This window comes from Hemiscyllium ocellatum, chromosome 18, assembly GCF_020745735.1.
Source record: "Hemiscyllium ocellatum isolate sHemOce1 chromosome 18, sHemOce1.pat.X.cur, whole genome shotgun sequence".
NCBI lineage: Eukaryota > Metazoa > Chordata > Chondrichthyes > Orectolobiformes > Hemiscylliidae > Hemiscyllium > Hemiscyllium ocellatum.
Genome location: NC_083418.1, coordinates 76,689,072 through 76,922,394, shown reverse-complemented (window position 1 = coordinate 76,922,394; position 233,323 = coordinate 76,689,072). Strand labels below are relative to the sequence as shown.

Below are 233,323 nucleotides of genomic sequence, written 5' to 3'. Positions count from 1 at the left end.
TAAACATATGCACGAGAATGGAATAGTTTAGATTAGGTAGTTTCACAGGTCGACACAACATGAAGGGCCTGTACTACGCTGTAATGTTCTATACCTTATAATAAAATGTTTATACTGCAGAACAAACCCAAGGCGTTTCTTACTTATGCATGGCAAGACAGTGCATATAATTCGTCTTGGCGCTGCAACTGCCCCTTCTTGGTTTGAACACATTATTTAAACATTGTCAATTCTCACTAACAGCACCAGATGGAGCTACCTATAAAATACTGTTTATGTCGGGGTGAGGTTTTAATTAGACACCATGAAGTGTTGTAATTAAAGATCGATATCCAGATCTAATGCGGGACACGCATCGCACTGAATACTAAAAGCAAAAGCTCGTGAACGCAAGTTGTGTTGAACGGGCTCGTTGCAAATCTGCAGAAATACTTCCTATTTGCTCGAACTAAGCCATCCCATTGACCTGGAAGCGGATGGGATAGGTTGGGGGGTGTTGATTACACTTCATATGGACCCGGCAGCTTGAACATGGCTGAGAGTGAAGGTAAACCCACGTGGGTGAGACATTAATGTATGAAGAGTAACATAAATTGTAACATTGTAGCGGGCGCTGTATCGCTGCTACTGAGTCTGGCAGGGGATTTACGCTGGTAGCTGGGTCAGTTCTGCACTCAGTGGGCTAATTTTAAGTTGTTGTGTCAGACGCAGGGCGTAAACATCAGTTTTATATTTCTTTCAGGTAAAACATTCCGGGTGCATTAAAAGGTCTGCTTTCTGCAAGATCGCAGCCACTGAAGGTGACTGGTTTTAAATGAGTAGAGGGTCGGGTTAATTCCTTATGAAGGGCTTATGCCCGAAACGTCGAATTTCCTATTCCTTGGATGCTGCCTGATCTGCTGTGCTTTAACCAGCAACACATTTTCAGCTTAATTCCTTGCCCCCCCCCATCATGGGGCTGACTGGGTGAGCTGATCTTTCTGAGAGAAGTCTGACCAGTAACTGCAGGGATTTAGGAATGAGAGTTTTGGGAGCACGGGGACAGAGGGAGAGAGACCCAGATTTTGACCAATTTTGTTCCAAGTCAAAAGAGGTGTGTGTTCATTTGTAAAGTTTAAACACCGAGGAAATACCAATTTATAGTTAGCTTTAGGCTGTTGGGCAAAATTTGTGTATGGGTAATAGAGGAGTAATATTTGTGGTGGGGAGTGCTAATGAGTGGAAGCATGTAGTAAGGGGTGGAGGATAGATACTGGGGAGATGTATTGGGTCTCTGAGTTTTGGATTTACATGAATGACATTCTGGTCTGGAGAGTGAATCAGAGTAGACTCAACAAGGCAGGTAAAATTTACTGTAAAGAGTGAGATCGTGTGGACCGAATGCTGTTGAACTATTGTAGCTAAGGATGAAAGAGTCAGGGACTACAATTTATGTAGCACCTCAGGCATAATGAAATGTCCCAGGACTTGACTGGAGTATTATCTAAGGATGACATGGAGTCATAAAGGAGCCATGAGGTCAGGTGACCAGGAACTTGGTTGACGAGGGTGGGAATGTTAAGGTAAGGTGCGGGGAGGTAAATAGAGTTTTGCTGAGGGAAGTCCAGGCCCAATACCTTGGAGTATACTGAAAACAACAAATTTTGGGTCAGGCAGCATTTGTGGAGAGACAGCAAGCTACATATTGTGGGCGGCACGGTGGCACAGTGGTTAGCCCTGCTGCCTCACAGCGCCTGAGACCCAGGTTCAATTCCCGACTCAGGCGACTGACTGTGTGGAGTTTGCACGTTCTCCCTGTGTCTGCGTGGGTTTCCTCCGGGTGCTCCGGTTTCCTCCCACAGTCCAAAGATGTGCGGGTCAGGTGAATTGGCCATGCTAAATTGCCCATAGTGTTAGGTAAGGGGTGAATATAGTGGTATGGGTGGGTTGCGCTTCGGCGGGTCGGTGTGGACTTGTTGGGCCGACTTGTTGGGCCAAAGGCCCTGTTTCCACACTGTAAGTAATTTATTGTGAGTCTAGATGACTCTTCATCAGACTTGATTGAGGAGCAGTTGGTGATCTGATTATTAGGAGAGTGAAAGTATCTGAGGATTGTGGAACTGGAGGAGATATGAGATAGCAAGGGGTGAGGCAATGGCAGAGATTTGAAAACAAGATTTAGAACTTGAACTTTAAGATGTCATTTGACTGAGGTCATGGAATCTTGGTCGACCTGACATCTGTCCAGGTTAATTCTCTACCTGTGACCTTGTCAGTAATCAGCTAGGAAAGTGCAGGATGACCACTGCCGGCTGGTTATCTATATTGAAATATCTGTTCGTTAAGGATGGGTGGGCAATAAATGCTGGCCACCTGTAATGCTGACATTCCACAAATAGTCATAGTCGTACAGCACAGAAACAGATCCATTGCTCCAACTTGTCCATGCTAAGCAGATATCCTAACCTAATCTTGTCCCATTTGCCAGCACTTGGCCCATATCCCTCTAAACCCTTCCTATTCACATAACCACCCAGCTGGCTTTTAAATGTTGCAACTGTACCAGCCTCCACTACTTCCTCTTGCAGCTCATTCCATACTCGTACCACCCTCTGAGTGAAAAGGTTGCCCCTTTAGGCCTCTTTTAAATCTTTCCCCTCTCACCCTAAACCTATGCCCTTTAGTTCTGGACTCCCCCCCCCCCCCCCCCCCACCCACCCAAGGGACAGGAGTTTGTCCATTTACCCTATCCATGCCCCTCATAATTTTATAAACCTCTAAAAGGTCACCTCTCGGCCTCTGATGCTCCAGGGAAAACAGCCCCAGCCTGTTCAGCCTTTCCCTATAGCTCAAATCCTCCAACTCTGGCAACATTCTTGTAAATCTTTTCTGAACCTTTTCACCACATCCTTCCTATAGGAGGGAGATCAGAATTGAACACAATCTTCACAATATTGGCCTAACCAATGTCCTGTCAAGCTGCAACGTTTGTAAAGAAAACAAAACACCCATTTTGCTCGGGTAGTAGCTTCTCATGTTTTGATGTAGTATTCCTCTTTATTGGCTACACCATCCACGTCCCGTCCAGCTTTACTCTCCCCAAAACCACCATTTGGTGTCATTGCAAATGTTGATATTGGGCTGCTCATTCTTCAACCTAAACCATTCACATAAATCAGGAGCAATAATGGTCCCTCATCAATCCTTGTGGAACACACCTTTCTGTGTTCTGTCGCACTGAGGAACTGCCTTTAACCTATCCTTTCAGTTTTGGAGACAGACTGGGTAATGTGCCGTTGAGTATTTGGGAAATCCTGAGGCTGGGTTTGTGGAAGGTGCCTTCAGACATTTAAGTGGAAGGCCTCTTAAAATTGCATGGTCCTTAGAAAGGCAGAGAGCATTCCAGCTGGAAGCTGGTGTTTGTTAGTTCTAATTTCAAGGACATCAATAAAGAGGGCTGCCTCCTCCAGCCTGTGTAATAACACCGATGGAATGGATTGGGAAGCAGTGGGGGATCTGTAGCAGGATTGTCACACAGCAGCGTAAGAAAAGAATACTCTGCTGTTATGGAGCAACAATGAATCTTTGGTTGGTGTAGCAGCCAGGATAGAGATCAGAGTGTGTTGTTGTTTTACTGCTAAGCTCAGAGGTGGGAAATCTTTTCATGTTGGAAGGCCGCATTATGTTAGTTGTAATCTAATAAGGCCGCATCCAAGAAACTTCAATTATATATTCTTCAAAATTCACATTATTTTGTAAAAATCTAACTACTATGTACTAACTAATTTTAAAAAACTGTTAATTCTAAAGTTAACTAACCTTTTAATGACTTTGTTGTGACTGCTTTTTGTAGGAAAGCATTTGAATGTTTGGTTGCAGCATGCAGGTCTGCAGTTTTAGCTGATCCTCTAGATGGGTATCCGTCATTTGTGACCTTAAGAGCGTCTTGATTTTGGTTAGTAGGAGAATGTAGATTCACAGCAATAAGTGGTTGAAAAGCAAGAAAGCATTTTTCGTGCATGCTGCAAAATGTGGATTCATTCAAAAGGCCACACACAATGGCCTAGAATGCCGCAGGTTCCCCACCGTGGCAAAACTCTTTGTTCAGCTTCAGTTGTAAAGTCCATTTGAAATAAAGATTATTCTGAAGGTGTGGATTTTTTAAGTTGTATGTTGGTCAACAGGCTGGAAACAAATAATATTTAGGGACATAATACACATGATAAAGCTACCACTGATGGCATGGTAATGGTACTGTGCTGGTAATCCAGATACCCAGGTCTGTGTTCTGGGGACACTGGTACATTTCTCACCGTGGTAACCGGTGGAGTTTAAATTTTAGCTCATAAAAGCGACTGGAATGTGAAGCTAGACTCAGTAATGATGACCATAGCAACAACTGGTGATTTTTGCAAAAGCCCATCTGGCTCACTCATGTCTTTTTCTGCTCTGAAGTTTGTTCTAAGTGTTTATCTATCTCCTGTAATGACCACCAACCTTCCAATCTTAGTCTGGAAAGGACCTTGCATTGGTTTGAGCTCATGTCTTTTATGTCTTTTTTTTTAGAACCCCTACAATGTGGAAGCAGGCCATTTGGTCCATTGAGTCCACACTCAGACCTACTCCCACTACCCTATCCCTGTAAACTTTCCTTTTTTTTATGGCTAATCAACCTAGTCTACACATCCTTGGAAACTATGGTCAGTTTAGCATAGCCAATCTATCTAACCTGCCCATCTTTAGCTTTTAGCGTCATTAAGGAGGCCAGTATTGGTTGCCTATCCCTAATTGCCCAGAGGGCTTTTAAGAGTCAATCACATTGCTGAGAGTCTGAAGTCACATGTAGGACAGGCCAGGTAAATATGGCACATTACCTTCCCTAAATGATGTTAGTGAACCAGATGCATTCTCCTGACAATCCATGAGTGTGTTATGGTCTTCTTTGTTGACCAGTTAGCGTGATGGGATTTAAACCCGTGTCCTAGAACCTCAGTCTTGGAGTTGTCTGCCATGCCCCAATATTCACCCCACCAAATCTTTACAAATTTGTAACAACATGGTGAGGTCACCCCATCAGTCTTCTATATTCGAGGGAACTAAGTTTGTGCATTTAGTCCTTGTAATTCAATTCATTTACCTATTCCTGCTCCTGTTTCTTATGTATCTATGAAGCCTTGGCATCGTGTGCAGCTCAGTGGCTCAGTGGTTATCACTGCTGCCTCACAGAGCCATGGACCCAGGTTTGATTCTAGCCTCAGATGACTATCTATGTGGAGTTTGCATATTCTCCCCATGTCTGCATGTGTTTCCTCTAGGTGCTCCAGTTTCCTCCCACAGGCCAAAAATGTGTTGACTTGGTGAATGGGCCATGTTAAATTGTTCATAGTGTACGGCTCGGTGGATTAGCCGTGGGAAATGCCAGTTTTAAACAGGTAACTCTTGTTTTTAAACGAAGGCCCCTAAGTTTTGAATCTTCTGTAGGATGAAGCACTTCCAGCCTGTCAGGACCCCTCAGGATCTTGTGTGTTTCTGTCAATACACCTCTTCTGGACAAGCCAAACAGAGAGACACGAGAATTCCTCGAAGCATGGCACTCCAACTGAACTCTATCAACAAACACATTGACTTGGACTGGATTTACCACCGCCTGAGAAAAAGAACAGGAAATAACATCACCATGGGAAATGACATCATTACAGGAAATTACATCACTAACCCAAAGAAACCCCAACATATAAATAGAAAGCAAGAATCACCAGCAATGCTTTGTCCGGAGGCTCACTGAAGATGTTACCTAGTATGGTGACGAAACGTCTGAACATGAACCTTCCAGCTCAGTGACACCTCTTCTGTTTACTGTATAGTCTTTTTCTCCTCCCTCCATCTCTGTCAGCACCTAGAGTCCATCCATACCACTGAGAACACCACATTCCTCTAGCTCTGGTCTCTGCACACCACCCATTCTCTTCACTTTCCTGTAGTTAAAGTACCTTTGGCTGTCCAGACCTTAAATCATGGAATGATCTCCTTAAGCCTTATTCCAGTTTTATGACTGGCTTCAAAGTCTACCCTTTTGACGAGGTTTTAGTAACCTCTGCCAATATCTCCTTACTTTTTCTGGGTCACCGATCATACACTTGTGACATTTCTTATGAAATTGTTCAGCTGTAAGGCGCCATATAAATTGGTGTAGTTGTATGTTGCAACTCGATGGAGTGATGTTTTGTGGACATTATGACTAGTTTTATTTGTGTGTGTGTGTGAGATTTATGCTCTATCTCAGTTTAACACAGAAACATTTATTGTCTTTTTGATAGATTTTGACTCGTTTTCTTTTCCCCTGATAGACAGAGAAGATGTTACCGACGAGATGCCTGAATTGTCAGAGATGGATGATGAGGAATGGTGTGACTGGGATGAAGAAGAGCAGACCAAAGGACAAGAACAAATTTGTTGCCTGTTTTGTGAAAGGTGCTTTTAGCTTTCTGCTTTAAAAATAAAAATAAAAATCACTTTATGTCAAAAAATCTTCAAATATTTATGTCACTCATGGATTGGGGTAAAATTGCATTGTCACAAAATGTTCCAAATGTTTCCAGATCTAGATTATATGTTTCAAAGTTGTTATGACACAGGCTAAACTCTCCTGCTTAATGTAAATGTGCGACACAGAACATTTACCCCGTGCAGTATTCTGTGAAAGTTCGAGAGGCGAAGGACTATTTTTAAAGTAAAAATTAACAACTTTATTTCTTAAAGTATAACAGAGAATGATTAACTAACAACTATTTGTAATTCCTTCCTCTAACCTATCTTTTACTTTCCCCACTACAAGACTAGACTGATAAAACCCCCTGATTAAGATGTACAAACAAAAACTTCTTATCTAAAAACCAGGCAGCTTTCAATCTTCTCTGTATTTCAGTCTTTTCTTCTCCTTGGGGATACCGTTTCACCGGTTACTGATCAATAAAGGTATCTTTTAAGAGAGCTATTTTTCTGGACAGTTTGCAGATGTCATTGGCTTGGCAGTTCTCCCCTCAACTGTTCAATTTTCCCTGGTCTTATACCCACCCCCCCCGCCCCAAAGCATTGGATTTTGTCATTGGCTTTTAAGATTGTCAATGTACTAAATTCAAACTGGATTGGAGTTTGGTATTTTTTGGGGTATAATTTAAACTATTTGGCTTAATTCAAATCTGTTTTGTTTCCAGGAACCAGCTACCCTAGCTACCTCAGTAGTTGGAGTACATGTTACATTGTATCTTTTTTTCAGAACAGTGGTTCTGTCAGGTAGTTCTACTGCCTTTAATTCTCCTAAAGGTACAGTACACCCCAATTCTTCATAACAAAGTGGTTGAGTAGGTCAGATCGTAAAAAGGTAGTTGAGCTGGTTTAGTGATGCCGTTACTTTTTTAAAATTATGTTAACACTTTGCTGAACTACTGGCTGATCAGATAGAGTCATAAACCCATTCAGCACAGAAGAGGGTCTTCTACCCATCACGTCTATATCAACTTATCTGCACTAATCCCATTTATGAGCATTCGACCCATAGCCTTGATTGTTGTGGCATTTCAAATGGTTGTCCACCTACGTATTACTTGGATTGAATGGAAAGTTAGCGCCTCTATTCCTTGGAGAAGTAAGAGGGTTTTGGCCTTAGCAGACTGAAACTTGGATTGGTCAAGTTGTTTTGTAAGGAAAGGGTGGACAGACTAGGCTGTTAAATGCAGATACTTAGAAGAATTTGAGGTGACTTTTGAAATAAATAAAATCCTGAGGGGTCTATACGGAGGGAAATGTGGAAAGGATGTTTCCACTTGTGGAAGAATTTAGAAAGAGAGTTCATTGTCCAAAAATTGGCAGATGCCTATTTGAAACTGAGATGAGGAAACTGTGTTTTCTCTCTGATAGACATGAGTCATGGAAACATAGTGTTATACAGCACAGAAACAGACCCTTCGGTCCAAACAGTCCATGCCAGCCAAATTAAACTCATTCCACCTGCCTGCACTCGGCCCATATTCCTCCAAATATTTATCTTAATGTCTTTTAAATGTTGTAACTCTACCCGTATTCACTACTTCCTCTGGAAGTACATTCCACACACAAACCACTCTCAGTGTAAAAGAAAAAATGCCCCACATGTCTTTATAAAATCCCTTTCCTGTTAATTTAAAAATATGTCCCTTCGTCTTGAAATCCCTCACCCTCGGGGAGAGGCACCTGCCATTCGCCTTATCTATACACTTCATGATTTTATAAACTTCTGTAAATTCACCTTTGAACCTTCTATGTGTCAATGAAAAGCGTCTCAGCCTGAGTAATACCATTGAATATCAAGGGGCAGTGTTTAGATTGTCCCTTATTGGTGATGGTCATGGCCTGGTATTTGTGTAGTGCGAATGTTACTTGGCATTTGCCAGCCCAAGCCTGGATATTGTCGACATCTTGTTGCTGACCTTGCTTCAGTTTCTGTCTGTGCAGGTGCTGCCAGACCTGCTGAGTTTCTCCACTGTTCTCTGTATTTGTTTCAGATTTCCAGCATCCGCAGTATTTCTGTTTCATTGACTAGATTGATACCTGAACTGAGTGGGTTGTCTTATGATAAGTTGGGCAGGTTAGGCTTGCTTCGACTGGAGTTTAGAAGAGGGAGGGGCAAAGTTGTTAGGATCCTGAATGGTCTGGACAGGGTCGATGTGGGATGGGTGTTTCCCATTGAGTGTGTGATGCAGGATTAAGGGACGCTATTTCAAAATGAAGACACGAGGAAAACCGTTTTCTCTCTGTGAGTTGTGTGACGTTTGGAAGTCTCTAAAGAGGTAGGGTCACTGAATTGGCCAGAATTGGATAGATTCTTGTTAGGCAGGGGAGTCAAAGATTATTGAGCAAATGGAGGATTGTTGAATTGCAAGCACAAACAGATCAGCCATGATCATTTTGAATGGTGTAGCAGATTCAAAGGGCTGAATGGCCTACCTATGTTCCCAAATTCCACATTTGTATATCAATATCTGAAGGTTTCTGTCTGACTTGAAGGATTCTGGCGTTAGCTTTGTTTCAGTGTTTGCTGTCTATCCCAATACTCTGTGGACTGACAGTATGAACTGTTGTATTTTTATGGGCAAAATTAAATCGGTTACAGGTATTTAGACTCGTAAATAAAAAAACTAGTCAGTGTCCTCATAATGGTGTAATTGCGGTTGAAGTGGGAATTTTAAGGTTTCATACAAAGTAGTTATAGCACGACTGAGATGAGAGTTTGCCAGGTGGTATTGGAAGACACATTTTTAACAAGCATGAGCCTTGAATACCCTAAGTGTTCTTGCACTTCTTAATGCCAGTATCAGCTTTGGGAGCAGACTCCCAGGAAGAGTTTGTACAGGAAGACAACCAGCTTCCTGTTGAAGGGATATGAAAAAGACTGAAGATGGAAGGTTTCTGTTTGTTTATGTTTCATTCTTGGAACTAATGTAGGAGTTTTGTATTACAAAATGGATGAAAGCCGATTTGGTTTTCAGTATGTATTGGATAGAGGTGGGACAGAGTTAGAACATAAGAACTAGGAGCAGGAGTAGGCCATCTGGCCCCTTGAGCCTGCTTCGCCATTCAATAAGATCATGTTTGACCTTTTTGTGGACTCAACTCCACCTACTCACCCTCTCACCATAACCCTTAATCCCTTTACTATTCAAAAATCTGTTAATCTTTGTTTTAAAACCATTCAGTGACGTAGCCTCAACTGCTTCACTGGGCAGGGAATTCTACAGATCCACAACCCTTTGGGTGAAGAGGTTCTTCCTCAACTCAGTTCTAACTCTGCTCCCTCTTATTTTGAGGCTATGGCCCTAGTTCTAGTTTCACCAGCCATTGGAAACAACCTCCCTGTTTCTATCTTATCTATTCTCTTCATAATTTTATATGTATCTATAAGATCCCCCTCATTTTTCTAAATTCCAATGAGTATAGTTCCAGTCCACTCAACCACTCCTTAAAAACTGACCCTTTCAACTCCAGAATTAACCTAGTGAACCTCTTCTGCACTCCTACACTGTGAGTGCATCCTTTCTGAAATAAAGGAGAGCGAAACTGTGCATAGTGCCCCATGTGTGGCCTCATCAGCATCCTATACAGCTGCAGCATTACTTCCCTGTTTTAAAACCCCATCCCCCTAACAATGAAGGACAATATTCCATTTGCCTTCTCAATTACCTGCTGCACCTGCAAACCAACTTTTTGTGATACATACACAATGACACCCCGGTTCCACTGTTTAGCCTCTTTCTGTCTATCCATCTATCTATCTCTTCAAGGTTATTTGAATAAACACCCAGTTAACCTGCATACTGTAGTCCTCCTTTGATCTGTGTAGGAGGCGACCCACAACAGTGGGCAGCACGGTGGCACAGTGGTTAGCACTGCTGCCTCACAGCGCTAGAGACCTGGGTTCAATTTCCGCCTCAGGTGACTCTCTGTGTGGAATTTGCACATCCTCTCCGTGTCTGTGTGGGTTTCCTCCGGGTGCTCCAGTTTCCTCTCATAATCCAAAAATGTGCAAGTTAGGTGAATTGGCCATGCTAAATTGCCCGTAGTGTTAGGTGGAGGGGTGAATGTAGGGGAATGGGTCTGGGTGTGTTGTGCTTCGGCGGGTCGGTGTGGACTTGTTGGGCTGAAGGGCCTGTTTACATGCTGTAGGGAATCTAATCTAAGGGTTGATGTCTACCAGTTGTGCTGTGCCACTGAAAGTTAGCTATTCCAGTTGTGGCTCAGTGCTCCTTCAAATTGTCAGCTGATTCAGCAATTTTTTTTGTTTAAAATCTGCCAAATTTAAATTTTAAAAATTCCTACTTCTCTGTTCTCCTGTTTGTTTTTCAGTTAAGTCTTTCTTTTCCACTCTTCTTGTTGTCTGACAGGATGGGACTCCATTGCTTCAGTGCCCTTACCTCAGCTGTGTTCTGGCAAAAGATTCTTTTGAGCTGAAGGATGTCGAGTCAAGAACTGGTTCACAGCAGAAATGCTATTGGAAGTTGTGCATTAGTAGAATCTGACCCTTCATAACTCCTCAGGGAAATAATATTTTGTGAGCAGATGATACAAGCCCATCAAAATCTGAAAGATAGAGAGACGCAAGCTATTTATTTCTCATTTGAAAGTTTTTGGCAGCACTGTGTCTACAAATGAACCAGAAGATGCCGTTTTCAGACTCTACGGATTTTCTGTGACCGAAAATGTATGTCTCTTTGCAGATTCTGGACTTTATTTGATAGCTTTCCAAATATGCTTCAAGAATCTGACTGATCATAAAACACCTTGGGAATGACATACCAAATAAAAACTGATAACAATTCCCAGGGAAGATAATGAATTGCTTGTAGACTGGTGTTGGCACTGTCAACATGATGAACAGTCGCTCTCTGTTCCAAGTCCTATGGCCCTGCTGCTGCTTAAAGCAGAATAACAATGCATGAAGGAGGTGATTTCAGCCATCTTGGTTCATCTGTCTGGAAACATCCTAATGCACCTCTGCCTCCAGAGGAGCAATCAATTCTTTTTCAAATGATTTCTTGTTTCTTGCTCTTGCATGACTGAATCAATCTGGCTTTATGTGAAGGCAAATGTAAAACCAGATATAGGAACAGAATTCTCCTGCCTTTTCCCTATGACCTTTGACCCCCTTACTGATCTATCTCTATCTGAAATGCAGTCGGTGACTTGGCCTCCACAGTTGGTTGTGGAAATGACTTCCACAGATTCGCCACCCTCTGGCTGAAGAAATTCCTCCTCATTTCAGTACTAAAGGGAGGTCCCTTTACTCTGAGGCTTTGGCCTCAGGTACTTGCCCCTCCTATTGGTGGAAACGTCTTCCTCATGTCCAATCAATTCAGGCCTCCCAGCATTCTGTAAGTTTCAATCCGATCCTCCCATATCTTTCTAAACCCCACAAGTACAGACCCAGAATCCTCAACCGCTGCTCATATGACAAGCCCTTCATTCCCGGGATCATTATTGTAGACCTCCTCTGGAACCCCCATAACGCCAGCAGATCCTTCCTTAGAGATGGCCCCAAAACTGCTTGCAGTATTCCAAATGTGGTCTGACCAGAGCCTTTCTAGCCTCAGCAGTATATTTCTGCTCTTGTATTCTAGCCCTCTTGAAATGAATGCTAACATTGCATTGCCTTCTTAACTGCCCACTGAACCTGCATGTTGACCTTAAGAGAACCCTGAACTACAGCTCCTAAGTACCCTTGTTACTGGTTTGACCCTTAGTTCCATTTCACCACTTTCTTGGATGAACACAGTCTCAACAGTGAAGCACCCAAGCACTATCTAGAATACAGCAACCCACTTGATTGCCTCATAATCCACAGACTTCAACATTCAATCCCCTCATCACCAATGCACTGGCAGCAGTGTGAACCGTTTGCTAGATGCACTGCAATAATTCAGCAAGGATATTTCAATATCACCTTCCAAACCCATGGTCTTTGCCACCCGAGCTGATTCCATCATCCTGGACAATGTTGAACTTCTCGAGTGCTATTGGAGCTGCACTTATCCAATCCATTGGTGAATATTCCATTCCACTCCTGACTTGTGCCTTGTGGATGGTGAACAGGCTTTGGTTCCTGCTCTGATAATCACAATATTTATGTGGCTGGTTCAATTCAGTTTATGGTCAGCAGTAACCCCAGAATGTTGATAGTGGGAGATTCAGTGATATTAATTCCATTAATGCATTCATCACTATATTTATTAAAACTAAAAACATTGAAGGTAATTGGAATTTTTTTCTTTGTAAACAGGTTATTCAGTTCAACTGAAGATACTTTTTCTCACTGTAGAGTGGACCACCAGTTTGATATTACCCAAATAGTTCACGAGCATGGTAGGTCTTTTCTCAGTTGAAACACAACACTGAAACCTTAGGGTCATTGTGTCTTCCACATTCAAACTGCTTTTTTTTAAAATTGGAAAACAATTAAGTATTAAATCTATAATTTTTTAAGAACCTGAATATTTTGTCAATTGTGTATTTTGATGGTAACAGGAAGTATCTTTTTCAGGTCTCGATTGTTATGGGTTCATCAAGCTTGTCAATTTCATTAGAATCACAGTAAGTTTTGATGTGTCTGAAAAGTATTTTCTTTGTTTTTTCAATCTAGTAATCAAACTCTTGTGGTCTTCTCACAGTGTGCAAGGTGATATTAAAAGCCTTTAACTCCAGGAAAACAATAGTCAATGTGGATAAAATTTCCATTGAACACTGTGCAGGAACTGGAGATGGATGCAGGCAATTTATGAATCTTTCTACTGCAGTCTACTTTAAATTCCGAGTTGTATTAATCATTCTGTAATTCACTCCAAACAATTCTAATATTTAATGTCACTGATATCACTGTGTGAAACCTGGCAGAGATAAGCTGGCAATGTTTGGCGCTAACTATTAAGGAAACATAATAGAGGAATGCACATAATGCTTGCATCAGGAAGTTTTGTAGAATAGGAGTGACTGTGGGTACATCTGTTCTGTAGAAACCATCCAACAATTGCTTTATGGTGTTCAAAGAGGTTTGTTTGTATACCTGCACATTTGTAGCAAATATAATTGCATTATAATTTGTCATCATGAATAATGGCTGTCAGTGGTTTTGTTTCTTTACCCAAGAATGAACACACTGTCTGGGGACGCACCTTCCCAAGCAGTACCACAGTGACTAGACTGGCACGGGGGGGGGGGGATTGTGGGCATTGTCTTTGGAGGAGGTCCCATTCTTCCAACTTTCTACTGGTCAATCAATTTCAGTAACTTACAGAGACCTATCGATACCATGATTTACCTACATGGCACTGCCAACTTAATATTGCAAGCAAAATTAAAAACTGCACATCTTGACAGAGCCAGCTTCACAAAACAATCTTTTATATTTTAAAACACAAGTGTTGGCTTAAATCTATGCAACAAAAAAATGGTGCCACCTCTTCAGTTCTCTGACCATTGTCAATCTGGTTTATATTCCATCTTGATATCTGTATATCAGCTATGAGTTGGGCCGAAGAGCCTGTTTCCGTGTGTAAATGTGATAAAATCATAAATTTCTTGGAAAGGCATTGCAACTTGGAAATACATCTATTCCTTCATCTCATCCTTTTGGATGAGAATGCTGTGCTGATTGAAATTAAATAAGGAGGGCAATAACTTGCTTTGAACTGAGTGAGATTGGATTGAACTGAGACGGTTTAATTGCAGTTAACATGTACAGTGATGAGAAGAGAATAATGGCTACAAACCGAGAATTCTGATGGAGTTTAGCAGGTCATGCAGCATCTGCAGAAAGATGTTAACACAAAACGTTAACTCTGTTTCTCTCTCCATGTACACTGCCAGACTCTCTGAATTTCTCCGGCATTCTCTGTGTATGTTTCAGATTTTCAGCCTCTGTGGTATGTTGCTTTTATTGGAGAATGATCGCCACCGTTTGTTCCTTTTCACAGAATCCCTCTGCAGAATCTTTCCAATCCATAGTGGGCCACGTCCCTTGGGAGAGTGAAGAATATATGAAACCACCATCCACTGATGATCCTTTACTCCAGTTTGGTACAGATAATTTTTATTGTTTGTATTATGAAGAATTTGTATTTTCTCTGGTGTCTCAAAATTGCAAGCCTCTTAGTTTGTAATAAGGATCACGACATGTGTGTCACATTTTTAAAATCAGGGTGCGAGATTGGTGTAGAAAAACAGGAATTGCCTGAAAAGCTCAGCAGGTCTGGCAGCATTTGTGGAGAGAGATCAGAGTTACTCTTTCGGGTCGAGTGCTCCTTCCTCAAAATTGAAGCGTTAACCAACTTCTCTCCACAGATGCTGCCAGACCTGCTGAGCTTTTCCAGCAATTCCTGTTTTTGTTTGTGATTTGCAGCATCCGCATCTCCACCAGTTTTTGCAAGATTGTATGACTGGGTGATTTTCAAATACTCGCCACTGGGAATTTCTCTGTCGGTATAAACACTGTCCTGGTCTCCACCTGTTCCAATTTTCAATGTTACTCTGCTTCTATTTTGTCCCCTTCCCCAGCTCCTCCTGAGGGTGATGACATATCATAGAGTCACAGAGATGTACAGCACAGAAACAGACTCTTTGGTCCAACTTGTCCATGTTAACCAGATATTCCAAATTAATCTAGTCCCATTTGCCAGCACCTACCCCATATCTCTCCAAATCCTTTCTATTCATATACCCATCTAGATGCCTTTTAAATGTTGTAATTGTACCAGCCGTCTCCAATTCCTCTGGCAGCGTATTCCATACATGCCCTACCCTCTGCATGGAAAAGTTGCCCCTTAGGTCCCTTTTAGTGGGCGGCACGGTGGCACAGTGGTTAGCACTGCTGCCTCACAGCGCCTGAGACCCGGGTTCAATTCCCGACTCAAGCGACTGACTGTGGAGTTTGCACGTTCTCCCCGTGTCTGCGTGGGTTTCCTCCGGGTGCTCTGGTTTCCTCCCACAGTCCAAAGATGTGCGGGTCAGGTGAATTGGCCATGCTAAATTGCCCGTAGTGTTAGGGGTAAATGTAGGGGTATGGGTGGGTTGCGCTTCGGCGGGTCGGTATGGACTTGTTGGGCCGAAGGGCCTGTTTCCACACTGTAAGTAATCTAAGTAATCTAATCTAATCTAAATCTTTCCCCTCTCACCTTAAACCTATGCCCTTTAGTTTTAGACTCCCCCACCTCAGGAAAAGTCCTGAATATTTATCCCATCTATACCCCTCATAATTTTATTTACCTCTATATAAATGTCAGAGGGGCGCGGAACACCCTGCCTGTAACAGTAGTAGACTCGCCAACTTTAAGTGCATTTCAGTCGTCATCGGACAAACATGGATGATAATGGAATAGTGTACAATAGGGGGGCTTCAGGTTGGTTCCACAGGTTGGCACAACATCGAGGGCCAAAGAACAAAGAACTGTAATGTTCTATGTTCTGTAAGGTCACCCCTCTGCCTCTGATGCTCAATGGAAAATAATCCCAGCCTATTCAGCCTCTCCCTGTAGCTCAAACCTTCCAGATCTGGCAATATCCTTGTAAATCTTTTCTGATCCCTTTCAAATTTCACAACATTGCTGTTAGGGTATTGTTGGAGAAAGTGAGGACTGCAGATGCTGGAGATCAGAGCTGAAAATGTGTTGCTGGAAAAGCGCAGCAGGTCAGGCAGCATCCAAGGAGCAGGAGAATCGACATTTCGGCATTGAGCCCTTCTTCAGGAATGAGGAAAGTGTGCCAAGCAGGCTAAGATAAAAGGTAGGGCGGAGGGACTTGGGGGAGGGGCTTTGGAAATGTGATAGGTCCTTCCATCCTATCACCCTCACCTTAACCTCCTTCCACCTCGAACTCAGCACCACCTTCCTAACCTGCAATCATCTTCCTGACCTCTCCGCCCCCACCCCCACTCCGGCCTATCACCCTCACCTTAACCTCCTTCCACCTATCGCATCTCCATCGCCCCTCCCCCAAATCTTTCCTCCCTACCTTTTATCTTAGCCTGCTTGGCACACTTTCCTCATTCCTGAAGAAGGGCTCATGCCCGAAACGTCGATTCTCCTGCTCCTTGGATGCTGCCTGACCTGCTGCGCTTTTCCAGCAACACATTTTCAGCTCAGTTAGGGTATTGTTGTCTGGTGGGTGATCTCAGTCCTTCAGTATTCTTGGTGACAGGTCATACTCTGTGTTTGGGCTTCCTGATGAGCTTTTGCCCGAAACGTCGATTCTCCTGCTCCTCGGATGCTGCCTGACCTGCTGCGCTTTTCTAGCACCACACTGTTGGCTTTGTGTTTCCAGACAACCAATTCTCCATTTTGCTGAGGGAGTTAATAAAACAGGCAGACAACACTAAGGGAGCTAGTCTGTCAGGACACCATGAGTATTGAATATCGACCATTTTCAGGGAGGAGTTAGATATAGTCCTTACGGCTAAAGGCACCAATGGGTATGGAGACGAAAGCAAGAACAGGAGAGTGAGTTGGATGGTCAGCCATGACTATACTCAATGGCAAACGCTAAATGGTCTACTCCTGTTATTATTTTCTGTTTCTGTGTCTTCAACTGACTGCACTTCAAAATTATACCATTTGTTTTAAAGCCGTCTGGTTTGTGCAAAGCATTTTGGGTGGAAATTTATGGGCAGGATTGGATGGGGGCCATGCCAATTGGTCCCCTCTGAGTCATAAAGCACGGAAACAGACCCTTTGGTTCGACCCGTCCATACTGAACCTAATCCCAGAATAAACTAGCCCCACCGGCCTGCTCCTGTGCCATCCCCCTCCAAACCTTTCCTATTCATGTACCTATCCAAATGTCTTTCAAATGTTGTAATTGTACCACTTCCTCAGGAGTTCGTTCCACACACGAACCACCCTCTGTGTAAAACATTTGCCCCTCATGTCTTTTTTAAATCTCTCAACATATGTCTCTTGTCTTGAAATTCTCCCACCCTAGGGTTAATGGTAGTTGTCTTTTCCATATCTGTACCTCTCATAGGTGGCAGACAGGCCCAGAACTAGTGCACCCTGCCACCAAATCAGACTGTGCCTGGGCTAATTGGGAGCTCCGCCTCCGTGAGACAGAACATGGCAATGGGTGTTGCTGGGAGTGCAGGCAGACTTATGCAGGAGGCCCCATGGATCTCAGGGTTCTTAGGTTCTATGGTCTGTGGAACTGAGGGCAGGCTTGGTTTGGGGGCGGGGGGTGTGGGCTCGGATGGAAAGACATGTTCCGGTCTGACTCGTCTTGTAGATAATTTCTCACCAACTTGCTGAATAGAGATGGTCCAGAGGAGGTTTACAAGAATAATCCCATAACAAAGGGCTCCTCATATGAGGAGAAGTTGAGGACTCTAGGTCTGTACTCGATTGAGTTTAAAAGGTTATAGGGGGATCTGATTGAAAGCTATAGAATATTGAGAGGCCTGAATAGTGTGGATGTGAAGAAAATGTTGCCACCATTCGGAGTCGCTACGACCAGAGGGCACAGCCTCAGAGTGAAAGGACAAACCTTTAGAACAGAGACGGGGAAGAATTCCCCTCGTCAGAAGGTCAGGAATTTGTGGAACTTATTGATGCAGAGGGTTGTGGAGGCCAAGCCATTGAGTACATTTCAGACAAAGGTAGATAGGTTCTTGATTGGTGAGGGGAGCAAGAGTTGCAGGGTAAGGGGGCAGAGTAAGGGGGTTGAGAAACATCAGACAGGATCGAGTGGTGAAACAGACTCAATGGGTCGAATGGCCTAATTGTGCTATTCTGTCTTGTGGTCAGAGATGATATTACACACGTCTGGAACAGGTTGGACTTGAACCTTGTCCTTCAAGTCCAAGCATAGGACACTACCACTGCACCACAGGAGCTGACTCATCTTGTTCACTTCAAAGTAGAGCTTCAATATGACCTGTTTGTAAATCTCCAAATATTAATTGTCTTGCTGGCCTTTCCTTCTGAAGTGAGTTGTAAAGAAAGCCCAGGCAGGAAAGAAGAGGGGTAACTGTCATTCTGACTGATACCTCCAACGGACATGTTGCATTAACTAATGATACTCTTCCCTCTTGCATTCCACCATTTTAAATATAAGGAGTGAAGATATCATTCACTGTCTGAGGGAATAACAGCCTGTCCACTCTTACCCACCTGCCCCAACCATGTAATGATAATTATTGAGGCCAGTTTAGGTTTTAACAAACTCCAATCTACCCTTGATTGTTAACTTACTATAATAAGTCAGCGAGTCTGACTGGAAGGGAATCTAATTTATTGCTGAACACTAAAATGGAGCCATTACTGATAATGAGGTCAGCTTTTGAAATGTTTTTTAACTTATGCTATGTTTCTAATCAACCTGTTCACAGAGATGTTATTACATATCTCTAGAGCCGGTGAGACTTGAACCCTGGTCTCCTAGTCCAGTATTAGGGACACTATCACTGCGCCACACGAGTGCCTGGGTCTGCTTTATTTTGTTTCTCTTTTAAATTATTTTTCTCATCAACCTGTTCACAAAGATGTGATTGCAAACCCCCGGAGGGGGCATGTAGTATCCATCCAACGCTAAGTTTTCTTTATCTTCCTGTAAGAGTGATGACTTCAAATGAAGAGAATCCAAAATTAAAGGGTAAATGTTACCAGTGAATAATATTAACGGGTTTAATGTTGTTCAGATATTTACTGCTGAAATAACTCCAGAGAGGCCGGTATCCCGTTACCAAGTCCCCCTTTATTTACACATGGATCGATCTTGTCACTGATCCAGCTTCCTCAAAGCCAGCTCTCAGAGTGAACAGAACCTCTGACACTCCTGTTTATTTTTTTATTTTATTAAGCAAGTTACAAAACAGTTTAAAAAACATTTACAGCTGTACAAGAGACAGCAATTTTACAAGGGAGAGGAGCAGCAAAGCTAGGCCCCAAACCCTGCACTCCTGTTTATATCTGTCAGCCAGGGCTCCCTGACTGGACCAGATTAACAGCCCCAATCAGGGAACTCATATTCTATGAGGTCCACCTGGCTGACCTTGTTACAATCGCTACAACTGCTTATACTACTCTTTTTGTCATAACCTTCAGTCTAAAGCTGTGAAGGAATTTCCACAGTCTTTGTACAATATTTCCCCCTCTCTCAAATGTGAGCATGTTTGTTTTTCACCTAAACTACAAATGGAGGGGTGATAGATTTAAGACAAATGTCAGAGGCAGGTTCTTTCCTCAGAGTGGTAAAGGCATGGAATGCCCTGCCTGCCAATGTAGTTAACTCAGCCCCATTAGGGAGATTTAAACAACCCTTGGATAATGATGGGATAGTGTAGGGGGATGAGCTGAGAATCGTTCACGGGTCGGTGCAACATCGTGAGCCAAAGGGCCTGTTCTGTGCTGTATTGTTCTATGTTCTATAAAGTTGCTGAATGGACAGAAGCAAAATGCACCAATCAAAACACAGCCTGCAGCAGGTGCTCATGTTCATGTAGACACAATGCCTTTCTCTGCGCTGTAACACTTAGTTAGCTTCAGCATCACTGATCACAATTGCCCTAGCCTGTGTACAGCACAATCCCTACCCCTACTAGAGGGGCGCAGGCTGTTGACCTGTTTAGCCTTTGTGCTGGCTGGGTTCACTCGATGACCCTACTCACCGGCTGTTGTCTTCACAGATGTCGATGAGCTCTGGGAATGTACAGAAACACAAACCTGTTCGGTAGAACCACTGGATGTGGAGAGCCAGGAGCGAGCAGCACAGCTTCAGCATTTACACAGAGCAGAGAGGAGAGCTGAGGAGGCTGAGGCAGCTGTGGAAAGGATCATGGGAGACCTTGAAAAAATGCGGTATGTGAATTTTATTTATTTCAGAAAACTTTCTTCCTTTCCTGTGCCCCCTGACCTCTAGAGATTACAAACCTTGAATGGGACAATACCAAGGGGAGCACGATGGAATCCTGGGCGACAGCTGGAGTTAGTTTTTGAATTCTTTAACAATAAAATAAAAGACATCTGTGATGGGGGTGGAGGGTGGGCGGAGGTTTGTGGTTCTGCGAAAGGGCAGCTGATGGAATATAAAAAGTCAATTAATAAATGTGGAGTTTAAAACTGGTCTTAATAATGGTGACGAAAATCCCATCTGGTTCACTAATGTCTTTTAGGGAAGGAAACTGCCATCCTTACCTCGTCTGGCCTACATGTGACTCCTGACCCATAGAAATGTGGTTGATTCTTAACAGCCCTCTGAAATGAACCATGACAATAAAGGATGGGAGAATTGAGGACCAGGCTGCATTGTCTCAGAATTGAGGGGTGTTGATTTAAGACTGAGATGAGGAGGAATTTAGTGTCTCAGAGGGTCTGGAACTCCTTGCCACAGAGAGTGGTAGGGGCAGAGTCCTTCTGTACATTTAAGGCTGAGATCGATAGATTCTTGATCAGTCGGGGAGCGAAGGTTATGAGGAAAGGGCAGGAAAGTGGATGTGAGGAATGTTGGATCAGCCATGACCCTACTGAATGGTGCAGCAGGTCCAGTGTGCCAAATGGCCTACGTCGTTCCTATTTGTTGTCGTCTTATGATGGGCCTTTCTAGTGACACCCCCATCCCAGGAAAAAAACAGCACAAAGGCATTGGAGTAACATTTTAAAAATGAGTGAAAAAAATCTTGGGATGAATGATTTTGAAGGAAGAATCCCTACATTTAAAATAGGCTGTTTCATTGATTTTAATAGGATGCTGTGAAATCCTTGATGGAAACTGTGTTGGGTTGTGTGGCTTAACTGAGTTGAGCACAGGTTGGTCATATTGTAGCAGCTCGACCACACAGGGCTGAAGTTGTCCACATCCAGATAATGTTGCTTGTGAGTTTTACATCCAACAGTGGCTTCAGTTCATTTCACTCAGGCAAAGTCAATCTTGGCAACCTTTTCAAATGAAACCTACACTTTTAAGATGGCTCAAAGAACATGTTAAACACTGTAGGTGCTGACTAACTCGGTTTATGCAGTTCCTGATTCCAAAAATAAAGTTGAGTGAATTGCCTCGCTAAATGTGCATCACATCCGACATCGTACACTGGTAAAATTCGCCCCCCCCCCCCCCCCCCACCATCTTAAATATGATTTTGTAGCAAGCGAAACTGCACACGAGGCTTGATATAGTACAACCAATTTTTATGGCAGCTGTTGGATTGTGGTGGATTTGTTTGAATAGCTGCTTACATTACAGTTAAAATCTGCACATCCTTTGCCAGTATCCTGTGAGCAAACTTGATTAGAGTTAGAATTAGAATTCCTACAGCATGGAAACAGGCCCTTCGACCCAACAAGTCCACACCAAACCTCCAAAGTGTAGCCCACCCAGACCCATTCCCCCACATTTAACTCCTGACTAATGCACCCAACCTACGTATCCCTGAACATTGTGGACAATTTTAATATAGTCAATCCACCTAACCTGCACATCTTTGGACTGTGGGAGGAAAATGGAGCACCCGGAGGAAATCCAAGCAGACACAGGGAGAATGTGCACACTCTGCACAGATGGCTACCTGCACCCAGATCCCTGGCACTGTGAGGCAGCAATGCTAACCACAGAGCCACAGTGCCACCCCATCATTGGTCATGACTGGGAAATCTGCAATTTAGCTGTGAAACCAGCAGAGGGTGTCAGAGTGTTAAAAGGCTGGAAGTTTATTGGAAAAATTCTTTTGTTGTATAATTTTGTGTGGTTCATTGAGCGTGCCTCAAGGGTGTGTTTTAAATTGATTACAGACAATATGTGCAGGATTTCGTGATAAATGCAGATGCCAGAGCTGGTACATCAACCACAAACACGATAGCAAACCTGCAGGAGGATGAAGACAGTGTCTACTTCAGCTCTTATGCGCATTATGGCATACATGAAGAAATGCTAAAGGTGAGGTTACATCAGTTAAACCTTCAAATGGGAACAAGCTGCAGCTCTTCTTAGGCTCCTACCATCAGTCACGATTACTGCCTTTTTGACTCGATTGTGACTAGTTAATTTTTCCCATTGTGTGTCCGAAGAATATTTAAATCTGCTGCAGAGTAATGCCTGATTTTTATTTTGTGAGAGTTAGCCTTCATTGTCAGAAGCTTGCTGGAAATAATCTTGCTTCTGCAGGCAGGACGTTTATTTTTTTTAAAAAAAGCATCAACTTTTTAAATCCAGGGCACAGTTCCAATTTCATTTGTACAGCATTTTTTTTTAAAGTAACATCTCTCTTGCTTCCCATGTTGAATTGGATTAAAATTTGAAGAGATCTGTGAGAGCTGAAATCACAAAACTGACAAACAAAATTACAACAGGGTGATCTGACACCAATCAGACTGTGTTGACAATTGTATTGCAGCAGTTTGGCTGAAACTTGTGATGGAGGGAGTTATCAATACCTCAATTTCTTTGACAAGTTTTGCACCTTTTACTAAGAAAGGAGTACATTATATACTTTAAAATATGCTGAGGAGTTACAGACTATCATGGAATGTACATCACCCATAGCACTCAACCTTAGCCCTAAAAACAATAATCCTTTGTATCATTCCCCAACTGTCTTTCTGTTGTACCGACGTTTTGTTTAGGCTAAAATCTGCAGTTTGAAATATACAAGGAGCCGTTAAGAAGTTTACTGAAGTTTTCTCAAACTTGTAGAATTTGTTTACATTCAGCCTGGTCCTGAAAGCTGTTTCTGATCTTTTGCCACAGTTCTTATACTGAACTATAACTTGAGAATTATCTCTCCACCCCCGAGGCCCCCAGCCTCATTCCTGATGAAGGGCTTTTGCCCGAAACATCAATTTTTCTGACCCTCGGATCTTTTGCCACAGTCCTTTTACTGAACTAGAGAATTGGCCAATTTTTCCCATCATGCAATGTTAAATGTGCCCCACAGTGCCACACCAACCTTCACGATGGATAAGATGGAACAGCATATTGAATGGAGAAGTACTGCATTTCCATTATTCCTACAGCATTGTTGAACATTAGGGGATACAGAGTAAGGTTAAAAAGAATGCACCCTGATTGGCAGGATATGACATTGGCAGGAGAATTGACATTTCGGGCAAAGGCCCTTCATCAGGAATGATGCTGTGAGCCGAGCGGGCGGAGAGATAAATGACAAACCCGTTTATCTCTCCACCCCCGAGGCCCCGAGCCTCATTCCTGATGAAGGGCTTTTGCCTGAAACATCAATTCTTCTGACCCTTGGATGCTGCCTGACCTGCTGTGCTTTTCCAGCACCAGATTCTGGACTCTAATCTCCAGCATCTGCAATCCTCACTTTCACATTGGGTTAAATTAAAACAAAGAACTGCAGATGCTGAAAATCTGAAACCAATATTATTGGAGAAACTCAGCAGATCTGGCAGCATCTGTGGAGAAAGGAACAAAGTTAATGTTTCAAGTCCAGTGATCCTTCTGAGTTGAGGGTCAAGAAAACAACTTGATCTTATCCAGTGTCTCATCATCGTGGAAATGCTCCATCCCAGGCAACATCCTGGTGACTCTCCTCCACATCCTCGAGTACTGAATGAGCTGAACTTGCCCCAGTTTGAATATCGGGAAAGGATGAAGCCATTATTTTCAGCCTCAGTTCCAAACTTCAGCTTCTAATCACTCAGTCCACCCTTTATTTGGTCAGTAACCTGAGATTATACCAGTGTGTTTGGGAATTTGGTGTCACGTTTGACCCTGAGATGGGCTGAATTTGTGCCGTTCTATTACTGTATATCTCCATTCCCTGAACCTCTCTCTTTCTCTCCCACACTTTCCTCTTTTATATCACTTCTTACCAACCTCTTTACTTAAGCATTTGGACATTTGATCTCACATGTGGCTTGGTATCATACTTTGTCTTACAATGTCCCTGTGAAATACATTATTACGCTCGAGGTGCTGTATAAGTTGTCGCTTGAGGAGTAAATGTGTATGGTTAATCATACGTTGACCATTCTCTCAGTGAGTTGGTTACAAAACTAAGGAAGGGAATTGAGGCAGATCCTCAATTGTCCCCCAGCCCCCGCACTTGGTATATTGCATTTAGTTTGAGTCACTGAAACCCAGAGAGCATGTATTGGTCTTCAATGAGCTTCAGCTCCGACCATGAGAAAAATGCCATGCTTGAATTGAGAAGACAGGTTGCTCTCTGCCCTTGGCCCGCTCATTGTGCCATATCTTTCAACTGGGAATGCTATCGCCTCTGGACTCAACACTGACTTTTATCATTTTGGACCAGCATCCATTTTGTTCCTGAAACAGAAACAACTGCTGGAAAAGCTCAGCAGGTCTGGCAGCATCTGTGGGGAGAAACCAGAGTTAACGTTTTGGGTCTGGTGGCCCTCGGAACTGACTTCGGGTCACTCGACCCGAAACGTTAACTCTGATTTCTCTCCACAGATGCTGCTGGAACTGCTGAGCTTTTCCAGCAATTTGTGTTTTTGTTTCTGATTTACAACATCCACAGTTGTTTCAGTTTTGATTCATTTGTTCCTTTCTCATTGCTTATTTTGTTTATTTCAACCGGAAACACACCTGCTCCTTCCTTTCCTTACTTTGTTTCCTTTCCTCCTTCCTTTCTCCCCAGCACCAACCCTATTGGCCCTGGGAGACTAATTTTCCTGCCATTCAATTTCTCCTGTCTTCCATCCTTTCACAGTCTTCCATTTTTGTCCTTGCCCTAGTTATGTCTCTTAACTCTTCCCACTTCTGATGAGAGTGCCACAGACATGAAACATGAGTTTTGTTTCTCTCCCTATTTGTTTGCTACCTAACATAAGAAAATAAGAGCAAGGAACAAGAATAGGCCACTTAGCCCTTTCAGCCTCCCTCACCCTTCAATATGGCTGATCTAATTTTAACCTCAGCTCTACATTTCTACATATCTAGCCCCTCCATATCTATCTATCTCTGCCTTGAAAATATTTAATGGGAGTTTTAAAGACTCTCAACCCTCTGAGAGAAAAGAAAACACGACCTGCTGAGTTTTTCATTTCAGCATTTTCTGTTTTTATTGCATAGATGTGGTCTGTAGTTTAGGGGTTAGAGATATGTAGTGATTGGAACCAGGTGAACCTTGTTGACAACAAGCTCCATGATTGGGATGGTCCTGCCCAACCAATATAAATGGGGCATAGAATCTCCTCAATCTAGAGGACTGGCTTTGAGCTGCCTTGCCACAGCCAATGTACTGTACACTAGTGAAAAAAGGGTGACGGGCTATTGGTCTCTGTGCAGTTACTTCAAGGCGTGAAAAATCAAGCAATTGTAAATGGAAAAACAAATTTGAGAGAGTGACTGAGAAACTCTTTCCTTTATTGATGCAATCTGAACGCAGGCTTGGAGCTGTTGGGCATTGAAATTAAGGAGGCGTTTCTCCACAGAATTGGAAATTTAGAACTCGTTTCCCAAAGAGCTCTTGCTGGTTCAGTTGGAATTTTCAAGACGAATTTGAACTGGGTACGGGTGGAGAAGGGCAAGGGAACACAGGATGGAGAGAGCATGGTCTGCCTTTGGCCGATATCTACCGCAGTGACGATTTCCTGCATTATCTCGATACCCTTCGTAGCAGCTAGAAAGCTTCGTGATTTCTGTCTCAAACATGCTCAACAATTGAGTTTCCCCGGCATTCTGGGGTCGAGAATTTCTGAGAAATAAAGGCCCTTTATTCTGAGACTTTGTCCTTCTAAATCCACTCCCCTCAGCCCAGGGAAGACACGTTTCCGAAATCTATTCGGTCTATCCTTTGAACAATTTTCGAGGTTTCAATGAATCTGCTCTCATTTTTCTAAACTCCAGAGAATACAGGTCCAGCCTACTCAGTCTCTCCTCAGAACAATCGTACCATGGCAGAATTCAGTCCGGTGAACCTTTACACTACCCCACTGTCCATTAGATGGTAAGAAATAGGGACGGGAGTAGGCTGTTCAGCCCCTGAAGTCTCCTCTGCCTTGATTCCCCAATTGATCAAGAATCTATCGATCTCCGCCTCAAACATGGATTAGGACTCTGCCCCACAGCTCAATGTGACAAGGAGTTCCAAACACACTCAACCCTCTGAAAGATGGAATTGCATCTCATCTCAGTTTTAAATTGTCACCTGTTTATTCTGAGACTATATGCCCTCTCATCTTAGACTCTCCCATGAGGGGAAATATCCTCTCAGCATTTGCACTGTCAAGCCCCCTAAGAATCTTGTACATTTCGGTGAGATCATCATGTCATTCTTCTCAACTACAGTGAGTAGAGTCCCTACCTGTTTAACTTTGCTCATTAGATAAACCCTCCATACCAGGGATGATCCTTCTGACCCTTCTCTGACCTGCCTACAGTGAAGTGATATCTTCCCTTAAATAAAGGGACCAAAGCTGTTCACACTATCCCAGAAATGGCCTCCCCGGCATTTTGTACAATTGCATTAAGCCTTCCATACTCTTGTACTCTAAACCCTGTGAAATAAAGGCCAATATTCCATTAGCCTTCCTCATTACCTTCTATATCTGTGTCCTAGCTTTCTCTGTCTTATACCCTCCAGTTCCTTTGTATTGCAGCTTTTCTCCCTTAACTAATTTCCTGTTCTTTTATTCTCCCTTCCAAAATGAACAACTTCACACTTACCCACGCCATTCTCCATTTACAAACTGTTTGCCTAGTTACTTCATCTATCATTATCTCTCTGGAAACTGTTTGTATCTTGGTTGCACCTTGCCTTTCCAGCTATTTTTGTGTCCTCTGCGAACTTAGCGACACTATATTTCCTTTCTCCATGCCATTAATAAATGTTGGAAACAATTGTTGACCCAGTCTACTCCCTGTGGAACCCCAATGCTTACAGGTTGCCAATCCAAATAGGAACCCTTTATACTCACTCACTGATTCTTGCCCACTAACCAGTTCTCTATTCGCGCCAATATACTACCTTGGACAGTGTGGGCTCTTACCTTAACACTTAACCTTTAGTGAGGTACTTTGATGAATGTCTCCTTGAAATCCACAATCAACACTGTTGCCTAAAGAAAGGGGACTGGACTGTACACATTACTCCACCTGCAAACTTAATAAAGTTCAATGCAATTGGAGCAAGACATCTTTACTTCTGTAATTGAATCCTCTGGTCATCAAGACCCACATGCCATGTGCTTTGTTAGTTGTTTGCTGCTCGCTAACTCCCATTGACTCATCAACAAGGACACCCCTGCCCCTTTTGGACATTAACGTTTTCCAAGTCTCATCATTTAAGAAATGCTCTGTATCTCCGTTTCTCCAACCGAAGTGATAATCTCACACTTATCCAAATCGTATTCCACTCACTGAACCTGTGTAGACCCCTGGGAAACCTGTCTGTGTTAACCTCGCGACACCCATACTCCCATCCAGGTTTGTGTCACCTGCCAACTTGTAAATATTGTGTTTGGTTCCAAATCCACAGCATTGATTCTACTTCTGAGCAGTCAGTTGGGACAAATGCAGCTAAGTAGGGATGGGGTATAGATCAATGACGTGAACGTACCTTAGGAGAAGGAGTAGGCCATTCGACTCCTTGAGCTGAAAATGTGTTGCTGGAAAAGCGCAGCAGGTCAGGCAGCATCCAAGGAGCAGAAGAGTCGACGTTTCGGGCATGAGCCCTTCTTCAGGAATGAGGAAAGTATGTCCAGCAGGCTAAGATAAAAGGTAGGGAGGAGGGACTTGGAGGAGGGGCGTTGGAAATGCGATAGGTGGAAGGAGGTCAAGGTGAGGATGATAGGCCGGAGTGGGGTGGGGGCGGAGAGGTCAAGAAGAAGATTGCAGGTTAAAAAGGCAGTGCTGAGTTCGAGGAGTTCGACTCCTTGAGCCTGCTCCATCATTCAGGTGGCACAGTGGCTCATTAGTTAGCACTGCTGCCTCAATTCCAGCCTCGGGCAATTGTCTGTGTGAAATTTGGACATTCTCCCCGTGTCTGCGTGGGTTTCCTCCGGGTGTTCCAGTTACCTCTGAAGATGTGCAGGTTAGGTGAATTGGCCATGCTAAATTGTCCATAGTGTCCAGGGACATGGAGGTTAGGTGCAAAGGCAAATGTAGAGTAATAGGGTAGGGAAAGGGGTCTTACTCTTCAGAGGGCCGCTGTGGACTTGTTGGGCCGAAGGATTCTATGATTGTGGCCTTAACGTCTCGTTCTTGTTTACCACCAGTAGCAGTCGATTCCTGACTATGAAGGATGCCAACCTTAAAGGTATTCATTGTTCTGTCAAAGATATTCAAGGATGTTGGAGGGTTGAGCTACAGGGTGAGGCTATTTTCTTTTGCGTGTCGGAGACTGAGTTTTATAAAATCATGAAGGGCATGAATAGGATAAATAGACAAGGTCTTTTCCCCAGGCTCCAAAACTAGAGGGCATTGGTTTAAGGTGAGAGGTGTAAGATTTAAAAGAGACCTAATGGGCAACATTTTCACGCAGGGGGTGGTGTATGTATGGAATGAGCTGTCAGAGGAAGTGGTGAAGGCTAGTACAATTACAACATTTAAAAGGCATCTGGATGGGTATATGAATAGGAAGGGTTTGGAGGGATATGGACCAAATGCTGGCAAATGGGACTAAATTAATTTAGGATATCTGGTTGGCGTGGACGTGTTGGACTGACGGGTCTGCTTCTGTGATATACATCTCTATGACTCTTATGTCTCCCAAATTCTAATGTCTGTAAACTAAAGTGTGTCCTAAATTCAGCTGCCAGTATTTTAGCACATAGTATTTTTCATACCTTAAGCACTGCTGTGCTGACACAGTATCATGTGCCACTCTCTGGGGAAGAAAATTCTGAAGATTCTTTACCATCTGAGGGAAATAAACCACAATGAAATTTAACCATGAACTCGGTTCAGGGGCTGAAGTATTTTTTTTAACATAGTTTGTGAAGTGACCAAATGTATACATTTCTGTCTTCAGGGGATGGGGATGACATGAAATGGATTGTCTGTTGAGTTTTCTTTTATAAAGTGAAAAACAAATAACTGCAGAAGCACTGATGCTTAAAATCACATCAACAGCTGTAATTGATGAAGTTCAGGCAGAGCTGATTATTGAGGACTCTTGGCTCTGTCAGTCCGATCACTTTCCAACCCAGTGCCTTGGCGATTGATACAGAGTCCTCTGGCTCTGGATGTCTGAGCAGGTTCAGCTGCCAAGTGGCTGCCTTGTGGGACTCTGTTAAAGATTGCTATGCCTGCTCTGAGCCTGGCTTCACTCACTGCCACCAGTTTACAATTCCGTTTTGGAGAGGCAGGAACATGGTAGTAATGTCGCTGGACAAGTAACCCAGATTCCCAAGTTAGTGTCACGAGGGACATGTCCCAATGTGGCAGATGATGAGTCTTGAATTCAATAAAATCTGGAATTAAAAACTAGTCTAATGTTGACCTTGTAACCACTTCTTTCCCTACCACCTAAGAGGAGGCGATGGAATACCTAGTGGTATTATCATGGAACTGTTAATTGAGATACCCAGGTAATGTTCCGGGGAACCGGGTTCAAATCCAGACACGACAAATGGTGAAATTTGAATTCAATAAAAATCTGGAATTAAGAGTCTAATCATGGCCATGAATCCCCTATTGATTGTTGGAAAAACCCATCAGGTTCAATGATGTCCTTTAGGAAAGGAAACTGCTCACGTGTGACTCCAGACCCACAGCAATGTGGTTGACTCTTAACCTCAATCAGGAATGGGCAATAAATACTGGCTTAGCCAGCTACGTCCTCATCCCCAAAGTGAATGAATGCACAAAAAAGGTTGATTGTTGTAAAAACTTATTCGATTCGCTCTGCTGGCTGCACCCTCCAGACAGCAATGTGATTGAGCTTCACCCAGAATGTCAAATCTCCTGCTCCTCGGATGCTGCCTGAACTGCTGCGCTTTTCCAGCACCACACTCTCGACTCTAATCTCCAGCATCTGCAGTCCTCACTTTCGCCTGACAATGAGGTAGACTCTTAAGTGCCCTCTGGGCAATAGATGCAAAGCTCATGTTTCTCAAGCATCGTTTTATAAAAATCTGCCAGTCAAATTTGAACCAATTTTAACCTCTGTCCTCAGTCTTACAGAGCAAGAATTCCTATTTTAAATTTCCCTCTCAAACACTAAATGTTTCCAGTATTCTGCTACTTTTAATTCTGACTGAAGGAGGCTTTCTGTTCGATTAGATTGTACGGTCAACCAAGGGACAGATGTCCTGAGCTAACAGTTCGGATGAATTTTTGACCTCTAAATATATATGCAAAATAAAAACCTTTATGTTATTTGTATAATGAATAGAAGGGAAGGATTTATGAATGTTTTAACAGTGGATGCATTTTTAAGATTGATCATTTAAGTTGTCTGTAAATTTGCAGGATAAAGTGCGGACTGAGAGCTACAGAGATTTCATGTACTGCAACCCCCATATTTTCAAGGACAAGGTAAGAACCACGTCACCAATGGTGCAGTTGCTGCAGTGTTTAGTGAGAAGCCTCCAGAGGTAGGCAATCACTAGCGATAGAATTTATCCCTGAAAGGATTTGATTCAATAGCCTCGGAGTTTATTACGGTATAGATGGGGTTTTTTTTTCAGCAAGTAGAGACTGGAGTGTGCTGATAACAGAAGTACAGATCATTGTTGTCATTGTACAGTGCAGTATCCCATAACTGTTATCTGCTACATATAATGGGACAGCTGGGGGAAGCAATTTTGCGTTGTTTACTTCCAGAAGCTGGAAAGTGCAGAGAAATGTAGGAATGCATTGGGCTGCAGTTTGTTTGAGTAACCACAAAGTGTAAAGAACACATTACATCCCCCCCTCTCATTTCATTTATTCCTGTAGACCCTTTGGTTCCCTCTTGAATGTATGAATGCTCTGTGCTTCCTCTGACTCCTTGGCTGTCCTCGTTAGCCACCTTTTCCAGGTGAATAAACCTGAACCCTTTCCACACCTTCCCTTTACTCAGTTATACTCTGTGCTCCCTGAAATTAAAGTTATCTATATTTGGTTACTGATACCACAGCAAGACTTCACTTAAAGTTATGTCTGTGCTCCTGAAAGTAGCGACTTTTTAAGTGAAGAAACAGTAAGTGAATCATGTGCTCACATAGGAATCAGTGTTAAAGCCGGGGTTGGGTTTTGCCAGACATTACTCGTCTGGGAAAGGCAAAGTTCACATTGCAATGCTGTCCCCTCTTCAGGACTGGGGGTGGGTGTGGGGGGAGCTGCAGATAAATGGGGTGGCTGGGGTGCAGAGTGGTGAAGTGGGGATAGGTGAAGAAGGGTAGAGGGTATGACCTGGTTGGTAAGTGGGAGAAATGAATCCACTTGGTGGCTGGGAGCAATGGAAGGGAGGGGAGGGGCTGGGAAGGGAGACGGGGAATGGGAAGGGAGGTTATTTGAAATTGGAAAACTCAGTAATGAGTCCTCTTGGCTGTAGACTGCCCAGGCAGAAGATTAGGTGTTGTTCCTCCAATAGGAGCTGTAGTTTGTTTTGGCAATAGAGGAGGCCAAGGATGGTCATGTTGGAAAGAGAGAGGGAAATGGGTGGTGACTGGGAGGTCAGGTTGGCCTCCACGGGCCTGGCTGTAATGCTCAATGAACCATTCCATGAGTTTACGTTTGGACTCCCCGACGTAGTGAAGACCACATCGGGAATACCTGATGCAGTAAACTAGGTTGGAGGAGAGGCAGGTGAACCTCTGTCTCACCTGGAAGGACGGTTTGGGGCCCTGGATAGAGGTGAGGGGGTGGGGTACCGGCAGGGTTTGCATCTTTTCTGGTTTCAGGGGAAAATACCTGGGGGTTTGGCCGTGGGCGTGGCGTGAACCGAGGACTGTTGGAGGGAATTGTCCTTGGGGAAGGCAGAGTGGGATGGGGGGGGGGGGAAGATGTTCTTGGTGGTGGGGTCTAGTTGGAGTTGGCGCAAGTGTTTGATGCTAATGAATTGGATGTGGAGGCTAGTGGGGTGGTAGATGAGGACAAGAGGGACTCTGTCTTTATTGCTGGGGGGGGTGGAATGAGGAATGGAGATGGTGCAGCAGAGGGCTGTCTGGATGATTGAGGGGGGGGAAGCACATTGTTCAAAATAGGTGGACATCTGGGATGCTCATGAGTGGAATGTCTCCTCGTGTGAGCAGATGTGGAGGAGGCAGAGGAATTGGGAGAATGGGAATGGAGTCTTTATAGGACACTGGGTGGTAGGAGGTGTAGTCCAGGTAGTTATGGAAGTCTGTGGGCTTGTAGTAAAATTCCTTCTGGAGACTGTCGACGGACTTGGAGATGGTGAGGTCCAGAGAGGTGAGGGAGGTGTCCTAGATGGACCAAGTGAATTGAAGGGCAGGATGGAAGTTGTGGGCAAAGTCGATGAACTGCTCCAGTTCAGCCTGAGTGTAGGACGCTGCAACCTTCCCCTGCAACCAGAAAAGATGCTGAACCTGTGGGATCACCACCCCTCTCACCTCCCTCCAGGGCCCCAACCAGTCCTTCCAGATGAGACAAAGGTTCACCTGCCTCTCTTCCAACCTAGTTTACTGTATACAGTGCTCCCGCTGTGGTCTTCTCTATATCAGGGCAGACCTCCTTCCACCTATCACATCTCCATCGCCCCTCCCCCAAGTCTCTCCTCCCTACCTTTTATCTTAGCCTGCTGGACACACTTTCCTCATTCCTGATGAAGGGCTTATGCCCGAAACGTTGAATTTCCTGTTCCTTGGATGCTGCCTGACCTGCTGCGCTTTTCCAACAACACATTTTCAGCTCTGATCTCCAGCATCTGCAGACCTCACTTTCTCCTCTTTTTCAGGGCAACCAACATAAACTCAGGGCATGTTTTGCTGAGCATCTCAGCTGGGTCCGCAGGGGCCAGCCAGACCTCCCAGTCACCACTCGTTTTAATTCCTGTTCTCGCACCCTTTCCAACGTGCCCATCCTTGGCCTCCTCCATTGTCAAAACAAATCACAGCTCCTACTGGAGGAACAACACCTCATCTTCTGCCTGGGCATCCTCCAGCCTGGAGGACTGAACATTGAGTTCAACCTGAACATTGATACAAATCACAATAAATGCCAGAGGAAAGATCACAGAAGCGCTTCACAGGAGGCTCCCAAGCACTGAGGATGTCACCTAGACAGGGGACGAAACGTCTACAACACAAATTCCCAGCTCGGCGAACAGAACCACAACAATGAGCACCAGAGCTACAAATCTTCTCCCAAACTTTGAACGTTGAGTTCTCCAATTTCAAATAACCTCCCTCCCCATTCCCCAACCTCTTTCCCAGCCCCTCCCCCCTCCCTTCCACTGTTCCCTGCCACCAAACGGATTCATTCCTCCCATTGACCAACCAGGTTGTACCTTCTGCCTGTGTTCACCTATCTCCACTTCACCACCTTGCCCCAACCTCTCCCTTTATCTGCAGCTTCCCCACATACACCCACAGTCCTGAAGGAGGGTTACACCTGAAATTTCAGCTTCTGCAACTCCTGATGTGCCTGGCTTGGTGTGTTCTTCCCACCTCCGACCAGGTAAGGATGGCATATTTTTGTGAAGGATATTAATGAGTCAAATTGGATTTTGTGACAATTGGCCATTTCCTGCTCATCAGTAGATACTTAATGCCAGATTTTTATAAAATTGAATTTTATCATCTGTCGTGGTGAGAATTGAACCCAGGGCCCCAGAACAATAATCCCGAAAGATGTCTCCCTCGGTGTGACCAATGACTTTCTGTACAGTCTTTATTCAGATGTCAGCTGGCTGTTGTTATCATTTGAAGTTGGTTAGATGTCCTGCAAATGTTTCCAGCTGGACGTTAGGAAGTGGAGGGGGAGGTGGTAGTATAGCAGGCTCTGCAAAGACAGAAATCCTGATGTTCCATTTCAATGAAGAGAGATTTGACCAAATTAGACATTATAAATCAGTGAGCTAACTTGTGAATGATCTATCATGTCTGAATGTTCCAACAGGCTGGTGAGGATCTTTGTGTATGTCAAACTACCATGTGTTATCTCTAGCACTTTGCAGTATTCTGCTAAAGAATTGTTCTGAAATGGATGAAAGTCAAACAAGTTAGTAGAAAAGAATATTCTTTTATCTGTTTTCAGGGTATGAGCAATGATGGCACAGCTTCATTTACTGCTTAACTCGAATTTTCCCATTTTAATGTTAATTACAATTTATGGTCCATATTGGATCCTTGAAAATATATTACTGTCCACCTAAAGACCCATAACTCATTTAACAAGAAAGCAAACTTTAGCAGGAAGGAACCCAACCCAAAATTAAGATCATTCAAGCGTTAATTAACATACGATTGATACTGCAAATAAAGCTGTATGTTCCACTACAAATAGTTGATACAACAAAACTACAAATTGCAAAACCACAAATACTTGCCCCACAATATGGCACCTCATGCAATTTCAAAGTCTTCTCGCTTAACTTCCTGTAGGCAGTCTTCATTCACTCCAGTTTGCCCACGAGTTGTATTCCACAGTGGCTGTCTTCCATCCAAGGTCCAACTTATGATTAACGTCAATAAGGTGGACTTTCCCTTGAGTCATTCCTGATGAAGGGCTCCTGCCTGAAACATTGATTTTCCTGCTCCTTGGATACTGCCTGACCTGCTGTGCTTTTCCAGAATTACACTCTCAACTCTCCCTTGAGTCATGTCAATCCCGATGCTGTAGCCTTCCAGAGTCCCTTTTAAACTGTCTCATCAACAGCACCACAGTTCTCAGTCTGTAGTTTTTCTGCCTGCCTGAGTTATTCACATCACTTTTCAGATTCAGTTCCTTGCAGCTTGCCCATACATCACTTCCCTAAGACCTTCTGGAGTGTTACTTTTTTCTCACTGTCCAACAGAAAAAACAGCTTTTGTTGACAAGAGCTTTTCTAGCTGCTGCTGATACAAATTCTGTGTTGTGCAACTGGGTTGCGACAGTAAAACAGAGGGTGGTGGGCGTTTGGAACGTGTTGCTAGCAGAGGTGATAGAGGCAGGCACGGTTGATTCATTTAAGATGTGTCTGGACAGATGCATGAGTAGGTGGGGAGCAGAGGGATACCGATGCTGAGGAATTGACCGACAGGTTTAGACAGTGTATTTGGATTGGCTCAGGCTTGGAGGGCCGAAGGGCCTTTTCCTAGGCTGTAAATTTTCTTTGTTCTTTGACACAGTTGGAGTTCACTTTAACCAGCCATTTATTGAAAGCATTCATATCCATAGCAACCTCAGCCAGTATTTACATCTTCAAAATAATTTCATACCCAAGACCAATTAGCCTTTTCCGCACCAACCAGTACCCTTCCACTGACACCCTCCTTCGACTGACTGAACTGGTCCTCACCCTGAATAACTTCTCTTTTCAATCCTCCCACTTCCTCCAAACTAAAGGAGTTGCCATGGGCACCCGCATGGGCCCCAGCTATGCCTGCCTCTTCGTAGGATATGTGGAACAGTCCATCTTCCGCAACTACACTGGCACCAGCCCCCACCTTTTCCTCCGCTACATCGATGACTGTATCGGCGCTGCCTCGTGCTCCCACGAGGAGGTTGAACAGTTCATCAACTTTACTAACACCTTCCATCCCGACCTGAAATTCACCTGGACTGTCTCAGACTCCTCCCTCCCCTTCCTAGACCTTTCCATTTCTATCTCAGGCGACCGACTCAACACAGACATCTACTATAAACCGACTGACTCCCACAGCTATCTGGACTACACCTCCTCCCACCCTGCCCCCTGTAAAAACTCCATCCCATAATACCAATTCCTTCGTCTCCGCCGCATCTGCTCCCAGGAGGACCAATTCCAACACCGCACAGCCCAGATGGCCTCCTTCTTCAAGGACCGCAGATTCCCCCCAGACGTGATCGACGATGCCCTCCACCGCATCTCCTCCACTTCCCGCTCCTCCGCGCTTGAGCCCCGCTCCTCCAACCGCCACCAAGACAGAACCCCACTGGTTCTCACCTACCACCCCACCAACCTCTGTATACAACGTATCATCCGCCGTCATTTCCGCCACCTCCAAACGGACCCCACCACCAGGGATATATTTCCCTCCCCTCCCCAATCAGCGTTCCGCAAAGACCACTCCCTTCGTGACTCCCTCGTCAGGTCCACACCCCCCACCAACCCAACCTCCACTCCCGGCACCTTCCCCTGCAACCGCAGGAAATGTAAAACTTGCGCCCACACCTCCTCCCTCACTTCCCTCCAAGGCCCCAAGGGATCCTTCCATATCCGCCACAAGTTCACCTGTACCTCCACACACATCATCTATTGCATTCGCTGCACCCGATGTGGCCTCCTCTATATTGGGGAGACGGGCTGCTTACTTGCGGAACGCTTCAGAGAACAACTCAGGGACGCCCGAACCAACCAACCCAACCACCCCGTGGCTCAACACTTTAACTCTCCCTCCCACACCACCGAGGACATGCAGGTCCTTGGACTCCTCCACCGGCAGAACATAACAACACGACGGCTGGAGGAGGAGCACCTCATCTTCCGCCTGGGAACCCTCCAACCACAAGGAATGAACTCAGATTTCTCCAGTTTCCTCATTTCCCCTCCCCCCACCATGTCTCAGTCGGTTCCCTCAACTCAGCACCGCCCTCCCAACCTGTAATCTTCTTCCTGACCTCTCCGCCCCCACCCCACTCCGGCCTATCACCGTCACCTTGACCTCCTTCCACCTATCACATCTCCATCGCCCCTCCCCCAAGTCCCTCCTCCCTACCTTTTATCTTAGCCTGCTGGACACACTTTCCTCATTCCTGATGAAGGGCTTATGCCCGAAACGTCGAATTTCCTATTCCTTGGCTGCTGCCTAACCTGCTGCGCTTTAACCAGCAACACATTTTCAGCTGTGCTCTCCAGCATCTGCAGACCTCATTTTTTACCTTTCCAAAATTTTCCCCATTTTCACTTTGAATGTGATGGTGCTTTCACAGAAGAAAATGCAGGTTTTTCCAAAGATCAACGCTCTTCTACACTAACTTGATACCTGTTTCCATTTATTCTTTTCAAAATCTAGCTTTCCCTTTGGAATGTACATTTTGAGTTGAATCTATCATGTACTTTACACCACACAAACTTTTGTCAGTTCTGGTTTGAGTAATGGTGCCAATGTTTGTGCAAATGAAGATAATTAATGTCGTAAAAGTAATATCTAAAATTCAGTGCACCTATGCCTACAGTCACGTTCCTCATGGTTTGATAATTAAAGATTCGGGTTGCTGGTAACAGCTAGCTAACTTTTCCCCATCAAGTACAGTTTCACACTTAGACTTCAAAAATAATCCCCAGCTCCTCGACTTTGTGACATATTTTGCACTTTCAGCTTCTCTTATTTGACCTTTCCATGGTAACTTACCTCAAGGATGTTTGTCCAGAGTTTGTGTCGGTCAATTTGGTTGCTTGTACCTCCAACAGACTCCTCAGCCCACCCCATCTCAGCAGCTTTTCCAGAGGATTTATTAACCATCAATCCAGTTAATTGTTGGAACGAAGCATTGTTGCTGATATTAATTTCTTTCTTTTCCTCATTTTCACAAGTCATTTGGTTCCATGACATTTTGAGATTTTCACTGTTGTCCTCCATGAAGAAAAACACAGTGACCAGTGGGGTACCGCAGGGATCAGTGCTGGGACCGCAGCTTTTTACAATATATATTAATGATATAGAAGATGGTATTAGTAATAACATTAGCAAATTTGCTGATGATACTAAGCTGGGTGGCAGGGTGAAATGTGAGGAGAATGTTAGGAGATTACAGGGTGACCTAGACAAGTTAGGTGTGTGGTCAGATGCATGGCAGATGCAGTTTAATGTGGATAAATGTGTGGTTATCCACTTTGGTGGCAAAAACAGGAAGGCAGATTACTACCTAAATGGAATCAATTTCGGTAAAGGGGCAGTACAAAAAGATCTGGGTGTTCTTGTATACCAGTCAATGAAGGTAAGCATGCAGGTACAGCAGGTAGTGAAGAAGGCTAATAGCATGCTGGCCTTCATAACAAGAGGGATTGAGTATAGAAGCAAAGAGGTTCTTCTGCAGCTGTCCAGGGCCCTGGTGAGACCCCACCTGGAGTATTGTGTGCAGTCCTGCTCTCCAAATTTGAGGAAAGACATTCTGGCCATTGAGGGAGTGCAGCATGGGTTCACGAGGTCAATTCCTGGAATGGCGGAACTACCTTACACTGAAAGACTGGAGCGACTGGGCTTGTATACCCTTGAGTTTAGAAGACTGAGAGGGGATCTGATTGAGACATATAAGATTATTAAAGGATTGGATGCTCTGGAGGCAGGAAACATGTTTCTGCTGATGGGTGAGTACTGAACCAGAGGACACAGCTTAAAAATACGGGGTAGACCATTTAGGACAGAGATGAGGAGAAACTTCTTCACCTAGAGGGTGGTGGCTGTGTGGAATGCTCCGCCCAGAGGGCAGTGGAGGCCCAGTCTCTGGTGGTGCAGGCTCGAAGGGCAGAATGGCCTACTCCTGCACCTATTGTCTAAGATAGTTATTCAGTTTTTTTCCAGCATTTCAGGGTTAAAAATTCCCTTGTCTCCATCAGCGCTCAATACTTTTGACATTTCTAATTGTTTTCAATTCACATCGTAAGAGAAGCTTTTAAAGTCTGCCTTTGCTTTGTTTTTTTCTGCATTCTATCAATGCTTATCACTTTTTTTTGGTAACTTCATAAGCAACTTCGTTTCAACGTTTAATCTTTAACTTGCTTTTCTAACTGTGCTAGATTTCTTTTCTTTACTCATTCACAGAATAAGAATATTGAATGGCCTGGACAGGGTGGACATTGGGAAGATCTCTCCATTGGTAGGAGAGACTAGGACCCGAGGGTACAGCCTTAGAGTAAAGGGAAAACCTTTTAGAATGGAGATAAGGAGAAACCTCTTCAGCCAGAGCGTGGGGAATCTGTAAATCCATTGCCAGAGAAGGCTATGGAGGCCAGGCCATTGAGTATATTGAAAACAGAGATTCTTGATTGCCATGGGGATCAAAGGTTATGGGGAGAAAGCTGGAAAATGGGTTTGAAAAACCTCCTAGCCATGGTAGAGCAGACCTGATGGACTGAATGGCCTAATGTCTGCTCCTATATCTTATGGGATGTTGGTGTTGCTGGCTGGGCCAACGTTGGTTGCCTATCTCTGAGTTGTAGTTGAGAAGTTGGTGATGAGTTACTCTCCTGAACTATTGCACTCTACATCTTAAAAATTCATTCACAGAATGTGCGTGTCACTGGCTGGGTCAGCATTTATTGCACATTCCTCATTGCCCAGTGCAATCCTTCTCTTTTCCTCCGTCCAGCTCCTCTTCTGCCCTCCTCCTCTGTTCCTCGTACTCCTTCTCTCCTCTGCTCTCCCCTCCCCTCCCACCCCCCCCACACACCCCTACCCCACTCCTCTTTTCCCTCTCCTCCTCCTTTTGAGGAGTTGACTATGAGACTGGTGCCCTTGTGCTGACAGATTGTGGAGGATACAGTGGATCACTGACTTCCGCAAGCATTCTATCCATGCTTCTGCACACTAAAGGTGCTCTATAAATGCACACTGTTGTACCACACAATTGTATAACACAACTATTCTTAATTGTGGAGAGTTAAAGTCTGCTGATATCTATTCAGTGTGTGTTTGAGTGCACTTAAGAATCAACCACATTGCTGTGGGTCTGCAGTCACACGTAGGCCAGACCAGGTTCTGATACTGACTTCCTTCCCTAAAGGACATTAGTAAACTGAATGGGGTTTTTCTGACAATCCACAATGGATTCATCATCACTCAACTCTTAATTCTAGATTTGTACCAATTGCTGCAGTGGGATTTGAACTCTGGTCCCCAGAACATTGATTGGATCGCTGATTAACCAGCTAGTGATCATAACACAAGGCTATCACCACTCCAACATACACATTCTCTCACCCTCCTGACTTTACCTTGTTGATGGTGGACACGCTTTGGGCACACAGGATGTGAGTTACTCACTGCAGGGTTCCTTATCTCTGACTTGCCACGGTATTGATGTGGCTCATCCAGTTCAGTTTCTGGTCAATAATAATCAACCCCCTCCAAGAGGTTGATATTGGGAGATTTCGCGACGGTGTATCAAGGGACGATCAAAAGATTATCTCTTGTTTGAGATGGTCATTGCTTGGCAGTTGTACGGTGCGAGTGTTACTGGGCACTTGTCTGGATTGTCCTTGACATTAAGCCTGGATATTGTCGAGATCTTGTCGAATTTGAACGTGGTTTGCTTCAGTATCTGAAGAGTCATGAATGGTGCTGAACACTGCGATCATTGGTTAACATCCCCACTTCTGACCTTATGATGAAGGGAAGGTCATCGATGAAGCAGCTGAAGATGGTAGGGCCTGGGACACTACCCTGAGGAACTACTGCAGAGATGTCCTGGAGCTGAGATGACTGACCTCCAACAGCCATTTTCCTCTGTGCCAACCAGTGGACAGTGCCCCCTGCTCAACCCCAGTTCCCATTGACTCCAGATTTGCTCAAGTTCCTCAATGCCATGCTTTGTCAAATTGTCCCATAAATAGCAGCGTACCTGATTTGGAAATGTGATTTGAGGCTATGCTTAAGGGAAAAGGTGATCTCAGACAGCTCAGCTAGAGAGAGAATGTAACAGTTTCCTTTTCCTTCTCCTTCCTCCTTTCTAACTCATCCTCCCCCATCTTTTCCACTTCATCTGTCTCCTGTTCTGCTCAGACTCTTCTCCCTTGTCTTCTTTGTCCTGCTTTGCTTCCTCTTGCTCCATTTCCTCTTTCTATGCTGCCTTTTCCTCGGCTTCCTCCCCCTTCCTTCTGTTCTCTTCTCTCCACATCCTCTCACTCCCTTCCCTCCTTCTTCACCACCCTTTTCCTTCTCATTCCCTTCCTTTTCCCCCACTCTCTTTTCCTCTCTTCCTCCTTCCTCTATTCCTTCTTCATTAATCTCTTATTCCACCATCTTCCCCTCCTACTCTTATGTTTCCGTCTTCCTCCTCTCCCAATCCTTCTCTTTTCCTCCGTCCAGCTCCTCTTCTGCCCTCCTCCTCTGTTCCTCGTACTCCTTCTCTCCTCTGCTCTCCCCTCCCCTCCCACCTCCCCCACACACCCCTATCCCACTCCTCCTTTCCCTCTCCTCCTCCTCCTCCTCCTTTTGAGGAGTTGACTATGAGACTGGTGCCCTTGTGCTGACAGATTGTGGAGGATACAGTGGATCACTGACTTCCGCAAGCATTCTATCCATGCTTCTGCACACTAAAGGTGCTCTATAAATGCACACTGTTGTACCACACAATTGTATAACACAACTATTCTTAATTGTGGAGAGTTAAAGTCTGCTGATATCTATTCAGTGTTTGTTTAATGCAAAATCTTTATTAAAAAAGGTTCATGTCTTAGTCTTAAGACCAAAAGCAATTCAGGTTTGATGGTAGACTTTCATTATTTTTAATATCTGTGCTTCTGAAATGTGTTTGAAAATCCATTCTTATCTTCTGCATTAAAATGAGCTGAATCAATTTTGCAATGACAGCATTTCCCATGTAGAGTACATGGATGAGCAGAGCTTCTGATAAAAGTCTGTTTGTTACAGTTCAGTGCAGTCCTCGTAAACGTGATCCCACATTATTACAGCTGCTTTATCAATGGTTTCCTATTTGCTGTCATTGGAAAGCTCAAAGGAACTTTAACTGAAATGTAGGAAATTTATGGTAATACATCAAATTAATTTATTAATTCGAATGAAATCCTACAGCTAAGCATCATTTCAGTGATGCAGTCCTTGAATTTTAGTCACACTCACGTACAGGGCTTATTATCCATTTTAACTAATTGTATATGTAAATGAATGAAAATAGATTAAATAACCTTCCATCCTTCCCTGTACAGAGTGAATGCAAGATTATAGTTGTATTTAATCCAGTTTTTTGTTCAGTGGTGTTTTGGTGCAAGATTTAGCATCATTGTGGGGAGATGGTTGGAATTACAAACAGCATTCACAGTTGGACAATACAATGAATGTGAAACTGTCTAATGGCTGCAGTTAATTCTTTGAGACTATAGTACATTACTGAGCAGTATTTAATCACTATGTGATAGTTTAACATGACAAAATATTAAATTGATTGAGTGTTTTCTTTGAAAATATAATTTTGGATCTTATTTTAGATGTCAGTAAAGAAGCAAGCTCATTTTTAGTTTTCTAAATACTCAGTTCACCATATTAATTTAGTGGGGAAGAAAGCAATTTTGAATAAATTCCTGAGTTTTTTTATCGTTCACTTACGGGATGTGGGCACCCTCAGCCAGGTGCGTTGTTTTTTTTTTGCTCTTGTCCATTTCTAATTGACCTTGGCACATAGAACATTACAGCGCAGTACAGGCCCTTCGGCCCTCGATGTTGCACCGATCTGTGAAACCAGTCTGAAGTCCATCTAACCTAAACTATTCCATTATCATGCATATGTTTATCCAATGACCATTTAAATGCCCTTTAAAGTTGATGAGTGCACTACTGTTGCAGGCAGTTCATTCCCTGACTACTCTTTGAATAAAGAAACTACTCTGACATCTTCCTATATCTATCACCCCTCAATTTAAAGCTACGTCCCCTCATGCTAGCCATCAGCATCCGAGTAAAAAGGCTTTCACTGTCCACCGATTTAATCCTCTGATCATCTTGTATATCTCTAAGTCACCTCTTAACCACCTTCTCTCTAACGTAAACAGCCTAAACTCCTTCAGCCTTTCCTCATCAGACTTTCCCACCATACCAGGCAACATCCTGGTAAATATCCTCTGAACCCTTTCCAAAGCTTCCACATCCTTCCTATAATGTGGTGACCAGAACTGTACACAATACACCAAGTGTGGCTGCACCAGAGTTTTGTACAGCTGCAACATGACCTCATGGCTCTGAAACTCAATCCCCCTACTAATAAAAATTAACACACCAAATGCCTTCTTAACAACCTTATCAACCTGAGTGGCAACTTTCAGGGATTTAAGCACAGGGACTCTCAGATCTCTCTGCTGATCCACACTACCAAGGATGTTTCCATTAGCCCAGTACTCTGCATTAAACTCCTTTTGCCACCTCTCAGCCCAGCTCTGCAGCTTATCTATGTCCCTATGTAACCTCTAACATCCTCAACTCCACCGACTTCGGTGTCATCCACAAATTTATTAGGAGACAGTGATGTCTGCAGATGCTGGAGATCAGAGTTAAGAGTGTGTTGCTGGAAAAGCACAGCAGGCCAGGCAGCATCTGAGGAGCAGGAAAATTAACGTTTTGGGCAAAAGCCCTTCATCAGGAATGAGACTGGGAGCCTCGGTAGTGGAGAGATAAATGAGGGGGGTGGTCCAGGGCTGGGGAGAAGTTAGTTGAGTGTGCAATAGGTGGATGGAGTTGGGGGTAAAGGTGATAGGTCGGCGAAGAGAGTGGAGCTGGAAGGAAGGTTGACAGGTGGGACGGGTCATGAGAGTGGTGCTAAGCTGGAAGCTTGGAACTGGGGTAAGGTGGGGGGAGGGGAACTGAGGAAACTGGTGAAGTTCACATTGATGCGCTGGGATTGAAGGGTTCAGAGGCGGATGATAAAGGCATTCTTCCTTCAGGCATCGGGTGGTGAGGGAGTGGTAGTGGAGGTGGCCCAGGACTTCCATGTCCTCAGCAGGGTGGGAGGGGGAGTTTAAATTTTCAGCTACGGGGCGGTGGGGTTGATTGGTGTGGGTGTCCCAGAGATGTTCCCTGAAGCGCTCTGTGAGGAAGCGTCATGTATGACATTGGTGGATGTGCAGGTGAAACTTTGACTGATGTGGAAGGCTCCCTTGGGGCTTTGGATCGAGGTGAGAGGGGAGGTGTGGGTGCAGGTTTGTGGAGTCGGTGGGTTTGTACAAAATGTCAGTGTTGAGTCAGTCCTCGTGGATGGACATGGAGAAGGAGAGATCTAGGAAGGGGAGGGAGGCATGAGAGATGGTCCAGGTGAATTTAAGGTCGGGGTGGAATGTGTTCGTGAAGTTGATGAACTGCTCAACCTCCTCGTGGGAGCACGAGGTGGCGCTGATGTAGTCATCAATGTAGCAGAGGAAGAGGTGGGGTTGGGAGAGGAAGAAATGGAGGGCTTGGAGGCCCTGGTCATGGCGGATGGAGGTGTAGAGGGATTGGATGTCCATGGTGAAGATGAGGCGGGGAAACAGAAGTCTTGGAGGAGGTGTAGGGTGTGGGAGGTGTACTGAACATATGTGGGGAGGGTAGGACATTATTGAGATAGGTGGGGCAGGAGCCGGCTGAGACGATATGTTGACCAGGCTGGTCAGGCTTGTGGATCTTGGGAAGGCGGTAGAATCGGGCGGTGCGGGGTTCCTGAATTATGAGGTTAGGAGTTGTGGGTGGGAGATCCCCTGAGGTGATGAGGTCTGGAAGATGATGGTTTGGTGATGGGGTGTGAGGTCATGGTCAAGGGGCGGTAGGAGTAGGTGTCTTTGAGTTGGTGCCTGGCTTCAGTGGGGCAGAGGTCAGTGCGCCAAACTACCACTGCATCCTCCTTGTCCGCTGGTTTGATGGTGAGGTTGGGGTCGGACCAGAGGGAGTGAAGGGCTGCGCGTTGTGAGGGCGAGAGGTTGGAATGGGGGAGGGAGTGGCCAGGTTGAGGTAGTTGATTTCACGGCGGCAGTTGGAAATGAAGAGGTCAAGGGTGGGTAGTAGGCCAACACGGGGTGTTCAGATGGATGGGGTGTGTTGGAGGCAGGAGAAGGTGTTCTCGATGGGAGTGCAGGTGTCTTGGTCGTAAAAGTAGGCGTGGAGGCGGCGGAAGAAACTATCAAGGTTATAGGATGTGTTGAACTCATTAATCTGGGACCTTCTCCCCAGCACCCCCCCCCGCCCCCCCCCCCCCCCCCCCCCCCACTCCTATTTATCTCTCCACCCACAAGGCTCCCAGCCTCATTCCTGATGAAGGGCTCCGGCCCGAAACGACGATTTTCCTGTTCCTTTGATGCTGCTTCACCTGTTGTGCTTTTCCAGCAGCACACTCTCAACGCACATTTACTAACCCATCATTCTATGCCTTCATCAGGTCATTTATAAAAATGACAAACAGCAACGACACACTACTAGTAACTGAACTCCAGGATGAACATTTCCCATCAGCCACCACCCTCTGTCTTCTTACAACTAGCTGATTTCTGATCCAAACCACTAAATCAGACTCAATCCCATGCCTCCGTATTTTGTGCAACAGCCTACCATGTGGAACCTTATCAAATGCCTTTCTGAAATCCACATACACCATATCAACCACTTTACCCTCATCCACCTGTTTGGTCACCTTCTCAAATAACTCAATAAGGTTTGTGAGGCACAACCTACTCTTCACAAAACTGTGTTGACTATCCATAATTAACTTATTCTTTTCTAGATGGTTATCAATCCTATCTCTTATAACATTTTCCAACACTTTACTCACAACCAAAGTAAGGCTCACTGGTTTATAATTAGCAGGGTTGTTTTGACTCCCCATCTTGGGCAAGGGAACAGCATTTGCTATCCTCCATTCTTAAGGCACAATTCCTGTAGACGATGACGACATAAAGATCAAAGACAAAAGCTCTGCAATCTCCTCCCCAGAGAATCTGAGGATAAATCCCATCCATCCCAGGGGACTTGCCTATTTTTACACTTTCCAGATTTGCTAACACCTCCTCCTCATGAACTTCAATCCCACCTAGTCTAATAGCCTGTATCTCAGTGTTCTCCTCGACAACATTGTAAATACTGAGGAAAAATATTCATTTAGCTCCTCTCCTATTTCCTCAGACTTCACGCACAGCTTCCCACTACTTTCCTTGACTGGCCCTAAGCTTTCTCTAGTCATTCTTTTATTCCTGATATACCTATAGAAAGCTTTCGTGTTTTCCTTGATACTACCTGCCAAAGACTTCTCATGTCCCCTCCTGGCTCTTCTTAGCTGTCTCTTTAGGTCTTTCCTGGCTCAGTTGTATCTCTCAAGTGCCCTAGCTGAGTCTTCTTTAGAGAAGCTGTCTTCTTCCCCTTGACAAGAAATTCAACTTCCTTAGTAAACCACGGGATCCCTTGCTCGACTACTTCCTGCCTGCCCGACAGATGCATACTTACCAAGGATGTGCAATAGCTGTTCCTTGAACAAGCTCCACATTTTAGTTGTGCCCACCCCATGCAGTTTCATTCCTCATCCTAAATCTTGCCTAATTGCATCATAATTGCCTTTCCCCAAGCTACAACTATATACCTATCCCTTTCCATGGCTAAAGTCAACTTAACCGAATTGTGGTCCCAATCACCAAAGTGCTCACCCACCTCCAAATCTAACACCTGACCGGGTTCATTCCCCAGTACCAAATCCAATGTGGCTTTGCCTCTTGTTGGTCTGTCTATATACTGTGTCAGGAAACTCTCCTGCACACATTGAACAAAGTCGAGATTAGAACGGTGCTGGAAAAATGCAGCAGGTGAGGGGGCATCCGAGGAGCAGGAAAATCGACGTTTTGGGCAAAAGTCCTTCATCAGGGCTTTTTTTTCCTGTTCCTCGGATGCTGCCTGACCTGCTGCGCTTTTCCAGCACCACTCTAATCTTGACTCTAATCTCCAGAATCTGCAGTGCCCACTTTCACCACATTGGGCAAAAACTGTCCCATCTAAAGTACTCGAACTATTGCATTTCCAGTCAATATTTGGAAAGTTAAAAGTCCCCCATAACAACTAACTTGTTACTCTTGCTCTTATTCAGAATCATCTTTGTAATCCTTTCCTCTATGTCTCTGGAACGTTTGTAGGCCTATGGAAGGTTCTCAACAGGGTAACCTCTCCTTTCCTGTTTCTTACCTCAGCCCATACTACCTCAGTAGACAAGTCCTCAACCATCCTTTCTGCAACCGTGATGCTGTCCTTCACTGACAATGCTGCACCTTCCCCTCTTTTACCTCTTCCTCTTCTTACCGAAACGTCTAATTCCCGGAACCTGCAAAAACCATTCCTGCTTTCCTCCTGTATCCACATCTCTGAAATGGCCACAACATTGAAGTGGGAAAGTGAGGACTGCAGATGCTGGAGATCAGAGCTGGAAATGTGTTGCTGGAAAAGCGCAGCAGGTCAGGCAGCATCCAAGGAGCAGGAGAATCGACATTTCAGGCATGAGCCCTTCTTCAGGAACATTGATGCCCCAGGGACCAACCCATGCCACAAGTTCACCCACTTCAAACCACCTTCCTGCTTGCCAGTGCCCTCTTGCAACCTTGAAACCTTATTAATAACCTCACTACTCTCAACTGATGTTACAATTCAGATTCCTATCCCCCTGCTGAATTAGTTTAAACCCTCCAAAAGAGCATAGCAAAACTCCCCCACCGCACCCCCCCCCCCCAGGATATTAGTACCCCTCTAGTTCAGGTATACACCATCCCATTTGTAGAGGTCCCACCTACTCCAGAATGAGCTCCAGGTATCTGAATCCCTCCCTTCTGCACCATCCCTGTAGCCACATGTTCAACTCCCCTCTTTCCCTGTTCCTCGCCCCGCTCGCACATGACACAGATAACAAACTAGAGATAAGAATTCTGTTTGTTCTAGCTCTCAGCTTACACCCTAGCTCTCTGAATTAAGCCTTCTGCCTTAAATCCCCATCCCTTTTCCTACGTGTGTCACTGGTGCCTGTGTGAACCATGACCTGGGGCTGCCCCCTCCTCCCCCTTAAGGATTCTGAAAACACGATCCGAAATGGTGTTGCTGAATCAACGTTTTGAATCACAGCGGTCTCTGGGCTATTGGGGCACACACACAGTGGTTCGGGAAGGACATACACGGTTTTGAGCTGGAAGGGTGATGTGCAATACCAAATCAGGCAAGTGTGTGGAGGGGATTGTGCAACTGGTGGCATTCCCATGTATCTGTAGCCCTTGTCCTTCTAGATAGTGTGGGCCATGGGTTTGAAAGGTGCTGTCTGAGAGGCTTTGGTGAATTCCTGCAGTGCATCATGTGCTGATACACACTGTTGGTAATGAGCATGGGCGGTGGAGGGAGTGAATGTTGAAGCTGGTTAATAAGGGGCTGGTTTCACACTGGGGGTGGTTTGAGTGTGGAATGCACTGCTGGAGGAAGCGGTGGAAGTGGGTACAATTACAACATTCAAAACACATTTGGACAGGTACATGAACAGGAAAGGTTTAGAGGATATCAATCAAACACAGACAAATGGGGCTAGTTTAGTTTGGGATACCTTGTTGGCAAGGACAGGTTGGGTTGCAGATTCATAGTTCCTTGAAGGTGGAGTCACAGATAGACAGGGTAGTGAAGAAGGGACACTTGCCTTCATTGATCAGTGCATTGAGTATAGGAGTTGGGAGGTCATGTTATAGCTGTGCAGGACATTGGTAAGGCCACTTTTGGAATACTGCATTTAGTTCTGGTCTCCCTGCTATTGGAAAGATGTTGTTAAATTTGAAAGGGTGCAGAATGACATTCAAGGTGTTGCCCGGAGGGTCTGACCTGTAGGGAGAGGCTGGGACTGTTTTTCCTGGAGTATTGGAGGCTGAGGGGTGACTTAGAGGTTTATAAAATCATGACGGGCATGGATAGGATAAATAGACAAAGACTTTTCCCTGGGGTGGGGGGAGTCCAGAATTAGACAACAAAGGTTTAAGGTGAGAGGGGAAAGATGTCAGAGGGATCTCTGGCAACTTTTTCACGCAGAGGGTGGTGCATGTGTGAAATCAACTGCCAGAGGGAGTGGTGGAGGCAGGTATAATTATAATATTTAAAAGGTTTCTGGATGGATATATGAATAGGAAGAGTTCAGAGGGATATGGGCCAAGTGCTGGCACGTGGGACTAGATTGGGTTGGGATATCTGGTCGGTATGGACGATTTGGACCGAAGGGTTTGTTTCCATACTGTACATTGTTATGACTCTATGAAGGGTGGTAACTGGCATGTATTTTAAAGATTTTCCTACACTTGATGACGTTCATCTCCCCCCGTTTCATTCAAAGCAACATTTTATGGGGAGATTTGCCTAGTAAACACTATTGTTCATTTATAAAAAAAATCAAACAAATATCCCTCCTTTTATTCTTCTGACCCAGGTACCAAATAAATCATGATTGCAAATTAATTTGAAATTCATTTTATAAGTTAAATTTTAACTTTCTAAGTTAAGAAAAAAATTAACTGTCCTCAGAAAGCTGTAGCTGATGTTTTGAATGGTGATTTTGATCATAACATAAGAACTGGGAGCAGGAGTAGGCCGTCCGGCCTTTTTGAGCCTGCTCCAGCACACAGTCAGATCATGGCTAATCTTTTTGTGGATTCATCTCCACTTACCGCACTCTCAATGTATCCCTTAATTCCTTTAGTGTTAAAAAGTGTATCTATCTTAGCTATAAAAACGTTTACTGCTCAAAATGTGTTGCTTGAAAAGCGCAGCAGGTCAGGCAGCATCTAAGGAGCAGGAGAATTGACGTTTCAGGCATGAGCCCTTCTTCAGGAATGGGGAAAGTGTGCCAAGCAGGTTAAGATAAAAGGTAGGGAGAAGAGACTTGGGGGAGGGGCGTTGGAAATGCGATAGGTGGAAGGAGGTCAAGGTGAGGGTGATAGGCCGGAGTGGGGTGGGGACGGAGAGGTCAGGAAGAAGATTGCAGGTTAGGAGGGTGGTGCTGAGTTTGAGGGATTTGACTGAGACAAGGTGGGAGGAGGGGAAATGAGGAAACTGGAGAAATCTGAATTCATCTCTTGTGGTTGGAGGGGTCCCAGGCGGAAGATGAGGCGCTCTTCCTCCAGCCGTCGTGTTGCTATGGTCTGGTGATAGAGGAGTCCAAGGACCTGCATGTCCTTGGTGGAGTGGGTGGGGGAGTTGAAGTGTTGAGCCACGGAGTGGTTGGGTTGATTGATTGGTCCGGGTGTCCCAGACACCAAAAACATTTACTAAGGAAGCCTCAATTACTTCATTGGGCGGAGAATTCCATAGATTAACAACCCTCTGGGTGAAGAAGTTCCTTCTCAATTCAGTCCTAAACCTGCTCCCCCTAATTTTGAGGCTATGGAAATGAGGCTATGCCATTGGAAACATCCTTTCTGCCTCTATTCCCTTCATAATTTTATATGTTTCTATAAGTTGCCCCCTCATTCTTCTAAATTCCAATCAATGTAATCCCTACTCAGTTTGTCCTCATAAGCCAACCCCCTCAACTCCAGAATCAACTTGATGAACCTCCTCTGTACCCCATCCAGGGCCAGTACATCCTTTTTCAGGTAAGGAGACCAAAACTGCACGCAGTACTCCAGGTGTAGCCTCACCGGCACCCAATACAGCTGTAACATAACCTCCCTGCTTTTAACTCAATCCCTTTAGCAATGAAAGGCAAAATTCCATTTGTCTTCCTCAAGGTAAGATCGAAGAGGATTTTGATAAAATTTTAAAAATAGGTTTTTGTGAAACATGCCAAATTAAGTCTAAAATTGCTATCTTCTGTGCAAATTCATGTAGCCAACATAATGACCTTGAACAGCATGGGGTGCTGCTGATGTTCTGTGCCATGAGTGAGAAACAGTTGGTCACTCACTGGGAGAGATCGAAACACCAGTTACAGTATGTTACTGGGTCAAAGTCCTAGAATTCCCTCTTTACGAGCATCGTGGGTCTACCCACAGCGCGTGGACTGCAGCAGTTCAAGAGGATAGCTCACGACCACATTCTGAAGGGCAACTAGGGACGGGCAATAAATACTTGTCCAGCCAGCGACACCCATATCCCATGAGTGAGTGAATTTTAAATAAAATGTTTGGGTGAAGAAAGGGGAATATATGAATTACAAGCAGGGGCAGGAACATGTTATGTGACTCACCCACCATTCAATTAGATCATCAGAGAATCCTACAGTGTGAAACCAGCAACTTGGCCTATCAAGGCGATACCAGCATTTCAAAGAATATCCCAGCCAGACCCAACCCCTTGCTCTGTTGTTGTCACCCTGCAATTCACATGGGTAATTCACCTAGCCTGCATGTCTCTGGACAATATGGGTAATCTGCACATCTTTGGACTGTGGGAGGAAACCAGAGCACCCGGAGGAAATTCACGCCAACACTGGGACAATGTGCAAACTCTGAGGGTGGAATTGAACCTGGGTCCCTGGCACTCTGAGGCAGCAGTGCTAACCACTGAGCCACCATGCCATCCTTGCTATACTGTACCCCACCTTCCCCATTTCACCCCCATTCTTACCAAGAATGTACCCTTAATGCTTGGAGAAAGGTTCAGCTCAGTCCTAGTGGATGGCCAGCGTGCTTCAATGGAGTGCCCTCTCGCTGGCTGCTCAGCAAGTTTGCTCGAGCACTCCAAACCTACTGCATAAATTAACACATTCATAAAAAAAGGGAAGAAAGAGATAATTTTGAGAAATGTATAATTCTAGTCTGTTTTATGTTGTCTTTGTTTCTCCTCAATTGAACCTTAAAGGTGTTGAAATGACTTTTCAGGTAGTTTTGGATGTTGGATGTGGAACTGGGATCTTGTCCATGTTCGCTGCCAAAGCGGGAGCCAAGCATGTGATCGGAGTGGACCAATCCGAGATCATTTACCAGGCCATGGATATTGTAAGGTAAAAAAATTCTGGGGCTTGGGTTTTTGCTTTGTGCTTTCCTAGCTATTGTTTCAGGCACAGTCCTTAAAATTACCGTTTTAATGAGAGAATTCTTTTGCGTTGAAAGTCAGGCAGGAGACTGATTAGGGATGCTGGGAGGGTGAGATAACAGAAAATGGACAGTGATAAGGATCATGCCCAGGAAATAAATTTTACCAGCTTGAGTAATTATTCTGTCTCGCGTAACGTTAACTGTCATGGTAATAGCATATTCAGGAAGATGGATATGTTGTCTATTGGGGCTAAGAATCATTAAAATTTAAGAGTGGAAGTTGCTTGCTGATTGGATTTCAGTGTTTGCAGCTAAAGACCTACAATAAACAACACTGAAACACTGTGCAGAACTCGCGATGGTGTGGACTTGTTCCTCATCACTGCTGCCACAGGGAGTGAATGAGCAAGGTTGTTAGCAAAATGTGTTTCATTGTTGCAGGGAAAAAAAGACTTGCAATTTAAAACAGAGTGGGATTAGGATCAGATTAGCACGATCTTCGGAATATTGAGGCTGAGAACTCCTGGGCATCTGGGCTCAGATATCCGTGGGAAGACTGTTTGGCCTTGATGACTCCTAGTCAAATGTTTGATTTTTGCTTCCCAATGCTATTAGTGAGTCGCTTAAGGTTTCCAAAATGACAAAAAGTGGTGATGTCACTGTGTTTTGACCTATGTTTTGTGTCATTGATGTGAATTTTGGTTTGTTCCGTGCAACTAAGTTAAGTCCCTGGAATTGGGTTGCTGCTTTTTCAACCTCACTTGTGCATTACTTGTCTGCAGGTTAGGTGGATTGGCCACGCTAAATTGCCCATAGTGCCCAGGAATGTGCAGTCGAGGTGGATTAGCCATGGGAAATGCAGAGTTACAGGGTGAATGCACGGGTGTGGGTCTGGGTGGGATGCTGTTCAGAGAGTCAGTGTGGCCTGTTTCCACACTGTAGGGATTCTGAGAAATATTAGAACAAATATTGTCCATATCTTTAACCGATCTCTTCTATATCTCATGGAGGAAGTTGACAATGAAAGAGTTGAATTGGTGTTCTGTTATTTGCAGTTGTTAGCAGCGACTCATTTCAAGGTTGAGTAGAGTATTTGCCTTACCTTCCCTCCTTCAGAAACCTCTGCAGCTAACGGTAAAAGTAAAGTCGCCACAGTCTTATTAGGTGGCTCTCTCATTAGAGAAAAACGACTGATGGTGGTGGTTTAACTTGAGTGTCACCGTGTCTCAGATAAGGGGAGGCACAGAGAGAGCCCTACATTTGGTAACCTCAACCAGTGCAGGAATTGAACCCATCCTGTTGACGTCAATCTGCATCATAAACCAGCCATCCAGCCAACTGAGGTAAACCAAGCCCCATCTCCAGGGACTGGCCACTGGTGAAGCGCTATCATGTTTTGATTGCACTCCTGTTTATTCTGTAGGGAAACCATTATTTTCAGGCTCGGACTATTACCACAGGAGGACTATGATGCATTTTCTTTCACCTGAGCATCGAACATGATGAGGTGGGAATGAGGAAAGACGGAAGCAGAGCTGAATCAAGTAAAACTGACCCGAATCATTTCAGTGGTTTCAGAGATAAATGGACCACAGCACAAGTGATGGAGGTTGGCAGAGCTTTTTCCTCAGAACTTACTGCACAGGGGAAGACCATGCAGCCTACTCTACCTGTGCTAGCCCTTTGAAGGAGCGGCAAGGTTGTGGCTCCCTTGCCTCTTTCCCTTTAAGAGTATATTTTCTTTCTCCTTTTCTAATCCTTTTTGAAAATTGCGATTGAATTTGCCACTGTCTGCCTTCCGGGGCAGTGCATTTGTATCACTGCACTAAGCAAATTTCTCCTTATCTTTGTCCTTCCTTTTTTGCCTGTCATCTTCTGATTTCCTGCTCCCAATTGGCATGGTGCTGACGTATGTAGTGCAGGCTCTCTGAGTGTGAGAGAGAGGATTGGAAAAACGAATGAAGCTCTGCAGTTGCCGTATTCATTATAAGGGACAATCCTGACCATAGTATTTCTTGTAAAGCCTGGACGTAAGTTGCTTATCTGTCATCTTGACTGTTGTTAGTGCAATGTAGAAGAATAACTGTTGACACTATTGTCAGTTTGTGATTTAAAATGAACAGAACCTTCATTAACTTGTTACCAAGTGTGAGAACTGAAGTAACTACAAGATCCAATTATTCCAATTGCCCTCAAACTGCCACGAGTTTTCCCAAGTGACCTCAGCTTTCCCTTTTTACCCCATTCTAACTCCTCACAAATAAGTTCTTGATTTATTTTCCCATTCCCTCCTCGCTAAAGAACCTTGGACAGAGGTGGGAACTCTCAGACTGACCAATGCATGTTTGCTGTTCCGAAACAGTACAAAAATAAAATCAAGAAAATAAAGCTGATCCGAATATGTGTCCTTAAACTTGAAATGGTGTGCTGTTTCAGGGTGACCTGTTCTCTCTTATATTAGCCTCTTTGTTCTGCAGTAGGCACTGTCAGGTGGAAGGAAAAATGTCCCTCATTTATAGAGTGGAAATTATTTGCCAAGGAAATTACACCATAAATTTTGACTGAGGTGCCCTGAGCATACCATATGCCCAAGGTTATCAGTGGATTGTCTCAAATTATTTGGATCAGTTAATTAATTTGCTCTGTCTCACTCCCCAGCACCTTTATTCTGCAGACAACAGTCACTTTCATCTCCTGTTATAATTCTTATGGACAAAATTAAAATTGTCTGTGTATTCTTCTCCCTCTCCCTTTCGTCTGATTTTGAGCTCTCTGTTATGTTTGAGCTCTCCTTCATTTCACTTATCATCATGCACCCTTGAAGTTTTCTAATTCTGCTTCTTTGTGAGTCTAAATCCTCTAGATGTGAACAGAAGGTATTGCTACAATGTGACTGCAAATGTGTGACTGACAATGAAGAAAGTAGGAGAGAGTGAGGTCTGCAGATGCTGGGGATCAGAGTCAAAGAGTGTGGTGCTGGAAAGCACAGCAGGTCAGGCAGCATCCGAGGAGCAGGAGAGTCAACGTTTTGAGCATAAGCTCTTCATCAGGAATGTTGAAGAGCTTATGCTCAAAATGAAGAAAGTAGTCCCAAACCCTTAAAAGTAGTCCCAAAAATCAAACTATTCGTCGAGAAATAATCCCAAGGCAGCCTAAAAAAACCTGTTTTGATTACATATCAATGCCTTTTGACGGGAAGCCTTATTTCTTGCTTTGGCGTCTCTGCTTGTCACTACTATTCATTCTTCCTTTTTGTTTCATCATCTTATTTCTGCCAGTCCACCCTATCTTCTCTCTGTCTCTCACAGACTCCATGACAATCTGCTTATGTGCCTCTGCGCATTTTCTGAATTTGCCAGAAGGGAGCCAAACTCCTGTTGATTCAAGCTGAACCTGGATTCGACAGGCAGAAGGAAGACGGGCGTAAAGGGATCGGGTGTTGAACTCTCAGGTGGCAAAGCAATTATATAGGCATGAAAACAGGCCATTTGGCCCATCTGATGTTTATTTTCCCAAGCTATATTCAGTGACCAAGGTCTCAAATTGCCCAATCTAGGGCCATTCAGGGGATACGATGGGGAGACTTGGGTAAATCTTTGAAGGTGCTTGTCTGCACCCACTCTCTGCCATTCCTGCCACCCCCCCCGTGTTGTTTTTTCCCAAGATGAAACCGACCCAGCCTGCTCATCTTTTCCTGATGTATGTATGACCCGTGTGGCTGAAAGTAACGAGACAAAAGCAAACACTTGGGAGCATGGAGGCCATGGGATATGGGTTCAGAAGAAGATTGAGGCATGAGCTTGGGATGAGAGTAGATTAGGAGTAGGGTATAACAGTAAAGCACAGAAATAGGGCAGGCCTGTGTAAAATGTAGATTGTTGAGGGGAAATGGCAGGTTATAAGAGTTAGCGGGATTGGCATCTTTCCAAGTGGCTGATAGTTGTGGTTAATGAAGGCCAAACCTGTAAATTGAAATTTCTGGGGATGACCTGATCAGCACATTATAGATTTATTAGAATCTTAAGCTGTGTGCTTTATAAAGAGATACACAATTGAAATTATACTGCTAAAGTAGTTTAATTTGTATTAGCAAATTTTTGTCTAACACGTGAAAGGCAAAAGCAGGCAACTTCTGACCAAAACGTACCTAGAAGGCAGCTCAGTATACAAATAGTCATTTGGAGTACAGAGCTAGTTGGCAGTTGACTTTTATATTAGTATCTCTTGTGAGTTTAAGATGAGTGTCAACAGGATGTAAAATTTGTCCAGCATTGCACAAAATAGATTGGGGTGAACCATCAGTAGACAATGAGCCAAAATAAAAATGACACTGGGCAGAGCACATGTGACAATTTGACCGCTTGCTCTAATGTGTCCTCATTTTGCTTAATATGAAGTGTCTGTTTCTTACCATGCCTGTGAATCCCTATGGGAAGTTTTACTAATTTCAGGATGCTATACGTTAGTGTCAGTGTCAGGAAATTAATTATTGGGTATTTAAATTTCACTCTGTACCTGTTTGTACACTTATTGTTTAGCAAGCTGTTCTTGTTTCTGATGCCAGGGAAAATGAACTGGATAGTGTTATCACACTCATTAGAGGAAGGATTGAGGATGTCGAACTTCCAGTTGCTAAAGTGGACGTTATTATTTCGGAGTGGATGGTGAGTGTTTGTAAAAGAAAGTAATCAAGATTGCCACATTATGAATGTTCAATTGTGCAAGTGTTTGAACATAACAACTACCTTTTTTTAAAATTTCTGCTTCTTCTACCCCTTATGTTGCTATGAAACATGAGAGGCACTATATAAATGCAAGGTTTTGTTTTGTCACGTGCTGGTTAAGATTGGGAGCTCTCCCAATTGTTGCTGAGGTCTGGTTCCGTATAACTATGTTGGTGCACCTTCCTGTTAAACTCAGGCTTCAGCAATGGTTTCAGGAAATGGTGTCTCTGTGTGTCTTCATTTGCTAAAATTTAATTCGATAACCTTCTATACCTCCTGGCTCATAAGACCATACAAAATAGGAACAGGAGTAGACCATTCAGCCATTCGAGCCTACTCTGCCATTCAATGGGATCACATTCCTCATCCAGTTCCTGTATTTCCCCCCTAATCCTTGAGTCCCAACTCTCTACCTCAGTCTCAAATATACACAAAGTTTCTGCACCCACAGCTTTCTGTGGCAAGGTGTCTCAAAGAGTCACAACCCTCTGAGAGAAGAAATTCCTCCTGAACTCCACCTTAAATTCGTGCCCCTTTATTCTGAGACTGTGTCCCTTAGAATGTACCATGAAGAGAAGCAACCTCTCAGTATTTACCTTGTTAGGCCTGTTAAGAATCCTATATGCTGTATCGAGATCACCACACACTGTTCTAAACTCCAGTGAGTAGAATCCCAACCTGTTTAACCTTTACTCATAAAGCACTGCCTTCAGACCACAGATCATCCTAGTGAACTGCCTCCAATGAAATGATATATTTTCTTAAATAAATTGAGGGGAGGCATTAGTCTAGTGGTATTATCACTAGGCTGTTAATCCAAAGACCCTGGTAATGTTCTGGGGACCTGGGTTCAAATCCTGCCATGTCAGATGGTGTAACTTGAATTCAGTAAACTCTGGAAGTAAGAGTCTAATGATGACCATAAATCCATTGTCAATTGTTGGAAATTCCCCTTTGGTTCACTGATGTTCCTGAGGAACATCCTTCCCTGGTCAAGCCTATAAGTGACTCCAGACCCGTAGCAATGTTGTTGACTCTCAGCTACCCACTGGGCAATTAGGGATGGGCAATAAATGCTGGCCTGGCCCTCATCCTGTCAATGAATTTTATAAATAAAGCACCACAACTGCTCACAATACTCCAGGTCTGATCTCACCAGCACCTTATACAGCTGCAGTAAGCCTTGCCAATTATTATACTCCAACTCTTCTTGATATAAGAGTTCAGTGGAACGCCAGGATAACACAGTCTGGGGTCACTGTTTCCCTGGTTTGAATTTGGTTTGTACAGACTTCAAAATTGCTCTGGGTCATTCTGCCATTGCATGTTTCACCTGATTGAAAATCAACTTGACGTTAGGGTTTGAAATGTTGTACACTGCATATGCCAGGTATAAATGCACCATCAGAGGAACGCACAAGAGACAACTACATGCTACAAATTATCTTCTTGATCCATTCTGCTTTTAGTCTCTAGAGGTGGGCAGCAACCTCAAAAACTGTGAGAGAACAAAGAACCCAGGAGTAGGCCATTCAGCCCCTTGAATCTGTTCCACCATTCACTGAGCTCACGATTGATAAGCGGGCTAACTCCAAAGACCTGCCTTTGAGTGGGTGAGTGAGTTATTTAGTGTCATATATATGTAGAAAGATGCAGTGAAAAGATGGATTTATTATTGCCACATGCACCTGCCTCTCGGAGTTGCCCACAGTGGCTACAGCAACGAAGATTCTGTCAAGAGTCCACTCTTCAGGCATACACAGCCAGGAGTCTCTGCTCCAGGCCCCATCTCTGCCACAGCCAGCTACTCGCCAAGTCTACACTCCAGGTCTAAGGAGCCAGGATTCCTCGGATTGGGCACTACCGCTGCTGCAGGTGATGCCCCCTCCCTCGAACCGGACACCACTCTGGCTTCCCCACACCGTCAGAAGATGAAGGGAATAGAAGGAGAGAGAGAGAGATAAGGAGGCAGCCTGCCTGGAGCGGATGGGTTCTGGAGCCTGAACATTACCTTTCGTGCAGATGCTGCCATCTTAAAGAGGGCCCATATCCCTTGATAGATTTAGTTAACAAAGAGTTATCTATTTTATTGTTATAATTAGCAACTGACCCAGCATCAACTGCTGTTTGTGGAAGAGAGTTCCAAACATCTCCCATCCCTTGTGTAGAAGTGTTTCCTAACATCTTTCCTGGATGGTTTGGCCCTAATTCTCAGTCTATGCCCCTAGTTCCAGAATCCCCAAACAGAGGAAGGACAATTGCTGATATGAAAATGCTCCTTAAGGTTTTACTGTTGTGTGCGGGGCTTCCTTCTGAGCTTGTACCGCTACATTACTTCATGCTATTCCACGGTTGCTGAGGAAGTACTGTACACCCCTATACAAATCTTTGTGAGCAGCTTAGCTGATCCTGATGGAAGAAGTGCCCCAAAAGTTTACCAATCTGATTCCTGAGAGGCAGGACTGATGTATGAAGGAAGATTGGATCGACTGGATTTAAAAGTATGAGAGGGATCTCATAGAATTTATAAAATTCTAACTCCACTCTCAGGAGACTGGGTAAGCCATTTAGGACTGAAATGAGAAGAAATTATATCAACAGTCAGCTTGGGATAGGAAGGATGTTATTAAACTAAAAAGGATACAGAAAAAAATTACAAGGATATTGCCAGGCCTGGAGAGTTTTGTGCTATAAGGAGGCTTTATAGGCTGGGACTTGTTTCCCCAGATGCTGAGGGGTGACCTTATCGTGGTTTATAACATCATGGGTGGACATGGATAGACAAGGTCTTTTCCCTTGGGTAAGGGGAGTCCAAAACTAGATGGTATAAGTTTGAGGTGAGAGGGGCAAGTTGTAAAAGGGACTTGAGGGACAAAACGTTTTCATGCAAAGGCTGATGCATGCAGGGAATGAACTGCCAGAGGAAGTGATGAGGCTGGTACAATTACAACGTTTAACAGGCACATGGATGAGTATATGAGGTTTTAGAGGAATATGGGTCAAATGCTGTTAAATAAGACTAGTTCAGTTTAAGATACCTTGTCAGCATGGACGAGTTAGACAGAAAAGTCTGTTCCCTTACTAGGTAACATCTTCAGTGGGCCTCATGCGAAGCAATGCTAAAAATTCCTGCTTTATTTATATGTAAAAAGTGAGGTCTGCAGATGTTGGAGATCACAGCTGAAAATGTGTTGCTGGTTAAAGCACAGCAGGTTAGGCAGCATCCAAGGAACAGGAAATTCGACGTTTCGGGCCAGAGCCCTTCATCAGGAATGACCTGTCATTCCTGATGAAGGGCTCTGGCCCGAAACGTCGAATTTCCTGTTCCTTGGATGCTGCCTAACCTGCTGTGCTTTAACCAGCAGCACATTTTCAGCTGATTTATTTATATGTTTGGGTTTCTTTGGGTTGGTGGTGTTATTTCCTGTGGTGAAGTCACTTCCTGTTCCTTTTCTCAGGGGGTGTTAGATGGTGTCTAACTCGATGTGTTGGTTGATAGAGTTGGAATGCCATCCTTACATCCAAAACCTCAATCTGAGCTACAAATCTTCTCAAAACTCGCTAAGAAAAGTCAGTTTCTGTGCCTTATGACTCTATGACTGTCATCATAAGTGGTTGAGGCCAAAATACTGAATGCTTTTAAGTAGAGGTTAGCGACCATTGGGTATGGAGAAAAAGCAGGAACAGAAGCTGATGTTGGATGAATAGTGTTGAGACAGATCTTCTGTCCCCGTGTTCGTTTGGAGGAGAGAGACACCGGGTCTGATTAAAAGTATAAACAGGTTTAATGAGAGAGAATCGTACACAGTACAGTGAGGTGTCTAGCTCACTGGAGAAGGCACGTTCTGACTATTTTTTAATTTGTCTATCCTTTTGTTCTCTCACATTCCAGAGTTACATCCTTATTTGGTAAAATGCAGAATTTTAGTATGTCATTGGTTCTCACCTGATAACATTCTATTACCTCAGTTTGAGCTACGTGCATTTAGACACGGCTCCAATGTCCTGTTATCTCTCACCCTCCCTGGGGCCTCTTCAGGCTATGCCATCAGCTTTTCAGTCTGTTCTTAGTGTAACATAATGGCTTACTGTTGTCTAGTGAAGCTAACAAGTTCCAGACTTGCTAATACTACCTTACGTGAGCACTACCTAACAATAAAGTTTCTTACACTACCTAACCTTAATAATGGATCCCAACAATAACCATGATCATATTAAATGGCAGAGCAGGCTCGAAGGGCTAAATGGCCTACTCCTGTTTTGTGCTTCTATGTTTGTTCCTGAATTGCTAAATTTTTATTCAATCTCTCCTCTTTGCCCATTTTTGTTGTTGTTTCTGTTCTTTCAGTTACGTCACTGGGTATTTTCTGCTTCAGATTTATTTCTGCTGTTGCAAAATTGAAATCATTTCCTCCTCCTGCCTTTGTTCACATCTCTGTCTCTGTGCCCCACTCTCTGAATGCACTTCACCCTCTCGCTTTGAGATGAGTTTTTGGGACGGTTTTATTGATGCGAATGCTTTCCGTATATTTTCTTGGATGAGTTAAGGTACAGATCAGCCAGGATCCAGTTCCAAAAATACTTGCAACAGTCCCAACACACTCATCCCTTAGCACAAGCAGTAAAAATGAAACAAACTAGAGCTTACAGGCTTGAGGTTTGAGACAGAGAGAGAGAGAGATCAACAGCCTGTTTCACACATCCCCTACTGTATGGTGGCTCAGTGGGTACCTTGCTGCCTCACAGCACCAGATTCCCAGGTTCGGTTCCAGCCTCGGGTGACTGTCTGTGTGGTGTTTGCACATTCTCCCCGTGTCTGTGTGGGTTTCCTCCGAGTGCTCCTGTTTCCTCCCACAGTCCAAAGATGTGCAGGTCAGATGAATTGGCTATGCTAAATTGCCCACAGTGTTAGGTGCATTAGTCTGAGGGAAATGGGTCTGGGTGGGTTCCTCTGGGGAGGGTTGGTGTGGATTTGTTGGGCTGAAGGGCCTGTTTCCACACTGTAGGGAATCTAACCTACTGTAACTGAACTGACTAAAGTTCTGAATTGAATAAAAAAATCTCTAAACCAAGGCAGCTAGCTGGCCACTCCCCTTTGATTATACTGGTTTTTTTTAAAGACATGAAAGCTTTTAGCCTGAAGCACTATCTGTTTGGGGTAAACAAAGGGCTCCAATAAAACTTTCAAACCCAGCCCCTAGTTGGACCGTGGCCACTTACCGCACACCCCCCCATCTCTGGGGAAAAAAAACTCATGGGCATAGTAATCTTGTAAAATGAACCAGTATTGTGACAACGTGACCAGAAGACTATAGGAGCAGAATTTAGCCATAGAACATAGAACAATACAGCACAGAACAGGCCCTTCGGCCCACAATGTTGTGCCGAACATCTATCCTAGATTAAGCACCCATCCATGTACCTATCCAATTGCCGCTTAAAGGTCGCCAATGATTCTGACTCTACCACTCCCACGGGCAGCGCATTCCATGCCCCCACCACTCTCTGGGTAAAGAACCCACCCCTGACATCTCCCCTATACCTTCCATCCTTCACCTTAAATTTATGTCCCCTTGTAACACTCTGTTGTACCCGGGGAAAAAGTTTCTGACTGTCTACTCTATCTATTCCTCTGATCATCTTATAAACCTCTATCAAGTCACCCCACATCCTTCGCCGTTCCAACGAGAAAAGGCCGAGAACTCTCAACCTATCCTCGTACGACCTATTCTCCATTCCAGGCAACATCCTGGTAAATCTTCTCTGCACCCTCTCCAAAGTTTCCACATCTTTCCTAAAGTGAGGCGACCAGAACTGCACACAGTACTCCAAATGTGGCCTTACCAAAGTCCTGTACAGCTGCAACATCACTTCACGACTCTTGAATTCAATCCCTCTGCTAATGAACGCTAATACACCATAGGCCTTCTTACAAGCTCTATGCACCTGAGTGGCAACTTTCAAAGATCTATGTACATAGACCCCAAGATCCCTCTGTTCCTCCACCTGACTAAGAACCCTACCGTTAACCCTGTATTCCGCATTCTTATTTGTTCTTCCATGCGGCCCATTAGGTCTGCTCAACAGTTCAATCATGGCTGATATGTTTCCCAACCCATTCTCCTGCCTTCTCCCCATAACCTTTTGATCCCTTACCACTCAAGGACGTATCTGTCTCTGTCTAAAATACACTCTGATACTTGCACTGCACTGCCCACTGTGGCAATGAATTGCACAGATTTACCACCCACTAAGATGAGGAGGAATTTCTTCAGCCAGTTATAAAAAGTTGCCCCTTCACTCTGACCCTCGGGCCCTGGTCTCTCCTAGTGGAAACATCTTTTCTACATCCAATCTATCCAGGCCTCTCATTACTGTCTACATTTCAATCACATCCACACATATCCATTTCAACTGTGTTGTTTTCAGACACAGATTCCTCAGCCGCTCCTCACATGACAAGCCCTTCATCCTCGGATCATTCTTGTAAATTGCTTCTGGAACCCTCCCCTCCAATGCCAGTACGTAAAATTGATTTCACCACCTCCAACTATGGTCTAGGAAGGGGATAGAATTCACACGATGAGGAAACGCTGCAGTTCGGAGGGGGGAGCTGGATGCTGATCAGTTTGGAGAGGAAATCTGGGGAATATATCTGGCTAGGGTAATTGGGAAAAAAAACCTGTGGGGACAGCTTCCCAGTCGAGTCAGGATTGTTTCCTCTAATTTTCTTCGGGTCAGAACTGCTGAAATGCCAGTGTTCCCAAAGGACTGGCAACATGAGTAGAGCAGCTGGATTGTGACAGTTAACATAGTGGAGGTGAACATAATAATACCTGTGTAATAACATTGCAGTGTTGTTAATTTATTACAGTATTAGTGCAGTGAAGAAAATCTTTTCAAATGATTTCTCTTATGTAGGTGGTAATATTTTTCTTGATTTTTGAATCACTGCAGTTCAATGGTCTGTCACAAAGTTAAGTTCCTATAAAGGTCACTGTGTATAGAAATAGATTTTTGGAAATATCTGCAGTAATTAGGTGAGGCTGTCAAAACTGCAAATAAACATGCTGCGTGACTGTTTAATATTCATTTTTCACCCTATTCAATTTCAAAAACAATGGTTACGCAGAGCAGTTTTGTGAGCTTAATGGTTTACTTTCTGAGCTGTAACAGCTCACTGCTTGTGTATTTAAATGAAACATTGAGAGCGTTTGTTCTGATTCATGTGAATTGTCCAACAGCGCCATGTTTTAGACAGATACTGCAGGGATCATTCAGTCCCACAGTCCTAGCAATGCAGCAACCTTATCAAAGGCAGGGGCTGTGACTCAGTAATAAGAAGGAAATACAATAGGAGCAGTCCTGTATTTTTGTTAGTTGCTGTGTGTTGTTAGAACTCAAGAAACCTACCGGTTAAGAGTTTCAGTAGTTAAAACAAACATGACCAACTTGACTGCTTTTCAGTGAAGCATGAATGAGGTCTACCTTGAGTGTTATATTTTGCACTGGGTTTTTGTTAGAATCATAACTTCATTATTGACTGCAGTACTGATCAGTGTTGACCTCCAATATGGATGACTTGTTTCTTTAATAAGAACTAAACATGCTTGCTGATTGAGTCATCCAGTTGTCTTGCTTATGGTTATAATATCATTATTGCACTTCTCAGTCTGATTGTTCACACAATAATACAGATAGTTCCCTGGGTTGATAATGCAGTCTGTTTGTAAAGTCGCTTTGTACGCAATTCAGAATGCAATACACGACAATGTAAAATAGCTGTTTGAGAGTCCAGGAAATGTTCATATGTCAGAGCTTTAAAATTGTACACCTGAATAGAATCACGTTCGTAGGACGAATGTTCATAAGTCAGATGTTTGTAAATCGGGTTAGAGACAAAATAACTGCAGGATGCTGGAATCCAAAGTAGACAAATAGGAACCTGGAAGGACACAGCAAGCCAGACAGCGTCAGGAGGCGGAGGAGTCGATGCTTTGGGTATTAAGTCGGCAAAAGTGAGGACTGCAGATGCTGTAAATCCGAACCTAGATTAGAGTGGTGCTAGAAAAGCACAGCAGGTCAGGCAGCATCCAAGGAGCAGTATACATCGAATGCCTCATCTTTCGCCTCGGAACACTTCAACCCCAGGGCATCAATGTGGACATCACCAGTTTCCTCATTTCCCCCCCACCTCACCCCAGTTCCAATGTGCCAGCTCAGCACCATCCTCATGACCTGTCCTGTCTGCCAATCTTCCTTCCCACCCTCTGTCACCTTCATCTCACCCCTATCCACCACCTATTTATCTCTCCAGGCCGGAGGCTCCCTGCCTGTATTCCTGATGAAGGACTTTTGCCTGAAATGTTGATTTTCCTGCTCCTAGGATTCAGCCTGACCTGCTGTGCTTTTCCAGCATCACTCTAATCTAGGCTTTGGGTATTAACCCTTCTTCAGGAATTTGGGGACCCATTGTCGAGAAAAGCACTAAACTTATTCACCATGAAAGTATTTTTGGGGTTTAAGGTGAGTCATATCTCTGTGATTAGCTCACTTTAAAGTTGATGGGAAAGAATGATTGGTGTTTAACAATGAAAATCAATTGTTGTGGCCTCTTCATTTGATAATATGTGGGACCACTCTTTCAAGCTCCATCACAACAGAATGACTGGACTTCTGTGTACAGTTTCAGCTGATCTTGTTATGCCTCTCTACATTAGCATTCTCTTGTTGTTGGTCAAACCATCACATTGGCCTCACATATAACGATATATTGTCGCTGCAAAGCATTTTGTTAGACTTTGTTTAATCTTAACACCAGCTTTGCTGGGACTCATTACTCAACAAATGCCGAACAGGCATGCAATGATGCTGTTGAAGTCAGTGGGAATACGAAAGAGCATCACAGTATTGGGGAGAGGATCAGTTGTTCTGACCTTTATGGCTCAAACTGATGCGTGTTATTGAGACCATATGGCATGTAAGCAGAGTTAGGCCTTTCGGCCCATTGAGTCTGCTCCACCATTCAATCACGGCTGATCTATTTCTCAACCCCATTCTCCTGCCTTCTCCCTGTGACCCTTGATCCCCTTACCAATCATAAACGTACCTATCTCTGTCTGAAATGTACTCAGTGACTTGGCCTCCATAGCCCTCTGTGGCAATGAATTCCAGAGAGTCACCATCCTCTGGCTGAAGAAATTCCTCCTCAACTCAGTTGTAAAGGATTGTCCCTTCACTCTGAGGCTGTGCACTTGGCTCCTAGACTCTCCTACTGGTGGAAACATTTTCTCTGTGTTCACTCTATCCAGGCCTCACGGTATTCTGTAAGTTTCAATCAGCTCCCCCCACCTCATCCTTCTGAACTCCATTGAATACAGATCCAGAGTCCACATATGACAAGCCCTTCAACCTCAGGATCATTCTTATAAACCTCGTCTGGGCCATCCATCCTTGGATACGGAGCCCGAAAGGAGTTTTCGGCTCCTGAGTACGAGCTTCAGCCACTCACGGGCTTGTATGGCAGGTCTGGCTACATCCACGTGACTCCATTGTTGTCTTTCCAGCTCAGTAACTGGTTCATGTTTCTTTTTTGGTTTTGGTTCCCCTGGGGCCTCCTGCAGGAGGCTGGGGCCCCATGTAATCTCTATCCCCGTCCATTCCGTGTGCTAGCGTAGGAAGATAAGCCAGGACCTGTGTCAACCTGGGCCAGGACCTCTCTTGGTTGATGTCCAGTGTCCAGGGAACTGTGTGATCCGCGCAGCGTGACCATCTCCAGCTCAGAGACGGCGGACGTGGAAGCAAAAGCGCTAATGGCAACAGGAAAGGAGCAGACACGCAGGACCCCGGGGAGGAGGAAGGTGTGGGGGCAGGGGCGCAATGTTGCACGGCGGCGACTGGGGGAGCAGAGAGGGTGAAGTTTATGGAGCTGTTTCAGTTTTAGCAATATCAGGATACTTTATATAACAAAGTTTAATAATAATTTATTCAATATTGTACAATTTATTCAGTAATTTATTCTGCAATCCAAAATGGCACAAGAATGTGGCAACATTATTCACTTTACACTATCTATGTAGAAGGGACAATATTAAATAAATCTAAATCAAAACTGATCACAATATTCCAAACGCAGTTTGACCACAGCCTTATACAACCTCAGCAGTACATCCCTGCTCTTGCATTCGACGTTTCGATCTGCCAACTGAACCTGCAAGTTAACCTTCAGAGTATCCTGAGCAAGGACTCCCAAGACCCTTTCCCCATTTAAAAATAGTCAATGCCTTTGTTCTTCCTACCAAAGTGCATAACTTCACAATTTCCCATATTGTATTCTATTTACCACTTCTTTGCCCACTCTCCTAGCCTGTCTAAGTCCTTCTGTAACTCCCTGCTTCCTTGGTACTATCTTTCCCTTTATCTATCTTTATGTCATCTGCACACTTTACAACAATGCCCACAACTCCTTTGTCCAGTTCATTAATCTATAATCTGAACTGTTGTCATTTGGTACTTTAGAACTCACCAAAACATCAGCTAACTGGCAGTTTTGGAATCCACCTTCGAGGAGGGATGCATTTGCACTGTAGGAGGTGCAGAGGTGACTGACCAGGATTTTGCCTGGGCTGGCAAGATTCAGTTATGGAGAGAGATTGTTTTCCCAGAAAGTGGTGGGATTCTGGATCTCGCTGCCTGTGAAGGTGGTGAGTGAGAAATCCCTCATAACATTTAAGAAGTATTTAGATGTGCACTTGTGATGCCAAGGCATGCAAGGCTATGGGCCAGGTGTTGGAAAATGGGATTGGAACATTGAGGTGGTTGGTTTTGACAGGCTTAGACACAATGGGCTGAAGAGCCTTTTACGTGCAGTAGGCCTCTATGACCCCATGGCAATGAGTACCTTTCCTCTTACGTTTTGGCAGTTAGCATGTGGGATTGCGTTGTCTACTTGTTTTGCATTCAACTTGAAACCGTTCTTTTCCTTACTGTGAGAGAAATGTCAAGAGATCCTGGTGAAGTTGGGGAATTTCACTCTTTATGACCAAATCTTTAGATTTTTCCAAAAAAGGCCTATTTAATTATTTCAGAAACCGAAATGAATATTGTCCTATAAGGTAATGTTCCAGTGTTTGCAAATGACTCTCTGTCAGCTGTTGGACCTGTGACTGCGCAGACCTATTCATTACCCTTTCTTGATTTTATCTTAGAAATATTAAAATAATCACAACCCTGGCGGGAATAGGGGCTGGAACTCAAGCCTCAGTATTCTGCAAGTTGCCACAAGGGCAAGAATGAGCAATTTAACCTGGAGGATAGCTGATTTGCCTGGCTGTGACGACTGTCTAAACAGAAAGAAAATCACACCAGGTTTCATCAGTGATCGAGAAAACAAAGCATATTTATTATCACAATCCTACCCTCTAAAGAGCAGCAAAAATGTATTACTATTACTGTGCAAACTTATGCTATACCTTCTTTAAGTACGTTCACACTCTCACTTTCATGCACAAGTCAGCTGCACAAGACTGTTTTGCAGAAATGTCGTGGGTGCAAAATATCGATTAAAAAGGAAAAAAATCTGAGAATCCAAGTGTCCAAAACACAGGGCAGCAAAGGGCAACAAATGGGCTGGCACGGTGGCTCAGTCGTCAACACTGCTGCCTCACAGTGCTATGGACCAGGGTTCAATTCCAGTCTTTGGTGACTCTGTGTGTACATTCTTTCCGTGTCTGTGTAGGTTTCATCCGGGTGTCCCGGTTTCCAAAGTTATGCAGGTTAGGTGGACTGTAATGAGGTCAGGAGCTGTGTAGCCCTGGTGGAACCCAACATGGGTGTCGATGAGCAGGTGCTGTTTGATAGTGCTGTTGATGACTCTTGCCATCACTTCACTAATGATTGAGAGTAGGCTGATGGGGTGGTATGTGGCTGGGTTTGAGGTGTCCTGCTTTTAGTGCACAGGACATACCTGAGTAATTTCCCATGTTGTTTGGCAGATGGATGTGAAGAATGTCGAAACAGTCATTTCTTATTGACTGGTGGTTCAGGCTCAGGGGGCCAAATGGCCTTCTCCTGTTCCTGTTTCTTAAGGTCTGTCACTTTGTGGGTTACACATATGTACACCCAAGTGTCTCCACTTCTGTGTAAAGTGATACCAAAATTCCTCTGGAATAAATTATGGTGTCACCTCTCAGCATTTGGAAAATTCAAGAATTTTATAAAGATGGGTCTCAGCAGTCTTTTGTTGTTGTGTTTCTGCTTGCAGCTCCTTGTGAGTTGTTGACCTATACCCCCCCAGAAGCTGAGATAACCCAATCTTTCATCAGGATTATTACCTGCTGATGTGAGATTCCCCTGACGTCACCTCAGATTTTTTTTTGCTGGTACAGCATTGACGACTTCTGACAAACCGCCCACTCCAGAACTGTGCTTGGAAGCAATATGTACATTGTCACCAGTGACAGCTGCTTCTATTGAGCTGTCGTCACTAAATTACCCTTTTCAGTACTCTGGTACTGGGGCTTTGCATCCAGATTTCTCAGTTTGAAGAAAAAAACCTTCTCCACAAGGGACTGCAGTGAATTGCTGCCGATGAAGAAAGACTTGCATTAATAGGATGTCTTTCATAGCCTCGGGGCAATCTGAAGTGCTTTCCAGCCAATTAAGTGCTTTTGACATGTAGTCACTGTTGTAGTGCAGGGAGATGCGACAGCCACTTGGCACATACAAAGTCGTGTGAGTCGCTATGTGGTCCATGACTAGTCATCCTTCCCTGTTGGTCTTACATTGTCCAGGACACCATAACAATATATTACTGCTGTTCTTCTGAGAAGTGCTGTGGAATTTCTTACATTTTCCCTCCCTCCTCCATTACAGCTTTGCCACCACTGCCCCTATGTAAAGCCAAGACAGGACCTTAGTTTAAAGTATTACAGCGCGTCCCAATTTACAAACATCCAACTTAGGAATGTTCGTATGAATGAACACAATTTTAAATATCCACCATATGAACATTACCTGTACTGATGAATTGTTTTATATTGTCAGACACTGTGTTCAGATTTCCATGCAAATTAACGTGCAAACGGACTGGTGAACAGAACCCACTGGATTGACTGGGCTTGGATTTACTGGATTTTAGAAGAATGAGAGGGGATCTCATAGAACCGTATAAAATCCAGATGGGACCAGACAGGCTAGATGCGGGAAGAATGTCCCTGATATTGGGGAAGTCCAGAACACGAGCTTGTAGTCGAAGAATAAAGAGTAAGCCATTCTGGACTGAGATGAGGAAGAGTTTCTTCCCTCAGAGAGTTGTGAACCTGTAGAAGTCTCTCCCACAGAAAGCTGTTGGGACCAGTTCCCTACAGTGTGGAAACAGGCCCTTCGGCCCAACAAGTCCACACCGACCCTCCGAAGAGTAACCCACTCAGACCATTTCCCTCTTACTAATGCATCTAACGCTGTGGGCAATTTCCCATGGCCAATTCACCTGACCTGCACATCTTTGGACTGCGGGAGGAAACCGGAGCACTCAGAGAAAACCTGCGCAGACACGGGGAGAATGTGCAAACGAGGAGGATGTGGCCCTTGTGGCTGAAGGGATCAATGGGAGAAAGCGGGAGTGAGATACTGAGATTACATGATCAGCCATGATCGGGGTGGGGGGCAGGTTTGAAGGGCTGAATGGCCTACTCCTGTACTTATTTTCTATGTGTCTGTGTTTGCAACCTAGGAACTGCTTGTACCCATCAGTTAGCATCTCTGAGAGTACAGGAGACCCTCAAAGAAACTATTGTGTCAGCCTCATGTTCACCTCTCTGAATGCATGTGGAATGGATTTGTACTCCAATGATAGTCCCACTACACCACTATCTCCCCGACATTAAATAAGCCCAATGTGATATCCTTGCTCTTATATTCTGTCACTAATGGCCAAGAATATGGAATGCTTTAATAACGTATATATTTATGATGGATAGATTCTGGATTAGTAGGGAATCGAAGGTTCTGGGGGAAATGCAGTAAAATGGTTATGAGGAATGTCGGAGTAGCCATGATTTTACTGAACGGTGAGCAAGTTTGAGGGGCCAAACAGCCTCATTTGCTTAAAGGGAGCAAATGGATGCGCCAAAAGTTAAAAGTTGCAAATGTTTATTCTGATCTAAATTGTAATCACATGAGCCAACTACTCCCCAAAACCAGAAAATTCTGGAAAGCCTTTCAGCTGTGACTAACTTCTACCCAGTTCCACCCTTCATATCTAGCAAGCTGGGAGCTTTGTATGTTTTAGCTGTATACAGTCGTGATGCTAGAGAATTCTGTTCCCTATTTATTAATGTTTCAGCCACAAGGGACAATAGGATTAATTGCTTAGCAACAATGTATAGTCCCCTTACCATTGAGGCAGTTTAGCTGAATGTGTTCAGGATGTCAGAGGAGGTTTTTTTTGTTTTTAATATTTTTGGAACCATAGTTTTTAAATTAAAATAATTGTTATCCACTGTAGAAATGAAACACTCCACAAAATATTTGAACAAATGTGCTTTTGGATTTTAATTCAATGAGATTGGAATCTGAAAATAAGAAGAATTGCTAAAGCTCTTGTTGTGATCCCAGCTGATGTTATTACCAGACAAGCCATATCCCAGGCAGGAACCTGACTTGATAGATCATATTTGATTTTAGTTTGGTTCAGACAGGTCTTTGCTTCAACAATAAAATGCACAATTATTATGTAAGAAGCAAAGATTAAAATAGAAAAAAACCTGTTACGTTTAGAATACAATTTCAACAATTTTAAAACGTACAGTAGAAGTATAATCCTATTAATTTCAAAATACTCCTTTAGAAATTGTAAAGAAACAAAACTGTATTTGTCTATTACCCAGAATGCACCAGTATCCAAAGCACTACTTAGACAATGTTCCCACCTGATTCCCCATAATTAACATCCTGTTAGGTTTAAGTCACTTGTGATTTCAACTTTTCAACTGGAACTGCAGATGGCTTCTTCCTGGAGCTAGTGTAACCTACTCAAATATATTTGGCTTCAGAGTCTTACCCCAACATTTTTGTTCTGAGACAAACATGAACTCTCTCTGTCTAAGGTGACCTTATTCTACATATGTTCTTCACTTTTCAAGAACACTTTTATGCACAAATACCCTTTTCCTTCAGAAGATCGCCGACTTATAGTGAAAGGGAAACCTGAAAATCTCCCTCTCGCAGCTAAGGGTCTCTCTTAAATGAATGAAAGTTCAGAAATCAACAAATTTTAAAGCCCCATTATTTACAATGTAGGCACAAAGGTTCAAGGTTACAATGAAGGTTCCTCCTTCTCAGCCTCACCCCCTCACCTGAGGCATGGTGGTGCTCAGGTTAAACCACCACCAGTTGTCTATCTCTCATGAAAAAACACCCCTTAAAATTATAGACATCATCCTACAGTTACTATCGCACAACATTGGGCACTGGTTAGATCAGACCCACAACATGTTGGTGCCCTTATGTAAGGAAAGGTTATATTGGCAGTCCAGAGAAGGTTCACTCGGTTGATCCTAGGCATAGGAGAACTTTCTTACGAGGAGAGGTTGGGTGGGTTGGGCCTGTACTCAATGAAGTTTAGAAGAATGAGAGGAGACCTTGTTAAAAGAGGAAAGAGACCAATCGTAAACCTGCCAACACAGGAATACTCGCATAAGTAGGAGCGAAGGACATTTGAAATCACCAGGGTAATTACTTCCTTGCAAATGTATGTGGAATCCACAGCTTAATACTGCACACGTTCAGGGACTTGTATATTGTGCCTTTGTTATATTCAAATCTGAGATGCAATAGGTAGGCTCTACTTTGTTAAAAAATTTGTGTTTGAGCATATGCATTGGAAATGCATGAGCTGTGATATTCAGCAGTCTGTCAGTTCAGTTGGTTGGACAGCAGGTTTGTGGTGCAGGGTGATGCCAATAGCAATGGATACAATTCCTGCTCTGATTGAGATTACCATTAAGGGCTCCTCTTTCAGCCGCATAAGAACATGAGCAGGCCATTCAGCCCATTGAACCTGTTCTACCATTCAGTGAGACCATGGCTGCTCTGTGACCTGACACCATATACCTGCCTTTGGCCCATATCCTTTAATATCTTTGCTTAGCAAAAGTGTATTTGTCTCAGATTTAAAATGAACAACTGACCCAGCATCAACTGCTGTTTATAAAAGATAGTTCCAAATCTCTACCAGCCTTTGTGTGTGGAAGTGCTTTCTGACATCTCTCCTGAATGGTCTGACCCTAATTCTTAGACTATGCCCTTAGCTCCAGAATCCCCAACGAGTAAAAATGTTTTTTTATTGTTGACCCTGTCTTTTCCTGTTAATATTTTGAAGACTTCTATCAAATCACCTCTAAGCAGTTCAAAATACTAGAGAAAATAGATGCAATTTGTATAATCTTGCCTCATAACTATGAAGTCCAGGCAAATTAGATTAGATTAGATTAGATTAGACTTACAGTGTGGAAACAGGCCCTTCGGCCCAACAAGTCCACACCGACCCGCCGAAGCGCAACCCACCCATACCCCTACATTTACCCCTTACCTAACACTACGGGCAATTTAGCTTGGCCAATTCACCTGACCCGCACATCTTTGGACTGTGGGAGGAAACCGGAGCACCCGGAGGAAACCCACGCAGACACGGGGAGAACGTGCAAACTCCACACAGTCAGTCGCCTGAGTCGGGAAATGAACCCTGGTCTACAGGCGCTGTGAGGCAGCAGTGCTAACCACTGTGCCACCGTGCCGCCCACAGATTAGGTCTGGCTTCTCTAGAATTTACGATGTTAAAGGGTGATCTGATCAAAATTTTCAAGATATGAACAGGAAAAGACAGGGTAGATAACGATAAACCATATGCACTGGAGCTAGGGGCATAGTCTGAGAATTAGGGTCAGACTGCTCAGGACAGATGTTAGGAAAGACTTCTACTCACAAAGGGTGGGAGAGGTGAGGAACTCTCTTCCACAAACAGCATTTGATGCTGGGTCAGTTGTTCATTTTAAACCTGAGATAGATACACTTTAGTTAGGCAAAGATATGAAGGGATATGGAGCAAAGGCAGGGATATAGTGTTAGGTCACAGCTCAGCCACAATCTCACTGAATGGTAGAACAGGTTCAGTGGGCTGAATGGCCTACTCGTGTTCCTATGCTGCTGAAAGATGAGTCTTTCAGACATATGGAGTTAGGCCGCAGATCAGCCTTAATGTCTTTGAAAGACAGAACAGGCTCGTAGGGCTGAATGGCCTACTCCCGTTCCTCTGTTCCTATTCAAAATCGAGAGAGCACTGAGAACACTCAATCTTTCGATTTTAGTGTTTTAAAAATGGTTTAAAAATTCTAATTCAAACCATGAATTCAATACACTGTAAATTCTGTAGTGGAATCAGGATTTGTACAAATGTAAGTAGAGATCAGTCATTGCTATGTGCTTTTTGTGACAATTGTTAATTCCATGAGTTTTTTTTTTAAACAATTAACTTGGACTCCTGTGTTTATGTCAGAATGCATTTGACTTCTGCTTCGAAGAGCAGCTGCAGAGGATTAGCTTTAAGTTCTACTAACTGTTAGCTATCAGTCTGACCAGGCTATTCATGATTCACACTCAGGGGTTTATCTGTTCAAAGCACACATTTTCCACACTCCCCCATATCTTTGACCATGACCACCACACTAACTCCCCCTCTCCCCATCCCAACAAAAATATATCCGTCCTTCATGGTGGTCACTGTGGTTGTTGATACTGTAATGGGATTCTTTCTGCTAAAGGCTGAAAACGCAGTGTTCATCACCTCAACAAACAGGAGAATTCAAAGCTACTAGCAAGGCTAATGTTTAGATACACAGTTAATGTTCGTCTTTTGTGTTATCTCTCTATGGGAAAAGGGGTTTAAAATCAAACTGCACTACTCTCTGAGTCATTAAAAAAGTTAAAAGATTTTAAAAAGCACACAAAGTTCACCGGCTTACCCAACTTTTAATCCTGGATTGATCGGAAGCATTGAGCAAGTTTCTGTAATAAACAAGAATCATTAATTATTACAGGTAATTGGATGAAGGGTGATGCGGTGGCTCTGTGGTTAGCACTGCTGTCTCACAGTGCCAGGGACCCAGGTTTAATTCCACCCTCAGGGAGCTGTCTGTGTGGAGTGTGCAAATTCTCCCTGTGTCTGTATGGGTTTCCTCCCACAATCCAAAGATATGCAGGTCAGGTGGATTGGCTATGCTAAATAGCCCATAGTGTTCAGGGATGTGTAAGTTAAGTGCATTAACTTTGGGAAATGCAAGGTTATAGGGATAGGATAGGAGACTGTGTCTGGGGTGGGACGCTGTTTGGAGGGTCAGTGTGGACTTATTGGGCCATATGGCTTATTTCCACACTGTATGGATACTAAGGTAAAGTCGCTTTAGTCCCAGAAGACCACAGGGCTGCTCTCTTATTAAAACAAAATACAGCTAATGGTGGTTTAACTGAGGGTCACCATGCCGCAAACAAGGGGAGAGATTGAGAATAAGATACTTTCTCAGCTGTTGAAGGACTGAGTTAAACTGTAGGTACAGTTAAAAACTGCCAGTTTATAATGCTACTAATTAGAACTAATTTTCTTATAAATTCCCCCTTGCACACACAGGCAACACGGTAAACTAGACTATCAACATGGGGAAAGATTGGAAAGTGGTCTTTGTCCCCAGGTTCTGTTGTTCAGATGATCTTTATGATTCTTGTTCTGGCCAGCATGTTGCTTCAGTCATCATTCTCCAGATGCTTCCAGTAGTTGGTAAGAGACACAAGACAGTAGATTCACTTACGCAAGGTTTCTGGCTTATCAGCTTACGATAACTGTTACAGAAATGATAAACTGGGTTTCATCAGTTTTGACTGCAGAGGAAAACTGTTCTGAACTGGGGAAGAACTCAACATTTCTCTGTTATAAATGCAGCTATGCACAGGACAAAATAGCTCACTTGATTGAACATGTGATACCATGAGCATTCACTCCCTCCCCCACTGATGCACTGTGGCTCTCGTGTGTGTTATCTAGGAGAGGTGTTGCAACCACTCACCAAGTCATCTTGTAAATCCGTGACCTCGACCACCTTGAGGAGGAAGGGTAACAAATGCATGGAAACACCGTCATCTGCAGCTTCCTCTCCAAATCACACAGCATTCTGACTTGGAAACATATCGCTTTTCCATCACTCTCGCTGAGTTAAAATCCTAGGATTCCGGCACCAACAGCATTGTGCCTTTCCCTGCACTAAGACAAATGCAACTGTTTGAGAAGGCAGCACACTGCCATCATCTCAAGGGATGGACAATAAATGCTGCTCCATTCTGTGATGTCCACATCCTGTGAAAGAATAGATGAAAGAGTAATGTTCTACAGGGCTTTGGTGAGACCATACCTGGAGTATTGTATATGCTTTTGTTTTCTGTACATAAGGAAGAACATACTTGATTGAGAAAGGATTCAAAATGAATTTTACGTGATTTATTCCTGGGTTGAGAGGGTTGACCTATGAAAAACAATTGAACAGCGTGCATAAAAATGACAATGGAGGAGAATAATGGCATTGATACATCAAGAATTCTGAAAGGGCTTGGCAGTTTTAATACCTCGCTTTCTTGCAGCCCCTAGAACTTGGAGCAATAGATAGCTCAGTGGTTAGCACGGCTGCCTCGCAACACCAGTGTGGATCCAGGTTCAATTCCAGCCTCGGGCAACTGTTTATGTGGAATTTGCACATTCTCCCCGTGTCTGCGTGGGTTTCCTCTCACAATCCAAAGATGTGCAGGTTTGGTGAATTGGCCATGCTAAATCACCCACAGTGTTCAGTGATGCGCACACTAGAAGGGTTAGTAATGAGAAATTTGAGGAAGGGGGATGGGTCTGGGCGGGATGCTGTTCGGAGGGTCAGTGTGGACCAGTTGGGCTGAATGGCCTGTTTTCACACTGTTGGGGTACTATGAACTAAGATGCAGGGTCTCGAGATAAAGAAACTGAAATAAGAATATTATTTTTGTGGGACACCTCTGCTCTTTCTGTAAACCTGACCCTAACTTTCCAATTCCTTGCCATTCAAAAAACCATTTTGCTGCCATGCCAATCTTTCTGGCCTAAGTCCACTGCAGTCCTCCACTCTTGACAGTATGGCACCTCATGTTCCACTTTACAGCCCAACAAGTTCAAACCTTGATCATTGTCCTCCATTGTATTAGCCTCATTTTCTCACATTCCTGACCCAGTGTCTTGTTTGCATGGGTCTGCTGTCAGCACAGCTGACATTTTCAGCTATTAGCATCTATTCTAAATCTGCATCCCTCCTCTTCCATGGTTAACACACCCTTTGCATTTTGCTCTGTGCACCATTGCCATCTGTTTCACTTGCTCCTCCTGCCGCTTTGTCGACAGCAAAATATAATCATTTTCCAACATCAATATAATTATTTTCCAGTTCATTTAGGTGCATAAGAATAGTTCTACTGGACTTGAAACGTTAACCCTCTTTCTCTCTCCACAGATGCTGAGTTTCCCTATACTTCCTCTTTTTACATCAGATCTCCAACAACGACCTCATTTTCTTTTTATGCGAGAAATGTATTCATTCAGAGGGTGGGGAATGTTTGGAATTATCTACACCAGAGAGCTATGGAAGGTCAATCATTGAGTACATTCAAAGCTGGGATCAATAGATTTTTGAACTCAAAGAGCAACACAGAATGCAGGCAGGGGAGTGATTTGAAGACAAAAACGTAAGCATAATCTTACTGTGTGATGAAGCAAGCTTAAGAAGCCTATTCCTGCTCATGTGTCATTCTCTTATGAACAAAATGTTGTCTGGAACAAAAGATAATGTGAAAAATTATTCTGTTGTAAGGCACCACAGATTACTGCTAGTAAAACGTTCAACTAAAATGATAAAGGAAGGAATCAGAGAAAAAGAAAGGAAGTGAGGAAAAATGTTTGTATAATGATATCATCATTATTTGTCATCTCTACTTAGACTGCTTTGAATTAGGAATGATCGTCCCTGTTTAATTCTGTCCATATCTGATAGGTTTTCAAAGGGTAATGAGATTTTAAATGATTTATTTAGGGAAAAAAACAACAACTACAGCTGCATTGAGGCACGTGTTATTGGCATCTTCCTGGATAAACATATGTTTTTGTGAAGAAATTGTGTCTGAAGTCACCAAATAAAAGTACAGCAAGTATGTAAATACATTCTACTTCTAAATGATCTGGATCAGAGATAGAATGGATATGGATTCAAATGGAATTGTTCAGTTATTTTCATTGTTGTGAGACATCTTTACAAAAACAAATCTGATTAAGCAATAACTAAAGTTCAAAAGAACTGCAAACGCTTTAAATCAGGGACTAAAACAGAAATTGCTGGAAATGTTCAGCAACACTGGCAGCATCTGTGAGAAGAAATCAGACTTAACGTTTCGGGTCCGGTGGTCCCTTCTCACCAGACCCAAAACATTAACTCTGAAGTCTCTTCACAGACGCTGCCAGACTTGCTGAGTTTCTCTGGCAACTTCTGTTTTCGTTGTTGTAATTAGGCAGAAGTTTGTTTCACGGGATTTGGCTGTTAAAGGCAAGGCCAGAATTTGTTGGCCTTCCCTAATTGACCTGGACCTGTGTGTTTTCTTGGCCACTTAACAGTCAACCTCATGTAGGCTCGACCAAGTAAGAATGGCAGATTTCCTTTCTGTGAAGGTGGTAATTAAAGCAGATGACCGTCTTTCCTGCTGTTTTACACTTCAGCCACTGATTCAGAGAGACAATATATTGTCAGGACAGAGGGCTTTCTGGGGAAACCCAGGACCAGGGTTGATTGTACTCAGGAAGTAATGAATGAGTATTCTGAAGATAGGGATGAGGGAAGCTGGGTGTTCACCCTGAGAGCTTTGTGCCTCATTTTTGTGATGCACAATATGGTCTGTCAAAGACCATGTGTCAACTTGTGGTTCCTCATTCCATGTCTTCGTGTGCATTGTTTTTTTTTCTCTCCCTCAATGCTTCATTAAATATTACATGGTTAAAACTGTTGATTGAAATATCATGACCTCCATCTGAAATCATTTCTAATTTCATTTTCCAATGATAAGTAGTCTCGCTGATACAAAATTTGAGTTTGTGAAGGAAATAAATAACCATTATCACATAATTGATAATTGTGAATAATCCTGAACTCTACTCATTATTTTTGTCAACTGATGTGATAGCTGTATTCCTTTCCTTGGTAATATTGTTAAATTCCTTTGCTGGACTATAATGAAATGAATGCATGCTGCATTAAACATTTCATTTTCATTTCTGTAATTTTTCTTAATCAAAAGTGCTTCTTTTAATTGACTCACAGAACTGTGCAGGGGAAGTGAAAGAGGTGTTTGATTTTGTAATGTTATTGTTGAAGCAGCTTTGCTCACAGGCAGAAACTTCGGAGGTTTTCCATTTAATTTTTTAAATTCACTACTGTGATGTGAGGATCGTTGGCGGTGCCAACATTTACTGCTCGTCTCTAAGTTGCCCTTGAGAAAGTGTTGATGAGCTGCCTTCTTGAGCCTCTGCTGTAAGTTGACCCACAGTGTCCTTAGGGAGGGAATTCCAGAATTTTGACCTCGTGACACTGAAGGGACAGTGATATATTTCCAAGTCAGGATGGGAGTGGCTTAGAGGGGAACCTGGAGGTGGTGATGTTCCCATGTATCTGCTGCCCATCTCCATGTAGATGGCAATGGTTGTGGATTTGGAATGAGCTTTGGTGAGTTTCTGCAATTTGTCTTTTTGACGGTATACACTGTTGCTACTGAGCATTGGTGCAGTGCTCACAGTATTGACATTTTGCAATCCGTGTCAAAAGTTTAGAAGGAAATGTAAATTACAGTCAGTTTCCTGCTACTTTCTCATCAAACTGTTCAGAGATGTTATGGTAAACATCTGGAGTAGATGGAACTTGAACCCAGACCTCCTGCTCAATGGTAGGGACGCTATCCCTGCACATCAAGAGCCTTCAATTCATCAGCTTTCTGTCTGGGCTCACTTCCAGATTAGAAGCACAGTGATTTAAGAAGTCTTCAGATAAACACTTACGATGTCAAGGTATACAGTGCGATGGGCCAGGTGCTGGAAATGGGATTAGAATAGTGAGATAGTGGTTTTTGACTAGTATAGACCTGATGGGCTGAAGGGTCTTTTCCTCAGCTGTAGAACTCTATGACTCTAGCTAATATCTTATGGTGTATGGTGATTTGACGAGCACCGATATTTGGGACTATTCATTGTACAATGTTAGTGAGTATGATTAATTATTGATCCTGTGGCAATTTAACTAGTTTAGAAAGGAACCCATTTTTACTGGGATAGTTGGTTGCATTATTTCTTGCATTGAAAATTTTACCATATTTTTCTTGTCTGGCCTTGAAGTAACCAGGGCCACTTGCTCCCTTTGGAAAATGGTGGTCAAGTTGTGTCACTCGTGTACTTCTAGTAATTATGTAATTCTTGTAGTAGCTCGCTTAACTTAATGAGATTTACACGTGTTCTGTGAATTCATAATTAACACCATTTTCACCTCATTATCTTCAAAGTCCCAAGTGTGAACAGGAAATCTACTTGGGGGAAAATACAGTGAATTAAACAGCAGAAAATCTCTCATGCATTGTTTTTTATTAAACCCAAGATTACAACTTTTGCAGTATCCACCAAAATAATTTGTTAGCATTCTCTTTGGAGGTGCTGAAGTAATTAGATTTTGATTGGTCCCCAGAAGGAAGTAATTATGACATTTCTTTTCCTAACTGTGCTCCTCCAGCATACTGTTGTTTCGTAATGAGGTGAGGATCAACGTAACTTATAGATGGAAGTAGCACTTTACCCAAGGTGACAAGTGGGCATTCTGTCTCACCTGATTGGAAAGCAAGTCCTGTGCATGAACCTCTCCAGTCCTTGCTGACCTGCAATGATCTTGATTGATGACACTACTCCTTATCGTCAAGTCCCACATTAGCCTTACATACTTCCTGTTTTAAGTTAGCTTTATACTCTTCTCACATCCTCTCTGGCACCCCGCCGTCTCCCTATCTGAAAACATTTGCACTCTAGTCTCATGTACAATCTCTTTCCCCTTCCCTCCCTTTCACTCCACCAGCAGGAGCTGGGAATAATGCTGCTTCAGAATGATCCTCCTCCCCCCCCCCCCCCCCCCCCCCCCCCCCCCACCCCAAACTCCTCCTCATCCTTGTATTCACATCTTTCTCTACTTCCAATCTGCCTTCATGCCACCTCTGACCTCTCCCTGTCCAAAACATCTGTCTCCTACATCCTCGGCTGGGTAGTTCAGTTGGCAGGATACTGGGTGATGCTAACAGCGCGGGTTAAGTTCATGAAATGGCTGAGGTCACCGATCTCATTCTCTCTCCTCACATAAGGCATGTTGACCCTCAGGTTAACCTCACTACTGCTTCTCTCTCTCTATCTCTCTCTCTCTCTATCTCTCCCTTTCCTTTCTTCTCTTCTCTCTCTGTCCTCTTCTCTCTCTCTTGCCCCCCCCTCTCTCTCTCTCTCTCTCTCCCCCGCCCCCCCCCCCCCCCCCCCCCCCCCCCCCCCCCCCCCGCCTCCTCTCTCTCTCTCGCTTTCTCTCTCTGACTTCCCATCTCCTATTTCTGCTTTCTTTGTTAATGGCATTGTTTATGGTTCTGTCTTCTAAGTCATCAGTCCTTTGAATCTGCCATCAGCACCAATCTCATCAAAGAACAACTGTAGACATTTCCATCCCATTCTATCTCTAAATGCTGTTGTCCTTCTCAAGTTGTTGAATGTGATTCAACCTTCTCACATGCTGCCCATGAATCACACCAAGATCCCACAACCAAAATGGCTCTTATCCACTAAACTGCCACAACTATCCATCCTTCTCGTTCTTAACCTGTCTGCAGTTTTTGTTACAGTTAACTGTCCCGTTGTCCTCCAATACCTATCCCTCCCACTCACCCTGTCCCTATCCCTAGCACTAACCCCCTCTTAACCTCTCTCCTATCCTTCTCCCTACGCTTCTGTCTCAACTTTCTCCTAACCTCTTCCTAACTCTCTCCCTAACCATTTCCTTAACCCTCTCTCTCCCCCCCCTTCTCTCCCTATCTCTCTCCATAATATTTCTCCTAATTACTTCCTAACCCTCTCCCTAACCATTTCCTTAACTTGCTCCCTATCCTTATCCCTATCTCTATTCCTAGTTCTTATTCATGCAGCTGGACGTTACAGCAATTGGTGTTTATCTAAATTTGTCTGGAGAATTATCTCTTACAATTACTCTTGCTGTTTCTACATCATTAACTCTGGTCTCTCTCCCTGTGATTTTTCACTGATGTTTAGACCCTCAGCAACATGATCTGAAAACAGTGTCAGCTTCCACATATTTGCTGATGGCACCCAATTCTATTTTACCCTGTTGTCTCTGTTGTCTCTATGTAGTCATGTTCTTGTCTGATATCCTGTATTTGATCAACAGAAATTTCCTTGAGGAGGCTGTGATCTCTCCATCAAACCCTGTTTCCTAGATACTGAAACTATTTGTCACCTTCCCAACTACCTGAGATTGAACAGACTGTCCTTGAGCCACAGATCATTCAGACTACCTTTCACATCTGTGTTTTATGGTCTTGCATTACCTCTGCCTCAGCTATGATGCTGAAACCCTTTTTGTGCCTTTGTTAACTCTGGACCTGATTATCCGGATGCACTCATAAGCTGAACTGTAAGGAGGATGTTAGGAGAATACAGGGTGACCTGGACAGGCTAGGTGAGTGGACGGATGCATGGCAGATGCAGTTTAATGTGGATAAATGTGTGGTTATCCACTTTGGTGGCTAGAACCGGAAGGCAGATTACTACCTAAATGGAGTCAAGTTAGGTAAAGGGGCAGTACAATGAGATCTAGGTGTTCTTGTATATCAGTCAATGAAAGCAAGCGTGCAGGTACAGCAGGCAGTGAAGAAGGTTAATGCCATGCTGGCCTTCATAACAAGAGGAATTGAGTATAGAACAAACAGGTCCTTCTGCAGCTGTACAGGGCCCTGGTGAGACCACACCTGGAATATTGTGCGCAGTTCTGGTCTCCAAATTTGAGGAAAGACATTTTGGCAATTGAGGGAGTGCAGCATAGGTTCACGAGGTCAATTCCCGGAATGGCAGGACTATCTTACGCTGAAAGATTGGAGCGACTGGGCTTGTATACCCTTGAGTTTAGAAGGCTGAGAAGGGAACTGATTGAGATGTACAAGATTATTAAAGGATTGGAGGCAGGAAGTATGTTTCCGCTGATGGGTGAGTGCCGAACCAAAGGACACAGCTTAAAAATAAGGGGTAGGCCACTTAGAACAGAGTTGAGGAGAAACTTCTTCACCCAGAGAGTGGTGGGTGTACAGAATGCTCTGCCACAGAAGACTGTGGCGGCCAAGTCTCTGGACACTTTCAAGAAAGAGTTGGATAGAGCTCTTAAGGATAGTGGAATCAAGGGTTATAGGGATAAGGCAGGAACAGGATACTGATTGAGGATGATCAGCCATGATCATAATGAATGGTGGTGTAGGCTCGAAGGGAAGAATGGCCTACTCCTGCACCTGTTGTCTATTGTCTGACATCTCACTTCTGTTCACCCTAGATCATGCAAATATCTGTAAACCTCATCCTCAATCGCACAGAGATACTGGCGCAATTACAACCTTTAAAAGACATTTGGATAGATACGTAAATAGGAAAGATTTGGAGGGATGTGGGCCAGGAACAGGCAGATGGGACTAATTTAGTTTGGGATTAAACTAAAGGGTCTGTTTCCATGCTATGTAACTCTATGACATTCCCATACTCTGTGGTTGTCACTGATCTATATTAGCTCCTGGTTAAAGTGTCTCAATTTGAAACTTTTCATTGCTGTTTCTAATTCACCTCCATACCTGTTGACATCACTCTTCCCTCTCTGTGTAATAACTTCCATTCCCACAACCCTCCTTGATACGTGTGTGATTTTCTAATTCTAATCTTCTACGCATTCCTCACGTTGGTCTCTCAGCCAGTGGTGGCCGTGTTTTCAGTTGTTGAGGTCCCAAGCTCTGGAATTTCCTCCCAGTATCTCTCAGCCTCACATTCCACCTTCAGAATGCTGCTTCACACCAAACCACTTGACAACGCTGTTGGTTATTTGTCCTGATACATCCTGGCACCAAATTCTGCCTGGGTGGTAGAGGCCAAGTCTTTGAATATATTGGGAAAAGAGATTGATAAATTGTTTCCATCTTCAAGGCGCTAAGGGATAAGGGAGAAAGTGAGAAAGTAGTATTGCATTATAGGATCAGCCATGATCATATTGAGTGGAAGAGTAGGCTTGAGAGGCCAAATTCAGGTTCCGAATCCCCCTGATAGTGGGCAGGCTGAGAGTGTGCCATTGTCAGTCACCAGTCATGGTTCTCAAAATGGAAACAGCGTTATATAATCTTTCCTAATTACTTTTTCAGCCATTTTGTTCACTGGTCCTCTCCCCTTGTTAATATCTGCTGTGCCATTGTGAACCATCACTGTGACAGTCTGTTTGTCACCTACCATTGTATATGTTTGCTGTATTTCTATCAATGCTGTTCTTATTTGACAGTTGGTTTTTATTGCTGATTCTCAACAGCAATGATGCCAATTAAGTTGTGCTGCATGATATTAGTAAACTGAATTTTCAAGGTTATAATAAAACCCATTCATGACTGAACCCATCATAACACACCAACTATGTACAGTAGAGATTTGTTTTCTGGCAATATTTTTGTTTTCCACTGTGATATCAAATAATAATTGAAAATGTTGCTTGAGCATTTGTGGGAAATTGGTCTTTTGTTGGCACATTTAAAATGTAGTCAGTTTTGGTTTTTCATTTGACTTGTGTTCTAAGTAACCTAAAATATGTGTGTTGTTGATGTTAGAATTTTCAGACTTGCAATTTTTGCATTTGTCATTTGTCTTCCCACTAATGGGTATTTGGGTATGATAGAACAATTTACATGTTTATGATTAATATTCTTGTACGTGCGTTCACATAATTTAGCGGTTAAGTGTAACTCATCTTTCATCTTGAGTCTAAGGTGTTAATTTTTGTCTGGTTTTTGAATATTGTCCAGGTTGTATTTGCCAGTTTGTAAAATAAACCATGTGCTATTTGTTTCAGAAGGAAAAGCCCTTCATATTAATGTCCATTAAAAAAAATCTGGATTTTCAGAAACTCTTACAATGTTTTGCTCACATGAAATCTGAGTCTGTAAATGCCCAAATAAATTGTGTCTTTTGGCATATTGGTCCTTCATGTGAATGCTGCAGTTTGAATGTCACACTGACTAAATTTATTTCCCCTTGCATTATACTCACCTTTTATAATTCTGAGGCAATGTAGTTGGTGTCTTTATTGACAGGTTAAATGCATGGCCTATGAAATGTTCACTAAGCAATCAACATACTTATTACCCCTGACGCGTTTGCTGCAGTACATCAGCTTTCATCAGCTTTCAGCACTCAGCTCATACATCACACCTCAGAAATCACAATGATTTTTCAACAAAACCGAATTCTTAATTTCAAACTGCCAGATATGGTGTCTGAGCTTTGTGTTATTAGAGTGTAAAAGTTCTGTGCCTTAAGTGTTCTGATTTGATGTTTGATCTTAAAAAGATGTAGTGTATTATGGTGCATTAGATTCACATTTAAGTTCATGTTCCAGCTGAAAATTCTCTATTTCTTTCCCTTGGCTAGGGTACAAAGGTAGAGCAGATGAAGGAACATTTCCATTGTTGCCTTCAGGACTAATATCCTCCCACCCAATTGTGTTTGGAATGCATTTTTTCCGCCCCCATTGATAGGAAGCTTTACCCACTATCTGAGGCTCTGAAAATTAATGGAACCGCGACAAGTTTTGCAATGCGTCACTATACCATGAAGAGAATTTTGGAGCTTGGTGGAGCTGCTGGTGCAGGGCAGAGGAGATTGCAGTAGATCATATTTTATTTTCATATCTGTGGTGCAGAAAATACATTTCCAGGAAATTGTATACATTCCTTCATTGTGCTATTTTGCTTTGATGAGAAATATGGAAATGTGGACTATTCTAGACTCAAACGTTGCGTTAGTAGCTTTATCAACCTGAACTGTTTAAATTAAAATCGTTTTTTCCAAGCACAAGGTCAAACCATATTAATTGTACATTGTTTAGAAAAAGAGAATGAACTGTGCAATTCTGAAGGTGCCGTTTGACAAAGTAAAATGCACCCTGGACCCGAGAGCATCACTGGGCACAATAGAGACTGTGACAGGTATAATTCTCTAGCCAGATGGCACCCCTACAGGTGAGGCAGTGGCCTGTGAAATTACATTCTAAATTACTCTGCAGATGAGCCCAGCGCACAAGTGCAGGGAGCTGATTGTTCAGATATCCGTTATAAATTACACAATTCAGCACCAAGGACAGTGCTCACTCACTGTCATGGCAAAGAGAAAAGGGACTGGTGGCTGCTGGTGTTGGATTTGTGAGAGGAACATCAATGCAGAGATAGGTCAGCCAAAGGACAATGGCTTGTGGAAAATAATGAAGCTCTACTATATAGGGCGGCACGGTGGCAGAGTGGTTAGCCTCGCAGCGCATAGTGTTAGGTGAAGGGGTAAATGTAGGGGAATGGGTCTGGGTGGGTTACTCTTCGAGGGTCGGTATGGACTTGTTGGGCCAAAGAGCCTGTTTCCACACTGTAAGTAAGTAATCTAATCTAATCTATACCAAATACCTGGGAAAAAGGAGAATGGTAGCACACTTCCATCATCCCACCCCAAAACACACACACACACACACACATACACACACACACCCACATACATCTGAAGCAAATGCACACTTTGAAAGTGGGATAGGGTTAGAAAGTGGGATGGTATTTTTCCTAGTCTGGAAAATCCCAATCTGTGTATAGTCAGCAATCTGAAATTTCCTTCAGAGATTATGAAGGATGTTGACTCTTTGACATTTCAAACAACTGGTGTCTGTACGCATCTTGTAGTCAGTTAATTGTTTTCCTTTTGATCCTGGTGTGAAAATCATTAAAAGCTGCATGTGCAAGTACTTAATTTCTCTGACAATTTAAATCGCTTCACGGACAAAACAGCTTAATTTGTGTGTTTATATTTTTTGGTATAATGTTTCTTTGAAAGGGTGTTTGTGTGCTCAGAATCAACCAACAGAATAAATATATGATATTATTTGATTATTATGAGTGTATGAGTGGTACATCTCATGCTGATAATGCCACTGTGAGATTCACAATCATACACACTGTATCTACTGACATTATTGGGCTTCTTATCAAATCAAATATGTCTTTATGCACTTTACTACCTACCGTTACATTTCCTGACATTGTATCGATATTGGACCAAAGTATATAAAGGTTTTAGATTAATATACAGGAACAAATGTGAATCATTCAGTCCCTCAAGCTCTTTCTGACAATCAGTGGCATCAGGCTGGATTTATACCTCCACCCACTTGGAGCTAAAGTTTTATGTCAAAGTCCTGGAACACTCTCACTAACAACACTGTGGATGTCTCCACAGCTCACAGACTGCAGCAACTCACCACCACATTGTCCATGGCAAGAAGGAATGACAATCAATGCCAAGGATCCCCCTATTCCCTTGAGCAAATTTTTCAAAACTCTGTGGTCCCCTGAGGAAATAAAAAAAAAACTGTTGGAGTTCCTGTTGTTTTGTTGTGTGTCTATTTACCACAAAAAGTTTATGTCTGTCATGATCACTCTGCTTGACTGTATATGTTATGTTGCATCTTAGATAAATCCTTACTTACAATCAGGACTTTGTTTCAACCCAAGCTGCTTTGGAAACTGCTAAAACTAACAGCTGTTTGCTACCACAGACCTCTTCCACCTCACAGAAACCTGCACATTACATAACCGTCTGGATTGCTCTCTTTTTCTAAAGGGAAACTGTTTCTATCCCTGGCTCCCTGTGCCATATGACATCTTAAGCCATTTACTTCCTCTCTTTGATATTTGTTTTTCTAAAGCATTCACCTTAAAGATTTTCGTTTCTAAATTCGTTAACACATTTCCAGACACCCCAGCATCAGTCACAGAACTCAAAAATGAAACGGTGTTTTTTGTCAACACAAAGAAATACAATTCAAAGTTAAAATCTCTACATGGCTCTATCCACATTGGAACTGGAGTACTAATGCATCATGAATCTTTGTTACCTTTTCACCCACTGTGACTCTTAATGTTAAGCATGGTTCCTGGATTAAATGTGCTCACTGCTCACTTGTTCCATACGTGTCATCACCCTTAATAAAAGTTACTGACTGTGACAGAGTTTGGGAAGGTATCCCCTGCAGAAAGCAGGACTTTACTGACATTTTCCAAGTAATGGTTTATATACACTTAAATGTTTACCTCAAATAGTCTTTAACATTTCTGTTTTATGGATACTCAGATGTTATGAATTATATTTTCAGCTTCATCTCCTGACCAGTCTTCTGAAAGGGTTCATTGTCTGCCCACCACACCAATGCCAAACAATTGACCATATCCAGCCAAACACTATATAACTATTGACATTCAATGGCATAGCCATCATTGAATTCCCCACTATTAGTATCCTAGGGATTACCAATGACCAGTAACTAAACTGAACTTGCCACAGCAGTGAGTAACTTACATCCTGATGCCCCCCCCCCCCGCCCCCCCAAAGCCTGTCCACCATCTACAAGGCACAAGTCAGGAGTGTGATAGAATGCTCTCCACCTGCCTGGATGAGGACAAGGGTAGTTACATGGGAACATCATCACTTCAAAGTTCCCTCCAAGCCAGAAGCCATCCTGACTTGGAAATATATTGACGTTCCATCTGTCTCACTGGGTCAAAATCCTGGAATTCCCTCCCTAATGGCATTGTGGGTCAACCTATAGCACATGGGCAGCTCACCACCACCTTCTCAAGGGAAACTAGGGATGGACAGTAAATGCTAGCCCAGTGGTGGTCACATACCATGAATGAATATGAAAAAAATCTAGAACTTGCTTTATTGGTATTTCAAATCAAGCTTTTTCCATCAAGCTGGCAAATCACTCAAATGATGCTGACAACTAAAATGTAGGTCAAATCTACACCTATATTTTTCACTGCTATCTGTGGATTCAAGTAATGAAATTAAACCAAAGGATTTTATTTGGAAGACCTGTACATTTCTATGTACACTGAACGTGTAAAATAAATTGAAATAGGGATTAGTGAAAATCATTGTCTGTACTGACCTGCTTCACGTTATTTTACTCTGAATAGCTGAAGCAAAGGCAAAGAATAGGGCCATATAGCAGGATTCATCTCGAGCTGCTATCTCTTGAGCAGCACAATGATGGCTCTGGAGGGCCACCAAGAATGACATTTCACTTGTCATTCATTAAAAAAAGATAGGGTAGATAGTTCACCAGTGATTGTAGAGGTGTTTCGCATGCACCTCCCTTAAGGATGCTCAGCAATGCCTTCTGAGATGCTTAATGAAAGGGAAATTGCACATTTGCAAAATCCTGCATAGATAGTTTGGTGGAAATAAATTTTTCCATGGTTACAGCTTGGACAAAGGAATGGGTGTTAGATCATTTAGGTCAAGTCTGTCTGCTAATTAATTACAATCGTGGCTCATCAGCATCCAAGTACCCATCTTTGTCCCTTATCTCTTGATAGTTTTGCTTCCCATAAAACTTACCAATTTCAGATTTAAAAAGAGCAATTAAAACCCATCAAATTCAATCTGCAGAAGATGGTTCAAAGCATCCAGCAACCAATGTGTGTTCAAGTGTTTCATAATTTCAATTCTGAAAGCTCTTACACCAGTTTTCAGGCCAAGCTCCCCCCCCACCCCACCCCCGTCAAGTCTGCGACTCTACAGCTAATGGAAAAAAGTTTTTTTTAATCTTCCCCATATATTCCCTTTAATATCCTGAAAATCTAGGTGAGATCACCCCATAATCTTCATTTCAGGAATACAATGTGTATCACTTGTTCTTGAATTTTACTGGTTGGAAGTCACTCAGCATTTTATCAAATCTGTTGATAGGTTTTCCAATCAATGAAGCCGAGGGAGTAATTGCATTTATTAAAATCCGCACTTAAAAATGTATTCAAGATATTGATGTTTAAAGTATTCAGAGTGTAAATGCACCTGTTCTGATATTTGTTTTCATTTAGAGGTTTAAGCCTGTTGCTTTTTTGTTGATAGATCATTCTGACCTTATATTTATTGCCCATTAATCAGTTTCCTCTCTTTTTCCACACAGGGTTATTTTCTGTTGTTTGAATCCATGCTGGACTCTGTCATAAGTGCACGGGACAGGTATCTGCTGGAAGGCGGTGCAGGTTTGTGTTTGGGAAAGGGAACCAATAACTACCTAAAACTAAGTCTCATCTTGGCTGTACATGCGTTCCTCTCACATTGTGCTACGCATCATTGAAGAAATTTCCACTACAAATGAAATATTTCTCAATTACAGACAGCTTTCCAAAGGAAGACACATTAAGTGTTGCTTTTAGAGATCTTCTGGCTTTAAACTGTGCATTCTTCATTGTAAAGACCTTTGAAGCTGACAATGAAGAAATGATCATGATCATTTTTCAAGTTCAGAAAATACAGATGTTGTTAGTGTGAACTTCTCCCATTGTTTAGCATAATAATCTTTTTTCTTTCATGGGTTGTCAGCATCACTGTGTCAAGGCCAGCACTTTTTGGCCATCTCTAAATGACCATGAATCATTTAGTTGGTCAGCCATCTCCTTGCACCACTCTTGACCACTGGGTATAAGTACAGTTCTGTTGAGAAGGGACTTGCAGGACTTTGATCCCACAGACATGAAGGAATGGTGATCTAATTCCGAGTCAGGACGGTGAGGGATTTGGAGACACAGTTGTCGGTTGATAATATTCTCTTGTGCCTGCTGCCCTTGTCCTTCAAGATGGTAACGGTTGAGGGTTTGGGAAGTGCAGTTGAAAGAGCCTTCATGCGTTGCTGCAGTGCGTCTTGTCGATATTTAAGGCAGAGGATGATGTGCTGACCAAATGGGTTGTTTTTGCCTTAGATGATGTTGAGATTAATGAGTGTTGTTGCAGCTCCAAATGAATGCCATTGAAGATTGATGCCTGACTTAGTTTTACCAGGCATTGGGTGATTGTGATGAAGTCACTAACTGCAGGGCATGAAGTTGGAAGAGTTTAGCATGTTATCGAATAATTGTCTTAAGTTCCCACCAGCTATTGAAATATATTATTGACAAGAGATGACTTTCCAAATACATTAATGCTGTTGTGAGAGCTCTGAATGCACTCCCTTAAATATATTCAAGGAGTATTGGTGACCCTGGTAAGCTGATTGCCCATCAGAGGGTGATGCTGAGCTGCCTTCTTGAATGCAAATCAGATCAATTCCAAACAAATGCAGAGAATGCTGGAGAAACTCAGTAGGTCAGGTCAGATTCTTCGGTCTAGGAAGAGTCATAAACTGAATCAAAATATTAACACTGTTTCTCTCTGCCAGAGTTTCTCCAGCATTCTTGGTGTTTGTGTCAGCTTTCCAACATCTGCAGTAGTTTGTTTTTGTCAGATATTTATTTGGCTATTGGGTCTTAGATGGGACGGAATTTGTTAGGTGAATCCAGGGGGATTCTCAAAACAATATATAGGTGGCCCAACTTGGGAATGTACCTTTTTCAAATGCATTCATGGGATGAGGGCATCGCTGACTAGGCTAGCATTTGTTCTCCTTCCCCAATTGCCCAGAGGGTAGTTAAGAGTCAACCAAGTTGCTGTGGGTCTGGAGTCACATGTAGGCCAGACCAGGTAAGAGTGTCCTTCCCTAAAGGACATTAGTGAACCAAATAGGTTATTCCGACAATCAGCAATGGATTCATGGTCATCTTCCAATTCTTACTTCTAGATATTTATTGAGTTTGAATTCCACCGTCTGCTGTGGTAGATCCTCAGAACATTTCCTGGGTCTCTGGATGGACATTCCAGCGATAATACCACTAGGCCATTGCCTCCTGCATGCAATTTGTGTTGAGAAATGAGCCTGGTCAGGTGATTGACGTTTCAGTGGGGGAGCATTTTGGGAGCAGTGATCATAATTACATATGTTTTGAGATAGTTATGGTAAAAGTGAAAGTACTAACTTTGGGAGAAGGCTAACTACAACAGTATTAGGTAGGAACTGGAGAAATTAGATTGGGTGCAGCTTTTTGAGGGGAAATCTGCAACTAACATTTGGGTCTGTTTTAAAAGCCATTTGACCAGAGCTCAAGACCAACATATCCGTGTAAGGAAGAAGGATAAGGATGGTAAGATTCAAGAGAGATGTTGTAAATTTAATTACAAAGATACAGGAAGCGTATGTAAGGTTTAGGAAACAAAAATTAAATAAGGCCCTTGGGAAGCAAAAAAGAACTTAAAAAATAAATGAGGAAAGTTAAAAAGGGGTCATTGTCCTTGGCAAGTAGGATTAAGGAGACTTCCAAGGCACTTTGTATGTGTATTAGGAACAACAACGTAATTAGGGAAATGGTAGGTGCACTCAAGGAACAAGGAGGGAATTTATGTGTGGAGCCAGAAGTGGCTGAGGTACTTCCTGAGTACTTGACATCAGTATTCACCAAGTGAAGGACATGGATGATGGTAAGATTACGGAGAGGTTTGTCGATATTCTGGGGTATGTCAATATTTAGAAGGCGGAGGTGTCTTTAAAAACGTGAAGGTGGATAAATCGCCAGGGCCTGATGGGATCTGTCCCAGGAGACTGAAGGATTTATGGGAGGATATTGCTGAGGCCTTGATAGAGATCCTTGAATCCTCATTAGCCACAGGCAAGGTGACAGAAGAATGGAGAATAGCCAATGTTGTTCCTTTGTTCAAGAATGGTAGCAGTGATAATACAGGAAATTATAGGCCAGTGAACCTTACATCAATAATAGGGAAATTAGTGCAGAAGATTCTAAAGGATAGGATTGACTTGTATTTGGAGAAGAATGGATTTATTAGTGATAATTAGCATGGCTTTATGCAGGCGAGGTGGAATTGAACATTGGTGGAAAAATGAATAGTGAGGAAGAATATCAAAGGATGCAGCTGGATATAGATCTATTGGAAAGTTAGCAGAGAAATGGCAGATGGAGTTTAATCCAGCGAAGAGTGAGATGGGAGATCAAATGCAATAGGAAAGTATAGTGTAAAAGGTCAGACCCTAAAGGCCATTGACATACAGAGGGATCTTGGGGTGCAAGTCCACAGCCCACTGAAGGTAGCAACATAAGTGGATAAGATGATAAAAAAAAGGCACGTGGCATTCTTGCCTTCATTGGTCAGGGCATTGAATATAAAAGTTGGAAAGCCATTTTGCAATTGTATAAGACTTTGGTCAGACCACATTTCAAGTTCTGGTCACTGCACTTGAGGAAGGACTGGAGGCTTTGGATAGGGTGCAGAAGAGGTTTACCAGGATGTTACCTGGATTGGAGTGTATTAGCTAGGAGAGGATGGACAAACCTGGATTGTATCTGCTAAAGTTCTAAATTAATGGTCTCACCTACTTTCAGTGCCATCTCCACAAATTCTGCCCATGGCTATCAACTAAACATCCAGTCAATGAGATCTTCCATAACTCTGTTTTCTGCTTGGTCACATCTTGTTTCTTCAAAATAGAACACTATTGGACATGACGTATTTGGAAAAGGATATTTCTGTAATTTTTATTCTGGGAGTAAGATGATCTCAATATGGGAGCAGGCTTATCTCAGTCTGGGAGTAGAATTATTGCAACCTGGGAGCAAGAGCATCTCAATCTGGGAATTGGATTATCCAAATCTGGGAGTAAGATTGCCTCAATCTGAATGTAAGGTTCTCAGCTAGCAGTAAGATTTTCTCAGTCTGAGAGTAAAATTATCTCAATCTGAGAGTAAGATTATCTCACTCTTGGAATAAGATTGTCTCAATCTGAGAGCAAAGTTATTTTTACCAAGGGTGGTTGACCTGTAGTGTTGCTCGTGTGGAGTGGAAGCTTAATGCTCTGTACCCAATGAGACCTGCTTTATTTTGAAAAGAAACAACTATACTCAGTCTCCAGCCCCAGTTTGTTAGAATGAAATGAGATTGGGAACTGAGGAGGAAATCAGTTCAGTGTGTTGAATTCTGCCAGTTTACCCATTAGTCAGGGTTGGCTAATCAACAAGCTTGCTTGCCTCGAAAGCCTCGTTGCGACAGAATGCTGCATCATTTTTGATTTCCTAAGGCAATTGCTTATTGGTGGAAAAGAGCAGTTGTGAGATGCTGCAGGGTTCGGAGCAGTTAATGTTAGTTAGCTGCTGATCGCAGCATGTTTAATACAGGGAAAACATCAAAAATCACATTTGCTGTAACTACGAGTTAGCTTGGATGTGTCATACCACGGTCAGTATTAAAGGGGTTAGACTTTGTTTCACCCAGTTAAAATGTATCTTTATTCCCAAAGTTAAAACTGGATCTTATTGCAATTTGAAAAATAAAGGGAGAGAATTTCTCTAAAAGTCAGCCTTGTAAATGTAACCCAGATCTCTAAATGTGCAAAAAATAATGAGCGGTGTATTCTTTTCTCCCCAAGAGGTTCCTGTAAGACTCTGCTGTTTGCGCTGATCATAGGTCTGGCACAAGTGTATGTTTCTGAGCACACAGTAACAGCTCCTACCCATTTCTTGTCTTCTGCGGTTTGCATGCTGCTCTGAAAATACAGAGAGCTTTACATTTTGCCAGTCGGTTATGTGAGCTGCTGTGAAAGATGAGATGACTTTAAGCAGTGAATTGAGAAGGACACAGATGTCCTTTCTGTGAATCTGTGCAAACAGCCAGGAGAGCCTTTCCTCTCTGTCCAATCAGTGCTTTGTAAATTTTGCTCATGTGCAGTAATAATTATTCAATTACTGTGCTAATAAGGTAAAAATGAAGGGACAAATGTGCTATGTTGGAAAGTTCAAAGGTCGATGAAGCACCACGGGTGATGAATATTGTCCCTCCCCATATTGAAAGCTTGGATGCACTGATTTACAAATACAGATTTAGTTGTGTTTTTTTTTAAAAAGGAACTGTGCCCATCCAAAGCACAAATGTGAGAGGAGCCTAAAATTGTTATATCTCTCCTATTCTTTTGATGAAAACCTACATGAAGTTGGCAGAAGACGATAATGGGGCTTCTGGACAGTGTAAAACAGTGTCAGGGAAACACTGCCTGTATTTATCCTTGGAGAAGAACCCTCCTCTTGAGGTTCTTAACTTTCAGATGTATTGGATGTCTCACTTCCTTTCTCCATATGGTTAGTGGTATTATTCCTTTCATGGCATTTCACTCAATCCATTCCATTTTTCGGACCAAAAAATGTTGAAAGAGTCCAAATCCAATGAGTTAACATTGGATCCAGTGATGGGCTGAATGGTCTCTTTCTGCACCGTAACAGTTTGGTGATTCAGTGACATAGAACATAAAACATTACAGCGCAGTACAGGTCCTTCAGCCCTCGATGTTGTGCCGACCTGTCATACCATTGTGAAGCCCATCTACCCACACTATTCCATGTATGTCCATATGCTTGTCCAATGACGTCTTAAATGTACTTAAAGTTAGCGAATCTACTACCGTTGCAGGCAAAGCATTCCATACCCTTACTACTCTCTGAACAAAGAAACTACCTCTAACATCTGTCTCATATATATCACCCCTCAATTTAAAGCTATGCCCCCTCGTGCTCGCCGTCACCATACTTGGAAAAAGGCTCTCCCTGTCCACCCTATCTAACCCTCTGATTATCTTATATGTCTCTATTAAGTTAGCTCTCACCTTCTTCCCTCTAACGAAAACAGCATCAAGTCCCTCAGCCTTTCCTCGTAAGACCTTCCCTCCATACCAGGCAACACCCTAGTAAATCTCCTCTGCACCCTTTCCAAAACTTCCTCATCCTTCTTATAATGCAGTGACCAGAACTGTACACAATACTCCAAGTGCGGCCACACCAGAGTTTTGTACAGCTGCAGCATAACCTCCTGGTTCCGCAACTCGATCCCTCTATTAATAAAAGCTAAAACACTGTATGCCTTCTTAACAACCCTGTCAACCTGGGTGGCAACTTTCAAGGATCTGTGTACCTGGACACCGAGATCTCTCTGCTCATCTACACTACCAAGAATCTTACCACTAGCCCAGTACTTTGCATTTTGGTTACTCCGACACTTATCCGTACTAAACTCCATTTGCCACCTCACAGCCCAGTTCTGCAGCTTATCTACGTCTCTTTGGAACGTACAACATCCTTCGTCACTATCCACAGCTCCACTGACCTTTGTGTCATCTGCAAATTTACTAACCCACCCTTCTACGCCCTCATCCAGATCATTTATAAAAATGGCGAACAGCAGTGGACCCAACACCAACCCTTGCGGTACATCTTTCCCTCCTTAATGGTCTCAATGCTCTCTTCCAGTATACCCTGATAGCTGCACGATTAGCCTGACAGCAGTGGGAGACAGGAAGAAACACGATGAACGAGTAGCTTTCTGGGAGGATGTGTACGGCTTTAAGATGTCCTGTATGAAGAAGGCAGTGATCCCAGAAGCTGTGGTGGAAGTGATAAACCCCGACACCGTCATTTCAGAACCCTGTGTTGTCAAGGTATGTGTTGGCAGTCAGCAAGGCGATTTCATCAGATTAACTGCTGAAGGCACTGGTGGTTCAATCACAAATTTTCGTACAGAATGCAAATAATTGCAAGTAAATGCTGATGTTTAGGATCATGGAAGAGCGACAGCCGACAGAGTAGAAAGCGGAATGGTTTAAGTTGATTAATCAGAGCCATGCTGTGATCTTGTGTTGGAGCATTAACTGCCAGGTAGCGCCAAGCTCTGCTGAGTCCCAGAGTTCTCGCATTGTGCGATGATCTGTCATCCTTCAGAGTGTATCAGAGGACAGACCGTAACAGAAAATCTGTGTTATAAACAGGTTTTTTTCACAACTATCAATGAAGCATAAATGTGGAAATTGCTTTGTGCTTACAGCAGCATTTTGTTGCATTGAGGCCAGCTGCGATTTCAGAAAAATGTTTTTTGCGATATATCGTAGCTTGTTTTTTTTTAAAGATACATTGAAATGGTTGCATGGTGGTGTAGAGATCTCCATTCCTTTTGGTCTTGGCTATAAAACATTAGTGAATCTCAAATTTAAAGAATAAACATTATTATCATTACCAAGTTAAAGGATGAGGGAGCTGTTCTGATTAAAACAGTTCTAATTAAAACATTACTTGATTCCCTTTTGGGGGTTACTACTGAATCTGCTTCCACCAACCGTTCAGTGAGCACATTCATTTTCATCACACTTTTCTGAGCTTTCCCATCATCCCTGTTCCCAATTAACTTTGAACCACATGTCTTCTGTTTATCAACCAGAGACCAGGAGCAGGCAGGAAAGTAGAGTTGAGACATGATCATCAGGTGACAGTGCTTGAAGGGCTGAATTGCCTACTCCCCCTCCAAATTCCGCTGTTCCTGAACAGATGCTCCATATCCAGTCTTATCCAAACCTTTCAGTATTTTGAACACGCTTGCTTAACCTCTTTCATTTTGTCCTTTTTGGTTGATGTAGACATTATAGACATTATGGCTCTGGTTTTTTTTCCCATCGCCTGCATCCAACCAAGCTGAGACTGTTGCCTCCTTGTGGCATTACAACTGTAGCATTCCATGGTGTAGCATGTTCGCAAATCAATATAATTCCACACCAATTTGCTATTCAAACTAAAGGCTATTGTACTAGGTAGTGTCTAAATCAAGCTTGTGTATAACTAGTGAGTGACCTGTTAATATTTTGCAAATCAATCAAGATCATTTACTTTTACATTGAATTTCACTGTGATCAATGCTTAATAAACAATCATTAATCACCATAGAAATTCATTTGTTGCCTCCATCAAGGAGGCAAAACATAATGCTTTTGGAGCTGCTATAATCAATTTTTAATTTCAATGTGTGCACGCGAATTAAACGTAAAAAGGACATTCCAAATATTTTTTTAATAATGTTAAGCCCAAAGTTTAAACGGATAAGAAGTTAGCTGAAATATAGGAAACAAAGGGTACTTCTTGACAGATTGGTATTGGGGTGAGAGAGAGAGTGGTGAGTGAAATGCCCTGAGGTTAAATGTTGCCAATCCCAACTATTTCTGATTTAGATTCATGGCCTGAATTCAAGAGTTGAAAGTCGACTGGTCAGATTCACAGAGGGGGTGCTGGGTGAAGGGGAAACACACTAAAACAGCCCTGGGGGCTACCAAATGAGCAAACAACAATATATGAGGAAGCGTGAAATTGTGTCGATATTGACACCCTCAGGATATTCTACAGTGCTTTGTAGCTAATGGTTGACTTCTGAAGTGTGGCCACTTTTCTTCTGGAGAGCACAGCAGGTGAATGTACAATCTGTTGGTTTTTGGTGATGTTTTGTTTGGTTAGGTTATCATCTAACTGCAATAAAACACTGCATGGTAATGTCAAAGGAAAGATTTACATTGCACCTAGGTGCGAAACAGCAGTGGAATTGAGGTAATTAAAGCACTTGGAATCGTTTTCCTATCCTGGTAGATGGATAAAATCCGATTGGAAATGTAATCAAGACTTCTGGAAACACGTAACACTTGCAGAACAAATGTTCACAAAAATATCAGATCGCTTTAAAAAAATTCACCCCAGTCCAACACTGACATCTCCACATCATGGCTTTAGAAATAAGAATCTCTCTATGGACGACTGAAGAAAATTATTCATGTGCTCCATGTAGCCATTGTAAACTATATAGATATAAAAGCTGGAATATAGCCTGACTGTACTTCTAATGATATGGTAGTGTCTATGGAGTGAAAGCAGAGATTGCATTTTGAGTCCTCCTTCATGATGTTCTGATGAAGAGTCACCGGATTCAAAACATTAACTCTTTTCTCTCCACAGATGCTGCCAGACCTATGGGTTTCTCCAGCAATATCTGTGTCTTGTTTCAGATCTTCAGCATTCATGGTTCTTTGTTTCATTTTACAATATTATGGCATTACACAGAAATAGAGAGTTAAACAGAACAGAGAGAAAACAGAGTTAGTGTTTTGATTTCAGTGACCCTTTGTCAGAACCCTTATGATGGAGCAATATCCAAGTTAGATAGACCTTATTACTGGATTACTGTGTACAGTTCTAGTTAACACACTTGCGATCTGATATGATTGCACAAAAGCTAGAGAGGGTACAGAGGAGATTCACAAAGATGTCACCTGGGCTGGAGTGACTCAGCTGTGAAGAGAAGTTGGGATTGCTTTCTTTAGAGCAAGGGGGCAACCTGATTTGTGGGAACAAACTTTATTCTTAGTAGAGCATAGTACCATTATCTCAATTACTTGGGCCAGAAGTTTTAAGTAAGCTGTAGGAGGTTTAGAGAGGATCGGTGGAGAATGGTTTTTCACCCAGATAGTGGTGGATATCTGAAGCTCATTGCCTGAAAGAGTGGTAGAAGCAGGGTCATTCACAACATTTAAGAAATATTCAGATGAACACTTGAAACTCCATAGCATACAGGGCTATGGGCCACATGCTGGTAAGTGGGACAAGATTAGATAGGTAAAACTGAGGACAGCAGACTCTGATGAAGGGCTTATGCCCAAAATGTCAACTCTCCTGTTCTTCAGATACTGCCAGACCTGCTATACTTTTCCAGTGTCACACTTTTTGACTAAGCATAGATAGATGCTTGAGGATTGGTGTAGACATGATGGGCCAAAGGACCACTTTCTGTGCTGTAATAGTCTATGGCTCTGTTCTATGACAATGGGAGAAAAAGACAACAGTGATGTTTTGACACCTGGGTTTGTGGTTGAGGCAGATTCAAAAGAAGCAATCAAGAAGCCTTTGGATGTGTTCTTGGTTAGTAATGGTATTCAGGGATATGGGGAAAAGGCAGGAGGTTGGCTCCAGGTCATGATGCCCATCTGAAGAGTTGGTGAAAGCACAATGGGCTGAATTGCCTCCTTCTGCATTGTAACGCTTTTGATCTAGTAGTGACTGGTAAAAATGAGAGATTTGCTTCCATTGAAAACCCATGTGTTGGTAGAAGTATTCTGTGCATGCAATATGCCTTTCTCATTGAGAAGAGGTAATGGAGACTGATAATCTATGCTGCAATTCCCATGACTACACCTTGACCAGTCCATTTACCTGGTCTGAGATGAATAGCTAAGACGGACAGTTAACAGATCTTCTTGCACCTTTTCACTAACCTTGATCCAAGGTTCATCGAGCTCTTCCTATGCTGTATGAATTGGTGGTTCCTTTCAAATTTTAGATTCTTGCATCCCAGTCCTGTTGAGTGCAAGATAAAAAGCTTCATCTTCATGTCTCTGTTTAGCAATGTTTATGAAAGCGTGAATGCACTGACAGCCGAAGAAGCAGAACGGATACAAAAGCAAGATGTTGACTGCTGTCAAAAATGGTAGAAGCTGCAGAGCAATGATTACTGACATTGTAAAACATGGCACCAGAGAAAGAAGATGGTGTTGATGTTGACTAAGAACAAAATGATGCCAGCATCTCTTCATGAGACTATTTTGGTCCCATCAAATTACAAGCTGCAGCCAAATCACTGGCTCTTGGATCTTCAAATCTGTATTTGGCTGCAGTTTAGATTAGATTAGATTAGATTCCCTACAATGTGGAAACAGGCCCTTCAGCCCAACAAGCCCATACCGCCCCTCCGAAGAGTAACCCACCCAGACCCATTTCCCTCTGGCTAATGCACCTAACATTATGGGCAATTTAGCATGGTCAATTCACCTGACCTGCGCATCTTTGGACTTATGGGAGGAAACTGGAGCACCCGGAGGAAATCCAGGCAGACACAGGGAGAATGTGCAAACTCCACACAGACAGTCACCCGAAGCTGAAATTGAACCTGGGACCCTGGTGCTGTGAGGCAGCAGTGCTAACTACTGAGCCACTGTGCAGCCCATCTAACTTAACCTGAAGTGGAGTTGTGTTGTTCTTTTTTCATCCTTGAGATGTGAGTGTCACTGGCAAGGCCACCATTTGTTGATAGTTCCTGACTGCGTCTGACAAGTGACATTATGCCATCTTCAAACTTTGCAATGTTAGTACATCAACAGAACCTAGAGGGTGGGAGCCCCGGATTTTGATCCAATGACCAATAAAAGAACGTCAATATCATTCCAGGTCTGGACGGTGTTCAGGTCGGAGAGGATGGTGTCCCCTTCCCTTTGCTGCTTTGTTTTTCTCAGCGTTAGAGGTCATGGGTTTGGATGGGCCTGTCATTGTGCTGTCCTTTCATGAATGATTGAGTTTAAGAATGGAGAAAAGAGTGCAATTTTCATAAATTTGAGCCTCAGTCAGCCTTTACGAGTGCTGAGTTAACAATTTTTGATGATTATTTGGAGCCATGTCTTGATAAGCTTGCATTAAGAAAACCCAGATTGAAATTAACTAAGTATTGCTGAAAACAATGGCGAGGTTAAAATATGGGTATAGGCAGTGGTCTCTGGGTAGTTTATTACAGATTCCATTTCACACTCTGCAGCACATGAACATTTAACAGACAGTGGTTTCCTAATGAATGAAGCATCAGCTAGTGACATTAAAGTCAGCTACTTCCAAATGTTTATATTTGCCTAGTTTGTATTCCTTCCAAGTACCTACTCCTTAAGATGTCAGAAAATGAGAGAGTATACATTGTTAGCTTTCATTTGTTCAATCTAATGTTTTTCATTGGCATGACATGGAAGCTTCACATTGCTGTTTATGTTGCTGAATGATACAAAGGTTGGTGTAAAATCTTATTCATCACTGTGGTGAAAAGCAGTCAGCCACACTGAGTGCCTTTAGGGAATGTTACACAGTTCTATGAAATCCAATTTCATTAGGTTAAGCATCAAATAGAGGCAATTAATGAAAAGAACCTGTAATTCTCATTTAATATGTAAATAAAATATATCTAAAGCAGTATAGTCATCGTTTTGTTTATAAACTGTGTGATGACCAATCTGATTCACGTAATGCTTTACAAATCAAAAGAAACAGAATTTAACCACAAGGATACAGAAATGAAATCGGTATGTAGAGTCTTGTTGCACAGAAGGAGGTTGTTCAGCCCATCATGCCCAGCCTAGCTCTTTGAAACATAGGAAATAAGAGCAGGAGTAGGCCAGTCAGCCCTTCAAGCCTCCCCCCACCATTCAATAAGGTCATTACTGTTCATCCAACTCATTCCCCTGTTCCTGCTTTCTCCCCATACTCTTTGATCTATTTATCCCTAAGAACTCTATCTAAATCCTTCTTGAAAACATTCAGTGTATTGGTCTCAACTGATTTTGATTTGATTTATTGTGATCACATGTCCTGAGATTTCCTGAAATGTGTTGTTTTGTGTGCTATACAGACAGATCGTGCTGTGCAAATTGCATTGGAATAACAGAACAGAATGCAGAATGTAGTGTTACAGCCTCAGAGAAGGTGCAGAGAGAGAGAGAGAGAGAGATCCACATTAATATTCGAGAGGTTCATTCAGAAGTCTGACAATGGAAGGGAAATCGCTGTTTTTGAATCTGTTCGTACATGTATGAGAATTCCGCAGGCTGTCCACTTTCTGGGTGAAGAACTCTCTCCTCACCCTAAATATCCCATCCCATATCCTGTGTTTCTTTTAATTCACAGGATGTGGGTAGTGTTGGTTGGCTTAGCATTTATTGCCCAACCCTAATTGCCGACACAGTTAAGAGTCAACCACTGTTGTGCTTTGTGATCAATGAACGTTGTACACTAACTTCTGGACCGAAGCATTGCTTTCATTGTTGTACAGTTTGGGCTTGATCAGAAGGTAGTGCTCGTGATATCTTTGCTGTATGGTCACCAGACACATGCAGAGATCTGAGTAAGGGACGAGAGTCAATGACAAGACACAGCTTTGCACATTACTATGTATCTCGAGTTATTCACCTGCAGCACTTATAAACTTTTTTTTACTCTTTTGAGGGCTGGGTTGCCAATCAGATTGAGAGCAGTAGGCAAAACTGGGTACTGCATAGGCTGGAGATCAGAGTCAAGATTAGAGTGTGGGTGGGAAAGCACAGCAGGTCAGGCAGCATCTGAGGAGCAGGAGAATCGATGTTTTGGGCAAAAACCCTTCATCAGGAATCATGAAGGGCTTTTGCCCAAAACTTTGATTTTCCCACTCCTTGGATGCTGCCTGACCTGCTGTGCTTTTCCTGCACCACTCTAATCTTGAGATTGAGAGCATTGTGTAAGTCACAGTTCTGAAATTTTATTCATTTTGCCACAAAGTCAAAAACTTAGAACCATCCCATTTGCTGACAGCACTGTTGCTGCACCCCCACCTCACGTACGGCCCACCTCTGCCTTCCCGAGGGTAATCACAGACAGGCAATCAGTGACGGTCTTCACAGAGACACTCGCAACCTCACCACAGAATCATTACATGAAGAAATGTTAGTGAAACTTTTCAATCTTTTTGAAGCAGAGGTTTGACTGATGGAAATGCCTTAAAACTAGATGTAATATGTTGTGGTTCTGTTCGCCGAGCTGGGAATTTGTGTTGCAGATGTTTCGTCCCCTGTCTAGGTGACATCCTCAGTGCTTGGGAGCCTCCTGTGAAGCACTTCTATGATGTTTCCTCCGGCATTTGTAGTAGTTTGAATCTGCCGCTTCCGGTTGTCAGTTCCAGCTGTCCGCTGCAGTGGTCGGTATTTTGGGTCCAGGTCGATGTGTTTGTTGATATCAACAAACTATCAGCAAACACATCGACCTGGACCCAAAATACCGGCCACTGCAGCGGACAGCTGGAACTGACAACCGGAAGCGGCAGAGGCAAACCACTATAAATGCCGGAGGAAAGATCACAGAAGCGCTTCACAGGAGGCTCCCAAGCACTGAGGATGTCACCTAGACAGGGGATGAAACGTCTGCAACACAAATTCCCAGCTTGGCGAACAGAACCACAACAACGAGCACCTGAGCTACAAATCTTCTCACAAACTTTGAATAGATGTAATATATTTCTGGCATTTGCGTATGATTAGTTGCAGATGCAAAGGTACATAAGAGTGCAGATTTGACCAGAAGGCATACTGTGGTATTGTCAGGGAGTCAAGTATTATGGGAAAAAGACAGGAATGTGGGAGTAGAGAATTGTTAGATCAGCCATGATCTCATTGAATGGTGGAGCAGACTCAATGGACTGAGTGGCCTACTTCTGTTCCTCTGTCTGATGGTCTTGTGGTCAAATGGTCTACGAGGCAAAAGTGAAGACTGTAGATGCTAGAGATTAGAATTGAGAGTGTGGTTCTAGAAAAGCACAGTAGGTCAGGCAGCATCTGAGGAGCAGGAAAATCGACATTTCAGGCAAAAGCACTTCATCAGAAATGAGGCTGGGAGCCCTGGGGGTGGAGATAAATGGAGGGGGGTGGGGCTGAGAAGGTAGCTAAGAGTGCAATAGGTGGATGGAGGTGGGGATGAAGGTGATAGGTTGGAGAGGAGGGTGGAATGGATAGGTGGGAAGGAAGATGGACAGGTAGGGCAGTTCATGAGGGCGGTGCCGAGCTGGAAGGTTGGAACTGGGATAAGGTGGGGAGAAAGGAAATGAAGAAACTGGTGAAATCCACATTGATGCCATGGCGTTGGAGGGTCCCGAGGCAGAAGATGTGGCGTTCTTCCTCCATTTATCAGGTGGTGAGGGAGTGGCAATGGAGAGACCGAGGACCTGCATATCCTTGGTGGAGTGGGCGCGGAAATAGAAGTGTTCCATCATGGGATGGTGTGGTTGGTTGGTGCGGGTATCCAGGAAACATTCTCTGAAGCACTCTGCAAGTAGGCATCCTGTCTACCCATACAGTAAATGACAGGTGTGGAGGTGCAGGTGAAACCTTGATGGATGTGGAAGGCTCCTTCAGGGATGAGGGGGGCGGTGTGGGAGAAGGTTTTGCAATTCCTGTGGTGGCAGGGGAAGGTGCCAGGAGGGGAGGGTGGGTTGTTGGGGGACGTGAACCTGACGAGGTAGTCGCAGAGGGAACAGTCTGAATGGAAAGCGGATGGGGTGGTGAGGGAAATATATCTGAGGTGGTAGGGTCCGTTTATAGGTGGCAGAAATGGCAGAGGATGATGCGATGTATACGGTGGTTTTATGGTATTCCTTGCTACTAGAATGAAGCTTCTTGGATCTCATATGATGTCAGAACCATAGAAATAGAAGTAATAATAGACTGTTGGGTCAATCAAATGTTGGGTTTTTTGATACTCCCTTTGATGCTCGCTCTATATGAAGACCTTCATTGTATAATTCCAGAACAGCTCAGGAAAAGCATTTAGAATGCCAGCTCATTTCTTGTGTCAGTTTTGGGATTGCATTTTGTTGTAATGATTCCTTTGGATCTCCTGGATCTTCTTGTATAAGTGAGAAACGGAGATTCAAAGGTTTAAAAATACCTTAAATAGAGCACACACATGATTTCAACTCCAAATTCACAATCTGTGTGAATTATGCAGCCTACGTAAAGTTGCTTTCTTTGTGATAAGTACTATTTTTAATAATGCCCATTACTATTGCTGTTCTGAAAGCTGTAATTTCCATTTTCAGTGTGATGACTAATGTTAAACAGGAGGGCATCAATTAAATGTATTCTAAGCGTTGGAATGGAAGCTATTAAAAGTATTGGTTCTGAGTTGAGGTACTTGATGAATATCAGAATGATGTTGGAAGATTACTGGGTTATTATGAATGAATTGCAAAGTGGCCTTGCTTCAGGAGTCAAAATTTTATCATGCACAAAATTGGCTTGCACTGATTTAATTGTTTTTTGGAAAGTGGGCAGGCCAGTTTGAAATGCAGCCTCCCGAGAAAGGAAGGTGGAGTTACATGGAGTGCGAAAATGGGATTGGCAACGACCAGTTTCTTTCAGCACAGTATGCTCAGTGTGCTCAGTTGTCCTGGCATCTTGATGACTACTTTTCTGGAAAACTCTCCTTGTTTTCCAGGCAATCAACTGCAACGAAGTCAGAATCTCAGATCTGGATTTCACCTCTGAGTTCTCGTTGAAGATAACAAAGGATCACGAATGTGTGGTGAGTTGATCTTTTTCGACAGAGGGCTGAATTAGATCTAGGAATCTGAAAATTAATTGGATAGCAGTTGGGTAATGAAGCGGATTAGTGTCTAAAGCAATACCTGTTTGCTTTGTTCATTAGGCATTTCTTCATCAAGCTCAGACATGTTAGTTGGTTAATGCCATTGTGGTAGAGCCTGTTAACAATATTTCTTGCTATTATTTTATATTTTGTAGAATTGATTTTAACCATTTGTTATATATAATAATTAAGTTTCCAACTTCTCTTACAGTAATTGCCCTCTGGGCAATTAAGAGTCAATCACATTACTGTGGTTCTGGAGTCACGTGTAGCCTTTGGGTTATTGTTCGGCTGGGTGAGGACAGCAGACTCCCTTTCCCAAAGAGCATTATGGTTTTCCTGATAATGTACTCTCCACAAATTGCTTTTCTTTAGCTTGCTGCTAACTTTGATGCTAAGACTTTAGTGAGGTGGTTTGTAATCCTTGGATTGTCATTTCTCCTACCTAAGCCATCCTCCACCACCACCACCAGAAGAAATAGATCTGAACTTGCACTTGGAATCATTGATGTTTCAGTATTAAAATTATAAAATGGCTGCCATTTATCACTTTTCAGGTTACTCAGTGTTCATTGAAATAATGTTATATACCTACATGTATGTTTAGGGGTATTGTTGGGTTGGGGAAGGACAATAGACATCCGTTCCCAAAGGGTGTTATGGTTTTTCCTGATAACCAACAATCGTTTCAAGGTCATTATTCGACTCTTAATTCCAGAGAATTAAGAATCTAATTCACTGAATTCAAATCTCATCCTCTGCCATGGTGAACCTGGGTCAGTACCTGCGTCTCTGGATTTATAGTTTAGTGATATACCATGAGGCTATTGCCTCCCCCACCAATTTGCATTTTTATCGTAACAGTTTTAACACAATGTAATCCTCAAGGATACTTCACAAGAGTGTTACCAAGTTGGGAGGCAGTGGTGCGCTGATAAGGTCAATGGATTAGTAATTCAGAACCCCCCAGGTTTATATTTTGGGGGCATGAATTCAAATCCCACTATGGCAGATGGTGATAATTGAATTCAATTAATAAAAAATTTGGAAGCAAAAAGTTGTCCTGATGGTGACCATTTAACCACTGTCAATTGTTGTAAAACACCATGTGGTTCATTAATATAGTTTAAGGAAGGAAATCTCCCTTTACCAGGTCTGGCCTGCATGTAACTCCAGGCCTATAGCAATAGGTTTGACTTTTAACGTACTCTGTGCAATTAGGAATGGTCAGTAAATGTTGCCCCAGACAATGGCACCCAAATCCATTGAATTAAAAAAAATCTCACATTGAATCAATGGTGATCATTCTATACTTATTCAAAGAGATGAGTTTTCAGGAGATGAGGGAGGGGTTTCAGAACAGAGTGCCTGAGTTAATGGTCTATGCAGTGGAAGCGCTGTTGCCAATGACCGTTGGAGATATGCAGACGGTCAGACTTGCAGAAGCAGAGATACCTCCAAACAATTAAAACAATTTTCAAGAATGGGAAAAAGTGAGACAATGGGGGGAGTAGAATTCACTGGATAGCAGTCTATGGGGGTCAGCCACCACAGGGCTATTTGTTAAATAGACCTGTTCGAGTTAGGATATAGGCAACAGAGTTTTAGATTGCCTCAAATTTATAAAAGTTGAAAAATGTCATAGTGCTTCCTGTTGCCTTGTGTCCAAACCTTGGGAATTCTCTCATCTACCTTCCTCTCTCCACCTTTACAACCTCTGCTGTGCTAATTTCCTGAATTATAATGATGGCTGCACTTTAAAGGAGCACTATTTGTTGTAAAAGCATTGAGATTATTTTTGTGTTCATTCAATGGAAGTGGGCATCGGTGATTGGCCCAGCATCCAATTCCCAACCACTATTGTCTAGAAGGCAGTTAGGCGTCAATCATTTTGGGTCTGGAGCCACATGTGGTCCAGACCAGGTAAGGATGGCAGTTTCCTTCCCGAAAGATGTTGAGTTATGGAAGCGTTGGAAGTGCAAGTTTCTCTTATCTTTACGATCCCACATTGAGCACTGTCAAATCCTGCTGGGTGGCATTGCTGGATATAGATTGGACAAGAGAGGTCAGAAGCTGTTCTGTCATAGCCCAGCTGAGGATACCTTAGCATCTCGTTTCATCAATGCACAAAGCTGTGGTCAGCATCTAGATCACCTCATCAATGCCATCAGGTAGGTGTATCCCGATGTGCAAGCAACACATAAGGTAAGATGTCGCAGTGAAACAAAGAAAACGGATAATTGATGCCGACCCCTCCAATCTCAGCAGGCCGGGTGCTATGGTTTACTCACTGGGAAACTAACCATTTTTGTTGCCTGTGGAGGTGACAGCGGTTGAAGGAGGTTGAGCTGAGGCCATGAAGTGATTGTTAATAAAGACTTGATGGTGCGTTATAGAGGTACCCCCCAACCCCTCTCCCCCATGGACCTTCTCACTCAGAACCTAATATCTGGGGCGGCAAGGACAAGAATTCCTCCTTCACCACCTCCAGAGGGGTCACCCCGATCAAAAATTATTATTTAAATTTGTAAGTGTCGCTGGCTGGACCAATATTTATTGCCCATCCCTAATTGCCCAGTGAGCATTTAAGAGTCAGCCACACATTGCTGTGAGTCTGAAGTTACATGTAAGTCACGACTGCAGATTTCTTCCACTGAAGGGCATTAGTGAATCTGATAGAGCTTTAATTGCCAGTGCTACATGGGCAGCATTAGATAGCTTTTCACTTCCATTCTTTTTTATTATTGAATTCAATTATACAATCTTCTATGATGGGATTTGAACCTACGTTGCCAGAACATTAGACAGGGATTTATTAATTATAGGTCCGTGACATTACCATCGCACCACCACATTCTCTGAATTATGCAAAGAACAAGGAAAAATAGCATGAGAATTTATTTAAAATATTTTGATTTACCTTTCATGTGATGAAGGACTGGGAGAAGCTCCGCAATGCTGTTCATCAGGTGGTTGAGGGATTGGGCAAAGTCCATGTGAAAAGGGATTTGGAAGGCTTTGTAGAAAGATCGTAATAAGAACGTAAGAAATAGGAACAAGAGTAGGCCATTTGACTCATTGAATCTGCTCTGCCATTCAGTGAACTCATGACTAATCTTTTTGTTGACTTAGCTCCACTTATCTGCCCACTCACTTTCACCATTAATTCCTTTGCTGTTCAAAAATGTATCTATCTTTGCCTTAAAAACGTTCAACAGTTTCTCTACTGCTTCATTGGGCAGGGAATTCCACAACACTTTGGGTGAAGAAGTTAATGTAATCAATGAAGTTTCATTTCTTGATCTATGCTTTGCAATTTTCTTGATTTTAATGGGAGATCTAAATCCAGAGAAGTCATAATTCCAATTCAAGCTCTGAAAGATGGCCCTCAAGCTGCTCCAGTTGGGGGTACTTCCTGCAGAGGTAGCCATCCAGGTGTGTCTAAGTATTCCTCCGTACTACAGGCTGTTCCACACATGGAGGTAAGCTCCGAAGAGTCTGTGTTGAGTTAAAATATTCTCACCCTAAATCTAAACCAAGTAGAAAATTATTAAGTTCTTTTTCAAATACTGACCAGCAAATTGTTGGTTGGAGAAACCCATCTGGTTCACTCATTCCTTTTGGGGAAGGACATCTGTCATTACCTGGTCTAGTCTACATGTGACTCCAGATTCATGGCAAAATGGTTGACTCTTAACTGCCCTCTGAAATGGTTGTGTGAGCTATTCAGTTCAAAGCCAATCAGGGATGGACACTTAGTGCAGCCTAAGGTGGCGAAACACCAATGGCACACAACATTTCAATTGGCTGTCAGTGTTGCATTGACATCACTTTGAATACGGATATCTTCCTGTTCCTCAGCCTGTCTCAATCTCTCTCTCCTATTCCCAAAGACATTCTGGCCCTATGTTCTGAAAGATATCTGTGCCATAGGAAAGAAAAAGGGTGGAATTTGGGGGGGAGCTGTGCTGTCACAGGGGGAACAGTGGTCTCCAAATGCTCAACAGAGAGGGAAGAGGAAGGTAAATTTGTTTATGGCATTGCACAGGAGGTGATGGTAATGGAGGATGATGATTCATTGAATGTGGAGGCTGTTGGGGTGTGAGCTTGGAGACGATAAGGGAAATGTCATTCTGATTCTCAGAGTGGATTGGACCATTTACAGGGAGATGGTGACACTAATACTGTGGGGTCATGGATTCAAATCCCACCATAGCACCTGGTGGAATCTAAACTCAATTAATAAAAACACTGAAATAGAAAGGTGGTCTTGGAAATACTGACCAGCAAATTGTTGGAAAAACCCATCTGGTTCACTCATGCCTTTTGGGGAAGGACATCTGTCATTACCTAGTCTAGTCTACATGTGACTCCAGATTCATGGCAAAATGGTTGACTCTTAACTGCCCTCTGAAATGGTTGTGTGAGTTATTCAGTTCAAAGCCAATCAGGGATGGGCAACATATTCTAGCACAACCTCATACCATGATAGAATAAAGACAGAGTTGAGGGTTCGGTCAATTGCACTGGTGGTGTTTTTGAAAATGTGTTTATAGGTTGTGGGCACTGCTGGCTAGGTCAACATTCATTGCCCATTCCTAGTTTCCCAGGAATGTCCTTTCATGCAGCATAAATGTTGATAATTCTCTTGCATTGTTTTTCTTGCAAATTGGCCTAATGTGCATAAGGTGAAAGTCTTCAACAAAATGTGACATTTTTCCAACAATTCTCAAGTTCTGTTAAAACCAAACAACTATTTGCATACCTGTGGCATTTTGCTTCTGCAGGGCTTGAATTAGAATGTTCAAAACTGAAAATAATGTGAGGATATATAGAGTGGTGTTATTTTACATCAGGTATTGTGGTTTTTCCTGTACAATAATACTATATTATTAGCAGCCTTTCTTTCTTGTAGCAAAGATCAATACTGCATTAGACTGTGGCCAGAAAAGGTGAACCCCTATTGTTGATCTGTTGGGTAGTACTCCAATTTCAGTTGAACTGACAACTTTCCTTCTTTGGTATTTCTTTCAAAGGTCTGATAAGACAAGTTAACCAGCTTAAAACTGTACTGAAATTTCAGCACATGTGCAGTATCAGAATCTGAGCTGCAGGAAACTCGCATGTTTGATTCCCTGCTCTTTTGCTATAGCTAACCTCAAGCAGGTAGCAGAAAGTGTGCATCAGTTTTTTTTTGTATTTACTGATGGAACATTGGCATTGCTGGATAGGCCAGCATTTGTTGCTCATCCTACTTGCCCTTGGTAAGCTGCAACAGGATAATTTATCAGAATGGAAGTGCCGCTGTTGCCACTGATTAATGTTATTCATTCATCAGATGTAGCCATCGTTGGCTGGGCCTGCATTTATTACCCATACCTAGTTGCCCCTTGAGAAGGTGGGGGTGAGCGGCCTTCTTGAACCACTGCAATCCATGTGCTTTGGGTAGATGCCCTTAGGAAGGGAATTCCTGGATTTTGACCCAGCAACATTGAAAGAGCAGCGATATTTTTCCAAGACGGGTTGGTGAGTTGCTTGGAGAGAAACTTGTAGGTGGTGCTGTCCTTGCCCTTTTACGTGGAAGTGGTTGTGTGTTTGGAAGATGCTTTCTCAGGAGTCTTGATGAATTTCCGCAGTGCATCTTGTAGACAGTACATTCTGCTGCTCAACAGGCCATGCACCCTTAGTTTAAGATTGGAGCAGAATGCTGAGATTTCTGCTGTTGACTGCCAGGATTGGCCATGTCTCTCAATATCCCCATTGACACTCATGATCAGATTCTCAAATGAATGTTGACCCACAAGCGGTGAGGTATCAGTGAGTGTTTCACAACCATAAAGAGAAAATTATTTTTAATCAATCTGCTTGGAATTGTTATAGGGCAAGAGGGAATTGAACTTGGACCTCCTGATGCTGAGGCAGGGACACTACCAGTGCCACCAGCAAATTCTTAAAATTTGTAGGCACGTGGTTATCATCAGAAATGCAGAAGAAACACAGTCAAGATTTTTTGAACTTATATGTGGAGATCCCAATGAATTTTAAATTATTGTACCCCACCTGAACCTTTTGAGGCGAAGAGAAATTCGTAAGGAATAAAATTAAACGAGGAATGCTTTGGGTTTTATTTACGATGTCAGCAAATTGATTGTATGGATGATCATATAATGTGGATATGCTAGTGTTGGACTGGGGTGGAAGAAGTTAAAAATCACACAACACCAGATTATAGTCCAGCAGGCTTATTTGAAAGCATTGCTCCTTTGTCAGGTAGCTAGTGGGGCAGGATCATACAGCACGGAATTTATTGTAAAAGATCAAAGTGTCAGATAACTGATGTGATGTATTAGACAAACCTAGATGGCTGTTAAGTCATTAATCACTTAAAGCAGAGATGTAGGTTTTGATTGATTGATATGTAAATCCCAGAATTTCTTTCAAGTCACTGCCCTGAGGTAACTTCAGATTTTATCAGTATATAAATAAAGGTGACATCTCAGCTCAGACAATGCATTAAAGGTGTGAGGTTAGAGTCTGTCTGTATCCCAACCTGGAGTCAGATTGCTTTTATTTCCAAAGAAGGAATTTATAAAATGTCACATGGACTGACTGCATACAAATTGTGTGCTTTTTGAACAAAATAGAACATATCTGCAAATATCTGCAAATGCAAATTTACCCCATAGACTTGTGTGTGTGTGTGTGTGTACGCGTGCGCGTGCGCATGAGGGAGGGAGAGAGAGAGAGTGTGTGTGAGATGAAGGAGCACTGCTCCAAAAGCTTCTGATTTCAAATAAACCTGTTGGACTATAACCTGGTGTTGTGTGATTTTTTAACAGGCCTGTCAAATCCAGTTGGATTTGAAAACGAACCTCCTGGTGCTTTTGGAGGATTTTGAAAGGAAAAGAAATTCTGTCTTTTACTAGCATCAGTTGCAGATCTTGGGTAATTTGTGTTTTGGTGCTTTTGACATTATATGAGTAAATAAAATCTGTTGGTGTTATAATTGAATCTGCTTCGATTTTGTCTTTGCAGCTGCATTGATCCATTTGCAGCGATATATCTAACCTTGCATTGTGGGGCCATAAACCAAGTTTATGGGCATCCTGGTTTTATTATGGACAGCGTGTTTTGACAAGTGGATCCCACATTGTTATCATACATTCAGGCATTGTGTCATATCCTATTTCTTAGGATCTGATATCAGCTGGGCTTAGGCCAGAAACAGATGAGAGACTTTGCCGGCAGAAAGGTACAACTGAGAGTGGGTGCACTGTGACTGATGGAGGAGGGGGTTGATGCAGAGAATGAGGAAATTGTTTATATTCAGCGGACACAGTGTGCAGCTTAATGGTAAGAATGAGATAAAGATCATTGGAGGGACAGCCAAACTATACCAAACACGTCATCTTGGACCAGAAAACTGTGCAAAGGGAGGAGTTGAAGAAACAGGAGGAGGGAAGGCTGAAGTGGTAGGAGATGCAATGTTTAAAACCTACTTAAGACTCAGTAAGGAGATTTATTTTCCTCACAAAAGGTCATTAGTCCTTAAATATTTTAAAGGCAGATGTCCCTAAGTTCATAAGACTTAGGAGCAGAAGTAGACCATTCAGCCTATTGGGCCTGCTGCAATACTCAAAGAAATCATTGCTGATCTCATAATCCTCAACTCCACTTTCCCACCTTTTCCCTTTACCCTTGCTTCCCCTTAATGATTAATAATCTCTCTCCCAGCCTTGAGAGTCCACTGCAAATTGCACGGATTCACTACCTTCTGAGAGAAGAAATTCCTCCTCACCTCGATCTTAGATGAATGTCTCCTCATGAAAACAGTGGAATTGACACAATTTGCTGTGTCACTTGTGCTCCCCTTACTGAGGCGTACCATTTTGTGACTACTGTGATCCCAGTTGATGTTAATATTGGACATATCAGACCTCAGAGTAAAACAAAGAATCATAGAGGTCTAGAGCACAAAGACCCTTCAGCCCATCGTGTCCACGCCACTCAAAAACAATCACCTAGAATCATAACAATCTGGAAAGAGGCCTTTGAGTCCATCAATTCTGCACCGACTGTCCTAAGAACATCCCACCCAGACCCCCCAACCTACCCTCATAACTCTGCATTACCATGACTAATCCCCCTAACCTGCACATCTCTGGACACTATGGGCAATTTAGCACGGCCAGTCTATCTGCTGAATATCGGTGGAGCATGTTTTTGGACTGTGGGAGGAAACCAGAACATCCAGAGGAAACCCACATAGATATGGGAAGAATGCACAAACTCCAAACAGACAGTTACCTGAGGCTGGATTCGTACCTGGGTCTCTCTAGCTGTGAGGCAGCAGTGCTAACCACTGAGCCATCGTGCCACCTGTCATCTCTAATTCCATTTTCCAATACTTGGCCCATAACCTTGTGTGCCTTTGCATCACAAATGCACATCTAAACACTTCTTACATGTTCTGAAAATTACTGCCTCTTCCACCCTTACAGGCACTAGCCTCTGGGTGAGAGAGTCTTTCCTCATAATTCTTCTAAACCTATGGCTCTTGTCTGGCTTGATAGACTCTAACTTTGTAACATCAAAACACAGAGTTCAGTTGCTGAACACATTCACAAGAATCTACCAGTATACTTTAAACACAGAATAAAGTGGTTATTAAACATGGAAAAATTCCACTCCCTCCACCATCAGTAGCAGCAAAGTGTACGATTTGCAAGTTGCCCTGCCCATGAGGATATTTACCCAGAATCCTCGTGGAGCACCTTCCAAACCCACAACCAGTTCCATTGAAAAGGACAAGGGCGGCAAATACTTGGGGAACACCACGACCTTCAAGATCAGTCCCTAAGCCATTCATCATCCTGACTGGGAAATGTATCGTTGTTCCTTCACTATCGCTGGATCAAAATCCTAGAATTCTCCCCACTCCTGCCCATGCCCTGCAGCCCCTTGACAGTATCGGGGGTCTACCTACTGCACATGAACTGTGCTGGTTCAGGAAGGCAGCTCACCACTACCTTCTCAAGGGCAACTAGGCACTGGCAATAAGTGCAGCTCAGCTAACAAAGCCCACATTCCATACCTGATTTTGAAAAATTCAAAATAGATTGTTGTACACTTTCTGAGAAGGGTCAGGATATGAGAGAGAATACAATCACCTCAGTACATTCTCACTCCTCCCAGCAGCTCCGGAGACTTTTAATCTGCTTTCTTTTATATTGGAGGATGTTGTACAGTGTGAGGATATCTGAGACCGAGGATAATTAAACATGGAGATAGGCAGTAAATAGAATTTAAAATAACAACCCTCTCCTACATGTTAAATTAAGCAATGAGGTGATAAGCGTTTGAGGTGGAATGGTTCTTGAGTGAACTATCAGGGAACACAGCTGGTCCATGTAACTATATACTACATGTTTCTTTTTAATTCGTTCACAGGATGAGGGTGTCACTGGCCAGGCCAGCATTTATTGCCCATCCCTAATTGCCCAGAGGGCAGTAGGGAATCAACCACATTGCTGTGTCCCCGTTTGTTTTGAGACATCCTGAAATTGCTCAGTGTTGAACTAGATTAGTCTCCTCCACATTTTTAGTTCACCCATTCCATCTATCTGCATAGCTGCAGATTTCTATCGTTTCAGAAACCAGAACAGTGTTCACTGGCGAGTGCCCTAACAGGAGTGAGCAAAACGTACGCTAACATTCTGAGCGAACGACGCAGTGTGTTTTGTCCGGGAGATGAGTGTAACCTTCCTTCACCGATCGTGAGTGTTTTAATCTCCACGCCTGGCTGAACTCCATCAAAAGCACATTATCCCCCTACACTTGTGACCAGCTGCCTAATTGTATCGGGTCTGAACACACACTGCTGAAGTACGATAGGCATAAAGAGGGAGAAAAAGAGATAAATTACATTGTGGCAGTGATGGTGATGATGATGATAATTATTAATGCTTTCACTGCTTTGAAAACGGGCTGTCATTTCCTCTTGCTGGCTTTCCGATATTAATGAGCCCTGTCTGTTTGTCTATCCACTTCAGAAGACCAATGTGAATCACCGCTTTGACTTTCCTGGAGTGTTTTATTCTTGACAGCTTCCAGCATTTCACCTGACAGGTTGAAGGCTAAAAATGCTAATTACGAACACTAACCCTTGCAGTCACTCGGTTCTTTTTGGAAGGACGTGTTATTCTGTTTCTTGTGAGCTTCTTTTTGGTGCAACGTTCAGTGGCTTGGCACTTTCATTGTTTGGTCTGAGCAGAAGTCCAGAGATTGTGGAGCACACATTAGCGAACTCAGTTAGCTAATCTTATCATGTGTGTGTGTGTGTTTGTGTGCAGGGTAAATCGACCAGCAATTTCTGGAGATTTGCATCTTTTAATCCCCTTAAATTTACTGGCCAATTTGCACATTAATGAGGAAATGCATCTTTAACATGCCATTTTTTTTCCCCAAATAAGATTGTCGTTACTGCAGTGAATGAATTATTTTGTGGATCTGGTATTGTCATCAGTAGTTCTCAGGCAGTGGTAAAAGCTCATATATATGATTGATGCAAAGTAGGTCAATGTCCTTTGTGGTGTGGGGATAGCTTTTATATAAAATGTTTAAATGCTCTGTTCCCAAGGCTGAATGGTCTATTCCAGCACCTGTTTTCTAAAAGATTTGACAAGGAGGGGTTTCGAGGAACATGGACCAAATACTCCTAGATTAATTTGGGATATCTGGTCAGCATGGGTGATTTGGTATAAAGGGTCTGTTTCCATGCTGTACAACTCTATGACTCTAAATACTGCGTCTGTGATTAATTCATTGAAACAATCTCCAATGTCAGTCGCTCCACCATTGCTGACCATGCCTTCAGTTGCTGAGGTCCCCAGCTCTGGAATTCTCTCCCACCACCTCTCAGCCTCACTTTTCACCTTCAGAATGCTGCTTCACACCATCCCCAATGACAACACTTTTGGTTATTTGTCCTGACAGATCCTTAAGTGGCCTGGCACCAAATTCTGCTTGGGTGATGGAGACCAAGTCGCTGAATATATTCCAGAAAAAGATTGATAAATTGGTATTAAGGGGCATGGGGATAAAGTGAGGAAGTGTCATTGTGTTAGAGGATCCACTATGATTATATTGACTGGTGGAGCAAGCTTGAAGGGCCGAATGGCCTGTTTCTTTGCTGAGTTTCAATGTGTCTCCATAATACTCCTGTGAAGCACCTTGAGTTATTTTATTACATCAGAACCACAATGTAAATATTGTTGCAATTGAAAATGACAGCGGAGCTTCAGATGATGGTGATCTTACTGACTTGGGTTCACTCTTGATTCAATATTGTTGATTCGTGGATTGATGTTGGGATATGGAAAAAGCTCCCTCATGCACTGCTCCAATTGTCATGAGTTCCAACTGCATGGTGGTTCTACTGTTCATTACAGATGGCTAAAGCAAGCTCATTATTCTGCACTGAAGCTTTATCAGAGTGTATGAACAAAATGGTCAGGACTTGCTCAGGATGGAAGGGTAAGTTGTGTCAAAGTTGGCAGTGACCCCAGTGCTGCACAGGGTGTACAGTTTTACTTAGACTTTGTCTCATGTAGGCAGCAAGACCTGATCCATTGCAGTCTCTCTCGCTGCAACCCAGTGGGGTCTCACTCTTGAAACTCCCATTTCAATGTCCTCCAGTAGCTCTTTCTCGACTGGCCCTTTACCGTTTTCCCATCTGATAGTGTCGATTCACTGACGTGCTCTTAGAAGTGGAATGTGCTCTGCTGTTCTCGTGTGAATAAGGAGCAGAAGTAGACCATTCAGTCCCTCAAGCCTGCTCTCCCATTTAATAAGATCATGACTGATTGGATATTAAACTAAATCCAAATTCCTGCTGACCCAATAACCTTTCACCACCTAAATTTCAAATAACCTATTCACCTCTGCCTTAAAAATATTCAAAGACTCTGCTTCCTCTGCCTTTTAAAGAAGAGAGTGCCAAAGATTCCTGACCCTCTGTAAGAAATAAATTCACCTTGTTTCTGTTTTAACTGCCTAGTAGGTGCCTCTGACCAATTTGTGCAGTAGTATTTGTTTGGTGTTAAGGTCTGTCCATGTGAAGCACAGGATCTTGCTTAGACTGTGCTGATTGAGGATGTCCAATTGACGTGACCCCTTTCCCATGCTCTTCCATGAACTGGCTGGAACAGTGTGCTGTTGATATCACTGTGAAACATGGACAGTCACAACTTCATGGCTGAGTGGGGATCTTGGATTGGAGTCACTAGAAGTCCAATTGTGCTTTGCAGTTCTTGTGTGGGCATGGATCTCTATACCACCCTCCTGGGAGAATCGCAGGTTTGTCATCATCAACACAGGACTAGATTAAGGCTGGATTGTTTTCCCCATTCCTTTTCCTCTGGATTTTGGATTTCATCATTTGAAAGATGCTGGGCGCAGTGTTTGAAATCTTGTGATGACACTATTAAATGATGAATCAGGTTTTGACAGAGAACATCGCTTTGCTGGGCAAATATGTTGGCACCAATATTGGTTATCTGGAGTACTGCATACAGCATTGGTTATAAAAGGATGTTAATATATTGGAAGCAGTTCAGCAAAGATTTACTAGACTAATACCTGGAATAAGTGGATTGCCTTATGAGGAAAGGCTAGGTAGGCTCGGCCTGTATCCTGTGGAGTTTAGCAATGTCAGAGAGTGACCTAATGAAACATAGAAGATCCTGAGGGGACTTGACCATGTTGATTTTGAAATGATGTTTCCTCTTCTGGGGAAAACTTGAGCTCAGGGTCACTATCTACAATAAGGGGTCACCTGTTTAAGATAAAGAGAGGAAACATTTTTTCTCCTCAGAGTAATATAGTCATATAGCACAGAAACAGATCCTTCACTCCAACCAGTCCATGCTGAACATAATCCCAAATTAAACTAGTTCCACCTGCCTGCTCCTGGCCCATATTCCTCCAAACCTTTCCCATTCGTATACTTACCCAAATGTCTTAGAAACGTTGTAATTGTACCCAACTCCACCACTTCCTCAGGAAATTCATTCCACACACAAATCACCATCTGTGTAAATAATCTGACCCTCTGTATTGTTTAAATCACTCCCCCTCACCTTAAAAATGTACCTCCCAGATTTGAAATCCCCCATCCTTTAACTCTATCTATGAGACCAGAAGACATAGGAGCATAAATTAGGCCATTCAGCGCATTGACTCTACTCCACCATTCGGTCATGGCTGATAAGTTTCTCAAATCCCATTCTCCCACTTTCTCCCCAAAACCCTTGATCCATATATATCTATGCAGCTCCTTTACTTTAAAGATGGTGGATATAAAGTCATTAAATATTTTCACACCTGAGGCAGATAAATTCTGTATTTCCAAGGGGATGATAGATTATTGGTGATATACAGAAATGTAGAATTCAGTTAAAGTCACATCAGCCAAGATCTTATTGAATGTTGGAACAGGCTCAAAGGCCCACATGGCCTGCTTTTGTTCCTTGTTTGTATGTTCTTATGGTTAACAGATCAGCTGGAAGACCAAGAGACTGATGACTGGACATCAATAAACTCCCCATCGCCATCAGCGAACAGAGCATTTGCCTCAATAGATTGTAATTATTCTGGTCAATTGGCAGATGGTATAGATGGTGAAGAGAAAAGAATTCTTAAAGTTTTTTTAAAATGACACAATCTGACTCCGGCATTGGCTCCTGAGTATGCCTGAGAAGAATTTGCATTATTTTTCTCTCCCTCTGTTGCTTGTGATTTATGGTTAACCTTTTCCAGGAATTGAGAATGAGGAGTGAACGGAAATGAGTCTGATTCCACCAGGAATCCTGGTTGTGAGTTGGAGTTGATGGTCTAGCTTGATTTGTGCTGCCTACCATTGCTTTTTGTTTTTCCTTTGTGATGGATTGTGATATTTTCTATGGATTGAAGGTGTGAGACTTTATGTTACTGTTGCTCAAAGTCATTTGCAGTGCCTTTTCCTTTATGGGCTATTTCCTAATGTGCAGGTACAAGACTGAGAACAGATACACTCGTCCAGATGTAGCTGTGCAGGGTGCTGGTAAGACCAAATCTGAAACACTGATTCATTTTGGTCCCCTTACTTAAGAAAAGACATCATTTCATTGGAGGTATTTCACAGAAGGTCCACTCAGATGACCCCTGGTATGGAGGGATTGTGAGTAAAGGTTAAACAGGTTGGAACTCTCCTCTCTGAAATTCAGAAGAATGAGAGGTGATCTCATGGAAGCATATAGAATTCTTAAAGGGTTTGACAGGGTAAACGGTGAGAGCATGTTTCCCCTCATGGGAGAGGCAAGGACGATAGAACATACTCTCAGAACAAAGCAGTGCCAATTTAGAACTGAGATGAGGAGAAGTTGCTTCTCTGTGTGTTGTGAATCTTTGGAACTTACTTTCACAGAAAGCTTTGGGGGTGGAGTCCTTGAGTATATTTAAGGTTCAAATAGATAGATCCTTGATCATTTGGGAAATCAAGCATTACAAGGAAAAGGCAGGAAAATGGATATGAGGAATGGCAGATTAGCCATGATTCTACTGAATGGCAAAACTAGCTCAAGGGGCTGAATGGCCTACTCCTGTTCCTATTTACCCTGGTTTATTCTGATGGGTTCTGCCCCTTTTGTCATCTGTGATACACCAGTTATAAAACTGGGGACCAGAATCTTGAATCCCACTTTTTTCCTTGTGTTTAAAAGATGAAGGAGCCTTAAATGAATGTGGAAGGGATTCTACCATGCAAATATACCAATATATGTGCCAATATATACCATGCTACCAAACCATCTCCTGGCACCATTACGAGGCACTAATGGCAGGTTATCTTTATTGTATAGGAAACATAAGAACATAAAAAGTAGCAGCAAGAGCAGGCCATTCAGCCCCTCAGGCGTGCTGTACCATTCAGTAAGATCATTGTTGATTGTCTCCATTGACATCATTTTCCTGCAGTATCCCCCTGTCCATTGATCCTTTCCATTTTTAGAAATCTATTGATCTTCATTTTCAGCACACTGAATGACTGAGCGTCCACATGTTACTGGAGCAGAGGATTTGAAAGATTCACCACCCTCTGAGTAAAGCAATTCCTCCTCATCACAATCCTAAATGGCTTGTCCCTTATTCTGGGCTGAGACAAACTCCAGATCCTAGCCAGACAGGGGAAGCATCTTTCCTGCATTTATCCTGTCGAGCCCGGTTAAAACTTTCTATATTTGAATAAGATCACTTCTCATTCTTTCAAATTCTAGACAATAAATGCCCAGTCGATTTATTCTTTTCTCAGAAGACAATCCCTCCATCCCAAGAACTAATCTGGTGAACTTTCAATACCCCCCCATCAATGGCTGCCTCACGTACAGAGATCAAAACTGTATGGAATACCCCAGTGTGGTCTCACTAAGGCTCTAACTAATCACAGAGGAGAAAGTGAGGTCTGCAGATGCTGGAGATCAGAGCTGAAAATGTGTTGCTGGAAAAGCGCAGCAGGTCAGGCAGCATCCAAGGAACAAGAGAATCGCCGTTTCGCTAAAGACGGGTTTATGCCCGAAAAGTCGAATCTCCTGTTCCTTGGATGCTGCCTGACCTGCTGCACTTTTCCAGCAACACATTTTCAGCTCTAACTAATCACAGTAAAACACTGTTATTCATACACTCAATTATCTTCTAGTAAAGGCTAAAATGCCATTTGCCTTGTTAATTGCTTGCATGTTAACCTTCAGTGAGTCATGAAGAAGGTTACACAAGTCTCTTTAAAGTTCATCCCTTGCCAGCCTCTGCCATTCAAGCAATATGCAATATTTTCATTTTTTCCACCAAAGTGGATGACCTCGCACTTATTTGCATTGCATTCTGTTTGCCAAATTTTCGCCAACTTAGACTGTTCAAATTTCCTTGAAGCATCCTTGCCTCCCAGCTCACAACTCCCAGTCACTTTTCAGTTTTACAAACTTGAAAAAATGTTGCATTTAATGCCTCCATCAAAATCATTCTTGTTGATTATGAATACCAAGGCACTGATCTTTCCAGTATCCACTGGTCACAATTTTACAACCAAAAATGACCCATTTGTTGCTGCATCTATTTTCTGCCCATTACCCAGTTGTCGATCCATACCTGTATATTTCCCCCAAACCATCAGCTCTAGTTTTGTTTACCAACCACTTGCGTGGAACCTTATTGTAAACATTTTGAAAATATCACTGTACTACAACCATGCTGCCAACTTATCTATTCTGCCAGTTAAATTGATTTCTCTTTTATGATGATTCTGCCCAATCAGACCCGTTGTTTCCAGATTATTCCATCATTCATGGTAGATTCTCGCATTCTCCTTATGACTGATGTCAAGTTAATGGGCCTTCAGTTACCTACTATCTCGCTCCCTCCATTCTTAAATATCAGGATTGCACCTATCACCTTGTAATTTGCAGGAACTATTTTGGAGTCTGCAGAACTTTGTAAAATGACCACAAAAACACTCAGCTGAAAATGTGTTGCTGGTCAAAGCACAGCAGGCCAGGCAGCATCTATTCATTTTTTACACAAAAACACTCATTCAACATATTGGGGTGTGATCACCAGGTCCAGGGAAATTACTCACTTTAAGACTGTGCTTTCCTGCTTTTTTTTAAACCTTTATTCATTCACAGGATGAGGGCATCATTGGCCAGGCAGCATTTATTGCCCATCCCTAATTGCCCAGAGGGCAGTTATGCATCAACCACATTGCTGTGGGGTGGAGTCACATGTAGACAAGACTAGGTAAGGATGGCAGTTTCATGGAATCCCCAACAATGAGGGAATAGGCCATTTGGCCCAACAAGTCCATACCAACCCTCCGAAGAACATCTCACCCAGACCTATCCTCCTAACACTGCATTTTCCATGGCTAACACATCTAACCTACACATCCCTGAACACAATGGGTAATTTATGGCTAATCCACCTAATTTGCACATTTTTGGACAGTGGGAGGAAACCAGAGCATCATGTGGAAACCCATACAGACACAGGGAGAATGTGCAAACTCCACACAGATAGTTGCCCAAGGCTGGAATCAAATCCGGGTCACTGGCGCTGTGGGGCAGCAGTGCTAACCACTGAGCCACCGTGCCGCCCGAAAGGGTTTTTACAGACAATCAACAATGGATTCATGGTCATCATTACACTCTTAATTCCAGATACTTTTTATTAAATTCAAATTCCACCATCTGCCTTGGTGAGATTCTAGCTGAAAATGACAGCTGGAGGAAGAGCGCCTCATCTAGAAGCTAGATTTCTCCAGTTTCCTCATTTCCCCTCCCCCACCTTGTCTCAGTCAAATCCCTCGAACTCAGCACCGCCTTCCTAACAGTAGGTTAAAAACGCCATCCCATATTCCCAATTCCTTCGTCAACGCCATCCCATATTCCCAATTCCTTCGTCTCCGCCGCATCTGCTCCCAGGAGGACCAATTCCAACACCACACAGCCCAGATGGCCTCCTTCTTCAAGGACCGCAGATTTCCCCCAGACGTGATCGACGATGCCCTCCACCGCATCTCCTCCACTTCCCGCTCCTCCGCCCTTGAGCTCCGACCCTCCAACCGCCACCAAGACAGAACCCCACTGGTTCTCACCTACCACCCCACCAACCTCCGCATAAAACGTATCATCCGCCGCCATTTCCGCCACCTCCAAACGGACCCCACCACCAAGGATATATTTCCCTCCCCTCCCCTATCAGCGTTCCACAAGGACCACTCCCTTCGTGACTCCCTCGTCAGATCCACACCTCCCACCAACCCAACCTCCACCCCCGGCACCTTCCCCTGCAACCGCAGGAAATGTAAAACTTGCGCCCACACCTCCACACTCACTTCCCTCCAAGGCCCCAAGGGATCCTTCCATATCCACCACAAGGTCACCTGTACCTCCACACACATCATCTATTGCATCCGCTGCACCCGATGTGGCCTCCTCTATATTGGTGAGACAGGCCGCTTACTTGCGGAACGCTTCAGAGAACACCTCCGGGCCGCCCGAACCAACCAACCCAATCACCCCGTGGCTCAACACTTTAACTCTCCCTCCCACTCCACCAAGGACATGCAGGTCCTTGGACTCCTCCACCGGCAGAACATAACAACACGATGGCTGGTGGAGGAGCGCCTCATCTTCCGCCTGGGAACCTTCCAACCACAAGGTATGAATTCAGATTTCTCCAGTTTCCTCATTTCCCCTCCCCCCACCTTGTCTCAGTCGGTTCCCTCAACTCAGCACCGCCCTCCTAACCTGCAATCCTCTTCCTGACCTCTCCGCCCCCACCCCACTCCGGCCTATCACCCTCACCTTGACCTCCTTCCACCTATCCCACCTCCATCGCCCCTTCCCCTAGTCCCTCCTCCCTACCTTTTAGCCTGCTTGGCTACTCTCTCTTATTCCTGATGAAGGGCTTATGCTCGAAACGTCGAATTCTCTATTCCTGAGATGCTGCCTGGCCTGCTGTGCTTTGACCAGCAACACATTTGCAACCGCCCTCCTAACCTGCAATCCTCTTCCTGACCTCTCCGCCCCCACCCCCACTCCGGCCTATCACCCTCACCTTGACCTCCTTCCACCTATCCCACCTCCATCGCCCCTCCCCCAAGTCCCTCCTCCCTACCTTTTATCTTAGCCTGCTGGACACACTTTCCTCATTCCTGAAGGCTCATGCCTGAAACATCGATTCTCCTGCTCTTTGGATGCTGCCTGACCTCTTGCGCTTTTCCAGCAACACATTTTCAGCTCTGATCACCAGCATCTGCAGTCCTCACTTTCTCCTTGGTGAGATTCCAACCTAGGTCCCTAGAACATGATCTGGGTGTCTGGGTTAACAGTCCAGCAATAATACCAAAGGTCATCAGCTCCCATTTAAATAAAGAAAGAACAATATAAAACTATTTATGAATGCTTCCCAAAATATTGCTGAAAATGTCAACATGTCGAGAGTGTAATGCTGGAAAAGTACAGCAGGTCAGGCAGCATACGAGGAGCAGGAGAGTCAATGTTTCAGGCCTGAAACATTGACTCTCCTGCTCCTCAATGCTGCCTGACCTGCTGTACTTTTTCAGCATTACACTCTCGACTCTGATCTCCAGCATCTGCAGTCCTAACTTTCTCTGAGCACATAACTTGGCAGAAGAGCATGAAAATTCTTGCACGTGTGTGTGCAGTTGCCTGTAAATTGGCTGGTTGGTGTAAGCCTTGTGTTGCATTTTGCTTGGGTGATCTATGGAGAGATGTATATTGTGTGAGTTCACTATGGTGAATTATAAAGGTACAGAGCTGCACTGAAGAAAATTAACACAAGCCACTACCTAGTGATTCTGGTTCAGCTGACTGAAACATGTCCCTTACCGAACAGCAGGAGAGCACACATTGGCAGAATATTGGAAATTTATTCAAATGCCACAACTTATCTCTGTTTTCCAATTTACTTAAGCAAGCATTAAGATTACAGAGCATAGAAGGCTGAATAAATTCTCCACGTATCATTTCAATGGAACATGAAAGGCAATATTTTCTTTTCTGTTGGTTTGCTAGACTCCACTGAATACTAGATACCCCTTTTGAAATAAAAGAAAAACAATTTAAAAATTTTAAAGGTAAAGTTAGTTGGAGTGCACCAAATTTCAGATATATGGTCTCCATTCAGCCATTGGAGAGTAAAGGTGATTGTTATTTTCTCCACATCTGAACTGTCCAAGTTAAAGCTTTGGTGAGCATGGATAAATGGTCATTCTTGTCAGTAAAGATTAACAATATTGGGCAGTTGGCTCATTGCGGATGAAGCTATAATGGCTCATTTATTCTCCATTCGAAAAGGATAGTGCTGGAAAAGCACACCCGGTCCCGATGAAGAGCTCATGCTCAAAACATCGACTGTCCTGTTCTGCAGCTGCTGCCTGACTGACTGATTTTCCAGCTCTACACTTCTTGACCTTGATCTCTAGCATCTGCAGTCTTCACTTTCTCCTCATTTATTCTCCATCTTTTATTCCTCTGGCATATTGATGCTTGGCAGTTTTCTTGATCTACTTGAGTCCTTTCAGTGATGGACAGCCTTCCATAATGTGAATATGGGATAGACTGGGCCTGTATCCACTGGAGGTTAATGAATGAGACGTGATCTGGGTGGCATATTGGCTCAGTGGTTAGCACTACTTCCTCACAGTGCCAGGGACCTGGTTTCATTTCCAGCCTCAGGTGGAGAATGTGTGGAGTCTGTGTGGCGAATGAAAGACATTGTTGGGATTGTAAGATGCTTGACTGAATGGTGATTTTCTGTCCCAGATATGTTGCGTTTTTTTTTTATTCTTTCATGAGATGTAGGCATCACCAGGAGGGCCAAGATTTTTTGCTGATCCCTAATTGGTTTCAATTGCCACTCCTTTAACCATTGCAGCCGGAGTGATACACCCACAGTGCTGTTCAGAAGAGAGAACCAGGACTTTGACCCAGCCAATTGCAAAGGGACAGCAATATAGCTCCAAGTCAGCTTTGTGACTTGATGGAGAGCTGGTGTTTCCATGCATCTGCTGCCCTTATCCTTCAAGGTGGTAGCAGTCACAGGTTTGGAAGGAGTCTGGAAGAATTGCTTCAGTGTATCTTGTCACTGATACACCGTGTGGTCATTGTGTGTCAGTGGTGATGCAAGTGAAATTTTAAGTTAGTGGATGTGATGCCAATCAAGTGGGCTGCATTGTCCTGGATGGTGTCAAGCTTCTTGAGTGTTGTTGGTGCTGCACCCAACCAGGCCAGTGGAAGGTGTTCCATCACACTCCTGACTTGTGTCTTGTCAATGGTGGACAGCAATGGGGAGTCAAGGGGTGAGAATTCGCAATCTTTGTCCTGCTCTAGTAGCTGCAATATTTATATAGCTAGTCCACATCAATTACCGCTTAGTGGTTACCCCGAGGATCCTGATAATTGGCGATTAAGCAATGGTAATGCTGTTGTACTTCATGTGGGGATGTTTAGGTTCTCTCTTGTTGGAAATGGTCACTGCTTCCCACTTGTGTGCAGTAAATGCCACTTCTCAACCCAAGACTGGATGCTGAATGTTCTAGTTGCCACTGTTTCAGTGAATGTTGAGCATCCTGTCTTGCACCTGGCTTGAGGTTTTTGAGGTGGTGACTCGCTCACCACTATCTGCCCAGCTCTTAATGCGTTTGCTGCAGTAACACCTCTGGTCAGGCGCTACCAGCAATTTACACCCTTTCATCCTCCTGCTGTAGATTGAAATGAGTTATTTCTTTATCAGAAAACCTGTTCTGTCACATTTACTTCCAATAATATTGGTCAGTATTATATTTCTCTGTTAGTTTGGGTCAGATGCTGCTGTATGTATCTGTTTAGCACCCATTAAATATCAGATTAATTAACATTGTGCTACTTAAGAATTTGTCCCTAGGATGGCACCATAAGTGGCGACTTGTGGACTTTTCACTGTACTTATTTGAGTACATGTGACAACAAAGCTAATTCTAAATTCTGAATTCATGCTCCCAGCTCAGAGGATTGCATGTTCCATTCTTACAAACAGAGAAACATTTATATTAGGTGCATGGAAAGACCATTCAGCCCCTCCAACTTGATCTGATTGTGACCTCAATCTGCATTCCTGCTTAACCCCAAAGCTCTGTGATTCCCTCATTAAGCAATCTACCGCCACCTTAAAAAAAACTTCAGTGTCTCTGTCTCCACCACTCTGAGAAGAGAGTTCCAAAAACTTCCTCTTCATCTCACTGTAATTCAAAAAGGCTTAGTTTTAAAATATGTTCCCTTCTATCTCTTCCCAAGAAAAATTCATCCTTTCACATCCAACCATGAAATCCCATCAGGATCTCATTGAATCCCCACAGTGTGGAAACAGCCAATTGGTTCTAACAAGTCCACACTGATCCACTGAAGAACATCCCACCCAGAACTATCTCCCTGCCCTATAAACCTGCATTTCTTGTGATTAATGCATCTAACCTACACATCTCTGAACACGATGGGCAATTTAGCATGGCCAATCCACCTAATTTGCACATGTTTGGACAGTGGGAGGAAACTGGAGAACCCAGTGGAAACCCACGCAGACATGGGGAGAATATGCAAACTCCATACAGACACCTGAGGCTGGATTCGAACCTGTGTCCCTGGTGCTGTGAGGCAGCAGTGCTAATCACTGAGCCACTATGTCACCCAGATCATGCCTCATTCATTAACCTGCAGTGGTTACAGGCCCACTCTGTCCTACATTCGCCATTAGATAATCCCAGGTATCAGTCGAATGAAGCTTCGCTGAAGTGTTTCTCCTCTATTTATACCCATCTTTAAATATGGAGACTAAATCCTGTATTCTGCATGGGCCTTATTTTGCATTGCAGCAAAATATCCCTACTTCTATATTCCATCCTCTTGCATTAAGTGACCTCATTTTTTTTGCCACCTTGATTGCTTGCAGCATCCGAGGAGCAGGAAAATCAACGTTTCGGGCAAAAGCCGAAATGTTGATTTCCCTTCTCCTCAGATGCTGCCTGAACCGCTGTGCTTTTCCAGCACCACTCTAATCCAGAATCTGGTTTCCAGTCATTGTTTTTGCCACCTTGATTGCTTGCTGTACCCTGCATGCAAGCTTCATGTACCAGGACAGTCAAACCTCTCTGTACCTCAGGGTTTTGCAATCTGTCTCCATCTCAGTATGGGCTCGAAGGGCTGAATGGCCTGCTTCTACATTGTAGTGATTCCATGATTCTGTGAAATAATAAACAGATTCTAAGCCAGCTTCAGTGCAGTCCTGAGGAAGAGCTGTTTTATCTGAGATGATGTCTTCTGAATGAGGCATTGTGTATGGGCCCAGCCAATTTAAGGTTGGTCGCAAAGTATCTCATTTCATTCAAAGAAGATAATGTGAACTTAATTGATGTAAGACTGATCCAGAACAGTCTTGACATTGTGGGAAAGGATGCTTTATCTTGTGGGTGACTCCAAAACCAATCAGCATTGTCTTTAAATGAAAGACTTGTCCTTTTTGGACAGAGGTAAGGAAGTTTTTTTTCTCACAGAATTGTGTAACTTTGGAATTCTTAAAAGCAGTAGAAGGAGGACCTCTGAATATTTTTAAGGTTGTCATAGATTCTTGTGAAGGCAGGAGCATCAAATGTTATTGGAAATAAATAGCAATTTGGAATTCAGAAGACAAATAAAGTTGACATTATCTTATTGATCAACTTGAGGGGCTGAGTGGCCTATTTGTTTATTTCTCCATTCACACATGGGAGGTGGGCTTCACTGGCTGGGGCAAAACTTACTACCTATCTGAGCAGCCCTTAAGAAGGTTCCTTCCTGAACCACTGCAGACCATGTGCTGTAGGTAGATCTATAATGCGTTTTTGTTTTGGAGGGGGTGAAGGTGGGAGTGCTGGGGACATAGAAGGAAAGGCAATATATTTCCAAATCAGGATGGTGAGTGGCTTGGAGGGGAACATGCAGGTCATGGGTTTTCCCATGTATCTACTGCCCTTATTCTGCCAAATGGAAGTGGTTGTGGGTTTGGAAGATGCTGTCTAAGGATCTTTGGTGAATTGCTGCATTGTATCTTGTAGATAGTACACACTACTGCTACTGAGCATTGGTGGAGATGCGAGTGGATGCCTGTGGGTGTGGTGCCAATCAAGCAGATTGCTTTCTCCTGGCTGATATGAAGCTTCTTGAGGGTTTTTGGGGCTGCATCCATCCAAACTTGTGGAGAACATTTCAACACACTCCTGACTTAGAGTCACAGAGTCATATAGCACAGAAGCTGACACTTCGATCCAATCAGCCCATGCTAACCATGTTCCCAAACCAAACTTGTCCTGCCTGCCTGCTCGTGGTGCATATCCCTCCAAACATTTCCCTATTCATGTTCTTATCCAAATATTATTTAGATGTTGTAACTGTACCCACCACCACCACTAACTCTGGAATTCAACTCACACACAAGCACTCTCTGTTAAAAAAAAGTTGTCCTTTATGTCCTTTTTAAATCTTTCTCCTCTCACCTTAAAAATATGTCCCCCATATTTGAACCGCCCCACCCAAGACAAAGGGTCCTTGTCATTCACCTTATCTATGCCCCTCACCTAGAAGTTGGACAGGCTTTTGGGAGTCAGGAGCTGAGTTACTTGCTGAAGAATTCCTAGCCTCTGACCTACTCTTGTATTTATGTGTCAAATCGAGAGTGTTGCTGGAAAAGCACAGCAGGTCAGGCAGCATCCGAGGAGCAGGAGGATTGACGTCTTGGGCAAAAGCCCTTCATCAGGGATACCTGATTCTGCTGCTCGGAGGCTGCCTGATCTGCTGCGCTTTTCTATCACCACACTCTCAACTCTAATCTCCAGCATCTGCAGTCCTCACTTTCCTCTATTTATGTGCCAAGTCTGGTTCAGTTTCTGGTTAATGGTAATCCTTTGGATGTTGATAGTGTGGGATTCAGTAATGGTAATGCCAATGAATGTCACGAGAGGCAGTGGTAAAATTGTCTTTTATTGGAGATGGTCATTGCCTGGTATTTGTGTGGTGCAAATGTTACTTGTCCCTTGTCAGCCCAAGCCTAGATATTGTCCAGACTTTGCTGCATTTGCTGCATCCTCATTATCTGAGGAATTGAATTGGTGTTGGACATTGTGCAGTCATCAGCAAACATCCCACCTCTGAACTTATGCTGGAGGGAAGGTCATTGATGAAGCAGCTGAAGATGTTTGGACCCAGGACACTATCCTGAGCCACTCTTGCAGAGTTGGAGCTGAGATAACTAACCTCCAGTAATCACAACCATCTTCCTATGTGCCAGGTATGACTCCAACCAGTGGAGAATCTGCTCTCTGATAATCACTGATTCCAGTTTTGCTAGGGCTCCTTGATGCCACACATGTTCAAATACAGCCTTGATATCACTTTCCACTCCCCTCTGAAATTCAGCTCTTTGTCCATGTTGGAACCGAGGCTGTAATGAGGTCTGGAGCTGAGTGGTCCTGGCAGAACCTAAACTGGGCGTCACTGAGCAGGTTATTGCTGAGAAGATACTGCTTGATGGCACCTTCCATCACTTTACTGATGATCGAGAGTAGACTGATGGGGTAGTAATTGGCAAGTTGGAATTGTCCTGTTTTGGTGTACAGGATGTACAGACAATTTTGCTTTTGGTAGATGCCAGTGTTGTAACTGTACTGGAACAGCTTGGTTGTGAGTGCAGCAATAAATTTTCAGTACTATTGCTGGAATTTTGTGAGATCCAGTGCCTCCAAACGTTTCTTGATATCACGTGGAGTGATTCGAATTGGCTGAAGACTGGTATTTGTAATGCTGGAGAGTTCTGGAGGAGACTGGGATGGATCGTCCTCTTGACACTTCAGGCTGAAAATTATTGTGAATGCTTCAGCCTTACCTTTTATACTTACGTGTTGAACTATTCCATCATTGAGGATGAGGATACTTGCGGAGCCTCCTCCTCCAGTGAGTTGTTTAATTTTTCACCATCATTCATGACTGGATGTGGCAGGACTGCAGAGCTTAGATTTGATTCATTGGGTTCTGGGATTACTTAGCTCTGTATATTATTTGCTGCTGGTGCTGTTTGGCATGCAAGTAGTCCTGTTTGGCGGCTTCGCCAGGTTGATACCTCATCTTCAGGTATGCCTGACGCTGCTCCTGGTGTGCCCTCCTGCACTCTCTATTGAAACATGGTTGATCCCCTGGCTTGATGGTAATGGTTGAGTGGGGGATATGCTGGTCCATGAGGTTACAGATTGTGCTGGAATACAATTCTGCTGCTGTTGATGGCCCAGATGCTTATGGATGCCCAGTCTTGAGTTGCTAGACCAGTTCAATCACAATTTAGCACAGTGATAGTGTCACACAGCACGATGAAGGTGTTCCCAATGTGAAGGTGGACGTTCATCTCAATAAGGATTGTGCTGTGGCCACTCTTACGGATACTATCATGGACAGATGCATCTGCAGCTGGCAGATTGGTAAGGATCGGGTCAAGTATGTTTTTCCCTCTTGTTGGTTCCCTCACCACCTGCTGCAGACCCAGTTTAGCAGCTATATCCTTCAAGACCCGACCAGCTTGATCAGTGGTGCTGAGCCACTCTTGCTGTATATCAGTTTTGCAGTTGCTGAAAAATGTGTTGCTGGAAAAGCGCAGCAGGTCAGGCAGCATCCAAGGAGCAGGAGAATCGACGTTTCAGGCATAAGCCCTTCTTCAGGAATCGACGATTCGGGCATAAGCCTTTCTCCTGCACCTTGGATGCTGCCTGACCTGCTGCGCTTTTCCAGCAACACATTTTTCAGCTCTGATCTCCAGCATCTGCAGTCCTCACTTTCTCCTCATCAGTTTTGCAGTTCTCAGGATCCCACAAACAGCAGATAATGATCATGTCCTCCCACAGAAGGTGAATTACCCTGCCGTGGAGTGGAGTGAATGGATTGGATTCTTCAGTTTACATCCAACAGTCATTACCATTGTGACAGTGTGTCAGTTAAATATTTGAACATTGATGTGTATTCACTTTTTGTGAGAAACAGGAGGTATTTGTTTCTGGGCCCATATGATGACAGTTTGTGAACAGAAAGTGTAAATCCTTAGCCCCGCAGTAGCATGTGTGGTTCAGAGTTCGGAGACACTGAGCTCCCATTCCACCCAAGTACAAAGTCCCAGCTGATACTTCAGGGAAGTGACAGGGCAAAACACTGTCAAGGTACCACTTCACTGATTCGGTGTTGGATTGAAGCCTTTTCCTCCCCTTTCAAGTGGAATTAAAGCTCCCATGACACTGCTCAAGGAACAGCTTGTGAGCTCTCCTGTGAGCCTGGCCAGTACTTGTCTCTCAATCAACATCATCAAAAACAGATTATGTGGTCATTTATCTTTTTGCTGTTTATGAGAGCCTGTTGCATGCAAATTGGGTGCTGCATGTCCCTGTGGTGTGACTGATTGCCTTTTCAAAATAATTTATCGACTCAAAAATCCTTTGGGACATCATGAGCTCATGAGAGCTGCTACAAAGCTGTAAGTTCTTTCTCTGAGTTTTGTTATACACTCTTGTTACAACAGGGGGGAAGGGGGTGCAGTGTGGGGTGGGAGTGCCAGTTTAGCTCAGTTGGCTGGACAGCTAGTTTGTGAACCTGTGTGATGTCAACAGCGTTGGTTCAATTTCTACCACTCACTAAGGTTACTGTGAAAGACTGTTTTTCTCAACTTCTCCCCTCACCTGAGGTATGATCCTCAGGTTAAACCACCACCATTTGTCTGTGTGCAGTGAGAGAGCAACTGTATGGTCTGGTAACAGAAAAACAACAGTATACCTTCACTCATTACAGAGAGTGAAAGAGAAATGACTGGTGGTTATTTTAACCTGCGGGTGACTGCTTTTCAGGTGAGGAGCAAGGCTGACTACCCTCATAGTTACCTCATCTGGTGCAGAAATTGAACCCACACTGTTGGGGGCATTCTGCACTGCAATCCAGCCAACTAAACTAACCAAAGGTAAAGTTGCCTTAGTCCAAGAGGACTGTCGGGCTGTTCTCTCTTGAGAAGCACCTGGTGCTGGTTTAAGCTGAGGGTTGCCATGTCTCAAGCAAGGGGGGACGTTGGGAAGGAGATTCCTTCTTGGTGACCTCAAACAGTGTGGGACCTGAGCCAATGCTGTTGGCATCACTCTGCATTGTAAACCAGCCAACTGAGCTAACTGACACCCCAATATCGTTTTGCCTCCAACCTTCTTTGACTGCGTTCCAACCCTTGCAATTCGAGTTCCTGACTTCTTGTCACGATTCTGAAACTGTACGGTGCACCCCGACCTGAACAGCATACAGCAGTTCCATTCAGAGAATCATGTTTGTTATGGGATTGTCTGTCTGTTACCTCTTCCTCAGATTACACAAGTTACTTGCTTATGTTTGGATTCAACATGCCTTTAGGTTTATCAATTGATGGGCATCAGTTCTTTGTAGTTCCAGGGTCATAATCATGAATAAGCACTTTGAGTTGATATTCCTCTGTGACTTTGATTTGAAGAAACAAAGTCAGATGAGAAAACTAGCAGAAACTTTTTCCCATTGGCAGGGTTATTTCCAGGATGTATTGAATTATCAGGTAGCTTTAATTCATTCTGACTATGTAGGTAGAACTGGGAAAGCTGGTATTTAGTGCCCATCCATTGCTGTTCTGTGAATGTGGCCCCCTTGGACTGCTGTAGTTCTTTTATTTAAAATTCCAAAACAATTGAGCTGTAAAAAATGGAATGTTTCATGTTTGCATATGATTGTGTTATTTTTCAAGTCACTGGACTCAATGTTAACTCTGTTTCCCTCTCCACAGACACTGCCAGACCTGCTGAATTTCTCCAGCACTTTTTGTTTTTGCTCATATCATTCCTACATCTTCCAATTTCAAATGTACAGAAAATTATGTTGCTGTGTGTTATCTGATAGAATGGGTACCTGCAGTTCAGAAATGCAGCAGAATATTGATGAGCCAAAAGCCAGACTTCATTCAGAGCATAATGTTCAACAGGAAAAGTATGAACACTTAACTTTCTTCACCTGTCAGAAACTGTTAATCTTTATGGACTTCCTGTCTGTTCCTAACACAAGGTAGCAGGTGTTGTGTTTTTTTTTGAAAACGGAATTCATTTATTTTAATTTTTCTGGAAGATTAACACGAGTCTTTAGTCCTGCTGCAGCTGTTGGCTTTTGAAGATTTCAATTTATTTGCCCTTGACCCATGTCTTTGCCTTGATGAACAATAGAGTGAATTACCCCCAACATTGCAAGGGCCCCCACCCAGTACCAAGACCTTTTATAAAAGCTGTCTGGTCAGCATTCAGTTGTTGTTATTTGTTCTCGGCTGCTGGGTTTTCACAGTTTCCTGGCTTATATTGCTGAGAAATGGGAGGATGGATTTATAAGTACAGTCAGATAACTCGAGTCCATCAGCGCTGCTCTCCAGGGAGCTATGGACGTTGAAAGCACCATGGAGTGCAGTCACTCATTTTCCTCATTTAACCTTTAGCACTGGGATGGGTGGGGATTGTTGGAGGGAACTGTCAGTGTGAGAGCTTGCTGCACATTATAGATTGCTGTGACAGTGGATAGACATGAGGGGATGATTCAAGTGGCGATGGTACCTGATGAGGGAGGACAGAGGGGTGTATTGATCAGTGTTTCTCTGTAACTGAGAATAATGACTTATGCTTTTCAGGCATCATTAGAATTCATCAGCCCCTGTCATATAATTTTGTTGCGCAAAACTCCTTCAATCTGACTTGCTCATGTCAATATACTCTGATTTGCATTAATCTGTTCTGTAGGTGAATTAGCAAGCTCTGATTAAATGGAACAATTCCTACGAGGCAACTGTAAATGTATAATAATTATATGAAGTGAGGATTATGTGCTGTACCTGTCAGCTACCAGATAAGATATAATCTACTTCAATGTTTTTATTTCAACATCATCTCCCCTAATGTATGTTGTTTGTCACAAAAGCTGTATCATTGTATACAATTGATTTTAAAGGCATAAATATAATTTCAGATACTCTAATAAAAGCAGCAGTATTACAATTCAAATGGCAACTCTCAATTCCCACATCTAAATTTCTCTTCTCTCTGTCACAAGGGATTGTTCCCCAGTACATCAAAGATAGCTCGATATTAATGAACTTATGTTTGCGTTGGATAACTAAGGTACCCTGAGGAGGAAGGGAAGTAGGTGCTTTGAAAGATTGGGTGCAATCTAGCGCAGCGATTTATGTAGATGGCATGATGGCTTAGTGGTTAGCACTGCTGCCTCACTGTGCCAGGGATCCGGGTTTGATTCTACCCTCCGGCGACTGTCTGTGTAGAGTTTGTGTATTCTCCCTGTGGGTGTGTAGGTTTCCTCTGGGTGCTCCGATTTCCTTCCACAGTCCAGAGATATGCAGATTAGGTGAATTGGCCATGCTAAATTGCCCATAGTGTACAGGGATGTGCGGGGTAGGTGGATGAGCCATAGGAAATACAGGGATAGGATAAGGTGGGATGCTCTTTGGGGTCAGTGTAGACTTGATGGGCTGAATGGCCTGCCCTCACACACTGTGGGCATTCTATGGGACAGTGGGGTGGGCTTCATTTTTAACTCAATCCATGCAAAAGAAATGGACTGAGTGCTCTGTTAAAATGATTCCAAACATTTACTGCCACACCTTCGATTCTTTGCCACTTTTCACTGTTCAACTTCATGGTATTCTGAACAAGACTGAGAAACAAAACATAAAACCAGAGAAAATAAAAACAGGAGGAAGCATCTGACAGTGGCACATAGTTTAAAGATGAGGGATAACCCTTTTTGGACTGAGACAAGAGGAAATGTCTTCACCCAGAGAGTGGTGAACCTGTGGAATTCATTGCCATAGAAAATATTTGAGATCAAAACATGTGTTTCAAAAAGGGGGTAAAGGGATGAAGGAATATGGGGGGAGCAGGTATTAGGGTATTGAGCTTGATAATCAGCTGTGATCATAATGGCAGAGCAAGTTCGAAGGGTCGAATGACCCACTGCTGCTCCATTTTTTATGGTTTTATCGTATGTTTCTAAAACTTATAAACGAGTGTCAGCTTTGAGTCTGTTGTGTAAATGCTCCAAAATAAATAGCAACGTGTATTTAGTTGCACATCCAGAATGGTTGGCAGGGGTGAAAGGTCAGTCTTGATTGTTCATGCAGAGTATTCTGGGAACTGGTTTGTGGGTGTGCGTATGACTGTCTGTCTGTGAGCCTGTGTGTGTGTATATGATCTTTTTTCCTGCACTAGCCTCTCCCCATGCCTAATTTGCAATTTAGAATGCACTGCAGATTCATCTTTTTAAACCATTAATGATTGTCCAGTGGAAAGGGGTACTTCCCAGTGTACCAAATACAACAGTCTTGGACTTTGACCTTCAACCTCAGATATGAGTGATTACGTCAATTACCGTATAAGGCTGTATTTATACACACTGGGTCTTATATACATAGTTGAAAATGTGTTGCTAGAAAAGCGCAGTAGGTCAGGCAGCATCCAAGGAGCAGGAGATTTGACATGAGCTCTTCAGGAATGAGGAAATTGTGCCAAGTAGGCTAAGATAAAAGGTAGGAAGGAAGGACTTGGGGGAGGGGTGTTGGAAATGCGCTAGGTGGAAGGAGGTTAAGGTGAGCTACCTACACTACACCTCCTCCCACCCTGCCCCCTGAAAAAACGCCATCCTATATTCCCAATTCCTTCGTCTCCGCCGCATCTGCTCCCAGAAGGACCAGTTCCAATACCGAACAACCCAGATGGCCTCCTTCTTCAAAGACCGCAATTTCCCCCCAGACGTGATTGACGATACTCTCCACCGCATCTCCTCCACTTCCCGCTCCTCTGCCCTTGAGCCCCGCCCCTCCAATCGCCACCAGGACAGAACCCCACTGGTTCTCACCTACCACTCCAGCAAACTCCGTATACAGCGTATTGCCCATCGTCATTTCCGCCACCTCCAAACGGACCCCACCACCAGAGATATATTTCCCTCCCATCTCCTATCAGCGTTCCAAAAAAACTACTCCCTCCGTGACTCCCTCATCAGGTCCACACCACCCACCAACCCAACCTCCACTCCCGGCACCTTCCCCTGCAACTGCAAGAAATGCAAAACTTGCGCCCACACCTCCCCCCTTACTTCCCTCCAAGGCACCAAGGGATCCTTCCATATCCGCCACAAATTCACCTGCACTTCCACATGCATCATTTACTGCATCCGCTGCACCCGATGTGGCCTCCTCTATATTGGGGAGACAGGCCGTCTACTTGTGGAATGTTTCAGAGAACACCTCTGGGACACCCGGACCAAACAACCCAACCACCTCGTGGCTCAACACTTTAACTCCCCCTCCCACTCCACCAAGGACATGCAGGTCCTTGGACTCCTCCATCGCCAGACCATAGCAACACGACGGCTGGAGGAAGAGCGCCTCATCTTCCACCTAGGAATGCTCCAGCCCACAAGGGATGAACTCAGATTTCTCCAGTTTCCTCATTTCCCCTCCCCCCACCTTGTCTCAGTCCCAGCACCACCTGCCTAAACTGCAATCTTCTTCCTGACCTCTCCGCCCCCACCCCACTCCGGCCTATCACCCTCACCTTAACCTCCTTCCACTGAACGCATTTCCAACGCCCCTCCCCCAAGTCCCTCCTCCCTACCTTTTATCTTAGCCTGCTTGGCGCACTCTCCCCATTCCTGAAGAAGGGCTCATGCCTGAAATGTCGATTCTCCTGCTCCTTGGATGCTGCCTGACCTGCTGCGCTTTTCCAGCAACACATTTTCAGCTCTGATCTCCAGCATCTGCAGTCCTCACTTTCTCCTCTTATATACATATCCAAACGTTTCCTCAGTCAGCAACCTCGGGCCTTACAACTTGGACATCACTGAGATCCCATCTGGAAAATCCATCTGGGACATTCCTGATGGCTTTTGCCTGAAACGTCGATTTTCCTGCTCCTCGGATGCTGCCTGAACTGCTGTGCCTTTTCCAGCACCACTCTAATCCAGCACCTGGGATATAGCCTAGCGTTAGTCACAAAGAGAGATTGTTGAGGCCAGGGTTATTGTCCCACCAGCAGAGAAAATTGAAAGGTGAAATGATAGAGAAGTATCAAATTATGAGGGGCATAAATAGGGTAGACAAGAAGAAACCTTTCCCCTTGATGGAGGGATCAATGACCACAGGGCATCAACTACACATAAAGTGCAGCAAGTGTAGAGGAGATGTGAGGAAAAGCTTTTTGTGACCAGTGGTGTGCCACAAGGATCAGTGCTGGGCCCGCTACTTTTTGTCATTTACATAAATGATTTGGATGTGAGCATGAGGTACAGTTAGTAATTAGAGGTATAGTGGACTCAGATTACAACAGGATCTTGATCAGATAGGCCAATGGGCTGAGAAGTGGCAGATGCAGTTTAATTCAGATAAATGCTAGGTGCTACATTTTGGGAAAGCAAATCTTAGCAGGATTTATACATTTAATGGTAAGGTCCTAGGGAGTGTTGCTGAACAAAGAGACCTTGGAGTGCAGGTTCATAGCTCCTTGAAAGTGGAGTCGCAGGTAGATAGGATAGTGAAGAAGGCGTTTGGTATGCTTTCTTTTATTGGTCAGAGTATTGAGTACAGGAGTTGGGAGGTCATGTTGCGGTTGTACAGGACATTGGTTAGGCCACTGTTGGAATATTGCATGCAATTCTGGTCTCCTTCCTATCAGAAAGATGTTGTGAAACTTGAAAGAGTTCAGAAAAGATTTACAAGGATGTTGCCAGGGTTGGAGGATTTGAGCTATAGGGAGAGGCTGAACGGGCTGGGGCTGTTTTCCCTGGAGCGTCGGAGGCTGAGGGGTGACCTTATAGAGGTATACAAAACTATGAGGGGCATGGACAGGGTAAATAGGCAAAGTCTTTTCCCTGGTGTCGGGAAGTCCAGAACTAAAGGGCATAGGTTTAGGGTGAGAGGGGAAAGATATAAAATAGACCTACAGGGCAACTTTTTCACACAGAGGGTGATACGTGTGTGGAATGAGCTGCCAGAGGATGTGGTGGAGGCTGGTACACTTGCAACATTCAAGAGGCTTTTGGATGGGTATATGAATAGGAAGGATTTAGAGGAATGTGGGCTGGGTGCTGGCAGGTGGGACTAGATTGGATTGGGATATCTGGCCGGCATGGACAGGTTGGACCGAAGGGTCTGTTTCCATGATGTACATCTCTATGACTCTATGACACCCAGAGGGTGGTGGGTATCTGGAACCCGCTGCCTGTAAGGGTGGTAGAGGCAGTAATCCTCATAACATTTAAGAAGTATTTAGATGTGCACTTACAATGCCAAGGCACACAAGGCTAAGGGCCTAGTTCTGGAAAATGGGCTTAGGATGGTTAAGTGAGTGAAATTTCCTCTCAGGCTCCTTCACTGGTGAACTGTGCAACAGGTTTCCCAGCAACATAGAACTCCCAGCTTCCAGGCTCGATCCCTGATCTCGACTGAGTTCCAACATTTTACATTTTGTGTGTCAGAAGTCTGGTCTATAGGAGAGCAACTCACATTAGAAGGGGCTCTGATCTCAAATGCATGCTCCACTGCAGACTTTCTTACAGATTTCCAGGAACACAAACACAAAAAGGCACCCACATTTCTATTATTGTCGCTTAACTTACATGACGTTTAAACAAGGACCCTAAAGAACAAGTTCCCTTTCATTCCCCTGTAGGACTGTAGCTGTTGGAACAATGAGCTTTAGTATCTCTACACCAGGGAGAGAAGAATAACATCAGGCTGATCTCATCATGAAAGATATAAATGTGAGACCGTGTGCAATTGGGTTAAACTGAAAAGTGAATAACCTGAAGCTACAAAAGAGGTGATTTTGCAATACCTCTGTCATGAAACCCCATGCCTGGACAGATCCAATTAAATACATCGATTGTTGGAAACACCCCAATGTCCTTTAGGGAAGGAATCTGCCATCCTTACCTGGTCTGACCTACATGTGGCTCCAGACCCACAGCAATGTGGTTGACTCTTAACTGTCCCCTGAGTAATTAGTGATGGACAGTGAATGCTGGCTTAGCCAGCGACACCCTCATCCCGTGAATGAATAAATATATTTATCTCAGTGATCTCGGAAACCACTGCGGGGTTCATTAAACAAACAAATCATGTTTGCTGTTTGTGGTTAATATGAATGATTTAGTCTTGAATGTAGGAGGTATGATCTGTAGGATTGCATATACAAAAAATTATCAGATGGTAAATAGTGAGGAGTATAACCCTAGATACAGGAGATTATAGATGGGCTGGTTACTGGCAAGTGGAATTCAATCTGGAAAAGTGTGTGGTGATGCAATTGGACAGGACAAACAAGGCAAGTGGGTACAGGATGTGCAGTTGGAGCCTGGAAAGCACTTAAGGTCAGAGGGACCTTGCTGTGTGTGTACCTTCCAGTATCAGGACAGGTGGATAAAGTGATGATGAACATATATGGGATACTTGCCTTAATTAGCTGGCGCACAGAGTGTAAGAGCAGGGCGGTGATGTAAGAGCAGGGTGGTGATGATGGCGCTGTATAAGAAGTTGGTTAGGCTGCAGCTAGTGTGTGCAGTTCTGAATTTCACTTCACAGGAGGGACAGCACTGAAGAGGGTGCGGAGGAGATGCACCAGGAAACTGGCTGTACTGATAAGTTTCAGTTATGAAGAGAGAGTGTACAGATTGTTTGTTTTACTTTGAACAGAGGTGATTGAGATGGAAAATAATTGAGATGTATAAAATGATAACGGGCATAGATAAAACGTTCAGGAAGAATTGCTGCCTTAATGGAGGAACAGTGACCAGGGGCATAAATTTAAAATAAGGGAAGTAGGTTTGAATGAGATGTTGGGAAGGTCTTTCACACGGGGGCTGGTGGGAATTGGAATTCAGTGCCTATAAGAATGGTTCAGGCAGATACACTTATAACATTTAAGACGTATTGCATTTAGATGTGCATTTGCAATACATCGCATACAAGGCTATGGACTAAGTGCTAGAAAATGGGATTAAAATAGTCGCGTGAGTGTTTTTGAGCAATGTCGATGTGATGGACTCAAGGCCCTTTCTCTGTGCTGTAGATCCCTGTAACTAATGAGGTAGGTGCCGTTGTTGGACCAGGTGGACAAAGTCAGAAGCTACACAAACAACAGGTTATAGAGCAACAAGTTTATTTGAAATCACAAGCTTCCGGAGTCCTGCTCCGGAAGTCACTTCGCCTGATGAAAGAGCAGTGGTTTCAAATAATCCTGGTGTTGTGTGACTTCTAACTTTACTTATGTAATGCCACTCGAGCTGAGCTGCCATTGGGATAAGGGTATGATGGTATAATGGTCATATAACTGGTAATCCAACGCCCCAGGCTAATGTTTTGGGGACATGGGTTCAAATCCCACAATGGCAGGTGGTGAAATTTGCATTTTTAAAACGCTAGTCTAACTATGAACATATAATCTTTGTCAATTGTTACTTAACAACAGAAGGAAATCTGCCACCCTTGCTCAGTCTGACCCACAGATTCTTGTCTTTAAGCTGCTCTCTGGGCAATTAGATGGTAAATGCTGGTAAGTGGGGTTTGTGTAGTTTGGTGTTTGTAGATCAGCAAAGACATGGTGGACCAAAGGATAGTTTCTCTGCTATATGTTTGATGGCTCAGTGGTTAGCACTGCTGCCTCACAGTGCCAGGGACCCGGGTTTGATTCCCACCTCAAGCGACAGTCTATGTGGAATTTGCACATTCTCCCCGTGTCTGCGTGCGTTTTCTCCGGATGCTCCGGTTTCCTCCCATATTCCAAAAAAGATATGCAGGTCAGGTGAATTGGCCATGCTAAATTTCCCATAGCGTTAGGTGCATTAGTTAGGGGTAAATGTCGGGAAATGAGTTTGGAAGGGTTTTTCTTCGGAGGGTTGGTGTGGACTTGTTGGGCTGAAGGGCGTGTTTCCATTCTGGAGGGATTCTAATCAAATCAAATCTACTGTCATCCTCTTCCCTGTCCTTTCCCTATAACCTTACTTCCCCGACTGATCAAGAATCTGTCTATCTCAGCACCACATGTACACAAGGACTCTGTCCCCACAGCTCTGTGTGGCAAGCAGTTCCAAAGAATCGCAGCCCTTGTGAACCCTCTGCAAAGCCCCAACGTTCTGCAAGAAATCAAGAAATCTCTCAATCTCTTTGCAACTCTCTCCTCTTAAAATGCATTTAAATTTACCCAAGGACAATAGAAATAGAAGCAGGAGGAGATTTGCCAGCACAAACATATATCCCTTGATATATTTTGAATATGAAGGGCTTTTGCCTGAAATGTCAATTTTCTTGCACCTTGGATACTGCCTGACCTGCTTTTCCAGCATTACTCTAATCTTGACTCTGATCTCCAGCATTGCAGTCCTCACTTTCGTCTATATTTTGAATATGTACAAATCTTTTGATAGCTTTCTTGAGCATCCTCAATGCTATAATCCTTGGGATGGCCCATAAGACTTAAAGCAAAAATACAACATCTTATTCTAAGATTACGTTCAGCAATGGGAAACAGCTTTTCTGCATATACTTTATCAAAATCCTTCTGAATCTTGTATAGTTCAATAAGATTCATCTCTCATTCTTCTAAACTCCAATAAGAATAGGCCCAGTCTACTCAACCTCTCTTCAGAAGACAGTCCCTCCATACCTACTATCAGCCTGGTGAACTTTCTGTGGTCTGCCTCCAATACGGTGGCTCAGTGGATAACACTGATGCCTCACAGCGCCAGGGACTCGGGTTCAATTCCATCCGCGGTTGACTGTCCATGTGGAATTTGCACACTCTCCCCGTGTTTGCGTGGGTTTCCTCTGGGTGCTCCAGTTTCCTCCCACAATCCAAAGATGTGCAGGTTAGGTGAAATGGCCAAGGTAAATTGTCCATAATGTTCAGAGATGTGTAGGTTAGGTGCATTGGTCAGGGAAAATGTGGAGTAGTAGGGAAATGGGTCTGGCTGGGTTACACTTCAGAGGGTCAGTGTGGACTTACTGGGCCGAAGGGCCTGTTTCTACACTGTAGGGATACTATGAAAGGTAAGGGGTCCAAAACAGTTCACAGCACCCCAGCTGTGGCCTGACTAGTGCCTTGTAAAGTTTTAGCAAAACCAAACTACTTTTATTCTACATTATCTTTGCAATGATAGAGAATTCCCAAATCGTCAGAGTGGAAAAGTTCCTCCTCATCTCAGCTCTAAATGTTCTGCCCGTTGTGTAGACAGTGAATTCTGGTTACAGATCCCCAACTGAGGGGGGAGAGGGGGTGGTGGTGGTGGTGGTGGTGGTGGCGGCGGCGGGGGGAGGTCTGGTGGGGGGCTGGTGGTAACAACATTTTGAAGCCTGTAAGGATTTTCTTTATTTGATTGTGATCACCTCACATTCTCCTCACCTCCAGACAAACCAGGCCCAGTTCACTTAATAAAACCCCAAAAAAAGCTGCAGATGCTGCAAATCAGAAACAAAAACAGAAGTTGCTGGAAAAGCTCAGCAGGTCTGGCAGCATCTACCTAGAGAAAATCAGAATTAATGTTTCTGGTGCGGTGACCCTTCCTGAAGGTGCTGTCAGACCTGCTGAGCTTTTCCAGCAACTTCTGTTTTTATTCTAGTTAATTTAATCTTTCCCTCCATCCCAAGAATTAGTTGCTGAAGCTTTGCTACATTTCTTATTGGGCTGCTGTATCTTTCCTTCGGGAAGAAACATTTTGGTAAACACCTCCACTGTGTCTGTGCCAAGTTGATCTCATCATGTGCCTGTGAAGTGCCTTCAGATGTTTTTCAAGATAAGGGATGCTATAGAAATGCATGTAATGACTGCAGGGGCTTGAAGGTTTCTCTGGGGACCTGCTGTTCTGTAGCTGTCTGTAACAGTTAGCATTTCCAGTCATCCATTGGGAGAAATGTCAAAAAAAAACAGTTTAAGTTGATGCACGAGTGTATTTACAATAAGTATTTATCACAGCTCTGGGGATAAAAAATCATTTTTTAAATGTAGCAAAATCCAAGTCTAAAAGTGGATGCCTGCATCGACCAATCATTATAACTGCTGCCCGATTGTTCAGAGAAGTGAACACATTTATGATTTTTGATTTAGCGCTGTGATTTTTTTTCTCAGGCGATTTCTGGACACTTTGACATTGTATTCGAGAAGAATTGCAACAATAAGGTGAGAGCCCTGACCTTGCAAGTAATCTGATGTTCATCAAATTAATTCTCAAGAGCTGATTCCCTAACAAGGCACTTTGTCACAGAATCTTGCCGTGCAGAGTGATGTTTGGCCCACAGTTTAGGTTACTTACGGTGTGGATCGACCCAACAAGTCCACACCGACCCTCAGAAGGGCAACCCACCCAGACCCATTCCCATACATTTACTCCTTCACCTAATACTATGGGCAATTTAGCATTGTTGAACTGTGGGGGGGAAACCGGAGCACCCGGAGGAAACTCTCACAGACAGTTGCCCGAGACGGGAATTGAACCCGGGTCTCTGGTGCTGTGAGGCAGCAGTGCTAACCACTGTGCCACCGTGCTGCTTCTTTGTATGAGATATCGAAACAATTTTACACCCCAACTCTTTCCCCATATTCATTCCCTTTTCAGTGCCCTATACAATTGCCCTTTGAAAGTCACTATTGGATTTGTCTGAACCAGCAGTAGCTGTTCCTTGAATAAACTCCACATTTCAGTTGTGCCCATCCCCTGCAGTTTCCTTCCCCATTCTGTGCATCCTAAATTATGCCTAATCGCATCATAATTGCCTTTCCCCCAGCAATAACTCTTACCCTGCGGTACATACCTATCCCTTTCTATTGCGAAAGTAAACATAACTGAATTGTGCTCACTATCACCCAAGTGCTCACCTACCTCCAAATCTAACACCTGGCTGGGTTCTTTATCCAGTACCAAATTTAATGTGACCTCGCTCCTTATTGACCTATCTACACACTGTGTCAGGAATCCCTCCTGCACACATTGGACAAAAACTGACCTATCTAAAGAACTCACACTGAAGTCTTTCCAGTCAATATTTGGAAAGTTAACAACTAAGATAACAACTATCCAGAAACATCTTTGCTATCCTTCCCTCTACATCTCTGGAACTATTCAGAGGCCTATAGAAAACTCCCAAAGGGTGACCTCTCCTTTCCTGTTTCTAACCTCAGCCCATACCACCTCAGTAGTGGAATCCTCAAACTTCCTTTCTGCCACTGGGATACTGTCCTTGATTAACACTGCCACTGCCCCCCCACCAACCCCACCCCCACCCCACCCCATTTTTACCATCTTCTCTGTTCTTAGTGAAACAGCTAAATCCTGGAACCTGATTTTGATAAGGTTCCACATGGGAGACTGATAGCGAAGGCAAGAGCCCATGAAATTTAAGGAAATTTGGCTAATTGGTTCCAGGATTGGCTGAGGGGCAGGAAGCAGACGGTGATAATCCATGGGTGGTTTTGTGACTGGAACTTTGTATCCATTAGAGTTCCGAACAGATCAGTTTTGAGGCCCATGCTGGTCGTAGTTTAAATTTGAACAGCATTTAAAAGGCATCTGGCTGGGTCTATAAATATGAAGGGTTTAAGACCATAAGACATAGAAACAGAAATTAGGCTGTTCAGCCCATTGAGTCTGTTCTGTCATTCAACCATGGCTGATAAGTTTTTCAACCCCATTCTCCCACTTTCTCCCATAAGCCTTGATCCCCTTCACAGTCAAGAACCTATCTATCTCAGTCTTAAATATGCTCAATGACTGGCCTCCACAGCCTTCTCCACAGACTGACTCCGAGCTGACTGGCTACAGCCAGTGCACTATGCACGGGTAAACAAAGGATGACTTGGTGACGGGATACCAGCTTCTGTGCAGTTATTTCATACATCGACTGTCTGCTTCCTGTTTAGCCAGCCAGTCTTCTGTTCATGAGAACATCCTCTATACCATGAACTTTCATTTTCCAAGATAGCCTTCCATGTGGCACTTCAACAAATGCCTTCTGTAAATCTTAAGTGTGAGACCTCAGCCTGTTTTCCTTTATTCACTGCAAGCGGTACCTCCTCAAAGCACTAAAACAAACTGGTCAAACATGATTTGCCCTTGACAAAACCAAAGATTTTCCCACAAAAGAAAGCAACCTTCCCATATCTACCCTTGGCAAGTCCACTAGGTATCTTGTATGTTTCAATAAGGTCACCCTTGTCAAATACTCTAACTTTGCTGAACTTTCAACAGTAGCAAAGCAATCAGGCGGTCCTGGAAACACTCACAAAAACTAAGAACCAGGAGCAGGAGTAGGCCACCTGGTCCTTTGAGCCTGCTTCGCCATTCAATAAGATCATGGTTGATCTCTCCAAGGACTCAGCTCCACTTTCCCGACCTCACTCTATCCTCCTGACTGAGATACAGACTCTTTAAAGTGAGCAGCCCTGTTGGTGTTGTAAACGGTTTGTGATTTTTTTTTGAGAGTATTTCCAGTGGTAGTGCGGTGCCGGTACATTGCTCACTGGCTACTTCCGAATTCTCCCTTTCAGGTCATGTTCTCCACAGGCCCAGGAAGCACCGAAACGCATTGGAAGCAAACTGTCTTTCTCCTTGAGCAGCCGGTCTTGGTGAGAAAAGGTAAATGATTTATCCCGCATGTTCCCAGATACAGAGCGGAGGCATTCCAAAGGCACATGGCTTTGGTGTTGGCATATTTTGTTTTCACGTGGGTTGCGGCAAGATGAACATTTGTCGCTTGTACCTAATCCTGAGGGATTTAAGAGTCATCTACACTGCTGTGAGTTAGGAGTTACATGGAGGCCAGACCAGGTAACTTTTTCGAGAAGAGGTTAGTGACCTAGCCGGGTTTTTATGATAATTGCAGCTTTGTCAACATTGGGCTACACATTGTTTTAAAGCCATATTCCACAAATTCAAATTTCATCATCTGCTGAGGCTTTAAACACACGCCACCAGAGCATTAGCCTTAGGGTCTGTATTACCACCCCAGTGATATAACCACTACGCCACTGCTTCTTAGCTTTTTGGCCAAGATCAGATCTGGCTGTATATTACCCACCCCTGTGACATAACCACTGGGCCACTGCCTCTTACCTTTTTGGCTAAGATCAGATGTAATGTTCTGATGGATAACATCAGGAGTCACAGTGTCTTGACTCATTTTTTCTCTATTAATCACCGTGACCTGCTTTTAAGAACCAGCTTTATGTGAATTTAATGGGTTGGCTAGCACACACCTTGAATACCTTTCAGAGTGAACGGCAGGGATTTGAGTAATGGTAGAATGATGAGCCCTGACTATCCAGTGTGTTTTCAAAGACTAACCTGGGTCGGTGCCAGTTGAAAGATTTAGCCAGCTGCCCACCACTTTGAGAAATCTCTGTATTGCATCAAATGAATTAAATAGACAGATGTGAACAGACTACATTCCCTCTGGTTAAGAATCAAAGCTGAAGGATCATGACACTCCTCCTTTTCAACCTCATCAAATGCAGCGTCTTAAACAAACTGTGACTGAAGTTCAGCAAATTCCATCTGTCTGAACTGAGCTTTAAAACAGATGACATTCTGACTATTATCACAAAAAAACCCAAATATCTCTCAAATGTACTCAATTTATTTTTGCATTTTTGCACATCATTGATGTTTCTTTCATCAATATGTGCTGCTTATGCTTTGTGAGTAAAGTTGTATTTGCCATTGGAGCAAATAGGTATACAAATCTCTTAGGGATCCATAGTGCAAAAATAGGTCAAGGCACCCTCTAGCCTATTTCATAGCTTTGTACCTTATCTGATGAAAGTTATTCATGCAACAAAAGTTTAACAGACTAATTCCTAGGATGGCAGAGAGACAGGATCAGTTAGAGCTGTATTATTGGAGTTTGGAAGAATAAGGGGGATCTCGTAGAAACTGTAAAATTCCCATAGGACAAGACAGGGTAAACACAGGTGACTCGAGCCAAGGGTCACAGTTTAAGGACATAGGGTAAGCTATGTAGGACAGACGAGAAATTTCTTCACTCAGGAAATGGTGTGCATGTGGAATTCAATGCCACAGATAGTGGTTCAGGCCAAAGCATTGAATGTTTTCAAGAAGGTCTTGCAGCTAAAGGGATCATAGGGTATAGAGTGATCGAGGGAAGAGGGTACTGAGTTGGATGATCATCCATGATCACATTGAATGGAGGATCAGGCTCGAAGGGCTGAATGGCCTACTCCTGCTTCTACTTTTTATGTTCAATAAGATGACAGAGAGCTTCTTGAAGAGGGGATCATTTCCTTTGGGTTATGATAGTGTTGCCTCCCGCTCACTCCTACCTTCTCATTCAGATGCTTGTATATCACTTGCATGTCTCAGCTTCCCATTCATGGCTTCCCCATGATCAGTGCAGCCAAAAAAACAACCATTTTCTCAGTCAACATTCTGTCTGGTTTGGGGTTTCAAGCTTAGCACGTTTTGAAATTAAGGCATTAACCAAGTTCAGGCATTCATGTTTTATGAAGTCATGAGGGGTGTAGATAAGGTTAATGGTAGGGATGGGAGATTTCAAAACTGGGGGCACTTTTTTAAGTTGAGAGGAGAGGGATTTTAAAAAGACACAAAGGCCAATTTTTTTTTACACAGAGGGTGGTTTGCGTTAGAAATGAACTTCCTGAGTAAGTGGTGGATGCAGGTACTATTACAATGTTTAAAAGACATTTAAATAAGCACAAGTAGGAAAGGCTTGGAGGGGTATGGGCTGGCAGCAGGAAAGTGGGACTAGTTTAGTTTGGGATTATATTTGGCATGAACTGGTTGGACCAAAGGGTCTGCTTCTGTGCTGTACAACTCTATGACCAGATATTAAAGGAAAATTTTATTTGTGCCGAGCCCAGTGATAGGTACAGGAGGTCGTTTCTCTGGTAGAGACCTGTAAATGTTTTGCAACTGGTCGATAATGACGGTTCAAAGGACAGTTGAAGAAAAGGAATGTCAAGTTTCAGCATGTGTACTGAGGCAAGATTAATTGCTGCTTTCATGCCGAAAACCCTATCTCTAATAATTCATTTAGTAGATTGCAAATCCACCCACTCGTTTTGGTTGAAAGCTGGAAATTATTTAATATTTATTGAACATTTTTAAACAATGTTTTAAAGAAAAGAACAGCAGCTGCAAATGTTACTTAATTATTGACACTGAGGAACAAGCCTTTTAATGACAAGCCGAATGTTTTGTGATATACAGGTGATAGTCCTTCAGTGTACAGGAGTTCAGGCTTGTTGGTGACATGAGTTTGACATTACATAATGAGTGCTGCACTTTGATTGAAGTACATTGTCACCAGGCAGAAATGTGAATAAACAGAACCAATGACGGTTTGAACAGAATAAATTGGAGCAAGATTTGCAATTGCAAATGATGTTGTAAGCTGAATGAGTTAGTTATCCCCATGCCATTATAACTTGGAGCCATATCTTCACTGTCACTGGGTCAACAACTTGGAATTCTCTTGCTATAACAGCACTAGGAGTGTCCCTACAGCACATGGACTGCAGCAGCTCAAGGAGGCAATTCACCACCGCCTCATCCAGGCCAGTGAGGAATGGGCAACAAATGCTGGTCATTCCTCTGTTGTTCACATCTCATGAGCAAATAGATACGAAAATAATTTCCTTCTCGTACCCAAAAGTCAAATGCTTACACGACTGCAGTAATCATGTTGTCAATGTTTTTCTTCTCTCGGAATGGAATTATTTGTTTGAACACTGCAGTACATTGACTAATTGGTGCAATGTTCATCAGTTTTGTTTGAAAAAATTTTGTCCGAGAAGCAGTGAAACACAATATGGAATGAACTCTCAATAACACTGAATATTGGATTAGTTCCATGAACCAAATTATTTTTAACCGGTGAAGTGGCAAAAACTCTATTTGAAAAACATAGTATTTATACGTGAATATTTAAGTAAAAAGTGAGGGCTGCAGATGCTGGAGATCAGAGCTGAAAATGTGTTGCTGGTTAAAGCACAGCAGGTTAGGCAGCATCCAAGAAACAGGAAATTCAATGTTTCGGGCCAGAGCCCTTCATCAGGAGGGCTCATTCCTGATGAAGGGCTCTGGCCCGAAACGTCGAATTTTCTGTTCCTTGGGTGCTGCCTGACCTGCTGTGCTTTAACCAGCAACACATTTTCAGTACGTGAATATTTAATCAGGATTTGTTCATAAGGAGCGAATAACATGATCCTTTTCTTTAATTCCTTCAACAGTTTTATTAGAACATTGTTTTCAAAAGTCAATCTTCTAATTTCTAAGTGCATTTTCCATGATATAATTGTAGAGCTAGCTTTAAAATTTTACATTACACTGCAAGTATCCTTTTCCATTGTAAAGCACAGCTTTGATCTGAAATTGTCTCTTGTGGCATTAGGCATTTAATTGAGATTTTACATCCTTCATTGGCTTTCTGCCTGTTTGGTGTCTGGGGTAAATCCCTGCTTGCAGCAAGACCCCAGAAGCCCCTTGTTCAGTGATGTGTGCAGAGCGTTCTCTGTAATACTATTTTTCATCCATTGATGCTTCTTCACATTATTTTGCGTGAGGGTCTCTTACAGTGTGCGTCAGTCTGGGAGCAGGAGAGATGGTTCTTGCAGGCCCAGTGTGTAAATTTAGTGAACCATCGCTGACTTCTTCATGAATTTCAGTTCCCTGTTAATCTGCATGCAGCAAAATGTACAGTGCAGTCTACCTACAGCCGAAGGTGGAAGATAAGAGGAGAGTGACGCAGCTAAGCCCTAGCAAGACTCTGCACTGCTGCATTTGAGAGCACCAGAGCTGCAAAAATAAAATCCCTCTTGTTACATCAAGATGACATTGACAAATTGCTCTACTTAGCCCTGATATAATGCGGGTCCCTGTTAATTCTTGCTAGGAGGATGCCTTCTAGAAATGTACCGGGCAGGCAAGTCTAGAGAGCAGATGCACGTGATTATGCCTTTGCTGTCCGTATTTTTCCAGGAATTCAGGTTGAAGTTCTATGGAAAATAAATGTGCTATTCTGTCAGGCTGCCGTGATCTAACAGTCACACGGTCACAATCTGAAAAGAGGAGTTTCGATAATAATTACATATTTTACTTTACTTTAATGCACTGAACTGCAACTTTGACATAAGTTATGATTTCCACTATTAACTTACCCCCTCAACCCCCCCTCCCCCACCGACCTGTGCTTATTTGCACATTGTCCTTCACATGTCATTGCATGAACTGTTGACAACTATTTGACACACTTGGTTCTGTTTTGATGGACTAGGCTGTTCAGGTTTGATGTGTTTGAGAAAGAGTTTGATGATTGCTGACTTGCAGTTGGTCAGAGTTCTGGCAATTTGAAGCCATTGTACATGTGTGCAGTGATTGCTGTAAGCTGTAGAGAAGCACATCCAAGCAGTAACACACTGTACTGCAGTAATGTTGAGGCTGTGAATTTTCTCAGGTCAAGATTATTCCTCGGACAAGGCTGCAGCAGCTGGGATCACTGGCTATTTGTGGTCTTGTCCTGCGGATCATCTCATTCATTTCAAAAGTAGTTATCACATAGAAACATAGGAGCTGGAGTAGGAGTAGGCCATTCAGCCCCTTCAAGGTAAAACCAATGACTGCAGATGCTGGAAACCAGATTCTAGATTAGTGGTGCTAGAAGAGCACAGCAGTTCAAGCAGCATTCAAGGAGCAGTGAAATCGACGTTTTGAGCAAAAGCCCTTCATCAGGAATAAAGGCAGTGAGCCTGAAGATCCCTCCACGCTTCAGGCTCAGTGGCTTTATTCCTGATGAAGGGGCTTTTGCCCGAAACGTCGATTTCCCTGCTCCTTGGATGCTGCCTGAACTGCTGTGCTCTTCCAGCACCACTAATCCATTCAGCCCCTTCAAGCCTGTTCTACCATTCAGTATGATCATAGTTGATCATTGAGCTCAATATCCTAATCTCACTCTCCTCCCATATTCCTTGATCCCTTTGGCCACTTAGACTTATAGAGATGTACAGCACAGAAACAGACCCTTTAGTCCAACTTGTCCATGCCAACCAGATATCCTAACCCAATCTAGTCCTACCTGCCAGCACACGGCCCATAACCCTCCAAACCCTTCCTGTTCATATACCCATCCAGATGCCTTTTAAATGTTGCAATTGTACCAGCCTCCACCACTTTCTCTGGCAGCTCGTTCCATACACGTACCACCCTCTGCATGAAAACGTTGTGCCTTAGGTCTCTTTTATCTTTCCCCTCTCTCCCTAAACATGTTCACCCTCTAGTTCTGGACTGCCCCACCCTAGGGAAAAGACCTTGTCTATTTATCCTATCCATGCCCCTCATAATTTTGAAACCCTCTATAAGGTCACCCCTCAGCTTCAATGCTCCAGGGAAAACAGCCCCAGCCGATTCAACCTCTCCCAATAGCTCATATCCCCCAACCCTGGCAACATTCTTGTCAACCTTTTCTAAACCTTTCAAGTTTCAGAACATCCTTCCGATATTCCATGCAATATTCCAACAGTGGCCTAACCAATGTTCTGTACAGCAGCAACATGACCTCCCAACTCCTGTACTCAATACTCTGACCAAAAAAGGAAAGCATACCAAACGCCTTCTTCACTATCCTATCTACCTGCGACTCCAATTTCAGGAGCTATGAACCTGCATTCCAGCAACACTCCCTCGGACCTTACCATTAAGTGTATAAGCCCTGCCAAGATTTGCATTCCCAAAATGCAGAACCTCACATTTATCTAAATTAGACTCCATCTGCCACTTCTCAGCCCATTGGCCCATGTGATCAAGATCCCATTGTAATCTGAGGTAACCTTCTTCGCTATCCATTACACCTCCAATTTTGGTGTCATCTGCAAACTTACTAAATTTACCTCTTAAGCTTACATCCAAATCATTCATATAAATGTCGAAAAGTAGTGGACCCAGCATCGATCCTTATAGCACTCTACTGGTCACAGGCCTCCAGTCTGAAAAACAGCCCTCTACCACCATCCTCTGTCTTCAACTTTGAGCCAGTTCTGTATCCAAATGGCCAGTTCTCCCTGTATTCCTTGAGATCTAACTTCACTAATCAGTCTCCCATAGGGAATCTTGTCGAACGCCTTACTGAAGTCCATATAGATCATGTCCACCGTTCTGCCCTCACCAATCCACTTTGTTACTTCTTCAAAAACTCAATCAAGTTTGTGAGACATGATTTCCCATACACAAAGCCATGTTGACTATCCCTAATCAGTCCTTGTCTTTCCAAATACATGTACATCCTGTCCCTTAGGATCCCCTCCAACAACTTGTCCACCAACAATACCAGGCTCCCTGGTCTGTAGTTCCCTGGCTTGTCATTACCACTCTTCGTAAACAGTGGCACCACGTTAGCCAACCTCCAGTCTTCTGGCACATCACCTGTGACTATCGATGATACAAATATCTCAAAAGGGGCCCAGCAATCACTTGCCTAGCTTCCCACAGAGTTCTCGGGTACACCTGATCAAGTCCTGGGGATTTATCCACTTTTATGTGTTTCAAGACATCCAGCACTTCCTCCTCTGTAATATGGACATTTTTACAGGTGTCACCATATATTTCCCTGCAGTCTATATCTTCCATATTCTTTTCCACGGTAAACACTGATGCAAAACGCTTATTTCGTATCTCGGCTCCACACAAAGGCCGCCTTGCTGATCTTTGAGGGGCCCTATTCTTTCCCTAGTTACCCTTTTGTCCTTAATGTATTTATAAAAACCCTTCCAATTCTCCTTAACTTTGTTTGCCAAAACTATCTCATGTCCCCTTTTTGCCCCACCTGATCTCCCTCTTAAATATACTCCTACTAACTTTATACTCTTCTAGGGATTCACTCGATCTATCCTGTCTATACCTGTCATATACTTCTTCTTTTTCTTAACCAAACCCTCAATTTCTCTAGTCATCCAGCATTCCTTATACCTACCAGCCTTTCCTTTCACCCTGACAGGAATATACTGTCTCTGGACTCTCGTTATCTCATTTTTGAAGGCTTCCCATTTTCCAGCCATACATTTACCTTCGAACATCTGCCACCAATCAGTTTTTGTAAGTTCTTGCCTAATACCATCAGAATTAGCTTTCTCCAATTTAGAACTTGAAATTTACATCTGGTTTATCCTTTTCCATCACTATTTTAAAACTAATAGAATTATGGTCGCTGGCCCCAAAGTGTGTCCCCACTCAGTCACCTGCCCTGCCTTATTTACCAAGAGTAGGTCAGATTTTGCGCCTTCTTTCATAGGTACATCCACATATTGAATCAGAAAATTTTCTTGACAACAGTTAACATAATGAAATCGCTTGAAACTTCACAATATTTTGGCACCTACCACTTTCTATGGCAGTGAATTCCACGGGCTCACCACTCTCTGAATGGAGGGATTTCTCCTCATCTCAATCCTAAAAGATTTACCTCTCCTCCTCAAACTGTGACCCCCTGGTTCTGGACTCCCTCACCATCAGGAACATCCTTCTTGTCTCTAACCTGTCTAGAATTTTACAGGTTTCTTTGAGATCCCTCCTCATTCTTGTAAACTGCAGTGAATGCAATCTTAACCAACTCAACCTCTCGTCATACATCAGTCCTGCCATCCCAAAAATCAATTAGGTAAATCTTTGATGCACTCCCTCTATGGCAAGAACGTCCTTCCATGGGTAAGGAGATCAAAACTATACACAATATTCCTGGTGTGGCCTCACCAATATCATATAATTGCAGCAAGACATCCCTACCTCTGCACTCGAATCCCCTCGCTGTGAAGACCAACATCCAGATTGTCGTCTTCACTGCCTGTTGCACCTGCACGCTTACTTTCAGTGGGACCTTCCGGTCTCTTTAAACATTCTCTCAATTTACAGCCATTTATATAATAAAATGCCTTCCTCCTTTCTGCTGCCAATATAGATAACCTCACATTTATCCACATTATGCTGTATTTGTGCACTCACTCCACCTGTCCAAGTCACACTGCAACATCTCTGCATCCTCCTCACTGCTCACTCTTCCACCCAGCTTTGCATCATCTGCAAATTTTGAAACACATTTAGTTCCCTCATTCTAAATCATGAACCTATATTGTGAATAGCTGATCCCTGTGATACACCAGTAGTTACAGCCTGCCATTCAGAAAAAGTCATATTTATTCCTACTCTGTTTCTTGTCTGCCATTCCTTGAACCTGTATCTGTTGCTGGATTGAAACGAAGTTTTACGAGGATGTGTTAAATGAAACTGAAATAATGTACTCATGTGGGAGGTACTGTATAACGGTAATATCTTTGGACGAGGTGGTTCAGTGATAGTGTCCCTACTTCTGAGCCCAGACATGCTTGCTCCAGACATGTATCATAACATCACTGAACAGATTGATTAGAAAATATCTGTCTCTAACCCTGAAGCCTAGGCTAATCCTGTGGGGGAGAAAGTGAGGACTGCAGATGCTGGAGATCAGAGCTGAAAATGTGTTGATGGAAAAGCGCAGCAGGTCAGGCAGCATCCAAGGAGCAGGAGAGTCGACATTTCGGGCATGATCCCTTCTTCAGGAAGAAGGGCTCATGCCTGAAACGTCGACTCTTCTGCTCCTTGGATGCTGCCTGACCTGCTGTGATTTTCCAGCAACACATTTTAATCCTGTGGAGGTATGAGTTCAGATGTGACCATGATAAAAACATTTAGGTGCTAATTAATATTTATTATTTACAACATTTTGTTTTAGTCACATGTCACCATGGCAGATTGTGTAATTTAAATTCAGTTCATAAAATCTGGAGTTGAAAGCTAGTTTCAGAATGGTGACCATGAGCTGTTTTTGAAACTCTGCTGGTTTATGAATGCTGTTTTGGGAATGAAATCTGCCATTGTACTCAGTCAGACCTACCTGCGATACCAGAACCACAGCAATGTGGTTGGCTCATGGCCTAACAAGCTAGAGGGCTAGGATTCCTGGTGAAGGGCTCCGGCCCGAAACATCGATATTCCTGCCCCCCCCCTCCCATTTATCTCTCCACCCCCGAAGCTCCCTGCCTCATTCCTGATGAAGGGCTTTTGAATGAAAAGTCGATTTTCCTGCTCCTCGGATGCTGCCTGATCTGCTGTGCTTTTCCAGCAACACATTCTCAACACTAGTGTTGGAAAAGCATAACTGGTCAGGCAGCATCCGAGGAGCAGGAAAATCGACTTTTCGAACAAAAGCCATTCATCAGGAATGAGGCTGGGTGCCTCAGGGTGGAGAGATAAATGGGAGGGGGTGGGGCTGGTGAGAAGGTGGATAAAGGTGGGGTAAAGGTGATAAGTCGGAGAGGAGGGTGGAGTCGACAGGTGGGAAGGAAGATGCATTCTCAACTACTTTGCCCCCAGCCCCACCCATCTCCCATTTATCTCTCCACCTCCAGGATGCCCAGCCTCATTCCTGATAAAGGTCTTTTGTCCAAAACGTTACTTTTCCTGCTCCTTGGATGCTGCCTGACCTGCTATGCTTTTCTAGCACTACTCCAATCTTGACTCTAATCTCCAGCATTGGCAGTACCCACTTTCACCAAGTAAGGAGGGCCGTTTAATTCCATAAAGGACATTAGATAATTTTTGGAAAATTGATAATGGTTCATGGCCATCACACATATTGAATGCCAGCTATTATGGCCTGATAAAGTTTCAATACCGGATTAGAATTTGTTTCTACGTTTAGTGTCCACAGATTTACCGAGAGTTTTCTGTGAATCCTGAGAGTCAAACAATTCTCTTTCTCTCCTTAAAATTGGAGAAAAACAAGCATGGAAACATCTCCTTTAGATACTGCAAACCGCCATTTGAACTCATCTATTTGCACTGGTCTGAGAAACCTCATCTCACCTTCTATCTCTTGCTCCAGAATCCTGATGTTTCTGTTTCCTCAAGTGCACATCCAAGTGCTTTTGTCCAGAACAAATGCAATGAGGGTTTCTGTCTTGACCACCTTTTCAGGCAGTGAGCTCCGAACCATCCACAACATCCGGGTGAAAAAGAAATCTTTCATTCCTAGACAATCCTTCTGCTAATTGATCTCAGGCTTCTGGTTGTTGACCTCGGGATTACTACCAGTGCCACGTGCTAGCCAGTGCAGAAATGACAAAAATAGACAGGATGAACACGTGGCTTGAGAGATCGTGTAGGAGGGAGGGGTTCAGATTTGTTGGACATTGGGACTGCTTCTGGGGAAGGTGGGACTATTACAAAAGGGACGGTCTACATCTGAATCAAACCAGAACCAATGTCCTTGGGGGAGTTTTTGCTCCTGCTGTTGGGGAGGTTTTAAACTAATGTGGCAGGGGACTGGGAACCAGAAGAGAAAACAAGGAGGCAGCGAGGTGAAGACTGCAGACTGTAAGAATTATGAAGATAGCATTAATAAAGGGAAGAATAGGCAGAGAGCACGTGAGTGCAAAAAAACTGGTGGCCTTAAATGCATCGACTTTAATGCAAGGCGTATAGTGTGTAAGGCAGATGAACTTAGGGCTTGGATCGGTGCCTGGGAGTATGATGTTATTGCCATCACAGAGACTTGGTTGAAGGAAGGGTATGATGATGGCAACTAAATGTTCCAGGATATTCAGACAGGACAGGGAGGGAAGTAAAAGGGGGCGGGGAGTGGGGTGGGTGGAATTGCATTGCTGGTCAGGGACGATATCACAGCTATGCTAAAGAAGGATGCTTGAATAGTGAGGCATTATGGGTGGAGCTGAGAAATAAGAAGGGTGCAGTTACATTTTTAGGGCTGTATTACACATCTCCCAACAGTGAGCGTGAGATAGAAGAGCAAATAGGTAAACAGATTATGAATAGATGTAGAGGCAATAGGGTAGTGGTGATGGGAGATTTTAATTTTCCCAACATCGACTGGGATACACTTAGCGTCAGAGGTCTGGATGTGGTAGAATTTGTACAAAGCGTCCAGGAGAGTTTTCTAGAGCAGTATGTCAATAGTCCGATGAGGGAAGGGGCCATATTGGACCTGGTACTGGGGAATGAGCCAGGACAGGTGGTAGAAGTTGTGGTGGGGGATTTCTTTGGGAACAGTGACCACAATTCTGTAAGTTTTATAATACTCGTAGATAAAGAAGAGAGTGGTCCTAAGGGGAGAGTGCTAAACTGGGCCAAAGCCAATTATATCAAAATTAGGCAGGAGCTGGGAAATGTGGATTGGACACAGCTATTCGAAGGGAAGTCCACATTTGAGATGTGGGAGGCTTTCAAAGATAGGTTAAAGATAGTGCAGGGTAGGCATGTCCTGTTGAAGGCAAAGGATAGGAAGGGCAAGATTCGTGAACCGTGGATGACAGGAGAAATTGTGCGACTAGCAAGAGGAAACGGGAAGCATACACAAGCTTTAGGCGGATAAGAACAGAACAGGCTCTGGAGGAATATTGGAAGAGTAGGACAAGTCTTAAACAAGGCATCAAGTGCGCTAAAAGGGGTCATCAATAGCTTTAGCAAGCAGAATTAAGGAAAATCCCAAAGCATTTTATTCTTATATAAGAAGCAAGCGGGTAACTAGAGAACGGATTGGTCCACTAAAAGATAATGAAGGAAGGCTGTGTGTCGAACCTGAGAGAATGGGTGAGATACTGAATAATTATTTTGCATCAGTGTTCACTGAGGAGAGGAACATGACGAATGTTGAGATTAGAGATAAAAGTTTGATTAGTCTGGATCATGTTGGCATAGGTAGGGAAGATGTGTTGGGTAGGTTAGAGGTTATTAAGGTGGACAAATCCCCAGGACCGGATGGGATCTATCCCAGATTGCTGAGGGAGGTGAGAGAGGAAATAGCGGGGCCCTGCTATTTCCTTAAATGCAGGTGAGGTGCCAGAGGACTGGAAGGTTGCTCATGTTGTCCCCTTGTACAAAAAGGGTAATAGGAATATTCTGGGTAACTACAGACCAGTGAGCCTGACATCAATGGTGGGGAAGTTGCTGGAGAGGGTACTGAGAGATAGGTTCTATTTATATTTGGCAAGGAATGAGCTTATCGGTGATGGGCAACAAGGTTTGTGCAGGGGAGATCGTGCCTTACCAACTTAATAGAGTTCTTTGAGGAAGTGACCAAGTTGTTAGATGAAGGAAGGGCTGTTGATGTCATATACATGGATTTTAGTAAGGTGTTTGATAAGGTTCCCTATTGTAGACTAATGGAGAAAGTGAAGTCACATGGTGTGCAGGATATTCTAACTAGGTGGATAAGGAACTGGTTGAGCAACAGGAGACAGAGAGTAGTAGTTGAAGGGAGTTTCTCGAAATGGAGAAAGGTGACCAGTAGTGTTCCACAGGGGTCAGTATTGGGGCCACTGTTGTTTGTAATATACATAAATGATCTAGAAGAGGGCACTGTTGGTATGATCAGCAAGTTTGCAGATGACACAAAGATCAGTGGAGTAGCAGAAAGCAAAAGGGATTGTCAGAGAATACAGGAGGATATTGATTGACTGGGGAGTTGGGCGGAAAAGTGGCAGATGGCTTTCAATCCAGACAAATGTGAGGTGCTGCATTTAGGCAAGTTTAATTCTAAAGAGAATTATATAATGAATGGAAGAGCCTTGGGAAGAGTTGATGGACAGAGAGATCTGGGAGTGCAGGTCCATTGTACCCTGAAGGTTGCTGCACAGGTGGATAGAGTGGTCAAGAAGGCATATAGTATGCTTGCCTTCATTGGACAGGGTATTGAGTATAAGAGCTGGCAAGTCATGTTAAAATTGTACAAGACATTGGTTCGGCCGCATTTAGAATCCTGTGTACAGTTCTGGTCGTCACATTACCAAAAGGATGTGGACGCTTTGGAGTGGGTGCAGATAAGGTTTACGAGGATGTTGCCCGGTGTGGAAGGTGCTAGCTAACAAGGCAGGTTGAGTAGGTTAGGTTTATTTTCACTAGAAAAAAGGAGATTGAAGGGGGGACCTGATTGAGGTTTACAAAATCATGAAGGGTATAAAGTTAAAAATCACACAACACCAGGTTATAGTCCAACAGGTTTAATTGGAAGCCCACTAGCTTTCGAAGCGTCGCTCCTTAATCATGTGGTCTCTACCACCTGATGAAAGAGCGATGCTCTGAAAGCTAGTGTGCTTCCAATTAAACCTGTTGAACTGTAACCTGGTGTTGTGTGGTTTTTAACTTTGTACACCCCATCCAACACCGGCATCTCCAAATCATGAAGGGTATAGACAAGATAGAGACAAGCTTTTTTCCAGAGTGAAGCATTCAATAACGGGAGGTCAGTTTTCAAGGTGAGAGGTGGGAAATTAAGGGGGATACACGCGGCAAGTACTTCACACAGAGGGTGGTGGGCGTTTGGAATGCGTTGCCAGCAGAGGTGGTGGAGGCAGGCACTGTAGATTCATTTAAGATGCATCTGGACAGATGCATGAGTAGGTATGGAGCAGAGGGATACAAATGCTGAGGAATTGACCGACAGTATATTTGGGTCAGCTCCGACTTGGAGGGCTGAAGGGCCTGTTCCTGGGCTGTAAATTTTCTTTGTTCTTTGTACCTATTAAGGGAAATACCTTGATGCTAACCACTCAATTTTAAGTCCCTCTTAATTTTTACCCAAGTTTGTTGGATCTCTCTTTTCCAAAGAAACCAAGACCTTGCAATCTTGCCTTATGGTTAAAGTTCTGGCAGTATCACGGTAAGTTTCTGTTTAGGGGAGCAGTGTAGTCCTGGCTGGTTTACAAGAGTGATGGTCTCCAACTGTTAGTCTATAATTATTGTTAGGGGTGGGGTGGGGGGGAGTTGGGGAGGTGAGGGGTGGGGGTGGGGAGGCGGTGGGGGCGAGTTTTGGCTTGTACCATCACCTTTTTTTGTGCGTTTTAAACTTTGAAAATGATTGCTTTGAACTTTCAGTTATACCCACAAATCCAGCTTAAAAGTGCACAAGTGTACATGCTTAGGTCTGTACTTCATTCCTCCAATCCCTGGCAAACCTTGTTGCATTGTTTTCTGATTTGAATGTGAAGTATCCCATTTCCTGAATGCATGTGCAATTGACTAATGCATCACAGAAACAAAGGAGCTGTTTTTGTGACTCTCACACGTTGTATTTATAATTTCTCTGCTGACATTGTTTTCTCTTGACTTGACCTCCTATGAATGAAATAGCCCTTCTCCCACTTAATTTTATGGTCTAGTGGTGAGGTTAGCCTGGGGCTAAATGAATTAATTTCAGATGGCATCATGTTATGGAGTTGCAAGTGACCATTTGCTAGAGGAAACTGTAATCTGCGTAAGATCGCAATTGTGCTTTTCCTTCATCAAAATTACATCTCCGCTGTCTACAGTCTGATTTTGAAGAATCCATTCTGAAATGTTTTTATTTGCATTTCTTTTGGCAGTGCATTGAGAATGACTGAGAAAGCAGTTTGCTGTCATGCAATTTAAGGGCCACAAACTGGGAGAATTTTTCTCTCGCTTCCTTTTATGTATGTCAAGTTGCTCATTAAAGCAATGAAACCCAGTGCTCTTATCAAACAGTTGTGCTCAGTCTCTCTGGTACGCCATAGCAGTGCCTCTTGCTCACATTTTTTTGATGAAACCTGCAATTCTCTTGACTATATTTAATACTCAAAAAAAATCTCTTTGCATTAGCTAAACTGGACTAATCTGGATTACTGCAGTCAGTTTTGGTCCTCTTACTTGAGAAAGGACATAATTGCATTGGAAGCAGTTCAGAGAAGATTCACTAAATTGATTCCAGAGATGAAAGGCTTGTCATATGAAGAGAGATTGAGCACCTCAGGCCTATACTTGCGAGGGTTTCAAAGAATGATATATAACTGAGGTATATAAGGGGAAGTGATGCCTAATGGTATTATCATTAGATTATTAATCCAAATACCCAAGTAAGTGTTCTGGGTACCTGTGATCAAATCTTGTCTTGGCAGATGGTGGAATTTGAATTCAGTACACCTCTGGAATTAAGACTCTAATGACAATCCTTGAAATCATTATTGATTGTTGTAAAAATGCATCTGGTGCACTGACAACCTTAACCTGGTCTGTACTACATGTGACTCCAGACCCACAGCAATGTGGCTGATTATAAACTTCTCTATGAGCAATCAGGATGGGCTGTGGTTTAGCCAGTGATACCCACATCCTGTGAATGAATAAAAGAAAGATCAAAAACTGAACGGGATTAACAAAGTCAACATCAAGTGGATGCGTCACCTTCTGGGGAAATCTAGAATGAGAGATCATGGTTACGGGCTAAGGGGCTGCAGATTTAATTCAGAAATTAGGAGAAATTACTTCTTTTTAAGGGTTGTGAATCTGTGGAGTTCACTCCCCAGAGTGTGGTGGATGTTAGGACATTGAGTAAATTTAAGGAGGAGATAGATCGATTTTTAATTAGCAACGAGTTGAAGGGTTATGGGGAGCGGGCAGGAAAGTGGAGTTAAGACTGAGATGAGATTAGCAATGATCATATTAAGTGGTGGAGCAGACTCGAGAGGCTGAATTATTGACTCTTGCTCCTAGTTCTTCATGTTCTTAAACTAACTCAATGTAGATTTATGAGAGCATATAAAAAGAAAGAACTTTTCAAAGAATTTACAGCCAATGTATTTCTATTGATTGTAAGGTACAGTTCTTTTGCAGATAATTGTGATATTTTGCACATGGCATGATTCCATAATACTGCACCATCTCAAATTTAATATTTTCATCCTTGTTTTCAAATCTCACTGTGACCATGCATCTACCTATTTTTGTACCTCCTCCACCTCTCCTAGATTTTGGTGGTTGTCCAGTTCTGGCCTCTTGCCCACTATTAATTGTTTCTGCCATTGGCAATATTGCTTCCAATAGCTCAAATTCTGGAACTCCCTTCCCAAACCTTTCTACCTCTCTGTCCTCAGTAAAACTGTGACTGAGTCATCTGTTCTAATATCTTCATGGCCGATCACACTCCCGCAAATGTCTGAGAACATTTTACTATGTTGAAGGTTCTGTATAAGCACATTTTCAGACAGTCACCTGCAAATTCTGATGCAAAGATCTGGCAGGCTCCTTGTCTCCTGGATCATTATGCCTGAGTCACTGGGAATGTAGTCAGATATGCTGACCTGAGGCTCAACCATGCAGAAGTTTGGAGAAAGTAAACATTACTGAGCCCTACCAAGCATGGCGAAAATGATAATTAACACAAGAGATTGTTACAATTATGAGGATTTTTTTAATAGGATATTCTAATTTGGGTCTGTATTTATAATTTTGGGTAAAATGCAAGGGATTGGTTCTGAAGTCTGCCAGGATGATTTGATTAATAGGGATATTAAAGGGACCCCAGATTGTTTCACTGAAAAGAAGGTGCATGATGTTTCCACTAGGAGGTCATGCCAGTGTGTGTGTGTGTGTGTGTGTGTGTGGATAGATTGATGGTATCCAAAGAGCCCAGAAAATTATTGAAAATGTCAGGTTGTAAGACCTCTGCTTTAAATAGTCCGTTTACTTCTGAGGTGAAAGTGTCCAGCTCTCGAGAAGGCTCATCAGCAGTTCTATCTGAATACAAGGCCCATGTGATTCACATTGTTATGGAAATGGGCTTAGAGAAAGGAAAAGTTTTTAATGCGGCCCTGAAAACCCAGAGACACATTTAGCCGATCAAGTGATGGAGTTGGGTTACAGACAGCAAGGACATGGGTAAGTGCTCACACTCAGATGAAATATTATTAATGGGGAATTAAAATGAGGCTGAATGATTTGTCGAGATTTTGCTAGACTGAGTAATATCCACAAAACTGCACACTATAAAAAATGGTTTGATACTTAAAGATTTTCAAGCTAGGAAAGGGAATGATTGAAATTAAACCCTTGGAGCCAAGAGTAAGTTTGGAATCTTTCAAAATTAATCCAATTATCTACTTTAAAAATTCTTGACAGTGGGTTTTGATATTTGTGTTAAAAATCCTGTGGTTTAAAGGATCAGTCATCTGCGGAAACTGTATATAACGATATGCGTTAAATCTGTTTGTTATGATAATCATCATAATACGTGAAATTTTTTATCATGCTATTTGTTCAGCCATGAACCAGAAATTTGAATTTATTTGCAAAAGTAGTTTGCAATTGGTTTCTAGGGGGGATTCGTACCAAACCAATAAAAACTTCATTCTCATAATTCACGTTGTGGTAGAGAGGGTGGGTGAGGAATTTTATTGTCGAATGTTTGGCCCAACTCTACTATGGCTACCCCACTCTTGGATCCTATAAATGGCATTTTGGTGGGGAGGTGAAGTGGGTTGCCCTATTGTGTACCACCACAGATGTGGGCATGTCCTTCCTTTGACCCAGGATGATGATGTATTTTCTCCAGTGTTCAGATATATTTAGCTGATATGTTTGGATAATAGCATTTTTTAAATCAGTGTTTTCAGTGACAATAAACAGATGTAAATATGAAATATATTCATACTTTTTATGTTCCATTGTACTCATTCCTTCCTGTTTGATTTAAACTGAGTTGAGGAGGAAGTTCTTCTCTCAAAGGGTTTTGAATCTCTGGAATTCCCTGCCCAGTTGAGGCTACCTCATTGAATGTTTTTAAGGCAAAGATAGATTTTTATTCAGCAAGGGAAGTAAAGGTTATGGTGAGTGGGAGGGTAAGTGGAGCTGAGTCGATGAAATAAGTTCAGTCATTATCTTATTGAATGGTAGAGCAGGCTCAATGGGACAGACCTGCTCCTATTTCTTATATTCTTTTTGAAAGACCGCCATTTATTGCTTTGGGTGCATTGGGACAGTCAACATGAGCAATCTTCTTGGGCATCCTTAAAAATCAGGGAGGACACTCAAGGCAGCTTCGCTTCAGCCAAGACCAAGTCTAATGCAGTTGAACTGTTCTTTCCTAAGTGAGAACTGCGAATTGATGTGTTAGGATACAGTTCTCTCACTACTGAGATTTGGAATCAAATACCATTGAAGAGTGTGGTGCTGGAAAAGCACAGCCGCTCAGAAGAGCTAATGCACGAAACATTGACTCTGAAGAGGTTATGCTCGAAAACGTGTCTCAATTCCTGATGAAGAGCTTATGCCCGAAGTGTCGTTTCTCCTGCTCCTCAGATGCTGCCTGACCAGCTGTGCTTTTCTCACATCACACTCCTCCGCTCTGATCTCCAGCATCCGCAGCCCTCACTATCTTCTTGGGATCAAATGGCAGCTGGTCTGATATGATGGAAATATGCTGTTTGAGATGAGTTCAGACAGTTTCAGCTCAGTTCTTTGTGGGTACAAGCCCATAGAACAAAACTGCTCAAATCCACCCTTTGATTGGCAGAGTTTCAGAAGTGACATGTAGATTGCAGGTACAATAAGTCGAAAATTGAGATTACACCAAAATGAAATGATTTGCGCAGACATATGAATTCGGAGCTGACACGGACCAGACAAACCCTCAAGCCTGTGCTGCCATTCAGTAAGGTTATGGCTGATCTGTTTTTGTTGCAAATTTCATATTCTCATCTATTCCCCTTCCCTTTGATTCCCTCGCCTAACAGGAATTTATCCATAACGCCATAGAAATGGTACAGCACTGGAGGGGGCATTTCAGTCCATCCGATCCATGCTGACCCAAAGACACCCAGGTGCTCTTCCTAATTCTATCTTCCTGCACACGGCCCATAGCCACTTGCAGCACTTAATGTGCAAATCCAGGTATCTTTTAAAAGACTTTACTCCCACCACCAGCAGCTCTGACAGTGAATGCTAGACACCCACCACTCCCTGCAAAACAGCGTTTTTCCTGATGTCCCCTTTAAACCTTCAGGCATTGAGTTGAATTGATGACCCCCTGGTTTTTGAATTCTCTGCCAAATGAGACAAGTTCCTCCTGTCACTCTATCCCTACCCCTCTCTATGTTGTGTACCTTAATCATATTGTCCCTCAGCCTTCCCTGATCCCAGGAAAACAACACCAACCTCTCCAATCATAGCTACAATTCTCCAGCCCCGGCAACATTCTCATAAATCTCTTCTGCACTCTCTCCGGAGTAATTACTTCCTTCCTGTAATGTGGCAACTGAGGGAGGAGATGATCCAGTGATATTATCGCTGGACAGTTAATGTAGAGACCTGGGTAATGTTCTGGGGACCTAGGCTTGAATCCCGCCATGGCAGATGGAGGAAGTTGAATCCAATAAAAATCTGGAGTCAAGAGTCTTATGATGTCCAATGCATGGATTGTCAGAAAATCCTATCTGGTTCACTAATTTCATAGAACATGGAACATTACAGGCCCTTCAACCCTCGCTGTTGTGCCAACCTGTGAAACCAATCTGAAGCCCATCTAACCTACACTATTCCATCTTCATCCATACGTCTATCGAATGACCATTTAAATGCCTGTAAAGCTGGCAGGTCTGCTACTGTTGCATGCAGGCCGTTCCACACCCTTACTACTCTCTGAATGAAGAAACTACCTCTGACATCTGTCCTATATCTATCATCCCTCAATTTAAGGCTTTGTTCCCTCATGCTAGCCATCGCCATCCGAGGAAAAAGGCTCTCACTGTCCACGCTCTGATTATCTTATAGGTCCCAATTAAGTCACCTCTCAACCTCCTCCTCTCTAATGAAAACAACCTCAGCTCCCTCCACCTCTCCTCGTAAGACCTTCCCTCCATGCCCGGCAACATCCTGGTAAATCTCCTCTGAATCCTTTCCAAAGCTTCCACATCCTTCCGATAATGTGGTGACCAGAACTGTACACAATACTCCAAGTGCAGTTGCACCAGAATTTTGTACAGTTGCAACATGACCTCATGGCTCCGAAACTCAATCCCTCTACCAATAAAAGCTAACACACCGTATGCCTTCTTAACAACCCTATCAATTTTCTGGGATCTGTGTACATGTACACCAAGATCTCTCTGTTTATCTACGCTAACAAGTATCTTAACATTAGCCCAGTACTCTGCATTCCTGTTACTCCTTCTAATGTGAATCAATCACCTCACACTTTTCACATTAAACTCCATTTGTCACCACTCAGCCCAGCTCTGCAGCTTATTTATGTCCCTCTGTAACTTACAAAATCCTTCAGCTCTGACAACCTTAGTGTCATCTGCAAATTTGTTCACCAATCCTTCTACACCCTCATCTGGGTCAATTATAAAAATGACAAACAGCAGTGACCCCAAAACAGATCCTTGCGGTTCACCACTAGTAACTGAACTCCAGGATGAACATTTCCCATCAACTACCACCCTCTGTCTTCTTTCAGCTAGCCAATTTCTGATCCAGACTGTTAAATCACCCTCAATCCCATGCCTCTGTATTTTGTGCAATAGCCTACCGTGGGAAATCTGATCAAACACCTTACTGAAATCCACATACATCACATCAACCACTTTACCCTCATCCACCTGTGTGGTCGCCTTCTCAAAGAACTCAATAAGGTTTGTGAGGCACAACCTACCCTTCACAAAACCGTGTTGACTATCCCTAATCAATATATTCTTTTCCAGATGATTATAAATCCTATCTCTTATAACCTTTTCTAACACTTTACCCACACCCAAAGTAAGACTCACTAGTCTACAATTACCAGGATTGTCTCTGCTCCCCTTCTTCAACAAGGGGACAACGTTTGTTATCCTCCAGTCTTAAAGCACTATTCCTTTAGACAGTGACAACATAAAGATCAAAGCCAAAGTCTCTGCAATCTCCTCCCTGGCTTCCCAGAGAATCTGAGGATAAATTCCATCCAGCCCAGGGGACTTATCTATTTTCACGCTTTCCAAAGTTGCTAACACCTCCTCCTTGTGAACCTCAATCCAATCTAGTCTAGTAGCCTGTTTCTCAGTGTTCTCCCTGACAACATTGTCTTTTTCCAGTGTGAATAATGACAAAAAATATTCATTTAGTGCTTCCCCATCTCCTCTGACTCCACACACAATTTCCCACTACTATCCTTGATTGGCCCTAATCTTTCTGTGGTCATATTTTATTCCTGATATGCCTATAGAAAGCTTTAGGATTTTCCTTGATCCTACCTGCCAATAACTTCTCATGCCCCTTCCCCGCTTTTCTTAGCTCTGCCTCTTTAGGTCTTTCCTGGCTGACTTGTAATTCTCAGGTACCCTAGTTGAGCCTTCATGTCTCTTCCTATCATAAGCCGCCTTCTTCCTATTGACAAGAGATTCAACTTCTTTAGTAAGCCACAGCTCCCTCCCTTGACCACTTTGTCCCTGCCTGACAGGTGCATACTGATCACGGACATTTCAATTGTGCTCATCCCCTGCAGTTCCCTTCCCCATCCTGTACATCCTAAAACATGCCGAATCGCATCATTATTGCCTTTCCCCCAGCTATAACTCTTACCCTGCGGTATATATCTATCCCTTTCCATCGCTAAAGTAAACATAACCGAATTGTGTCCACTATCACCAAAGTGCTCATCTACCTCCAAATCTAACACCTGCCCTGGTTTATTACCCAGTACCAAACCCAATGTGACCTTGCCCCTTGTTGGCCTGTCTACATACTGTGTCAGAAAACCCTCTGCACACATTGGACATAAACTGTCCCATCTAAAGTACTTAATCTATAGTATTCCCAGTTAATATTTAGAAAGTTCAAGTCCGCCATCGCAACTATCCTGTCATGCTCCCTTCTATCGAGAATTGTCTTTGCTATCGTTTCCTCTACACCTACAGAAAACTACCAACAGGGTGACCTTTCTCCTGTTTCTAATCTCAGCCCACACTAGCTCAGTAGATGAGTCCTCAACCGTCCTTTCTGCCACCATGATACTGTCCTTGATTAACAATGCCACACCTCTCCCTCTTTTATCATCTTCTCTGTCCTTACTGAAACATCTAGATCCCAGAACCTGAAATAACCATTCCTGTTCCTGCTCTATCCATGACTCTGAAATGACCACAATATCAAAATCCCAAGTACCAACCCATGCTGCAAGTTCACCCACCTTATTCCGGATGCTCCTGGCATTGAAGTAGACACACATCAAACCAACTTCTTGCTTACTGGTGCCCTCTTGTGACCTTGAAACCAGGTGAATTGGCCATGCTAAATTGCCCGTAGTGTTAGGTAAAGGGTAAATGTAGGGGTATGGGTGGGTTGTGTTTCAGCAGGCCGGTGTGGACTTTTTGGGCCGAAGGGCCTGTTTCCACACTATAAGTAATCTCATCTAATCTAATCTAATCTATTTTCTGACTATTCTCAACCTCCTGTATACTGGAACTATAATTGAAGTTTATCCCCCAGGTGAGCATTAGCAAATCTCCCCTCCAGAATACTGGTACCCCTCTAATTCAGGTGAAGACCATCCTGTTTGTAGAGGTCCCACCTGTCCCAGAAAGAGCTCCATTTATCCAGGAATCCAAAACTCTCCCTCCTGCACCATTCCTGTAGCCATGTGTTCAACTTCTCTCTCTCCCTATTTCTCGCCTCACTAGCACGTGGCATGGGCAACAAACCAGAGATAGCAACTCTGTTTTTTCCTAGCTCTAAGCTTCCACCCTGGCTCCCTGAATTTCTTTCTGAAATCTCCATCTCTCTTCCTATTTATGTCATTGGTGACAATGTGGACCATGATTTGGGTCTGATCTCCCTCTCCCTCAAGGATCCCGAAAACATAATCAAAGACATCACAAACCCTGGCACCTGAAAGACAATGTACCAACAGTGAGTCTGTCTTGTTCCCATGGAACCTCCTATCTGTATCCCTAACTATGGAGTCCCCAATGACCAATGCTCTGCTCCTCTTTTCCATTCCCTTCTCAGCCACAGGAGCAGACTCTGAGCCAGAGACCTGTGCCTCATTGCTTACTCCTGATATGTCATTTCCACCCTCGCCCCGCCAAAATTTTCTAAAACAGTATACTTGTGATTGAGGAGAATGGCTACAGGGGATCCCTGTACTATCTGCCTATTTCTTTTCCGTCCCTTGACGGTAACCCGTCTATCTTCTTCTGGGACCTGAGGTGTGACTACCTCCCTGTAACTCCTCTCAATAAACCCCTCCACCTCCCGAATGATCCAAAGTCATCCAGCTCCAGCTCCAGTTCCCTAATGCGATTTCCGAGGAGCTGGAGTTGGGTGCGCCTCCCACAGATGCAGTCACCAGGGACATTGCTGGTGACTCTTACCTCCCACATTCTGCAGGAGGAACATTCAACTGCCCTAACCTCCATTCCCTTTATACTAAATTCCCAAAGAGACTGTCATAAAATAAAAAAAATTTAAGAAGTTACCTTCCCATTCTGGCGCACAGAACCTTTTTTTTGATTCAAGGTGGAGGATGGTGGGAGACACTACCCGAGTAGTGTTTCGGGTAAAGCAACTGCCCAAATATATAATCTCACCCAGCAGTCCCATGACGGCTCCTGCTCAGCATGCACTCTGCTTATGCACCAGGCAAAGTTTTAGACTTTAAATGTACCTTTCTGTTGAGCTTTCAGTCCTCTCTGTCTCTCCTCCCACTGCAACTGCTGGCGATAAAATGAAGACCGTTAATCACACGAGGTCAGTTTTCCTTCAGGGAAGGAAACAGCTATCCTTACCTGGTCTGGCCTACATGTCACTCCAGACCCACAGCAATGTGGTTGACTCTTAACTGCCCTCTGGGATTAGTGATGGGCAATAAATGATGCTGGCCTAGAAAGCATCAGTTTCATATTGTGAATTAATAAAGAAAAGCAAAACTACACACAATTGTCGTCCCAAGTTGCTGTTGGTGAAGCAATGCAGATGATGCATGAAAACTGAACTATCTCAAAAATATACAGGCCATGTCATCTACTGTATAGAAAATAGGCTCTGGAAATGTTATTATCATTAACGGTAAGTCTTAACACTCTTATTCCTGGTCTTGATTTCCTGGATTCAGGGAAATGACCTGGTACCAGAGTAAAATGGTTTGATGACCCTGTGTATTTGCCCTTGATGAAGCAAGAAAAAAACAATTCAGTAAATTAAAGAGAGCATCCTGCTTCACAGTAGTCATACGTATTGTAGCAATTGGTCAGATAATTGATTCAGTGCAGCCATGGGTTTTATTGAACAGATTATTTTAGGCAATAGGTCATAAACGCTGCAATTTATCCTCCAGTGAAACTGCTACATGTTCTTATCAGGTTCAGGTTAGCAAATGTGAAGTCTGACTGACTGTAAATAGTTAGTCGTCTACTTGCTGACTGAGAGTTAGCAAGTAACTTTTCAATAGCTGTGTTGTGCTCATAAGGTTTTGTAGGGAAAGTGGTGGTGGAGTGGTGAAGTCACTGGGGAGTGATATTCTGAGGGCATGGGTTCAAATGGCAGCTGGTGAAATTTCAATTTTTTAAAAATCTGGCAGAAAGCAACGAAAGCGAACTTAATGCTGACCATGTGTGTCAATTGTTATTAAAAAGAAAATCTGGTCCAGTAATGTCCTTTAGGGAAGGAATTCCTCCATATTTCATCAGTCCACCTGTCTAAATAAAAACTAAAAGAATTGCCGATGCTGTAAATCAGGAACAAAAACAGGAATTGCTGGAAAGCTCAGTAGGTCTGGCAGCACCTATGGAGAGAAATCAGAATTAACATTCCGGGTCCAATGTTCGAAGGAAGGGTCACCGGATCTGAAACATTAACTCTGATTTCTCTCCACAGATGCTGCCAAACCTGCTGAGTTTTTCTAGCAATTTCTGTTTTTAATCTATTGCCACTTTATTTAGTTGGTGCCTGACTTAAATATTTCCAAATGCAGGCTCTGCCCTGATGATATTAGCTAAGGTAAACATCTGGTTAGTAAGCATTGACCCTTTCGGCCAATATGTTTCTAAGATGAAACTAGCTCAACAAGCTTGTGACTCAGCACCTTGTTGAGTTAGAATAAATGTGATGGACTTAAAGGCTCAATCTCTTCCATTAAGCTGCAGGGCCAAAGATGAATTCAATGCAGAAACATTGAAGTAGCAACCATGTGTCGGTCCCAACAATAACCCCCATCAGGTTCTGAGCTTCCCGTCGCCTGTGGGCCTGGAGGATTCTGCCACTGCTTCCCAAATGTCAATTTCTCACCTCGACCACTGCGGACCGAAACTGAAACAGGAAGTGTTACAATTGCTCAGCAGCTCAGGCAGGAAGTTTTTTTCCAAACTTTGCATTGGCTGCTTCCATTTATTTTCCCATTACTCTACAAGTGAAGTGATGTCAGGGCTGCCTCCAAGAGTCACCTAGCAATATTTATGTTCTTTTCCATAATATAAAGTGTGGACGTGGAACAACAGATTCTTGTTACATTAACTGTTATGTACAGACATTACATTGCTCAGGCACATAAGTATCTGAGCTAACATTAAGCTGTTAGTTTATAAGAGAGGAGCGTGTTTCTCGTAGAGTGTCATGCTTCAAGTGATGTGAGGCAAGATGAAACTGAGAACTTTAGGTGAGATTAGATTACTTACAGTGTGGAAACAGGCCCTTCGGCCCAAGAAGTCCACACCAACCCACTGAAGCGCAACCCACCCAGACCCATTCCCCTACATTTTCCCCTGCCCCTAACACTACGGGCAATTTAGCATGGCCAATTCACCTAACCTGCACATTTTTGGACTGTGGGAGGAAACCGGAGCACCCGGAGGAATCCCACGCAGATATGGGGAGAATGTGCAAACTCCACACAGTCAGTCACCTGAGGCGGGAATTGAACCCAGGTCTTCTGGCACTGTGAGGCGCAATGCTAACCACTGTGCCAACGTACGCCCAACTTTAAACCATACTCACAAACTGTGATGCAATCCTGACATCAGGATCATGTCTCTTAAAAGCATACTGACCGTGAGACATAACATAACATTCCTAACATGGAACTAAAAGCCTTGAACTCCATTCCGAAGCTGATAACACTGTTGCTGTATTTACACCACATTGTCTTCTGTGCCTCTTAAAGTTAAAAATCACACAACACCAGGTTATAGTCCAACAGGTTTAATTGGAAGCACACTAGCTTTCGGAGCGACGCTCCTTCATCAGGTGATAGTGGAGGGCTCAATTGTAACACAGAATTTATAGCAAAAATTTACAGTGTGATGTAACTGAAATTATAGATTGAAAAATTGATTGTTTGTTAAGCCTTTCATCTGTTAGAATACAGTGATAGTTTCACTTCTTTCATGTGTAAATTGCAAAACCCTTCTTTTTAAAGTTGCATTCTCGGGTTAGCTGTTAACAATGGTGATAGCTAGACAATATGTTGAAGGCGTAGAACTCTGAGTTCAAAAACTGCATGAATTTATGTAAAAATCTGTTATCTCACTTTTTAGATTGGAATCCATCTAAACATCAGGTCATAGACAGAGAACACAGGGGGCTAACACCTTCAACATATTAGGTAAAAACAATGACTGCAGATGCTGGAAACCAGATTCTGGATCAGTGGTGCTGGAAGAGCACAGCAGTTCAGGCAGCATCCATTTCGCTGCTCGTTGGATGCTGCCTGAACTGCTGTGCTCTTTCAGCACCACTGATCCAGAACCTTCAACATATTGTCTAGCTATCACTATTGTTAACAACTAATCCGAGAATGCAACTTTAAAAAAAAAGGTTTTATGATTTACACATGAAAGAAGTGAAACTATCACTGTATTCTAACAGATGAAAGGCTTAACAGACAATCAATTTTTCAATCTATAATTTCAGTTACATCACACTGCAAATTTTTGCTATAAATTCTGTGTTACAATCGAGCCCTCCACTATCACCTGATGAAGGAGCGTCGCTCCGAAAGCTAGTGTGCTTCCAATTAAACCTGTTGGACTATAACCTGGTGTTGTGTGATTTTTAACTTTGTACACCGCAGTCCAACACCGGCATTTCCAAATCGTGCCTCTGAAAGGTCATGATGTGGAGGTGCTGGTGTTGGACTGGGCTGGACAAAGTCAGAGGTCTCCCGACACTGGGTTTTGTTCCAGCAGATTTATTTGAAATCACAAGTTGCTGCATCAGTGACGAAGGAGCAGGGCTTTGAAAGCTTGTGATTTCTTCGAATGATGCGCCATGCTTTAGATTCCTTTTTTTTAACTCACTCATTGGACATGGCTTTCGCTGGCTGGCCAGCCAGCATTTATTGTCTGTCCATGTTTGACTTCAAGGACAGATGAGACTCCAGCACACATTGCTGTGGTCTGGAGTCATATGTAGGCCAGACCAGGTGAGGATGACTGATTCCCTTCCCTGAAGGACACTCTGGAACCAGATGGATTTTCCTGAACAATTAGCAATGGTTTCATGGTCATCAGTATATTCTTGATTCCAGATTATTGTGGAATCCAGGTCCCCCAGAACATGATCTGTGTTTCTGGATTGATACTCCAGCAAGAATACCATTAGGCCATCACCTTCCCTTAGCTGAAGTGAGATAGGGTATGAGACATTTAAGCTCACGGGTCACTTGCTATGTCATAGTGATAATATCATGAACATATCTGGTAAAAACATACAAGCATACTGACCGTGAGACATAACACAACACTGAATAGTGTCTTCTTGAATTCACATTTTTTACAGGATGATTGGCTTCACATTTACCACTTTTGTGTTTAGAGACATGCTCAATGGGCTGTACAATTTGGACTTTACAATTTTCTTCTACATTTGTGTCCACATTCATAGCCTAATTCTAGCACAATTCCAATTAATAGAACAATAGATTGACAAGTTTCAAGTGTAAATAAACTGCAGCATGCCCTAATTTGCTTGATTTTAATGAGACTTTTGACCAGCTCTCTACTACTGGTAGAGGGGAAAGATATGAAAGAGACCTAAGAGGCAACCCTTTCATGCAGAGAGGTGTGTGTGTGTGTGTGTGTGTGTGTGTGTGTGTGTGTGTGTGTGTGTGTGTGTGCGTGCTGTCAGAGGAAGTGGTGGAGGCTGGTACAATTGCAACATTTGAAAGGCATCTGGATGGGTATATGAATACGAAGAATAAAAAGCGATATGGGCTGGGTGCTGGCAGGTGGAACTAGATCGGGTTGGGACATCTGGTCAGCATGGACAAGTCAGACCGAAGGGTCTGTTTCCGTGCAGTACATCTCTATGACTGTGCTCTTTTATCCATAGCAGAGAGAGACCTGTGCCAAGCAGCTTCTACTGGGTATGTTAGTGTCAGACAAGATTCAGGGAAGATCTCCTTTAGTTTGTCTCTGGAAGGCATCATCTGCCAAGGTTATGCTTCCCCTTTCAACCTCCCCTGCAGCAATAAACATAAGTTAAAACTACTCAAGCTAGCATCTTTGAGGATAAGTTTCACATTTGCAACTGTCCATTCATCTTATCCGCAATCATGCTCAATGGGCTCTCCAATTTGGACTTGACAATTCTACTCTACCTTGGTATCCAAATTAATAATCAACTTCTCAGGTGTACACATCCCATTTTCTTTGCCTTCCTCATTGGTACCTGCCAGTCAGGCTCCCCAATACCCCAGACTTAACCACCTGCAGTCCAGCCTCGGTCACTGCCTCTTCATAGAATCATAGATTCCCTAAAGTTAGAAGCAGACCACTCAGCCCATTGAGTCCACTCTGCCCCTCCAAAAGGCATCCCACTCAGACACATCCCCACTACCCTTTCCCAGTAACCCAGCATTTTCCATGGCTAATCCACCTCGCCTGCACATCCCTGGACACAATGGGCAATTTTCCGTGGCCAATCCACCTAACCTGGACATCCTTGAATTGTGGGAGGAAACTGGAGCACCTAGAAGGAACCCGCGCAGATATGGGGAGAATGTACAAACTCCACACAGACGGTTCCTGGAGGCTGATTTTTATTTTCCCTATCTCTGTAACTTCCTCCAGCATCCAATCTCTTTCTCAATAACCTGTTCTGTCCCCTGGAATCCTCCCTATCTCTCAATCTCCTTCTGGTGATGCACCCCTCCTTATCTCTGTAACCTCCTGTAACATGTCTGTCTCTTTCCAGCATCTACATCCCTCCCTTTCTCCATAATCTCCTCCCTCCCCTAGAGCCTTCCCAGTCTTTCACCAAGGACTGATTACCACACCAGGTTGGTGCTGCGGGACCTGCAGTGTCTTTGGCCAATCTGATTGACCAGCTGCTCAATAACGTGGGAGTTTCTCCCCATTTTGGGGGCAGGGGGCAGTGCCATTGTGGGGATCATGGTACCCCATACAATCCAGCCACCTTTATCATTTGATATGACTTTGTTGCATGTTATTAATCTGTTGACCTTGGAGAAGTAAAACGATATTGCAGCTTATCCCAGTCCAACACGAACAATGTCTGGTAAATTTCACACAGCTTGCAGCAATGTCAACAGTGTCAGTCATTGTTCCCTCAGTTCCTTTCTTTATCACCAGGTTGGTAATGTTAGTTAATCCCTGCAATCCCATAAGTACCATGGAGAATGGCACAGTAACTTAAAAACAAACAGATTAAAACCTGTTCCATTTCAATATTGCAATCATTACTTAGAGTCTGATTGTACAGAGCATTGATCTGTGGTGGATTCAGGCCAAGTTAACTTGAGATGGGAATTTGGCTGTAAATGGATGGAAGCAGCATCCAAAATATGTGTCGCTGACTGATTCAGTACAAATCGTTTGTTTGATTTGCATTGCCTATTTCAATGTGTTAAATCTGGGAGCTTGAATTAGTCGTAAGTGATTTGATTTGAATCTTGTTCAAAATTGTCGATTAAAGTTAGGTTGGTTTACTGGTTTTGTGACATTTGTCTCTTCCGTTCAATGGGAATACTTCTTTTATTTCCTGCATAGTTTACTATAAATAAAACAGAAACCCCAATCCTACACAGCTGCTTTGTTTTTGCCAAATGCATAGAGAGAAAAGAAAATATATTCCAAATTAAATCCCAAATCAGATCTTGGAAGAAATCTGAGTCTAAATCTTTTGCCTTCTGCTGGACTCAGTTATAAGTGCTGTGCCTGGACTCAACTCTGCCACCATTTTGATTCCTTCGGGCTCTATCTAAAGAGAGTACAACGTGTTTGTTTATTTATTAATTTGTGGGATATGGGCATCATTGGCATTTATTGCCCATCTCTAGATTTTAGCTATCATTTTGTTACGTACCTTGCCACCTCCTCCTCCGCCAAATCTAAACCATGCGCCAACTGGAGGAAGAACGCCTTATCTTCTGCCTTGGGACCTTCCAATCCAAGGCATCAACACTGACTTCACCAGTTTCCAAATCTCCCCTCCTCCACCTCATCCCAGATCAAACACTTGACCTGTCCTACCCATCCATCTTCATTCCCACCTATCTGCTCCAACCTCCCCCAACCTATCACAATTACCCCCGCACCTGCATACACCTATCACCCTCCCACTTACCTTCACCCAGCCCCACCCCACCCCCTTATTTATCTCTCAACCTCCTTCCCCCTCCACATTCCTGATGAAGGGTTTATGCCCGAAATGTCGATTCTCCTGCTCCTCAGATGCTGCCTGACTGGCTGTGCTTTTCCAGCAACACACTTTTCAACTCTGACTGCCCCGCATCTACAGAGCTCACTTTCTCCTTGCATGTGAGTGCCAAAGGAAGTCATTTATTGCAGCATGGACATTTGTTACGTACCTACATCCAAAACAATTAAAGACTTTTAATTTAAGGTAGTATCTGTTTGGAAAGTTACATGTTGATAGGTTGAGTAATTAGGCAAAAATCTGGCAGGTGGATTGTAATGTGAGAAACGTGAAATTGTTCACATCTGCAGGAAGAATCCAAAGCAGAATATTTATTAAATGGAGAATTACTGCACAATTCCAAGGTGCATGTTCCAGTGCATAAGTAACCAAAGGTCAATACGTAGGTGTAGGATATAGTCAAGAAGGTCAATGTGATGCTGTCCTTTATTACAAGAGGAATTGAATATAAAAGTATAGATGTTATGTTTGTTATGCAAGGCATTGGTGAAACTACAGCAGTTTTGGTCTCCAATGGATGGACGTAAATTGTAGGGACTAGAACAGTACAGCACAGGAATAGGCTCCTCGGCCCACGATGTTACGCCCAACATGATGCCAAATTAAACTAATCCCTCTGCCTGTCCTTGATTCATATCTCTCCATTCCTTGCATATTTGTGTGCTGATCTCAAAGCCCCTTAAACGCCCTTTATTGTACCTGCCTCTTGAACCACCCCTGGCAATGTGTTCCTGACTCCTACCACTCTCTATGTAAAAAAACTTGCCCCTCGTATCTCGTTTGAACTCTCACCTTAAATGCATGTCCTCAATTTTGGACAGATCAATTTTGGAAAAAGGATTCTGACTATCAACCCTTTCTATGCATCTTGTAATTTTATAGACTTCTATCAAATCTCTCTGAGGCTCCACCACTCCAGACAAGAAAATCTGGGTTTTTCTAACCTCTCCATAAAGCTCATACTATCTAATCCAGGCAGCATCCTGGTAAACCTTCTTCTGCACACTCTCCAAAGCCTTCACATCTTCCTGTCATGTGCCGACCAGAATTGAACACACTACTCTAAGTGTGGCGTAACCAAGATCTTATAAAGCTGCAACATGACACCTGACTCTTGTACTCAATTCCCTGATCAAAAAAGGCAAACATATCATATGCCTTCTTTACCACCCTGTCTACTTGCTTGGCCACTTTCAGGGATTGTAGCTTTTTATTTTTTTTTTAACTGTGGACTGAGAGGAGAAATAAACTATTTTAAAAGCAATGGGGTAGCTGCCTGTTTTGAAAGCAAGAAAACTGACACCATGGACAGCATCATGAACAACTGCTTGAACAAGCAGTAATTAGAGAGTTACAGATGATTTTGAGCCAAGTGGCTGTAGAATTGCAGTTTTTTGTTGGCAACAAGACATTGTTTTGACTATGTACTGGTGACCAGTTATTAATGACAGAGGCCTTTTTGCCTGCCAAAACTGTGTGATTGGTTCTCAGGTAACTGAACATCTTGGAGCTAGGAACAAGTTACAGAGGGGAGAAATGTAGTTTTTCCCTCGCTTGGGAGCAGTCTCTCTGTTCTCCGCAGTTAAACTTAACTTCAAACCTGAAAAAAATCAGTTTATCTTTCCTATCACAGTTCGTGTTAGCTGTGATTTTTAACTGATATGTAGAGACTTTGTAGTAGGGAATCAGGCATCTTGTGTCTCTTACTAACCAATATATGTCTGGAGAAAGATAATTGAAGTATTGTGCTGGCCAGCAGAACAGTTATAAAGATCACCTCAGTAACAGAACTTGAGAACAAAAACTAATGGACTATCTTTTTGGAGTTTACTCTCTACCAACAGCCTATTTTTCTGTCTGTGTGGGGATCAGATGAAGCTTGTGTTGTGCTTCACTGTAACAGGTCAAGAATGGAAATGTTAGCATGGGAGCAAGGTGGTTTCCTGAAGTGACAAGCAACTGGAAGATTGTGGTCATTCTTATGGTTAGAGTTAAGGTGTTCTAAAAAGAAGTCACCCAATCTCTGCTTGGTCTCACCAATGTAAAGGAAACAGCCTTGAGTGAATACAATAGACTAGATTGGCAAAGGTGCAACTTAAATGCTGCTTCATCTTGTTGTGAAGGTGTAGAAGTGTACTGTAACTTTAAGACAGTGAAGGACTTGGCATGCACACCGATTGCTGGAGAATTTACAATGTAACATTTAGTTCAGAACAGATAGCACTGGCTGAGTTGCTATGAGACAAAAACAAATTCGAATTCAGCCAATCAGTTTAAATCATACCCCAAAAAATACCAAATTCCAATCAAGTTTGAATTTTGAATATTGACAATCTTAAAAGCAATCTTGGGCGGCACGGTGGCACAGTGGTTAGCACTGCTGCCTCACAGCGCCAGGGACCTGGGTTCAATTCCCGTCTCAGGCGACTGACTGTGTGGAGTTTGCACGTTCTCCCCGTGTCTGCGTGGGTTTCCTCCGGGTGCTCCGGTTTCCTCCCACAGTCCAAAGATGTGCGGGTCAGGTGAATTGGCCATGCTAAATTGCCCGTAGTGTTAGGTAAGGAGTATATGTAGGGGTATGGGTGGGTTGCGCTTCGGCGGGTCGGTGTGGACTTGTTGGGCCGAAGGGCCTGTTTCCACACTGTAAGTAATCTAATCTAATCTAAAAGCCAATGGCACAATCCAGTGCTTTGGTGGGATAAGAGCAGGGAGGATTGGACAGTTGAGAGGAGAACTGCCAAACCACCAGCATGTAAAGACTGCCTAAAAAAAGCTCTCTTAAATAGATTAGATTAGATTACTTACAGTGTGGAAACAGGCCCTTCGGCCCAACAAGTCCACACCGACCTGCCAAAGCGCAACCCACCCATACCCCTACATTTACCCCTTACCTAACACAACGGACAATTTAGCATGGCCAATTCACCTGACCCGCACATCTTTGGACTGTGGGAGGAAACCGGAGTACCCGGAGGAAACCCACGCAGACACGGGCAGAACGTGCAAACTCCATACAGTCAATCGCCTGAGTCGGGAATTGAACCTGGGTCTCAGGCGCTGTGAGGCAGCAGTGCTAACCACTGTGCCACCGTGCCGCCCACAAAGGTACCCTTATCGATTAGTAAGCTAAGAAGCAGAATCCCAAGAAGGAGAAAAAAAGACGGAATACAGAGAAGAACTGAAAGCTGCCTGGTTTTGAGATAAGAAGTTTTGTTTTGGAAATCTTAATCGGGACTTTTTTTGGACCAGTATTGTAGAGGGGAAAGAAAAAGATAGGTTCAAGGAAGGAGTTGTAAATAGTTGCTAGTTAATTATTCTCAGTTATATTTTAAGAAATAAAGTTATTGATTTTTAATTTACACGGTTCTTGGCCACTCAAATAGTCACAGACTACAGCACGGATAAATCTTTCTGTGTGCTGGTTTAACTTAAGTAGGACAATTTACCCCTGTGTTATAACGATCTTGAAGGTGAGTTTATGATCTCGGACAATGAGGATTGAGGAGGTAAATGGGCAAGTGTTACACCTCCTGCAGTTGCATGGGAAGGTCCCATCGGGGAGTGAGCCCATGTTAGGAGTGATTAGTACTGTTAAATGCTGGTGTTTTATAACTGTTTACCTGTAACTAGTGTCTAATTACTTCTGCTAAGTAGTGGATCTTTTTGAATGCAGAAACCTGGTCTATCAACCTGGATCTAAAAATCAGGGAAATTGTTGAACGTTTTGTACTTTATAAAGTCTTTAACATTTGTGACAAGTCCTGAATAGTAGGGCTTTATTTTTAGTGGGCTCCACCAGTGAGTCGTAACAAAATTCAATGGATAGGGTTCAGAGGATGTTTATTAGATTGATACTTGGAAGGAGGGAATTATCTTCCGAGGATAGGTTAGACAGACTGAGCTTTGTGTCATTGGAGTTTAGAAGTGTAAACGGTGACTAGATTGAAATGTTTAAGATCTGGAATGGCATTGACAAGGTGGATGTGGAAAGGATGTTTAGTTTGTGGTTGAGTCCAGAACTAGGAGACACTGTTTTAAAATTAGGACCGAGATGAGATTTATTTTTTATCTCAGAGAGTTGTGTGACTTTGGGACTCTGCCTGAAAAGGTGGTGGAAGCAGAGTGATTTAACATTTTTAAGACAGAAATGGATAGATTGTTGTTAGGGAGGGAGGTCCAAGATTATTGGGTGTAGATGGAAATGTGAAGTTTGAAATAAAAGCCTACCATGCATTGGTTTATTGAATGGTTTGAGGGTCTGAATGGTTCATATGTCCGCTGCAGCCTCACAGTGCCAGGGACCCAGGTTCACTTCCCTCGTGAACTTGTTGGGCCGAAGGGCCTGTGTCCATACTGTAGGTAATCTAATCTATCCTAATGATGAGGGACTGACAATCGAAAGAGGAAAGAATTGTATTTCAGGGCGGCACAGTGGTTCAGTAGTTAGCACTGCTGCCTCACAGCACCAAGGTTCCAGGTTCAATTCCAACCTTGCATGACTGTCTGTGTGGAGTTTGCACATTCTCCCTGTGTCGCGTGGATTTCCTCCAGGTGCTCCGTTTTCCTCCCACAGTCCAAAGTTGTGCAAGTCAGGTGAATTGGCCATGCTAAATTGCCCATAGGGTTAGATGCATTAGTAGAGGGGATACTGGTCTGGGTGGGTTCCTCTTCGGAGGGTCGGTGTGGACATGTTGGGCCGAAGAGCCTGTTTCCACACTGTAGAGGACCTAATGTATTTTTCCTGACTGTGTCTGTCTGCATGTGGGTGTGTGGAGTGGTTTATATGGTAATTAGATTTGTAACTAGTAGAGTTATATGTCAACAATTCATAACTGTTTATTTGTAGCTGGAATCTACCTAGTTGCAATAAGTTAGTCATTCTTAAGTACAAAAAAAACTGGTTGGTGCTGTCTATCAGACTGGTTCTGAAAGGCAGGTCGATTTTGCATGCTTTTTAGAATCTTTAACTTTTGTGAAGACTCTGGGAATAGTGGGCCTTGGTTTCTTGTACACTACCTCAATTAGATACCACACCCTCTGGGAAATGAGGAGCTAAAGTTGGCCACTCAGCCCCTCCAACTGTGCTGTTCACTAAGACTATGGCTGATCTTACTATTAAAAGTTAAAAACCTTGCTTTGATTTCTTTTTAATACATTTTAGCACATATTTAATTTGGACTTGTACTTGCTAAATTCCAGCTTTCTATTGCTACATAATTTGAAATTTAAATGCATGAAGTAGCGATCTATATAAAACTGTTAAAAGTTTCATACACCTTAATTGTTCTCATTACCAAAATTAAAGATTGAAGTTATGAATACATACTTGCTTTATAATTGCTTTGTATTTTCTCTATGGTGTTTATATTTAATTAAATGAATATCATTTCCCATCAGGGCAGAGGTTTCTAATGGGAAATGAGTAATTCTTAATTTGAAGTAAAGAAAAATTAGTACAAGGATACCCTAGCGTATTGCGACATCTGGTATATAATTAAAATGCGATTGATCATGTGTTAATTAATTAGTTGAGGTACAACTAAAGGTAAAAAGTAGGTATGGTGTTACAAGCTTCAGTAGATTATTGTAATCTCAATGAAAAGCAAGTGTCTGTGACCTTTAAGTCATGATTTTTCCATAGTTCAATCTTTACAGTATCACCAATAATTCACGACATGTTTCCAGAATGTTATTAATTCATTAATGAATGATACTGGATAATGAGACACGTGATTATTTGCAAGATCCACTTTAGGTGAGTCGGGTAATACAGGTACAAGATCCTTTATCTGAAATGCTCGAGACCAGCTGTTTTTCGGAATTCGGAATTTTTCGGTTTTCAGGATGTGACAGTTTAATGGTGAAATTTTTAAAAAATCTTACCTGAGAAGCAGATTTCTAACTAAGAAGATGCTTGGACACGTGCCCCCACATCGCATCTGAGTGACACACATTGAGTGGGTGTCAACTTGGGTTAACTGTTTTCTCGTCAAACAATGAGAAAAAAAACTTCACAAAAAAATCTTTTGGGATTTGGAGCTTTTCAGTTTTTGGATGTTCGGATATAGGCTCTTGTACCTGTACTGGAATTGCTTCAGAGAATCAGCGGGCATTACTTTTTCATTTAAACCACACAGGGCAGCACGGTGGCTCAGTGGTTAGCACTGCTGTCTCACAGCGCCAGGGATCCGGGTTCAATTCCAGCCTCGGGCGACTGTCTGTGTGGGGTTTGCACATTCTCCCCGTGCCTGCGTGAGTTTCCTCCGGGTGCTCCAGGTTCCTCCCACAGTCCAAAGATGTGCAGGTCAGGAGAATTGGTCATGCTAAATTGCCCACAGTGTTGGGTGCATTAGTTAGGGGGAATGCGTCTGAGTGAGTTACTCTTCGGAGGGTCGGTGAGGACTAGTTGGGCCAAAAACGCCTGTTTCCACAGTGTAGGGAATCTAATCTAATCTAATCTTATATGATCCAATCCAGTGTGATTATATATACATATGACAATAAAGCTAATTCAATTCAATAATTATATACAAAGGGAATTTCAACATAATTTGGCCCATATATGACCCAAATTTAAATGGACATGGATTCGAGTATAACTAATCAATTTATGTTATCACAGGAAATTTTAAGGCCCTCCCCTATTCTGTCCCCCAAATATCTGCATATATCTTTTAGGGCCTAGCAGATTGCCCTCATTTACTTCAAGGACCTTCTCCAAAACTTCCATTTCAATTGGTTGTAATCTTTCACCTTGCTTTTTAACAAGTTCAGCTTTCACCTCCTCCCCAGTAATTATTTTGACTGAATGCCACAATCATGGCTTATTACTTCACAGCTCATAAATTCTTGGCCAAGTTAGTAGTCGTTGCACGTGGACAAACAAAGCCAATTGTACATAGAAACCATTTTGTCTGCTCTGTCTTTGTATTGTAGTGCTCTTACTTCTGAGTCAGGAGATTGTGTGTTCAAGTCCCTTTCCAGAGCCTTGATATATAATCCTGGTACACAAGCAGTTTCTAAACAGTTAATTCATGCAATCACAGAATCCTACAGTGTGGAGCTAGGCCATTCAGCCTCACTGAGTCCACACCACCTTCCAGGCATTCCAAAGGCCCATTCTCCCCCCACCCCCACCCCTGCTCAATGATTAGCACTGCTGCCTCACATGCCAGGGATGCGGGTTTGTTTCTAGCCTTAGACAACTGTGGAAAGATGTGCATGCTAAATTGCTCATAGTGCCCAGGAATATGCAGGCTTGGTGTATTAGCCATGGGAAATGCAGAGATGGGGTGGGTGGATGGTTTCCATTTCTTACTGGACCTTTTTTTTTCATTTCTGCATGGGATGGGGAGATCTCCAACAAGGCCAGCATTGATTTCCCATCCAAGATAGTACCTCCTTGAACTTCTGCTGTCTGTTTGGTGTGGATGCACTCAATCACTGTTAAATAACCATGATGTAGAGGTGCTGGTGTTGGACTGGAGTGGACAAAGTCAGAAGTCACACACCAGGTTATAATCCAACAGGCGACCTGATGAAGGAGCAGCACTCCAAAAGCTTGTGGTTTCAAATAAACCTTTTGGACTATAACCTGGTGTTGTGTGACTTCTGATGTTGCTAAGTCGGAAGTTACAAATTTTGAGCCAGAGACACTGGAGGAATAATTATGTATAACTATATTAAAGTGACATGTAACGAGGAGAGAAATTTACTAATGGTCGTGTTTCCAAAAGCCTGTGACCTTTAACCTGCTCCTGGTAAAGGTTACAGTTTGGAAAGTGCTTATAAAGGAGCTTTGTGAGTTGTTGAAGTTCATTTTGTAAATGATACGGACTGCAGCCTCAAAACGTCATTGGTGGAAGGAGTGTATGTTATAAATGGTGAAGTGGCCTGGTTTGTATTGGATGGTGTTGATGGAGCTGCACTTATCCAGACAAGTCACAGTGTTCCATCAGACCCCTGACTTGTGTTTTGATGATGATGGACAAGCTTTGGGAGGTGAGTTACTCAGTGCAGATCTCTTAAAGTGCACTTCTAGCCACTATTTATGTGATTATTCCAATTAATTAATGATTACACTTTGAGGTTAGTGGTGGAGGACTTAGTGATGTAAATTGATTAACTTCTCTCCCGTTGACGATGGTCATTGCCTGGTAATTATTTTCCATGAATGTTAGCTTTTTTAACAGTTCTTTCATGGGAGTGGACATCATGGCAAGGCAAACACTTGTTGCCCATCTGTTGATGACCTTGAAATCAGTGGCTTAGTATGAAGCAGGTGGATGTTAAGAATCAACCATATTGCTGTGGGTCTGGAGTCCAATTTGGGCCAGACTGGGTAAGGATGATTGATTTCTTTATCTAAAAGACATTTGCGAACCAATTTAGTCGCCACCTTATTAGCGCTGGGGTGAATTTTGGCCTTGGTGCTTGCAGGTACGGACTCAATCATTATATGAGGAGTTTCAATTATGCAAAATGAAGGGCATTGGTAGAGTTAATGAAAGTTGTCTTTTCCCTAAAATTAGGAATTTCAAGACTAAGAGGCACATTTATATAAAGTGAGAAGAGAGAGATTTAAAAATGAATGAGAGCAATTTTATTGCACAGAGGATGATTCGTGTGTGAAATGAACTTCCTGAGGAAGTGGTGGATGTTGATACAATTACAATGATGAAAAGACATTTGGATAAGTACATGAATAGGAGAAGTTTGGAAAGATATGGTCCAGGAACAGATGGGACTAGTTTAGTTTGGGATTATGTTTGGCATGGACTGGTTGGAACAAAGGGTTTGTTTCCTTGCTGTATGACTCTATGCAATCATTCGGCACAGGAGCTCAGTGGTTAGCATTGCTACCTCACAGCGCCAGGGACCCGGGTTCAGTCCCAGCCTTGGGCCACTGTCTGTGTGAAGTCCCATAGTCCAAAGGTTAGGTGGATTGGCCTTGTTAAATGCAGAGTTATAGGGATAAGGCAGGGGTGGGAATGGATGGGATGCCGTTTGGAGGGTTGGTGTGGACTCGATGGGCTGATGAGCCAAATGGCCTGCTTCCAAACTGTAGGGATTCTATGATTCAGCCACCACCCCCACTTCTGACTTCGGGATGGAGGGAATGCCATTGCTGAAGCAGCTAAACATGGTTGCCTAGATGTATTTCACTAAGATGAACACAAAGCTGTGATGAGATAACATCCAAATATTATTATTGTAATGGTTTGATGGAACTGAGCAGATTGCAGGTCTTTAATGAGTCAACCACATTGCTGTGGGTTGGAATTACAGAGACTGGTTATGGGATTCACAGCAATCTGTTCATTTCATGGTCACTATTACAGTACAGATACCAGTGTTTTTGTTTCAGATTTATTTGACTAATTTTAAATTCCCCTGCCCATGTGGTGGGAATCATATTTGTGTATGCAATGTAATCTGATGAAATCCTGTGTGTTACCAGATCAATGATCCAAAGACTTGGACATATGCTCCTGTCTCCCTTATGGTCCTGCGGAACTATCTACAGTTCATGGAGTGTACAAGTTCAGAAGGCAGCTCACCACCATCTCCAAGGCAAATAGGGATCAGCACTAAATGCTGGCCTTATCAGCAATTTGTTTATTAGTAAATAACGAAAGAAAATTCACATATTACTGCAAAGCAATCAACCACATTGGGTGTACGGTGATATCAGAATTTTAATTTTCTCTTAATTATTATTAGTTTTGCAATATTATTTTAAAGCAGTATTCATGTTTCAAGTATTGCATATAAATTACCACCATGATGTTTTAACTAGTGTATCCCTATTCTGATATATTGCGTTCATTAATTCCCCATGATGCTGATTGCCTTCATAAAGCCTGAACCATTTATTTCTTCCTTGCTGCTAACAACTGGAATTTGTCAGAGTTGCGTTTGGTACATTTATCCCCTTCACATTTCTCCTCTTGTAAATGGGGTGATCCATCCTGCAAACCATTGGTGTCCAGATATGTTGTAGAAATACCATTCTTCCTGTGTCAGTCTGGAAACTAAATGTTGCACTATTTGATTACTGTTAACATCTTCTCGAAGACCAATGTTGTTCACGTCTACATTGGATCAACAAGAAATTAATTGAAGGCTTTCATCGCAATTTTTATAAAATGTCCGCTTAGAAGTTATCCCAAACGACCCATCCCAAATTCACTGAGCGCAATGACTGATCTCTTTTGTCACCCACAAAAGCGTTGCAGCATCTCTAGAGGGAGAAACAGATAAACTTTTCGAGTCCACTTACCCTTCTTCACTGGACTTGAAACACAAATGTTGTTTTTTCTTCTCAAACACTGCCAGACCTGCCAAGTTTCTCCACGTTTTTCTGTTTTTGTTTTTGTTTGTTTTTATGGGCAAGACCAACCCCTTCCCGACCCCCCCCCCCCCCCCCAACTCAAACTATTCTAAAGGTGTTGCGTTCCAGGTGCATTTGTCAAAATACTAGATTTAAATCAAAATGCACTTTATTCATCCATTATAGTTAAAACACAATGAAGGAAAGAAGAACTTGGAATAGCAACTCTGTTGGAAAACTTAATAGAACAACAGATACAGTAACTATTGCTAATTAACTGTTCCAATATAGCAACATCCTATAAACACGTCCTGGGCAAAAGGCAGATTCAGAAAACAGATCGTCTCACATGCAGTTCTCCAGTCCAGGAGGAAAGAACTTCAAAGACCATTCTGAGAGAGAGTGAACTCTGCTTTCAGCTACAGCAAAGAGAGATGTGACAGTGTCACAATCCCAGCAGCTTCGCTGAAAGCTAACCTAAAGATCCTGGTTATGTGGGAGTTTGACCAAATCTATACAGGCTGCTTCTATTCTTCCAACTTTTAACCCTAAGGCCTCACTGTCTATTTACTCTCATGGTTCTGGTAGACTGCTCATCACCACTGCCTTAAAACCTCTCTTCAAAAATAAACAGGACAAAATAACCTCTTAAAGCCATTGCATTGACATTTTTAATATCTTCACCATCTGCAGTTTTTGTTTTGTTTTCTTGTATTACTTGTTGCTTGACCTCCAACTTTAATAGTGATTCCAGTGAGATATTCCACTAGTGTGTAGCTTCTAATTAAAGACTTGTTGGTTGAACTCTTATGTTGGGTTTAATGTTTGGTAAACCTCAAAGTTATTGAAGCTCAATATTTAAGTCCAATTTCTACCAGATCCCAGTTGGGATAAGTTGCAGAAATCTCTACAGTTCGCGTGAACAGACAAGAGTGAAGGACTGGACAAGGTTAGTTGCACTTATCAAAACTCTGCCACCCTCTCATGGTATACAGGTTCTGCTCCAAGCCACTCACCATCCTGACATGGAAGGATATGGCCATTCCTTCAGTGTCACTGGTTCAAAGTCCTGGAATTCTCTCCCTTGACAGCATTGTGAGTCAACCTGCAGCCCATGGACTGCAACGGTTCAAGAATGCAGCTCACCACCACCGTCTGAAGAGTAACTAGTGATTGGAGCAGTGGCAGCCATATCCCATGAATTAATAAAAATAATAATAGTTATGGCAAGCCCAGAAGTATGTCAGAAAAAAAGTCCTGACTGCACAACATGTTAAATTATTGCAAAATTATGTGACATCTTCACGAGTGTTGGAACACTAGCTTCTAATACAACTGGACATGGTGTTTGTGTGTGTGTGTGTGTATGTGTCACCTCACACCAAACTGAACTGCTCCATAATACTCCCTCCACTCATAGCCTCCACCCCCTACCTACCCAGCCCCAGAATCCCACTGGATGTGAGGCACGAACGTGGACTCAAACCAGGAAGGATTCGGGAAGTGCTAACCTGGGAATCATAGCAGTTATATCGTGCAAAGTGACTAACCCTCACTTTGGAAAACATGATTTACGGAACAGGAAGGGAAATCTAGCCCCTTGTGTAATTGGGGCCAGCATTTCATGCTTTTGGGATATGCATAATGATGTTGTCATTTAGTGAGCACATTTTCATAATGTTGGGAATGTTTGAATCTGCCTCCTATTCAGAATGATCATGCTTTAAGATCATGTACATGAATATGAAACAAAGAACTGACACAAATCTGTGGGTATATCTGTAATGTCAAAAGTGAAGCATACACTTTAATTTAAAGTCAATATTCATTTGTTCTGTATAGGATATTATACAAAAGCATCTGACTGGCATCAAAATCAAATTGTGTCTAATCCATCGGGTATAATAAGACTTTTCAGAATCAGAAAATATGTCTTGCAGTATGTCTTAATCTGAATCACGTTTTTACGTGACTTGCAACAACATATCACCACAAGTGGATTGTTTTGAATAAAATAAAAAACTGCAGATACGGAGAAACTCAGCAGGTCTGGCAGCATTTGTGGAGAGAAAGCAAAGTCAGTATTTCGAGTCCAGCGACTCTTCTTCAGAACTGTTGTGCCCAAGGGTCATTGGACACAAAACATTAGCTCTGCAGTGTCTCCACAGATTTTGCAAGAACTGCTGAGTTTCACCAGCAATTTCTGTTTTCATTTGTTTTCAAACTGGGAGGGGGTTTGGTTAAAATACAACTGCAAGAAAATCTTCTATGAAGATAATTCATTACCCTGCGATAATTAGGCAATTATGTCAACAGACCTTTGCTTGTTGCTGTGTGTTTTGTTGTCCCTCTGTGATTCTGATAGCCATCTGTTCTTAAGCATCAATGCTGCACTTCATTTACTGGTGTGAATTGAAGTGTATCATTTCAAATGGAAATAACAGTAATGCAATATATGACGGTAGAAATTTTACAGGATGTACCACAATTATAACTGATGATGATGGGAAATGATGTCACCTTCCAAGTAGATGAGAGAATAGATAAGCAAAGTTTTAGACTTAGACTTACAGTGTGGAAACAGGCCCTTCGGCCCAACAAGTCCACACCGACCCGCCGAAGCGCAACCCACCCATACCCTTACATTTACCCCTTACCTAACACTACGGGCAATTTAGCATGGCCAATTCACCTGACCCGCACATCTTTGTGACTGTGGGAGGAAACCGGAGCACCCGGAGGAAACCCACGCAGACACGGGGAGAACGTGCAAACTCCACACAGTCAGTCGCCTGAGTCGGGAATTGAACCCGGGTCTCTGGTGCTGTGAGGCAGCAGTGCTAACCACTGTGCCACCGTGCCGCCCCCTTTTTACAGGTCCAAAATTTCAATTCACTTGTCAGCATATGACCCTATAGGATCATGGCTAATTCAACAGTCCCCACATCCGCTTTCCTGCCCTTACCTTATAACCATTGATTTTGCGACTCATCATGAATCTCTCTATCTCAGTCCTAAATATGCACAAGAATTGCGGCATGGTGGTTCATTGGTCAGCACCACTGCCTCACAACATCAGGGATCCAGGTTCAATTCTGCTCTCAGGCTATTGTCTGTGTAGAGTTTGTACATTCTCCCCGTGTCTGCGTGGGTTTCCTCCCAGAGTCCAAAGATGTGCAGGTTAGGTGGATTGCCCATAGTGTCCAGTGACATGTAAGTTTGGTGCATTAGGCATGGGAAATGCAGCCTTCAGGGGGTAGGGTGGGATGCTGTTCAGAGGGTCGGTGTGGGCTGAATGGTCTGGTTCCACACTGAAGAAATCCTATGACGATTTCCAGCATTCACAGCCCAATGACTTCCCCCACAGCTCTCTTTGTGGCAAGGATTCCAAAGACACATAACCCTCTGAGAAAAGAAATTACTCCTTATCTTAGGCTTGAAATGTTACCTCTTTATAACACCAGGTGGATTGATCAATTTACAAGGGTTATTGTCATTTCATCATGATTTGGCATTCATGAAGATATTTCAATTACCATTTCTCTCTGAACTCTGACTTTGAAGCCTGACTATAGCAGCCAAAGAGCTTTATAACTGCTACCATCTGAAACTGTTCAGTCTCTTTAAGAGAGAATATTTATTCAGGGGTCTCTGTTTCTCTCAGATGTTTGCTATGGGTTAAAGCTGAGTGCACCACAGATTGGTTATAGCGTAGAAGCTGGCTATTTAACTTGGCTGACTTCGAGAAGATTTATCGTTACAAAGTCACACAGCACGGAAACATTTCTTCACCCAACCAGTCCATGCTGACCATAATCCTAAACTAAGCTAGTCCCGCCACCACCACTTTCCCACATGGGGTTATGAGTGTCTGTGAGAGAATGTGTGTATGTTTGTGAGTGTGAGTGTAAAGGGTATAAGTCTGTGAGAGGACACCCCAGTCCAACATTGGCAATTCCAAATCAGATCGTACACAATGAGTCTTTTTTATTTTAAGAGTTAACATATGAACAACTCTTTGAGCCTTCTCTGTCATTTTTAAGATCATGACTCATCTGATTGTAACCCTAAATCCATATTCCTGCTCATCCCGATAACGTTTCACTCTCTCGCTTACCAACGATCCATCCACCTCCACCTTAAAAATAATCTCTGCTTTCACCAGCCTTTTCAGGAAGAGTCCCAAACAGACTCAGAAGTTAGAAATGACATGATGAGTAGGAGCAGTCACAACTTGCATTTATATAACCCCTGCAAAGGAATCAACGTTCTGAGGTGCTACATGAAGGAAAGCAGCTAAGAAGAATTGAAAAGGCTGCAAGCGGTGACCAAAAGCACAATTGGAAGAAAGCGTTTTGTGTCAGTGGGGAAAGAAATTGTCCATAGTGTCCAGGGATGTGCAAGTTAGGTTGATTGACCACAGGAAAGATGGGGGGGTAGGCTGCTTTTTGGAGGGTCATTGTGGCCACGATGGGTGGAATGGCCTGCTTCTGCACTGTAGGCATTCTATGATTCTTTGAAGTGGCAAATGTTGGAAACCACCGGTGAAGCAACTGCAGAGCCTGTGGCTAATATGACTGAGAGCAATTTTAATAGAGGGAATGTGGAATGACTTGGAGATAATGAACCAAAGCTCATTGGCTCCGAGCGGTCAGATAACATTCCGGAGACGGAGAGGAGGCTGCAGAGGATTTGAAAGCGGAGATGATTTTGAGCTTGTTGCATTAAAAATCAGTAGGTGGTGAGTGACCAATTTAGATTAGAGTGGTGCTGGAAAAGCACAGCAGGTCAGGCAGCGTCTATTTGGTATGGACCATGGTGTATGCAGTTGTTTTGGAGAAGCTGTAATTTGTCTGTGAGCCTAGGATTTCGGTTCAATAAATCTGTTGGATCATTTATGTAACCACATAATGAAGTGTTTACTCCACCAGTTTCTGCAATCGAGGAAAACCACGTCGAATAATAGAATCCCTACAGTGTGGAACTTAGACATTTGGCACATTGCGTCCACACCGACCCTCCAAAGAGCATCCCGCCCAAACTTGCACCCATACTCTGTGCCCATAACCTTGCATTTTCCATGGCTAATCCACCTAGCCTGCACATCTCTGCACACTATGGGCAATTTACCATGACCAGTCCACCTAACCTGCACATCTTTGGATTGTGGGAGGAAACTGGACCACCTGGAGGAAGCTCACACAGACACCGGAAAAATGTGCAAACTCCAAAGAGATTGACACTGTAAGGCAGCAATGCTGACTACTGAGCCACCATGCCACCCAGATGTTTTGACAAAAAAATGCATATGACGACTCATAGAGTGGTAGTGGCATTTTCTGTTCAGTTCCAGATGTCTCCAAATGAACAAGATGATGGGCTAGAGGAAACCCCTCTCGCCACACAGATTCAGGGCTCACCTAGGGGAAGTTTTGACCTGTGAGCTGCCAATCAATATCAGTCAACTCAAGAATATAATAGTGTGAACAGGAACAAAATTGAGATGAAATGTCAGCTTCCGAAATGTTAGCAGTGTTTCTCTCTGAGCACTTGCAGTCTGACTCGTGGTGTTTCTCCAGCATTTTCTGCTTTTGTTTCAGATTTGACAGTGTTTTATTTCTCTGCTTGAAGTTGGGCATTATTCCCAGACCAAGATGATCTTTGGACATTTGACGTTTAAATTAAGCTGCTCAGCAAAAGAATAAGAACAACTAAAGTTCTAATGTTACGAGGAGCTCAGTACAGTGGCGATGCAGGGCTAAAATGAGCTAGGGGAACAGCAAAGGACTGTGTGTACCAAATGCAGGGGAGAGGAGGGTGCTGTGCGGCAGCAAGCTGTATGTTTACTCACAAAACCAAGGCTGAGGTGAATAAATCAATGCAGATTTCAGATGGAGCTTCAGAGATAATGACAACACAAAGAACCTCTATGAATACGCAAAGAAAAATCAATGTGATGTTAAACTTGTGATGAAAGACATATCAATAGCAATGCAAAAACAATTATTGCAGATGCTGGAAACTAGATTCTGGATTAGTGGTGCTGGAAGAGCACAGCAGTTCAGGCAGTTTCCAAGGAGCAGCGAAATCGACGTTTTTACCCGAAATGTCGATTTCGCTGCTCCTTGGATGCTGCCTGAACTGCTGTGCTCTTCCAGCACTGCTAATCCAGAATCAATAGCGATGTGTCCACTGTATGAGTCAGTAGCCTTTGATCAAACGGGAAAAAAGCAATTCACCAGGATGTAGCTGCGATGGAGTAATTTAGCCATGGAGAGAGGCTGGATAAGCTCAGGTTGTTTTGTCTAGAGCTAAGAAGACTGAAAGCGGACCTGACTGATGATGAGGGACATGGACAGGAGTGGATAGGAAATAGCTGTTCCTCTTAGTTGAAGGGTCAACAAAGAGGTGCATAATTTAAAGGTGAAAGGCAGGATATTTAGCAGGACTTGAGGAAAAATGTTTTCACCCAGAGGGAGTTGGAGGTCTGGAATGTAGTTCCTGAGGTGGGTAGTTGAGGTGAGTGACATCGCAACCTTTAAAAAGTGCTTGAATGAAGCACTTGAAGTGGCATAACCTTCATGATGTGGAGCTGCAGATATTGGACTGGGGTGGACAAAGTTAAAAATCACACAACACCAGGTTTTCGTCCAACAGGTTTATTTGGAAGCACTAGCTTTCGGAGCTCAGCTCCTTTGTCACCTTAAAGTCGATGGGCCAAATGCTGGAAAGTGGGACTTTTGTAGATTTGGTGTCTTTTTGGTGGTAAAGGGCCAAAGGGCCTCTTCTGTTCTGTATGATGTCAGAAGGTGCACCACACCAGGTTATAGTCCAACAGGTTTATTTGAAATCAGGTAATGAAGGAGCAGCGCTCCATTAGCCTGTGATTTCAAATAAACCTGGTGGTGTCATGTGACTTCTGACTTTGTCCACCCCAATCCAACACCTTCACATTGTACTGTATGATTCTATGGTTCTAAGTGAATGTATATACACAAGTTGTGACCATTTGCGAAGGTGGACCGTGATTGCATCCAAAGACACAATTACTGTCAACAGCCTCCAAAAACAAACCTAGCATTTTGGAATTTTTGCCTTCAGGCAGGGTTAACCAATTCTAAATGACTGGGGTAGCAAGCTTAAGGTCAGACAGTCCTTGAAGAATGGGTCACCTCCATCATCCCTGATAAAATGCCTATTTCACTCATCCTCATTTTCAGAAGGTAATCGCGAAAGCAAGGCTGGGACATTTTTCACTGGAGCACAGGAACTTGAGGGGTGACCTGATTGAAGTTTATAAAATAATGAGAGGTATAGATAGAGTTAATAGTAGTTGTCTTTTCCCTACGATGGGGAATTTCAAGAATATGGGGCACATTTTTAAGGCGAGAGAAGAGAGACTTAAAAGTTTTTACACAGAGGGTGTTTCGCATGTGGAATGAACTTTGTGAGGAAGTGGTGGATGTGGGTATAATTACAATGTTTAAAAGCTATTTGGATAGGTAAATAAATAAGAAAGATTTGCAGGGATAGGGGCTAGGAGCAGGCAGGTGGGACTTGCTTAGATTGGTATTATGTTTGGCATGGAGTTGTTGGACTGAAGGATCTGTTTCTGTGCAGTACGACACTATGTCTCTGTAACTCTAGAAACAACTTTTGCTTAACTTTTTGTATAAATGCATTGAATTGGGATAAGGCAATGAGGAAGACTGTGTTACTTTTAATTAAAATCCACCTATTTCAGAGGGAAAGTTATATTTTTGTTTTAATGCACATTGTTATCTTGCCTACCAGTAATTATATGCACAGAGTAATATTTTTCTGTTGTCTCCAGGTGACATCTTACAAGGAAAGGTTTCCTGTTGCAAGAACAGAAAAGATCCTCGGTCATTGATTGTAACAATATCAATTAACAACATGAAGCAAACGTACAGTCTGCAGTGAGAGCTCTCTCTCCTTCAGAATCACAGGGTCTGCGTCCAACTATTTACAAAACGGATCACTGAGGATGTGAAGATCTGAAACAAACAAAAACAGAAATTTCCAGAGAAACTCAGCGGGTCCAGCAATATCAATGGAGACAATCAGAGTTAAAGTTTTGAGTCCAGTGACCCTTTTTCAGACCAATTCTGAAGAAGTGGCACTGTGAAACGTTAACTCTGTTTCTCTCACCATGAATGCTGCCAGACCTGCTGAGTTTTTCCAACATTCTTTATGTTTGTATTTGTCATGTAAAATTTGAGAAGTTCTCTTTCCCAAAAACGTGACAGTTGAATATCCCAATTGTCATTGAAGTTTATCCAAATGAAATATAATTAATAAGTCCTGTCATCAATAATATTTTTCATGAATAAAGTAATTAAGTGCATCTGAATCCACTGGGTCTCCTTATGAATATCCACAGGAGTCATTTGATTTTGATAAATAATACACAAAGGTCAATGTCATTTTGGAACATTTTTTTCTGAATTAACTCGAAAGATCCTTCCCAGTTAGACTGAATCTCTTGGCCCTCCCTACACTGATTGATGAGTGTCTCTAAAGTTGCCAAAAAGAAATAGAACATAGAACAGTACAGCACAGTACAGGCCCTTTGGCCCGTTATGTTGTGCCAGCCTTTTATCCTACTCTAAGATCAGACTAACCTACACACCCTCCATTGTACTATCTTCCATGTGCCTTCCAAGAGTTGCTTAAATGTCCCTAATGTATCTGATCCACTACCACTGTCCTCTCACAGACCCTCTCCCCAAAGTCTTCCTCCAATCGCCTTAGAATCATGCCCCCTAATAAAATGTGAAGTTTGATCTTTACTGCAAGTTGCGCCACAGATAGGAAGCAAATTTTTGTTTTAGTTCATGGGTTTTGAGATGTGTTCCATGTAAGGGACAACAATGCTAGAAATGGTGTGAATCATGAATTAGAAATTTAACAATGACATTGCCTGTGTAATTTGTCTTTAGAGTAAGAGATTATGGAAGTATTGAAAGTTACAGCACAGAAAGAGGCCATCAGCCCATTGTGAATAAACTAGCCATGCATTCAGTTATATAATGATGTCACATGTTATGGTGTTTTACATCTTCATACCTGAGGCATACTTAGAGTTATAGAGACCGACAGCACGGTAAAGGCCCTTTGGCCCAGCGTGTCTGTGCCTCTTTAAAACAACCATAATCCCATTTTGCAGCACTTGGCCCATAGCCTGTAGACCTTGGCATCACAAGTGCACAACTAAAAACCTCGTAAATGTTATGAGAGGTTCTGCCTCTGTCACACTTACAGGCAATGAGTTCCTGACTCACACCAACCTTTGACTGAAAAAGTTTTTCCTAACATCTCCTGTAAACCTTCTACTCCAATGTTAAATCTTAAATCTATACACCCCTCCCCCTACCCCCCAGGATTGATCCCTCTATCCTGATGAAACATGTTGTCCTTTAGACCATGGCCCTCATAATTTTATACATCTCCTGTCAATCCCCTCTGCTGTCAGGAAAATAATCTCCATAACTGAAAAGTTCCAAACTAGATAACAAACTAATAAATATCCCCTGTACCCTGTCCAGTGCTAACACATCCCTCCTATAATGTGGATTCCAGAATTACACACAATACTCTAGCTGTAGACTAAACAATGTCTTAAGCAGCTCCCCAGCATAATATACCGCTCTTAAATTTGACTAATAAAGGTAAGTATCCCATATGTTTCTTGATCACTTTATCTACCTGTCCTGCAGCCTTAAGGGACCAGTGTACATGCACACTGAGATCCATCTGAAACTCAGTGATTCCCAAGGTCCTACTGTTCATCATGTATTCCATTGCCTTGTTTGTCTGGCCCATGTACATCACCTCACATTTCTCTTCACATTTAAGTGAACACGGGATGAGGGGACAGATGAAGATCACAAAGGTAGTGGAAACAGATAAGAGTAACTAATTAAGCGCATGTCTGATAGCAGGGGGATGTAACCATGGGCCTTCTCCATGGATTGCCACTTTGACTGGGGAAGAGGCCTAAGCATTTCAATTGAACATTGAGCAGCTCAATGTACCATTGAACAAGGTTGAATGGTGCTCATGGTAGGACCATTCACAACAGACAGGTCAGGGCAGAAAGGTGATAGTCAATGTGCTGTCCACAAATAACTCGATGACGAAAGGTGAAGGAGGCCTGTGCACTTCACCAGTTGTGAACACAGACATCTATAGCGACAAGGTGGACCATGTCATTGTCATTATCTGAGCACCAACCTATCACAATCGTTGCCAAGATTTACAGCACTATAAAGTCCCCACTATTAAACAATGTCACGGGCAGCATCGATCGTTTACCAAATTCAATGGCAATGGAGAATCGGCGAGAGGGACAAGGTTCTGAACCTGGGAGACCTTCGTCAAGATTCTGAACCGGGATGAGGGGACAAATGAATGAAGATCAATGACTCCAGTGATGGGGTGGAGGTGTGTTTGGGTAGTAACATCTGAGCAATCCTCTTGAGGATAACTTCAATTCACCTGAAGGGACTAGAAAAGGTGGCCTAAAAATAAGTTGTCTCAACTCTGGTTGAGGAACTACACCCTGAAGGATTACCACTTTCATGGTAAAAGAAAGAAAATATTAAAGAGGTGTTTAGTGGGACAAACATTGAAATTGCTGACAAGAAGAAATATGTTGTCAAAGCCTTTTGTCTTACACTCATCAGGACAGACTCACAAGAATGCCAAATCTCAAAGGATTACGATGAGGCCAACTCTCTTTGAAGCACAGAACATAGATGTCAATGACTTCAAGGAGAAAGTGAGGGTGCTGGAGATCAGAGTTGAAAAGTGTAGTGCTGGAAAAGCACGGCAAGTCAGGTCGCATCCGAGGAGCAGGAGAGTCAATGTTATGGGCATAAGTCATTCACCATTCCTGATGAAGGGCTTATGCCCGAAATGTCGATTCTCCTGCTCCTCGGATGCTGCATGACCTGCTGTGCTTTTCCAGCACCACTGTTTTCGACAATGACTAAGAGGAGCTTTGCACCATTTGTTCAATATGGCAACAACTTCTGTATGACAGTTTTAACATCTTAATGATGAGGCAAGGGGGCAGCAGAGACAACAATAATAGGAATCCAATAATGCATTCCACATGGGATGTCCTGCCCATGCACCCAAAAACTTGGTGTTGGGAACTGGAGTGCCCAGTCACAAGAAGACCCACAGCAAAAACATCTGACCCTGTGAAGGCATCATTTTTAATTCATTCATGGGATATGGGCATTGCTGGTTGGCCAGCATTTATTACCCAGCCCTAGATGCCCTTGAGAAGTTGGGGATGAGCTGCCTTCTTGAACCGCTACAGTCCATGTGCTGCCAGTTGAATCACAATGCCATTAGGTGGTATTCCAGGATTTGACCCAGTGACACTAAGGGAATGGCAAACTATTTCCAAGTTAGACGGGAGTGGCTTGGAGGGAAATTGCAGGTATTGTGTTCTCATGTACCAGGGATTGTGGGAGCAGTGATTGTGGGTTTAGAAGGATCTTTAGTAAATTTCTGCAGTGCATCTTGTAGGTAGTACACACTGCTATTACTGAGCATTGGTGCTGGAGAGAGTAGCTGTTTGGATGTGGTGCTAATCAAGTGGGCTGCTTTGTCCTGGATGGTGTCAAGCTTCTTGTGTGTTGTTGGAGTTTCACCCATCCAGTGAATACTCCATCACACTCCTGACCTTGTAGATGGTGGACAGGGTTTGGGAGGCAGGGCATGTGTTTCTCACTGCAGTATTCCGAGCCTTTGACCTGCTTTTGTAGCCTATGTTTATGTGGCAAGTCCCGTTTGAGTTTCTGGTCAATGGTAACACCCAGGATGTTGATAATGGCGAATTCAGTGATGGCTTCACCATTGGATGTCAAGGGGCATGGTTAAAGTGAGGACTGCAGATGCTGGAAACTAGATTTTAGATCAGAGTGGTGCTGGAAAAGCACAGTGGATCAGGCAGCATCTGAGGAGCAGGAAAATCAATGTTTTGAGCAAAAGCCCTTCATCAGGAATAGAGGCAGGAAGCCTCCAGGGTGGAGAGATAAATGGGGAGATGGGGGTGGGGAGAAGGTAGCAAAGAGTACAATAGGTGAATGGGGGTGGGGATGGAGGTGATAGGTCAGAGGGGAGAACGGAGCAGATAGGTGGGAAGGGAGATTGGCAGGTAGGACAGGTTATGATGACGATGCTGAGCTGGAAGGTTGAAACTGAGGTAAGGTGGGGGAAGGGGAAATGGGGAAACTGGTGAAGTCCACTGGACTTCCCCCACCCTCCACCCTGACCTAACACCTCCATGCCCACCCCCCATTCACCTTTGTACTCTTTGCTATCTTCTCCCAGCCCCACCCCACCCCCATTTATCTCTCCACCCTGGAGGCTTCCTGCCTCTATTCCCGATGAAGGGCTTTTGCCCGAAACGTCGCTTTTCCTGCTCCTTGGATGCTGTCTGACCTGCTGTATTTTTCCAGCACCACTCTGATCGGAACAAGGGGCATGGTTAGATTGTCTCTTGTTGGTCATAGCCTTGCATTTATGTGGTGCAAATGTTACTTGCCACTTGTCAGCCCAAGCCTGGCTATTGTCCAGATCATGTTGCATTTGAAAATGGACTGCTTCAGTATCTGAGGAGTTGCAAGCTGTGCTGAACATTGTGAAATCATCAGCAAACATTTCCACTTCTAACCTTATGATGTAATGTGGGTCATTGATGAAGCAGCTGAAGATGGTTGGGCCGAGGACACTACCCTGAGGAATTCCTGGAGCTGAGATGACTGACTTCAAACAACCACAACCATCTTCCAATGTGCCAATTATGATTCCAACCAGAGGAGATTCCCATTGATTCCAGTTTTGCTAGGACTCCTTGATGCCACACACGGTTGAATGCAGCATTGATGTCAAGGGCTGTCACTCTCACCTCACCTTGAGAATTCATCTCTTTTGTCCATGTTCAAACCAAGGCTGTGATGAGGTCAGCAACTAAGTGGTCTTGGCTGGGTGTCACTAAGCAGGTTACTGCTGAGCACCTGCTGCTTGACAGCACTGTAGCTGACACCTTCCATCGCTTTACTGATAATTGAGTGTAGACCGCTGGGAAGTATTGGCTGGGTTGGATTAGTCTTGTATTTTGTGGACAGGACATACCTCGGTAGTTTTCCACATTGTATGGTAGCTGTGAATGCACTAACTGGACTAGAAGGGCTTGGCTTAAGAAGCAGCAGGTTCTAGAGCACAAGTCTTCCATATTACTGCCGGAATGTTTTCAGGACCCATAGTTTTTGCACTATCCAGGGCCTCCAACCATCTCTTGATATCAAGTGGAGTGAATTGAATTGGCTGAAGATTGGTATCTGTGATGCTGGAGACCATGGGTGGATGTATGGGTTCTTCTGTCATTGAAGATAGAGATATTTGTGGACCCTTCTCTTCCAGTTTAATTGCCCACCACTGTACATGACTAAGTGTGGCAGGACTGCAGAGTTTAGATCTGATTTGTTGGTTGTAGGATCGCTTAGGTCTATCTATCACTTGCAGTTTGGCAGGCAGATAGTCCTGTTTGGCAGCTTCAACAGATTTTCACCTTTTTTTAGGTATGCCTGGTGCTTCTCCTGGCATACCCTCCTGCAGTCAAGGGGCAGTTGATGATGAATCTTAGCTCAACTTGTACATAGCTCAGTTTATTTCTTGGCACAGAACTGATGATGAAAGATCAGTTGTGACCAATCCTGGGCATTAATAGATCTGACATGGCGGCTCAGTGGTTAGCATTGCTGCCTTACAGTGCTGGAGATGAGGGTTCGATTCCTGCCTCAGATGACTGTGTGAAGTTTGCACAGGTTCTCTGTGTCTGCATGGGTTTCCTCTTCTAGTCCAAAGATGTGCAGGTGAGGGGAATTGGTAATGCTAAATTGCCCATAATGTTAGGTGCATTAGTCAGGGATAAGTATCAGTTTGGGGAATGGGTCTGGGTGGGTTATTCTTTGGAGGATCAGTTGGACTTGTTGGGCCAAATGGCCTGTTTCCACACTGTAGGGTATCTAATCAAATGGATTTGTTGCCACTTGCTCTGTAAGGCTTTAATTGGCTTACTAAAATTCATAATCAAGTGGGCTGCTTTGTCCTGGGTGGTGTCAAGCTTCCTGGGTGTTGTCGGAGCTGCACCCATCCAGGCAAGTGAGGAGTACTCCGTCATACATCTGACTTGTACGTTGTAGATGTAGAGAGGCTTTGGGAGGCAGGCCGAGTGTTCCTCGCTGCAGTATTCCGAGGGTCTGACCTGCTCTTGTAGCCTGCATTTATGTTGCATGTCCCATTTGAGTTTCTGGTCAATGGTAAAGTCTTATGTGGCAACTAGAAACTAACATTAAGATGTAGATAGTCGGTGGTCTCCATCATAAGAAATTAATTTCACTTTTTTTTGATAGGTTGATATTTTGCTTGCTCCTTTAGTTCCTCAGATATGCCTCAATCCTTTAAGTCATCATCAATAAAATACATTCGAAAGTGAAGAGTAGTCAGTGCATTTTTCTTGTGAGTTTGCAATCAGTGAGATTACCTCAGCCTGATTGGTTGCTTATTCTGCTTGATGACCTCACTGTGACTTGGATAGCCCCATAACCTGGTGCCAGATTCAAAAGAAAGCTAAGAGAAAGAAAATCCATGCTACAGAAACCTTTAGATCTCCGAGATCACTGGAGGATATAACCTCTTTAGAAATCTGGGCTAGTCCCATCTTATTTAAAGTTGGTGTTGTGACTGAACTTCATATAGCGAAATTAAATGATGCATTAATTGAAAAATTTGAACCAAATCTCAGGATAAAACATTAAATCGGTCATCAAACTTGCAGTCAGAGTTTTGTGTTCAGATATGTAACACAAATAGGACATTAAAATATCCAGAATGTAAGCTCATTGAGGAGATCGTGACTGAATTAATATTCATGAATATAGAAAAATTGCACAGTTGGATCTTTTTGTAATGTTTATTACATTGAAAGCCATTGCAATCTCATTAAACTGGAGATTTCTTTGCAGTGATAACTGCATTTTACAAAGTTCCATTATAAAAGACATTCCATTTTAATAACATTCCAGTGCAGTGGTACAGCCTTGTGGGGAGTCCCTGCAGTGAACTTGTAGGATCTGGAGGTAAGAGCTGAAAATGTGTTGCTGGAAAAGCGCAGCAGGTCAGGCAGCATCCAAAGAGCAGGAGAATCGACGTTTCGGGCATGAGTCCTTCTTCAGGAATGAGGAAAGTGTGCCAAGCAGGCTAAGATAAAAGGTAGGGAGGAGGGACGTGGGGGAGGGACATTGGAAATGTGATAGGTGGAAGGAGGTCAAGGTGAGGGTGATAGGCCGGAGTGGGGTGGGGGCGGAGAGGTCAGGAAGAAGATTGCAGGTTAGGAAGGCGGTGCTGAGTTCGAGGGATTTGACTGAGACAAGGTGGGGGAGGGGAAATGAGGAAATTGGAGAAATCTGAGTTCATCCCTTGTGGTTGGAGGGTTCCTAGGCGGAAGATGAGGCGCTCTTCCTCCAGCCATTGTGTTGCTATAGTCTGGCGATGGAGGAGTCCAAGGACCTGCATGTCCTTGGTGGAGTGGGAGGGGGAGTTGAAGTGCTGAGCCACGGGGTGGTTGGGTTGGTTGGTCCGGGTGTCCCAGAGGTTTTCTCTGAAACGTTCTGCAAGTAGGCGACCTGTCTCCCAATGTAGAGGATGCAGTAAATGATGTGTGTGGAGGTGCAGGTGAATTTGTGGCGGATATGGAAGGATCCCTTGGGGCCTTGGAGGGAAGTAAGGGGGGAGGTGTGAGCATAAGGTTTGCATTTGGAGGTAAGCCATGTAGAAATGTGTAATAGTCTAAGAAGATACCCACCCTGAGCTCATGTTGTGGCTCAACAAGAAATTAACATTACGAATCGTGAAAAGGCAAGAGATCTCACATTCAGGAGTTTGGTCATAGCAAGCATTTGTTGAGAAGATCAGTTTAATCAAATTAGTGTAACAAGGATGAAAACGAGCTTTGAAAGTATCATGTGGAATTAATTTCATGTTGGAATTCAGTATTATCACTTTTGCCTTGATGAGTAAATGTTTTAACCCTGACGCTTATTTATCAGTCAGACCCTTGATCAAGATCTATGTTTTCTTGTTTTTCAGGACTTGAGCATCACTGACAAGGCTGGCATTTTTGCCCATTCCTAGATGTCCTTCAACTGAATAGCTTTCTCAGCTATTTCAGAAGATAGTTACATATCAACCACATTGACTGTGTGGGGCGGGAATCTTGTGTTGACCCAGAGCAGGTAAGGCTGGTGAATGTCCTTCCTGAAGGGACATTAGTGAACCAGATGGATTTTTACAACAATCAATGATAGTTTCACATCTCTATGAGTCAGACTAGTTTTAAATTCCAGATTTCATGAATTGAATTCTGGATTTCATGAATTGAATTTAAATCCCACCAGCTGCTGATGATGGGATGTGAAACGGTTGGGTTTGTCTTTGGTCTTGATATTCACAAGTCCACCGACATTACCACTACTCCATCATCTCCCCATGAATTCATTCCATTGACTATATTTGTGCCATAAATGTCCTCAGCCTTACACAGTGCTGAATTCTGATAGCTGACAGGTTAATGGTATGTTAAAGTGCAACCCCACTCTTTCTAATACCCTATTCTGGAAAACTTTCTTGAGGCACACTCTCCTGATCCATAAACGGCAACATTTTCGGATGCGTTTGAGTTTTATCTTCTTCCTGTATTGTATTTTAGCCTAATTTTTTAATTCATTCGTGGGATATGGGCATTACTAGCTGGGCCAGTATTTGTTGTCCATCCCTAATTGCTCATTGATCTGAAAGGCTCGTGAGGGTCATTTCAAAGGGTAGTTACGAATGAATCACATTGTTGTGGATCTGCAGTTATATGGAGGCCAGACCAGACCAATAAGGTAGATGATCTTCTTTAAATGATGCTAGTGAACCAGATAGCTACTTACAACACTTGACAGTGGTTACATGCTCATTATTACAGTCACCTTAAATTTCAGATTGAATTCAGTTGTTATCAGCTGCCATGGCGGGATTCAACCACATGTCCCGAGAGCATTAATCTCAAAGGGCAGCACATGGTTCAATGGTTAATACTACTGCCTCACAGGGATTCGGGTTCGATTCCACCCATGGGTGACAGTCTGTGTGGACTTTCTCTCCATGTCTGCATGGGTTTCCTCCCACACTCTAAAGATGTGCAGGTTAGCAAATTGCCGTGCTAAATTGCCCCTGGTGTCTAGGGATGTTCAGGTTAGGTAGGTTAGCCATAGGAAATGCAGGATTACAGTGTTAGGGTGGGGAGAGAGGGATACTCTTCAGAGAGTCAGTGTGAACTCAGTTGGGCAAATGGCCTGCTTCCACACTGTAGGGACTCTATGATCCCGGGTTACTTGTGTCATGACATTATGCTACTGCCCCTCCCAGTCCCTCTGTAAGCAAATAGATTCAGAAGCAATTAAAGCGAAAAACATAATAATCATGCATATAAATTTATAAAAGGTCCTTTTTTGGTGCTATTCTGATACCATTGCACAATGTGTCACCTATGCTGGATAATTCTGTGATGTGTAAGAACAATGTAAATGGACTGATGTTACACATCCAAGCTCCTCCACTACACCCTTTCAGCTATTGTCAAATTTCTAGAGTTCGGTAAAGCTGAAATAATGAAAAGTTGTTCTGCCAGGTGAGTATGTCACACTTTGTACATGAATCAGTTCAACTTCAAAGCATACCAGCCTCAAAGATCCTGCATCAGTTTTCTGGGGAGCGAGCAGTTCAAGAAAGCTGAAAATGGCAATATCTTTCATGTTCAACACGAGCAATGTGCAAAACTGAAGTAACCAGGATAATCAAAGTTTTAAAAAGCATCATCTCTAAGGAAATGGCTATTTAAATCAGGGAATTACGGAGTAATTTACATTAATGTATTAGAATTAAGTTAAATTGAGCTGAGTAGAATTTAGTCCCACAACACAAAGCATCTGAGTGTGTGGATTGCAATTTAGCATGTATCCAATTTGACTTGCTCACACCATCTTTCTGGGATCCAATTTCTCACATTCCACAGCCCTTTTGAGATGGTGACTTCACACAGCGGGTTGTGAGTTCATGGAATGCCCTGCCCGTATCAGTGGTGAACTCTCCTTCTTTATGGTCATTTAAGCGGGCATTGGATAGGCATTTGGAAGTTATTGGGCTAGTATAGGTTAGGTAGGATTCGGTCAGCGCAACATCGAGGGCCGAAGGGCCTGTACTGCGCTGTATCCTTCTATGTTCTATATTAGCATCTCCCAAGAGACTAGATTAAACGATGCTCAAAATTCCGATGATTCCCTAACTCTGAAACGGGTCCCAAAAATGCTTTATTCTCGATATTATAAGGAGTGTTTGGAAATGAGTGAAATTCGCTGTGACCATTGTGTGTTTCATTTGAAACCAAAATGAAAAATAATCATGCAATTTTTAACTGATCTTTCATAAGAGTATTATTCAGAAAATAGGAGAAACACAGAGTGGTGACATATAGTTTGGTGTATCCAGTTTACATAATGAAATTAATTGTGATATGACTAAATCTTGAATGATTAGACGAATCACATTATAAGGAACAAATGCTTCCCCAATAGGATGGATCAGTACAGTTGAAGTAGGTGCAGTATTATTAAAGTTTGTGTAAAAATCTACTTTTGAAATCTCAAAATCCCTCCAGAAATGACACCAACTTATAGTTCTGAAGAAAGGTCACTGGACCCTAGCCCTGCTTTCTCTCCACAGATGCTGCCAGACCTGCTGAGTTTCTCCCGCGGTCTCTGTTTTTGTTTCTGATTTCCAGCATCCGCTGTTCATTGTTTTATTGTCGCTAATTTATGTGCAGTGAACCAACTGCATGGGTGGTCATTATTTCAAAACATGGTCAGCAATCAGTGCAAGGAATGGGTATGTCTTAAACTCCTGAGCAACTTTGCAATGTGCATGGCATCATTTGCTTGCTCTTGTGTGTACAGTTATAAAGTAACAGCAAGTAAAGCATGCATTTGTGTGTTGAAATATTGAGGCTGACTACTTTCAGGAAAGTAGGATTTCGATCCAGCAACACTGAAGGAACAGTGATATATTTTCAAGTCAGAATGGTGAGTGACTTGGAGGGGAACCTGGTGATTGAGTGGCTTCGTGGCTCAATGGTTAGCACTACAACCTCACAGCATCAGGAACCTGGGTTTGATTCCTGCCTCGGGCAACTGTGCAAACTCTGCACAGACATTCTCCCTGTGTCTGGGTGGGTTTCCTCTGGGTGCTCCGGTTTCCTCTCGCAATCCAAAGATGTGCAGATTAGGTGAATTGGTCATGCTAAATTGTCCATAGTGTTAGCTGCATTACTCAGGGGTAAATATAGAGTAAGGGAATGGATCTGGGTGGGTTACTCTTCGGAGGGTTGGTGTGGACTTGTTGGGCTGAGTGGCCTGTTTCCATACTGCAGGGAATTTAGTCTAATGTGATAATTTGGAGATGCCGGTGTTGGACTGGGGTGTACAAAGTTAAAAATCACACAACACCAGGTATAGTCCAACGGGTTTAATTGGAAGTACACTAGCTTTCGGAGCGACGCTCCTGTTGGACTATAACCTGTAGTCTAATATGAGTATACAATATAGTGGCTGAAAGAGAGGTCAGGTATATGCCAAAATCATAATTTTTGCAGCCATCTTGTATTGACTTGTATGGCACGATTTATGGTATATCTCGATCAGACTAAAAATGATTCACAACATGTTTTGAGGTAAAAAATTGATTGTACAGTTTTGCCTTTAGTTGTTTACTGCTGATACAATTGGATGCTAACGTTTCTGAGATTCATACACAATGACTCCAAACTTCCTCTGTTCTGTACCTTTCTACAATATTTCTCCATTGACATGAGCCTCATGCGGAAAGTGAATGTGCTATCCCTATGTTTGCTGATGACACAAATAGAGGTGGAAAGGCAAGTGGTGAGGATGACACAAAGAATTTGCAGAAAACTTTAGACAGGTTAATTAAGTGGGCAAAGAGTTGGTAAATGGATTATAATGTGGGAAAATGTGAGGTTATTGACTTTGGCAGAAAGAAAGATAAAGGGGCTGATTATTATTTAAATGAGAAAACTGGAATAAGCTGTAGCAAAGAGGGATATGGAAATCCTTGTGTATAATCCTTGTGGGTGGCACGGTGGCACAGTGGTTAGCACTGCTGCCTCACAGCGACAGAGACCCGGGTTCAATTCCCGACTCAGGCGACCGACTGTGTGGAGTTTGCACATTCTCCCCGTGTCTGCGTGGGTTTCCTCCGGGTGCTCCGGTTTCCTCCCACAGTCCAAAGATGTGCAGGTCAGGTGAATTCAGGTGAATTGGCCATGCTGAATTGCCCGTAGTGTTAGGTAAAGGGATAAATGTAGGGGTATGGGTGGGTTGTGCTTCGGCGGGTCAGTGTGGACTTGTTGGGCCGAAGGGCCTGTTTCCACGCTGTAAGTAATCTAACCTAAATTTAACAATACTAACATACCATTTCAGCTGGTAATAAGGAAGGTAAATGAATTGTTAATCTTTATTTCGAAGTAAATGGTGGCTCAGTGGTTAGCACTGCTGCCTCACTGCACCAGGGACCTGAATTTAATTCCCGCCACGGACAACTGTTAGTTTGCACATTTGCGCCGTGTCTGCGTGGGTTTCCTCCGGGTGCTCCTGTTTCCACCCACAGTCCAAAGATGTGTAGGTCAGGTGAATGTGCCGTGCTAAATTGCCCGTAGGGTTAGGTGATTAGATTAGAATACTTACAGTGTGGAAACAGGCCCTTCGGCCCAACAAGTCCACACCGACCCGCCGAAGCACAACCCACCCATACCCCTACATTTACCCCTTACCTAACACTATGGGCAATTTAGCATGGCCAATTCACCTGACCTGCACATCTTTGGACTGTGGGAGGAAACCGGAGTACCCGGAGAAAACCCACGCAGACACGGGGAGAATGTGCGAACTCCACACAGTCTGTCGCCTGAGTCGGGAATTGAACCCGGGTCTCAGGCGCTGTGAGGCAGCAGTGCTAACCACTGTGCCACCGTGCATTAGTCAGGGGTGAATGTAGGGGAATGGGTCTGGGTGGGTTGCTCTTCAGAGGGTTAGTGTGAGCTTGTTCAACCAAAGGGCCTGTTTCCACACTGTAGGGAATCTAATCTAATAAACATAAGAAGATCTTGCTAAAGCTACATAAGGTACTCATCTGGTCATGCTGTGAATGGTTCTGTTCCTTGTATCTAAGGATAGATATACTGACACTGGAGGCAGCCCAGAGAAGGTTCATTAGTTTATTTCTGAATATACATGAATTCTCAAATGGGGAGAACAAAGTTAAAAATCACGTAACACCCAGTTATACTCCAAAAGGCTTATTTGGAACCTCTAGCTTTTGGAGCGCTGCTCCATCATCGGGTGGATGAAGGAGCAGCATTCAGAAAGCTTGTACTTCGTAATGTTTTTATCCTTCTGTGGGATGTGACCAGCACTCTCAAGCTCAGCATCTGTTGCCTCTCCTGCATCGCCCTTGAACTGAGTGGCTTGCTATTGGCCATTGAAGAGGGCAATTGAGAGTCAATAATGTTGTAACATTAGAGTCAGATATAGGTCAGATTGCTTAAAGATGTCAGATATCCTTCCTTAACAGACATTTGTGAACCAGAGAGGTTCTTGCAACAAACAGTGATAGTTTCATGGTCACCATAACTGAGACTAAATTTCAATTCTAACTTTTAAAAATTCATTTATGGGACATTGACATCGCTGGCTGTTCCAGCAATATTGTCCATCCCTAGTTACCTTTGATAAGGTGATGCTGAGCTGTCTTCTTGAACTACTGAAAGGGAGGTGCCGGTGTTGGACTGGGGTGGACAAAATTAAAAACCGCACCACACCAGGTTATCGTCCAACAGGTTTATTTGCAAGTACAAACTTTTAAACACTGCTTCTACTGGTGACTAGGTACTTGATGATGGAGCAGCGCTCCAAAAGCTTGTACTTCCAAATAAACCTGTTGGACCATAACCTGGAGTTGTGTGATTTTTAACTTTGTACACCCCAGTCCAACACTGGCACTCCACATCACAAATGGAGAGAGGTTGAATAGATTGAGCCTGTACTCATTGAAGTTGAGAAGAATGAGAGGAAACCTTATTGAGACATTAAGGATTTTTTAGCGAGCTTGACAGGGTAGACGAGAAAATATTGTTTCCCCTTTTGGGAGAGTCTAGGAGGCAATATAATCTCAGAATAAGGGATCGCCTTATAAGAGATGAGAAGGAATTTCTTCTCTCAGAGGAATGTATGGATTGGTTAACACAGAGGGCTATTGAGGCTGTGTCATTCAGTATATTCAAAGTTGAAATAGATTTTTATTCAGTAAGAAGATCAAGAGCTAAGAGGACAAGGCAAGAATGCAGAGTTGAGGATTATCAGATCAGCCAAGAATTCATTGAATGGCAAAGCCAAAAGTCACACGACACTAGGTTATATTCCAACAGGTTTATTTGAAATCGCAAGCTTTCAAGGCGCTGCTCCTTTGAAAGCTTGTGATTTCAAATAAACCTGTTGGACTATATCATAGTATGATGTGACTTCTGACTTTGTCCACCTCGGTCCAACACCGGCACCTCCACATCATTGAATGGCAAAGCAGAATCGATGGGTTGAATGGCCTACTTCAGCTTCTCTTTTTGTGGTTTAATGCCTCAGTTCTAAGGAATCTTTGTTCTGCCTTTCATTTTAATGATCTTTCAAAATTTCAACAATTTTCTATAGTGCACCTTCCCTTTTAAGTGTAGTCAGCTGCCTTTTGCGAAGAGGTGGGTGGCTGTAAATTCTGAATTCTGAAAAGTACTGCCTGGTCCTGCTGCTGTGTGCAGAGTCTACAGATAGCAGAGGGGAACATCTCAGGCCAAAACCTATGATTATGCTGAGTAAGGTGAGTATCTTAACTTTATGTGCTGTCTACCTCAATCTTAATAGGCATGGGCAGACTGAATTACCACCCCTCTACCCCAAAAACGTGGCTATCCAATTTTTAGTCCTTAATGCATTCTATTACTGTAGCATATCATAGGCACCAATAGTTGCTTTCTGTGAGGGAACAGTAGGTAGAGAATATTCATTGCTGTGAATTTATACTTGTTATGACTTTTGCCAACTTGAATGAAGTACACTCAGAGCTGATGTGGTGACTAATAGCACTGTTTTACATTGCTATCCTTTTATGTTTCTGCTTTTGTAATAATAACACTTCAACAATGCAATTTCTGGATAAAATGTGTGCAATTAAGTATGAATATTAGAAAATTGAAGCAGCTTTTTTTAAAACAGCTATGCAGAACATACCCCACAGTGCCACTTTGAGGACAAATTGAAAGTGGAATTGACTTGAACAATAGATGTAGCATTCTTGCACCGGAGTGGTCAGCAACTATGAGTTTACTGAGGATAAAAGGGAAAAGACAATAGTTTCGTTTAATGCTTCCATTTAATACTAAAGTGCAAAGAAATGTCTAAATATTGAACCTTGAAACTGATCTTTTTGCATGTTTTGAAGGTGTATATTTACCACAGAGAAAATTATAGTGTTCAGGATTTTTTTATTAACACTTAGTGTTGTACTTTGAATTGAAGTGCTTCAGCTTATACATTACGTTTATGGTTTTATAATGTATTCTATTCATTGAAAAGTGTTGAAGGTATCAGCCATCCATCACTAATTGGAATGTAAATATTTCGTGTGTGTAGAGCTCTGGCTTCTCATTGTTGGTCATACATCAAAGTTTTCACTGGTTTTGGGAAAAGGATATAACATTTACAAGAAAAGCAGTAAGAATGACCCAAGTGACAAATTGTCTTTATGATTGGTGTCAGTTTTCCTGTTGGTTTCAATTCAACTTATGGACACCATCCTTCACTTCACGTCGTGTCATTTTTGATTCGCACCTCAGTGGCCTTGAACCAGTTCATGGTCACTTTTGGCTCAAAGCAGATTTGCTGAATACATAGGCAGTGAGCTTTGGTATATGTCATCTTAGATAGCCGGGGAGGTTAGGTGTGTGTGATCGTAGATGCCCAGTGAGATTAGGTGTATGTAATGGTAGGTGCCAGGGGAGGTTAGGTGTATGTGATCGTAGGTGCCTAGGAGGTTAGGTGTATGTGATCGTAGGTGCCTGGGGAGGTTAGGTGTGTGTGATCGTAGATGCCTGGGGAGATTAGGTGTATGTAATGGTAGGTGCCAGGGGAGATTAGGTGTATGTGATCGTAGATAGCCAGGGAGGTTAGGTGTGTGTGATCGTAGGTGGCCAGGGAGGTTAGGTGTGTGTGATCGTAGATGCCTGGGGAGGTTAGGTGTATGTGATCGTAGGTGGCCGGGGAGGTTAGGTGTGTGTGATCGTAGATGCCTGGGGAGGTTAGGTGTGTGTGATCGTAGATGCCTGGGGAGGTTAGGTGTGTGTGATCGTAGATGCCTGGGGAGGTTAGGTGTGTGTGATCGTAGATAGCCGGAGAGGTTAGGTGTGTGTGATCGTAGGTGGCCGGGGAGGCTAGGTGTGTGTGATCGTAGGTGGCCGGAGAGATTAGGTGTATGTGATCTTAATTTCCTTTGGAGCAAGGAAAGGCTTCAGGGGATGAATGATTTTATCGTCATGCGTATTTTTTACAGGGAGAAAAACAGTAAAATACATTGAAAAGCTTTTCCACTGCCATCATGATCCGCTCCATTTTGAATTTCTTTTTAAAAAAGGAAAAGAAAGAAAGGTATAGCTTAAAGTGAGTCCATCAGTCCTGAGCCAGCTCATCGTCAATGACGCCTGCACTGCCATCCTTCCTCCACTACCCATCACCCCTCAGCCTCCGATGTTCCAGGGAAAACAGCCCCAGCTTGTTCAGCCTCTCCCTATAGCTCAGATCCTCCACCCCGGCAACACCCTTGTAAATCTTTTCTGAACTCTTTCAAGTTTCACAACATCTTTCCGATAGGAAGGAGACCAGAATTGCACACAATATTCCAACAGTGGCCTAACCGATGTCCTGTACAGCTGCAACATGACCTCCCAAATCCTCTACTCAATACTCTGACCAATAAAGGAAAGCATACCAAACGTCTTCTTCACTATCCTATCTACCTACGACTCCACTTTCAAGGTGCTATGAACTGCACTCCAAGGTCTCTTTATTCAGCAATACTCCCTAGGACCTCACCATTAAGTGTATAAGTCCTGCTAAGATTTGCTCCATCTGCCACTTCTCAGCCCGTTAGCCCATCTGGTCCAGTTCCTGTTGTAATCTGAGATAACCCTCTTCACTGTCCACTACACCTCCAATTTTGGTGTCATCTGCAAACTTACTAACTGTACCTCTTATGCTCGCATCCAAATCATTTATGTAAATGACAAAAAGTAGGGGGCCCAGCATCGATCCTTGTGGCATTCCACTGGTCACAGGCCTCCAGTCTGAAAAACAACCCTCCACCACCATCATCTGTCTTCTACCTTTGAGCCAGTTCTATATCCAAATGGCTAGTTCTCCCTGTATTCCAACCTTGCTAATCAGTCTCCCATGGGGAACCTTGTTGAACGCCTTACTGAAGTCCATATAGATCACATCTACTGCTCTGCCTTCATCAATCTTCTTCACATAAGGATAGATAAATCCCCTAGGCCAGACATACCCAGGTTGCTACAGGAAATGAGGGAAGAGATTTCTGCACCTTTGGCGATGGTCTTTGTGTCCTTAATGTCCACTGGAGTAGTGTCAAATGATTGGAGGGTGGCAAATGTTATTCCCTTGTTTAAGAAAAGGAATAGGGATAATCCTGGGAATTACAGACCAATCAGTCTTACATCATTAGCGGGCAAAGTATTGGAGAGATTGATATTTCCAGTAATCATAAATCTTCAGTTGAATTAGAGATAGTCAGCGTGGCTTTTTGAGAGGTAGGTCGTACCTCACAAATCTTATTGAATTTGTGAGGATGTGACAAAACACAGTGATGAAGGTAGAGCAGTGGATGTGGTGCATATGGATTTTAGCACGGTGTTTGAGAAGGTTCCCTGCGGTAGGCTCATTCAGAATGTAAGGAGGCATGGGATACAGGGAAACCTATCTTTAACCCCAACTTTTATGTTTATTTGTAGGCAAGTGTCAAGCTGCTTTGTTCCAGATGTGGTTCAATTGGTCCATCACTGGGGTTTAATCAAAACACATTTTATTCTTGCAACACAGTTAAAGTACAAAATGAAATTAGCTTAACTTTAACTCAATTGAAATATTTAACACAATAATGTACTATTTAACCACTATTAATCACCAACTATTCCAATATGGTAGTGTCCCATAAACATAGCCTTTGGCAAAAATGCAATTTAGCAGATCAGTTCTGGTTCTCTTGTGCTATCTTTCTCCAGTCCAGACGAAAAAAACAACCTTCCCTTTTGAAGAGGAAAGCCTCACTGTCTAAGACCTCACTCTGGCAGCTGAGAACTCAGGCTTTTAGCTCAGCAGCCGGCAGGTCATCCTTCTCCCTAACCGAAAGTAAAACTCAAAACCTTCCTGGGTTTGTGTGAGCCCTGACCCCACCCATTCATGATTTGTTTGTCTCAAACATCCAGGGAGAACTCAAAAGCTGGTTAACAACTGCCTGTCTGAAAGAGACATATCAGGGCCACTGTGACAAAACCCCTCTGCAAGTGAAACAGGACAGAACACATCTCTCTTAAAGCCTCAAAGCCGTCATGGTGTTCCCATGTATCTGCTGCCCTTGTCCTTAGAGATGGAAGTGGTCATGGGTTGGTGGATGATCGTTATGGAAACTTGATGATGAATTTCTGAAGTGCATCTTATAGAATGTACACACTGCTGCTACTGAGCATTGCTGGTGGAGATTATGGGTATTTGTGGATTTGGTGATAATCAAGTAGTCTGCTTCATCTTGGATGGTGTCAAGCTTCTTGAAAGCTGTTGGAATTACATGCATTCAGGCAAATGGGAAGTATTCCATCACACTCCTGACTTATGCTTGTATATGGTAGACAGGCTTTGGGAAATCAGGAGGGAAGTTACTCACTGCAAGATTTTCTAGCCTCTGATCTGCTCTTGCAGCTGCAGTACTTATATGGCAAGTTCAAACTGGTTTCTGGACAACAGTAACTTCCAGGATATTGACATTGGGGAAGTCAGTGATTCAAGGCTATTCAATCTATTTCCCATCCCCTTAACCACTCTTACATCACTAGTAAAGTGACCAGAACTAGGCACGATATTTCAGTTGTTTTCCCATCCTCTAGCTGAAGTTTTGAAAATATTGAGCATGTCTGTAGAAATGGAAAATTGGGAACCTATTGAAGTAATCATTGCAGTCAGTTTAGCAGTTTTGATTTTTTTTAAATAGAGCTCAAGGTCTTTGGCAAGTTGCCAAAACTCAATGCAGGTTTCCAATGTGTGGAATTTAAAACAGAACGCTTTACCCAAATTTGGTGGTCACTGAAGCATCATTATAAAATGAGCAACAAGATTCTTAAATGTCACTCACATTCTATAAAATGTAATGATTTCATAAATATTTTGACATTGGTAATGAGAGAAATAGAAATGTAGTCCAGTTTTTTTTAACTGAGAATTCTGAACTAATAATTTTGTTTGTATAAAGTAGATAAAATTATAAAATCCAGTAATTATTTAGATAAAACCACAAGCGTCTACAATTTAACCAAATGAAAAAATGGTACAATTTTATGATTACAAGTAAACCCATCGATCTTATACTCTGACATCCAGAATTGGCATGCATATTAAGTGGCATGCGCAACCAAGCTAGATTCCACAGATCTTTTCAGTAACCCACACAGATGTCAGTGATTATTAGACACGCAGAAATCTTTCAAGCCCCTATCTTCCTTATGCAGAATTTCAGCTCCTCTTCTTCAAAGAGGGAGTCTGGAGCCTGGTCAGCAACAGCTGTACTCCACCCAGGTTCCACAGGTGTAATTCTCACTAATAGAAACAGACCTTTTGCAATATCTGAGAAAGATATTGTAGTACTTTCCCTGACAACATTCCAGCACTGAAGACCTGTGCCTACCCAAGTTGTTCCAGTACAGCCACAACTCTGATACCTACCCAGCAACGCATAAAATTCTCCATTTATGTCCTGTCCACTAAGTGGAGGCCAAATTCAATCTGACCAATTGCCACCCCATTAGTCTAACTTACATCATCAGTAAAGTGATGGAAAACTTGACGGTTTTATCAATGATCACCTGAGTAGCAATAATCTGCTCACTGATGACAGATATGAGTGCCAGCCGGGCTACTCGGCTCTTAACCTCATTTCCACATTGGTCCAAACATGGCCAGAAGACGTGAACTCCAGAGATCAGCTGATTTCCCTTGATAATGAGGCAGCATTTGACTTCAGATGCAAGGAGCCCACGCAATGGGAGTCGGAGGAAAGTTCTCCACTGGTTGGAGTGATAACTAACATCTCCGTATCTGTAATATTTTATTATTATTAAAAAATATTATCCTCTATATCACAAAGACTACCTATTTCCATTGCCATTTTTGCAGTTTGTCTGATGTTGAAATATTCAGAGTTATAGATCCATAGAGATGTACAGTATAGAAACAGATCCTATGGTCCAACTCATCCATGCTGACCAGATAGCGTAAATTAATCTATCCCCCACATCCATGCTTTTGAGAACTCTGGGTTCAGCTATTCCACTGCTGGCCTGGCTATCTTTCCACCTACTGTTAAACTTGAGCAAATCCCAAATTCATATTCCAAAGCAAACATGTTCTGCTCATATACAACTCATGCGTTGGCTAAATGTCATTATTTTATGCGATTTCGGGATTTATTATCTGCAATACTTTGTTCTTCTCCCTCATCCTCTTCATCTCTTAATTTCTCTCATGCTTCTTTTAACAGCCTGATTTTAAACATAATTCTCTGACCAAAATTTTACATCAGGTGACCGAACATTTTTTTCCCTTGACTTGTGATCAATTTTTATCTTATCGCATTCATGCAAACTGCCTTAGAATATTTTCCTGTCTTAAAGATGTGGTAATTTTATGGCAAGTTTACCAGGTTGTTAGAAATTACACACTTTTCAACCACTTTAAAAAGTGGGAAAACTAAAAAAAAATGGTTAATTAATTTAGTTCAGCTGTATCATAAAAGTAGGATGTTTGTTCGGTATGATAGTTAGTTTCAACGTTAAGGTGAGAAAAGTGATGTTAAATTTTCTTGAGGGACAGTTTGTTATTTCAGTTCACTCCTAAGAATCTATCTATCCAACTTAACATTATTAAAAACTCCACCTGCATACTTTCTAGGGAAGAGAAGTTCAAAGGCTCCTGATCTTGGGAAAAAAAACTAACTCTCCTCATCTGTCTTGAGTGAGCAACACTTTCTCTAAAAGCTAGTTCTAGTCTCTCTCACAAGGGGAATCATCTTTTCAGTACTTACCCTGTCAGAGCCCCTCAGGATCTTCAATGGTAGGGGAGGCAATGGCCTAATGGTGGTATAAATAGACTATTGATCCAGAGACTTGTGTAATGGCGAGTTTTGAAAGGATTTGTAGCTCAGGTTGAGGTTCTGGATGAGAGTTTGCTCATTTCCAAATGTTTCGTCATCCTACTAGGTAACATCTTCAGTGGGCCTCAGGTGAAGCACTGAGGCCCACTGAAGATGTTACTTAGTACGGTGACAAAACATCTGGAAATGAACCCTCCAGCTCAGTGAGCAAACCTACGTCCAGAACCCATGCAATGTTCTGGTGACCTAGGCTCAAATCCTATCGTGGCAGAAGATAAAATTTGCATTCAGTAAAAAAAAACAAAATCTGGAATTAAGAGTCCAATGAGGATCATCAAGATGTAGAGATGTCAGTGCTGGACTGAGGTAGACAACTTCAAAAATCACACAACACTGGGTTATATTCCAACAGCTAGCTGCCTGAGGAAGGAGTGGGAGCTCTGAAAGTTTGCAGTTCCAAATAAACTTGTTGGACCAAAATCGGGTGTCTTGTGATTTTTGACAATGATCATCAACCGTTGTTGATTGTTGGAAAACCCCATCTGGTTCACTAATATTCGTTAGGGAAGAAGTTACCTAGGACTCGTTACCTGTCTCCCCTATATGTGACTCCAGATCCACAGCAATCTGGGTGACTCTTAACAGCCCTCGGGGTATTAAATGCTGATCTAGGCCCAGTGCCAAACCTCACCTACTCCAGAGGTGTGTAATAATAGCTCTGAACTGGTTGTTTATAAAAATAGGTAACATGTTGACCTCAGTGATGCCCACACCCTGTGATTGAATAAACAAAGCACCATCTGTCATTATTTTAAACTCCAATGGATGCAGGCCCCACCTGACTACTCTCATCTTGTAAGAATAATAACACCCCCACCCATCACAATTTCAGGTCTGAGTCAAGCGAACCTTCTCTGAACTGCTTTTAATGAATTTATATCTTCCCTCAAACAGGAAAACCAAAACTCTGCAGTGTTTCAGATTGGGCTGTCCAAGGCCCTGTACAACTATAGCAAACTATTCCCACTTTTAGAGGCTGTTCATCTTCTAATGAATTACAATATTCTATTTGCTTTCCCTTCCACTTGCATGCCAACATTTTGTGATTTTGTGCACAAGGCCACTCCTCTGTATCTCAAGAGTTATCTCGACTTAATTAATTTGCTACTTTTCTGTTCTTCCCTGCCAAAATGAAACAATTTGCATTTTCTTGCATTTTATTCCATCAGCCAAATTTCCTCCCACTGACTTAATCTACCAATATCCCTTTGTAGACTCCTTATATCCTCTTCCAATGTATTTTCCAATACTTTGGGCTAGTTGAAGTAAACACATCAGATATTATCTTCCCATAAGGGCATTAGTAGATCAGTTCAGTCTTTATGAGAATCTCATGCTTTCTTTAACAGTTTTAATACTCAAATACAGCCAAAAAACAGGTTTTTTTTGGTCATTTATCTCATTGATGTTTGTGTGAACTTACTGTGTGCAAATTAGTGGCTATTTTGCTGAATAACCAAGGTAACTACATTTTTAAAATTACATAGCTGACTGTACAGCCACTTTGGGACTTCAGATGATATGAAGCACATTAAACAACAACAAGTCATATTTATCTTCTTTAATTAAAGAATACATGCAATTCAAGTGATATTACCCTGAGGGAAAATAACTAAATCTTATTTTATAAAGCTTCTTTTTAATAAAAGAATAAAGACCATGCCAGAAACAGGTAATTAAGTTTCAGAAAGATACAGGTTCTCAATGACATACCACCATGGAAAATGTTACCTCTGATTTAAATGTCACTGTTCTTAATGTAAACTATTCAATGGTGCATTAAATGCAAGTCATACTTTAAAAGGTTTGAATATATGTGAGGTTAAGCCATATGCATAGCATATTTTATTATGAGAGGAATTGAACATAAAAGTGAGGACATTATGTTTCAGTCTTACACAGCATTGGTGAGACCACATTGTGAATATTGTGTACAGTTTTACATCTCCCTGTTTAAGGAAGGATGAAAGAACCTTTTGACGTAATTCAGAGGAGTTCAAAGTTTGGGAGAAGATTTGTAGCTCGGGTGCTCGTTGTTGTGGTTCTGTTCACCGAGCTGGGAATTTGTGTTGCAGACGTTTCGTCCCCTGTCTAGGTGACATCCTCAGTGCTTGGGAGCCTCCTGTGAAGCGCTTCTGTGATCTTTCCTCCAGCATTTGTAGTGGTTTGAATCTGCTGCTTCCGTTTGTCAGTTCCAGCTGTCCGTTGCAGTGGTCGGTAAATTGGGTCCATGTCAATGTGCTTATTGATTGAATCTGTGGATGAGTGCCATGCTTCTAGGAATTCCCTTGCTGTTCTCTGTTTGGCTTGTCCTATAATAGTAGTGTTGTCCCAGTCGAATTCATGTTGCTTGTCATCTATGTGTATGGCTACTAAGGATAGCTGGTCGTGTCGTTTCGTGGTGTTCATGGATGCGGATCGTTAGCTGTCTTCCTGTTTGTCCTATGACAAAGGACAACACTACTATTATAGGACAATAGACAATAGACAATAGGTGCAGGAGTAGGCCATTCAGCCCTTCGAGCCTGCACCGCCTTTCAATATGATCATGGTTGATCATTCCTAATCAGTATCCACTTCCTGCCTTATCTCCATAACCCTTGATTCCACTATCTTTGAGAGCTCTATCCAACTCTTTCTTAAATGAATCCAGAGACTGGGCCTCCACTGCCCTCTGGGGCAGAGCATTCCACACAGCCACCACTCTCTGGGTGAAGACGTTTCTCCTCATCTCTGTCCTAAATGGTCTACCCCGTATTTTTAAGTTGTGTCCTCTGGTTCGGCACTCACCCATCAGCGGAAACATGTTTCCTGCTGCCAGAGTGTCCAATCCTTTCATAATCTTATATGTCTCAATCATATCCCCCCTCAGTCTTCTAAACTCAAGGGTATACAAGCCCAGTCCCTTCAGTCTTTCAGTGTAAGGTAATCCCTCCATTCCAGGAATTGACCTCGTGAACCTACGCTGCACTCCCTCAATAGCCAGAATGTCTTTCCTCAAATTCGGAGACTAGAACTGCACACAGTACTCCAGGTGCGGTCTCACCAGGGCCCTGTACAGCTGCAAAAGAACCTCTTTGCTTCTATACTCAATCCCTCTTGTTATGAAGGCCAGCATGCTATTAGCCTTCTTCACTACCTGCTGTACCTGCATGCGTGCCTTCATTGACTGGTGTACAAGAACACCCAGATCTCTTTGTACTGCCCCTTTACCTAAATTGAGTCCATTTAGATAGTAATCTGCCTTCCTGTTCTTGCCACCAAAGTGGATAACCATACATTTATCCACATTAAACTGCATCTGCCATGCATCTGCCCACTCACCTAACCTGTCCAGGTCACCCTGTAATCTCCTAACATCCTCCTCACATTTCACCCTGCCGCCCAGCTTTGTATCATCAGCAAATTTGCTAATGTTATTGCTGATACCATCTTCTATATCATTAACATATATTGTAAAAAGCTGCGGACCCAGCACGGATCATTGTGGTACCCCACTTGTCACTGTCTGCCATTCCGAAATGGAGCCATTTATCACTACCCTTTTTTTCCTATCAGCCAACCAATTTTCAATCCATTCTAGTACTTTGCTCCCAATACCATGCGCCCTAAGTTTACTCACTAACCTCCTGTGTGAAACTTTATCAAAAGCTTTCTGAAAGTCCAGGTACACTACATCTACTGGATCTCCCTCGTCCATCTTCAGAGTTACATCTTCAAAAAACTCCAGAAGATTAGTCAAGCACGATTTCCTCTTCATAAATCCATGCTGACTCTGTCCTATCCTGTTACTACTATCCAGATGTGCTGTAATCTCATCCTTTATAATAGACTCCAGCATCTTTCCCACCACTGAGGTCAGACTAACTGGTCTATAATTTCCTGCTTTCTCTCTCCCATCTTTCTTAAAAAGTGGTATAACATTAGCCGCTCTCCAATCCTCAGGTACCGATCCCGAATCTATCGAATTCTGGAAAATAATCACCAAACAGAGAACAGCCAGGGAATTCCTAGAGGCATGGCACTCATCCACAGATTCAAGTCAATAAGCACATCGACCTGGACCCAATATACTGGCCACTGCAGCGGACAGCTGGAACTGACAACCAGAAGCGGCAGATTCAAACTACTACAAATGCCGGAGGAAAGATCACAGAAGCGCTTCACAGGAGGCTTCCAAGCACTGAGGATGTCACCTAGACAGGGGACGAAACGTCTGCAACATAAATTCCCAGCTCGGCGAACAGAACCACAACAGTAATTCAGAGGAGGTTTACTTGGTTGATATCTGGACTTATATGAGGAAAGGGTGGACAGACTAGATTTGTTTTCGTTTGAGTTTAGAAAAGTAAGGGTTTACTTGATTTAAGTGTTTACTATCCTGAACAGTGTTAGCTAGGTGCATGTGAAAAGAATGTTTCCTCTTGGGGTTGAGTCCAAAACTAGGAAGACACTGTTTAAATTTTTAAGCATTGTTGTTTTGGGTCTGAGATGAGGAGAATTCTTTACCCCCAGAAAGTTGCGCAAGTTTACATCTTTGCCTCAAAAAGCAGTAAAGGCAGGGTCATTAATATTTTACAGCGAGGTAGATAGATCCTTATTGGGCAAGAGAATCATAGAAAATGACCTTTCATAGGTAAGAATATGCAAATTAAAACACAAATGAATTGTCCATGACCTTATTAAATGGTGAAATAGGCAGATGGAGCTGAATGATCCACTTACGCTTCTATTTTGTATGTTTGTAAAGTGATTGAGTTTAAGCAAATTAGCATTCTTGCATTGAGACTGTAGGATTATTATCCAAAATATTTTTAAGTGTGTTTTTTTTCTTTGAATTTGAAACAACTGATTGTAAAGCAGTTTGCATTTATGTTGTAACTTTTTCATGTGGAAAATGTCCCAGGGCTTTACAAGGGCAATTTCAAACACTGGGCACTAAGCCATATGCTGTCAACATGAAGTCAATGACCACATTTTGGTCAAATAATCTAAGAATTGGCTTAAAGAAGAGAAGGAGTGGTGCAGACATTTTGGTAGGGACTTCCAGACCCAATGATATTGGTATTTGAAAAATAATGGCCGCAAAATTGGACTGATTGGGAACAGGGTTACTCGTAATGCCAGAATTTGAAAATGTGGAGATCTCAGAGGGTTGCAAGACTAGAGGTAGTTTCAGAAGCATTATTAGACATGGCATTCATATTCGTAACTGATTTGATGGTATAGAACTAAAGAAGCTTTTCAAAACTTTTGCTGAGTGTGAGGAAATTTCCATTGACTGTCAATTTAGGACTGTCATGTTTTTCACCTGCTTCTTTTGCACATGACTTTAAGTCTATGCCATCTCATTCTAACCCCTTTTGTGAGTGGGATCAGCTTATCCCTATCTGTTTAGCCCACACATAATTTTGAAAAATCTCTATCAAATTATCTCTCAACCTTCCTCTGTACAAGAGAATAGCCCCACCTCATCCAATCTATCCTCAAAACTGAAGTTACTCATTCCTGGAACTATTCCAGGAAATCACTTCTGCGTATCCCTCCAATGCATCCACATCTTTCCTATAATGTGGGACTCACACCTGTACACAATAATTCAGCTGAGATCTTACAAATGTCTTGTACAAGTTGACCTTCACCTCCTTATTGGTGTGCTCTGTGGCTTTATTAATAAAGCTGGGAACACGGTATGCTTTACTAACTGCTTGTTCTGCGTGACCTGCCACCTTCAGTTGTCCCAGTCTCAGAGATGGTGACTATAAAGCTCTCATTGATTGCTGTAAAACCACATCTGGTTCACTAATCTCCTGCAGGGAAGAAAATCTGCCATCCTTACCTGGTCTGGCCTACATGTGACTCCAGACCCACAGCAATGTGGCTGACTCTTAACTGCCCTGTGAAATGGCCAAGCAATACACTCAGTTAGAGGAAATTAAGGACATGTTGGCCTCGTTAGCAACAGCACATCTTAGGAAAGTTTTTTTTAGAAAATTGTTTTTTTTTTGGCTCAACTTCCCTTAGAATAAACTCCTGAAGAGATCAGGACTTAAGCAATAACTTGCCCAGGAGAAATGGGTTGCTAGGTTCGGGTTACAGGTTTCCTTTACACAGACCCTCTGCCAGAGCTCGATGAGATCGCGATCTTTTCTAACTGAAAGCAGCAGTAGGAATGTCCCCGGGATAAATAATCCGCGAATTGCAACAGTCCAGGCTTGTCATCTCGGTATTAGCCCTCCCCATGAGGAATTCACCCACTGCTGCTCTTTCTTGTAGCCCTGCCATTCCTTTCCCCCGACAGACACTGATGCAAATTCCCTTTTCCGTCCTGGAATCGGTCACTCGGTGAGCTGACCAAGGTGGCGTTTCCACCTGGAGCTGTGTCCAGCTCTGGGAGATGGCGGCAGTGGAGCCGGCAGACAGTGAGGAGCTGCCTGCCAGTGGGATCTGAAATCTCAGGCACAGGTGGAGCTAACGGGGCACGGAGAAAACCCGATCTCGAAGGAGCAGCGACTCAGCTCCAGCTCACAGCTGGGGGTCTGAACGCAGGCTTGTCCCCGCAGGACACTTCCAGCTGGGCGAAGGGAACAAATCCAGGGCTGGCTCGGAAGGGCCTGAGGACCCAGGACTCACGAACCGTGGTAGCTCATTAACCAGCCATGTAAACATATGGCGCTACAATCCTGTTTCTTTCCCCTCTGTAAAATGCAAACAGCGAGCTGATTTCAAAAGCAGCTTCTCTCTGACATCTCACTGACAGACACAACTACAAACCGCACACAATAAAATTATTTTCATCACTTCTGTAACTTGAAGACAATTTGACTCTGGAATCTCCAGCTTGTGGTGAAAGATAGACATAATTTGTCATATTGAGACTAATTCCATTTGGCATATTTTCTCTTGACTAAGACTAGGGAGCCGGGGGCAGATATGAATATGGAATTGGAGACACAAACAGATAACGATGACCTGGTTGAAAGGCGGAACACAGTGGAGGGGCCGAATGGCCTGCCTCTCCTGTTTTGTTCCTTCCTGTTGCAGAATGGATTGACAGTGCGAATGGCTTACTCCAGCCAGACGGACTAACACAGGAACCGACTGCGGTCAGCTCAGTAACTCAGAGCTATCCACATGTTTATTATAGACGTCTGCTCTGAAATCAGGACAACAATCCCCTATTGAAAGGTAAAGTTAGCCAGCGCCTAGAAAAGTAAATCAAGAAAAATGAACAGCAATTGCTGGCAGAGCTCAGCAGGTCCGGCAGCATCTGTGAGAGAGTGACCCTCCTTCAGAACTCGACCTGAAATGTTCACTCTGGATTTCTCTCTCACAGATGCTGCCAGACCTGCTGTGTTTTTCCAGCAATTTCTGTTTTTGATTCTGATTTACAGCATCTGCAGTTTTCTTTTTCGGTTTTTTCCCAACTCAAGGAAAATGTTTGGAGAACTCAAGGCAATTGGACTGTATAAAGGAGTCCTTAGAACACAACTAGAGAGAAGAGAGTTGGTGAGAGGGAGGGGTTTGATTTTAGAGACAAATTTGCATAATGCCCTCATAATAACGATATATGATGCTCAACTCATCGGCCGCCAGTTCTGACTGTGCAACAGCAAGAAGTTGTAATGTCCTCCTCAGGAGACAGAACAACCGACAGGATACCATTTGTTGTCCTGTACTTCCCAAGAGCTGAAAAACTATGTTCTTCGCAGCCTGCAACACATTATCAGTGAGAATGAGCACCTCGCCAAGACCTACCCCACACCTCCACTTCTCGCCTTTAAACAACCAACAAACCTCAACAGATCATTGTTCCTAGCAAACTGCCTGGCTTTCAGGACAACACCATATGGTAGAATGGTGTCAGAGAGTGGACAGGATACCACCATTACATGTGGGGACACCACCCACCACGTATGTGGCAGGTACCCATGTGACTCAGCCAACGGTGCCTATCTCATACCCTGAAGGCAAAGATGCCCTGAGGTATGGTACATTGGAGTGACCGAGCAGAGGCTACTGCAACAGATGAATGGACACCGCACAATAATCAACAGACAGGAGTGTTCCCTCCCAGTGGGAGAACACTTCAGAGGTCCTGAACTTACCTCAGACCTTCGGATGACTGTCCTCCAAGGCAGACAGCAACAATGAAAAGTGGTAGAGCAGAAGCTGATAGCCAAGTTCGATACCCATGGGGATGGCCTTGGGTTCATGTCACAGTACAGGTGACCACACTGCATTATACACATGCACAGACGCAGACACACAGACACTCCTACACACGCGCGTGCACATACACACACGCACTCCTACAAACCCACACACTCACGCAGACCCGCTCTCACTTGCTCACACATACACTCCCATGCGCACCTTCTCACAGATCTATACACCTTTACACTCTCTCACACACACATAGGTTTGTGGGGTGAATTTGTAATTGCAGAATTACATTTTGTTTCGCTCAAAAACTGCATGAATCCATGTAAGATTCTGTAAATCCGTTTTTTTTTAGATTAGGATCAGTCTGACCATTGTGGCACAGACAGTCTCACACAGGGCACCTCACACCTTCAATGCATTATCTTGGCCGACATGGCACCAATTGTTCAAGCTCACTTGAGAATGTATTTTTTTTAAAAATCTGCAATTTACATATGAAAGAACCGAAATCAATATGTTCATTCTAAAAGACAAGAGACTTAACAAACAATCCATGTCTTTTTCAATATATAATTTCAGTTACATCACACTGTAAACTTTTGCTGTAAATTCTGTGTCTTACCATCTGATGCACCAGAACCGCCTGATGAAGGAGCGTCGCTCCGAAACCTAGTGCTTCCAAAAAATCCTGTTGGACTATAACCTGGTGTTGTGTGATTTTCAACTTAGCATCCCTTAGTGACAGAGCGGATTTGTCTCCGGCACACTCACGCCTGTTCATTTACACTTGCAATTAATACCCACTTGAAGAGCAGAAGGACTCGAGGCAAAGCATTTCAGGGAGGAGTAATTTACTGTGGATGCCGGAATCTGTAGAGAAAACAACAAATGCTGGAAATCACAGCGGGTCAGGCAGCATCCATGGAGAGAGAGCACGCTAACCTTTCGAGTCCAGTGACCCTCCTTCAGAGCATTTAAAATAATTGATGATTTTGTTTCAGATTTACACCATCTGCTGTTCTATGTTTATTATAGTTCGAATATGTTGCCTTATTTAAATCTGCTTAGGGTCTGATGGGGGTCAGCGCGTGAGCACCTGCCTCACTGGAACATAGGAACAGGATGAGGCCATTCAGCCCTTTGACCCTGTTCCACCATTTAATAGATCAAGGTTGATCTATGGCCTTTGGTCCAGATCTCTTCATACCTTTCTCAAGCTATCTCAGATTTAAAATTAGCAACTAACCCAGCATTCACTGCCATTTATGGAAGACAGTTCCAAACCTCTAGCAGCCTTCGTATGTAGAGGTGCTTCCCTACATCTCTCCTGAATGGTCTGGCCCTAATTCTCAGACAATACTCCTAGTTCTGGAATCCCCGACCAGTGGAAATATTTTATCAACTGAGACAGCAAACCGTCACATCTTGAACATCGCGTGGATAGGCCTAGGTCTTGAATCTAACTCTCAGTTGCAAATAATATTGATTGTAAACATTTCATCAGCGAGCCCGAGTTTCACTATATCCGCTGCTAGTTCGGTGGCATTTTGCTAAACGGTAAATTTCGTTGTAAACTCTTCATCTGTCTTGATTTTTGTCAAATTGTGCCATGTGGAATTTCACTTCTGAGAAAAGGCAGTATTGAATAAATAAAACACGTTACTCCTGCAGAGATTTCACTTCCAGTTCTTTTTCCGGGTTGCTTTCCGTTCATCAATCCAATAGAATGTGAGATTTATTTGTTGTAACTTCATTTTGGGGATCCCATTGGTTTGTGATCCGGTTTAATGAAAGGTTATTATTCACTCGTGGTCTACAGAGGTGGGGTTGTGCAACGTTTCCAGAAACCTAGTGTTTTATTTGACCAAAGTAAGATGCCACAGGGCTATATCATTGTTCTGTAAAATCGGTTAACGTGCTAACTTGGTGATTCCTAAAGAAGCGAGAGGCTAGGGTCTGGAATGCACTGTGCGGGAGGGATCATGAGATAATCATTTGGATAGAATAATTGTGTAAGATTACGGGAGATACGGCTAATGCTCAGTGAGCTGGGTTCAATGGCCCGAATGGCCTCCTTTTGCACAGCAGCAGTTCAGTGATTCTGAAATTCCTTTAAATAGCCTCCATTCGTATCCCGATGTCTCTAAGCTAATAATTTATAAAAGAAAAACAAAGAAAAAAAAACGACATTATTTCGCAGATCTTTTGGTCTTTTTATAGTTACCAAGGATTCTTAGGACCTTCTATCCAAACGATAAATTCGTTGAAATGCGAATATTAATTGTCTTTTTGAGGTCACACAATTCCCTTTGTGTTGGAGCTGGGTTACAGACAGTGTAGTTCATGCACAATCCCTGCGGAACACTCTCCAGTATCAGTCAGGTGACATCAAACCCCGTTGAGAAACTACTGAAAACAGAAATTGCTGGAAAACCTGTTTGGCCGCAGGCGGGAAGCAGAGTTAACGTTTGAGATACTTGACCTTTCTTCAGAACTGGCATCAGAGTTTCTCCAGCAATTTCTGTTTTTGTTTCTGATTTCCAGCATCAGCTTCTCTCTCTCTCTGTCTCTCTGTCTAAGGTGTGGAGGTGCCTGTGTTGAACTCGGGTGGACAATCTCCTGACTTAGATTGAGATCCATTTGCAATTCCCAGAGATAGTAACTCTAATTTTGACCCACGCACTGATAATTCGTGCACAATTCTGTGATGATGTCGCCAGATTTACCGTCATTCGTAAAACTGAAGTGGTGAGTGACTGCAAACATTGTGAATCGAACGGAACTGTGTTTGTCTCAATCAGTTTAACATCTGAATGAACGAATGGCAGCCGATCACCATTTCTTGCTGCGAGCCATGGGCAGTGTTTACAAGTTAGCATTGGGATATAAAAGCCCATTACATTCCAATCCCAATTTATTTTTGTTCTGCAGCCATAAAAATTTATTGTGATGCAGGACACTGAAGAAGCAATTACAAAGATTACAAAACTGCAAATGTTCACCTTGAAGAAAACCACAGTTCCAGACCTCAGCAAATTCCTGTTTGGAAGTTGATTAAAGCATGTTTTTCGCTGAAAATGTGTTGCTGGAAAAGCGCAGCAGGTCAGGCAGCATCCAAGGAGCGGGAAATTCGACGTTTCGGGCATAAGCCCTTCTTCAGCAACACATTTTCAGCTCTGATCTCCAGCATCTGCAGTCCTCACTTTCTCCCTAAAGCATGTTTTTACCGTGGTAACTCGGAATGGTTTTAATAAAAATGATATGTACACTGGTTCGGTCATGTAGTGTCATACTTCCAAAAGCAGGGGTAAAACATATAATTCTGGAAGTGAATGAAAGCCACGGTTATAAAAATAGACACAAACAGAAATGCTGGGAGACTCAGCAGGTCCGCAACTGAACACCTAAAGAAGAGTCACTGGACTCGAAACTTTGTTCCTCTCCCCACGGATGCTGACAGACCTGCTGTCAGTTTCTCCAGGAATTTCTGCTTTTATTGGTTTCTGATCTCCAGCGTCCGCAGTTCTTTAAAATAAGATGCCGCTTTCAAACTAGAATGTAACAAGGCTTCCTGGTGTTGCTGAGTTTGGAGCTTTGCAGAGAATTAACGTGCAGTTTGGCGATTAGACAGTGTCCCTGCGGCCTGACTGAAGGTGCAGCTGATACACTGCGCGGTGTATTTACTGCGCTGTTGGAATAAGATAGATCGCATTTCTTCTGCCTCTGCCAAACACAGAAATAATTAAGAAATAATAATAATCTCGGCTGGTACTGGAAATGTAGAAAAATCAACTGGACGTCTATCAATCCTGCAAACCTGAAAACCATGCTGATTTATTCATGTTAGTGTTTCTGTTCCAATACCTCCTGAACAGTACAGAATTTCCTGTTTAAAGTCAAAATCCCTATCTAGTGAAGTTTTAATATATTAATTCTGCCGTGACAGAGCTTATTGTTAAATGTTTTCCCTTGTAATTATGATGAGTTTGCCTCATGCCCGTGCAAAAGAAAAAAAATCAAGCCCACGATGAGAAATACGAGATATTTCCGCCTGAATGATAACTTCAGCTGATGATTTCAAATGATAGGGAGTTTGATGAATCGCGCATTTCCCGTCTGTTGGATATTGCCAGCGCTAAGGTTAAACTTCCTCAGATTTCATGGGCAGATAACCTCAGGTGTTTCAGCATTTTGAAAGGTCGCCCTAAATCGGACAGGGTTGGCTAGAGAAAGCACAGAGCAGGCAAAACGATTCCGACAAAATCAATTCCTATTATTCATCTTTGACAAAGTAATTACGTCCACTGAGGCCGGTTAATTCACTCTCCAGCCATCAAGCGAGTGACTGCCTCAACACTGGGGGATGCTTGACTTGGCTGTGGCCTGGCGGTTATAAGTTTTCTTTGAAAAAAAGTGGGAAGATTTTTTTATCAAGGGGGAAGTAGTGTCTGATGGGACGCCAAACGGAAGGGGTGTGTTTGTCTTGAAAGACAAATGCATTGGGAGACAATGTCCCGTGCGCTTGTTTCCTTCGCTTCAAAGACAATGTGGACCTGCGCATGACAATTATTTGAAAATGAATGAGTTTGCTGAAATAACACAGCTCCCTCCCCCATAAACATAAGAAAAATCCAGACGAACAGCTGCACTCAGTCCCATCTACCTGCATTGAACACGTGTGATTGATACAGCATGAGAAAACGGCACATTGGATATCTAAATGTTTGTACGTTATCCTCAATAGTTAAGGAGCACCAGGCAACATCGGCAGAGGACCGCAGTTCTGGAGTGTCAGTGTAGCTAACGTTGACTGTAATGATAGGACGCAATGCAGCAAAACGGCAGCTTTTCGGAGTCGGGGTGGGGTGGGGTGGGGTGGGGTGGGAGGGTCGTTTGGTGAAACTTGGTTCATGGACTCAAACTTAAAAGTGCAGCATAATCTCCAGGCTTTAAAGGTAGAACGCGTGCTGCAATTTTTTTTTGAAAACACAATAGAGGCTGCATCATTCTGAATCGGGATGCTTTAAAAAAGTCCCTGTACAATATCCATCCAAAATTGTATCTCCAACGCACGGAACTACACGCCTCTCCATCTGCGGTACAACGATATTACTTTTAAGGAAGATAAACACAGTCTTGTAATTGTTTGAAAATTTATCTCTGCGGCCAGGAAAATCCTGCGGTGCTGACACACGCACTCACACACACACACACATATGCACGCAAACACCACATGCACACACACTCACATACACGCACACTCACAAACACCACATGCACACACAGAGACAAACACAGACATACATATGCACACTCACATACACACAGACACACACGTACACACACAACCACCACATGCTCACACAGAAATGAAAACAGGCATAAACACACACACTCATACACTCACATACACGCACACAGACACACACACATACACTCACATACACGCACACAGACACACACACACACAAACACCACTTGTACACACAGACACACACACTCACATTCTCATGCACACAAACACCACATGCACACACACAGACATACACACACACACCAAAGTTTGAGGAAGAGAGAGGGATTTAATCTGAATGCAGTTTGCAGAGGCTGGTATCCCATCTAGAAGAGTGAGTGGTTTTGGAAATGGAATGGATGTGGGGTTTTGGTTGGGGGGGGGGCTGGTTGCGGGAAGGGGGAATGTGGGGTTTGGAAAAGCGCCGACTATCCAGGGCTGGAAAGTGGATCCCAAGGTGACTGCACTGGGTCAGATGTGGGTCATGAATGGCCGCTGTGGTAAACACAAGAGTTTGAAGAGTAGAATGTGGAAAGTCCCAGGAAACTTCTTGCGCGCTGTGCTATCCTCTGGCTGGATTAAACGTCCCTCAAAGACGGAGGTGGGGAGTCGGTGGAGGAGGAGGGATGGGGGAGGGGAGGGGGAAGCGGGTGAAATAGTGTGGCGATACAGATTCACGATATAACTGCATAGCAATAAGGGTGATGCTTCCACAGAGAGTGGTCAGTCTAGGTTCAGAAGTGGGCATTGTGACAGAGTAGATGTTGTACTTTGGAGTTTATCCCGGGCTCACTTTAACATTGCAGAGCGAGTGGTGCAGAGCAGTGACGGCAATGCATTGCACCATTAGACTGTGGGTCTTCTTCAGACCCACCTGAGAAAGAATAAATACCGCAAAACCATTCACACCGCCGCTCCCAAACTGACTTTTCCAAAACATAGAATAGAAAATGACACTAGGGTTAGGAATAAATCCAGTGGGCGGTCCATTTACAGCTATTTTTATTCTTAAATCGCTGCAGTATTTAAAAAAAACTCAGTCTATTTTTAAAGCATGGCATTTGATCAACTGACCGGTAAATCTGACGTAAATCGCACGCACCCAATTTTTTTTTATACAATCCACCATCCGACACAAGTTGACAAACTATCAGCTTCGTTTCTTCTCGCTCTGTCAGTGTTTTTTAAAATAATCATTACACGTCCTTCTCTCTATCATTAAGGTAGTCAAATTAAATCTTGAAATGATATCTTTTAGGAGTAATTTGAGTTGCAAAA

General features: G+C 43.1%; 1 protein-coding gene across 4 annotated transcripts; it reads left to right on the top strand.

Moving 5' to 3' along the window:
* The first annotated feature begins 477 nt into the window (after positions 1-477).
* Positions 478-197,190, top strand: prmt3 (protein arginine methyltransferase 3). Of its 4 annotated transcripts, none has more exons than XM_060838615.1 (16): positions 478-547; positions 6,327-6,450; positions 12,788-12,870; positions 13,049-13,098; positions 14,478-14,580; positions 20,171-20,342; positions 22,269-22,413; positions 30,880-30,945; positions 52,040-52,161; positions 56,760-56,859; positions 90,345-90,423; positions 96,553-96,740; positions 106,156-106,242; positions 145,124-145,174; positions 147,539-147,626; positions 196,670-197,190. In XM_060838615.1, exons 1-16 carry the CDS (start codon positions 532-534, stop codon positions 196,777-196,779), a joined length of 1,584 nt encoding a protein of 527 aa, XP_060694598.1. In that variant the 5' UTR covers positions 478-531; the 3' UTR covers positions 196,780-197,190. The 4 variants fall into 4 exon arrangements, with proteins under 4 accessions (XP_060694598.1, XP_060694599.1, XP_060694601.1 ...); XM_060838616.1 differs by having other exon boundaries at positions 520-561; XM_060838617.1 differs by having other exon boundaries at positions 537-557.
* Positions 197,191-233,323: the final 36,133 nt, after the last annotated feature.

Excerpts from the sequence above, each read along its gene's own strand:
- prmt3 (XM_060838615.1), top strand. Across the intron at positions 12,871-13,048 it reads CCAAATAGTTCACGAGCATG|GTCTCGATTGTTATGGGTTC; the intron begins GTAGGTCTTTTC and ends TATCTTTTTCAG. Across the intron at positions 13,099-14,477 it reads TCAATTTCATTAGAATCACA|AATCCCTCTGCAGAATCTTT; the intron begins GTAAGTTTTGAT and ends TCCTTTTCACAG.